Below are 288,358 nucleotides of genomic sequence, written 5' to 3'. Positions count from 1 at the left end.
ATGTTGGTGCTTCTATGATAGCTTGCTTTATACGAGAGAATGCGTCCTTTTCCCTTTTATCCCATTTGTATATCATATCCTTCTTTATCATCTCCTATGTTGGTTTCACGATCTATGTGTAGTCGGAGATGAATTTGAGGACGAAGTTAATTTTCCCCAAGAAGGACTGCATGGATTTCTTGCTCACAGGGAAGGTAATCTGTGTAATAGCTCTGATCCTTTTAGGGTCCACCTTAATCCCACTTTTTGCAATAATATGGCCCAATAGATTCCCCTCAAACACTGTGAAAATGATCTTCTTGGGCTTAAGAGATATCTTATACTTATGGTATTGCTCAAAAATTTATTTCAAATGGTGTAAGTGATATGATCTTCTTTTTGAAAACACTATTACATCATCAAGGTATATCGCTACACTCTGACCAATTAGACCTTGAAATGCAATTTCCATTGCACGTTGGAAAATTGTACCTGCATTAATCAATCCAAACGAAATTATCTTGAAAGCTAACATGCCCCACTTATTCCGAAAAGTTGTTTTGTGTATGTCAAGTTTTGACACTAGAACTTGGTTGTAGCCTGAAAATTAGTCGAGCAAGGAAAACATTTCTGACCCTGATACTATTTGCAAAATTTGCTCTATTCAAGACATTGTATAGTTATCCTTGTCCGAGGCACGATTAAAATTGTGGAAGTCTACGCAAAAGTGCATTTCCCCGAACTTCTTCCTCACAGGGAGTAAATTAGAGACTCATGTTGAATGTCTCACTTTAAAGATGATATGAGCATCCAACAACTTCCGTGAATCAGAGGCTCAAGCGTCGAATGAAATTTACACAACTTCCGTTGAAACAAATTGGCCCCTTCTTAAATTGGAATCACGTGCTGGATTATTCACGTGTCATAAGTTTTGAGATCATCATATGTCCACACGAAAACATCCTGGTACTGCTTAAAAAGGCGGATGAAAGCTTGCCATTGTTGGGGTGTGCAGCAAGTACTGAGCTTGACATACTTCGGATATTGTTTCATACCAAGATTAATATGCTCATGCGACAGAGTTAAACTATGAGTGTTCGCGTTCACCGATCCCTTGAAGTGATTTTGCAAGTCATACAACTTTTCAAGTGACACCACGCCCTTGGGCATGGGGTTTACTTTTCTCACTTGTGATGCATCCTGCAATGCTTTATCATGCTCGCCCTCATCAATGGATGCATCCTTAAATACATCAACATTTGACATGAAGTCTAGTATATGTTGGTCATCATTGAGTTAGTGATGTTATTTGGTACAGATGGCTTATAAATAATTTCTATAGAAAAACCATCCCTTAGTGGTGACAAGCTAGCAACAGAATTTGCTAATGCATCAGCAATGACATTACAAATCCTAGGAACAAAAATAATATTGAAAACTTGGAATTGCGAATTTAATTGCCAGACTTCTTGTTGATAACCTTTAAGATTAAGTGACACATAATGTATTGTATTTCATACATGTCATACGACGATATCAAAGTCACTTATCTCTTCGAGTACCTAAACTTTGAGGCCAATGGCGTTTTTAAACCCAATATGAGTGATTCATTTTGTGATGTCATTGGTGCACTCAAATTCCAAGCGGTAAGAGATCAAATATTTTCGTTTTTGCTAGTTTACTAAAACAAGACTAGTTTCCGAGTCCTCATTCATTTTCGAACCGTCAAAATATAAATTCCAAAAATTAGCTAAGTTAGAGCTATGTCCTACACTAGTACTACCTACACCTACTGTACAAAGGTCATTATCACCAGTTGGATTTCTAGGAAGGAGTTCCAATTGTTCATCTAGTGGGACTGGCGAAGGATGATCTAGGTAACATCTGTGATCAATGCCCAAAAAACAATTTTCGCAAATGACTTCTACAAAGCCCATCGGTTCACTTTTCTCCTCAAGTTGTGTCATGGTACGCTTCATGTAGGGCTCACTATTGACTTGGAAATGATTATTTCTGCCCTTGTACGGAAGCTATAAGTGAGACCAGTCTGTCACAAAGTATCCTTGAAGTTTGTTGGACCAATATTTGCTTAACAATAAACCATATGCTTCTGGAATGTCCACAACCACAATATTGATACACTGATGAACTCTGTGATCAGATGAAAGTCAGATAAGAACATTCTTGAGTTCACCTAGAGCCTGGATAAATGATATGTCCAACTGTATAATTTGTGCATTTGCCTTATCCCATTGTGCATTGATTTTCTTTACAACTAACAATGGAATCACATTCATAGATGCACCAGAATCAACTAAACAATTGTGAACATTATAATTGAAATTTTGAAAGTTAACAGAAAACGTGGGCAGAGAGTGTTGGAATTTAAATTCACAACATTTACAATGGATTTGAGGATATCACAAGAGTTACCGGACATTACCTGCGATGCAGAACCACCTTTACATGCTGGAGTGTGCGATGAGAGCGCTTGGGTAATCATGTCACACTGGACTGTTATCCTTATGAGCTTAAAGAGTGAGATGTTCGCACAAACTCTCTTCATATCTTCCACAATATTGTAATCTATGTTAACCATTGCAACGGGTTGTGCTGATCATGAAGGTGGTGTAGCTTTATCTGCAATAGTAGGAGTGGTGGAATTATTTTTGATGTTGCTGGAAGTGTTATTTGAAGAAGAAGCACCTCCAAGCTTGTTCCGTGAGTTCTAAGTGGGATTCGAAGGTGGAAAAATTCTGCATAAAAATTGTTTCTTGATATCTTGCTCAGAAATGGATCCTTTTATCCTTAGGTTATAGTGATTAGTTGGCTACTTAGGGGAAGCTTCACTCATTTTTCATTGATCAACACTTTGTTTGTCAGCATTGTACACATTACCGAACATGTTAACCGAATGTCTAACACTCACATTGTCTCAAGTTGCGGCAGGTTCACTTGTCTCTTCATTCTGCTCAAACTGTTCCTCTTTCAAAAGAATATCAACAATATTTGCCATCATAGTGTTCATATTGTGATTCCACTATGGGTATGTCTTCTCATAATGTTTCTCCTGATGGAAAGTGTAAAAATTATCCATGCCCAAACTTTTAATGTTGGACACTATATTGGAACTTTGAGAAAATTTGGCCTGTTGTGAATCGTTGTTTCTTTTCAAGAACGGTGGCCTGGAAGATGTATTGTTTGTATTGGATGCCTCACTCAACCATATCTTCAATTCAAAAACTTCATTCGTGAGTAACTTTAGAGACTTGGTTAAGCTCTCCATGTCGAAAGAATCCTTGTCTTTTGTTCTGTTGGAAGAGACATGGTTATTTTTACCAGCTTCCTTGGAGTCTTTAGAATCATCATCATCTGCGATGACTCCAATGGATCGCAAATTTTTCTCTACAATGAGAGCTTTTTCAAAGTTCAAGGCCAATATTTCCTTCGCACCTCCCTTTACGAAAATAAAAATGTTAGTTGGCAAGGTAGATGTGTAATAATATTTAGTAATATCATCGTGAGGTTGCACATTTGTGGGTAACTTATTCAGTAGTTGCATGAATATTTAATTAAAATCTTTAATTCATTCTTTTTCCCTCTCTTTCAAATGTCCAATTTCTTTCAACAACATGGTGTGAGTCTTATCATCAACAATTTTCTCAAAAAGTAGCTTCTTAAACTCCCTCCAATTTCAATTTGATTTGGCTGGAATACTATTATACCATACAAACCCTCTACCTTCTAAGGTATACTGAAAAAATCTACAAGTGACATAGTTGAAATGTACCTTAAGCATCCGTAGATGCATGTAGAACTCATCTATATGATCTTCGACTTTAGTCTTTTTATCCATATCAAACTTTGAAAACAACTTTTTCAGATGTTTAGGCATCATATGAAGATTGGTCATAAGAGAAAGTGGCTCTTCGGCCATCCAATCCAAATCTGCATCAACCGTGTCTTCATCTCTATCTTCCTCTTCTTCTTCTAAATCTGAAGAGTCGTCTCCCTTTCTGTTAGAATCTACGATGTGATCTAGGTGCTCCTCATTAGAAAATTGAAAATCTTCTCCTTCACTATCCAGATTCTCCACAACAAGTGGAATTGCCTCTCATTTCTCTATAGGCTCAACCAACTCATCGAGGGTTGCAATATCCAAATCTTCCATGGACAAAAAAACAACGCCACTGGGAGTTAATTCTTTTCTTATAGGTTTATGAGGTATAATCATAGTGACAAGGAGTAGACTAAGAGATTTTGTAAATTGAGAAGTGATGGGTCCTATAGTTTGGAGTTGATCGTAAGTAACTAGGATAGAATGAATAATTTATTCATTTTCAGTACAAATAGGAGTGGAAATGGGAATGTTACTGCCTTGCACAAGGTTTTGTCTATTAGGATGCAGAGAATTTTCAACCACAAAAAGGTGGCTGCCCTCCTTGTAGCACCAGAATGCTGACGATTGTGGATAACACCAACATGCAAGGGGGTCTCCCCGATGAAAAGTCCCAATTAGACTTTGCACCATTTTGTATGGGAGCCCTTCCGAAATAAAGGCTCGACTACCCTGTATTCTTAAATATAAGAATTGGCTTCAATGTTCAGCACAAGAGAGTATGCAAAAGCAATTTCAAATTCACAAGTGAATATGCCTTGTGGTTGTTTAGCTGTAGAATGTATTAAATTTCTCCTACCAATGGGGAATGAGAAAATTTAGCCTTTTAAAGACAAGTAATAGTACTAACCTAGAAAATACACACGAGCATAACATATAGATGAACCATTGGCCAACTAGCGAAATAATTCACTTAGAAGAAATGATTGTTAACACATATAAAACACACCTTCAACAAGATAAGTACCAAAGCCACCGAAATAATTCAATTTCCTTAGTACAGATGAAAATAACATACATCACAAACATTCAAAAAATATTCTTACAATATTTACGACATGCGCATGAAAGTGTGTTGGCTCAAAGAACTTCTAAATTAAGAAAAAGTTCCAAAATACATTAGACAATGAACACCACTAGCCCCAATAGTGGAGCGTTAGAGCAACCACTTGCTCCTCCAAAAGAACTATCTTACTCTCTAATCCTTGGTGGGAGGAGCTAGGGTGAAAATTCCTTTACATGAGCAATGAGGGTGTATATATAACAAATGGTGATCATTCACCTCCCTTGTGACTCTTCGACTACCCTCATGGTTGTTTGATGTCTCAATGACCTTCGACTTCCTACATGACTTTTCACATTACATAGATGACTCTTGGACTTCCACTTTACATTACATTTTTTTAATATAGAATTTACATATTTCACAAAATGATGTGGCACATGATGACTCTTGACATGACATGACATGACACTGATGACATGGCAGTGTCAAGCTACTCTTTGCTACTGCTTTATTTGTGTCTTCTTGAAAGATGAACATGGTCTTATTCTTCCTCCTTATGGCTTGAAGATAGGAATCTTCAATGTAAACTTGATCTCCAACTATTGTCACAACTAATGTTCCTTTGTCTTCTCTCGATTGATCAATTTGTTCTTGCAACTTTGAAAGTGTCTTCTATCAAGGTCTCTTTCTTCACCCCTTCATCATAATCATGTCATAACATGATAAAATACCTGTAACTTAAATCCACTCATGAAAATATGACATCAGTCCGATAAAACCCCTAGTCTAACATGATACATCACAATCCATTAATTGAGATGGAACCAGGTAACACGCTAGGAATTAGGCTCAGGGATTGCGTAGTTGCGCAACTTAGGATGTCAAGGTCAAGGAATGAGCCTTGAGACTGTGAGTGCATAATTCAAGTAGGTCAGGGCTTGTCATCTATGTAGTTGAGGGGCTCAAGAGGTCAGAATGAGGGCTTGAGGCTTGAGGTTTCCCACTGCACAATTCCGAAGGGACAGAGGCTGAGGGATTGCACAACTAAAAACTTAAGGGCTCAAGGATGAGGCTTGATTCTTGAGACTACACATTGCACAAAAGAGATTGGCTGAGGGTAAGGACTGCATAGTTCTAGAGCTCAAGGGTTGGGATTGAGTACTATGACTGCATAATGCACATTTCTGGAAGGTAGGGGTTGCACATTGTTTAGTGCCAAGAGGAAAGTCTGAGGCTTGAGGATTGATACTGCACAGTGCACTTTTCAGGAGGGATGGGTGATGCCAGGTTGCTCGGTTGGGAAGTTCTTCAAATTTGACTAAGCGTGGGATCAATGAAACCAAAGTGAACAATGATGAAACTTGGGTATGATCACACACTTAGAATACTTGACGACATAACATAGACCACCTAGAACACATGAACAACATACTTTCCTCAATGCGACGACATTGCGATGGCTTACTCCAAGTGTGACACCAAATATACACTTTGCAACGATGGTGACGACACTTGTGCGAAAATGCTTAAAACTTTGGAAATGAGTGTGATACATGTTTTTATTGAGTGACTCATTAACACAAAGACCATCCCTTGAAAAAAGCCAAAACCACAGATACGCGACATGCGACACTTTCCTATGCTAAAAGATGACACTTTGATTTTCTTCAAAAAGGAACAAGAATACTTAGAAAAAACATGCGTGGAGACTCCTAATGTTTGCGATGACAACATGCAAAGACAAAGTAGGCTCGAAAATTGAATGTAGGCCAAAATTTTGGAGGGTTTTGTAGCAGAGACAACATGGCCCCACAATATACGGTGGCATAATGATGACGATAGGTAGTTCGATTATTATGTGGCAGAGCAGTGAACCTAGCAAAAAATTACATGGAAGGTGCCATGGAAATTGGTCCATGAAGAGAGTGCCTTTTACAATATGCATGACCATCTTCTATGATTCTATAATTGTTAAGATGAAAATTTTTAACTGGATTGTGTGATGGCGGTTTTCCTCTCCATAAAAAATGATTTGACTGTGATGGAAATCGATTTGTCTCCCTATGCATCGTGATCATGACTGCTCATCTATAGTTGATTTTCTTTTTCCATACTTTGATGGCTTGGGGCATATGACTGTATTTCTTTGCTTACCAGAACACGAGCAAACCACTTTCAAACTATGGTTGCTAGTTGTTTATTTCTATGGGATGGTTGTGCCGACAAAGTATCCATGTGATGTGATATTGCTATAAAATGTCGTGGACTAAAATCAAGAATTCGCTTCCTCGTGAGCATTACAATCCATGTTTTCAAAATGAAATCTGTTGCAGAGGAAATATTTGTGGAGATGTCCAAGAGCATTGGTGTTGATCATAATTTTGATACACATGATTTCATATTATTTGACCGAGTGCAAATATTATATGGATGCAGTGACCGGTAGCCAAAACAAACACAATTGCGTTGGTGTTACATTGCTGTATTCAATCAAAAGCTAAAAGGTTCCAATGCACGTGGAGTTGGCATATACAAATCTTGGTAGGTATGGTTATGTATAGTGAAAACTTATAATGTAAGGTTTCATGTTGGTTGGCATTCTTCAAGAAACTAAGTAGCATATTAATCCTGAATTGGCTACAATGGCTCATGTAGGCAGAGCACAAAGTGAGATATTTTGTGATGGTATTTGAACCAATTTGAAACTTTTCTTTAATTATTGCTATATTTGTAGATGTATATGATACATGTGAACCAACTTATCCCGAGAGTTATGATAAAGCATGCTACAAACAAAGGGCAGCGTTGCAGGTCATTGTTCGAGCAACTCGTAAGCAGGAAGAACAGATTCTTAGTCTTTGTAGTTGAATTGCACCTGATTATGAAGAAAACCAATGTCCTGATATCAGAATCAATTTCAACTACTTGATCTTTGTTAGGTCCCTATACTACTAGTGTAACCCCTTATTGTTATTAGTACAACCCCCTTATTATATTGTTGTGCCCATGTAGTCCCCATATTGTTATTATTGTGCCCCATAGAAGCCCACTATTGTTATTATTGTGCCCTTACATTAGTATTGTTATGTCGGCTCTGATTATATTATGACCCCTTAGACTCCTATATATAGAAAGGAGGTCTTGTCATTTGTATCATCAAAGAATTGTTCATTTGTGTAATGTAAAGGAGGTTGCCCCCTTGAAGAAGCTTATTTCTAAGACGTTCATCTATATTTTCTATCTTTTTGTGAGTTTGTTTCATAACATTTGGTATCAGAGCTTTGGATTCTAGGGTTTCGCTGCTCCAAACATGTCATCGTGGTATTTTCATTATAATTTATTTTTATTTTTATTTTTATTTATTTATTTAGTTTTAATTTAATTTTAATTTTTTAATTTTAATTTATTTATTTATTTATTTTACTTTATTTTATTTTATTTTATTTTTTAATTTTTTATTTTTTAAATTTAAATTTAAAATTTTTATTTAAATTTTTTAATTTTTAATTTTTATTTTAATTTTTAATTTTTAATTTTTAATTTTTATTTATTTTTAATTTTAATTTTATTTATTTATTTTATTTTATTTTATTTTATTTTTGTGACGTTTCAGAAGCTAAAGAAAAAACCCATTTGAGAAGAAATTGTTTTGAATCTCAGATCTGAATTTTAGATCTTGTCTCGCTATATTTTCGGATATATGATCTGAGGAAGTTAGGGTTTTTGCAGACTCTCGAATTACATCCTAAACATGTGACCTTGGGAAAATCGTCATAACTTTCTCTCTGAGCAACAAATTGAAATTTCGTAAGAAGTTACAAAAAGAGGATGGACTGTAGTTTTCTGTGCATAGTTTTCAGATTCGAAGGTCGAAACAGTGACACGTGGCACGTCGTACAAGTTCGCTCTACTGAAACATTATATAATCAGGTCACCTTAGGAGATTGGACATAAATCTTTCTTGGAGAATCAAATTCTGATCAGACTTGCGGGGTTAGAAAGAGGACTCGCAGGGCTACTGCAGGAAACAATTTCAGAACTTTAAGATATGAAAGTACAGAGTTACAGTCATTTCAAGATCGAGCTCCTGAAATCAAGTAAAGGCGATATGAGGAAGTTTGAGGGAAAGGATCTAGTAAATTGGATACTACAGATGGAGCAATATTTTGATCTACATGGTGTACCACTGTTACAAAAGGTATGTATTGCATCTACATATTTAGAACCTGATTAATTTTTATGGTATAAAGGGCTTTGTTCTTGTAAACAACTTGTTACATGGTCAATTTTCATGGAGGAAATGATAACACATTATGAGGATACAAAGAGCAGCACCTTCTTTAGAGAAACACCACAACATTGGAAGAGAAAAGAGAAAAACGGCTTTGTTACAAAGTGGAAAGCAAACTTATGGCAACAAGGAAGTCTACCCCTCACAACTATAAATATAGAGGTGTTGTTTCTCCTAGCCTTCCACAACCTACAAGGGTTACACCACAACAATTGGAAGAAAAAAGAGAAAAAGGGCTTTGTTACAATTGTGATAAAAAATACATTAAAGGTCATAAGTGTGCTGAGAAGAAATTATTTTACATTGATTGTGGAGAGGAGGAAGAAAAGGATCAAGAAACGTCAAAAGAAGAGTATATACACCAGGAACTAACCCGAAAGAAAGAAGAAATGAATCCGACCATATCTTGTAAAGCATTGGAAAGAATTACCACTCCTAAAAATCTCAAGATAGAAGGACATATCAAGAAGAAAAAGGTTCAAGAAGTGAAAGATCACATCGAGAAATAATAAATGAATCCGAGCATATCTTGTAATGCATTGGACAAAATTACCACTCCTCAAACTATCAATATAGAAGGACATATCAAGAAGAAAAATGTTCAAGAATTGAAAGATCACATCGAGTCTCAAGAAATACATCCGACCATATCTTGTAATGCATTGGAAGAAATTACCACTCAAACTATCAAGATAGAAGGACATATCAAGAAGAAAAAGGTAAGAGTGTTGATTGATTCGGGCAATACCCATAATTTTATTGATTGTAAGATAGCCAAGGAATTGAATTGCTTCCTATATCCAGCAGCGGAATGTCAAGTGATGGTTGCAAGTTGAGGAACCATAAATTGCTCTGGAAAGTGCCATAATATCAAGCTATCCATGGGAGAATATGTATTGAATAGCCCAATGCTTTCCATTCCAATGGGTGGTGCTGATGTTTTACTAGGAGTCCAATGGCTACAATCTTTGGGTACGATAGCTTTTAATTTTCAAGAACTTTTCTTGAAATTTTTTGGGAAGGAAAGGAAGTTGAATTGAGGGGTATCGAAGGAAAACCTAGAAAGATAATCAACTCTAACAACATGACAAAGCTTCTAAATAAAGAACAACGGGGTGTAATTGCACAATTATGTTCACTAGAGGATCCCACATCGAAATCATGTATTTCTCCAGATCTCCAAAACGTTTTGGACAATCATTCCAAGGTATTTGAGACTCCCAAAGGCCTCCCACCTATTCGTGATCATGATCATGCTATTCATTTGCTTCCACGAAGTGTTCCTTAAAACATCAGACCTTACATATATCCATATGCCCAAAGGAGTGGGAACTCATTCAAAAGTTACAGAAGATCCCAGTTCAAATAGTATTGCGAGAACTTGACAAGGAAGGAAAAATCATATTGGAACCTGAAGTAGTCATAGAACCGAGAAATCGAAAGCTACGAAATAGATCAATTTCAGAGTATCTCATCAAGTGGAAGAACTTACCCACTGAAGATTCCACATGGGAGGACAAGAATTTATACAGATGCATTGAGAACTACTCAAGCATTGAGGACAACACTTTTTGAAGGAGAGGGGCATGTTAGGTCCCTATACTATTAGTGTAACCCCTTATTGTTATTAGTACAACCCCCTTATTATATTGTTGTGCCCATGTAGTCCCCATATTGTTATTATTGTGCCCCATAGAAGCCCACTATTTTTATTATTGTGCCCTTACATTAGTATTGTTATGTCGGCTCTGATTATATTATGACCCCTTAGGCTCCTATATATAGAAAGGAGGTCTTGTCATTTGTATCATCAAAGAATTGTTCATTTGTGTAATGTAAAGGTGGTTTCCCCCTCGAAGAGGCTTATTTCTAAGGCATTCATCTATCTTTTCTATCTTTTTGTGAGTTGGTTTCATAACAATCTTTTGGTGGACCAAAATATTTCCTCCATGGGGAGGTATGATCCAGGGGGATCTTGACACAGTTCTCCAAAGTTTACCATGCCTAAGGCAAAACTATTAAAGCCTAGGTTATGAGCATTTTAAATTTGAATGTTAAATGTTTTTTGTGTGCTCATACTTTTGAATTTTAAATTGTAAAATAAAAATTGATTTATGAGAGAATCTTCCTCAAAATGAGTTTCTAAATCCAACTTGGAGTTGAGAGTCTCATTGGATCTCCTTATATCCCTTGAGTTTTGGATGAGGTCCAAGTTTGGTGGAGTTGAGAGATTTTATCCTAAAAAATCTCATATATCCTCTTTTAATGGATCTAAAGAGTGATTCGCTCCTTTGAATATGGATCTAAGCATATATCCTCTCCTTTGTTTAGGGATATTTGAAAGCTATAAATCCCTCTTATGTCCTCTTTGAAAAGAGAGCTTCTTTTGAGAGATTTTTTGGAGAGTTGTTTTTTGAGAGGGAGTCTTATTTAGAGAGCTTAAGAGCTCAAGAGTATTTATGAGGTATTGAAGAAATGTATGCAGCTTGATTTCCTTGAAAGCTCTTGGGTAGTAGAAGGCAATTTTTAGAGTCAGTACTTTTTGCAAAGCATTGTATATATTCAACCTCTTTTGAAGAAGACAATAAAGTGATTTGACCTTTGGAGGCAAATCCATAGACATAACCCAATGCAGGATTTGATTAGGTGAACTTAATTATCATCTCGGTCTTGAAGTTTCACTTTTTTCTTGTTTCAATTAAGCTATTTATGATTCATGTTTTCTCTTATTCATCTCTTGTTCATGTTTTTATTGTGCCTCTTAATTTACATTTTTATGTGATTCTCTACATCTTTATGCTGTAATTTTGGAACTTAATTTCACAAGCCCTTATAGTCAAGTGAAGAGATTTTGTTGTAAGTTTATGCTCTCCAATTTTCAGATTAGTTGATGTGGCCACATGGTCCTTATTGGACCCCTTCTTCCGGATATGATACTTAGTTGCATAGTTTCTGAACTACTGGAAAGAGAAGCATTTGATCTTGCTAATATATTTCTTCTTATTCTCGCCCTTGCCTTGGCCCTTATTGTCCTTGGCCTTGTTTCCTTTTCCTTTATCTTCACTGAAATTCCAACTGTAGGAATTTACAGGGTAAGTTCCTCAGATAGAACACCAAAGGACACCTCTCACAAACAGATCACAGATCAATACACCAGTATTCTTGACGTGGTTAAAACCCTCAAAGAGGGAAACAGTCCACAGCCTGAGCCAACGCAGCCACTTCAGGAAATTTATTAATAAAAGAATTAAAATTTACATAAGTTTCTCTCATGAACGTTCACCCTACAAATGATCCTCCATGCTCTTTAAATACAGATCATGGACCAATCGGGTGTTAAGCCATGGATCAAGTGTCGGTAATATCGAGGAGAGAATGAACCGTCAGATTACTTCATGTCTAGAACATATTGTGACCATTGCATTGTACGTTACAAAAGTACATAGTAAAGAAACACACTTTACCTAACTCTACACTAGACCAAGTTATACTTAACTATTTCCTATGTGTCGGAATATATTAACATCCCCCCTTAAGAACAACTTGGGATAGGATTGAAGGATCTACAAATATGACACAAATAGGCAAAGGAAGGAGGCATTAGCACCTACCCCCCCTTAGTGACAACTTCCTGAACTCCAACCATAAATCAAAGTTTAGTAAACTTCGCCTCTGTGAGAGCCTTTGTAAAGATGTTTGCAACTTGATCATCGGTTGAACAATATTACATTTCAAGAACATGGTTATGAATGAGATTTTTGATGAAGTGCATGTGTTTGTTGCGCTGATGTTGGACTGGATCTTTGCATAGTTGAATGGCACTTTGATTATCACACCAAAGTGTAGTCGGATGCTGCTGCTGAAAGCCAAACTCTGACAGGATCTGACGTAGCCACAAGGCTTCCTTACTAGCTTCTATGGCGCCACGATACTCTGCTTCTGTTGAAGAAAGAGAAATGGCACTTTGTTTCTTGCAAGCCCATGTAATTGGTCCAGAACCAAGAGTGAAGACATAACCTGCAGTAGGCTTCCGATCATCAGGGTCACCAGCCCAGTCGAAATCAGTGAAACCAACCAATAGAGGATATGCTTCTGCCTATAATGAATCCCAAACTGAACTATACCTTGAACATAACAAAGTATTATTTTAGCTGCTTTCCAATGACTTTCATGTGGGATTTTCATAAACTGAGCAATAAGGCCAACAACAAAGGAAATGTTAGGATGAGTATGGGTCAAATACAAAATTTTCCCTACAAGCAATGGTATAAGGTAGAATCAACTTCAGGGGAAGTACAAGTGACTGAAATTTTGGCTCCAGACTGAAAGGGAGAAGGGGCTGGCTTACAGTCTTCCATGTGAAAATGGCATAGAAGATCACATGCATACTTGGACTGGGAAAGGGAAACACCTTGCTTGGTTTGTAGAACTTGAAGACCAAGAAAATAATGCAAGTGTCCTAAGTCTGTCATTTCAAACTTCTTTTTAAGGTTGGAATTCACATGGTTTATAAGGTTGGGATCACTACCAGTAAGGATAAGATCATCAACGTAAAGAACAATAATGATAAGATACCTACCCACTTTCTTGGTGTAGACAGTATTGTCAGAATGACACCTAGAAAATCCAGTATCTAAAAGAAAGCTATCCATTTTGGCATACCAAGCTTGAGGGGCTTGCTTGAGACCATAAAGGGATTTGTTAAGCCGACATACAAGGCTACAGTCTGTTTGTATAAATACAGGAGGTTGTTCCATATAGATTTCTTCATGCAAGTCCCCATGCAAGAAGGCGGATTTAACATCCATCTGATGGACTTCCCATTTGAAAGAGGCAGCAAGGGAAAGAACAAGGCAGATAAAGTTCATTTTGGCAATGGGGGAGAAGGTTTCAGTATAGTCAATGTCTTCAACTTGTGAAAAACCCTTAGAAATAGGACGAGCTTTATGTTTATCAACTTTTCCATCTGGTCCAAACTTGGTTCTGTAAACCCATTTGCATCTAACAATTCTTCGTCCCTTTGGAAGAGGAACAAGATCCCATGTATCATTTGCCAATAATGAACAATATTCTTCATTCATAGCTGCGTCCCAATCTGGATGGCCTGAAGCTTCTGCAGAGGTGTCAGGATCACAGTTCGTTGAAGCTTGAGCCAGTAAAGAAGAGGCTATATTGAATTGAAAGCATGTACGTCATTGATCTGTAGGATCACCTGCAAGAGCACCTGCTACATCGCGAGTAGCACGGATCCATTTTGGAAGCTGAGGAGCTGAAGGAGGATCCTGAGAAGGTGGGGGAGGATTGTCATCCTCGCCATCATCATCTGAAGAAGAAATATTTTTAGAAGTAGAAGGGGTAGAGAGAGGTGGCACATCTGCCGAACTAGGCTCGTAGGCAGATATATTTTCAACAAACTTTACATCTCTTCTAATGATAACATTTTTTGACTTAGGTGAAATAAGTCTATATCCTTTGACATCTTCAGAATATCCAAAAAAATATATTTTTCACTCCTAGGTTCTAAAGCTTTATGTTTCTCATCTGGAATATGGGCCCATGCTTCACTTCCAAAAAACACGAAAGTGACTTACATCTGGTTTAATTTGCATAGAAATTGCTTCTGCCCAAAAATTAAGACTAAGTCCTTTAGATTGAAGCATACAATTAACCATTTATTTTAAGGTGTGATTCTTCCTTTCAGCTACACCATTTTGTTGTGGAGTATATAGAACAATATGTTGCATTTGAATTTCGTTCTCAATGCAAAAGTTGATGAATTTGTTGTTAACATATTCTCCACCATTATCAAATATTTGCTTAAGAATTTGATGTCCAGATTGTTTCTTAACAAAGGCCTTAAAGGCCAAGAACATGTTAAATACTTCACTCTTGAGTTTTAAGAAGTATACCCATGCGTGTCTGGAGAAATCATCAATGAAAGTTAAGAAATACTTGTAGCCAGAAAATGAAACAACTTGAAGTGGACCACATAAATGAGTATGCACAAGTTGTAAAGGGGCTGAGGCACGCCAAGAGGCACGTTTTTCAAAACTATCCTGAAGATGTTTTTTGAGTACACATCCGGAACAAACACCATCTCTGCAAGATACCATAGGAAGACCTGTCACCATATTTTCTTTACATAGATTTTGAAGGGAGCGATAGTTTAAGTGACCAAATCGCTCATGCCAAAGTTTGCTCACTTCATAATTATGAGCAACAAATACCGAGGGAAGAATTGATGAACCAAAGTTGTTAAAGTTATACAACCTTGTAGAATCATCAGCAATGCCAGTAGCTAAAATTTGTCTAGGATCTCTCAGGTCCTTAATTACAACATCGTGAGGTAAAAATTCAATGATTTTACCTTCACCTGAACGAGTTATCTGATATATAGATAGAAGGTTGCAGGATAAGGTTGGAACACATAATACATCATTAAATTGACTGTCTAGATGAACAGTTCCAGTCCCTACAACACTAAGAGATCTATCATCACCAACATATATATTTTTGGTGTTACAGTCATTTAAAGAAGAAAACATGGCTTTGCTTTTGGCCATGTGATAAGAAGCTCCAGAATCAATGAGCCACTCATGAGAATGAGAAGAAGAAGATACATTTAGTGCATAACCAGACCGAGATGCTTGACAACCACATGCATAAAGTGCTATTCCTGAAGATGAATTTGAAGTTGAAGAATGATCCAAATGGATGTTATTCTTCTTCATTGCTGCTTCTAAGGCTTCCATCTTCTTAAAGCATTTGGATTCTAAGTGGCCATCTCGATTACAAAAGTGGCAATGTCTATCAGTCTTCTTCCCTTTGTTTTTATTTGTCTTATCATTTTGTTGAAATGATTTTTCATTTTGAGACTGAAATTGTTTAGGACCCTTGTTTGGTTAGGAACATTCTTTTTAGGATACTGCATCTTAAGATTCTTTAAATTTGGTTGATGCTGGGTGGCTAAGGCTTTATTAGAAGAGTTTCCAAGATTAAGAAGACAAAGATGTAAGAGTTTTTCTTGTTCTCTTATTAAAGAATCACAAAAGACATCAAAAGAGGGGGACTTGTAGTCTTGTCCTTGAGAAGTAAAGGCTTCTCTAGTAGAATGGAAGGTGGAAACCAACACAGAGTATACCGGTCCCAACTTAGTAAGAATGGAATAGATAAAGCTACCATCTTCTTTCTTAACCTTAACATCTTCCAAGAGAAGTCTAAGGGTCTTGAACTTGGAAAAAAAATATTCAATGGAAGAAAATTTTTTGGGGTCCAACGTAAGCAACTAATTTTCAAGTTGATGGACTCTAATTTCTTTTTTAATTCCAAAAACTTTAGTGAGTTGTTTCATTGCTTCATTAGGGGTATCAAGTTCTGCGATATGGAATCTAAGGTTTGGAGAAATAGGCATCCCTATCAACCCACTTGCTTGATTTTGCCTATTTTCCCATTTAGCTGCCTTATCTTCATCTTTAGGTTGAGTTTCTTGGTCTGAGGCTATTCTGTAAAGACCTTTACTTCTAAGTAAATCCACAATGTAGGACCACCATTGGAAGTAGTTGGTGCTGTTAAGAATAACTTGGCATGGAATTTCCATTTTAATAGAAAGTGAAGCTGTAGATGTTGAAACTAAGTTTCCAATGGAAAGATCTTGAAAAATTAGGTTGATTAAAAAAACGGCTCTGAAAATGGCTTTCAGATGAAGAACTTATGGATTTTTGAAGAAAAGTTGTTGAAGATGCCGACGAAGTGCGTGAATGTGCGAAAATGAATGATAATGTCATATTAAAAAAAAAAAGATCCCCCTTTCAAAACTTAATTTAATTAACTCACTTTAAAAAAAAAAAAGATTTTATGTGACTCACTTTTATAAATAAGTAAAAGTCACTTTTACAATGGTACTTTATGAGCGATCCACTAAAATGTAACTTAAATAAAAAATAAAGAGACTTTACAATTATAAGTGACTCACTTTTTATAATGGGTGAGAACACTTTACATAAAGTAACTTTAAAACATAAGTTACATGTGCTTTTTGAAAAAGTAATTCAACAAAAAGAAAGACTTGAACCCAAGACCTCTATTCTCATAAAGCAACTTTGGACCAAGTGAGCTAGGTTAAAAGGTTAGTAATTTTTGGAAAAGAGGAAGGTTTTTTTTTTTTTAGTCACTAAGGCTTTGGGGTGCGTGCTTACTTGAAAAATCTCTTTTTGCCTACAAAACAAAAAACCACACAACCCAACATGGACATACAAAAAAAACCCAAACCTTATGGCTTGAAGTTAACTTTGCCGAAAATTAAATATTTTCCTCAATGTTTCTGATTTTCCGAGATCACACTAAAGTGCGGCAGAAAAGAGCATATGGATGAGAAAAATCCTTTCTTTCTGTTTTTGATTTTCCTAGATCGCACACAGTTGCGGGGCAAAGAGCATACTTAGAAATGAAAGGTATAGATTTGGTAATAAAAAATAGAGAGATAAATAAACCGAAATAAACAGAGAGATAAATAGCTAGAACTGCAAATAAAGACTGTATACCTCCAGATCTTAAAAATGACGTAGCTAGGGCTACTAGAAACCTTTTCGCGTGAAACAAAAGAGGTTCCTCACTGGAACAGATGCTCCTAACACAATAGAGTAGTCATCTCGGCCCGAAAGCGGTAAAAAACAATCAATCTAGGAAACGATAGCCGGATGTAGTTGTACTAGCTCTCGATTTGGATCACCAACGGATACGACCCTCAAATAGCTCTGCTACCATGAAGGAATTTACAGGGTAAGTTCCTCAAATAGAACACCAAAGGACACCACTCACAAACATATGACAGATCAATACACCAGTATTCTTGACATGGTTAAAACCCTCAAAGAGGGAAACAGTCCACGACACGAGCTAATGCGGCCACTTTAGGCAATTTATTAATAAAAGAAATAAAATTTACATAAGTTTATCTCATGAATGGTCACCCTACAAATGACCCTCCATGCTCTTTAAATAGAGATCATGGACCAATTGAGTGTTAAGCCACGGATCAAGTGTCGCTAATACCGATGAGAGAATGAACTGTCAGATCACTTAATGTCTAGAAAATATCGTGACTGTCAAATTGTAAGTTACAAAAGTACATAGTAAAGAACCACACTTTACCTAAATCTACACTAGACCAACTTATATTTAACTATTTCCTATGACACAAATAGGAGAAGGAAGGAGGCATTAACACCTCTCTTGTCCCCCTCTATATTTCTTCTTGAACATAGTTTGACCACAACCTTTCCTAGTCGGGAAGGTTCTCTCTATCCTTGATTGCATCTTGGAAATTCTCCCAAGACTTATGAAGTCCCAGTAGTAAAATACTCACAAGATCATTGTCTTCTACCGTCATGTCCACTCTTACTAGCTCATCCCGAACTTGGGTGAACTTGGAAAAGTACATAATGATGGGCTCTCCTTGCTTATCTGCAGATTTCTTAGGTTGTCCTTCTGGGCAAGCTTCCTGACTTCACTACATCCCTGATACAAATCCAAGATGGTTTTCTACATCTCGTTAGTTTTCATCTTCCCATGGGGATGAGGGATAATGTGGTCTTTTACCCCCTCAAGAATGATCCTCTTGGCCTTAGTTTCATTCTTGTTATACTAGATTAATTGTTGGGAATCTAAGAGTGCATTTTATGGGCTCTTCACAAAATATATCACCCCATTATCTTTCGACACTACTGATATTCGCTCCCTCCATGAGTAGAATTTAGAGGATCCCTCTAAATAGTGATCCGCCCTTAGTCCTTGGAACAACATATTGTTATCCAAAATATTGCTTTTCAAACTCTAGCGCAAGCTTTTTGAGTGAACCACACTCTTTCTTGAATGCCAATCCAAGTTTTTTTTTAATTAATTTTTTTTTATTTTTTTAACAGAGCGTGGCTATGATACCATGTTGAATTTCTTGAAAATATGCAACTAATTAGATGAATCTAGTGAAAAATAAGGCAACTAAAAACTAACACCAAATTTAACTTTCACCAAGATACAAAGCTTCTCAGCATTCAATAAGCAGTAGAAAATATTTGCGATAAAAACACACACAAAATTGAAACACTTGTTTTACCCAAGAAACCCAAATGGGAAAACCTAATTTATTTTTTGTGGTATTTTATTGATATTTCATTAAGCAAATGGATATATTACAATTCAATGCATTGCTACTGCAACTAGCAATTTGCAACTGAGAAAGTGCTATGCTTCTCCTTACTATTCTTAGCTCTACAATTATTCTCATCCCTGATCTTGGCCCTAGAGAAGTTTCTCTTGGCCCTACTCTTGATCTTGGCCCTGCATACATTTGTTCTCTACTAAAGGTAGTCTCAACTTGCTCTATGAACGTCAACTAATTCACATTCCACACAAAGAATGATTAATTATCTTATGCCTGCAAGGAGGCCTAGATTTTGATGCATGCAAGGAGGCCTAGTCGAATGTAAGTTCACACTAGTTTCATGAGTTTCCTTTGCTAGTTAATTGGAGCAAGTCCTAGTTACACTTGGACTAGCTCTTTACTTAACTAGCTTGATTTGTTCCTTAATCTCCTCTAGTTATGATTCGAGTTAACTGAGGACTCAAATTTTCCTCTCTTCATTTATCTGTGAAGTATTAACTCGGTCTAACTAAACTTATTACTACCACCTTATCTTGTAGTCTAACCGAAGAAGACTCTAACAAACTAAATCTCCAACACTATGCATGCAAACTTGATGACCATTCTAGTAAACTGGAAATCAACTCATTATAACTAAAGTATATCTCATGAACTCACATTCATGCTAGAGAAAGACTAATTCGAGGTATTCACTAGCTAAGGCACAAGCCAAACGACCTTCCATCGCTACATTTTCAGCACACAAACCACGAGGGTTATTGTTGAATCTATCTCAGATGATCCGATTCCATGTGTTTTATGTTTGGATTCTTCGGAGAATATGTATGATGCCTTATTTGGATTGTATACCATTAATAACATTGGTAAAAAATTGAGTTTGAAGAATTAACTTCATGATGTTAGAATGAAAAAGGTTTATATTGTGGCTTCATATTTCATGAGGATAACTCAATTTAGAGATCAACTTCAAGCTATTGATGAAGTTATTCTTGATACAAAACTTGTGACTACAACACTTAATGGTTTTCCTAACTCATAGGATTTCGATGCATCTAGTATTTGTGGCAGAAAGGAAACTCCAAGTTTCTAGGAATTTATGGACCTCATGTATTCAAGAAGAATATAGACTTGTCTCAAATGGGAAGATTCAAAGACTGCAAGACAATGACTCTCAAGATTTTGTAGGCCACTCTAAGAATGGCAGAGGTAGGATAAATTTTGGAAGGTTTCAAAGGAATGTTGGAGGAATATCCACTCCAAGAAGAATACCTCCTCCCTCTCAAAGAAATAAGGATATGCCAAAGGTTCAAGGTTTTTGTTGCCACAAGTATGAAACTATCAAGACAAATGTCATGAAGGAAAAAATAATAATAAGAAGAGGAGGGGAAAGAAACATGCCTCAGTTACAAACCTTGATGATGAACATAATAAGAAGAAGTCAAATAATGATAATTCTAATGATGATAATTACTTCTTTTCTATTGTAGATAACAATGAAATTTGGCTTTTAGATAGTGGTGCTTCTAGGCATATGACAAGAACTCGTGAAAACCTCACAAAGTTGGTGGAAAAGAAAACTACACAAAAGGTGGATCTTGGTGACAATGAAAATATGCAGTCAAAGGCATTGGTTCAACATCCTTTCAACTAGAATAAGGAGGTAACATTTTCTTCAATGATATATTATATGTACCTAGTTTGAAAAAGAATTTTGTATCTACTTTATCCTTGGAAGATAAAGGGTATAAAGTTTCTTTTTTCGATGGAAAAGTTCTTGTATGGAGGAAAAACTCTAGCTTTGATTCTACCAAAGTAATTGGTGTTCGAGAAGGAGGCCTATATAGACTTTTGGGACAATCAATTCAAGCATTGGTACATAATAGTATCGATCTATGTGAATTATGGGGCTGAACAGATGCTCATATTCACTATAAGGCTTTACCTAGATTGAGTAAGATGGTCATAAGTTTACAAGAAACGTAGGTGGAGCATGAACGTGTTTGCAAAGGTTGTGCACTTGAAAAGAATACAAAAGGACCATTTCAACCAGTGATGGTAGGTCCAAACGAGTTTTAGATCTAATACATTCTAATGTATGTGGACCCATGTCCATGACACCCTTGGGTGGCTTTTTGTACTATGTAACTTTCAAATATGGCTTCTACCATAAGATATAGATTTATTTCTTGAATTCCAATGATGGGGTCTTCAACAAGGTTCAAGAATTCAAGGCTCAGTTGGAAAATTTTATAGGAGGAAAATTAAAATTCCAAGGTTAGATAATGGAGGAGAGTACACCTCCAAAGAACTTATTGCCTTTTTCAAGGGAGCTAGAATAAAGAGGAAGTTGGTAGTCCCTTACAATCCTCACTAGAATGGAACTGATGAAAGGAAGAACAAAACTGTCATGGAGGTTTCCAAAGCAATGATTCATGATTAAGATATACATATGTTCTTATGGGGAAAGCATCAAAGACAACGATGTATGTTCAAAATAGAAGTCCTTACTAAATATTGGGGAACAAGATTCCTGAAGAAGTCTTCTTAGATGAGAAACCCAAAGGTTGGACATTTGATGATTTTTGGTTGTCCTATTTATATTCATGTACCCAAGGAGAAAAAGACCAAGTTAAAGCCTTCTGGGAAACTTTTGTTAGATGGAGCGAGTCATCAAAAGCCTACAAAATTTATGTCCTAGGACATCAACATGTGAAAATTATCCAAGATGTTAATTTTGATGAGGATGATACTTTCTAGAAGTCCGAAGGATCTCACTTGGATATTGATGAGGAGGAGCATAAGGTTCCCAAGGATATGGGCTCAGGACCTATGGAACAACCCCTAGATCAAGAAGAAGAACTAGAAGGGCCAAATGAACCCGTGGAACCACCTAGGGTCATTGTTCTAGAAACTAAGAAGAGGTCTACATGGCTTTGAATTACATCATAGGTTGTAGAAGGACATGCAACTCCTTGTGGGACTTTTAGGGAGCCAAATTGTGTTAAGAGATACTCAAGATATGCATAATTGATGAGTAAGATGATTGAGTCCGAGCCAACCAATGTTGAAGAAGAAACAGGTCACCAAGTTTAGAAAGATGCTATGTTAGAAGAGTATTATTCTATTATGAAGAATGATGTATGGGAAATCATGTCGAGACCTGAAGGGAAGCCAATGGTGACTTTCAAGTGGATATACAATATTAAGCATGCAATTGATAGCAACATAGACAAGTATAAAGCAAGATTCACAGCTAGATGGTTCTTCCAAAAAGAGGGAGAGGATTATGAGGACACATTTGCTCCAGCTGCCATGTACACTTCCATTAGATCTATTATTTATTTTGCTTCTATTGCAGGTTGGAAGTTACATTAGATGAATGTCAAAACCACTTTCCTCGATGGAGTGATTAAGGAGGAAGTGTACATAGAACAACCTCAAGGCTTTGAGGTACACGAGAGGGAGACTCATGTTTACAGACTGAAGAACTATTTCCACGGACTCAAACAGGCACCTCGAGCATGGTACTCTCGAATTAATGGATATTTGATAAGTCATAGTTTTACCAAGAGTGATATTGATCCAAACTTGTACTATATGGTTGTTGAAGGTGAACTTGTGATTTTGCTACTATTTGTTGATGATTTATTTCTAATAGGAGTGTAGAATATCATTGTTTAATGTAAGACAAAGTTTATTTCTAAATTTGAGATGAAGGATCTTGGTTTGATGCATTACCACTTAGCATTAGAAGTATGACAAAAACCAGGTGAAATATTCCTTGGACAAGGAAAGTACATTATTTAGATCCTTTAGATATTTGGGATTATGGACTGCAAGTCCACGAACACTCCCATGGTGACTAGTTTGAAGAATTTATGAGACATCAATTCATACTTGGTAGATCCATATTTGTATCATCAAATGAATGGATCATTGAACTATCTAGTTAGCACTGTTGTAGCTTGTTTTCACTATGTAAAAAATGTGAAAAAGAAAAATCATATATCTCAAAAACAAAAAATATATAAAGGGAAAAATCAAAATCAAAAGTTGTTTAGGATAAGATTTTGTTCTTGAAAAATAAAGGTTGGTTAATGTTAAGCTGAGGTGATGAAGTATTTATTAAAGGCATATGCTCGGTAGGGCCCCAACGGGATTTAAAGGAGATTCAAATGCGGGGAGAGTTAAATAGTGGGCAAGTTGGTCGTGTCACTCTAACAATGATGTCGGGCCTTCCCCACATAGGAAACCTGACATCACAACTTGCATGGAGATTATTTGTGTGGGTGCCTCTGAAAACGAGTCAATGTCCAATCACTAAATTTTGATTAACGACCAAGATTTGGAGCGATATCACCTAAGGATGGTCCCACTTACCACCATGGGTGCTCCCATGAAATGTAGAGGGTAACCACCTCGAGTCTGCGACAAGCGAGTGTGACTGTTATTTTCCATTTACACCTCATCACCACATCATCCCATTCATCCACGTCACCCCTGTCACATCCTCCATGTCATCCCTGTCACGTCACTACGTACACCCATCACTTCCACATTTAACCCCGTTTTCCCTCACACTTTTCTCATTCTCCCATAAAATTCTGTTTTCCATTCTCTAAACGTACATTGCCTGTTCTATTTCCGCACATCCGCAAGCACGTCCATGTCTTCCATATTTTCACACTTGAATTCCAACATCAGCATTCAACATGTAGGTATTTATACATTGTTTCCACCCACTCTGTCCATTTAAAATGTCAAATAAAGCTTCCCTGACTGGCTCTGCAACTCACATTCCCCTCATAGACACAAAGAGGGATATATTTGACCCTGTTTTCTTCTTAAATTTAATTGAACTCTACCAAAACGTCCTAGCAGGTCAAATTGATTCCCTTGTATACATTGCAGTGGTAAAATCAAGTATTTTCTTTGCCATAATTCCCCATACATATGTTTATTCTAAGTTTATTACTTGGTTAGCTTCTGCACTGTATCCCCAAAAAAGTTTTGTAATGAATGCAATAGGAGAAAATATTTTTGAGGGCTCTGCCCTTCTAATTCAGCGAGCTCTAGACTTTCCCTCTTCAGAAAATTATACTGGATTTACAAAAGAAAACCTGGTAGCAAATTTTCAAAATATGTCTATAAGGGACTATACCCAATTATCATTCTATCTGATGCCTTCAAAACAAGTTTTATCTGTTGAACCAAATCAATTTTCCCTGGAAACTTTTGTTGAACATGTCAAACCAATTTTACAAGTAGTCATTGAGGTTTTGGGAAGGGATGATATTTTTGTGATTGAATGTGCTATGCTAGGGATTTTCAATTTAATCATGAAGCCAAAAACTATCATTGATATTCCAACTTTTTAAGAAGGGTTAATAAACTCTCAATTGTCAAATTTGAATCTTACTAGTTGTCTTAGGTTTCCATCATTAGTGTTTTATTTGTTCCTTTAAGTTCATGTGGACAAATTTATCCATTTGGGCGTGAACATAATTGATGTCCATAAGAAAAAACAATAAGTAGTCAACTGGATAGATACTATAAGAAGTCTCCCTAACAATGAAGGTTTTGTACATTTTACTGCCTCTTTCATGTCAGTCATTTATTCTCTTATAAATATTTATGTTCCACCATGCCTCTTACCAAAAGCCCAAGCCTTATTACAACTTAGCAAAGATGTCAAAGTTGGAGATTGGTTTCAATTTGAAGATCATGTTGAGATTAGATTGTATGGAGCAGAGGTTGCCCCTTACATGCTTCCTTCTTTTGTGCCAATGAGATTCTTTATTCTGGAATTTATTAGACAAAGTTTAAATGTGGATCAAATTCATTTTTTACTAGCTAAGAAGGGCCATTTATTTAAGTTTCCCAAGAATGTGGGGTCATTCATTGTTAATTATAGACAGACTATGGAAGAAGTTGAAAGAATACTTCAAAATATGCAGCTCTAGCAAGGGGAAAAATGGCCTTATGATCCTTACCATATCATTTCAAACAGGAGGGTAGAGAAATCTTATGCTCCCTACACCCATGTGTCCAGACCAAACATTGAAATTTTTTCCAATCATGGTCAATATAAATAGAAAGAGGATTGGGGATTGAAAATCCCCATTCCATTGAAAAAGGATTGAAGAGAGAAGTTGAAGAGATAATTGATTTAGATGAGAAACAAGTCACAACTCTAAGAAGCCAAAATTGCATGAAAAGGAGGAGTTTGAGCCTCTGGTTGGAAGTTCCTCTGTTGCATCTAGTTTTCAATTGCAATTGGGAGAAGTGACATGCACACCTTCTTCCCATGGCCTTGAAGAATCTTCACAAAGTTCCATTTCAGTTTTGAAGTACATGTATAACCAAATCGAAGAGAAGAACAAGAAAATAAAAGAAAATGTTGTGTCTCAACTTGAAGCTCAATCAATTTCAGAGTATCATACCAGATTATTGTCAACCATGGATTTAGAAAGAAATCAACTTAAATTTTCTTTTTCTCACCCATCTGCTTTAACTATTTCTTCATCAACAAGTTTCAAGACCGTAAATCTAACTGTGGATGCAAGGGAGATTCCATTGCCTGATAAAATCAACTTGCACAGGCAAACTGGAGAATTAATTTACAGTGATTTGAGTAAAGCATCCCTAGCAGCAAATAAGATAGAAGATTTATTGGGAAAAGTTGCAAATAAGTTAAAGTTGGAAAAAGAAAACTCCAGAGCTTTGTTTACTCAGAATAAAGAGTTGAAGAAGTTAATTTTCAAAATTGGTGTCAATCCCGAAGATAGGTCTGTTGTACAAAAACTCTTACAAGGAGCAGAATCAGAAATCCAAGTGATTAGGAAGAAGAAGTTGCCTGCTGTAGAACATGTCATGGCCCTAGAGGTAGCCCAAGTGGAGAAGGAAAATGATATCTTGACCAGAGAGCTGCTGGAAAGAAACAATGAAGTGGCTACCTTGAAGTAAATGAATACTAGCTTACAACAGAAGTTGGATACTCATGTCTGCACCATCCTAGTACAACCAGATTCAGAGGATCCAACTAATAAATTGACCAGAGTTATGACAGAATTAAAAATTTTAGAAGATGAAATGAAGAAGATGCAAAAGAACTTGGATGACACACAGGAACTCTTGAAGATTAAGGAAAGACAACTGACTATGGCAAAGGATAATGCATCAAAATATCAAAAGGATTATCAGATAGCCTGCAATGAATTAAGGAATTGAGGGGAAAAGTAAAGGGCAATATGTCACTCATACAAGTCAGAGAGATAATATGGAATGATATCATTCAGTAAGTAAAAGTTATATGGGATAGTATGCTGATAATGGAAGAAGAAAAGATGATTGTCAGGGACCTGGGGAGCATCATTGCTTCTCATAAGGAGAAAATCTAGCAACATGCTCAACTGGCAAAGAAAATCAATTCTATTAATTCCAAATCTTCTTAGGAATTAAGAACTATGCAAGTGGAAGACATAACATAGCTGGTGCTGGAAATTAATAAGATGGTGCTAAAAAATTTGTACAGGAAAACAACAGAGGCTAATATTGGTGAAATTAAAGAATTTGTTTTGAGGTTTAATACAAATTTTGATAAGAGAATGAGGGCAGGATTGCCCTCCTGCTGGGACCAATAGGGAAATTTGCTTCCTTGCGAAACTTATGAAACTTTATTAGTGGAAGCCAAAAGAAAAATTGACTCTTCTCGTGAGAAGACACAAATTCTCAAAGGGGCAACCATTGTCAATTATCTTCACAGGGACATTCAACTATTGTGGTTGGTTAAAACTCTTTTTATAGAAAATCCATCTTACAACAAAATCACCAATTTCAGAATGGCTCATACAAGGTTTATCAAGTGTCCAAGTTCAGATGTCACTGTATGGAAGAAATGCAGAGCATGGATGTCTCCAACAATAGTAGCAACAGAAGATGGACCTTCTACAAGCGAGCCTGCATAAGAATCACAAGTCATCCAGTGAAAGATAGCCACTTGGATTTATTTTATGAAAATTTTAAATATTGTATTTGTAATGATTACACAATTTTGGTTATCTGTTTTGTAAAAGTTTAAGTCCTCTAAAGGACTGAATAAGACTAAAGTAGTTCAAAAATTTTGTGACAGTTGATAGTTTTTCTAACTGTCACCAATGTATGGTAACTATAAAAGAAACTTGAGAGAACCATTGGGGGTTCCAAATTTTGACTTCAGAAGGCAATAATTTTTTGTGTGTACTTTTTTCATCATTTCTTAGAGAATAATAGAGCTTTTCAAGGTGATTCCAAGAAGTCTTTTGAAACTGATATGTATCATTGTTCTTTGTAAATCATTTACTATCATTATTCTATGGAAAAGAGTAATGAACACGTTGGTTGTTTTTATCACACAAATTCATTGAATTTATAGTACTTGTAATCTTAAACTAAATGACCTTAATATGCGCTCCTCTTTTCTGCAAGTTCATTTTTCAGTCTTTCACATTTTCTTCTAAAGTTTGAGGAAAAAGATTTTGCAATAAGTAGCCTTTTGTTTTGAACTTTTTATCATTTCTTTCTACCACTTTGCTACAACTTCGAATCAATTTCATTGTTAGTGAGGCCATATTAAAAAGTGTCTTTACCCAAGACAATTTCTTTAACATTACCTGTGGAACGGTCTTCTGAAATGTCATAATGGGGCAAGAAGTTAAATTTGTTATTGTTCTGTATAGATGTCCTAGGCATTGATCTCTACTTAGCAAAGGGTGGTCTCTAGGGTTACAACATGCACCACACCTGATATTTTTTATGCAGTAAACACTTTGAGTTAGTTATTGGTAGAGCCCAGATACATAAATTGGATTACAACTAAACATATATTGAGATATCTGCATGGTACTATCAATTATGGATTGAGATATGTCTCTGATGGTGAAGTACAAATGCATGGATTTACAGATTCTAATTGGGATGGAAGTACTGAGGACATGAAAAGCACATCAATATGTTGTTTCAGTTTGGACTCCGTTATGATATCTTGGATGAGTAGAAAGCATACCTTTATTGCACTGAGCATGATGGAATTTGAGTATATTTCTACTTGTTTAGTGAGTTGTGAAGCGATATGGCTACAAAAGCTACTTGCATGATTGTTTGATCATGTGCTGGAACTGACCGCGATCTATCGTGACAACCAAAGCTGTGTGAATCTTTCATAGAATCCCATGTTCCATGACAGGTCAAAGTGCATTGAGAACAAGTACCACTACACTTGGAGCATTATTAAGAAGGGAGTGGTGAGGCTCCAATACATCTCTACTAATGAGTAGGTTGTTGATATTACCACAAAGCCCTTGCATCAGATGAAGTTTTTTTACTTCAGAGATAGGCTCGGAGTGGTTGAGAATCCCTCCATTAGTGAGAGGGCGTATTGATGTTGTAGCATCAAGGAGTGGATAATCTCCATCGGGTCATGGTTGTTGACTAGGAAACCATGTAATATGGTTGGGGAGATTTGCCCAATTAGCATCGAGGCCTTTGAGTGATCCCCCGATCAGTAAGCTCTGACCATATTGCCATGGGGTTGACTAGTGGGTTGAACGTGTCCCTTATATCATCAAGAAAGTATTTTTTACTATTCAATTACATGTGACAACATGTGGGAATGGTAAACGGTCCCCAAGTTTCACCATAGGTCAAGTGGGGTTCCTAATAAGATTCCAATTGATGACTTAGTAGATTAGTGACCCAAGGGCTTCATCATGGGTCAGGTGGGGTACCTGACATGACTCCAAGTGATGACTTAGAGATTAGTGACCCTAGGACTAATGGGTGACTAGTTCCTTTATTTGATGCTGATGCGGGGATGCTTTAATCTTTTCTTGGAATAGAGAAATTTTATTCATCATATGTACAACTATGAAAGTTAAGGAGAATACCTCCTTGGCTAAGAGGGGTGTTGAAATTGCGTAGTTGTGGCCGGTATTAAAGTCAATAAATTCAAAGAGAAATAAACCCCATTATGACAAGTCAACCCCACATCTTAAAGGGGTTTGACCCTTGGTCAAAAGCCACATGGTTTGACTCATATATATATTGACATTTGGACCTCCTAATTTCACATCTCTCATCACCAATTCAAATATGCTCAATAAGGTCTCTATTCACATGTGCGAAGAAGGAAGAAGACAATTTGACTAGTGAAGTTGGACCTATTTTACTTTTGTTTGACCAATGTTGACTTAGCATTTTTTGGGTCGCTTTGACCAAATATTTGACTACTTATGAGAGTGAATATTCTAGCATTATGACTGGACTATTGACTGAATCTCTAGCTGAATTCTAAATGTTGCTGAAATTTAGCCTATTTGACCAGATTTGACTAGTTGTACAAAAGACTTTTTTTCTCTCTCATTTGACAAACTTTGAAATTGAAACTTATGTGGATAATTTGACTATATTTTGACTGGAAAATTTAGATGTACATTAGATTGAATTTCTCCTAAGAAAGCATTGTTGGGATTTTCCTCGGTTTGGGTTTTCCTAGGATAATTTTTTGTGTCTCTTGCACGTCATTGTTTTACTATGATCTCTACTTCCCTACTGTATTCATGGTTGAAATTTTCTAAAGTGCAATTCCTTACTAATCTAGAATTTGCTAAAGATACAATTGTATCATTATAAGTAATTATCTTAATTTCCCTTAAAAAATAAACAAAAGATAAAGGCTCTTCAGACAGATAATGGAGGCGAGTAAATCGAGAAAGCCTTCAAGGATTTATGTGCAAATGAAGTAATCAAGATGGAATGGACAACTTTGTACAACCTAATGCAGAATGGGGTTGCAGAAAGATAGAACATGACGATAGTTGGAGTAGTGAGGGATGCCTAGATATCTTTGGGCAGAGGCATGTACCACAACAATTTACATTCATAATAGGGTCCTGCATAAGGAAATATGACAACTGAGGAGGCAATGACGGGAAAAAAGCCAGAAGTCAGTCATTTCAGGATTTTGGCAGTATTGCATATTGTCACATTCCAGATGAGAAGCACACTAAGCTAGATTCGACTACTTGTTGGTTATAGTGAAACCCCCAAGGTATATAAGATCTACATTCTCGGTATTAGGAAGATTATCATGAGAAGATAAGTAAAGTTTCTAGGAGGAGAAAGCCTTCAGGAGATCTTGTGAGTTACCAACAGTTGTTTAGAGTCAGTTCGCTGAAGCTCCAAGGGTTGAACAAGGATCTTAAGCTCAGGGAACTAGTATGAGTATAATGACTAGTACGGGCACATATATGATCCAGGATACTTTCGCTTATAGATGTATGAAAAGAATCACATGTAAAATTGCAGCTTAACACAAAAATTTAATGTGCACACAAGGAAAGAAGAAGAAAGCACATAAAAGGCACAAAAAGAAGACACCAAGACTTGATAACGGAGTTCGTCCAATTCGGACTACGTCTCCGGGCCCAGCTCGAACAATGGGGAGGCCTTTATATTAAATGGCATGAAAAGAAGAGAATTACAATCATCAGCTGCATACAAGAGGCTTATACCTCCATTCTGAAAGATGGCTGTGAAATGGAGACCTCAGATGGAGAAGTGGGCAGCATCAAAGCGTCCATGGCGCTAAAAGGGGCTAAAAACATCTACAACTTGTCCAAAATAGATGAAGTGCATTATCGGCCTCCTACCAAACAAAACAACGTGCTGCCAATCCCTCTCCCCATGCTTTTCCAACCATCGTGCTTTTATAATGGGTCTTTCAGACAAATCCTGCTTAAGTTGGGCCGGTTTGGATCAAAATAGAGGCCGGTGGAGTGGAAGGATCGGTAGGCACAACTGACCCTTAAATATAGCCTCTTTATCGTTGAAGAGATAAATACCAAAAACCCTGAGAAAACACTAAAATCTGGCAAAAATCCATTTACCCGGATTTCAAAATTTGTTAAATCAGGCATATATTCCTTAATGGGTCCGAGCCCGAGATCACAATTGGCATATCGGGGGTGCAACAGTCTTGTTAATCAGGGATTGCCGAATGCCGATCGTATCGACATACCGCTCACATATTGGCTTGATGTCCTGATTGTTGATAACAATCCCGCCGATATATATATATACATATATATATACATATATATATACATATATATCTACATATATATATACATATATATGTACATATATATATACATATATATGTACATATATATGTACATATATATATACATATATATGTACATATATATGTACATATATATGTACATATATATATACATCTATATATATATATATATATATATATATATATATATATATATATATATATATATATATATATAGATATATATATATATATATATATATATATATATATATATATATATATCTATATAGCCTTCCTCCGACCCGGTTGCCCTCCAATCCGTTGATCTAATTTAATCGGGGATTGGGGTTTTCTCTGCGCCCTTCTTAAGTCCACCTCTATGAATCCTCTGATTTTTTCCTTTTAAGGCTTAAACCCATTTTTAAAGGAAAAATCCTCATTTTCTTAAGGAACAAAGCAACCTTCCTTTTGCGATAACTTCATCATCTAGACTCGGATTGAAGTACCGTTCACGCCATTGGAATCAGGATGACGAGATCTACGCTCTGGTCTTGAGTTGACTTCATTCTGAGCACTTTTGATTTCTGAGCTTTTCCATGCCATTGTATCTGAAGATCCACCTGGATCAATCCTCCCCATTGAGGAGCTTTTGGACAGCCAAAAGCTTTTCATTAGTCAATTTGCAAGTGAGGGAATTGTTCCCTCATTTTCTCCTTCTCCAGCCATCTGGCCTTGCTGGGGTGCATTCCCTTGAAACCAAATCAAAGGTATTCTACATCTCCTTGCCGTGAAGTCCTGGTTCTTCTTTTGAGGATGATGTCTTCAAGAAACTCATCGAGATATTCTAGTGCAAAATCATCGACTGTAGGAACTGTGCCCACCTCATCAGTGTCCATGATCAAAGGTGGTTCATACAGCTTTAGTTTCTCCACATTCACTACTGAGTACATCTGCATATATACCAGCAAGTCAAGACGAAAGGCATTGTTCTCAATCTTCTCCAAAATGGTGAATGATCCATACTGGATTGGTCACAACTTCTTTCCTTATCCCTTCATCCTATCTTTGCTGATATGGAACCACAATTTGTTGCCCACTTGGAATTGATGGTCAACTCAATGTTTATCATGTTGAGCCTTGTAACGGGCTTGAATTTTCTCTAACTGCTCTTGCACTGCTTGGTGATTGCTAAGGTTGATCCCTTGCCCTGGTTGCTAGGTTGATGCCGTCTGACCAGTGATTAGATATGTCATTGTGGCTGTTAGGATGATCTGGAACTGCTATCAACCACCACTCTACCGTGCCTGCCATTGTCCTTGCATTGCCGATGAGATGCCTTTTTACATACATCATTGTTCAGCCATCCATCCCACTCCATTGGTTGATGACTTGGACTACACATTAGATTGTGGATGACGGATGAGAAGCACCCTGCCTTGCATTGTTTCTGTGACGACCTGCGATCAATCAATCATTCAAAGTGCACCCCGATCGATGTATGTGGATGTAGGCACCCCTATCTCTCTATCCATCTTATCTGTCTATCCATCTATGGCTGTAGCTCTTGAATGTAGGCCAGTGTCCGTGATTAATCAATTGGATTCGCTAAATGAACTGCTGAGCTTTGTCCCTATCATTATGTCCACTGGAGCCATCTTCCCTTCCAAAGACCATATCAAAAGGGTCCTTTGGTAGGTAACCAAAACATGTCTCGAATGGTGAATGCTGTGTAGATGAATGCACTACTCGGTTGTAAGAATGTTGTACATAGGGGAGATGCTCATCCCACAACTTGGGGTGTTTCACACAATAGCCTCGTAATAAGTGTACCATGGTACGGTTTACAACCTCTGTTTGTCCGTCAGTCTGCGGGTGAAATGCCGTGCTTCTTTTCAATTTGGTGTCCATCATCCTCCACAAGTTGGTCCAAAACTCTCCAAGAAAGTCCCGATCTGACACAATTGATGTGGGTAATCTAAAGTGGACCCAAACATGCTGAAAGAAAAGAGAAGCAGTCTGCTCTCTAGTAATCTGCTTTTTAGAAGGCATAAGAATACACATCTTGCTAAATCGGTCAACGACGACATAAAAATAGTCGTGACTCTTCTTGGACAAAGGAAAACCTCCTACAAATTCCATTGACACACTTTCCCATGGACGACTCAGAATAGGGAGTGGTGTGTAGAGCTTGAGTTTTCTATTAGAGGGCTTTGAAACAGAACACATCACATAACCCTTTACATAGCGAGTCACAACATTTTTCATATGAGGCCAAAAACAAAATCTTTGTACATGACATAAAGTCTTTTCGACACCAAAGTGTCTAGATATAAGGGAGGTGTGGGCCTCTCGAATTACATGTACTCTTTCCCCTGTGGGAATACACAATTTACCAAGGTGATACAACAATTTCCCCTGCAAGTGATAGTTGTCCACCTGTGAACCATGGGTTAGTTTTGGATAAACCTCCTTAAAGTCATCATCGTTAGCATATTGTTCAACATAACTCTCAAAAGATAACGGAGCATTATGCAAAATAATAGAAGCAGAAACAGGAGAGTGAGATAGCATATCGACCACTTTATTGCTAGTGCCCTTACTATACTTTATTACCAGATGAAACTGTTGAAGAAAGCCCATCCACCTGAAATGACGAGATTGCTACAACTTGGTTTGTGACTGAAGGTACTACAAGGGCTAATGATCTGTATGGATGATGGTCTCCTTGCTGATCAGGTAGTGTTTCCACTTTTTCACACTCTGCACCAAGGTATAAAGCTCCTTGTCATAGGTGGGATAGTTTATCACAGCTTGATAAAACTTCTCAGAATGGTAACACATTGGCTTCTTTTTCTGCATCGTTACAACTCCCATGGCATAACCGTTGGCATCGGTTTTGATCTCAAATGGCTGTTGGAGATTAGGTAAGGCTAAGACTAGCACGGTGCTGATCTTTTCCTTCAATGTTTCAAAGGACTTCTGCTGTCTTCCTCCCCATTGGAAGACCTATTTCACACTTGTCAATGCGTGCAAAGGTGCTGCAATAACAAAGAAATTAGCAATAAATCTCCTCCAATACTGGACTGCACCTAGAAAACTACAGACCTCGGTTACACTAGTAGGCTTAGGCCAATTTACAATTGCTTCAACTTTAGAGGGATAAATCTTTAACTAACCATGACCAACAATATGACCTAGGTAACCCAAAGGGGTTTTCCCGAACTCACACTTTGACAATTTTACAAAAAGTTTTTTTTTTTTTTTTTTTTTTTGTAGTACATCAAGCACTTTCTTTACATGACACACATGTTCAAATCAACTCTTACTAAAGACAAGTGTATCATCTAAATATACAAGAACAAAATTATCATGAAAGGCTGAAATATATCATTCATAACCCACATAAAAGTGGCTGGAGCATTGCAAAGTCCGAATGGCATCACCATCCATTCAAACAACCCCTGCTTGGTCTTGAAGGCGGTTTTCCACACATCCTGCTCCGCAATTCTAACTTGGTGATAGCCACTGCGCAAATCCAACTTTGTGAAATAAACAACACTCTTTAATTGGTCTAATAAATCATCTATGCATGGAAGGGGATAACGATTTTTCACCATGATCTTGTTGAGTGCACGGTAATCCATGCACATCCTCCAGGTGCCGTCTTTCTTTGGCACTAAAACAATCGGCGAACCACACGGAGAGGTGCTCGGCCTGATGACGCCTTGGTCCAACAATTCCTGCACTTGTCTCTTGATTTCCTCCATCTCAATAGCCGACATCCTATACATGCCAATATTTGGCAGGGGGCATCATGTTGTAGATGGATTTCATGTTGGATTTCCCTCTTTGGAGGTAATCCCTTCGGTTCCTGAAACAACTCATCATAATTAGAAATCAATTCAGATAATTCCTATTTATGCTCCCGATCGCAGCCCTGGAAAGCATCAACGAATTCTGCCTCTTTTTCCCTTACAACCATAAGCATGCATCCTTTACTGGAATTCACTAGTCTTTTCATTTGTCCAGCGCTTACAAGGCTGGCATTAATTTTATTTTGATGAGCCCTCACTATATATTCTACCCCATCCTTGGTGATTTGATATTTGTTTTCATGACGGAAAAAGATTGCTTTTCTATCATACAGGTATGGGCTCCCTAACACCATGCCACAGATATCCAATGGTATTACATCCAACTCTACTTCATCTACGAGCTTAGAAGCGATCACAAATTTGACTTTACACTGCTGGGTTACATTCAGTTTTGCTTTATCATGTATCCATCCCAGCGGGTAAGGTTTCGGGTGTGGTTTTGTCTCTAAGTCGAGTTTCTTTACCAAGGATTCTACAATTAAGTTTGCTTGGGACCCAGTATCAAACAGAGTTTCAACTTTGGTATGATTTACAACAACTCTGATATGAAATAATTCAATTCTTTTTCGGTCATTCGAAAGGGACTCATTTACAGAACTGGTGCTTTCATGCGATTCATAATTAACATGAGGTGTAAGAGTACCTTTTGTTCCTACTGCTGTGATCAACGCTTCATCTCCTGAATCCGATCCAAGGTCTTGCTACATTGCTGCCACTGTCTTTTGCTTCCCTTTTCCTCCATACTTCTTTGGACGCTTTTCTGGGTGCTGCTTCCAACAATGATCGTCATCGTGGCCTTCCTTCTTGCACTGATTGCAATAAGGCCGCTCTCCTTCTTTAGGTGCTGCTGTTTTCTTATCCTTCCCTTTCCATTTCTCTTTGGATTTTCCATTGGGAGGTTTGAACAGTGGCTTTCTAGACTGATCATCTCTTTCAATTTTTCCCCTGTTCTCAATATGAATTGCATTTACGCTGGCTGAATCAATAGTGGTTGGTTCAAACAATGACAATGAATGTCTAATATAACTATGCAATGAGCAAATATACTTAGTTACAACTTCAAGAGTATCAAGTGCAATACCCAAATTCAGTGCTTGCTTCCTAAATTCTTCTATAAAGCTTTGAACATCCTGCACTTTGCCTTGCCTTAAATATTGCCAATTCATCAAAGGTTTTTGCTTGTATCCCAAGGGATAAAATTTTCCCTTTAACGCAGAAGTGAAATCAGGCCATGAGGAAAATAGCTTACCCACATTCTTACTACTCTGCAATTTTTTCTCCCACCAAATGAGAGTGGTGCTGCTCAGTCGTAGAGAGGCCAGCTAGATATTTGCCTCGTCCTCCATGATTTGCTGAATCCTGCAGTAGACCTCAATCTGCCTAATCCAATTATTAAGCTTCTCTACGTTACTTTCACCACTAAACATAGGAAGATCAAATTTAACATCTAATTTAAGGAAGGGTTTCTTAGATGCATCCTTTGAATTTCTACAATTATGGTGGTGAGAGGAAGGAGAACCTTCACTCCCAGAAGGAGAAGGAGGGGGTTCTTCTCCACCATTCCCATGTGCTGAACCTTGTCCTTCTGGGTTCCTCTCTTCTACTTTCTCCAGCCTTAAAACCAGTTGACTGATATTCTCTGCCATTGAATAGAAGGTCTTTCTGAAATTACGCTCCTCTTCAAGATGAGCTTCATCTTCAACCATGTTTCTTCTTTGAGGTGCACGCCCTGCCTCTGGATCGAAAGGTTCTAGTTCCCCTTCGCCTCTTTGAATCCTGTTTCTTGTTAGCATACAAACATGCAATTCACATCTAAAAAGCCCTGCTCTGATACCACTTGATCCAGGATACTTTCACTTATAGATGTATGAAAAGAATCACATGTAAAATTGCATCTTAACACAGAAATTTAATGTGCACACAAGGAAAGAAGAAGAAAGCACATAAAAGGCACAAAAAGAAGACACCAAGACTTGATAACGGAGTTCGTCCAATTCAGACTACGTCTCCGGGCCTAGCTCAAACAATGGGGAGCCCTTTATATTAAATGGAATGAAAAGAAGAGGATTACAATCATCAGCTGCATACAACAGGCTTATACCTCCATTCTGAAAGAAGGTTGTGAAATAGAGACCTTAGATGGAGAAGTGGGCAACATCAAAGTGTCCGTGGCGCTGAAAGGGCTAAAAACATCTACAACTTGTCCAAAATAGACGAAGTGCACTATTGGCCTCCTGCCAAACGAAATAACGTGCTGCCAATCCCTCTCCCCGTGCTTTTCCAACCATCGTGCTTTTATAATGGGTCTTTCAGACAAATCCCACTTAAATTGGGGCGGTCTGGATCAAAATAGAGGTCGGTGGAGTGGAAGGATCATAGGCACAACTGCCCTTAAATATAACCTCTTTATCGTTGAAGAGATAAATACCAAAAACCCCAAGAAAACACTAAAATACGGCAAAAATCCATTTACCTGGATTTCAAAATCTGTTAAATCGGGCGTATATTCCTTATCGGGTCTGAGCCCGAGATCGCAATTGGCATATCATGGATGTAACAGTCCTGTTAATCGGGGATTGCCGACCGCCGATCGCATCGGCATCCCGCTCACATATCGGCCTGGTGTCCTGATCACCAATAACAATCCCGCCGATATATATATATATATATATATATATATATATATATATATATATATATATATATAGCCTTCCTCCGATCCGATTGCCCTCCGATCTGCCGATCCGATTTAATCGGAGATTGGAAATTGGGGTTTTCTCTACGCCCTTCTTAAGTCCACCTCCATGAATCCTCCGATTGCAATTTTTTCCTTTTAAGGCTTAAACCCATTTTTAAAGGAAAAAGCCTCATTTTCTTAAGGAACAAAGCAACCTTCCTTTCGCGATAACTTCATCATCCGGACTCGGATTGAAGTACCATTCGCGCCGTTGGAATTAGGATGACGAGATCTACGCTCTAGTCCTGATTTGACTTCATTCTGAGCACTTTGATTTCTAAGCTTTTCCATGCCATTGTATTTGAAGATCTACCTGGATCAATGTACAAGTGTAGAGGAGAGTTCATAGCATGTGGAGAAACAATAGCAAGATGAGGAGCTTGAATCTCCACCCACCACAAGTGGGAGAAGGAATCAAGAGCTGTTTCAAACGTCGAGACATGCACAAGAGTTTATGGGAGATCCTAGATTGAGCACCAGGGCTAGGATACCATTAGAGATATATTCAAGGTATAAGGCGTTGATGAGTGAGCTCATTGACAGTGAGCTTTCCAACTATCAGAAGGTTGCACAACATCAGATGTGGCAGGATGGGCATGGTGCTATCGTGGAGTATAACACCATCATGAAGGTGATGTTTTGGAGGTGGTACCTAGACCATTGGATAGGACAATGGTTAGCTCCTGCTGGATCTAGAAGATCAAGCAGACCGCAAATGGTAGTGTAGAAAATTTAAAGGAAAAGTTCATGGAAAATGGGTTCTCTCAGAAAGAGGGAATAAATTATGAGGAGATGTTTGATCCAATGTCTAGGTATCGTGATTCATTTGAAGCACAAATGGAATGGGAGATCCATTAGATGGATATAGATATGACCTTCCCCAATGGAGTTATAGAGGAGGAGGTGTACATTGAAAAACCATATGGTTTTGAGACACATGGGAGGGAGACCCATACATGCAGGTTGAAGAGAGTGCTATACAGAATCAAGCAAACTCCCAGAGCATGGTATGGCTGGATTGACAACTACTTGTAGGAAATGGGCTTCATGAAGAGTGAGGCAAATTCGAACCCTTACTATCTTATGGTTGGAGGTGAGCCACTATTTCTCATGTTATAAGTGTATGATCTATTTTTGATTGGGCCACCAAGGCTCATAAAGACTATAAGAGGGACTTAGTAACATAGTTTGAGATGAAGAATTGGGGGTTGATGCAATATTTTATAGGACTTGAGGTGTGATAGAGCAGATGGAGAGATCTTCCTTGGTCAAGGGAAATATGTTATGGAGATTTTGAAGAAATTCAATATGTTAGACTATAGATCCATGTCTATGCCTATGATAACCAATTAGAAGAATATTGATGCATAAAAACAAGAGGCAGTGGACCCCACCCTGTATAGACAACTTATTGGCTCTCTCATGTATCTGGTCAACACAAGGGTGGACATTTTCTTTGTGGTCAACACTCTTAATCAATTCATGGACCTGTTATCGCTTAGATTGACCTTAGGCTAAAGGGAGGCAATTCTAGGGTAACCACAAACCAAGCTTAACCTGGTAGCTAGCCCTACCAGGTCGGGAGAGAGCTCTCTCCTTATGAATTTTAGTCAAGATGAATGAATCATGAACAAGATTTTATGCTAGGTATAGTAGCTCAAGGGTTTTGATTGATTTTGTTGGTGTTTTTTCCAGATCAAGAGGAGCTGGGCAATTTTGGGTCTGGGAAACTAAGGTAAAATCGCAGGGGATTATATGGGGCAAGGTAGGTATGATCTTCAACACTTTAAAGCTTGATGGGTTGAAAGGATAGACTGGTGAGGAGCTAAGAAGGGCTTGAGCAAGTCAAGAATCCTTCCTAAACATATGAAAACATAAACTACTGGTGTTTTCCCAAGGCAGAGCATTAAAACCTAATGTATTCCACCTATCTGACTTGAAAACAACCAATCAGAAGAGATTACATGAAAGAGGCATACATAAATAACATGAGAAAAAATTAACAGAAGAAGAAACACATGCTAAAGGCCATACCACAGGAATCCCATAAAAATAGCTACAACTTTATTAGCTTCCTGCCAAAACTGCTACAAAATGATAAGTGTTTAGTACATAAGCATCCAACTGAATCCAACCTCACCAAATGACCAATAAAACACATAATATAGACATCTAAACTACTCATCCTAACCTTTAGGGGTCGAATCCATGAGAAGAGGGGCTATTTCAACCATTTCCCAACAAGGACCAGGAATATAGGCAGTCAAACAACTTGCCTCTATAAGTAGGGAAACTGATTCATTTGCCTCAAAACCACCTCTAACTAATGAATCTATCCTCTAACACTATTTTACCATTGCATTTATAGGCCATGTCATCAATTACATCAGTGAAATCATCCATGAGGAGAGAAATCAAATTCACAGTCAAAACAGGCAAATTTTGATTTTCTGAGCAAAATAGTCAAAAGCACAGCGCCACTGGCTAGAAGTGTAGCACCACTTTCAGGTCACTTTTGGAGGCCTTCTAGGCATTCAAATTGATCCCATGATAGCTCATTGGAAAGGTATTCAAGTCTAATTTCTGGAACACCTAGAATTTTCGAATTTGGAGGTCATTTGCCCCCTCAAAAATTGAATCTCCCAAGATTGCTTCTGTGTTTCCAAAAAGAGGTAGAGTGGTCATTTTTTTGGTAGTTTTTGGACCTTTTGGTGACCCAGTTTTGCTCCAAAACTTCTTAAACTTTCCAAGGTGCATGTCCTCATCATCATGAATCCAAAAATTCCAACCTTTTCTCCATCTGATGCTCCAGGAAAAAGCGCAACACGATCGATGTCCTCATCATCATGAATCCAAAAATGCCAACCTTTTCTCCATCTGATGCTCCAGGAAAAAGCGCAACACCGGTGGTGCTGCGCTTCTGGGCAAATTTTCTGTGTTATAAATTTCAAAATTTCAAAAATGCAAAAAATTCTCAAAATTTGCCCAAATTTGGCATGGAACATCACCATCAACTGCTTTGATGGGCTAGGGAGGCTTCAACCAACATCTTCAACCTATCTTGCTCCTTTTTTCTTTCCAAAGCTCTCCTTAGCCTAGCCTTTAACTTCCTAATCCTCATATTACAAATTTTGTTGCGGGTCATGTAATGGTAGGCCATGTGTCGGAGAATTTTCTTATCCCTGTTGGCCTTCTCAATTAGTCCTTCAAGATGTATGTTGACCCTCTCAAGCCAAGTTTCCCTATCATTTTAAATCTCTTGCTCAATAGGAATAAATGTGACATGATCCTCTTTAGCCATTTGCCTGTTTGCTTTAATCATTTGTAGCTCCATGAGGACTTGCTTGTCACTCAATTGTTTGTTTTCCTGTTCTAAATATTTGATGATGAACTTGGCTCTCTCTAAGTTGTCCGCCAAAGCTTGTATTTGAGCTTCCCTTTCTTGAATGATGATGTCTTTGATGGTTTTTTCATCCTGAGCCTCCAAGTCAATGATGCCAATTCCATGATGAGTAAAGTGCTGCTGTGGCTCCTCATGCTCAATCAAGTCAAAATATCTTTCCTCCTCATTATTAAGATCTTCATCCTGCACTTTTTCCTTGCCTTTGCTCAACTGCTCAACCTGTACCTGTTTTGTCGATGTAGAAGGCAAAGCCCCTTCCACACCTTGTGGAGATAACATTTGCCTGTGGACTGATGATGAAGGCAAGGCCCCTTCCACAACTTGTGGAGCAAACACTTACCTAGTAGCTGCAAACAACTTCCTTGACTCTCTCTGATATGTCAAGAACACCGGTATCTTAGCAATTCTAGTCTCTTTGGCCTTCTCATCTGTCTTCACATGAGCACTGCTAGAAGGTCTTCCTTGTCCATGTTTTCTAAGTTTTGAAGTTATGTACCCCTAGAGAAGGTATGGAAGGAGTGAGTATGGGTAATTTAGGAGTGAGGGTATGGGAGATGACCTTATGGGCTAGAAAATGAATGAGGGAGTAAGAATGATAAAAATGAAAGGGAGGGCTTGTTTTGTTTGAGAAATTTCCCTTTGGGAAGAGGGATAAAGGGATAGGAATGATATGGAATAAGGATAAAGGGATAGGGAAATATTTTAGAGTTGTAGTGATAGGTGATAGGAGGAACAATGAGGGTTTAGGGTTTTAGGCATACTAGGGGCAAATTTAGGGTTTCATATTTACCATGGGAAATGATGCTTAAAAGTTTGATTTGCAAACCAAAAATGAAGTGAGGGAGGTCAAATTAATTGCAATGAAGGTAAGAGAGAGAAATTTTTAAGTTTCTTGAAGTTTTGAGGGTTTTTAAGCTCTCTTGCCAAAAGCGCAGTGCCACTGTCAAAAGCGCAGCGCCACCCTACCAAAAGCGCAACGCCACATTCAAGACAACTTTTGATTGCCTTCTCGGTATCCAAATTAGTCATGGGATAGCTCGTTGGAAATCTTGTTGAGTCTACTTTCTAGAACATCTTTAATTTTTCAATTTGGAGTTCATTTCCCTGTCAAAAGCTCAATCTCCTAAGACTGGTCAAGATGTGTAGAATGAGGCTGCCAAAATGCATAGTGCTGTCGCAGTCAACTTTTGAAGGTCTTCATCAACTCCCAATTGAGCTCATGATAGCTGATTGGAAAGATATTTGTGTCTAACTATCAGTTGACTCATCAAGCAAGTCATTTGGTCATCCCATCTAGGAGAAAAATTGATTTTACGAAGGTCACTCCAGAGGTGCATTAACCCTCCTGAGGCAAATGAGGCTTTCGATATTTCTCCAAAAAAATGAAACTTCTGTAAAAAATAAAAGAGGTTTTTCTTCTTGGGTCAATGGTGGACAAAAACCTCTCTCACTTTTGTCAAATTCATCTTTTCTTGCTCAGAAACACAGTTTGAAGAAAAACCGTCCCTTATGTGTGGTGAATGGCTTGTTCCTTGGAATGACTTCTCGACAAATGATGGAGACCTGATGTTTGATGATATGAAATGGCCTCATACCTTCTAATATCCCTTATGCCTCCTCTGCTCATATATCTCTAATCCCATAGCCAACCCTAGCTCAGTGGGAGAGGAATTTAGGGTTTTAGTGCTTGTTTCTCTTTTGCTTTTGCAGGTGAATTGGTGCTCATGATGACTTGATTTTTGCAGTGGCAGGTGCTTGGCAACATCATCAGATGCTTAGGAGCATCTGGGAACCAATATTACATATGGAAACATAAAATTACATAAGAAATGAAGATAAAAACAAAATACTCTGTTTTCACCTCAAAACAAGTTTTGAGGTGAGAACTACATTAGGCTTTCAATATGATAAATTATGGCTTTACCAATCATTATTGGCCTCCTCATGTCCTTGTTGATAATTATTGGCATGTAATTGTTGGATTTGACCATGGTGGGACCCTAAAACCTGATGAGACCAAACCCTAAGACCTAATGAAATGAATTGCAAAGTGAACATGAGCCATGACTAAAATATATGAAAGAGGATCAACAAGTACAGTTTTGAGGGAAAAATTTGAATAAAACCCTACAATCAGTGAATCCATGACCTAATGGAATGCAAACTCATCAATATGGGACTCCTACTATGAAATTAAAAAGAGAAGATTTTGATCACTGATGGTAGTGTGAAACACGGACACTAACAGGACCAAAGAGAGTGCATTGGAAATAAAAAAAGGCATGTGTCATGGTATCAACAAGATATATTTGAGTATGGGTTGAGGTATGCTCAAGGTGATGGTATCAGGTTGATGGGATATGCTAATGCACACTGGGTAGGTAATGTAATGGAGAGGAAAAACACTCGAGGGTGTTGCTTCAACATGAGATCAAGGGATGTCTCTTGGTACAATAGGAAGCATAAGTCAGTTTCATTAAGTTACGCAGAGGAAAAATACATGGCAACAAGCATGGCTACATGTGAGGCCATATGGGTTCAGAAGTTGCTAGTGGCATTGTTTGGTCAGAGGATGGAGTCAACTAGTATCTACTGTGATGATCTGAGTTGCGTCAATTTATCCGAGAATCTAGTGTTTCATGATAGGTTGAAGCATATCAAAATCAAATACCATTTCATTAGGGATTGTGTACAAGGTGGATCAATTTTATTATAGTATGTGCTTACATATCAACACGTGGTAGGCATTCTGACGAAGGCCTTGAATAAAGGAATTTTTTTTTCTTCGGGGATAAGTTGGGTATTGTGGAGAACACCTTCCTCACTAAGAGGGAGTGTAAGAATATTGTAGCTTGGACATGTGTTGTTATGAAACCATATCACAAAAAATAAGAAAAGATAGATCAACGAGTTGAAACAAAGCCTCTTCGAGGGGGTAACCTCCTTTGACATCACATAAATGAACAATTATTAGATGATTCAAATCAAAAGACCTTGTTGGTATATATAGGAGTCTAAGGGGTCAAAAAATAATTAGGGACTACATAACAATAATAACGCAGGGGCACAAAAATACCAATAGTGGGCTTCTATGGGGCATAATAATAACAATATGGGGGCTACACTAGTATTATAGGGACCTAACATGCCCCTCTCCTTCAAAAAAGTTTTTTCCTGAATGCTTGAGTAGTTTTTGACACTTCTGAATAAAATACTCATCCTCCCACGTGGAGTCTTTAGCAGGTAAGTTCTTCCACTTAATGAGATACTTTGAAATTGATCCGTTTCGTAGCTGTCAGATTCTTGTTTTTGTGATCGCTTTAGGCTCGAATATGATTTTTCCTTCCTTGTCAATTTATGGCAATATAGTTTGAACTAGGAGTTTGTCAGCTATAACCTTATTTAAGCATGAAACATGGAAAACCAAGCCCTACTCGTGAAGATGCAAGAGACTCCAATTTGTATGCCATAGTGCCAATCTTTTGCAACACCTTGTAATGGCCATAGTATTTGGGTTATAATTTATTACCTTTCTTAGCTTTCTTGAGGGACATTTGTTTGTATGCTTGTAGTCATAAACATTCCCAATCACCCACATTAAAACTTCTTTCACTATGATAATGATTTGCCTGTTGTTTCATTCGATTATGTGCCCGATTCAGGTTATCCTTTAAGAGTTGGAGAACTTGTTGTTGATGCTCGATGTGATCTTCTACTACTTGAAACTTAGAAATGTTTCTTAAAGAGGATGTGATAGACAATGGATGATATCCGTAAAGCACCATAAAGGGGGTGATTTTTGATGCGGTATGGAAGGAAGTGTTATATCACCATTCTGCCAGGGGTAACCACTTGATCCATTGTTTTTGTTTATCAGATACAAAGAAATGAAGATATCATTCCCAACATTTTTTCACTTTATCAGTTTTCCCATCAGATTGAGGATGATAAGATGAGTTATGAGCTAATTGAGTACCAAGACAAGAAAGTAATTTTGTCCAAAAATTTCCAGTGAAAATGGGATCTCTCACTTACAATAGTGTTTGGGTTTCCAAGTAGCTTTTGAACTATTTCCACAAATGCAGTAGCGACTGTATTGGCATTGAAAGGATGAGAGAGTGAAAAAACGTGTGCACACTGGGTATGTTTATCAACTACCACCATGATGAAACTCTTTCCATTGGACTTGGGTAAACTTGTGATAAAATACATTGAGACCTCTTCCCAATGCTAACTTAGAATGGCTAATGGTTGTAAAAGACCCAAGGTCTTAAAAGTCTCAACTTTAATTTTTTAGCAAACCAAACATTCCACCACAAACTTCTAAATATCATATTTAAGGCCATCACAAAAAATTCCTTCTTGACCATGTGGTAAGTTTTTAAAAATCACGAGTGACCTCCTCTAGGAGAGGCGTGCAATTGCAAAATAACCTTTTGTTTAAGTTGGAAGTTCTTACATAGATATAAGAGATCTTTGTAATATAGTGAATCATTTTTCCAAATAAATGAATTAGGTGCACTGGGATCTTTCTGCAACTTTTGAATGAGTATCGATACCTCTTCATCATTCTTTCATTCCTTCCATGCTATAGTTATCCAATCAGGTTGGATAATAGAAATGGCACAAAGACATGCTTCCACATCCTCATCCCTTCTTGAGAGTGCATCTGCAACAACATTTTGCTTCCTTTTTTGTAGATGATTAAAAGTCATAACCCAACATCTTTGTGAACCATTTTTGATACTATTCTAAAGATATTCTTTGTTCCAATACGTATTTAAGACTATCATGATCTATTTTTACCTTGAAGTGTCTTCCCGTTAGGTAAGTGTACATTGTCTTTAGTGCATATAGTATTGCCAACATTTCCTTCTCATAAATAGGTTTCTATAAATACTTTCCCTTGTTTGGATGACTTTCAAAAGTAATGGGTATTCCTTTTTGCATTAAAACAACAACAATGCCATTTCTTGAGGCATCACATTCCACAATAAAGGTTTTTGTGAAGTTTAGTGTAGCTGATACCGGAGCTCAGAACATTGCCTCTTTAATATTTTTAAAGGTATTAGTTTCTTCCGGAGTCTAAAAAAATGCATCTTTCTTCAGTAATGTTGTTAGAGGTGTTGTTATCTTTCCATATTTCTTAACAAACTTACGATAATACCCTGTTAACTCGAGAAATCCATGAAGATGCCATAAATTTGTGGGGATTTTCCATTCCTTGATGGCTTTAATTTTGTTAGGGTCTACCATAGCACCCTCATGGGATACAATATGACCCAAATATTCCACTTCCTATACCCCAATTTTTTTTTTGGAGGGTTTTGCATACAATTGTTTCTCCTCCAATAGTTTGATCACCCTATAAAAATGTTGAACATGATCTTTCCAGGACTTGTTGTAAATCAATATATCATCAAAAAATACAATCACAAATATTCTGAGGAATGGTTTGAAAGTGGAATTCATCAAACCTTGAAATGTGTAAGGTGTATTAGTAATTCAAAAGGCATGACAAAAAATTCATAGTGACCTTCATGAGCTCTAAATGTTGTTTTCAGAATGTCTTCAGTCTTCATTCTAATTTGATGATATCCTAAACGAAGATCCATCTTGGTGAAGTAAATTTCTTTATGTATTACATCCAACAATCCATCAATGATAAGAATGGGGGACTTACCTTTGATAGTGAGTTTTGGAGCTTTCTATAATATGGACACATACCTCATGATCCATCCTTCTTGTGCACCAATATACTAGAAAAGAGAAAGAACTTTGGTTAGGTTGAATTGTAACTGCCTCTAGAATTTCTGTAAACATAAGTTCAATTTCACTCTTTTGGGCATAAGGATATCTGTAAGGTATAATGTTTGGAGGAAAACTTCTTGGAATAGTGTGAATAACATGATCATGATTGCGAATAGGCGAGAGACCTTTGGGAGTATCAAATACCTTGGAATGATTGTTAAGTACTCTTTGGATATCTCGAGAAATGGATGACTTAGATGTTTGAACATTTAGTGAATATAATTGTGTAATTACCCTTCATTGTTCTTTCTTAAAAAGATTTAGCATGCCATCAAAGACGATTATCCTCCCAGGTTTCCTTGCGATACCACTTAATTCAATTTCCTTCTCTTTCAAGAAAAAAATCAAGAAAAGTTCTTGAAAATTAAAAGATATCATCCTGAAAGATTGTAACCATTGGACTCCTAATACAACATCCACACCACCCATTGGAATGGAAAACATTGAACTATGCAATACATCTTCCCCCATGGTTAGATTGATATTATGGCACTTCCCCGAGCAATTTATAGTTCCTCCATTTTCAACCATCAACTGACACTCTGGTGCTCGATTTAGAAAGCAATTCAAATCCTTGGCTATATTACAATGAATAAAATTCTTAGGTGTGTGTTATATTCTTTCCATGATTAGATGCACGCACTATACGTTGTGCCAGGCGTAGCAGGGGGTCACTGGGGGGAGATAGTCCCCCCTGTCGAGGGGTTTGGATTTTTTTTTATTCAGACCCAATAATAGTTGGGTGGACCCAAGGATGGGGGGCAAACCCAAAGATGGTGGGTGGACCTACCCATGGTTTTTTGGGCATGATTGTTTTTTTCCCATGGTATTTTGTAGATCCGGTCAAGGGAACTATGATTATGTTCTAATCCAGGGTTAATGGATTGAGGTTTATGAATGCTTCAACATGTATATATATGTATTGTAACATTGAAAGGAATATAATGAAAAATCAATATGGTTTTCTCGGTTTTGGGTTCCAAGAGAAAATATTTGTGTATATTTTATGTTCTTTACATTCTATATTTTTCTATTTTAAGAATCTTTTTGCAGGCATTTTCTATATAGGGTTAAATCAATAAAAAAAATACGAGTACTACTTGAATCAATCAACATTATTACATTTTTCTTCTTGATATATCCTTCTATCTTGAAAGTTTGAGGAGTGGTAATTCCCGCCAATGAATTACAAGATATGATCTTATTCATTTATTTTTTTTCAGTCCCTGGGGTTGGTTCTTGGTGTATATATTCTTATTTTTATGTTTCTTTCTCCCTTTCTTCCTCCTTTTCACAATCTATGTAAAATAACTTCTTCTCAGCACACTTATGACCTTTAGTGTATTTTCTATCACAAATGTAGGAAAGCCCTTTTTCTTTTTTCCTCTAGTTGTTGTGGTGTTAACCTTGTAGGTTGTGGGAAGCTAGTAAAGACAACGTTGCCATATTTATAATTATGAGTAGTAGACCTCCTTGTCGCTATAATTTTGCTTTCAACTTTTCTTGCCACCTTGAATGCATTCTCCAATGACTTAGGTTCCCCGAGGTGAATCTCATGTTGGATGTTATCCTTTAAAGTCCCGATGAAGGCATCAATAAGATGCTCCTATGGAATATCAATTACCATGGTATTCAATCTTTGGAAGTCCTCAATGTGTTCCCCAATTTAACCCTTTTGTTTGAGATTTATCATTTGGCTAAAGAAGACATTTTTCTTTGTATCCTCATATTGTGCTATCAATTCCTCCATAAAAATTGTCCAAGTGACAAGTGCTTTATGAGAACAAATCCATCAATACCATACAAATTTAGTGGATTCTAAATATAAATATGCAATTAATACCTTTTGTGTGTGTTGCACATCATGTAGATCAAAGAACTGCTCCATCTGTAGTATCCATGTTTTTGGATCCTTTCCATCAAACTTCCTCATATTGATATTTGGAATATGGTTGGTCTTCAACCCTGAGTTAGAGCCTCTAAAATCATAATTCACATTTCTTTTGTTCTCATCATGGATTACCTTTTCAACATTAGGAAGCCTTTCTTCTAATTACTTTGTCAAACCTTCCATGTCTAATTTTATTTTTTCCTCTAAACCACCCATATTAACATTCATCATCACTTCCAATTCATATTTAAGTTCTCTTTGTGAGAGTGAAAATTGTTACACTTGGTTATGTAATTTTAATATATCATGTTGCATTTCTTCTTCTTTATGCGACATAGTAGAGATTTATGAGGGCTTAATGGGTGTATAATTTGTTTGTTTGGGAGGAATTTTGAAATCAATTAATGATATCTATGCTCCACTATGCCCTTTGAATCACTTCAAATTTATTTTTCAAATTAAGGTAATGTAAACTTAAAAATACACTCATTTTAGAGCTTGATTTTAAGCTTGTTGAAAAGGATAAACTTGAAACTATTGTATCTCTGTGATTTTGGCTCTCCAAAGTCTGAAATGACATCCTATGGTAACCCTCTATATCTTCTTTCCAATTCCATAAGTCATACCGAGATTGGAGTCTTCAAGATAAAGTTATGCCAAATCTCCCACAATGACTTGATTATGGACTAGTTTAGTAGAGTGAACTTATACAAGATTCTACATGTCACTATTTCGACCTTTGGCCCTGAAACTTGCACCTAAAAAACTACAATCCGTGAAATTTCAGTCACTTTTGATGGCATTCAAATCTAATGCCCGAAGGGAAAGTTACGATGATTTCCCTCGGGACACTTATTTGAAACTAAATTATGGAGCATACAAAAACCCTAAATTCCTTGAACCATATCTTCGATAATATAGAAAAACAAGATCTGAGATTTTTACACTATGTTCATCAAGGTTTTGAATCCATGTGTTCGAATTTTAGCTTCTTAAGCCTCACAGTAAAAGGTTATAGTGAAAATTCCAAGATAGTCTGTTTGAAGCAGCGAAACCCTAGGACCTAGAGCTCTGATACCAAATGTTATGAAACCAGATCACAAAACACAAGAAAATATAGATCGATGACTTGAAAATAAGACTCTTCGAGGGGGAAACCTCATTTTACATCACATAAATGAACATTTCTTGGATGATTCAAATGAGAAGACCTCCTTGGTATATATAGGAGTCTAAGGGGTCAAAATATAATTAAGCCCTGCATAACAATAATAATGTAAGGGCACTACAATAACAATAGTGGGCTTCTATGAGACACACCAATAACAATATGGGGGCTACACTAGTATTATAGGGACTTAACATGCGTTCTATTATTGGGAGGTGGCATTTTTTTTTTAACAAGATCGGGTAGTTTATATATTACCAAAAGCTTTGATGGAGCAAGCTCCTATTACAAACACTGTATCATAAAAACCCTCTAAGCCATGAGATAGGAACACAATCTCTTCCCCTAGGCTTGTGTTCAAGACTTCATGAGGTTTTATATGTATTCTAGTGTACTGCCTAATGAATTGACCTACTAGAAATATAAATTTACAAGTCATGAGCTCTCTGATAGATTTTCAGGACTTAAAGACTAAATGCTCCTGATTTCACTGGTTCTTATTGTCAAAATTGTCCGAGTTTTTTTCCTTGTTGTTCGATGAGTTCTCTCCTTTATTGGGATGGCTACCATGTGATTTGTGTGCTTGTTCTTCCCTTGTCTCTGCTTTCTGCTCCGAATTTTGCTGTATATCTTTAATTTTGTGTTGCCTGAGATGCTTCTTTGTTTGCTGCTGATGTCCATTTTCTATTTGGCATAAACGGGAACCGTTGGATCTGTCAACGGACGAGATTATCAGGAGATTAGCATCCAAGGTTAAAACGCAGGGGTTGGGATTAGAGGTTGTGCAGAGGGGACTAACCAGAGGCGCTAATGGAAGAGGAGGCTGGAGGATCCGTTGCAACTGTCGATGGCTGAGATCGATGGTCATCAGGCGCGAATAGGTCCGCAAGTTAACCGAGCAGAAGGGTGGGATTAAACGTGGAGGTGGAATATTAGGAAAGTTAAAAACCATAAGTGGTAAAAGGGAAGGGTCGCCCGATTCCATTGATCGGGCGACATGTAGCATCAGAGGAAGGAGAGAAAACTGCTTTTCGGGCAGGTAATCTCCGTGCTTGTTGACCGCCCGAAATCGGTGAGAGCTGTCCAATCCTATGTGTACAGATCAATAGTGTGGGTGGTTTGCATAGATTTGGATGGTCAGGCTAAACAACGACCGTCGAATTGGGCTTCCGATCAATGGTTCCGACTTGATCGGAAATCGGGGAAATGGGGGAGCAGCTCTACGGAAAAGGTTTTGTAGTGCGGGCCAGACAATATTAATAGATGCCAATGAAAGATTTTTTGAAGTCGGGATGAGGTGCAGGTAAATAGATGGGTGGAGGCTTAAGATGAAGTCTGCACGCTGAGTAGAGGAAACTCTGCTGGCTTTTAGATAGGACAGGGAGGATCTTGGAGACCATAGAATCTCTATAATAACATGAAAAATGGGGATTTCCTCGATGGGATTGTTGCTGCAATTTTTATGAATGTACCCTTTGTTCTTATGGTGCTTTATTTCAGCCTAAAGACTGCCTTCGATGAGATAGATTGCAATGTAGTTCTTGTGACTTGGATCAATGCCTTCATTCCTGCTGTTGCTCGTACAAGAGCCTGAAGTTTCTTACTTTTTCCTTTGTTTTCCCCTGTTTTCTTGGATGTTGCTACAGTGTTGTGTCCTTTGTTGATTTGCAACTGTTGTTTTTTGATTTATTGATTTTCTCATTGTGATTTTCATTTGGATTTGGTTAGATTTAAACATAAGGATTTTGCTGATTGTTAAGGGACTGAGCTATGCTATTCCTCCTAGTTTTCATGAACAAGCCCTTCATTTTTTTCACTACTTGGTTTGCAAAGTAATCTGCCTATTGATTGTGAATTCTCAATACATGTCTGTAAATTACATCGCCAGATCCTTCCAAGTTCTTTTTGATTCTTCTAAAGATTTTGTTCATGTGCTCATTTCTTGGTTTTTTGTTTCTTGCCATTGCCTCTATTATTATGGCTGAGTCTCCTATTATGATGGGATTTTGGATTTTTCTTTTTTTTTTTTAATTATATTTGTTCCCATCAAAAAACTGTATGCTTTTGCCTTGTTATTTGACATTTGTCCCAAGCCCCATTCATAAGTTACAGTTTCTTTCCCATCAAGATCGAAGATTATTCCTCCTGCCCTTGCCTTTCCCAGATTATGCTTTGAAGCCCCATCAAAGTATAGACAGTATCTATTCTGATTTTTCCTCCAGTTTGTCAGTTCCTATTCACTCATTCTTATTTTCCATATACCTCCTATGCTTGTCTTCCTTTGTCCTCCTTGCCCGTTATTATTTATTATGGCTTTGCTTAGCCAATCCCGCTCTTCCTGTTGAAGGATTTGATAGTTTGTTGGAGCTGTTCCTTTGACATTGAGTATTTCAAAAGTTAGACCGCAAGTTTTTGAAAGGGTCTTCCCTATCCTTGGAATTTGGTTTTTGAAAATGCATTTGCTTCTTGTCAACAAAATTTGCCAACATAGAACCATTGGAATACATTTCCATATCCTCTGAATTATGGCTTTTTTCTTTGTTGTGTATGGGTAGTCTTTCCCAAAGGTTTGAATAAAATCCGGCAAGGGCTTTCCAAAATTTATTCTTATTTCCAAAGGACTTATTAGCTACTGCCAACATTATTTGGCGAAGATACATTCTTGGAAAGGATGCTGAATATTTTCTTCAGCCTGCATGCATAATGGGCATTGTGTTGGGCCTTGAAAGCCTTTTTTTCTTAAGTTTTCACTAGTCAATATTCTCCCTTCTAAAAGAGTCCAGATGAACATTTTTACCTTAGGAAAGCTTTCTGATTTCCATGCTATTTTCCAAGAGTCCCACTATTGTTGATTTGGTTGTTCTTGAAGGATTTTGTATCCAGTCCTAACTGTATAATGTCCACCACTTGGGTCCCAGAGATATTCATCTTCCTCATCATGGTGGATTGGCGCTGCCCCTTTTAAGAGCTGCCTGATTTTGCTCCATTGCCCTTCCAAGTCTGCCGAAATTGCTGAGATTTTCCAGTCTTGCCACTCCTTTTGGTTCCATAAAGAGATTGAGTGTAAAGTGTTAAAACCTTTACCTTTCATCCACTCTTGTATGTCTTCAATTTCTGGATGGGTCTGAAGTGGTTCTTTTCCCATGATTCTGTCCTCCCAGATTGAAATTGTTTTTCCATTGCCTAGGATTTTAGAGATGTATCTGCTCATTAATGGGATTGTTTTTTTAACCAGCTTCCAAACTTGGGTACATTGTCTTATTGGGATATTTCCCTTAAGCAATATTTCCCTGGTACCATCCATATATTTTGATAAAAGAGTATTTTTCCACCAGCTTTCTTTTCCTGATATTAGTCTCCATACTATTTTCATTCCTAGTGCTGCATTCATGAGCCCAGGTATTTGTATTGATAGTCCTCCTTGTTCATAAGGAAGGACTACTTGCTCCCACCTAACCAGGCTAAATTTTTTGTTTTCTTGCTTTCCCCCTGCCACAAGAAACTTCTTAAGATTAACTCCATTTGTTTGTGTGCACTTGCTGGGGCCATCATTATTGGATATTGGTAAATAGGTAATGTTGTAAGGAGTGCTTTGGTTAGTATTACCATTCCTGCCATATTCAACCACATCATACCCTAGCTTTGTATTTTGTTTTTCATTTTTTCAATTTGTTTAGTCCATATTTCTATCTTCATGTTCTCTTTTGAGATTGGAAGTCCCAAATAGAAGAAATGTGTCCAATTTTCCTGTATAGGGATGTCTAAGATTGTGAGATCCTTTGCATAATTCTTGGGGGGGGGGGGTATTCCATCCATATATTCTGCATTTTGCATTGTTTAATAGCCCACCTGATACCTGTAAGAAATCATCCAGAAATTTTTTGAACCTCCTTGCTATTATTGTTGAAGCCCCTCCTTGCAGCAATGTATCATCAACAAAAAGTGAGTGATTTATTGTTTTAACTCCTTTTGCTATTCTAAACCTTGTGATGCTTCTTTCCTTTCTTTGGTTTTCAGAAGCCCTACTTAAAGTTTCCACCATCATAATATATAGGAAGGGAGAGAGAGGACAACCTTGCCTAAGGCCTCTTGTGCTTTGGAAGAAGTCACTGGGCCTTCCATTTATAAGGGGGGCAATCCAAGGAGTAGAAATGCATGCCTGTATGACTTCCCTTATTTCTCTTGAGAAACCAAGTTTCTGGAGGACAACCATTAGATATGGATGGCTTACCTTGTCAAAAGCATTAGCCATATCTAGCTTGATTATGAGGCCTTTCTCTTGCCTTAGCATACTAGAGTGTATAGCTTCCTGTACAATAATGACATTATCTATGATTTGCCTGTTGGGCACGAAACCTCCTTGGTTTTCAGATATGATTATAGGGAGTAATTCCTTGTTTCTATTTGGAATTATTTTTGTTATTATCTTGTAAGAAGAATTGCAAAGAGAGATAGGGTGAAACCTATTGAAAGTTGAGGGGTTTGCTTCCTTTGGGATTAGAACAAGATAGGAAGATTTTGTGTTGCCTCCTATTTTTTTTTTGAAGACATTCCTCACCATTCTTAAGAAATCCTTTCTTATGGTATACCAGTGAGATCTGTAGAATGCTATTGTGAAACCATCTGGCCCAGGTGCTTTGTTTGGATGCAGGATCCATATGGCCGTCACTACCTCTTCTTCTGTGGGATCCTTGCACATTGCAACATTTTGTTCTTTTTTAATTTTTTGTATGTTTGTGTGCTTTAGGAAATCTTCACTCTCAGCCATTTCTCCACTGGCTGATAGTAAGTTTTTAAAGTGCTCATAGGCTGCTTTTTTTAGTTCCTCCACACCTCTGACCTCTTGGCTTTCAACTTGAATTTTTTCTATTTGGTTTCTTGCCCTTCTTATTTTCATTGTGTTGTGGAAAACTGATGTATTTTTGTCCCTTGCCTTGAGCCACAGACTTCTGGATTTCAGTCTTGCCTCTTCTTCTTCTTCTTTCCTATTTTCCCTATATATTTCCCAAAAGATTTCCTTATCTCTTAAATAATCTTGCTTGCCTTATTCTCTGTTTTCTTTTTTAGTTTGCATGCTTTCCATTTTATGCTGTTACTCTTTTTTTTTAAAATTTCATTTGCTCTTGCCCATTCCTTTAATTTGGTTCTTGCAGTTTTTAATTTTGTATCCCAGATGTACTGTGGTGATCCTATTACTCTTGGCTCTCATGCTTCCTTGACTAGTTCGCTGATTTCTGTGTTGCTATCCCAAACTGAGCCGTATCTAAACGGTAGCAGTCCCTAGTTTTCCATTTTGCCCGTGAATATTGTCACCAGTTTATGGTCAGATGTTGTGATGTGTATAATTTTTGATTTTATGGAGCTATGCACTGCTACTATGTTTTCTTGTATCAAAATTCTATCTAGCCTCTCTTTTATGTTGTTTTTGCCCATTCTTTTATTGCTCCAAGTGTATTTCCCATTGCCAGGCGGGATGTCTATTAAATTGTGTTGTTCCATTATTTCTTCTAGAATATCCCTGGATGGGTCAGTATGGTATGTTCCTCCAAACTTTTCTTCTATACTTCTTACCAAAGTTAAATCTCCTCCTAAAATTATTTTCCTAGCTTTTATTTCTTTTAGTGCTTCTTTTATGGTGGCCCAACATTGCTCTTTTTCCTTGTAGTGATTTGGGGCATATATATTTATAACATTGTACCTCTCTTTTGTGCTGATTTGCACTAGATTCGTTTGGATCCAATGCTGGTCTTTTTTGAATTTTATTAACTCCCATGTTCCTTTTTTCCATATTGCGCAAATACCTCCGGATGCTCTTGTTGCATGTATTACTCCCCCTTCATAATTTCTGAATTTTTTTTTGATATTTTCAGTTTCTTGATTTTTTGTTTTTGTCTCCTGAATCATAAGGATATCTGGGTTTTCTTTTGCCAGAATGTCTCTTGTGGCGTTTTCTTTGACGGATGATCCCATTTCTCTACAATTCCAGGAGACCACTATCATTATTTACTTGTTAGGTGGTGCATGGATCCTTCCCCTCTTTGCTAACTCTTTTCGTTGTTTCCTGTACTCCTTCCTAAGAATCTTTCCATAGGTTGTTGCATTCCTAATGCCATTTCCTTTGCTGCTGCTTCATCCCTAAGTTCTTTGTTTGTCTTTCTTCCTGCTTTTTTTTGATATTCTACATTTGGAGGTGCTTCTTTTGACTGTTTTTTGGTTAGGATTCTGTCTACTGAGGGAGGGGGAGGGGTGTGAGAGTTTGATGCCAGAGGGGATGAAAGGGGGTTGGGGGTATGTTGTGGGGATCTAGATTTGGATCGTGGTCCAGGGGATGAGGGAGCTGAAGGATCCAGAGGCTCAAAATGGTTAAGGCTGGCAAGAGGATTATTATCTTCTTTGGGTGATGTGGGATGGATATCAGAGGATGTGGGGGGTTGCGAGGAAGATATATGTGTTTGTTTGTTGTTTGTATTCTTTCTTTTGACATGTTCCCATTTGTTTTCCGGATCTTCACTCTTTTCATTTTCATTTTTTTTTGTACATCTATTTGCAAAATGACCATATTCATGACATACCTTGCATTTGAAGGGAATTTGTTCATAATCCAGCTATTATATGTGTTATCACTCCAAGAAACTCTCCTAGGTTGTAGATGGGAGATGCCTGGTAACATATAATCTTCAATATTGTTCTCTGAACTATTGGAATAAATGATGGTTTGGATCAAGCCATATAACCATTTCAACTATGTTTTTACTTAATACATGCATGAACACCCTCAACTTACAAGGCTTTAGACCAATAATGCTCAATAGTTTGAATATTCAATGAATGGATGGAGAATACAGACCAGACTGGCATATGCATACATAAACATAAATGAATGGCTAGCTACAGGCAGCAAAAGAGAATACTGACTATACCGACAGATGCATATATGACCACATATGAATGGCTAGCTACAAGCAGCAAAGAAGCTTGCAAATATAATTCATCACCGCAGAGATAAGATGACAGTTATCTGGCATTAGACACAAAAGAAACATGAACAACATGTTCAAGTGCAAGCTTAGAGCAGATGAGAAAATGGACATTGAACATATAACAACAAAAGAAGCTTGTCTTACTAATGAATGAGGATGAGAAGCTTGAGTAGCAAAGTTTCATTAGTCTCCAGAAGTTGAACCTCTATTACATCTTACTTTCAGCTATTTATAGCCTGTTTACGATGCTCCTGAGCTCTAAGAGGCTCAGAGTCTTAATCTGTATGATCTGCCTTGTTAACTGATTTGATTCCCTCTAGGCAAGCATGGGCTCAGAGTTTTCTGCTTCTGACAGAAGAGTAACCGCTTTCAGATATTTTGGGTAGTTTGTTGCGCTGTCTGGGAGTTCTCCCGTGCTAGAGATGCCCCACAATCATTTTGTTTGTTCTGGCTGTGTTGTGCTGTGGTTCCATGATCGTTTTTGGTTGATGTGGCTGTGTTGCGCTGTCTATTCCCCTTCCGGCCTCTGTCCCTGTCTCCCGGCCTCTATTAGGTAATGGAAAGGGTCTTCAGGCCTGTGTAATCCCTTGAACGTTTATATGACTGTTTTCTGTTTTTATACAGAAAACGTTGCAATCACTAATAAATCCCACCTTCTCGGTGTGTTTTGGACTTTAAAAAGTCCTTAAACATGTATTTCTTTATCTATCAGGTCCGCCCTTAGGTCGCTGTTGCATGTCACACTCGGCCTGTTCTATGATTCCCTTTATATTTTGAAATACATGAAAAACACTAAAAAAATAGGAAAAACGGCTTCGATGGATTTCAGATATTATATATTTCACTTCTTGGACCCTTGCGGTTCCGGGACTCATCGCAATCGGCGCTGGCCAAAGGTTCCTTTATATTTCATTTAAACAACGAAAACACACAAAATACATTAAAAAATGGGCTTTTGTGGACTTGAATATAAATATATTTTGCTTCCCGAAACCCATTGGGTTCGGGTTCCATCGCTATCACACTGCCCTTGTTTCCCTTTGTATTTTGTTATATAATGAAATACACAGAAAATGCATTAAAAATGGCTTTGGCATGAACTTCAAAATTTATGAACTCTCATATATAATTCCATCGGGTCGCACATATGCTTGTGCATAGGCCCCGCCCATTGTATAGTGCTGATGTGATATAGCAATGCGATAAATCACAATCGCGCGTCGCTCACTCCCCGGGTCCTTCATATAACATGGCATATGCTCCTCGCCGATAGCGATATCGCCGATATTGGTGATCGACATATTGCTCGGTCCGATCTCATCACGACTCTACTCCGACTACCTCCGATGACCACTGTCGATGCGATTAGCCGCTTAGATCTGGGTCGTTGATCGGCCAGATCTAATGGCAGCTGTGTGTTGCCATGTTTATGCTTGCAATACTTTGTTTTTTTACTGTTTTGGAGTGTTTTAGCCTCCCGATAGTGTTTTTCCGCCCTTCCAAGGGCTCTCGACATGTGATGGTTTCGCTCTTTGGATGATCTTAGTGAAGATTTTGAAGACTTTAAGAGAAAATTTGGATCCATTGGCATGATTTTTCTGGTTTATGGAGACCTTTAAGAGCATATTTGGATCCATTTTTGGGCCACTCATTGGCTCCTTCTGGGGATGAAATCCTCCCTGTGAGGTTTCAAGGATCACAGATCAATGCCTTTCCTGTAAAACAAAAATCAAATCTTCCTTCTAGTGTTCCATTGGGCATGGAGTCTATTTTGTAATGAAATAAAAACTGGAAAAACATATTTACAATGACAAGGCTTTAAAGCCTTAAACGAAATAAAGTTTCAAGAACCACCCATTTACTGGGCTACCAAAAGTATCTCCTCCTTCCAGACTGTGTAGAATGAATGTATTGTTCTGCTGAATTTGAGCGATGACAAACAGACCTGTCCATAAGGAGTCAAACTTTCCATGATTACCTTTCTTTTCCTTAAATGCATCCCATTTAAGCACCCAGTCACCAACTTGGAAATTGTCCACTTTTGCCTTCCTGTCAAAGGTTTCTTTGATTTTCTTTTGATGGGCCTTTGACTTCTCAACCAGTTGCTCTCTGATCTACTGTAGTTCGACCAATTTATTCATTCTTCTTACCATGCCATTCTCTTCATCTTGTTCTTCTTGCAAGAATTTAGCCAGAGGGAGAATCAACTAGATAGGGGAAACAACATCAGCGCCATAAACCAGTTTAAATGGAGAATTTCCTATAGATTTTTTGATGGTAACTCTGTCAGCCCACAGTGCAAACTTCAACATGGAATCCCAACTCTTTTTGTTGTCCTCTAATTATTTTTTGATTACCCTTACCAGACTCTTATTAGATGATTATGCCAGGCCATTTCCTTGAGGATAATATGAGGTAGAATGCACCACTTGAATGCCCATGGATTCAGTCATGTCCATCAATTCTTTTGCCTTGAAAGTTGTTGCATTATCAGTGACTAGTTTGGTTGGGCAACCAAATCTAGTGAAAATATTTTCATTCAAGAACTTTATGACAACTTGATGATTGGCATTCTTAGTGGGTATAGCCTCAATCGACTAGGTGAAATAATCAGTGGCTACTAAGATCCATTTGTGTTGGCCACTGGAATGTGGGTTGATATCACCTATAAAGTCCAAGCCCCACTGCTGGAAGGAACCATTAACATGTACTGGCTTCAAGGGCAGAGATTTTAGCTGCTGTCTTCTTGCAAACCTCTGACACTTGTCACAAGCTTTCACAAAAGAAAACACATCAGAGAAAAGAGTAGGCCAATAATACCCAGCCCTCAGGATTTTGTGGGCTGTGGTTTTCCAATAATGATGCCCTCCACAGATGCTAGAATGGAACTGGTGTATGACTTCCACAACTTGTTCTTTATCTAGACATCTTAAGAGGATTCCCAATGGGTCTTTCCAATAAAGTAGATTTTTATTAATGTAGAATTTGGCTGATTTGAGTTTAATGGCCTGGGCTTGACTTGAGCTAAGCCCTGGAGGGACTTCTAGCTTCTGCAAGAAATGAACTATGCTGGAATACCATTCACAGGTGGCTAGATTTTCAGCCAGAGATTGATTTTGATTTTGTTCTTCTGCTGCTCTCTCTGTCTACTCATCATCTAAATTTAAACCCATGCAATTTATATCTAACAAGCTGCAATTTTTTTCAGCCATAAGTTTAGCCAAGCCCTGGCCTGTGACAAGATTAATGGGCTTCACCTCTATGTTAAACTCTATGAATTTTGCAATCCATCTAGCTCTCTTTCCATCAATATCTGGCTGAGTTAAGACATCTTTTACTGAGGTTGAAGGTACATATGCAACTACTTTGGAATGCAAAATATAAATTCTGAATGCCTTTAAAGATTTTATAAGATCACAAGCTTGTTTTTCAATAAGGTCATACCTTAGTTCAGCATCCCTTAAAGTTTTGTTGAAAAAGGCCACGGGGTGCTCTATGCCTTCATTATTTTTCTGCAACAGAACTATTGCAAGTGTATCGTAAGAGGCAAAAGAGAAGATACAAAACTCCTTAGTGTAATTTGGGCTGGTTAGAGTGGGAGCTTCCATGATGGCTTGCTTGATGGCTTCAAAAGAGCTTCTTGAAGCATCTATCCATTTTATTTCTGATCCTTTCTTCAGCATGGAAGTGATGTGCTTTACAAGCTCTGCAAAGTTTGGAATGAACCTCCTTACAAAGTTAATCTTACCCAGGAAGGATTGAATGTCCCTTTTTGACCTTGGGATGGACAATGTCTGAATGGCTTGAACCCTTGCTAGATCAATCTTCACACCTTCAGTAGAAATAATATGTCCCAGAAGTTTGCCTTCTTCTAAAGCAAACTGTGACTTCTTTGGGTTCACTGAAATTCCAAACTGTCTGCACTTTAGGAAGACCTTCTTCAAATGTTGTAAATGGTCTTTGTGGCTACTGGAGAAGACTGTTATGTCATCAAGATAAATAAGGACAAACTTGTCCTTCTCTCCCACGAAGGCTATGTCCATGGCCCTCTGAAAAGTAGCCCTAGCATTCATTAATCCGAAAGGCATCTTGGAGTACATGAAAGCGCCCCAAGGAGTAGTGAAGTCGGTCTTTTCTTGATCTTCTAGATGTACAACAAATTGATTATAACCTGAAAATCCATCTAAGAACGGCATGACTCTGGCCCTTGAAACTCTTTGCAGCAAGTGTTCCATCTTAGGTAGGGGGTAGTTATCCTTTTCAGAGCACTTGTTTAGATTTCTGAAGTCAACACAAAGCCTGACTTCTCCATTTTTCTTTCTCACTGCCACAAGGTTAGCTATCCATTTTGAATACCTTAGGGGAACTATGATTTTGGCATCCAACAACTTCTTGATCTCTTTCTCAATCAAAGGCAATAAGAGAGGGATGATAGGTCTTAATTTCTATTTAAATGGGGTAGTGTTCTTTTCCAGTGGAATCTTGTGTTGAATGATGTTTGTATCATAGGTTTTAAGGTCACTGTATTCCTAGGCAAACATATCAGCGAATTGCTTCATGAGGGTGCAGTACTCGTAATTCTAGGCAGAAGACAAATGAGTGGACAAATTGATTATTTTGGATGGGTCGGGCTCCCGATATTATGTTTACAAACAACATACTCATTTTCTGTTTTGGCAGGCTTATAAGGCACATCGTTATGGTTGAAAAATTTCTCTAAAGGCACCAATCCGTTTGGTATATGATTACTAGGTAGCTGGACGATGCTTCCTCAGCCGACCTCATTTTTTAGCTTGTATTGGCCGCATTCTTCCATGGTTTCATTTTCTTGGTCGATGTGTGTTTCAACAAATTCCTCAATGACTTGTAAAAACCTGTTAATTTTCTCATCGTCTTAAAAAACTCTCCAATATTTGACGTTGTCAGGCAAAGATGGTATATATTTCACCTAAACTTCATATGTTAATTTAGGAGGCAAAGGAGGAATAAACGTGCTAGCAGACACAAAAAGGGAGTCGGCAAACTGGTTCTTCATTCTCGGAATATAAGAAATGCTGAAATTATTAAAAGAATTCTCGAGCCTCCATACCTCATCTCTGTATGCTTTCAACCTCAGATACTTTGCTTGGAACGCTTTATTGCCCCGCTGAATGATGGGGTCTGCATCTCCAAACACTTTTAGGCCTTTGATACCCATTTCTTTAGCAACGCTTAAGCCCAAAATCAAAGCTTTGTATTATGTTATGTTATTTGTGACCTAAAAGGTTAATTTGAAAGATAAATGAATGTATTCCTGTGTGGGGGACACAAGGACTACACATGCCCCAACAACTTCCTTAGAGCAAGCTCCATCAAAGAACATGTCCCAAATCTGTGGGCCTTCTTCCTCAGCGATTTGGAAAACTGGTCTTTTAAGCTGTGTGGAGGCCATCTGGGATTCTTCAATATGAACAATGCATGCTCCAAAATCAGTGTCAACAGCATAGATGGGATGATTAGTAGGGTTCTTCTCATCGCTGATGATATAAGCCAACTGCGCCTCTCTGTATAATCTCTTGCTCTCACCTCCGAAAACTGGGATAGTAGCATAAGATAGATCATTCTGTAATGATCCACCTAATCTCTTGATCCAACGTTTGGAAAGTAACATGCCAAAATTGGGGGGTACATCTGATACCACAATATCCATCATCATGCTTTTCATAGGCAGCTGAGACAAAGTGATAGCTAGGTCCTTGATTAACCTCAGGCATTTCACTTTTCTATAGTCAAAAGAAAATAGGTCATGATAAGGCTTGGTGATGTCCAGACCCAAATCATCCATGACAACCTTGGGCATTAGATTATGGCTGGTTCCAGTGTCCAAAAGGCAGTTGTGAAGGATTTTTTCATGAATAGTCAGAGAGACATAGAATGATGGGGAGCTGTCTTCACAATTTTCAATCATTGGGCTGAGAATAACAACTGGCTTGTCATCTTGCAGATCTATATAGTCATTGGACGCTTGGATGGCTTCAGGCTCAAGGGCCTCGAGGATGGATCTTTTGAAGGGCTCATTCTTCACTAGTTCAATCAGAGGCATAGGTATTCTTAGCTTCTGAATTTCTGATTGAAAACTGAAAGGAGAAGGGGACTTGTCATGGCCTCTTACCTCATGAGCTGGAGCTTTGAGGATGATGGGATCAACTGCTGGTTGTTTTTTCTTATTAGCTTACTATACTGCAGGGACAACAACTCTTTGAACAGGAGTTTCCTTGGCATTATTTATCTTTGACCTCAAATTATATCTTTGCTGATCTACAATTTGTAGAATAGCTTTACCATCCCATTCTTGGCTGATCTGGGCATTGCATAATGAATTTTCATAGGTAGCTGAGGTCAAAAATGAAGCATTGCCTTTGTCTTCCAGACAATGGATCTAATCATCTTCTTCAAACTGCTCTTCTTCCATGACTGCATTTTGAAAAGAAGCCTTCACCCTTTGGTCTTCATTTGCATCTTTGTTTCTTTGCAAAATCTGAAACTGCTCATTAGTTCTTCTATATGGATTTGGATTTGGATTTCTAGGAGCGAAGGTAGTAGGCGCTCTTCCTTTCCCTGGGTGCTGCTCAACCTTTAATTTGGAGATTTTAGAGGCTAATGACTTGATCATTTTGGTCATTTTAACTATCTTAGGATCAGAGAATGATGAAGACTCGCCCCTCTGTCTTCTTCTATCAACATTTCCCTTTAGCTTCTCTGCAGCCATGATGTTTGATTCCACTTCTAAGGCTACATCCTGCATGTTATCCAAAGTAGCACGTCGCCTCTCTCTCAATAGTAGGTAGAAGTTAGAGTCAAAAGCACTGGCATAGGTGAGTTTAGCAGAGGTAGTAGTGGGTTTTACTTCAGCTAGTATCTTGCTATACATACGGTTAAACCTCTTATTAAAATCAAACAATAACTCACCATTTTCCCTCTTTAAGTTCCCAAACTCAGTGTGGTAGTAGAGGAGATCCTTCTTATGCCCCCAATGTTTTAGGAATGCATCATTTAAAGCTTCAATATCTGCTATAGATCTTGGGGTTAGTTCTCTGAACCATTTTCTAGCCTCTCCATCTAGGCTTTGGACAAAGACTCTCATCCACACATCATCTTCACTAATGTCCAGATTATCAGCATAGCTATAGAATGACTCAAGATGTTCTTCAGCAGTAACACCTTCAGTCCCAGTGAACTTAGGCCTATATTTATGATATTCTCCAGTAGGCATGGCATTTAGAGGAGTGGGTAGTATTAGAGGTCCATACCTAGCAGCTATGATTCTTTCCATTTTGGTAGGTGCTTGTGGACCTGCCATAGCTGTGGTGGCTAAAAGAGTACTAGCAGTCTGAATGATAGAGGGCTGAGGAGTGACTGACAGGACTAAAGGAGTATGATGGATAGGAGGTGAGGTTTCCTTTGGGCTTACAACAAAAGGAGAACCTAAAGAATAAGGAGCTTTATGAATCTCTAAGAGTTTTTCTTCACTGCTAGTATTAGATGCTATACTCTCAACATGTATTTGTTCTATTACAAGCCTTTCTTGAAGAGATATAGAAGATTGTTTAGGTTTACCTGAACCTGATGCTCCTTTCTGCAATACCTTTCTCTCTTTGATGATTTTTTTAGGGTCAAGTATTGGGTCAACTTGTAGCTTCTAAGGATTTCTCCGAGTATGCCTCACAAACTAAGCTAGAACTATGATGTGGAGTCACCAAGAGGTTCAGCCTCCAGTAGAGTCGCCAGATAGATGATTACAACCAAAAATGTGCCCAGACTTTGTCTATCATCAAAGCTGGATCTGTGTCGTTTCCCAGGGAAGCTGAGCTTCAGTTTCCTCTCCCCGGCAGTGGCGCCAATTATGTTATCACTCCAGGAAACTCTCCTAGGTTGTAGATCGGAGATGCCTGGTAACATATAATCTTCAATATTGTTCTCTGAACTATTGGAATAAATGATGGTTTGGATCAAGCCAGATAACCATTTCAACTATGTTTTTACTCAAGACATGCATGAACACCCTCAGCTTACAAGGCTTTAGACCACTAATGCTCAATAGTTTGTAGATTCAATGAATGGATGGAGAATACTGACCATACCGACAGATGCATACATAAACATAAATGAATGGCTAGCTACAGGCAACAAAAGAGAATACTGACTGTACCGACAGATGCATATATGACCACATATGAATGGCTAGCTACAGGCAGCAAAGAAGCTTGCAAATCTAATTCATCAACGCAGAGATAAGATGACAGTTATCTGGCATTAGACACAAAAGAAACATGAACAACCTGTTCAAGTGCAAGCTTAGAAAAGAAGAGAAAATGGACATTGAACATATAACAGCAAAAGAAGCTTGTATTACTAATGAATGAAGATGAGAAGCTTGAGTAGCAAAGTCTCATTAGTCTCCAGAAGTTGAACCTCTATTACATCTTACTTTCAGCTATTTATAGCCTGTTTACAATGCTCTTGAGCTCTAAGAGGCTCAGAGTCTTAATCTGTCTGATCTGCCTTGTTAACTAATTTGATGCCCTCTAGGAAAGCATGGGATTGGAGTTTTCTTCTTCTGACAGAAGAGTAACCACTTTCAGATATTTTGGGTAGTTTGTTGCGCTGTCTGGGAGTTCTCCCGTGCCAGAGATGCCCCACAATCATTCTGTTTGTTCTGGCTGTGTTGTGCTATGGTTCCATGATCGTTTCTGGTTGATGTGGCTGTGTTGCACTGTCTATTCCCCTTCCAACCTCTGTCCCTATCTCCTGACCTCTGTCAGGTAATGGAAAGGGTCTTCAGGCTTGTGTAATCCCTTGATGTTTATATGATTGTTTTATGTTTTTATATAGAAAACACTATAATCACTGATAAATCCCGCCTTCTCTATGTATTTTGGACTTTCAAAAGTCCTTAAACATGGCTTTCTTTATCTATCGGGTCTGCCCTTAGGTGGTTGTTGCATGTCGCACTCGGCCCGCTCTATGATTTGCTTTATATTTGGAAATACATGAAAAACACTGAAAAAATAGGAAAAATGGCTTCGATGAACTTCATATATTATATATTTCACTTCCCGGACCCTTTCGGGTCCGGGACTCATCGCAATCAGCACTAGCCAAAGGTTCCTTTGTATTTCATTTAAACAATGAAAACCCACAAAATACATTAAAAAATGGGCTTTTGCGGACTTGAAAATATATATATTTTGCTTCCCGAAACCCATCAGGTCTAGGTCCATCGCTATTGCATTGCCCCTGTTTCCCTTTGTATTTCGTTATATAACGAAATACACGAAAAATGTATTAAAAATGGCTTTGGCATGAACTTCAAAATTTATGAACTCTCATATATAATGCCGTTAGGTCCAATCATCGAGTCACATATGCCTGTGCATAAGCCCCGCCCATGGTATAGTGCTGATGCGATAAATCGTAATCGTGCGTCGCTCACTCCCCGGGTCCTTCATATAACATGGCATATGCTCCCCGCCGATAGCGATATTGACGATATTGGTGATCGGCATATCGCTCAGCCCAATCTCATCGCGACTCTACTCCGACTGCCTCCGATGGCCACTGTCGATGTAATTAGCCACTTAGATCTGAGCCGTTGATCGGCCAGATCTAATGGCAGCTGTGCGTTGCCATGTTTATGCTTTCAATACTTTGTGTTTTTTACTGTTTTGGAGTGTTTTAGCCTCTCGATAGTGTTTTTCCGCCCTTCCAAGGGCACTCAGCATGTGATGGTTTCACTCTTTGGGTGATCTTAGTGAAGATTTTGAAGACTTTAAGAGAAAATTTGGATCCATTGGCATGATTTTGCTGGTTTATGGAGACCTTTAAGAGAATATTTGGATCCATTTTTGGGCCATTTGCCCACAAGGCTAATAGGATGTGCGTCCACTGGTCCACTTTGATTTTGATAGCTTCTGGTAGCCCTTTCCCAAGATACACTTCTACACGGATTCTGGCGCATGCATGCATATTTTCCTTTGGCTCGCATTTGTCTATATATTTCCCAACTGCGTTTCCTATGGATTTGATTGAATCATCGCCCCAACAGTGAAGGGGAAGGTGTGGCAATATAACCTAGATGGGGACGACATTGGGGACATCCATTTCTGGGTCAAAATCTAGCATCCATATGTTTAGATACAAACCCCTTGTATCCATAAAATAATGCCCATTCTTGAAAATTAGATCTTGGTCCTCCTTGGTTTTAAAGTGAAAGGTGTAATATCCTCTTCCACAAAACGTGATAGAGATTTTTTCATTTATTGACGTGGTCCAATTCCTTTCTACCCATTTTTGCACAGTTTTGGGCGATGGCCATAACCCCGTAAACTGCCCCACTAATCCTCGCTCTGCCAGAGAAAGTGCTGCTCTACGGGGAAGGGCAGGAGGAAGTGAGATTTCAGGAATGTCTTCCAATCTTTTAACAAACTTTGAGACTGATGGTCTATTCTTTGTCGGGCCCATTGCAGAGATGAGAGAGGCAAAAGATTTTGTTGTTCCTTCATTTTCTTGCTGTTGATCTGATAAAGGCTCTCCATGTGTCCATGGTGCTCAAGCCCCAGCAGCAGGGGGCCGCTGAGGAGTAGCTGCGAGCAGTTGCAAGCTTCTTGCGTCGTTCTTTGGCTAGGGTTTCGTTGCTCCTTCAGCAAGCAGCAATCTAAAAGAAGTTTGGGAGGTGGCATTGAGGCTAGAAACACAAAGGAATTAATTATCTCAAAGCCCATGTAATTTTTCCTAAGGGAAATATATAAATTATGTCAATTAGTGATTTTTTAATTATCTCCAAAGTTAAAAACTTGGGTAAAGTGGGTAATTAATTGGCATTAGTTGGGAGAAGATCAATTTACCTCTGGAAGCTTGTGGAAAGTTTCTAATATGATCTTAGCCATTGATTGGATCAAGTGAATTTTTAATCATGGGAATTCATTCGTGAATGAGAGATTGTAAAGAAGATTGGTGGGCATCAATGGATATCGTTCCAGTGGGTGATTTTTAGAGACACCAATAGGGTTTTAGTAGTAGTGTTTGGGAAGAAATTTCCATAGATTATTTTTCACAGAGATTTCCAGTTTTTGAGTATCAAAAGGAGAGAGAATTATTTTTGCATTAGGAGGACGAATTTGCTAGTTCAAGTTTTCCAGTTTACGAGTGTGATTTGCATGAGTGAATTATCAGAGGTAGTGTGAGTTGTTATGAAAGCTTGATCATGAATTATAGTGAAATTTTAAATTTGCGGAAGGGAATTGCAATTTCAGGAAATAATAGTGTGAATTTTGTGGGAAATATAGATTGAATTTATGGAGGCTACCATATTGCTAGTGTGAATTGCTAGAGGATGCCAATGTGAGTTCTAGAGGAGATGTGAATTGCAAGAAAGGGCCGAGTTAATTTGCAAAGGGAGATAGTGAAGTTTCCCATATCTTTTTCTTTAGAGGTGAAGATAAAAATATTGCTGAAGCTGTGCCAGATTCATGCAAGAAATTGTAAATTTTTAATAGAAAATTTGCTAAAGATATTAGTTAAATCCCTCAGATATGAAAATTGGTTTTCCCATATTAGGGTATTTTCCAGTGTCTTTTTTGTCTAAAAACACTGGTGTGAATTGTGTGATTGGTTTCTCATATATTTCCTGTAATTTTATTTTGTGATTGGTGTTATTCATGTTATTATTTTTTACTTGCCGTAGATGAATTAATTTGTTGTGAATAATTAGCAAGAAATAATTAATGGGGTTAATAACACCTTCTTGGTTGCCCAAAATTTCACAGTCATAGTGTGTAGAATATGAGAAAAAAATATGTTGCACCTAAGCATTAAATATTTACCCTAAAAAATTATCCTTTGATGACTCAAAATGCTCCCGGATGGTTTCAGACCCCAATTTGCCAAACTGGGTCCCATCGGTAAAATTGGCCCTATGAGCTGATTCCTCCACTTTTTCCTCTCTAAAAGCATTGAGATGGATGAAAAACAATAGATGATCCAATCTAGATCACAAATACCCATTTTGGGGGGTTTTTGGTCGCAAAAAGCTTACTAAACGAGGTGAGGAAATTTTTCCTCCACCCTTTATCAAGTGTACCATTTAGCTTTGCCTGAAAATTGTCCTTTCAACCAAATCTACCAAACATCATGCTACTCCTGTCTTGTAGTTATGGACCTCTTATAAAAATTTGTATCTTCTTTCAACTCTATCTAAGGATCTATGGTCAATTCCTCTGTAGAAGGTAGGACCTCTTCCTCTTCTTGATCTAACAAGGAAGGCTCATAGAGGTTCAAATTATCCACATTCACAATTGAGTAAATGCACATGTATGGGGGTAGAATAAGTCTATAGGAGTTATCTCTTACCTTTTATAGTATCTCAAAGGGACCATATTGCAGAGCCTTTATTTTCTTATCAGGACCATGTAACCTCTCCTTGTTCAAATATAGCCATACTTTGTCTCCCACCTTGAATGAATTCTCTGTTCTGTGTTGATCATGCCCGAACTTGTATTTTTCGTATGACTTATGTAATGTCTCCTATACATGTATATGGATTTGTCTGATATTTTATACATTTTTTTTAGCCCTCAAGGCATCCCTTGTAAGAACCTCCCTCACTACTCCTTGCTACCCATATGCAATATCCAAAGGTGAAGGTGGAAAATGTCCAAAACAAGCTTTAAATGGGGACTTACCAGTAGATGTGTAGCCTTATTTGTTGTAAGAGTGTTGCATATATACCATATTTTCATCCAAGGTCTTCGGATGCCTCTGATTGTATCCCCTCAAAAGATGCACCAAAGTTCTATAGACTACTTCTATTTGCCCATATGTTCGAGGATGAAATGTTGTAGACCTCTACAACTTCATGTTCATTTTCTGCCACAATGTAGTGCAAAATGTACTGAGACATTTCATGTCCCTATTTCAAATGATGCTCCTTGGTATCCCAAAGTGCACCCAAACCTACGCAAAGAACAAGTTTGATGCTTCTTGCCTGTTGATGGTCTTTTTATAGGGCATCAGAACACACATCTTACTGAACCTATCAACTACTAGGAACAAGTAGTTACGTCCCTTCCCAGTTGTTGGTAAACCTCTCACAAATTCCATGGAAATGCTCTCCTAGAGACGATTTGGTACATGTAAGGGATGATAGACCTTGCTTCTTGTTGCTAGGCTTAGCTAATACAATAAAGAATGCATCTCTTATGAACCTAGCTACATGTTCCTGCATCTTGGGCCAATACACATACCTCTGCAAGTTGTCCATTGTCTTCCCTACACCAAAGTGCCCTTCAACCTTGGAGGTGTGAGCCTCTCTAATCATCTGCAAACACTAAAATTTAGGAACACATAACTTATCTATTATATAGAGTAACCCATCCTATAGATGGTAGTCAACAATGATGTCATGATTTCACACATGACTCTAACTCTAGAACTACTGAAACACCTCCTTGAAGTTCTCATCCTTTGAATACGCCTCTCTATATGCATCATGGGTGAATGGCTCCATGTGCATTAAATTCCCTAAAGCTTTGATATTTGACGTGGTTGGCCTTGAAAGAATGTTGTCCAACTTGTTTGTGTTTCCATTCTTATACTTGATCACTATATGAAACCACTGTAAAAACTCCATCCACTTGTAATGCTTGGTCTATTGCACTTAATCTAGGCCTGTAGGTACTGTAGTGGTTGGCGATCTATGTGGATTATTGTCTCCTTTCCCATCATATAGTGTTTCCACTTCTTCACAATTTTCACTAGGGCATATAGAACCTTGTCATATTTAGAGTATTTAAGAATTTCCCCATGAAACAATTCATAATGGTCGCATATAAGCCTTCCTCCTTGTATAAAGATCGCTCCCATAAGATACCTACTCGTAATTGTCTCCACTTCAAAAGGTTGTTGCAAGTTTGGTAATGCCAAAATTGGTGCTTGATTTATTTTCTTCTTTAACTTCTCAAAGGCCCTCTGCCGACCCTTTCCCCACTGGAAACTCTTGCCACTTATTTTTATGGCATGGAGTGGGATTGCTACTGCTAAAAATGAGGCTAGTAATTTCCTCAGGTACTATGTTTCCCCCACGAAACTCCAAACCTCAAAAACATTAATAGGCACCAAATAATGCATGATGGATTCCATCTTAGCAGGATTTATCTTCAACTCTCCTCCACTTGTCACATACTCCAGATACACCAAATATTGTTGTGAAAACTCATAATTCTCTAGATTTGCTAGCAGCTGGTGCTTGTTTAATGTCTCTATCACCTACATCAAACGTGAGATGCGCTTCTCCCAGGTAGCAATGTATACCAATATATCATCCAAATATATAATAATGAATGAATCTATAAAAGGGTGTAGTATATCATTCATTAACCTCATAAATGCAACTGGTGGATTACATAGGTTGAATGGCATGACCAACCACTCATACAAACCTTGCCTAGTTTGAAGGCAATTTTCTAGGTATCTTCTTCTTTGACTCGAACCTGGTAATATCCAGGATTTAAAACCAGCTTGGTGAAGTATTTAACTTGCTACAACTGATCTAGTTGATCATTATTCTGGGTAGGGGGTACCTGTTCTTGAGCATGATTTTTTTCAATGCCCTGTAATTAATACACAACCGCCAAGTCCCATCTTTCTTTGGCACAATAATGATAGGTGACCAACATGGTGATGTAATCGGTTGAATGATACCTTATCCCAGTAGATGCTACAACTATTTCTTTGCCTCACTTACTTCTATAATAGACTACATGTATATCCCAATGTTTAGAAATGGGAAGTATGACAATAGTTGGAAGTCATGCTCCACTTCCATCTTAGGTGGCAACCCTTTAGGCTCCTGAAATAGATCCCTATATGAATGCATCAACTTTTCTAGTTGTTTATTCTATTTCTTATTACACCCATACAAGGATTCCTTTTCTCTTAATGAATATTCTACAAATTAATTCTCTATTAAAAACGATAAAAATAACTTTTTGCTAGAACTGATCAGTTTGTTGGCTTGGTTTCCACTTACCAACGAATTTTTTAACTAGCATTTATGCGCATTGATGGTGTATGATTTTCTGTCCTTGACAAGTTGGTATTGGTTGAATCTCTGCATGAACATTAAATCTTGCATGTACATGTAGGGACTTCCAAACATGACTCCGCATGCATCAAAAGGAACTACATCTACTTCTACTTCATTTATAAAATCAGCACTGATGGAAAATCTATTGTGCACTATTTTGTTACCTTTAAATCTACATCCTTACTAACCCATCCTAATGAATATGGGTTTGGAATATTCATATTTGCTACTGTGAGATTCACTTGCGATCTTGAGTTAAATAGAGCATCAATCTTTGTCTTTTGACCTATATCTTTATGTGGGAGAGTTTGGTAAATTCTTCTCTTCCTGTTGCTGAAGTCTACTCAGATTCACCTCCTTCTACACTGATGTACAAATAATCTTCTCATCCACGTATGATTTGTTTTCAATCAGGTTGCTTAAATCAGTGGCTATGTGATTCTTCTTCTTATTATCTTTCTTTTTGTTTTTCAACTTAAGTTCTATATGCAACTTCCAACACTTATCCTCTGTATGACCTTCAATGTGGTAGTGGTTGCTGGGATTTTCACACTATTTAGTCAATTTAATGTTATTAAGTTGTAAGCATAAATGATCGACCGAGGTAGGTAAACTGATGAAGCACAAGTGCACTGTATGTGCTAGAAGTTATTTATATCATTAAGATATTTATGTTATAGTTAAAGTCTAAATCTAGAATTAGTATGGAAATGGTGTTACTATCTATATTAGAGTATTGTCCCTAAGATTTGTTAGTTGGTTATTCTAAAATTAATCTTAATTGAATCAAGTTTTGTGGGATGGTTGAAGAGAGATCCTAAACTCTACTCTGTTAGACTGTTTTTTATTATATTTGGATTTTTATGCTGCAACCACACTAAACTAACTACGAAAGCAGGGAATGATGTAAAGGAAATCTACTTTATTGAGTTGGAAAATGAATGATGCTTGAATTCAGTTGCTAAGGAAAAGACTGTCACTCTTTAACTATTGCAACTTCACTCAATACAAAAGTAAAACAAGAATGAAATTGATAAGCTATAAAACAACCAAACTATGAAATGAGATGACTGAATTATACTAGGTAGAAAGCAAATGAAATGATCAAATTATGCTAGGTAGAAAGCAAATGAAATTGCTGATGCAAATGTCAATTTAATTGCGAACTCCATTGGACTGCATCTTAAAACATAAAATAGAGCATCCATAATTTAACTCTAAGAAACCAAATAAAATCTATTTGCAATGAGTCAAAGACCTGATCTGCACGCAGGGGCCCTCCACGAGACAGTCAACAACTTTAATCAACACAACATGAAAAGTATGAACCAAAGTCTATTAATCGGAAATAGTTTTAATAAGATGTTCTCAAAATTACATACAACGGTGTGCACCCAAAACACAAAGTGACCATTGTTCTTATAACATTTTCTCAAATAACAACATGAGAATTTTAAGCCTAAGTATCTTCATTACAATCCCTATCAAACCAAATTATATCGCTTAATCATTGATTTTCTATTTGGAAAAGCAAATCGATAATATTTCGTGAAATTCAGACTCTATTCCGACACATTATCTTGCAGTTGACTTTGAGGTTGACCGCATTGCAGTGTGATTATCTTGAAGGATTGGTTCGAGAGAATAGGAAAGAATCCATGAGGGGATCATTCCTCATCTATCCATATCTTCTTTTGCTGAGTTGGTGCACTCGAACCCTGTCAACAATGGAGGTAGCTGCGGATCTATGGATTAGCTGCATAATCAAGTCAATTCCGTAGCTGAATGAAAACTTTAATAAAACAATAAGGTATATGGAAAAAATATGAAAAAGAGGACATGTAAGTGCTTACCTTAAAAAACCTCATATTTATTGCATTTATTTAGATGATAAGGATAGGAAAAAGGAGGAAAGATGAGCAAAAATAGTGTCAAGGTAAAGCAGTTCTTGGACTCTACATTCCCCCACACTGGAGGTTTTGTATGTCCTCATACAACTCAACATTGTCATTCTCCTGTACATTTTTTCTATCACATTCAGGATTCACTTTCTTCTTCTTTTTGGCAGCCACTGCCATTCTTGGTTTCTTCATGAGGATCTTATACTTTAGGTTGATGATTTCTCTTTGCATTGCCCTGTTTTCTTTCTTCAACTTCTTGTTCTTTTTGTACCATAGACTCAAGTGAAGAATAAGGTTATCACTCTTGGAAATTTGAATTCCATTTTGTGCCTTCAGTGTTTGATTTTCATTTTTGAGGTATCTGTTTAATGTCTCTAACTCAAATATTTCTTGCTTTAAAACATTATATGTTGAAGGTTCTTGTGGCTCATTAAATTGATTACTTCCTTCCCCTGGACTTTGGATTGACTCTTTAGTTGCTGCCTCCTTCCTATCTAATGACTATATGTAATCATAAATTTCTTGTTGAATAGGATCAACACCTGGACTGTGTACTAGACTTCTTGGAGGTGAACTGAAGGGGGGTGGTGACACCCTTGGTGACAGTTTTAGTGATTCTCCTGGAGAGTCTTCAAGGTTTTCAGTTTGTTCTTTTGCTTCAAGATCGATATATTCTGCAACTCCTGAGACTGCTTGTTGTACCGTGTTTAATCTTGTACTTCTTCTTCAACTTATAGTTGGCAATCCCTGAGATTTATTCTCTTTAGCTTTTGGATTTTCTTTCCGAGGCAGGGTCTTGGTTTGAGATGAAATTTCTATTTTCTTGTCATCTTTCTTGCTTCTAATATTCCCTTTTTTCATTTTATGCAAAATATATACTATGGGTAGTTCATCCTTTGATAATTCTTGTTGGAACTGGGATTCCTATTCTTTTACTGTTTCCATTTTTCTCTTCCTTCCCCTAAGGGTTCTACTACCACTGGGCTATTTAGGTGTTTTCTCTTCAAAATGGTTTCTTACTAGAAAATTTTCCCAATTGTCACCTATACTCTGAAGGTGAAACTCAATCAAGATTTTTATCAATCCATGATGGTACATTGTATTGTGTATGAATTGAATTTTCTTTTGAACATTCATTGACATTTTCTTAAGGCTATGCAAGAGGAAATATGAAATATTTGTTTGACGTTCCTTAAGAAAATTCTTCATTATCCTAATGTGGTAGAAAAACATGCATCCAAACCAACCTTCACAAGTAATAAATTTTTGAAGTACAAGGAGAAAATTCCTCCATTTACTCTTAAGGTCTATACTAGGAATACCTCTTCTAAAGATGGTAGTGTCCATGTTTGGATTTTTCAAGAAGATTTCTAATCTTCCCCTTTGATTCCTCTATTTTTGAACCACTTTTCTCCACTTCTGGGTAATTCAGTAGCTTCTGCAATCAGGGACTCTGTTATGGCGAACTTGACATCTCCTATTTCAACCTCCGTTCCATCAAAAGAACGTCAACAAGTCTTCGTTAACTCCTTGTGGAAACCATCATATATCTCTATGAATTGTAACCACTGTACTTTTTGCAACAGTTCCCTGGTCTAAGGGTATCCTTCTAAGAACTTCTTTCCTATTGGTTCCATTCGGACAATAACACCCATGATGGAAGATGCTTTGTCTCAAGAACTGTTTACTTGACAGGGAAAAATGGTGTTGGTAGGGTTTTGTTCAGTGAGGGAGAGAGATGGAGAGGCTATATGAATTCAGAGAAATGAGAGAACAAGTGAATTATAATGAAGGTTGTGGAAATGAGTTAACCATTAGAGCGCATTCAATTTAATGATTCGACGATTACTTTGATAGATTCAAAATAGGGACAAGACAGGATTTAAAATGGTGGATTATGATGATTTTGGCAAGCGGCTATCACCCATGATTTGCAATGATTTCGTTTTATTTCGGTAGTACTATGTCCACATAATTCATACATGCAATATATTAATCCTTATTGTAAAATTAAAGTGTTACATACCTTCAACTGATTTGCTAACCTTTATTTGTCTTTTGATATCTTTTGCAGGTACTTTGCACTTAAAAGGAGTCATTTATTCTTCAATCTGAACCATCAAGTGTTCTTGTCAAACTGGCTACATAAATCTTATTAGAGTTGCAGAAAGTCATTAATTTTGTAGCTGAAAGAGTTTTTTTTTAAAAGAAAGGAATACTTAGGAAAAAGGAATACATTTGTTTTTTAGGAAGAAATGGTAAAGAGAGAAAATTTAAGGTGCCAACAAGAGTTGGTTTTCACTTTAAATTTTCTGTATAAACATGCCAACAACATGTTGGTTTTCATGTTTATACATTATTTTTTTTTTTTATCTTTTCCCCCTTTATATATATATATATATATATATAGAGAGAGAGAGAGAGAGAGAGAGAGAGAGAGAGAGAGAGAGATGTAGAAATTTTGAATAATAAACACTTATTCACAGAGATTATCCTGATTATACACTATTGTGGAATACATGCATAATACATAACCTCCTCTATGTTGATCATCAATTTAGCAGCATTAAAAACAATGAAACATCAATCGCATGCGCACATTAACACAATATGTAACCCGGGGAAAGCTTACAGCTGAAAACCCCACACTATGTGTATATTATAATGATTGAGAACATGTAACAATACATAGTACAATACTCCTCACAAGTACTCAATACTATCTCCACCGGTTACACACAAAACTAGCTCAGATCCGAACAAGTCACAGGTTCAAATCTTCTCCGCTGCTTTGCCTGCCTCCACTACACAATACAAAGTGAAAATTACATGAGCATAGGCTACAATTGCCTTGGTATTGGCCCACACTGCGCAGTTCTCATTGGCATAACTCAATCCCATTGATTGTGCAAGATCTCATGCACAACTATAGTCACAACTGATAGCAATCTCAACCTCTAACACCTGTCTCCACTGAACTGTACATGCACTGAGTTAACTGATGTATTCTTTAGTTACTTTATGAGTTAATAATTAGTGAATTAATTAATATTTAATTCACACAACTCATCACTAGATTATTATTTAGTTAGACTAAAATACAACTAGTTCAACCAAGTCAAACTGAACACAACTCCATCAACTCCACCAAACTCAACCACATGAGTTCTAACTGAAGTCCTACATGCAATAGCTCAACTGACCCACAAAGAAAGTGTATTTCCTTCTGACAGTTGCATGTGCCACATCTGTAGCTCAAACTGAAGTGCTCCAAGAGGATAAGATAATGTTTATAGTCCAAATATTATTATGAGACAATAATATTTGACTGTTCTATTTTTATCCTGACAGTCTAAAAATAGAAACCTGCCCATATGTCTAAAAATAGAAGTCCATCTATTTTTACCAACATGACCAATCATCCAAAAATAACATACTGGAACTCATAGACCATGATCCATATGTCTAAAAAAGACATAGTCTAAAAATAGACTTTGCGCCAAAAATTCCCTGCGGGCCCACTTAGTGAAGGCGACTTCTTTCCACTAAGCTCCATCATCTTGTTGCATTCTCAACACTCCCTCTCAACAAGATATGGGTTATCAGCAGCCCTATCCTGCCTTGGTGGTATTCGAATTTGCTCCTGGTGAGCGCCTTCGTCAAGATATCAACATCTTGATCCTCCGTTGGAATGTATGAAAGTAACATGATTCTCCGCTGCACACAATCTCTGATATGATGGTACCTGATGTCAATGTGCTTAGATTTATCATGAAATACAGGATTAGCCGAGAGTTTAATGCAACTCTGGTTATCACAGTAAATCACAGTAGGCTCCAAGTGAGAATCGAACAAACTGACCAGAATCTTCCTCATCCATATAGCCTCGCATGCAGCCAAACTTGCTGCCATATACTTGGCCTCTGCTGAACTGAGTGCCACGGATCTCTGCTTCCTGTTGTACTGATCTGAATTTGAAACTAATTGTAAATGGTTTTCAAGGTAGTCAATTCAGAAATATACATGTTTAAAAGATGTCCATGTCTTGCAGAAAAGAAACAAATGAAATTTTCAGCTGTTCATGACCCATTTAAGTATAGCAAATTTATTTCCTTTTACTGTTTAACACACTAAAACAAATTTGTTCTGCAAAATAAATCAACCACAGATGCAAAAGAAGTTGATGAAGCAGTTCACCCCTCCTGGGCTACGTCTGCTGGGTCCAAGGCTCCCAAATGGGCCAGTCCTTGTTTTAATTAAATGCTCAAATTGAATATACAGCTGAATAGAAGCATCTACAGTTGGAATAGATGGTAAAAATGGATTCAGAACACTTGAATCCTTCAGGATTGACTACTGGTTCACCTCCAATGGATACCTGCAACCCTATATAGTTCTCCCAATACTGGGCCTTGGTGGCTCCTAGAACTTCCATGGCTCTAAAACCTCTGCAAATGACCTCAGATGGCTTTAAGACCTATTCCAATGGCTTCAGAAGGTTGAAAATACCCAAAATAAAAAAAAATTCGTCCAAAACCGCCTTTCCTAGCCAAAGTTATGGCCATTTACTCCCAACTGCCAACTTGGTCTAAAAAAACTCCAGTTAAAACTGGCTGACTGCCAGATAACCCCGGTAAATATGGAGCGGCCGCCAAATTTGGGGCCACCGCCAATTCTGCCGCTAACTGACCGTCGGGTAACTGATTGTTTTAATGGCGCATGTGAACGGTTGGTGGTTTTACCTCAGATTTTTTGCCGACGGTTAAGGGTTAGGCCCACGGTTCCGGGCGGAAGGTCACATGTATGGGGGGCTGGCCCCCTTGGGGCCCTGCCAAAAAAAATTCAAACTTTAATTAAAGTTTTCCCCGCCCACATTTCATGATTCATGCCATTGGTGCAACAGTAAAGTGTTTGACTTGTGGGAAGGAGGTCGCAGGTTCAATCCTCCATCCAGCCAACAATTTTGAAATCCGCCCATACATAACTTTGCTGACGTCACCCAGGCCACGTGGCGGCCTCCGAGCTTGCCACGTGGAAACCTATGATTGGTTGCCCAAAAAGGAATATTCCTTGGAATATTCTGTGGAATATTCTTTTTTTTTAATTTTTTTTTGAAAAATTCAAAATTTCAATGTTACTGAGAAATTCTTCTTTTTGCCATAACTTTCTCATACGGTGACCGTTTTTCGAACCGTTTGTGGTGCCGGAATCAGGAAGATGAAAACTTTCCAGTCGTTTAACTTTAAACTAGTTTTGAGCATTTTAAATTTTGATCATTTTACGACACTTAGGACATGAGCACCTGATCACGCCTCCCCATTGGGAAGCTTTTGGACCCAAAAAGCCTTCAACTACCTGTTAAGGAGGTGAGGGTACAACTGCCTCACTCTTTCCACCTCCATCCACTTTCCCTTGTTCGGTTTGCTGCCTTTGAAAGTAACCCGAACATAATCTACCTTGCCCCTCCTTGAAGTGCGTGTCCTTCTGTCAAGGATTGTATCTTCTTTCAGCTCATCTAAGAATTCTGGCGAGAAATCTTCTATAGATGGCAGCTGAACAACACTTTCATGATCAACAATCAAAGGAGGTTCATACAAACGTAAGTTCTCCACATTGACAACAGAATACATTTGCATGTAGGAAGGCAAATCTAATTGAAAAGCATTATTTCCAACCTTCTTGAGGATTTTGAATGGACCATAACGAATAGGCTTCAAATTTTTACCTTCTCCTTGCATCCTTTCCTTACTAATGTACAGCCATACCTCATCCCCTTCTTGAAACTTATGATCGAATCTATGCTTGTCGTGTCTTTCCTTGTACTTGCCTTGACTCTTCTCAAGCTGTTCTTGAATTTGCTGAATTCTTTCAATGAATGAACGAGCTTTGTCAATATCACTATGTCCCTCAATGGCAACATCTTTCTCAAGAATGAAATCAAGAGATGATTTTGGCAAGTAACCAAAACAAGCTTCAAACGATGAGGTGTTTGTGGAAGAGTACTTGGCACGATTGTAAGCATGATGTATGTAGTGCAAATGTTCATCCCAAAGCTTGGGATGCTTGCTGCAATAACCTCTCAAGAGGTGCACAATGGTTCTGTTCACAACTTCTGTTTGTCCATCTGTTTGCAGACGGAAAGCAGTACTTTTCTTCAACTTTGTGTCCATCATCTCCCATAGGTTGGACCAAAAATTCCCCACAAATCTGGAATCCCTGTCACTAATAATGGAAGTAGGAAAACCAAAGTGAATCCATACATGATGAAAAATAATTCAGCAGTTTGTTTAGCAGTTATAGTTTTCTTACAAGGCATAAGTATACACATTTTGCTGAAACGATCAACTACTACATATAAATAATCATGCTGCTTTCTAGATTTTGGCAAACCTCCTACAAAATCCATAGAGATTCTCTCCCATGGTCTAGAAGGTATTGGCAAAGGAGTATACAAGCCAAGCTTCCTATTACTAGGCTTGCTTGTAGCACATAATGAACAACCTCTTATGAACCTTGAAACAAAATCTACCATGCGAGGCTAATAGCAATACCTCTGTAGATGTGCAACTGTTTTGCTTACACCAAAATGGCCAGCAATAAGAGAAGAATAAGCTTCTCTTATGACATTTATTCTCTCCCCCTGTGGTATACACAACTTTCCCAAATGAAATAGAAAATTGTTATGCATGTGATATTCATTTTCCTCTACATGATTCCCTTTACTCAAGTTAGCATATACATCTTTAAAGTCATCATCAGATGCATATTGTTCTATGTAACTATCATGTACCATGGAATCATTCTTAAGTAAAGTAACAGCACCGATAATAGGCCTTGAAAGCATATCAACAACTTTATTCAAAGTACCTTTCTTGTACCTTATTATCAAATGGAACTGTTGCAAGAAGCCCATCCATCTGAAGTGTCGTGACTGTTGTAACTTGCTTTGTGATTGCAAGTACTGTAAGGGCTGATGGTCGATATGTATAACAGTTTCTTTGCCCATCAAATAGTGTTTCCACTTTTTGACGCTTTGTACCAATGCATACAACTCCTTATCATATGTAGGATAATTTACAACAGCACCATTAAAAGTTTCAGAATGAAAAGCAATAGGCTTACCATGTTGTAGAAGAACTGCACCCATGGCATAATCACTAGCATTGGTTTGTATCTCAAATGGCTGTCTCAAATCCGGTAATGCAAGGACTGGAGCTGAACTAATATTCTCTTTAAAGATTCGAAAGCTTTTTGCTGCTTACCTCCCCATTTGAAAGCATGCTTCACACTTGTCACTCCATGCATAGGAGTTGATATAGAAGAGAAGTTAGAGATGAACTTCCTCCAATATTGAGCTGCACCCAAAAAACTTCTTACCTCTGTTATGGATTTGGGAGTAGGCCACTTCACAATAGCCTCAATTTTAGCAGGATCTATTCTCAAAGCACCTCCTCCTACTATGTGTCCCAAACAAACCAAAGAAGTCTTTCCAAATTCACACTTTGACATTTTAAGAAATAACTGATTCTTCTTCAAAACATCAAGTACTTTCTTAACATGCATGACATGATCTTCTCTAGACTTGTTGAAAATTAAGATGTCATCTAAGTAGACAATAACGAAATCATCAAGAAAAGGACGTAAGACATCATCCATTACCCGCATGAAAGTTGCAGGTGCATTGCACAAACCAAACAGCATCACAAGCCACTCAAAGAGTCCTTGTTTGGTTTTAAAGGCTGTCTTCCAAATGTCGCTTTCTTCAATTCTTACTTGATGATATCCACTGCGCAAGTCTAACTTAGTGAAATATCGAGCATCTTTCAACTGGTCTAGCAAATCATCTATCCTTGGGAGTGGGTAACGATTCTTTACCGTTATCTTGTTCAAGGCCCTGAAATCAACACACATACGCCAAGTGCCATCTTTCTTTGGAATCAATACAATCGGTGACCCACATGGCGAAGTACTTAGCCTTATGAAACCCATGTCCAACAAGTCCTTGATTTGCTTCTTTATTTCAGCATTCTCCATAATAGACATGCGGTACATGCCTTTGTTTGGAAGAGGACAATCTGGATGCAAATGGATTTCATGCTGAATCTCCCTCTAAGGAGGCAAACTTGTTGGCTCCTGAAACATCTCATGATATGCATCAACTACATCATACAATTCTGACTTAAGTTTTGGATCACAATTGTCAAATGACTCATGATTCACATCAACCTTGGGCTTAATAATAAGAAGAACAAAATTCTTACTTGAATTGAACAACCTTTTTACCTGTCCTGCATTCACCATCGCTATATTTGTCTTCTTGCGATGAGCTCTAACAATGAAATCCTTGCCATCTTTGAAAAGATGATATTTGTTTTCATGGCGATGAAAGATAGCTTTCCTGTCAAACAAGTAAGGACTTCCCAAAACAATTCCTGCTATATCAAAAGGTACCACATCAAGTTCAACTGTGTCAATAAAATGTGTAGTAATTGCAAAGCACAATGTGCACTTTCTTGAAACTTGTAAATTTGCATCCTTGCAAATCCATCCAAGTGGATATGGCTTCGGATGTGGAACGGTCTCAAGTTTAAGCTGCTTGACCAAGTCCTCTGATATAAGGTTTGCTTGTGACCCACTATCAAAAAGTGTGTCAATTTTAGTATGTTTTGAAATCACTCTCACATGAAACAATTCCATTCTTTCTTCCTCATTAGGAGCTTGTACATGACAGTTTGAGGTACTAGTGCTGGCTTGAGTTTCAATTTCTTTTCCCTTCAAGTTTTTCAAACCCATGGCTGCAATTTTGGTTTCATCACCTGAATCATCCCCTAAATCTTGTGGTGTAGATGTAGTAGCATCAGTTTTCTGTTTCCCTTTGGATTTGTTAAATTGAGGTCTTTTTTAAGGATGTAATTTCCAACAGTTTTTCTCCTCATGGCCTGATTTAGAATAGTGTTTACAAATCACTTTCTCACTCTCCTCTTTGACAGATGCATTCTTTTTGCCCTTTCCCTTGGAGGTTTTCTCTTTGTTTTTCCCCTTGGGGGGCTTGTTTCTACCCTCTTCAAATGTGTTTTTTCCCCTTGCCTCTAAATGTGTAGCTTGGACACAAACCTCGTCTAGGCTAGTAGGGTTAAACATCAAGATGGTGTGTCTAAGGTAGCTATGCAAGCCACCAATGTATTTCAGCAAGGTTTCCTGGGTCTGTAAATCTACCCCTAACAAGAGAGCTCTTCTCCTGAATTCTTGGGTGTAGTCTTGGACACTCTGACCCTTAAGTTGTCTGAAATTTTGCCAGTTCATAATGGCTTTCTGCATGTGAGCAAGAGGATAAAACTGTTTTTTAATGGCTAACAGAAATTCAGGCCATGTTAAGGTAACCTTACCAAATTTCTTGATCTCCTCTTTAGTCTTGGCCTCCCACCAGACCAATGCTGCTCCATCCATTCTCAAAGAAGCCAACTGAATCTTTGTGGCATCATCATGCATATTCTGGATCCTCAAGTAAACTTCCAACTGCCTAATCCAGTTGCCAAGCTTTTCTGCATTCACTTCACCATTAAACATAGGTAATTCGGATTTTACATCAAGCTTCAAAAAAGGACTTTTTCCGGAGGATCTATGCTTATGCACAGAAGAAGAAGACGAGGATGAAGAGGAAGAAGGTGACGATGGGGGTGGTGGATCACCATTACCTCCATGTCCTTTCTTGGAATGATCATCATCCTTCTTACCTCCTGAAGAGCCCTCTCCTTCATGTGGATGTTTGGACCCTTCTCCAGCCAATTTCTCATTTCTTTCTTGGTACAATATCCTCACCATTTCAGTGAGGTCCAAGAAAGCCTTTCTGAAGACTCTTTCTTCTTCTTTTTGATCCATGTCTATAGGAATTTCTCCTTCATGTGCAGACATTCTTGAAGCTTCTGCTGAGATTCTTGAGGGTGAAATTGAAGGTGGAGGTGATGGCTCTCTGGCCTTCCTTGACTGAGGATTCTCTCGTTCTCTAATCAACTGGCCTTCCCCTCTTTTAAGTTTCAACCTGGTAAGCATCAATACTTGCAAGACAGTTAGAAGATCTTTGCACAAAAACAATCAAAAGACAACTACACCAGAGATTGACTGAAAGAGCATTTATCTACTTTGCAATTGTATAACAAGAGCATTTCGAAGGCTTCCTGGCTCGTTTCAGGCTCTGTCTATAGCTTATTTGACTGCTTTTGATACAAAGAAGCAACAACCTAGCTCTGATACCAACTTGATCTGAATTTGAAACTACTTGTAAATGGTTTTCAAGGTATTCAATTCAGAAATACACATGTTTAAAAGATGTCCATGTCTTGCAGAAAAGAAACAAATGAAATTTTCAGCTGTTCATGACCCATTTAAGTATAGCAGATTTATTTCCTTTTACTGTTTAACACACTAAAATGAATTTCTTCTGCAAAATAAATCAACCGCAGATGCAAAAGAAGTTGATGAAGCAGTTCACCCCTCCTTGGCTACGTCTGCTAGGTCCAAGGCTCCCAAATGGGCCTGTCCTTGTTTTAATTAAATGCTAAAATTGAATATACAGCTGAATAGAAGCATCTACAGGTGGAATAGATGGTAAAAACAGATTTAGAACACTTGAATCCTTCAGGATTGACTACTGGTTCACCTCTAATGGATACCTGCAACCCTATACAGTTCTCCCAATACTGGGCCCTGGTGGCTTCTAGAACTTCCACAGGTCCAAAACCTCTACAAATGACCTCATATGGCTGTAAGACCTATGCCAATGGCTTCAGAAGGTCAAAAATACCCAAAATAAAAAAAAAAATTCGTCCAAAACCGCCTTTCCTAGCCAAAGTTATGGCCATTTACTCCCAACTGCCAGCTTGGCCTAAAAAAACTCCAGTTAAAACTGGCTGACTGCCAGATAACCCCGCTAAATATGGAGCGGCTGCCAAATTTGGTGCCACCGCCAATTCTGCCGCTAACTGACCGCCGGTTAACTGACTGTTTTAATGGCGCATGTGAACGGTTGGCGGTTTTACCTCGGATTTTGTGCCGACGGTTAAGGGTTAGGCCCACGGTTCCGGGCGGAAGGTCACATGTATGGGGGGCTGGCCCCCTTGGGGCCCCGCCAAAACAAATTCAAACTTTAATTAAAGTTTTCCCCGCCCACATTTCATGATTCATGCCATTGGTGCAACGGTAAAGCGTTTGACTTGTGGGAAGGAGGTCGCAGGTTCGATCCTCCATCCGACCAACAATTTTGAAATCTGCCCATACATAACTTTGCTGACGTCACCCAGGCCACGTGGCGGCCTCCGAGCCTGCCACGTGGCAACCTGTGATTGGTTGCCCAAAAAGGAATATTCCTTGGAATATTCCAAGGAATATTCTGTGGAATATTCTTTTTTTTTTTGAAAAATTCAAAATTTCAATGTTACTGAGAAATTCTTCTTTTTGCCATAACTTTCTCATACGGCGACCATTTTTCGAACCATTTGCGGCGCCGGAATCAGGAAGATGAGCACTTTCCAGTCATTCAACTTTGAACCAGTTCTGAGCATTTTAAATTTTGAGCATTTTACGACACTTAGGACATGAGCACCTAATCATGTACCAAGAAACTGCTGTCGACCTGATACTAAAGACCCCTCTTGATGTGCTCTTTCTGTCCATTGGACTCCCTGCCCAATCTGCATCCGTGAAGCCACATAGCTTCACCTCATCCTCCTATCTATACCACAATCTATATCCCGATGTGCCTCTCAAATAACGCAATACATGCTTGCCTGCCTTCCAGAAGAGCTTGGTTGGCTTAACCATAGCTTGTGAAAGCTGGTTAACAGCATAGCATATATCGGGTCGTGTATTGACCAGATACATAAGCGACCCCACCAACTGTCGATAAACAGTGGCATCCACTTCTTCTGTTGAAGTGGCATCCTCCTTCCTCCAACCTCCAGGAAGAGGAGTATCAACAGGCTTGCAGCCATGCATGTTGAACTTCTCCAGTATCTCTCGAGCATACTTACCCTGAGAAACAAATAGTCCATCACTGCGCTGCCAGATTTCCAATCCCATGAAATAATGAAGGAGGCCCAAGTCCTTCATCTCAAACTCAGCAAGATCATCCTTGCATGAAAGTATCAACATCTCATCACCTGTTAGAATCAAATCATCTACATAAAGTACAATGATAAGCAACTTACCCTCCACCACAATCTCGTATAGGTTAGGATCCACCTCACTCTTAGAGAATCCAAGTCCGGTGAAATAGTTGTCTATCTATGTGTACCAAGCACGTGGTGCTTGTTTCAACCCATACAACGCTCTCTTGAGCTTTCACACATGCGACTCGCTGCTGAAGATCTCAAAAACTTCGGGCTGTTCTATGTACACCTCCTCCTCAATGACTCCATTTCTTAGGTTTCTCCAGCTGTCTTACTGCACAGGAAAGCCTTTCCCTCATTGAAAACAACATCATACCCCTTGTCTTCTAACATTTCCACAAAGATAAGATTCTTCTTCAATCCTGGAGCATGCATCACTTCCTTCAATACGAAGGGTTTACCAGACTCCCTCTCAAAGGAAATGGTACCGATACCGGTCGCACTGTATCTACCATCATCACCCATCTCGATGTGCACTCCAAGATCTTTCTCCTCCAGATCAGAAAACAAATCTCGATCTCCTGTCATGTGAAAAGACGCACCACTATCCAAGAACCACACTGATCCCATCACACTTGAAACCAAGCATGTGATCAATGAAAAATCAAGCTCAAACTGCGAGGCTAGAGCCTCTCCTGCTGCAGATCCAACAACTTGCTTGTTCTTCTTCTTCTGTGGACAATTTGTGGCATAGTGTCCGTGCTGGTGACAGTGAAAGAACGTCACCTTAGACATGTCCTGCTTCTTGCCTTTCGCACTGGAATGAGAAGCTTTCTTGTTCTTCCCCTTCTTTGCTTTGGCAGCCAAAGCGCAATTTTCTTCATCAGGTCCCTTTGATGAAGATCCGTCCCTGGTATTCCACCTGATCTCCTCCTGCACAAGATCTGACCAAAGTCTCTCCCATCCTGGCAATTTCTCCCGACCATTGATAGAGTTCGGACAGGAATGCCAACTCTTTGGAAGACCAAGGAGAGCCAAGCTCACCAAGTCCTCATCATCGACAGTCACCCCCACACTTCCCAGCTCATCCCTGCACTGAGTGAACTTCGTGAGATACTTGGGCATACTGTCTCCCTTCTCACACTTGATGTTTATGAGTTTATCCTTGAGCGCCAGCTTCCTCTGGTTGCTCTTGATTTGGAATAGATCTATCAACGCTTTCCACATCAAGTATGGAGAAGCCTTTCCATGCAAGCTAGACACAATGTGATCCTTCACGTCCTCCAACAGAATCCTTCGACACTTTGCTGTCTTCTTTTGCCAAGCATCAACTTGTGCAGTATCAGTAGGCTTTGGGACCTCAGCCTCTATGAAATCCTTCAGCCCATTATCATCTAACACCGCCTCCATCATGTCCTTCCATGCAATATAGTTTGAGCTGCCCTCAAGAGCATACTCCAATCGCAATCCGTTGGAAGACATTGCCACGTTGATACTAAGAAAACACTGCTGCAAATTCGAATTCCACCAGCTCCAAACTCAACCGCCTCTGATCTAAGATTCTTGAGAACAAAGTATTTCTCGTACAGAGATTGACTTTATGGGCTTTTACCGGATATCTCACCTTCCAAAGGAAGGATGAATCTAGAGGCTACCTGGCCCGATTACAGACTCTGCCTGAAGAAATAGAATGTAAACACTTTCTGAATAGTAGATCTGATGATCAACAACTCTGATACCATGTAGAAATTTTGAATAATAAACACTTATTCACAGAGATTATCCCAATTATACACTATTACAGAATACATGCATAATACATAACCTCCTCTACATTGATCATCAATTTAGCAGCATTAAAAACAATGAAACATCAATCACATGCGCACATTAACATAGTATGTAACCGGGGAAAGCTTACAGATGAAAACCCAACACTATCTATATATTATAATGATTGAGAACATGTAACAATACATAATACAATACTCTTCACAAGTACTCAGTACTATCTCCACCTGTTACACACAAAACTAGCTCAGATCCGAACAAGTCACAGGTTCAAATCTTCTCCGCTGCTTTGCCTGCCTCCACTGCACTATACAAAGTGAAAATTACGTGAGTACAGGCTACAATTTCCTTGGTATTGGCCCACATTGCGCAATCCTCATTGGCATAACTCAATCCCACTGATTGTGAAAGATCTCATGCACAACCATAGTCACAACTGATAGCAATCTCAACCTCTAACACCTGTCTCCACTGAACTGTACATGCACTGAGTTAACTAATGTATTCTTTAGTTGCTTTATGAGTTAATAATTAGTGAATTAATTAATATTTAATTCACACAACTCATCACTAGAGTATTCTTTAGTTAGACTAGAATACAACTAGTTCAACCAAGTCAAACTGAACACAACTCCATCAACTCCACAATCAACTCCACCAAAATCAACCACATGAGTTCTAACTGACCTGCATGAAATAACTCAACTGACCCACAAAGAAAGTGTATTTCCTTCTGACAGCTGCATGTGCCACATCTGTAGCTCAAACTGAAGTGCTCCAAGAGGATAAGATAATGTTTATAGTCCAAATATTATTATGAGACAATAATATTTGACTATTCTATTTTTAGCTTGACAGTCTAAAAATAGAAACCTGCCCATATGTCTAAAAATAAAAGCCCATCTATTTTTACCAACATGACCAATCATCCACAAATAACATACTGCAACTCATAGACCATGATCCATATGTCTAAAAATAGACTTTGCGCCAAAAATACCCTGCAGGCCCACTTAGTGAAGGCGACTTCTTTCCACTAAGCTCCATCATCTTGTTGCATTCTCAATAAGAGAGAGAGAGAATTTCTAAGGTGGAAAAGAAGAATTCTTCTCAACCATCTTCAATTCTAAATTGTCTTGGAAAGTTTTGACAAATTCTTCTTTTGTCAATGGCTTCTGATAAAGTCTAAGTCGATGTCCATTCACTAAAAGAGGAATTTTCTCTTCATCAATAGTCCTGATTCTAACTGCACCATTATTAAAGACATTTTCAACTTCATAAGGCCTAAGCCAGTGATTTTGGAATTTTCCTTGGAAATTTTTGAATTTTGAGTCAAATAGCAATGCCCAATCTCCTGGATGAAATTTCATTTCTTTAATGTACTTATCATGCCATCTGGATCTCTGTTGCTCAACTATGCTAGTCTTTTGGAGGGCTTCTTGTCTTATTTCATCAAACTCGTTGAGTTGTCTCATCCTTTGCTTTTGTGCTTCTGATAAGTCAAGATCCAATTGGACTGTTGTTTTATAGGTCTGGATCTAGAATTCTATTGGAAGTAAGACCTACTTCCCATAAACAAGTTCATAGGGAGTATGTCCTATAGTACTTCTCCATGTAGTTCTATAAGCCCACAAAGCTTTTGAAAGCTTTTCTGCCTAGTCCTTCCTATGTAAGTGTATAGTCTTGGTAAGAATTGCTTCAATCACCTTGTTTGTAGACTCAACTTGTCCATTAGCTTGTGGATGGTATGGAGTGGATTTCCAATGCTTGATTTTATACTGCTCCACAAGTTTTTGCACTAATCTGGATGTGAACTGTATTCCTTGATCTATTACAATTTCTCTTGGAACACTAAAACAAGTAAAAATATCCTCAAAAGAAATGAAACTACAACATTTTCAGTAGAAAAAGGAAGTGCTTTAGCTTCTACCCATTTAGTGACATAATCAATACATACCAGAATATATCTTTTTTTCTTTGAAGGTGGATTGATTGGACCAACAAAATCTAGTGCCCATTTTTCAAATGGATCAATGAGTACCTGCAGCTGTAATGGCATTTCAATTGAAAGAGAAGGTTTGCCCATTCTTTGACAACTGTCACATCTTTTAACATATTCCTTGGTATCCTTGAAAATGAAATGCCAATAATATCCGAAAAGTAGGACCTTGAAAGCAGATCTTCTGTCAGGAAAATGTCCTCCACATGGTTCATCATGGCATGCTTTAAGTATTTCCAGTATTCATCTTCTTGAACACATCTTATGATGATGAGATCTGGTCCTGTTTTGTATAATTCTTCATTTATCCATGAATAAGATGTGTTATTGTGAACTATCCTCCTCTTTTCTCTAGGAGACAAATGAAATGGCATTTTCCCTGTAGCTAAATAGTTAGCAATATCTGCATACCAAGGTGATTTAGTAGATACTACAAAAATATATTCATCAGGAAATTTATCCTCCACAGGTTGATCATTATTATCATTCTGAATTCTAGATAAAAAGTCAACAATTGTATTCTATTTTCGGGTCTATCTAGAATGGTGATGTTGAATTCTTGTAACAATAAGAGCCATCTGGTTATTCTTCCATTAGTGATTGGTTTATTCATTAGGTATCTAATGGTAGAATGGTTTGTGTGAATGAAAGTTTCATAGCCAGTTATATAATCTCTGAATTTGTTAATGGCATGAACTATGGCTAAAAACTCCTTCTCAGTTACAGTATAATTTAACTCTGTTGGAGTTAAATTTTTATTGGTATCATAGATTGCATAAGGAGTAAGGTCTTTTTTGCCTAACAAAACTCCTAAGGTTGTATCTGAAGCATCAGTTGATATATAGAAAGGCAATTTCCAATTAGGTCCTTTTAAGATAGGTGCTTTAGAAATTCTCTTTTTCAAAGTTTCAAAGGCAGCTTGACAATCAGAATTCCAATTGAATTCACAGTCCTTGGTAAGTAGTTTAAAGAGTGGAGATGCAATTTTTGTGAAGTTTTCTATAAATCTTCTATAATATCCAGTAAAACCAAGAAAACTCCTAACATCTCGTTGACAGTTTGGCACTGATAATTTAGAAATGACCTCAACTTTAGATGAGTCTACCTTAATTCCATCTCCTAAAATATGGTGACCTAAAACAATTCCTTCGTTAAACATCATAAAACATTTCTCATGACTTAATGAAATATTTGTTTCTTTACATCTTATTAATTTTTTTTCTAAATTTTCAAGTGCTTTGTTAAAAGAATCTCCATAAACTGTGAAATCATCCATATACACTTCCACACAATCATGAATAAGATCAGAGAAAATTCCAAGGACTGCTCTTTGGAATGTTTCTGGAGCATTGCATAATCCAAAGGGAAGTACTCGGTAAGCATAAGTTCCCCATGGATAGGTAAATGTGGTTTTATCTTGATCTTCAGGTGCTACTTGAATATGATTATATCCACTAAAACTGTCCAAAAATGAAAAATACTTTTTCCCTGCCAATGTGTCCAAGACTTGATCTATGAAAGGAAGTGGAAAGTGGTCTTTTAATGTTGCTTTATTCAATTCCCTGTAATCAATACATACTCTCCATTTCCCATTTTTCTTTGGAATGATTACTAGGGGTGAAACCCACTGACTGTCTAATATTGGATAGATGAAATTTACATTTAGCAACTTTTGTAATTCCTCAACAATTTCTTTTAGATTTGGGTTCATTCTTCGTTGTGGTTGTCTAACTGGTCTTGCATTGTGCTCAATGTAGATATGATGTATGCAAGTCTTAGTATCTTTTCCTCTCATATCAGTGTATTCCCATGCATAAGCAGAAGAATGTTTTTGTAAAACTTATACCAGTTTATTCTTTTGTTATTCTTCCAAGTTTTTATTAACATTCAAAGTTTTACCTGAAAAAATTCCTATTGAACAATCCCCAAATTTCTCCATAGAGAGCAATGATACTTGTCTAGATGAGAGATATTCATTTTGACTACGGTCATGATGTGAGGAAGATTCATTATTTTCCAATAGATTTAAAATTTGGTCCTCCTCTCTTACTTCTTCAGTAGTGAAAACAGGTTGTATATCATCATCATCATCTATCCACTCCTCATTCTCTATTTATATTGTTGTTTTTACAGGTGGGTATAATGTAAATTTCTTTGTATAATTTCCATCTGAGATAAACATGTCACCTGATCTACAACCAATGAAAGCATCAGTTGTAGCTAACCAAGGTCTTCCTACGATTAATGGATGTCCTCCCATATTATTCTTGGGTGTTAAGACCATGAAATCAACAAGATACTCCCAAGAATATAAGGATACACAAACATCTTCCAACGCACCACCAGGTTTAATTACATACCTATTTGCTAATTGTAATAGTGTTGGTGTGTATTGAAGGTTAGGAAGCCTAAATGAATCCATAACTTGTTTACTCATTATGTTTATGTCTGCTCCTAGATCAATCAGTGTGTTTGGTATTTCATTTCCATTGATGTGAATTTTCACAATGGGCCTCCCCGAATCTAGACATTTTTGGATTGTTGTTTTCCCCATCATGATGTCTGCATTTTTCCCGACTAATTGAATTCTTTTTATGTCTTTTCTTTTTCTTCCTGATCTTTGAGTACTTAATTCCTTAATTTTTTTTGCAAAGATTTGTATTTCTTTTATGGATTGTAATAAAGGAATTTTTATACAGACATTTCTTAGTTCATCCATAATATTATAATCATGCAATGTGATTTGTTTTTCTACTCCTTAATCAATTTTCAACCATTCAGGAAAAGGTGGTCTAATGGATACCGAGGGTTGTTCTATAATAGGAGTATTTATTGGAACATTTTCTATTTGATTATTCTCTTTCTAAGGGAGAGAGGTCTCTCCTTCTTCAGATTGATTTTTATGTTTTTGAATATTTGTTCTTGCTTCCTGAATAACAACAGGGGGTTTTCTTTGCAATACTCTTCTAGACCTTAATTGGAAATTATTTAGATCTAGTGGATTTATTACATAGGTTTGAGGATTTTGCCCTTCCATATTGTAAACAGGTTGTTGTGACATTTTATTATTAGGATTCAGAAGTGGTTGAGCAGGTAATTGATTTGATTTTTGTGCAAATGGTAGGGAAATATGTGGATTTTGATTCTAAACTTGGACTTGAGGTAATTGATTGGTTTGAGGAATTTGATTAGATTGGGGTAGGAATTGTGGTGGAAAATTAGGATAGGATGGTGAATATTGTTGATATTGAGCATAAGCCCCATAAGGACTTTTCCATCCTTGATTCCAAGATTGTGATTGTGGTTGAGCCCAAGGCTACGAAGATGGATTCCAATTATTTTGTGAAGACTGAGCAAATTGTTGTGGTCTAAAGCCTTGTGATTGATTTGGTTGAGAGTTCTGCCATGGTCTCTTGGAAATAAATGAAAGGGGGTCTACTTGTTCTGGTATCCCTTTGTCATTAAATAAAGCTTTAAGACTTGGTAAAGAAGGACACTCCTTAGTATCATGGTTATCTGCACATATGGCACAAGTTTCTATAGTTTTTAAATCTAAAGGACACTCTCTTAGGGCATGCTTCTTTTGACATCTAGGACAGAAAATGGATAATGCAGCATTTTTAGATTTTTGCTTATTCTGTATTTTAAGGGTGTCTATTTGTTCACTTAGACTCCCTAAAATATCTGTCTTGAAAGTATCAAGCAAGCTTCCTAATTCTGCCCTACTAACTATCCCAGCTGCAGATTTATTGATTCTTGATAAGAGAGGGTCTCTAGGACTTTTTCCAACTCGTGCTTTACCCCTTGAGATATGTACACATAAGTCACAAATATCTGCAAATGGTAATTGAGAAATATCTCCTTTTCCTGTTAGGTTAAGGAGATCAATCCATTCATCTTTGATAGATTTGAGTAGGAGGGCTTTCAAATTTTCCTCATCCAAATTATCCATTTTTTCTCTTTTAATATTATAGACAAATCTCTCTACTAAGTCTTCAAGATTTTCATCTTCCTTTTGTGTCATTTTGAAGACTTCATCTTTAATGTTATGAGGCATACAATAATCTCTATATTTTTCTAAGAAAGCTTCTTTTATTTGTGCCCACATTCTTATAGAATTCATCCCTAAAATCATGAACCATTTTAATGCTGAATCCTTTAAGGTAGCATGGAACAATTTCAGTTTTTGAGCATCATGCAGATAATCATATGATCTGCATTGTTGTACCTTAAGAAACCAATTTCTTGGCTGTGTAGAAATTTTGCTTAAGACATTAATGTTTATTATTCATGTCACTTATTTGTATGATGTATCCTCAAGTGAAGGACCTGAAGGGCCTGACTTTTGACCCTTAATCTTTAGCTGATATGAAAGCCTCAGAATGCCATATGGTTGCTGGGTATAAATGGCAAAGTGAAGAATTCTTTGAGAAGTTAGAGACAATATGTTGTTTTTCACAGAAACTATTATCTGTAACTTAGAAGAAATATAGAAGTAGGAACTTTAAGTACATGAGCACTCTTTTAAGCAATTTTAACTTCATTCACATAAGTAAACAAAGACCTGCAGCTTCATTACCATACTTAAATAAAGGAAGACACATGATGACACATAACAGAGAAATTACAAAATCATACCCAAAAATGTGTGGAAAACTCATGATTCTTTCATTAATCATCAATTTATCAAGAATACAATAACATAGCCTCCAGGCTCTTCAAAATTTGGACCCCTTTTCTACAATTTTGCCTCTTTTTATACATCACGAGACAATTGGTAATCACCAAAACTGTCAAACTACTTAACTATCTCCTAACTGCCTAAAGTAAAATCCATTACAAAATATTACATTGGAGGGTAAAAGACACCTGATTCTTCTCAAGAAAACAAAATAACAAGAAGTAACAGAAATTACAATATGACTGGTGATGGTTGCTCGTTGTTCGAATTTGTGGCTTGAGTATGTGGTCTTGTATTCTACAAGCTGTAATCCTGTAGATGTCCTAATGACAACTAAACTGCTTTAACGTAGCAAAGCTACATCTTTACAAAATTCCGTGCGTGGACTTGTGGGTTATGGGCCCATCTATATATCAGAAGTGTTCTGATTGGCGAAAACACAAAGAAACCTGACCAATCACCGTTGACAGAACCCAAGAGGAAATAAACCCCAGTTCATGACATATCGGGTCCACCTTTTCCACAAACCTTTACCTTCCCCACGGAATCGAAAGGAAATAAAACTACATTTCATAGACTTCTCGGGTCTGAAATTTATAATAAAACCAGTGCACTTTTTGACATGATATCCGTCGGATCTTGTCCCTTCGTGATGATCGGCTGTGATCGATCTGGAATTCAGCAGATTAAATCAAATTTCATAAACCATCACATCCGTTTTCTAAATTAAACCTTGTCCTTGTTAACCACGCGATTACCTTCAGATCTGAATCCTTCAAGCGGATGGCCCTGATTAACTGAGGTTTTAACTCGGTTTTATAATTTCTCGCGTCTGATTTTGAATTAAACTTCATCCTTGTTAACCACGCAATTACTATTCTATATCTGTTTCCTGTTGATCAGACGGCTCAGATCTTCTCCTAGGTTTTTCACGTTCGAAATCCATCAATAATATAAAAGAAATCATTTCTTTCGGACTTCCATATTCTCTTTTAATTCCGTTAGAACATAATATTTGATTTTTTTTTTTTCCATTTTTGCAATAAAACTGAAAATAAAATTAAAATGACAATGGATGATACAACATCTGGCTCCACCTGGGGATAGTGCTTTTACCACAGAATCACTAAGAACCACAGAACAATGGCTTCACCTCAGGCATGGAGTCATATATTGCTTAGCCAATTTAAATTCTATGGAATTTGTACAATGAATTCAGTCTGGTATCTACATTGACAGGATGCTTGTGCTTCAGAATTGGAAATATTGTTTGATGTACTGCCCATTGACAGGTAGATGTAAGGTTTCACCATCAACATTCTCTAGGAAGAATGTATTATTTGCCCTTGCTTCTATAATTCTAAATGGGCCATACTAGAGAGGATCAAACTTCCCATGTTTTCCCTTTTCTTCTCTTCCAGTATCCCACCTCAATACCAGGTCTCCAACTTTTTAATCAATTTCCTTGGCCTTTTTGTCAAAAATACCCTTCATCTTTGATTGATACATAATCAAATTATCTCTTACCTTATCCCTGCTTTCACTCAACTCCACTACCTTATGCATCCTTCTTATCAGAGCATTGGGCTCTTCTTTTGCCTCCTGAATCATTACAATCACAGGCTTCACAAGCTGACTAGGGAATAGAGCTTGAGTTCCATACACTAACTCAAAAGGTGATTTTCCTGTAGACCTTCTTGTAGTCACTCGAACAGCCCATAGAGCAAACTTTAATTTCGAATCCTAGTCTTTCTGATTCTCTGCAATAGTTTTCTTAAGAATTTTCATCAATGTTTTGTTAGTGGATTCAGCCAATCCATTTCCTTGTGGATGATAAGCTGTTGAATGAGATAAAATAACATTATACTTCTGACAAAAAGAAACAAACTTACTTGAACTGAACACTTGAGCATTGTCTGTTATGATTTTGATAGGGCATCCAAATCTGCTGAAAATATTTTCCTCTAAGAACTTCATCACCACCTGGTCATTTTCCCTTTGAGTAGGTATAACTTCTACCCACTTGGTGAAATAATCAGTAGCTGTAAGAACCCACTTGTGCTGTCCAATTGAAGGTGGGTTAATTTCTCCAACAAAATATAGTCCCCATTTTCTAAATGGTTCTTCTATGAATATTGGGATCAAAGGCAAGGGAGCTAACCTCTTCTCAACAAAAAGCGGACACTTCTGACAACTTTTGACAAACTGATTGTATCACCAAATAGGGTGGGCCAATAAAACCCTGCCTGGAGGACTTTATGTGTAGTAGCTTTCGAACTATAATGTCCACCACATAACTTCTCATGATAATATTTAATGGTCTCTGTAAATTCATCCTCTGTTAAACATAACAATGAAATTCCCATAGGATCCTTCCAATACAATATGCAGGTGTTAACAAGTTGTTTCCCAATGCCTAAAAATTTGACTCTGTCAACATCTTTGCCAATCCCTGCCCTTTCACCAGCTTTGCGGGCTTTATGTCCAGGTCATACTCTTGAATCTTGGCTATCAATTTTCCTCTTTTGCATTCCACATCACTCTAGACTAAGACATCCTTTACTGCAACATTTGGCACATAAGCAATGATCTGTGACTGCAACACATAATTCCTAAAGGCCTTTAGGTATTTTACCAAAGCATATACCTATTTGTCAAGAACATTATACTTTAGTTCAACATCTCTGAGAATCTTGCTAAAGAAAGCAACTGGATGCTCCTTTTCTTCATCGTTTTTCTGTAACAAAATAACATCTATTGAATTAAGTGATACAAATGAAAAAAATTGAAAAGGCTTTTGATAATCAGGGCTAATTAAAACTGGAGATGCTTGTAATGCTTCTTTAATCTTGGAGAATGACTCTCTGGCTTCCTTGGTCCAATGCACTTCATTTTCTTTCTTCAACATATTGGTAATTTCTTTTACAATTTCAGCATACTTGGACACAAACCTCCTTAAAAAATTTATTTTTCCCAGAAATTTTTGAATTTCTTTCTTACTCCTGGGCAGGGGTATTTTCTACACAACTTGCACCCTTGCTAGATCTATCTTCAATCCATCTCTAGAAACAATGTGCCCGAATAGTTTACCTTCTTCTAGAGCAAAAATAGACTTCTTAGGATTCAAAGAAAGCCAAAATTTTCTACATTTCTCAAAAATCTTTTTAAGACGGTCCAGATGCTCCTCATCAAACTTAGAGAAAATAGTGATGTCATCCAATTATATCACTACAAACTTATCTCCTACAAATGCAATTTCCATACCCCTTCTTAATATTGCACCAACATTCATCAACCCAAAAGGCATTCGAGCATACATGAAGGTTCCCCAAGGAGTTGTGAATGTAGTCTTTTTCTGATCTTCTTTATCAACAGACACCCGGTTATACCCAGAGAACCCACCCAACATTGACATTCTGAATGATCCTGTTACCTTCTGTAGCAAATGATCCATTTTAGGTAATGAATAGTTATCTTTTAAGGAAGCCCTATTCATATTTCCAAAATCCACACATAGCCTTATTTCTCCATTTTCTTCCTTACAGGCACTAAATTGGCCACCCAGTCAGAGTACTGGAGTGGAACTATTATCTTGGTATCAAGCAATTTTTTGACTTCTTTCTCAATCAATGGTAAAATCAGAGGGTTTATCTGCCTGAGTTTTTGCTTAAATGGTTTAATCCCTTCTTTCAAGGGTATTTTATGCTGAATAATACTTACATCATATGTTTTGAGATACTAATAGGACCAAGCAAAAACATCAATATAGTCCCTGAAAAGCTTAATATATCTCTCCTTATAATTAAGTGGAACTCCATTAAATATTTTGACTAACTTGGGCTCCTTCTGGGTTCCAATATTGTGATCTTGAATCTGCCCATCCTATGGAATTTTCTCTGAACTAATAGCTACATCATTGGAGTTAAAAAGTATTTCAAGAGGGACAATCCCCCTTGGCAGAATATTATCTTTCAATTGAATAATTTTTTGATTAACTATGGAATTTTTAAAACCACTTACTTCTGCACCTTCTGTTGCTTCATCTTCATCTTGATCAATCTTGGTGCCCTGAAAATCTTCAATCATAATCAAGAATTCCTTAATCCGCTGATCATCCTAAAAAATATGCTAGTGTTTTATATTATCTCGAACAAAAGGCAGGTGCCTCATTTCAACATCATATCTTAGCTTTGGATTTATAGGAGGCCTAAAAGTACTGGCAACCACAGCCAAAGATTATGCTAATATGTTTCCATCTCTTGGAATGAATTGTATGTTGAAAGCCTCAATAAATTCTCAACCAAATCCCACACTTCATTTCTGTATGCCCTAAGCCTAGGGTGTTTTGTTTGACAGTGGTTCTTAATTTGCTTTATAATCAGCTCTGAATCTCCAAAAACGGAAATTGACTAGATTCCCATTTGTTTTGCTGTTTTTAGAGCAATGATCAAGGATTCATATTCTGCCACATTATTAGTTGCTTCGAACTCCAATTTAAAAGAAAATGGGATCATATTACCTCCAGGTGTAATTAAAAGGAAACTAGCACCTGCTCCTTCTTTAGAATAGGCTCCATCAAATAAGCACTTCCACACCCCTTCTATTAGTAGCTCTATATTTACACTGGTTGAAGTAACTTGCCTCTGGTTATCTTCAGCCAATTCAGCATTGTCATGAAACATGAAGCAAGAAAATTCATCTTTTTCTTGGCTATATATAGGTGAATTACTTGCTCCGTTCTTTGTGATTATTTTTACAAATCTTGTTTCTTTGTACAATCTTCTTTCTTCTCCACCAAAAATTGGTATGATAGCATAAGTAAAATCTAGTTTCAAAACACCACCCAATTTAGCCCCCCATGACCTAGATAGCAACATTCAAAACCTAGCAGGGATATATGCTACCACTACATCCATTACAAAGCTTCTAGTTGGGATTTGGGCTAGTGACACCACCATATCTTTAATGACCCGCAGACACTTGACTTTATTTGAATCAAAAGAATACAGTTCTCTGTAAGGTTTAGTAACTTGTAGGTTTAGTTGTTTCATTACTGATAGTGGCATACGATTATGTGAAGCTCCTGAATCAAACATACAATTATGCAAGAGGAAGTCATGAATCAATAAAGAAATATAAAAAGGAGGTGTTGAAGAATCTACCCCCTCCACATGTGGACCAAAAACCACTACTGGTTTATCTTCTTGTAGATTCACAGTGTCGTTTATATTCACATTCTGATATAGATTGATAAACTCAGCAATCTCTCTTTGATAAGTTGGTGTTTTAACCAACTTTATGAGGGGCACCTGAATTCTGATTTTTCCTAACTCTTTAGTGAGACTAAACACATGAACCTGTATAGTATTACTTTCATTTTCATCTTCACTTTTCTTCATCACTAAAATCTCCTGTGGAATGGAAACAATTCTTTCTAAAGGCCTTTATTCACTTTTATCTTGAGAAGACTCGCCTTGAAGTATTTGAGTCTTGCTATTTGTATTCTACTGTTGCTTTCCTTTATTTAATTGTTTTGTAGGCTGTGGTTCTTGTGGAGTCGCCTTTTGTAGGGGAGCTGGAATTTGCTGCTCACCTTCATTTTCTTGAATTCTATATCTCTTCCTTGATATCAAGTCATATTCTTATGTAATTCTATCTGCATAAAATCAGAAAACTGCTTCCAATATTCATCAATTTGATTCTCATCATAAATGGCATCTGTTTCAGTATATTATTCTCCCTCAACACCTAGTTCATCTTCATCTACTGCATACAATGTGAAAATATGATCATCATGGTCCCTGGAATGCTATGGTACTTCATCACGATCTGCCTCTAAGTAAAGTGGTCCTTGAACTTGACCTTGGTCTTTTCTCTCCTTCTGCAAAATTTGCAGAGGTTGTCTTCTATATTGAGGATTAAAGTTTCTGTTCTGTTGTGCTTGCCTCTGAGAATTCTTACTCTCCAATTCCAATTTAATCAATTTATTAGACAAATTTTTAATTACATTATTCATATCCTCTAATGTTTGATTTTGAGAGGATTCCATTTTAGCCTTTCCCTTATCTTGGATAGGTTGTGTCTCTAGTGCTTTACCTACATCCACAAGATTTGCTTCTATTTCTAAGGCATCAGTTTGGATCTGATCAAGGGTTGTGGATCTTCTCTCCCTCAATGTGAACCCAAAATCTGATTCAAATGCCCCTGCAAAAGTTATTTTTGCACTAGCAGGAGGGGGCTTGGTCTCCACTAGAAGACTGTTGTAAAATTGATTGAACTTTATGATGAACTCAACAACACTTTGATCAAATTTCTTCTTGATAGCATTAAAATCTGTGAGTGAATACCCGTGGTCTCATTTCTCTCCCCATCTCTGGGTCAACAGGTGCTCCATCTATTCCCATGTAGGAATAGTTATTATGAAGCCCTTTAAACCACTTTCTTGCTTTTCCATCCAAGGATTGCACAAAGAGTCTTAAAACAACATCCAGGTGTTCAACATTGAGATTTTCTGCAAAATTACAAAACACTACTATATGCTTCTTTGCTGTTTGTTCATCCTCTCCTAAGAAATGAGGAATAATTTTTAAATATTCTTGAGGCATTGGATTCAACTGTTGTGGCAATTGAATAGGTGCATACCTATTCAACAAGAATGCAGGTGTTGCCATATTTTCTCCTGAACTTACTGAACCTTGAGAATCAGCAGATGTAGAACCTGTATGAGGAGTAAATGGATTATTAAGAGGTGGTAATGTAGTTATAGGTTTAGGTTGAATAGCTATAGAAAATATTTAGAATGAAATAGACTCTAAAGACTGTTCTTGACAGTTGGGTTCTTGAAATGAAGTGGATGTAAAAGGTAGCTCTTGGTCAAACAAAGGTGAATGTTTGGATGAAAGATGTGTTGAACTACTACCAGGTGCAGACAGTGTAGGACTTGGTATAACTGGAGCTTTTGGCCTTCCAACCCTCTTGGAAACTAGTCTCTCAGGGTCTGAAAGGGCTTGAAACTTTTGCTGTGAGGTATCTGACCTCGTATGAGGCCTCTTTGAAGCCAGAGTTATTATTTTCTGTTCAATATAGCCAAATATTTCCTCCTCACTGAACAACCAGAGGAAAATATTAAAAACCCAGGGAAAAATTTTCTTGACTTCGTTCCCCAGCAATGATGCCAATTAATGTTGTACCTTAAGAAACCAATTTCTTGGCTGTGTATAAATTGTGCTTAAGACATTAATGTTTATTATTCATGTCACTTATTTGTATGATGTACCCTCAAGTGAAGGACTTGAAGGGCCTGACTTTTAACCCTTAATCTTTAGCTGATATGAAAGTCTTAGAATCCCATATGGTTGTTGGATATAAATGGCTGAGTGAAGAATTCTTTGAGAAGTTAGAGATAATATACTGTAGTTCACAGAAACTATTATCTGTAAAGCTTTGAGAAGTTAGAGACAATATGTTGTTTTTCACAAAAACTATTATTTGTAACTTAGAAGAAATGTAGAAGTAGGAACTTTAAGTACATGAGCACTCTTTTGAAAAATTTTAACTTCGTTCACATAAGTAAACAAAGACTTGCAACTTCATTACCATACTTAAATAAAGGAAGACAAATGATGACACATAACAGAGAAATTACAAAATCATACCCAAAAATGTGTGGAAAACTCCCGATTCTTTCATTAATAATCAATTTATCAAGAATACAATAGCATAGCCTCCAGGCTCTTCAAAATTCGGACCCTTTTTCTACAATTTTGCCTCTTTTTATACATCACGAGACAGTTGGTAATCACCAAAACTATCAAACTATTTAACTATCTCCTAACTGCCTAAAGTAAAAGTCATTACAAAATATTACATTGGAGGGTAAAAGACACCTCATTCTTCTCAAGAAAACAAAATAACAAGAAGTAACAGAAATTAGAATATGACTGGTGATGGCTGCTCGCTATTCGAATTTGTGGCTTGAGTATGTGGTCCTGTATTCTGCAAGCTTTAATCCTGTAGATGTCATGATGATAGCTAAACTGCTTTAACGCAACAAAGCTGCATCTTTACAAAATTCTGTGCATGGACTTGTGGGTTATGGGCCCACATATATATCAAAAGTGTTTTGATTGGCGGAAACACAAAGAAACCCGACCAATCACCATCGTCGGAACCCAAGAGAAAATAAATCTCAGTTCATGACATATCGAGTTAGCCTTTTCCACAAACCTTTACCTTCCCCACGGAACCGAAAGGAAATAAAACTGCAATTCATAGAGTTCTCGAGTCCAAAATTTATAATAAAACCCGTGCACTTTTTGACGCGATATCCAATGGATCTCATCCCTTCGTGATGAGCGATTGTGATCGGTCTGGACTTCAACGGATTAAATCACATTTCACAAACCATCATGTTCGTTTTATAATTAAACCTCGTCCTTGTTAACCACGTGATTACTGTCAGATCTGAATCCTTCAAGCAGACGACCCCGATTAACTGATGTTTTAACTCAATTTTATAATTTTTCGCATTCGATTTTGAATTAAACTTCGTCCTTGTTAACCATGCGATTACCGTTAGATCTGTTGCCTGTTGATCAGACGGCTCAGATCTTCTCCTGGGTTTCTCACGTTCGAAAGCCATCAATAATATAAAACAAATCATTTCTTTCAAACTTCCACATTCTCTTTTAATTCCGTTAGAACACACACACACACACACACACACACACACACACACACACACACATATATATATTTTCTTCATTTTTGCGATAAAAATTAAAATAAAATTAAAATGACAATGGATGCTACAACATGCATAATACTTCAAATTCGAAGAGAAATGTATCTATGTCTTCACTTCTTTTTCCATGGAAATTAGGAAGAATAGAAGGTGAAATATTTTTCATTATGAGGGTTGTATCTTCATCAAAAATAGGAAATCCAAAAGGGTCTTGATTTCCTCTACCTCTACCCCCTCCTCTATTTCTATCTCCACCTCCTCCTCTATGTCTACCTCTTCCAATCCTATTTTCCTCACCACTGACATTGTGTACCTCACCTCCCCCTTCTTCAGCCATGACATATTCCTCAGAACTAATGTAATGTTCTTCTGATTCATCTGGTTCCTCTATTAGTGGGTAGCCAAAATAAGTTTCTTGTTCCTCTTCTTTATTGGAAATTTCTAATGCTTCTCCTAGAATTTGTTCACCAGTGGAAGATAGAAAAACTACTCCTGTAGTTGGGGATGTAGGATTTTCTTCAATTACAACTTCAGTAGATGAAGTAGGTGAAGTTCTGGATTGGATTTCTGATCTTGAGACTTCAAGAAGTCTTTGTCGACTTGCGAATGGAATTCAAGTTTGAGTAGGTGGTGTGGAATTTCAAAGTTGTGGTGAAGTGAGTGGATTTGTGGGAATTAAGCTTCTTCACCATCCTACAAATATACCTCTAGAGTCTCTATCCCTATGCATATCATGTTTTGAATAAATGATTTTTTTTAACTTCTATTTGTACTTCCCCAGCAATGACACCAAAATGTTTAGTCAATTTAATGTTCTTAAATTGTAAGCATAAATGATCAACCAAGGCAGGTAAACTGATGAAGCACAAGTGCCTGTATGTGCTAGAAGTTATTTATATCGTTAAGGTATTTATGTTATAGTTAAAGTCTAAATCTATAATAAGTATGGAAATGGTGTTACTGCCTATATTAAAGTATTGTCCCTAAGATATGTTAGAGGATTATTCTAAGATTAATCTTAATTGAATCAAGTTTTGTGGGATGGATGAAGAGAGATCCTAAACTCTACTATGTTAGACTATTTTTTATTGTATTTGAATTTTTATGCTGCAGCCACACTAAACTAACTATGAAAGCATGGAATGATGTAAAGGAAATCTACTTTATTGAGTTGGAAAATGAATGATGCTTGAATTTAGTTGCTAAGGAAAAGACTGTCACTCTTTAACTATTGCAGCTTCACTCAATACAAAAGTAAAACAGGAACGAAATTGATAAGATATAAACAACCAAACTATGAAATGAGATGATTGAATTATACTAGGTAGAAAGCAAATGAAATTATCAAATTATGCTAGATAGAAAGCAAATGAATTTGCTAATGTAGTTGTCAATTTAATCGCGAACTCCATTGGACTACATCCTAAAACATAAAACAAAGCTTCCATATTTTAACTATAAGAAACCAAAGAAAATATATTTGCAATGAGTCAAAGACCTGATCTGCAAGCAGGGGCCCTCCACGAGACAGTGAACAACTTTAATCAATGCAACATGAAAAGTATGAACCAAAGTCTATTAATAAGAAATAGTTTTAACAGGATGTTCTCAAAATTACATACAACGGTGCACACCCAAAACATAGAGTGACCATTGTTCTTATAAAATTTTCTCAAATAACAACATGAGACTTTTAAGCCTAAGTATCTTCATTACAATCCTTATCAAACCAAATTATATCTCTTAATCATCGATTTGCTATTTGGAAAAGCAAATTGATAATATTTCATGAAATTCAGACTCTGTTCCGGCACATTATCTTGCAGTTGACTTTGAGGTTGACCACATTGCAGTGCGATTATCTTGAAGGATTGGTTCGAGAGAATAGGAAAGAATCCATGAGGGGATCATTCCTCATCTATCCATATCTTCTTTTGCTGAGTTGGTGCACTCGAACCCTGTCAACAATGGAGGTAGCTGCGGATCTGTGGATTAGTTGCAGAATCAAGTCAATTCCGTAGCTGAATGAAAAATTTAATAAAAAAATAAGGTATATGGACAAAATATGAAAATGAGGACATGTAAGTGCTTACCTTAACAAAACCTCATATTTATTGCATTTATTTAGATGATAGGGATAGGAAAAAGGAGGAAAGATGAGCAAAAAGGGTGTCAAGGTAAAGCAGTTCTTGGACTCTACATTCCCCCACACTGGAGGTTTTGTATGTCCTCATACAACTCAACATTGTCATTCTCCTGTACATTTTTGCTATCACATTCAGGATTCACTTTCTTCTTCTTTTTGGTAGCCACTGCCATTCTTGGTTTCTTTATGAGGATCTTATACTTTAGGTTGATTATTTCTCTTTGCATTGCCCTATTTTATTTCTTCAACTTATTGTTCTTTTTGTACCATAAACTCAAGTGAAGAATAAGGTTGTCATTCTTGGAAATTTGAATTTTATTTTGTGCCTTTAGTGTTTGATTTTCATTTTTGAGGTATCTGTTTAATGTCTCTAGCTCAAATATTTCTTTCTTTAAAACATTAGATGCTGAAGGTTCTTGTGGCTCATTAAAGTGATTACTTCCTTCCCCTGGAATTTGGATCGACTCTTTAGTTGCTGCCTCCTTCCTCTCTAATGAATCTATGTAATCATAAATTTTTTGCTGAACAGGATCAACACCTCAACTGTGTACTGGACTTCTTGGAGGTGAACTGAAAGGGGGTGGTGACACCCTTGGTGATAGTTTTAGTGATTGTCCTGGAGAGTCTTCAAGGTTTTCGGTTTGTTCTTTTGCTTCAATATTGACATATTCTACAACTCCTGAGATTGCTTGTTGTACCGTGTTTAATCTTTTATTTCTTCTTAAACTTATAGTTGGCAATCCCTGAGCTTTCTTCTCTTTAGCTTTTGGATTTTCTTTCTGAGGAAGGGTCTTGGTTTGAGATGAAATTTCTGTTTTCTTGTTGACTTTCTTTCTTCTAATATTCCCTTTTTTCATTTTCTGCAAAATATCTACTATGGGTAGTTCATCCTCTGATAATTCTTGTTGGGACTAGGGTTCCTGTTCTTTTACTATTTCCATTTTTCTCTTCCTTCCCTGAGGGTTCTACTACCACTGGGATGTTCAGGGGTTTTCTCTTCAAAATGATTTCTTACTAGAAATTTTTCCCAATTGTCCCCTATACTCTGAAGGTGAAACTAAATCAAGATTTTTATCAATCCATGATGGTACATTGTATTGTCTATGAACCCAATAGGGTAAAATTGATACTTTACGAGGGTTTGAATGTCTTTCCACAGTCATTAAAGGATGTTCCTCCAACCTTAAGGTCTTCGTGTGTCTTTCCCACCAAGTTAGGGCTCGACCCTCTAATTTCTGGCATACAAATCAAATCTTTTGTTCCTCCTCTATATGATGGACACTGAAATACACTTCTAATTGATGCAACAATTTATTTACCTTCAGAGAATTGATCTCACCTTGGTATGACTTGATGTTAACCTTCAATTCCATTTTAAAGAGGCAACATCAATGGTTCACAACACTTGAGCCGAGTTAATCTTTTTTCGGGTCATTTCTTCAGTTGGTTCTCTGTTTCATCCATATATTCTGATCTATCCTCTGCATTATAACAACCATCTTCTCTGAGTATCCCAATCTTATTGTTTAGGGATGATATGAGGAGATCAAAATAATGAATTATGTCTAAAACTTGTGCTTTTAGACACAAAATTGTCTCCTCTTCAGGACTAGGAGGGCTATACACAAATTTGTCAACCATGATTTGGGTTTTACAACTTTTGTCTCAGCTGATATAGATCCCTTGAAAATATCCACAATATACCTAAAGAATCTTGCTCTGATACCAATATGATCCGTAAAATGCCGTGGATATTCCATTAGACAATTCATCACAATATATCTGATAAAACTATTTTTAAAAATACGAAATCTTACACTATTAAAATTTTATTTCTCTTTATATTTTTAGATCTATAGATTACTGTTAATTGCGTATACATTCAAATTAGAATTATGTAGAAAATATAGAACAACAAAATAAAAACTCACAAACCATGCCTTGACACAAGATATAACCTGGGAAACCCTTTCGGGAGAAAACCCATATTGAAGGTGGGACCACTCTGCCCTCTTTCACTGAATAGAAAATGGTGTTGAATACAAAGAAGTATGAATTGTGTCCCGTGGGATACTACAATAGAAAAATTCTCTTTGTGTGCTCTATCCCCTATCCCTCTCAGTTCTTTGTCTTATCTATGTAACAAATGTTGGAAATAATACTGGGGGGGGGGGAATCAGTATTATCAAACTAATAATTTTTCATTTCCATAATCAAATTTATATATGATACTTCAGTTAAGGGAACTCGCGTGTACACACAACTGTGTTTAGAGCAACTAGCGTATATCCAACAAACTTATGATTGAGTTAATTCATCATATATTGATCTTTAATCAGTGCATCAGAACCATATATATAGTAACCAGGTGCAGTAAAATAGAACATATCATAACACATAAGAAACACACATGAACACCAAAATATAAGGTGGAAACCCAATGTGTGTGAAAACCACTTGCTGCAATCGTCTTTGTCTTCTTTTAATAGTAAGATAATTATGTTTACAATTTTTGTACTGGTGCAATCTTATACTAGTATGCAGGCTTCTACCTGTAGAAGGCTACAACCTTCTTTCGTTCTCTAGCTTCTACTGGAAGGGAGCTAGAACCCCCTACCTCTTGTACTCGCTGATATGTTTAGTGGTACATAGGTGCTGACCTACAGAAGGCTACAACCTTCTCTTTTCTTCCAGGGACCATGTTTCATAAATTTTCAGACTGGATCCATCAACAACATCATTTAATCATCAAATATATCTGCATCAACCAATCTTCCTTTTGAACCAACCACAACCAAATCAATCAATCACTTTGATCATTCAGAATGTTGTCACCAGAATACAGTGACCAGAACCTAAGTAATAACCTAGAACATTGCAACAACAAACATAACCAACTAAAACATATTTTATAAGGTATACGCTACTTCCATGTGTCGAACCTGCGTGCATACGCGCTTTCCTCAAAGCGAACCAATGTACAAATCTGTAAATCACATTTATGATGTATACACTGTTTTGATATGCAGAACCAGCATGTATATAGTTCTTTTTTGAAGTGAACTTGCATACATATCTGTAAAAGATGATTTAAACATAACAACTGTTCCAGACTTCAATCATACCCAGATCATCATATTTACAGACTACAACATGCGCCAGTTATTCAGATACATGATCAAACCACATAAATATAATTCACTTCAAGCCTTAAGATCTTGATGCATCATTAGATCTTATCCTTCATCAAGTGCTAAGGTTCTTCCTCGGTTCAGATCCAGCACAACACCATAAGCCAATAAACTACATATTAGATCTCACACTATATCAGATATTCGATACTTACACATCTTGGTCTAATGATCTTCTCCTCCTTTCATAGTTTTAGGCCATTCTCAATACCATGGTCCAAAACCACTTAGGACCAATACCATGGACCAAATACCTGGGGTCAATACCTTGGTTCCGATACCTTGGAAAATACCATGGATCAAAATACCATGGACCAAATACTTTGGACCAAACATTTAGTTTTCCAAGGTATACGCGCTTTTCCTTTTGTGAAAATGCGTGTGTACGTATACGCGACTTGTATACAGTGAACCCGTGTGTATACGCGGTTTGGTCAATGATTAACCTGCGTATACCTCTCTTTCTTCATTCTGTGTAGTCTGATCTGTAACTCTGAGTTGTTAACCTGCATTACTGTGATTTGTCATCTCAGTGAGTTTCTTTCTGAACTGATTCCTTGAAGCTTCCCTACATTTCATCACATTTGTAAAAACTCATGTCATGCATTTTGTCACATCTGATATCTCTTCTGTAGATTCATCTAGTTACCATATACAAGAGAGTTGTTTTGCTATAAGTGGGTCGCCATCAAGTACAACACATATATCATAATGCCAACAACAAATGCACTCGAAAATAATGAAACCCCTTTTCCTCCTATTGGCCTAGTTATAAAATAGACCGATAACTTATTAGTGGTTAGGTTTGACTCCCTCAACTCTTAACCAGAGTTGCAATATGGACTCTTCTAGAGTCTTCTTCATGATAATCATGTGGCTATCCCATTTTTCATAATGGGGGTTGACGTGAAATCCTCTCGAATCATGGTGGTGAAAACAGGAAGGTGAACTTCCAAGTGGCATAAATTTTGCATACAAATTTTGTTTGAGGTGATTCTTGTGTTTTTGGAAAGGAATATGTGTGTAGAATATGAAAAAAATGCACTACACTACAAATACAATGTTTTACCCCCAAAAAACGTTGTTTGATGCCTCAAAGTGCTCCAGGAAGGTTTCAAACCCTAATTTACCAAACTGGGTCCCGCCAATAAAAATGTTTTTGTGAGTTGATTCCTCCACTTTTTCCACTCTAAAAGCATCGATATGTATGACAAACAATATAATGATCTAATCGATATAACCTTGGGATGGAGATCTAAGAAACGTTTCATCTTCTTTTATCTTCACTCTCCATATTCTTGTCTTCTTTGTGTGGTTTTTGGAAAAAGCGACCAACTTAACGAGAACTCTATAGAGTTCTCATTTTTTTGGAGCTCACATTTAGTGGTTATTTTAAACTTGTTTCAGAATACAGTTTTATTGGTAGCACCTTTTCTTTTTAGAGTTAAAATTACAAAATTTTGCAACCGCTCTCTATAAAGTTGGAAATGATAAACCTTAAAATCTACCTCCAAAAGTAAAAGGTAGTGCTCCTAGTTGCCACCATCCTTTTATTTGGAAGGGCGGGAGGGGGGAGGGGGGTTAAATTTACAACTTGATTGACATTGTGGTCTCGACAATTGGTACTAAAGCTACAAAATCAACATCTAAATCAAAATATAGGGTTATTATCACATTTGTGTTTTCACAAGCTTAAAATTATAATATTTTTTAGACACACAAGGAAAAATCCGTAAAATAAAGAGAAAAATATGTTTTTTTCTTGTAAAATAAAAACAATAAAAATTAAACTTTTAAATAGAAAATCATAATAACATTAAAAAAAAAAACAACTCAAATTTTTATGATAATAATAAATGAATAAAATTTGAAATATGGAGGAAAAAAATTATTCTCTCACACATTCACACATATTCCTTTGTAAAGGAATTTTATTTTATTTTTTTAAATGAAGTTTTTTTTTTTTTTTTTTTTTTTTTTAACTACTAATAAAAACAAAATTGCGTGAACTCTTCTATAGTTCATCGCAAATTTCAGTGATTCAACGAAAAAGATAATTTCTTTTGTACGTATGGTTGCTGGTCAAGCAAGCTCTTCTTTGGTTTCGTACAATTCCATGCTAAAATTTAGTTTTGGTCTTTCGGTGGTTCAAAATTCCTTCCCTCAATGTTCCTATGGATGAGAAAGTTTTCATTTTCATTTTTGTTTTTGTTTTTATGAGAACTCTCTAGAGTTCTTATTTTTTTGGAGCTCACATTTAGTGGTTATTTCAAACCCGTTTCAAAATACAGTGTTATTAGTAGCACCTTTTCATTTTAGAGCTAAAATTACAAAATTTTGCAATTGCTCTCTATTAAGTTGGAAATGAAAACCTTAAAATCTACCTCTAAAAGTAAAAGGTGGTGCTCCTAGTTGCCACCATCCTTTTTTTTGGAAAGGCGGGAGGGGGAGGCGGTTAAATTTACAACTTGATTGATATTGTGGTCTCGACAATTGGTACTAAAGCTACAAAATTAGCATCTAAATCAAAATATAGGGTTATTATCACATTTGTGTTTTCACAAGCTTAAAATTATAATATTTTTTAAACACACAAGGAAAAATCCCTAAAATAAAGAGAAAAAGATGTTTTTTCTTGCAAAAATAAAACAATAAAAATGAAACTTTTAAATAGAAAAGCATAATAACATTTAAAAAAATACAACTCAAATTTAAATGATAATAATAATAAATGAATAAAAGTTTGAATATATGGAGAAAATTATTATTCTCTCACACATTCACACATATTCCTTTGTAAAAGAATTTTTTTTTTTTTAAATTTTTTTAAAAGAAGATTTATTTTAACTATTAATATAAGCAAAATTGCGATATCTCTTCTATAGTTCATTTAATGGAAAATTTCAGTGATTCAACGAAAAATATAATTTATTTTGTAGGTATGGTCGCTCGTCAAGCAAGCTCTTCTTTGGTTTCATACAATTCCATGCTAAAATTTAGTTTTGGTCTTTTGGTGGTTCAAAAAATTCCTTCCTTCAATGTTCCTATGGATGACAAAGTTTTTGTTTGTTTTTGTTTTTGTTTTGTTTATTTGCTTGTTTGTTTGTTTTTGTTTTGTTTTTGTTTGTTTGTTTGTTTGTTTGTTTGTTTTTTTTTTTTTTTTTTTTTTTTTTCGGAGCAAGGTTTGGTTTGCAGGTTTAATAAGTTTTGGTAGTGGATGAGTGATTTGCACAAATGGATCTCTGAGTCATGGAATCCCCTTTTGATGGATGAAATGAAAAGTTACCTTATGGCTCGAGGTTTTTTTCATTATGGTTTTTGTAATATAGAAGACAAGAAGGCCATTTGCGAAGCTGGGCCATGGTTTTGGGGTAGTTCCAGTCTCTTCATGTAGCCCTGGACTGCCACTTTCGATCTAGTAATGACATCAATCTCTACAACTCCAGTTTGGTTAAGTCTTCTAAAAATTCCTTTGCATTTTTGGAATCTTCCATTGCTTTCTTGTATTGGGAATGTATTGGGTAAGTTTTATTTCCATTGTTTAGAAATTGCAAAATTTTAAAGACTACTTATTCTCGAATATGTGTGGAGTTGGACTTCAATAAGGGTTTTCTCGTGAAGATTAATTCGACAAATCCAAAATATGTTTAGGTCCAAAAACTTGACAATGAGACTATTTCATTCTGTTGTAGAGCATGATATGAAATGGGGCACACAATTAAAAATTTCCCCAAGTGTTTAACGAACAACAAATATTGGAAAAAAAAACTTAAAGGCCTAAATGCTGGGAAGGAGCTAAGGGTGATCACTATACGATATTCAAAAAGGAAGAGCTTCATGATAAGAAAGAACCAAAAGACAAGAAGGAAGAAGATATGACCAAAGAATTTGCATCAGTGGCAAAAAAATATAAGCAGGAAAAAACACATGCTAATGAGGATCCCCCAGACTCATCAAAAGTGGAAAAGCAACAAACGCTCATGGAAAATAGGCCCCTCTTAATTCCATAAGGATTCTTGCTGGAAAAACCTTCTTAGGTAGATCATGCAGATGAGGAAGAATCCAAATTTCACTTGCCGAAGAACGATTAGTTGGAAATAGAGGAAAACATGGGCTAGACTGAAGTTGGGAAGAATGGAAAAGATATTTCGCCAAGGAAAACAAGAAGTCAGACTAAGTCAAAGCAAAAGTAGTGAATAGTGGATTGTAAATGTATCTAGATAATGGGAGTTTTTTTTGGAGAATTTTTAGTTGGAAAGGGTTTGAAATTTTTGTTTCACAGGGAACTCGCTTGAGGGTTTGGATTGAGCCTCTGTGCTAAATTTCAAACCTTTAAGGAAGATTGGAATATGTAGAGGTTTTGGCTTGGCAACAAGATTTCTTTTAGTATAAAGTCCTACCCATTTCTTTGAAAAATAAATAAAAATAAAAGCAAAATTTCCCATGGGGGATAGACCGAGTGGTTAGAATTCATAGCTATAACGTTTCCTACCTCGGTTTGAATCTTGGCTAACATTACTTGGTGATGAGGGTTGGATTTGTTGATCTTATTCACCCCTTTTATCATCATTTTTCCATCATATTCCTTATAAAATCACTTGTTTTGTCCATTTTCATCAATTCCTACCTCATTATTCATCATAATTATAGTGATAGGATTTAGTGGTAATGAAAATGTCTTTGTTATATTAAGTTAACAAATTTTTATGCTTTGATGAATGTTGGTTGGTTATGAGTTTGCAGGTATCAAACGAGACCATTTTATAATTTCACTTGAGAGAAGATTATCTGCAAGATTTTTCAGTAGCAATCACGAAAGTGTAATAGATATCTAGGAGGGAACTAATGCTAAAGTATTTTCTCTACAACATTAAAGTCTACCATTTTTACATCCATACTACGAAGATTCTCTATAGCTAGAGATATTTTCAAGAAAGGAAACCATTGTTGTTGAAAATTTTGTTAACAACAATGTGTTTTTCCTATTGAAATTATTTACTTTTTATTATTGTAAATTTCTTTTTATTTTCCATATCAAACTTTGTATTTTTACTCAACCCACTTCAAGTCATTCAACCCATGATGCTTGAAATCAGGATGAAGTAGGCTAGTTAAGGGAAACTAGTTAAATCAATTTCTGGTTTTGGATAAGTTTTGAGACACCTAACTTCTATAATTGAAAGTGGCTACCTCCTTTATTCTAGGAAAGAATAGTTGGAATGTTGCAAGTAGTCGCGTCAATTTTTGTATAAAAAATCAGAGGATAAAACTTAGAGGGTTTGATGTTTTTGGCCCATGCCATTATCTTTTGTTAATAGAAAACATTCGTTTCAATTCTTGAGATTGTGTAATGTAAAAACCACCAGCAAACTGTAGAGCAAGGGCCACTCTACGACCATGGTGGCTATTTTTGTTTCTAGTATATATTTCTACATTTCTTGTCTTCTAATTTTTATAAAACATATTTTCTACTGCACATATTTGCTCAGTTTATATTCCAGATATATTTCATCTATTTTTGTAGTGTATAAATTAATTATGTATATATATTTTTATTCTACAACATTTAGTTTCCTTGTTTGCTAGTTTATGCGAGTCTTGAGATGACTACATGATTAACATGCGTCTTGAGTATCCATGACCTAGGGGTATCTAAGCCATCAAAATCACCTAGGAATCACACCTGGCCTGGCCACTCCAGACCTCAACATGTTTGGATTTTTTCCACAGAGTTTCAAACCGGTGACCTTTACACCACATAGTGCCTTAACAGAACACCCTGCCACCATCTATTCTACCCCTTGTGGGCTCCAAAAAATTTTTATTTTCAGCATATTACCTTGTTTTCTGTTAATGCGTTTTATTTTTAGATAGCTCTAGTTTATTTCTTTAGCAACATTTTAGATTTATTCTCTTTCAATAAAGCAGATTTATTGATTTTGTTGGTATTTAATTTTCTTTTGCGGTTATTTTCTTGATGTTAATTAGTTTCTTAGCTTATTTTGTTGTTTTAATTAACATTGCTTTATATTAACTTTGTTTTTCTTTACTATTCTATTTAAAATAGGAATTAATTTAGACTTTTAACTACAATGATTTGTAAAGTTCTTCTTCTTGTAATTAATTGTGATTACTATAATAACTGTAATTAGTTTTCTCACTTCTTGATCTAAGGGAATGCATGAAAACCTAAATTCATACTTCTTTTTGAACATTTTTTAAGTGATACAACCTCAGAATGATAATAAAGTAAGACATTTAAAAGAACATTGTAGAAGCCCGTCACTTTTTTGGCACCATTTTTGGGGATACACCAATTTTTGTATTTTTTATTATTATATAAAAAACATGTTAGAGGAGTGAGTTGAGAATGAATGAGGAGAAATAGGGATAAGTTGGGACAATTTCTTCCAAGATCCCCTCCAAACCCAATTCCAAAGAAAAAAGTAAAGCAAGAAACTGTTTCTAGCTCAAGAACTTCTGAAGAAGAACCACAAGCAATCATTAAGTACGAACCTCCGAAATACATCCTTTTTGGAATAAATATAAAAGAAGAATATGAAGAATCCATTTATTTCATTATTGGAGATCATGAGGAAGGAAATAGAAGAAAAGAAAGAGGAGAAAATAGGAGAGATGAAAAAGAAGAAGAATAACCTTTTTCGAAAAGGGAAGGCAATGATGATGCCAAAATGAAAAATGTTAACCCCTCTATTCATCCAATATTCTATGGATTACCTATAGAGGATCTCAATACCTTCTTATTTGAATTTGAAGTATGTGTAGAACTTATGATTATAATATGGACTCCTAAAAGTTAACATTGTTTCCTTCAACTTTGAAAGATGTCACTTTAAGATGGTTCATGGGATTAGAAGGAGGAAGTATAGGTACTTGGGAAGAGATGAAAAACATTTTTCTGACCAAATACAAGGATTATTGCAAGGCAAGAGAGACTAGAGATGAAATATTTAGAATGATTCAAAGACCAGATGAAACTTTGGAGGGTTATGTTGAATGTTTTCATTTCAACTATAAAAGGTCAACAAACTACAAATTGGATGATGAATCACTCAATTTAGTTTTTCAGAGAGGAGTTAATGAGGATTTAATAGAGCTCTTAAATATAATAGATGCTAGATATGTTTATCAACTCACATATGAAGAGATTAGGGAACTCTTTAAGAACTAATTAAGAGCAAACATGAGGAAAGGTAGAGGGACAAGAAGTTCAACAACTTCTACATCTAAGAATAGTTCAAGAGCAACAAAAGTCGAGATTGGAAATTTAATGGAGGATATGAAGACTAATATATCAAATTCAATATCTATGTAGTTACTATAGAGAAAGAAAAAATGAGAAGAAAAGGAAAAATCTTTGGCTATATTCTATCCTCGATGCACCAAGAAGCATATTAGAAATGAGTGTCCATTAGTTATAGTAGAAATCTGCAACATTTTTTCTGAAAATAATAATGTCAACAAGTGTCCATAACTTCTAGGGTTAAAAGTTATTTTATAAGATTGTTGATCAACATGTTAAACACATTGATTTTGTTAATCAATAACAATTTTGACAATTTTGACCACCATTTCCTAGAGAAAATCAAGATCCTCAGTCTTTTAATTGATCTTGGTATAATCCTATGATAAACAAAGACATCGATTACCTTCTTCTCAAGTTTTTGGTAGTCCACAACCTTGGAAGCCATCTGTTCCAAATCCTTGGAATTATACACTTCCTTATAACCAACAATTTTATTCCAATCCACAATATTTCCTAATCAATGGCCTACACAATAATTCAACTGACCATATAAGAACTAACCACAACAACAACAATTTCTTCCTTCACCACAAATGCAGAATTAGACCAAGACCAAATCAATTACTTTCTCAACCAAATCCAAGTCCAAATATTAGGATGAGTTAGGCAAATCAACAGCAACCAAATCAAGTTTTTCAATCAAGTCATGTAATTTACACCAATGACTTTGGTCAATCTTCAACTCTTATTACTGTTGCAATTAACTATCAAGCCACATCATTAATATTAGTTAGAATTTTAGAAGATCCAAAGTTGCATAGAATTAAAGATGCGAATGAAGAAAGGAAACAATCCAAGGAAGAAAAAGATGAATCGTTATTGCTGAACTCTCAAGATCCAAATCAAATAGAAAATCAACAATCTAATCATCTTCAATCTCCACCATTTCTTGAGAGGTTTACAAAGACTAGGATAACTATGCAACTAGATTTTGACATCCTAAAAGAATTGAAACATATCTATATAAAAATCCCTATAATCCAAGAAATTAAGAATATACTAATTTATAACAAGACTATAAGGGATTTATGTATTAAGAAAGTAGGAAGAAAGAAACAAGATCCTCCTAATATCCAAATAATTGGCCAGTTATGTGAAATTATGCATGGAAAAACTTTAAATTAAAAATATGGGGATCCTAGTACTCCTATTGTCCAAGTACAAATAGGAAAGAAGGTCATTCCAAATACTCTAATTGATCTTGGAGTAACCATTAATTTAATTAATGATGAAATTACCAGGAGTTTAAATATTCAAATTCTCATGAGGCAAACCCCAAATTTATTACAAATGGTTAATAGGTCCATTGTTAAGCCAGAGGGTATTCTAGAAGATATTATTATCACTATATATTCATGGGAATATCTTGTTGATTTTCTTATCTAGCACACCACGACTAGTACATGAGGATACCTAGTAATATTAGGATGGGATTGGTTAGCAATTGTAGATGGTTATATTGAATGCCACTATGGAAATATGACAATTTCTCAATGAGAATTACATAAGAAAATAGTTATACCCTATTGCAAAATCCATTGAAGAAATAAAAGAGCAATTATGGATTCTTGCAGATGATGAAAATGAATATCTTGATGAATATTCCACACCAATTCTTACTATAGTCATAACATTAACTCCGAAAGAACCAACTGAAGATACATTGATATCTAATTATATGTAGAACATTTTTTCCTCTTTAGCTAAAATTAGAGAATTCAACAAGCAAGAAGACAAAGCTCAATAAAGTTTAATTTATGAATCAAGTTCATCACAAAACTTATCTACTAATCATCTTGAATTTGTTCCAAAATAAGGAAATGAACATCAATATCTGGAAGAATATTTTACTTGAGCATTTGTAAATTATAGAATTAAAGAAATTGAATTATTCCCTTGAAATATGCTTAATATTAGCAATCAACTACATCCATTTCAACAGCAAAAATTGCAGAAATTGCTGCAGAAATAGTCAGTAGGATTTGAATGGGATTATAAATACATGATAAGAATAGATCCTTCAGATTGCATTCATCATATTTATACATTAGATGAATCTCTTCCCATCAGGTAGCCACAACACCGAATGATCCCAACTCTTAAGGATATTGCGAAAGAGGAATTACATAAAATTTTAACTACAAAATTTATTTATCTTGTCTCTAATAGTGAATGGGTTTCACTTCTTATTATAGTTCTGAAAAAAGGGGGAACATGGAGAATCTATGTAGACTATAGAGAGCTCAATAAAGCTACTCAAAAGGATCATTTTCCATTTCCATTTATTTACCAAGTCTTGGAGACTTTGGCAGGGAAAATTTATTTTTCATTTATAGATGCTTTCGATGGTGTTATAGGTTATTTTTTCACATCAATTCAATAAGCCTGCAAACTAAACCAATTAACATCCTGGAATACTTTGTTATAATCCCTTCACAAATCCCTAAGCATCACTTCTCCAAAAAATCTGAGTTTCTAGGACAATTAGCTCAAAAACATTGTTTTATCCCCAACACACTTTGCTTCTTTATCCACCTGCTTTCAACACATGTTGCATACATGTCAGATAGTGATAGTAAAAAATTGTTGCTCCCTTTTGCAGGTGTGATGATTCTAGAAATTTGGGAAAAATAAAAAATCTTTCCAAAGCTTCATCTTCCAAAAGCTTCCAAGGTAGTTTTATCTATTTACCATGGATAAAAGCTCGAATCCCATATGCTCTTATCTTGGAGACCTCATCTCTTATCCCTTGGTCAACTCTTGATTGGTAATTGGATAAGAATTCAAAAACTACCATACTCCTACAAATTTGCTGCCTCCCATAAGGACAAGGTTGGATTTTGGAGATTGATAGTGCCCTCTTGCTTCTACTTTGAACCTAAAGAAGTCACCATATTCATGCATTAGGGTTGGTGTTGAGGTGTTCTTTGTGAAAAGGAAGGACAAGTCAACTTTTGGAGACATCTACAAAGTCAACTACTATTTATGGTTGTAAACTCTCCCCTATATTTGTTAGTAAAAAGAGTATATTGTTTTCCTATATTTGTTGTGTTATGCTTTCACTCATGTATTTCAATGCCATGCTAATTCATTGAATATAGATATTAGATTATGCTACGTGGATTTTATGGATCCTTTGCTTGTTGTAGTAGTGTGTGCAGGTTCTAATTATAACACTTGGAGCTAGAATTGGATCTTACAAGCAAGGAGGAAAGGAATGCTTGCTTAAGATTCTAGGTAGGCTTCTTTTCCATACTCTAATTTATCTAAGGAAAACTTCATGCTTTTTGTCTTCCGTTGTAACAACCCTGGTTAAAAATTCATGTAAAAATATAAGACCAAGGTCATGGGACACATATTCCAAGCTGAATGGTGGGAAAAACATGATAGTGGGTGTTCATTGGTTCATTATGGATAAGGAAATTGGCAAAGGAAAAGAAAAAGGCATTTGAAAAGGCACGAGGCATTAATTGGCATTTTATTTATGAAAACAATGGAAAATAGGAGAAAAGGAAGGTGAAAGGTCAAAGATTGCATATGAAGAGGATTTAGAAATAAAATAATGGAAATTGAAGAAAATAGAGGCCTCATTAATAAAAAGGCTTATGAGGATTAGTTGATAGTTTTTTTGTCAGTGTTAGCTTTTTGTCAGTTCAATTTTGGAGCTCTCATTTCTACTCTCTCTCTCATACTCTTGAACAGTTTTCCCGGAGAACTTTTGGAGGAGTGTGGCATACTTGGGATTTTTTAGCAAGAAGGAAAAGGAAGAGCATGAAAGTGCAAGAGGACAACAGGGTCAACAACTACAATGGGTTTTTCTTGCAGGTACTGAGTTGCATGTATGATTTCCTTTCTTGTTTTGGCATGCATGACACATGCATGTGGTTTCTTGTTTGTGATTTGTCATTGGCATGGAGGATTTCTTGGATTGACGGTGGTTTTGCCTAGCCTTGCCATTTCTTGGATAGCTATAATGTTGTGGGTTTCTTTCCTTCTTTTTTTTAATGGTTGGTTCTCATGTTCCTTATGGTCGTGGGCTGAGTTACTAGTTCTTGGAAGCCTTGGTTGGACAAATTCTTTGGAAGCCCTGTAACAACTTGGGTTGAGTTACTAGTCCTGGAAGCCTTGGTTGTAAAAACACTTTGGAAGCCCTTGGTGGTTTGAGTTACTAGTCCTAGAAGCCCTGGTTGGACAAACGATCTTGAAGCCTGACAACAACTGTGGGTTGAGTTACTAGTCCTGGAAGCCCTGGTTGGAACAAACGTTGCAGATCCCTAAAAAGCTTAGGTAGAGACCAATCTGGTGATGGATGGTGATGTCCAACCGCGAGGTGGAATCATTGGTTTAGGGTTGAGGTGGTGTTGTAGGGAAAAGTATCCGACTCGGATGACCCTAACCCACTCTAAGGGTGACAGTTCCTTAGCAACAACTGTAAAACAAACTAATGAAAGTTTACTTCTTTATGAAAGCAAAAGAGAATGGAAGAAGCACTAACCGTTGCCTTGCGCTTAATGTCGAATCCAAACTCCCCTCTTTGGCCGCTTGCTCCTAGCTCTTTGTCCTTCTGCTCGCCCAGCTGCAATGAGATCCTGCACAATGACAAAGAAGGAAACTACAAGAGGCATGCAATCATAACTGGTTCATGGATTAGTGTAAACCAAACATGCAATCATCACAATATATAATTGAACAAAAGCACATAGAAGAACCTCAATAGCTTTTATTAATGAAGAAATAAAGGTTCTGAGAGGATTACAACCATTGCAGGCTCCAACCCAGCAACACCTCCCAGCAGAAAGAATTGCTCTTCTTCACCTCTCTCAAACAATCACCCAATAACTCAAGAATGAAACCAACAACATATCATTACTTTGCACAAAATTCCAGCCTCTTGAGCTCATAGGAGAGAGCTCAATATATAGATGAACTGAGAAAGGATGAGTCAGCTTGCAACTGATGTGGAGCTGCCTTGTGTCCTCTCTCTCTTCAGTTAATCTTTAGTTGATCTTCAGTTCTTGAATCCACTTGGTGAACCTTGCTTCCACTTGGAGAAACAAAGCCTCTGACTCATCACAAGGCGAAATACCTGATCCAAGTGTCATTTTTGGAAGATTCCAAAGCAATGACACACTGTGCCACATGTCCAAACTCGCCCAACGCAGGTGGGCTTTGTTCTACCTGCTTTGCAACGCAGGTACACCATGGAGCAGTTGTGTTTCAGCGCAGAAACCCAGTGGAGCACCTGCTTTGATTTCAGGATTGCTTGTTTTTGAGTGTTTTCAGGTGGAGAACTGATCTGAGAGCTGTTGGTTTGCTGACCTTGTTCCTCTAGGGGTAGGAACATCATGTTTAGGGAACTTTGGATCCCTTGGATTATTGACAATTCATGCTTGTTGCTGTAAGGCACAAAATTGTCTATAACAGGTGGTTTGGCCTCTTGAAGCCATAGTTTAGTTTTGTTGGATTTTTTCCATGAGATCCCACATTTATGCTTGGAATATGGCATGGGGGTGATTGGCTGAAAAAAAGATTTGGTTTAGACAATCTATGGTCGGGTGGTACTTGGAAGTCCCATACCTGGTTGCATTTTGCATATGTTAATAAGAGCTTTTATCCTCTTGTATTTTATGGGTAAATATACTTGTTCATATGTGGTGTTTATGGTTGTTATATCCTTGTTATTTCTGTTGTTTATATGCTGATTATGAGTATGTTTTATGATACTGATGATGTATGGCTCTCATCATGTTTTGATTTGAAACTGAATGAACAATGACTATATGACCTAATAGATGATAATGTAGTTATTGTGATAAGGCATCAATGCTTCTTAGCGATTCTTAGATAAGTATGAGACCCCTATGCTCAAATCTGTTGATATGACCTGTAGATTGCATATTTGTGACATGTGTTGACGAAATGTCAGTCATGGCTAATAGGGGTCAAATCAAGCCTTCATTCAATTATTTGCATTAGTATCATTGTTTCCATGTTATTTTTTGTTTATGGAGGTTTCATGAAGTTCTGGGTAGTGGCCTGAGACCTAGCCCTTAAAAAGTGGCACATAATTTGGGTTCGCTGGCTCAGAACTAGCTGAAAAAGTCCCCAGTCGTTGGAATTATTTTGTTGTGGGAGCGAATGGAGGGTCCCAGTCACATGCATGCTCATGTAATGGGAGCAATGAGGCTCTAGGTCATTAAAATGTCAAGTTACCTCATGGGTTGGTCACTTATAAGGGTTGGTTGTCTCCTGAAGGTTATGTAACCTGTGTAGATGGTCAAATTGGTTATGTTTTGGCGGTTCAAATTCCTTAAATTTACATGGGGAGTTGAATAAGATCGTAGTATCATATCATCACATGTTTATCCCAACGGACCGGTTAAATTGGGTAAATGTGGGAGGAGGGTGGTTACCGAGTGGTATCAGAACATGGTTCAACACTTGGACTAGACGGGCAGAATGTGTTTGTCATGCATACATGTCAATTGCATATGTTTTATTTATGTTTGTGGACTATGTTCTTATTATGTATGCATGGTGGTGGTCATTGTTGCAGTTGTGTTGACATGTAGAAGCTAATGATGATGTTGTTTGGATGTGTTTGTCATGAATGCATATCAGTTGTATATGCATTTGTTATGCATGTCAGTTTCTATATGTTGTTATGTATGCATTGTCATGCATGAGGTCATTGTAGGCATTAGGTCATCATGATGTTGTTAGTATATTAGGATGCTGATGTGCTGGTTGAGATAGAGCAGGAGATGCAGATCATCAGAGTGAGGTTGCAACACTAGACCTCGGGGTAAGAACAGATCGTTATATAGGTTTGTATGTTTCGCATGCAGGTATGTGGTTAATGGTTGTTGTAAGAATTAGGGTTACTTATATGCTTGTCATTCTATTGTTGTTGTGGTTACATGTATGATAAATGCTAGTTGATCAGTGTGGTTATATGCATATGTGTTGGATAGTCATCAATGATAGTAACTTATTGTTGTATGCATTGTGGTCATATGCATGACGAGTATGTTTATTGCGTTAAGTTCTTGATGTTATATTTACCTTACTAGTATAGATAGGCTTATGCAGATGGTTAGGGTTATGAAATTCAGGAATGAGTTGACCTATTTGTGATAGTGTGTTGTACTAATCTCGAATGACTATGCATATGTGATTTTTATGCTTGTTAAACAATTGTTTGTGAGGCTATGATGTGAACATGTTAGATAGTTATTTTTATGGATATCATGACCTTATTTATGTTTGAGTTGATGTGTTGTGAAGTTATATCGGGCTAATCTAGATTGATTGTGTAGACCAGATAACCTCCCCTAAGGTACATTAAGGTATGAGTTTGATTATGTCGTCTATTTGATGTTCGAATGTTTGACTATGTCATTTATTTGGTGTTTGAGTGTTTGGTGTCTATTATGTTGTCTACCTATTCGTTGAATGTTTGATTTATTGCATGGCATGAGTACATGTCTATGAGATTGCATGAAATAATGATATTGTTTTAAGATGGTTGTATTAACACAATATGTGCTGAGACAACTAATATGTACTTGAGTGTAACTAGGTGCTAGTTGTAGTATTATGATTAACAACTATTAGTTGATTATGACATGGCTGCTAGTCTTGGTAAAAGTTGATTTCAAATTAATAGACATGATGTCTTGATATTTGGAACCTGTGAATGACATATGTGAACAATTATAGGGCAACATGCTTGGTAATATCATGAAAAAGTAACAATGAATTGTTTATATAACTAACGGTTGGGTGATGTGACAATACATAGTAAGACTCGATTGCAACAAGGTAAAAAGGTAAAAGGAAGGAATTGGGTGAGAATTCCTTTGGGCTATGTTTGGAACCACAATTCCAAACTAATGAATGCTTTGAATACATGAAGTTTTCTTAACCTAGATTTTGTTTGACATTATGTGGATATATGTTATATTCCTAAAGATGTATTTGACAGGTATAACAAATGGTTTCTAGTTATGGCTAGATTCATCAAGAAATTGGATTCCCTTGAGAGGTGATATATGTACGTGTTTAATTACAAGGTAGTGTTCTTGACATAGTAATGTAAGGTAACCGGTGTATTTTTATATTTATATATACACTAACAATTATGTGTTTGTAGCAGTACGATGTAGGGATTGCATGGAATAAGAGGCTGCCATGAAATATTAAAGAAGGCTTAGGTTGAATTTCCCTTGGAGGCATTGGGAACCCATGGGGTTGAGTCATGGTGTTTGTTGGGAGTTTTGTGCCTTCGATATTTTGTGATTTGTTTGAGCTTGATTTATGGGTTTTGATTGCATTTGGTGCAAGGCCTTGCCACTTTGTTTGTGATGTCATATTTCTATTGGTTTTCATGGTTTTCTTCTTGTTGGATTTCTTGTTCTTGCCTTTTATGTTTTGTGGGTCTTGGAATTTGGTTGGGAAGGAGGAAGTTAATGACGCTCAGAAAGAGTTGAATGAAACCAAACATGTAATATAAGACCTGGATGAAGCTTGATGCATGAGTAAAGGGCAGCTGAAGGTAAGAGTATGGCAGACGGTTGGATTGGTTGGGTCCATTGTGGTAAATTGACAATGGCAATACAAACATGAGAAACGTAACTGGAAAGGTAAAGTAAATGGATTTGAGGGATCATATGCCTTGGGTATGTTGGGAACCATTGTTCTTAATGTTGTGCATGTGGTGCACACATAAAGGGAATTCTTTTAACCTTGACCTTATGCTATTTGGTAATTATGTTGTGATCATGATTATGCTGATGTATATATATGTATACATGTATGTATGTATGTCATTGTCTGATAGGGTCGTAAAAAATCAGGATTGTTTAATGCTAATATTTATATGTATATATGTATGCGAGTATGTCGTTGTCTGACATGATCATGATTGTTTTATGCTAATATATATATATATATATATATATATATATAGATATATATATATATATATAGATATATATAGATATGTATGTATGTATGTATGTATGTATGTATGTATGTATGTATGTCACTATTTGACAGGGTTGTTAGGGAAAATTCTTGTGGAGGAATGATATGCTTATGAAAATGAATGGAATGAATAGATTCCTCATCTTATGGGGAATCACGTGGGAAGAGTAATCCTGACAAATCTATAAGGTCAGTATCATGTGGTTATGAGATGATATTATGTGGTTATACTATGTCTATGTTATGTACATGCCATGTTGAGGGATACATCGACGGAATGAAAGCTGTGTGATCTGCGACATGCTGGGGCAAGCATGGATGGTGGAAAGACACTAGAAGCAATGTTGTTTGGTAGAGTCAGTGTGGTCTTAAGATGTGCAATACTGGTGTTATGTACATGTAGAATATGTAGTATTGTGTACATATGGTGTTGAGTGCCTGTTCTATATACGGTGTTGTGTGCATATTGCATATGTAGTGCTGGGTATAGATGGTGCTATGTACATGTTGGATATGCGATATTGTGTGCATATGGTGTTGTGCGCATGTTGGATATGCAGTGTTGTGTGCATGTTGGATATGTGGTGTTGTGTGCATATGGTGTTGTACGCATGTTGGATATGAAGTGCTGTGTACATATGGTGCTATGTACATGTTGTATATGCAATGCTATGTACTTATGTTGTTGTGTGCATGTTGTACATGTGGTGCTATGTACATGTTGTATATGCAATGCTATGTACTTATGTTGTTGTGTGCATGTTGTACATGTGGTGCTATGTACATATGGTGTTGTGTGCATGATTGTACATGTGGTGTTGTGTGAACGTGGTGTTGTGTACATGTGGTGCCGTGTGTAGGTGGTGTTGTGTACATGTTGTACACGTGGCACTGTGTATACGTTGTGTAGGTGGTGTCGTGTACATGTGATGTTTTTCACATGTTGTGCAGGTGGTGTTGTGTACAGGTGGTACTGTGTACATGTTGTACATATGGTACTGGTGTACATGTGGTATTGTGTGCATGTTGTACATGGTGTGTTGAGGGCATGCGGTACTATGTATGTGTATTATGTAGTTGTGGTATCGTGACATGTGTATTCATTGTGTTGTACTCTATGTATTGTTTTGTACACCGGGTGTAGGTGTATGTATTGCGTTGTGATGTACATCGGATGTAGGTGTATGTGTTGTGTTGTACATCAAGTGTAGATGTATGTATTGTGTTGCGATAAACACCAGGTGTCGGTGTATGTATTGTGTTGTACACCAAGTGTAGGTGTATGGGTTGCACTATACGTCAGGTGTAGTTGCATGTATTGTATGGTGTTGTATACCATGTGTGGTTGTATTTCTGTGATGGACACTGTGTGTGTACGTTGTTAGCACTATGTAATTTTCCTAGGCTGAAGAGGAAATTGCAGAGGTAACCACAAACCACTTTTAAAGCTAGGATCTAGCCCTTCCAGCTTCAAAGAGGGCTCTCTCTATATGATTTTTATTTTCTTTTTTAGATCTTAGGCTAGGTATAAAGGTCAAAGATAGGTTTTTATAGTTATAGTTGCAGAATGAAAGAAAAGTCCATTAGGCATGGAGTCATAACAATTTTAGTAATAAATCACAAATAAACAGAGTAGTCGAAACAGGGTGAGGTAGGAAAACTCTTGGATCTCATGAATTACATATGATATGGATAACATGAATATAAGGGATAAATTAAATATAAATAATACACAAATGAATTTTATATTTAATTTTCAGAAGGAAAACATTCATATTGTTTAAACAAGCCGGAGCAGAGTACTGTAAGTAAATTCAGCTCGTAATCTTCTTGTAACAATCAAGAAATAAACATTCATGTGATAACTTGAAAGAAGAAACATTTTAAAAAGAGAGAAACATCACCATTTATCTGACACAAGAATCCTGAAACAATACTGCCTTTGTATTTCTGATTTGATTACTTCAAATGAAAATTCCACAGTTTACAATTGAATTAAGATCTTATTTTCTCCACAATAAACCCTTTCTAATTCTTTTTACAAAATACTTATAGAGTTCGTCTTGAACTAATTAGAACTTCAAATAAAATTTATTACAAAATAGTATCTACCAGAAGATGTAGATATTTCAAAAATAGAACTAAATGATATCAATACTGGACTAATTTGAATGTTCTGTTCACATTTTGAGGAGTGTTGTTGATGATTGTAGCTATATTTCTGCTTCTTCTGTTTGATTTCTCCTAATATGTAGGATCCCTGTTTGATTTTACTCAACGAGATCCAACAATTTATCCCATCTCTCTTCACTAGGAATAGAGAAATTTACCATATTTCGAAATCTTTCATCCACTTCTGTGTATGTTTGAAAAGTTGGTTTATTGAGAAACAAATGATGGATTTCATGCTGAATGAAGAGGTCATATTGTAGGCCTTCCATGAAAGCTTCTCTAGTTATTATTCCTCTCACTTTGGCAAATTTGGATGTATCTGCAACTATATTACATAACTAGTCCTGGTAGTTCTCTAATCTAATCAATTTTCCATTAGAAGCTCTTAAAGGTGGAAGCCCCTTCTCCTGCAATAAATTATTTTTTTTGTTAAATCTCTTTACTTGTAGTTCTAACTCTTTGCACTTATTTTCAAGTTGTATCATCAAGTTCTTCTTTGTTAGAACTCTTTTCACTTCCATGATTGTGCTTGTTCTGTCTTGAATTTGAAGTTCTTCGAGCTTGTCCTTAGTATTGGAGTTCAATATCTTGATAATTCTGTGTGCTTTTGCAGGTTTGTGTTCAGTTTCAACTTTTTTTGTTCAAATACTGCTTTGACATTCTGTACTAGTACCTCCTGCTCAAATATAATCTGGAATGATGACCACTTCTCTGTTATATTTGCATCAATAGTATGCCATATGCTTTGTTTAGCCTCTGCCAACATTTGTACAGTTAATGATTGATTTACATACTTTCCAAGTTGTTGAGTAAGCTTGAATTTTTTCTGCACTTCTGCTAAATATGCATTGTTAGATTTGATCTTATTTTCCTCCATTCTTTTCAACAATGCTGACAATCTTTCATTTTCTTGGTTGGTCAATGATAAATATCCTAGAGATTTCACTAAATTTTCAAGGGAGTCTGCAGTGGTTGATCCTGTTACTTTTGTTGAGGTTCTTGCTGCTATTTTCTGTGCTAATGTACCTGTAGTTACCAACAATTCCTTTTCTTTCAAAATTTCTTCCATGTTTGTCTCCATTTTCTGAATTTGAATGTTCTATTCAACTATCAACTTGAACAAATTTTCTTTCTCTACCTCCAGCTGAGTGATTTATTTGGTCTGTGGGTGCTCTATGGTTGGAAGCTTGAGCTTCTTTCTCAGAGCTTGAATATCAACATTCTTGTTTTTAATCATCTCCTTAGTTGCTTTGATGTCACTAGGATCGTATCCTAGTTTAATCACCAAATCTTCAAGAGATTTGGTTCTGGTGTCTTTGGCCAAGGATGGCATTCACTCCATATTTAGCTGTGAATGCATGTTGTTCAGAGAGGCCTGCAACTTAGAGGTTGCCATGGATGAACTTGTTAATGTTGAGTATATCATTTCACCAACCTATTTATGCAAATCAATCTGATCGATTGCATGAATATTCTTGGTATCAAAAGAAAAGACAAAGGCTTTGTAGTCTTTTGCACCTTTAGGGACTAGAACTGTAGGTTCTAAGAAGGCTAATTGGAACTGTCCCTTCTTTGTGTCAAGTGTAGACAACAATCTGTGCTGAGTAGTAGAAGTCTTCTTCCAAAATTTTGAGTATGTTGTAGCCTTCAATGCTTCATTCTTCTTCTTAATCTCTCTATATCTGGAAAAAATGTTATGTTGTGTTGCAATCTGGGATGTAGAAGATACAGGTGACTATGTTGTCTCTTCAATGTGTGAGAAGGAAGTGGTGGGAAGACCTGTTAAAACAATTGTAGCTTTCTCCTGTGAGCCCTTTTCTTTTGATGATTCCTCTTGAGTATTTTTCTGAGTATCATTTTTAGTATCAATCTTAGTATTTTCCTTAGGATTTGTCTTCTTTCTTCTCTTGAAAACACGAAAGTCTGTAGCTTGAGACCCTGAATCTGTAGGAGACATACTTTCCCTTGATCTCTTAGCTTCTTTTTCCTTTGAAATAGGAGTTTGTAGAGATGTCTGACTGGAAATTTTCTCTTCAACCTCTTGTAGTGTATTCTCTGTCCACTCCTCTTGATTGGCATACTGCTCTATTTTTGGTCTGGTAGTATGTGCATAAGGTGTGGCCTTATGCTCAACTCTTAATTTGAAATTATCCCTAATGGATCATAATACCATGTAAAACTCAGCTTGAATTTCATTTTCTTCAATAAATCATTTGCCTCCTTTGTTGCTGCTCTGGTGTTGATAATGTAAGGACCAATGTGTGCCTTCAATTTAAACTGCGCCTTCTGCTTTCTTGGCACAAAATGCAGATCATCCATATTCAACATTTTCTTGATATGTTCCAAGGCAAAGATTCTTACTCGTACAAAAACTGGCAACCTGTACATAGGGAGTTCACATTTATATATTCAAATTTATGTATAATTTTGGTAAAGAGACTAGTCTCCAACCTTGACTTGTTCTGTAAGATGTAAAACTCTTTTGACTTCTGGTGAAATCCTTGGTATAACAATGTTGCTAATAAGACATAAGGATACATGCAAAAACTAATTTACAAAATTACTAAATGAATATTCCTCTGAATGATTTCTTACCAAGGAAGTCCAGTGAATGACTGATAGTGGTCTTCCGTGTACATCCACCTTATGAAACTGAAATTTGAACCTATCTGCTTGATATAACATCATCAAATACACAAGGACTAACTGGTGTTTGAATTCACCTTCAGTAGTAAACTTCAGAAACTGATAATGAATAACATTTGATAGATATTAACTATAGTTGAAAATCACTGATGGATTCTGACTAATTGAGTACACATACAAAAATACTAACACTACTTCATCTACCCATTGATTTGTGGGATAACCTAATAGGCAAGTAACCATATAAATAACTTTCCTTGACATTTTAGGGAAAATAGAAGCAAAATATGGGGGATTATTTCTGGGTAACTCAGAATTTTCAGGTAGAAAAGACTAAAAAATATGGGCTCGTTAGAGAAAGTAAGATTATGGTATATTTCCATGAGTGAATCAGTGGAAAATGGATGTAAGGGAGCTTGAGGATTAATCTGAAGAGCTTGGAAGATAGATTCCAGTGTAATTGCGAATAAGGTTTCATTATTTTGGGCAATTACAACCTTCTGGCTAGGGAGATACCTAAGATGACACCATGTAACAAATCCTTGGAAGACATGAGTTTGGGGAAAAATGAATTAAGGTAAGAATGACTCCCAGATACTCAACTCATCACTATTATCTAAGAATTTTTTATTTTCCCAGTTATGAAGCTCATACAAGTCGAACTCACACTGGGTTTCCGATATTTTATACTATGTGTCGACCAAAGGAAATTCATCTAAGTTATAAACAAGAGGTAATACAAGACTTTCAACAACCATTTTCGCCTTTCCTTTATGAGATGACATCTTTGACTGTAATGGAGGCTATGTGAATGGTGTTACCAGACTATATTTGATTGATGATAGAAGGAGAATGCTACTGCAGAGGGCGTTGGTGCACTTGAAAACCTTCGGGTCAAAACCTGCACAGATAAAATGAAATGGAAAAAGGGACTAATGCAAGGTGATGTGGGTTTTTTTAAAGTGAGAGAGGGGTGATTAACAGAAACATTACCATTTTTGGAGCATTTATTAAAATAGTTAAATGTTGGAGGGAGTTATTAATGACCAATGTTCATATGACTGTTGGTGGGAAGATTCAATGGGAAATGGTAACATGACGTGGGCGAATGAGGGGATAGCAGGTGGTGTGGGTTGAATGGAGCGGGAGCAGAACGAGAGCAGAGCGGGAGTGGTAAGGCCGTTTTTTTTTTTTTGGGGGGGGGGGGTATGAGTGCTAAGATGTATTGGTGGAGGGGGCCCCGAACTCACCGTGGAGCCGTCACATGGGTTTAGACGGTTTCCACAAATCCACATTTCGGACCCCCCCCGTTAACCTTCGAAAGTGCGAGGGGGGGTCTGAACATCATCCTCCGCCATTGATCTGAGTGGGGACGATCTCATCCATTCAATTACATGAGAATTTTATCGAAAGATGACAAAACATCACATCTCCCTTTATTTGCAACTTTAATCGAATCTTTTGATAATTAATCAAAATTAAGCATAATAAAAAACTAAAGAGGCATTTTAACTAGCGCGCCCTTTTGGGGATTTTTATTTTTATTTTATTTATCCCTTTTATTATTATTTTTATGTTTTTATTCTTTTTCTATTTATTCTTTTTTCCTTTTACTTTCTTTCTTTTATTCTTATTTTTTCTTTCAAAATCTAAAAATAACTTAAATTAAAAAAATAAGTTTACAACAACCTATTGGGATAAATAGCTAGATAATCATACCTTGATCACTATGTTTAGAGGACCCTAACATACATGATTGGGGTGAAGGGCCTGGGTGATTTCCAGGTGTGGCAACCGATCCGGTGTGTGTACAAAAAAAAACAAAGGTAGAAGAAAAGGACCGATTAAAGGATAAGTATCAATATTTTATTTTTGTTTTATTACACATATGATTTATGATTCTCATTTATGATTGTTACATGTGATCTATGATTATGGTTTATGATGATTTCATGTGATTCACGATTTTGACCTATGATGGTTATGTTTTGAGCTAACCAGATGTGATGTGTTTATACATGATGATTTGATCAAACAACTAGTTTGACTTGTTGTGAGAGGAAGTAAACAAAATTGCAAGTGTACCTTGTTGACGAACCACCAATGAAAATAATGGAAAATAGGAGAAAAGGAAAGTGAAAGGTCATAGGTTGCATGTGAGGAGGAAATTGAAGGAAAATAATGGAAATTGAAGAAAATAGAGGCCTCATTAATAAAAAGGCTTATGAGGATCAGTCGGTAGATTTTTGGTCAGTGTTAGATTTTTGTCGGTTCAATTTTGGAGCTCTCATTTTCTACTCTCTCTCTCATACTCTTAGATACTTAGATTTTTATTGGAGCACCCTTGGAGTAGTGTGGCATACTTGGGATTTTGGAGCAAGAAGGAAAAGGAAGGGCAGGAAAGCAGAAGAGGACATCGGGGTCAATAACTACAACGAGTTTTGCTTGTAGGTACCTAGTTGCATGCATGATTTCCTTGCTAGTTTTGTCATGCATGGAGCATGCATGTGGTTTGTTGGTTATGATATGTCATTGGCATGGAGGATTGCTTGGATTGATGGTGGTTTTGCATAGCCTTTCCATTTCCTAGATGGCCATGGTGTTGTGGGTTTCTTTCTTTTTGTTTTCTGGTTGGTTCTCATGTTCCTTATCGCTATGGGTTGAGTTACTAGTTCCTGGAAGCCTTGGTTGGACAAATGCTTTGGAAGCCTTGTAACAACTTGGGTTGAGTTACTAGTCTTGGAAGCCTTGGATGGACAAATTCTTTGAAAGCCCTTGGTGGGTTGATTTACTAGTCGTGGACGCCCTGGTTGGAAAAATACTCTGGAAGCCCGATAACAATTTTGGGTTGAGTTACTAGCCTTGGAAGCCCTAGTTGGAATAAATGCTCTGAAGCCCTGGACAACTTGGGTAGATACCATTTGGTGATGGATAGTGATGTCCAACTATGAAGTGGAATCACTAGATGAGGGTTTAGGTGGTTTGGCCTTTGGAAGCCCTATTTTTTTTTGTTGGGTTTGTTCCATGAGATCCCACATTCATGCTTGGAATATGGCACATGGGTGTTTGGCTGAAAGAAAGATTTGGTTTAGCCAATCTATGGTCGGGCAATACGTGGAAGTCTCATATTTGGTTACATTTTTCATCTATTAATAAGAGCTTCTATCCTCTTATATTTGATGGGTAAATATACTTGTTCATATGTGGTGTTTATGGTTGTTATATCCTTGTTATTTCTACTGTTTATATGCTGGTTATGAGTATGTTTTATGATAATGATGATGTATGGCTCTCATCATCTTTTGATTTGAAACTGAATGAACAATGAATATATGACCTAATAGATGACAATGCAACTATTTTGATAAGGCATCAATGCTTCTTAGCGATTCTTAGATAAGTATGAGACCCCTATGCTCATATATGTTCGTATGACCTGTAGATTGCATATTTGTGATATGTTTGACAAAATGCCTGTCATGGCTAGTAAGGATCAGATCAAGTCTCCGTTCAAGTATTCACGTTAATATCATTTTTTCGATGTTATTTTTTTATTTTTGGATGTATTATGAATTTTTGGGCAGTGGCCTGAGACCTAACCGTAAAAAAGTGGCACAAAATCCTGGATTGCTGGCTCAAAACTAGCTGAAAAAGTCCTAGTCATTGGTGTGTCCTTGGTATGGGAGCGACTGGAGGGTCCTAGTTGCATGCATGCCTCTTTACATGACCTTGATTGACTCGCTTAGACATTGATTGATCTGAGGAAAAGACTTCTTTGAGCCTTGATTTGGCTTTTTGTGTTGTGTTTTGATCGAAACCGCCTCAGCGCACCCCTTGATATGGAGACAGAGTGCTTCAATGCACTTTCTCCTTCTTTGCACCTGCACTATAAAGCATTGGTGCCTGTTTTGCACCTACGCTAATTCCTCTAAGATGAAAAAATTGTATTCCTCTACTTTACTCTCTGATTTGCTTTGGTCCGACAAGTTTTCCATGTGTTTCTGAGTGTATACTTGTCTCTAAAAGCCTTCATTTATTTTTCTTTTAGTTTTATTAGCCTTTGATAAGACTTTCTTTGGATTTTTCTTTATTCTTGTCAATTAGGTCTTTTGCAATTTTTTTTCTTGACCATTGCTTGTTTAAAGAAATTGATATTACAGTGATAATTCTGTGTGATTTCTCTTATCAATGATCTAGCTTCATCTTAGTTTTATTGCATTTGAAGATTAAGGGGAAAGAAAAAAAATAAAAATTCATTATTTGCATTAAGGGTTTTTAGTGAAATTCGGAATTTGGAACAATTGCATTTGAATTTTTTTAATTAGGAAGTGTTGTTTATTACATGATTTTCTTGCTGCATTACTGTTTGAATCTCTCCCTTCTCATAGATAGTTTTTCATTGAAAAGAAAAGTTTTCTTATTATCATACTAGATTACATTTTAGGATATTCAGGTAAAACTTGTGGTGAGCCTTGAAAACCAAAACTTAATTCAAGATAAACTCTAAAATTTACTGAATCAATCTTAAGGAGAATTTGGAACATTAACACAAGCATCTAGAGGTATAGGCTAGAGACGTGTTCTGACATATTTAAGCGTAGGAGCTGTCATTTTTTGCTAGTGTTACATTTCGAGGGTGATATTCTGCTTCACATATGTAAGTGTATGAGATCGTTCTTCACTTACCTTCGGGTATACTGGATGGTGCTCCACTCATGAAAAGTATATGGGAATGCTCTCATCGTACAGTTACACATTATAAAACACTATTATGGACTGTGCTTAGGTAACTAAGTCAACCACCTTGTACACTGTGATACACTGAACACATCATTAAGGGGGATTTCCTACCCGTATGTAAATACTTGGTTTTACAAGGTTGTATATTGCAGTTCACAGTTGCTTGGTGAACCTTTATGCCTAGTTACTGTTGGGTGTGGAGCCTGATTATCTTCTATATTCAAAGGTATTGCCACATTGGACCCCAGTTCGAAATGGGGGCGGCAACGCCGCCCGTAAAATATTCGCTGCAGGGGGGGTCCGGGGGGGGGGGGGAGGGGGGGGGGGAGGGGGGGGGGGCGGCTGTGACCTTTGGGAGCCCCCCCCTGGCGGGGGGTTTCGAGGGCAACACCCCCGAAGCTAAAAACAACTGTAAAATTGCCTTGTAAAAGTATAGTAATTTCTAGTCAATTTGGGCAGTTCATTAGGCGGATGATCTAACGGTAGAACTTATGTTTAGTTTAGGGTTTTTTGCCCTAGAAGGCAACCCCTCTCTTTGTATGAGGGCATTGTATTTGAGGTTGTGTGATAGATGTGTATTCTGTGAGCAGGAAATAGAGAGGTGAGACTGTGAGAGAAAACAGAGGATATTACAACGAATCTGCTGTAGGTTGTGTCTCTTCATTTTGCTGGATAATAGAAAGGAAGGACTGGCTGTTCGGGGTGGACGTAGCCCAAACTAGGTGAACCACGTATATCTGTGTCTCTCTTGTTTTATGCGCTTTCTGTGTTTATATTTATTCAATATATTATGTGTTCCATTGCTCCATAATATATAATTTTCTAACAACTGGTATCAGAGCCGAAGGTCTATTTGGCTAATAAACTCGCAGGAAAGAAGGGTTCCTGGTTCGAGTGGGAGCAATGGCAGAAGATGGTAAGTTTAGGGTCGAGAAATTTAACGGCCAAAACTTCTCGCTGTGGAAGATGCAGATGGAAGATTATCTGTATCAAAAAGATCTATACCTACCATTGGGCGGAAAACCAAAGATGCCGACGGGTATGATAGACGAAGAATGGAACCTTCTCGATAGAAAGGCACTCGGAACAATACGGTTGTGCCTTGCTGCGTCAGTCACCTTCAACATTTCGAAGGAAACCACGACAGAGGGTTTGATTTAGATGTTGTCGAAACTATATGAAAAACCCTCGGCCTCAAACAAGGTATTTCTTATGAAACAATTATTTAATATGAAGATGTCGGAAGGTGGATCTATTGCAGACCATTTAAATGATTTTAATATAGTTAAAAGTCAGTTAAGTTCGGTAGGGGTAAACTTTGATGATGAAGTTAGAGCTCTGTTATTCTTGTGCTCATTACCAGAAAGTTGGAATGGTTTGGTAATGGCCATTAGTAACTCTGTTTTTGGATCTAGTACTTTAAAGTTTGATGATGTTGTCGGTAGTATCCTTAGCGAGGAAATGCGACGGAAAAGCTCCGGTGAGACATCGGGAAATGCTTTGAGTGCAGAGTCTAGAGGAAGAAAAATGGAAAGAGGAAAGAGCTCACGATGTCACTGTAAATCAAGGAAAGGCAGATCCAAGTCCAGATCAGGGATAGTGTGCTGGAAATGTGGAAAGAAAGGACACCTAAAGAAAGACTGTAGATCTCGGAAGGGAAAAGAAGGAGATGCATAGCAAGAAAACAATCATGAAGCAAATGTGACAGGTGAGGTGTTACAAGATGCTCTGATTCTTTCTTTCGAAAATATTACTGATTCCTGGGTGGTAGATTCAGGGGGCTTCATTCCATGCCACACCTGATAAGAAATAATTTCATGACTATGTTCAAGGAGATTTTGGACAAGTTCGTCTGGGTGATGATAAACCCTGTAAAATCGTTGGAATGGGTAAAGTTCTTGTAAAACAGCAGAATGGAAACCAATGGCTATTAAAGGAGGTAAGGCATGTTCCAGATCTAAAGAAAAATTTGATTTCAACAGGGCAGTTAGGCGGTGAAGGTTGTGTGACAACTTTCACAGATAAAGCTTGGAAGGTCACCAAAGGAGCCTTGGTAATAGCAAAAGGCGAAAAGGTTGGTACATTGTATTTATGCAATGGTATTTCTAACTCTGTTAATGCTTTAACTTCCAAAGGAGAAAATGCAGCATTATGGCATCATAGGCTCGGACACATGAGTGAAAAGGGGACGAAGATTCTTCACTCAAGGAATTTGTTGCCGGGTTTGAAGAATGTTGATTTGGACTTCTGTGAGAATTGCATTTATGGAAAACAGGAGAGAGTCAGATTTCTCAGAGTTGGGAAAGAAAAGAAGAATGAAAAATTAGAGCTTGTGCATACAGATGTATGGGGACCTGCTCAGGTATCATCTCTCGGTGTCTCTCGTTATTATGTTACTTTTATTGATGATGCAACTATAAAAACTTGGATTTATTGTATTAAGAATAAATCTGATGTATTTGATACTTTCAAGAAATAGAAAGCTTTGGTTGAGATTGAGACATGAAAGAAATTGAAGTGTCTTAGATCAGACAATGGAGGTGAATATTGCAGCAAAGAGTTTGATAGGTACTGTTCAGAGCATGGAATTCACAGAGAGAAGACAGTTCCAAGAACACCACAAGAAAATGGTGTGTCAGAAAGGATGAACAGAACAATCATGGAGCGTGCAAGGTGCATGAGATTGCATGCAGGATTGCCTTTACAGTTTTGGGCAGATGCTGTAGATACTGTTTTTTATCTAATAAATAGAGGGCCTTCAAGTTCCTTGGATGGTGGTGTTCCAGAGGAATCATGGACAGGTAAAAAGGTAAACTACTCCATTTTAAAGCCTTTTGGTTGTGAGGCCTTTGTCTATATTGATAAAGAAAATAGAACAAAGCTTGAGGCAAAGTCAAAGAAATGTACCTTTATTGGATATGGTGTTAATGATTTTGGTTATCGCTTATATGATTAATAAAATCACAAAATCATTAGGAGCAGAGATGTAATATTCAATGAAAAGGTCTTGTATAAGAATCAGTTGCAAGAAAAGAAACAGGAAAAGGAAAACAAGGAATATGCAGTTCTTGATGAAATCACTGAAAACTGAAAAAGTAAAGGTGCCTGAAAATAATAATAATCAACAACCACAACAACAACAGGCACCCCAAACACCTGAAAGTGGTGTTAGAAGATCTACCAGGATAAGTAGACCCCCTGAACGATACTCTCCTTCATTATATTATTTATTGTTGACTGATTCCAGTGAACCCGCATGTTATGAAGAAGCAATGCAGGTTGAAAGCAAGAAGAAGTGGGAGGTAGCCATGGAAGAAGAGATGGACTCCTTAATGCATAACCAGACTTGGGATTTAGTCAGGTTTCCTGTAGGAAAAACTACATTGAAGAATAAATGGGTTTACAGGCTGAAGGAAGAAGATGGAGGAAAACAGAGGTATAAAGCTAGACTTGTGGTGAAGGGGTTTGCACAGAAGAAAGGTAATGATTTTGATGAAATATTTTCTCCTGTTGTTAAAATGACTTCAATCAGAACTATTTTAAGTCTTGTAGCAGCTGAAGATTTGCATCTTGAGCAGTTAGATGTAAAGACAACCTTTCTCCATGGGGATTTGGAGGAAGAGATATATATGCAGCAGCCACAAGGATATGAGGTGAAAGGGAAGGAGAAACTAGTGTGCAGGTTGAAGAAGAGCTTGTATGGCTTAAAACAGGCTCCAAGGCAGTGGTATCTAAAATTTGACAAGTTTATGTCTGAACAAGGTTATACTAGATGTCACTCTGATCATTGTGTTTATTTGAAAAAGCAAAATGATGGCAGCTATATTATATTGTTATTGTATGTAGATGACATGCTTGTTGCAGGATCTAACATGCAGGAAATAAATGTGCTCAAAAGAAAATTGGCAAATTCATTTGCAATGAAGGATTTGGGAGCTGCAAAACAAATCCTTGGTATGAGAATAACTAGAGACATGAAAAATCGTAAATTAACATTGTCTCAGAATGAGTACATACAAAAGGTGTTGAAAAGATTTAACATGCACAATGCAAAACCAGTTAGTACACCTTTTTCTCCCATTTCAAACTTAGCAAGGAAATGTGCCCAAAGACCCAAGAAGACATGGATTATATGTCTAAAGTTCCATATGCATCAGCAGTTGGAAGCTTAATGTATGAAATGGTCTGCACAAGGCCCAATATTGCACATGCAGTGGGAGTTGTAAGCAGGTACATGAACAATCCAGGAAAAGAACATTGGATGGCAGTGAAATGGATTCTCAGATATTTGAAAGGTACCACAAATCAAGCATTATTCTTTGGTGGTTCAAACATCTCCCTACAAGGATATGTTGATGCAGATATGGCAGGTGACAGAGATAACAGGAGGAGCACTACAGGATATGTATTTACTGTTGGAGGAACAACTGTCAGTTGGGTTTCAAAAATCCAAAGTGTTGTTGCACTTTCAACAATAGAAGCAGAGTATGTTGCTGCTACAGAGGCTAGTAAAGAAATGATTTGGTTACAAAGGTTTATGGGTGAATTGGGTAAGGAGCATGATATGGGCACGTTATAGAGTGACAGCCAAAGTGCCATTCATCTTGCAAAGAACTCATCATTTCATTCCAAGACTAAACACATACAGCTCAAGTACCATTTCATACGATCAGTGTTGGAAGATGGAGAGTTGAAGCTGGAAAAGATACACACTAGCCAGAATCCTGTAGATATGCTAACAAAAGTTGTAACCAGGGAGAAACTGAGAATATGCTCAGTTTCAATTAGTCTTCAAGGATGACGATGAAGATGAGAAACATCCAGGTCCAAAGAGGAGTCATTTTCCAGCAAATGGAGCAACGGTGGAGTTGCTACAATCAATCTCCAAGTGGGAGATTGTTGGGTGTGGAGTCTGATTATCTTCTATATTCAAAGGTATCACCACATTGGACCCTAGTTCGAAATGGGGGTGGCAACGCCGCCCGTAAAATATTCACTGCAGGGGGGGTCCAGGGGGGGCGGCTGCAACCTTTGGGAGCCCCCCCTTGGCGGCAGGTTTCGGGGGCAACGCCCCCGAAGCTAAAAACAGCTGTAAAATTGCCTTGTAAAAGTATAGTAATTTCTAGTCAATCTGGGCCGTTCATTAGGCAAATGATCTGACGGTAGAACTTATGTTTAGGTTAGGGTTTTTTGCCCTAGAAGGCAACCCCTCTCTTTGTATGAGGGCATTGTATTTGAGGCTGTCTGATAGATGTGTATTCTGTGAGTGGGAAATAGAGATGTGAGACTGTGAGAGAAAACAGAGGATATTACAACGGATCTGTTGTAGGTTGTGTCTCTTCATTTTGCTGGATAATAGAAAGGAAGGACTGGCTGTTCAGGGTGGACGTAGCCCAAACTGGGTGAACCACGTATATCTGTGTCTCTCTTGTTTTATGCGCTTTCTGTGTTTATATTTATGCAATATTTTATGTGTTCCATTGCTCCATAATATATAATTTTCTAACAGTTACTCCCTTTTGATTTATTTTTGTTGTTAATTTCTAAAATTTATTAAACCATCATGGAAGAACAACCCCCTCAACCCTGTCATCGTTTGCGTAGGATGCAAATATTGCCTCCTTTACCTCCTGAGGAAACACCTGGATGTCGTCAAAAGAACAAAAAGATGCAAACTACTGAAACTAGTGCTTTGGAAGCATCCCCTTCTGGTACTACATCTGAAGTGAATCAACCAGAATATTCTCTTCTTATAAGCATTGAGCCTAAGATTACATCTTTAACTACTGGTGAGTCTAACATAGTCAAAATCAAAAACTTTGAGACTTTACTACCTGAGGTTATTGAGCCTGAATTTTCAAATTCAAAAACATTACATCCTGAGGTTATACAACCTGAGGAGCCTCAGTTAACTCAACCTATTACTTCAAGGCCTTCTCTTTCTCTTCCTCTGCCTTCAACCCAACCATAAAAACCTGTATATCTCGATCCCGACAGTGAAGAACTTCTACCTGGAATTTTGAGTATTGAGGAGATTCCTCAAGAATTGTATGACCATCCTCTCCTGTCCATTTGAGAGGGACCCATCTATATCAAGCCCATCCATTTCCATGTCTTCATACTCCCATAAAATATCCTTCACCGATAACCACTCATTTCAGCACGCCTTTGAGTTTCCCTTGGACAACTTCTCTGGGAAGTTTAACCATGACTGAGTCGGTGACAATTTCTCAACTTGTATATGCTATAATGAGCGAGTCGACCGAAGTTACAACTGCTTCCATGTTTGTGACTTCGCCATAAACACATTTGTATGGTGGTCCATCTATACCACCTAGTTATCAGTCCTTATTTGAAACCTTTTCTAGCGCCATGACCAATCCATGGACTTATACTTCTCCATCCTCATTTGGAATACCATCTGGAACTCCTATTATGAGTGCCTCACAACCTATTGCATCCATTGCACCCCAATCATCTATGGAGTAGAAATATGGTCCACATGTTAGTGGAATGGGACATTATACAACAACCTTGTCCACCTTATACCGGGTACCCTTCTCTAGGGGGAAATTACCTTTACATACTCACTATCCCCCACCAAGGGGGCAATCTGTTGATGAAATGTACCCATTTAGAAGTAAAATGAAACAAGTTAGTGCTCATACCTATTCAAGTCAACATCCTATTAGTCCTCCCTTTCTAGGAATGGTTGTTGATCCTTGGCACCCTACGTTTCATGTACAACCTGGTTTGACCCTAAATCAATTACCGACTTCTCAACCTATTCCAGCTATGTCTCAGGTTCCTACTTTCCAACCTATGCCCCAATATGCCCAAGTTGTATCTTAAGTAAGTAAACCGATTCAAGATACATCTTAAATGCAATCTATTCCATTAGTCTCTGGGATGTCTCAAATCCCAGCTGCCCAACATCTCTAGTATGCCTTAAAAACCCCACCACTTGGTCAACCTACACATTAAATGCAAGCACAAAAACCTGTCTATGGCATGACGTAGGCACAAACTAGTCAACCTAATTTAGGGATTTTGAAAAATCCCTATGGGAAATAATACCAGGTTGTCTCACAAGTACCTATTGGTCAAAATCCTCTGCAATAGATTCCTTATCAAGGTTAGCAACTTCAAACGAAACCATTCCCCCCTTATCAAGGTTATACTTATCTTAGACAACCTGGTTATCCATATCATGGTTATTAGAATCCTCCATACCCAAGAATGAAAATTCCCATAGCTCAGGCTATTCCGTCATACTAAGAATATCCTCCACCATAGGTTAACCTTCCTCCTCAAGGTCAACAATCCTAGCCATATTTCAAGAGGAAGTTGCCATTTGTTGCAACTCTTGAGCTACCATATTTAACCTAGTGTTGGGTCTCATTTTTTATGCCTTAATACCCTATATTGTCCTCTATTTTAGACCAACTTTACCTTAAAATCTACTCAATATTTGCCTACCTTCTTCCATAATATTTCTTATAGCCTCCTTATGTATCTATGAGGTAATTTATATTTCAAAGTGTGATTTTTATGTTTTCATGTAGTAGAAATAGAAATATTGACTCTTTATACTCTATAATCAATTAGATTGGCTCACATAGATGTTTAGATCATGTTCCTACTCATCTGATACTAGTGTATTGATCTGATACTTGTGCTCCCACTCATCTGGTACCAACATAATCGGTCCAGTACTAGCGCTCCTACTTATCCAGTACCAGTGTTATCAATCTGGTACTCGTGTTCTCGTTCGGTACCCGCACGTTTTCCTATCAGCCACCCGAAAACAGGTGCCCATGTTCCTGCTTACCTGCGTTCACCCGTGTATTTGTGCTCATCTGACACCAACAAAAATGGTCCAACACTTGCACTCATCTGGTACCAATCATAGTGATCCGACACCAATAATAGCAATCCGACACCTGCGCTCATCCAATACCTGCGATCCAACACCTATGTTATTATGGTACCTGCGTTCATTCAGTACTAATCTTGCATTCATCAGGTACCAATTGCATTCATCCGATATAATCTGTGCTCGTCCGGTACCAACTATTCTCATTCGGTACCAACTTTGCTTATCCAATACCAATTGTGCTCATTCGGTACCAACTGTGATCATCCGGTACCAAATGCATTGACTATGTTATTTTGGTACAACCTGCATTGACTATGTTATTCCAGTACTACCTACATTGGCTGTATTATTCCGGTACCAGATCTTACTTTCCAAGTTTGGTGGTTGAGCGAACTGTCTTCGATGAGGCTAAGGAAATTGTTGGTCAAAGGCATCATCTTGTTACAACAAATCGAGATATGCTTCCTCCTCATGCACTGCATGTCATGAGGATGAAGCTGAATATGTAAAATGAGTTAAACTGTAATATTTTGTAGTGATTTGTTACTATTCTATTAAGCCTTGATGTAAAGCCATTTATCTATAATAAAAGGAAAGTAGATGAAAATCAATTAGACATAGTTAGACACAGATACAAAGAAAGAGTTAGAGAAGTATCCAGATTTCCAACACTGTTATGCTGAAGATGTGATTGAACCATTAAGTTTTGTAATCTTTCTCTTTGAATTAATGATATGAGTAGCCATTAATAACTTCCTTGTGTAAATCAATTTCTTAATTTTGTAAGTTCTGTCAACTTTCCTTGGTAGCTTGGAATGGGTCCACAGAGGCCATCAAGGTAAGATTTTATTATAATTATTGTGAATGAAGCTTAGTATATATGTGAAGAGTGACTTAGTGTTTGATGTGATTTTAGTCCTATTTTATGCAAGTACTTTCTGAGTGACAATTCATTAGTTTGATGAATGCAAACTGTATTTATTAGGCTGCACATTTAATTGTTGATTCCTCTTTTGAAGAGAAGGAAAGGTTAAGATCAGATATCTCACCATTCACCTACATGTGTTGTTAGTGAAGACTCTTGTCATACATTTCTTGTACTAGAATGCAGAGTTTCCTTTAGAACTAGTTAAATTTGGAATGATTGCTTTGCTTGATAGCAATAAGATGATTTTAGTCAGTTGCTATAGGAAAACAAAGTTGAATCCATCTTTTAATTTCATGAGCTTGTAAATGGACAAACTTATTATCCGAGAAAGAACCATTAGATTACATTACTGATTAAGATTTTATTTCTAAGTTTTTCTTTCAAATCGTGTGAGGAAGTTAGTATTGGTTTTCAATGCTTTCTATCTAAGATATACTCATCACACATAGGAACTTACCCTGTTATCGGCACATATAGTGCATCAACTCTACTGATTATGACTCCCTGGTTGATAATTTAATATTCTGGTGATATATGATTCATATAATTGCCCCAACATTTTTGGCACCGTTGCCAGGGAGCTGTAAACGATAATAGGTAAGATTTGTTTTTGTTTTGTTTTTTTATGGTTTTTGAGTGATATTTGGGACAATCTAAGGGAGAAGAGAAGATGTTAAGATGTGAGTGAAGAACCAAGCATCCACTATGGTGGGGTTACTCCAAAGTCTGGTTGTCTCTAATTGATTCTCTAGTTTCTTTTTCATATGCATGGAAATAAAGGTAGGATCTAAAGCTTCATTTTTCTTTATTTTTCTTTGCAAGTGTGTTTTCATTTAGATTGATTCATGGAAAGAAGAGAAGCCTAACTTATGTGAACATATAACTTGGTGACAATAGGATCCTAGTATCACGATGGCACTTCGAGTACATGATTGGTTTTCTTGAATTTGTTTTAAGTGTGTTTTATTCTTATTTATTTAGGATTTTTAATAAGAACTCCATACACTAATCCATGTGCATGACAAGGATTAACAACCAACAAAGTAGTATGCAAGGATGATTAAGATTTTGGGAGAACTCTCTCAAATGTTAGTGACAACTGGGATATCTGCTTCTCAGGGAGAAAAAATCTTGACAACAGTCGAGAACTTATCTGCCTCTCCAGAAGTGATAGAGGAACAACAAATCCATGAACCACATCCACAGGAAGATCTTCACCCTTGCCATATTATCGAATAAATTAAAGAATCATGGACCTCATCCAATGGAGGGAAACAATTAGAATCTAATATTTAAGAATTTTCGACATGCCTATCTACAGATCCTCAAGGCACACAAGAGGATAATTAGCTAATGCTAGAACATCTGCATGACATGGTAAACAAGGGTATGCCAAATGAGCCAAATAATGAGGTAAACCAAGTGCATTTTCATTTTATTGAAAATTGGTTTCAAGCAACTGTAAGGCCATACCACTCCTTCATTATTCCTTACTTCTTGACATCATCATTAAAATAGATGGTTCTTCATACTCAGGTATGTGTTGAAGATTACATTTTAAACTTGAGTATGAATGCATTTTTACACCTATTACGCACATGGTTACATTGGAAATACTCCTATACTTGAGGAGAGGAATTTCTTTTTCTCAAGTAAAGTAGGATTATAAATAAATAAATAAATGTTGCATATAATAGTTATTTTAGTTATAATATATAGTGTAACATCTTTCTCATTTGTTTTCAATAAGTAGGGATGTTAATATCCAAAAGTAGTTAGTTGAAAATAGGATATCTATGTTCCAATTGCATATTTATGTTGGGGTCTATTTCAACTACATATTATTTTAATAAATATTTCCACACAACTTTATTTCCAACCACAACATGGTTCAACTATTACTTTTCTTTCCCACTTATTATTTCTTTTAAGTTAAATCTGCTTCCAGTTTTTCTTTTTAATAAAACAAGCTATGCCCATTATGTTTGGAATTGTAGGTAATGTTGGAAATGAATGCATAGAAACATCATCTAGTATTGAATACCAATTGTTTAGTACCATGTTTCATCTAACCAGTATCGAGAATTTTGGTACGAATTTTCTATTTTGCAAGAAAAAGAAGGATCCAAGGGTTTTGTTCATTGGGATGCTTAAATATTGGAAGAATGTTGTTAAAAGTAGCAAAGATATATTCATCAATGGAATGGAACACTTAGGGGAGTATTTGATGACATCTTTCCTTTTTCCGTAAGTTATTAAAAAGGATGCATTCATGATTTATTTATTTTAAGATCGTTATTTCACAAAGATGATATACACAATCATTTTCATAAAATTTGAATTGAAGGATAATTCCAAACTATTCATAGTTTCTAGTTCTATTTTTTAATTTCATTTTTCTTATTCATATAGATTTCTGATTATCAATACAGGACAATAGCTCAAAATATAGTTACCAATGTATACAAAGGGGATTAAAACAAAGTTAAGAGGTCCATACAATGATACTAATGAAAAAGAAACTTGAATACTATAACCATAACACCAAAGCATGATCTCTAAGCATCTTTATTAAGCCTTGCAAGAGAGTTAATGAAGTCTTTATTCATAGTGGAATGCTACTTTAAAATCAGAAGCATATATGAAAACTATGATTAGTAGGACTTTAGGTGTCTTTTGGTTATTCTTAGGTTAGCCTCATCCATCTCACATTAAAAATGACTCATTCATGCTCTGTCGTTTGAGTACCTGTAAGTACCTTATGCGTCTAAGACATTATGTAGGTAATATATGTCACTTTGAAAGGTATAATCCTATGCCTTTAAGGGGCTTTCTGAAGTCACTCCCACATCTACCAATTGCATAAGCAATGTTCATAAGCTAAATCTAAAATGGCAGGAAACATGGGACTAGAGCCTTCAATGTAAAATAGGTTTAAGAGGTTAACTCGTCGAGGCTATGGACGCTTGCTGGAAGCGAGTACTGACCTATGATAACACTAGGCAAATCCATCAGGGCTATGGGCGCTTGCGGGCAATGGGGCATTCTGCCTAAAGAAGTGTCAACCAAACCAAGGCTTTTGTCTACACGTATGATGGTTACTTTATCATTTTACAATAAAAAGGAAGCGTGTGTGGATGAATTCAAGGGTAAAAACCAACTCCATAAATTTGCCGTTGAAGAATGGCCTTAAGTTAACCTTGAGTCCTCTATCATTATTTTTTCATACTATATCTAATATTTATTTGTCTTAGAAATGGGACCTATGATCGCAAAGAACTAATAAAAATCCACTGCAAAGCTTATCTATAATACTTAGATGACTATAATACTTTTGGATTTGGTTAGTAATAACTTATTTTTCATGGGTTCATCATTTGTTGTGATCATAAAAAGCCTCCTACATACAAAGGAGAGCCCCTTAAATTTATAAAAGGTTTCTTTTCTTGAGCATAAAATTGTTAAATATATTGATGAAATATTATGTAATGTGTGATTTGAAATTTATTTTATGGTTGGTGTTAATGTAGCATCATTTTAATAAATCTGAAATGAATTATTTTTTTTTAATATTCATCTCATTAGCTCCATTATTTTGTTTTTCAGGGTCCTTGGTACTGAGTCATCTCAGCAACCCTCTTCATTCATCAATATCTCACTTTTCTTGCATGAGAACATGCAAAACCTTAGGCATGGGGGAGTGGTTGTTAGGACGTTTTCAACATCTTCATTTCACTTTCTTCAGCTTCCTTCAACATATTGGATTGGAAATCATCAACTCCAACTCTTCTAGATCATTTAGGACCCTCAACCTCACTTTGTCTCATTTTCTGACACTTACACTGCAATTTCAAAATTCCTGTACCAACGCGTTATTTGTAGTTTTTCCAACAAAATAAATTCACATGTAGCATCAATAATAGCTAACATTTACTTTATCTTCACCCTAAAGACATGCTAATCTACAAAGGGACATCTACAAGATTCCAATTTGATGACTATGCACCCGAGTATCTTATGAAACTTCATCTGACACTAAATCCGTTTTCTATGTTCATCCAGTACTAGGAAGTAGTTTCCTGTGTTCATATGGTACTGGAAGGTACTCTCCTGTATTCATCCGGTACTGGAAACCAATTTTCATCCGGTACAGGAAAACAGTTTTCATCTAGTACTAAAAAATCTTTCTTGTGTTGATCCGGTAATGGAGGTATGAGGTCAGTGTTTTATTTTCTTCTATTAAGATTCATATTAATCATGAGATTAATATATAATTACCCTCATAAACCTTTATTACCATCAGTTGTTAAACCCTATCCTAAATCCTAGAATACTCATCTTTATTCCCCTGTTCCCCTATTTTTCTAAGAAAAATCCTTTTGATGATATGATGGAATGTAGTAATCATGAGTGTGATTGGGTGAATGCCAATCATAATTTGAGCAAATGAATTATATGTTGAATATCTCATGATAGAGCTTCTACCTCTGTTGGTTGTTTAAACAATGATTTTACCACTACTTCATAACCATACACTAAATAATTACGATGAATGATTACTAGAACCATGACATTGACCGTCCCGTATTGATGTATTGGTCCAATCAACCATGCTTTGTTGAATTGAGGCTTTTGTGATCCATAATATTTATAAGTATAACTTTGGCATAAATCACATAAAGAGAGACATTTGTCGACACGTTTCGAACCAACCAGTGTGGCTCATCGTCAAGACAAGTTGAAGAAACAAATCTAGCCTATGCATGTTAAATAGTCTGAGCAGAGCCTCCAACGACTATCTTGATCAACGACTAACTTTGACTTAGGGATAGTAGTTAAAAAGTAAAAATGATAATTTAAATGGAGTTAGTTAGATTATAGATGTTGATTACGTTAATAGTTTAATAAAATCGTGACTTGTATGGGAATTAGTTAGATTAAAGACCTGACTTTTAAACCATTCCTCAAAATACCAATCAACCATGCCTTCTCCATCGCGTCTAACCTGCATTTGAATGAAATTTGACACCATTAACAGATATGATCTTCTAAATGAGCTCTGCATAAGACTTATCGCCATCATCTTATATATGCTCACCTTGTAATTATGGCAACCACTTGACCGTTAATATCTCCTCTCAATTTATAAATGCTATTCTAGATGGATTCACCATCTATATGAGCATTATTTCTCTCTTGCATACCATTCGCCCTTCATTTCACTCATCCATCCAGTGCCAACTCCGTCGCACTATTTCCATAACCCAACTTCCAGTACTCCGCTATTTCCGGTACTCTACAATTTCTGGTATCCTGCTACTTCTGGTATTCAACCCTCTCTGCGCTTTATCCCTAGAAATTGTCTAAGACCCGTTCTTAAAGCCAGAATGGGGGTAGATCGACATGAACTAGTGTTCCAATTTTATTAAGAAACAAAGGAATATCAGTCATGCAAAGAGAAATTCGAGCAAGCTGGTTGGATTCTGTTCCTAGAGAAGTTTAAGGGATATCATGAGGGTATTTCTCACACCTTCACTCAAAGATATGATGGACAATATGTCTAGCTAGGTGGTTTTCAAATTAGAAATTATAGAAGCTACTATAGAGGAAGCTACAAGATTACCAGCTACAGGGGAGAAATACTTCAAGGGTGTAAATATTAACAAGGAGATGTAAGAAGGCTCATTTTTTTTTTGAAATTTTGAGGAATGGTTCAACACTTTTTGCATGATAACATGCAATGAATGAGGCATGGGGGAATGTTGGGTCTTTTTTTTGATGCCTTAATACCCTATATAGTCCTCTATTTTTAACCAACTTTACCTCGAAATCTACTCACTATATGCCTACCTTCTTCCATAATATACCTTTTGGCCTCCTTATGTATCTATGAGTTAATTTGTGTTTCAAAGCATGATTTTTAAGTTTTCTTGTACTAGAAATATAATTATTGATTATTTGTACTCTCCAATCAATTGGATTGACTCACATAGATGTTTAGACCATGTTCCTACTCATTCAGTACCAATGTATTGATCCGGTACTCGTGATCCTACTCATCCGGTACCAGCATTACCAGTCCAGTACTAACACTCCTACTTATTTGGTACCAGTGTTATCAATCCGGTACTCATGTTCTTGTCTGATACCCACAAATTTTCCTATTGGCTACTTGATAATAGTTTCCCATGTTCCTACTTACCCGCGTTCACCCATGTATCTATGCTCATTCGAAACCAACACAATAGTCCAACACCTGTGCTCATCCGGTACCAATCACAATGATCCGACATCAACAACAGCACTCTGACACCTACGCTCATATGGTACCTGTGATCCAACACCTGTATTATTCTGGTACCTATGTTCATCCGGTACCAATAATGCGTTCATCCGGTACCAACTGCGTTCTTTCGGTACCAATTGTGCTCGTCTAATACCAACTGTGCTCATCCGATACCAACTGTGCTCATCTGTTACCAATTGTGCTCATCTGGTGCCAAATTTTCTCGTCCAGTACCAAATGCATTGAATGTATTATTTCGGTACCACATGCAATGGTTGTGTTATTCCGGTACCACCTGCATTGACTATATTATTCCGGTACAAGATCCTACTTTCCAGGTTTGGTGGTTGAGCGAACTATCTTCAATGAGGCCAAGTAAATGATTTGTCAAAGGCATCATCTTGTTACAACAAATCAAGATATGCTTCCTCCTCACACACTGCATGTCATGAGGATGAAGTCGAATATGTAAAATGAGATAAACTATAACATTTTGTAGTGATTTGTTACTATTCTATTAAACCTTGATGTAACGCCATTTCTCTATAAGTGAAGGCTTGTATATGATAACCAGCTAGACATAGTTAGACACAAATACAGAGAAAGAGTTAGATAAGTATCTAGATTTCCAGCACTGTTATGCTAAAGATGTGATTGAACCATTAAGTTTTGTAATCTTTCTCTTTGAATTAATTATATGAGTAGCAATTGATAAGTTCCTTGTGTAAATCAATTTCTTAATTCTTTAAGTTCTCTTAGCGTTCCTTGGTAGCTCGACAAGGGTCCATCGAAGCCCTCAATGTACGCTTTTATTATAATTATTGTGAATGCATCTTAGTATATATGTGAAGAGTGACTTAGTGTTTGATGCATCTTAGTATATATGTGAAGAGTGACTTACTGTTTGATGTGATTTCAGTCATGTTTTATGAAAGTAATTTCTGAGTGACAATTCATTAGTTTTATGAATGCAAACTATATTTCTTAGGGTGAACATTTAATTTTTTATTCCTCTTTTGAAGAAAAGGAAAGGTTAAGATCAAAGATCTCACCATTCACCTACATGTGCTGTTAGTGAAGACTCTTGTCATACTTTTCATGTACTAGAATGCAGAGTTTCCTTCAGAACTAGTTAAATTTGGAATGATTGCTTTACTTGATTGCAGTAAGATGATTTTAGTCATTTGCTATAGGAAAACAAAGTTGAATCCATATTTTCATTTCATTAGCATGTAAATGGATAGACTTGTTATCCGAGCAAGAACCATTAGATTACATTGCTGATTAAGATTTTATTTCTGAGTTTTTCTTTCAGATTGTGTGAGGAAGTTAGTATTGGTTTTGAATGCTTTCTATCTAAGCCATACTCATCAGACATAGGAACTTACCTATTATCGGCACATATAGTGCATCATCTCTACTGATTAGGACTCCCTGGTTGATAATGTAATATTGTTGTGATACATCATTCATATAATTTCCCCAACATTTTTTGTGCCATTGCAAGGGAGCTGTAAATGGTAATAGGTAAAGTTTTGTTTTGTTTTTTAAGGTTTTTGAGTTATATTGGGGACTGCCTAAGGGAGGAGAGAAGATGGTAAGACGTGAGTGAAGAGCCACACATATACTATGGTGGGGTTGCTCCAAAGTTTGGTTGTCTCTAATTGATTCTCTAGTTTCTTTTTCATATGCATAGAATTAAAAGTAGGATCTAAAGCTTCATTTTTCTTCATTTTTATTTTCAAGTGTGTTTTAATTTAGATTGATTCATGGAAAGAAGAGAAGCCTAACTTGTGTGAACATATAACTTGGTAACAACAAGATCCTAGTAGCATGGTGGCACTTTGAGTACATGCTTTTTTTGCTTGCATTTGTTTTAAGCATGTTTTCTTATTATTTATTTAGGATTTTAAATAAGAACTCCATACTCTAGTCCATATGCATGGCAGAGATTAGAAACCAACAAAGCAGTACGCAAGGATGATCACTATTTTGGGAGAACTCTCTCAAATACTAGCGACAGCTAGGATATTTGCTTCTCATGAAGAAAAAATCTTGACAACAGTCAAGAACTTATCTACCTCTCCAAAAGTGATAGAGGAACAACAAATCCATGAACCAAATCCACATGAAGATCTTCACCCTTGCCATATTATCGAATAAATTAAAGAATCATGGACCACATCCAATGGAGAGAAACCATTAGAACCTAATATTGAATATTTTTCGACATGCCTATCTACAGATCCTCAAAGCACACAAGAGGATAATTATCTAATGCTAGAAGATATGCATGGCATGGTAAAGGAGGATATGCCAAATGAGCCAAATAACGAGGTAAACCAAGTGCATTTTCATTTTATTGAAAATTGGTTTCAAGCAACTGTAAGGCCATACCACTCCTTCATTCTTCCTTACTTCTTGACATCATCATTAAAATAGATGGTTCTTCATACTCAGGTATGCATTGAAGAATATATTTTAAACTTGAGTATGAATGCATTTTTACACCTATTATGCACATGGTTACATTGGAAATACTCCTATACTTGAGGAGAGGAATTTATTTTTCTCAAGTAGAGTAGGGTAATAAATAAATGTTGCATATAGTAGTTAGTTTAGTTATAACATATAGTGCAACATCTTTCTCATTTGTTTTCAATAAGTAGGGATGTTAATAGCCAAAAGTAATTAGTTGAAAATAGGAGATCTATGTTCCCATTTCATATTTCTATTGGGGTCTCTTTCAGCTACATATTATTTTAATAAAGATTTCCCCACAACTTTATTTCCAACTGCAACATGGTTCAACTATTACTTTGCTTTCCCACTTATTATTTCTTTTCAATTAAATCTGCTTCTAGTTTTTCTTTTTAATAAAGCAAGCTATGACCATTATGTTTGGAATTGTAGGTAAAGTTGGAAATGACTACATAGCAACATCATCTAGTATTGCATACCAATTGTTTAGTACCATGTTTCATCTAACCAGTATCGAGAATTCTGGTACCAATTTGCTATTTTGCAAGAAAAAGCAGGATCCAAGGGTATTGTTCATTTGGGATGCTTAAATACTGGAAGAATGTTGTTAAAAGCGGAAAAGACATCTTCATCAATGGAATGGAACACTTAGGGGAGTATTTGATGACATCTTTCCTTTTTCCTTAAGTTATTAAAAATGATGCATTCATGATTTATCTGTTTTAAGACCGCTATTTCACAAAGATGATATAAGCAATCATTTTCATAAAATTTGAATTGAAGGATAATTCCAAACTATTCATAGTTTCTATTTCTGTTTTTGAATTTCATTTTCTTATTCATATATATTTCTGATTATCAATACAAAACAATCACTCCAAATATAGTTACCAATGTATACAAAGGGAATAAAACAAAGTTAAGAGGTCCATATAATGATACCGATGAAAAAGAAACTTGAATACTATAACCATAACACACAAGCATGATCTTCGGGTATCTTTATTAAGCCTTGCAAGAGAGTTAATGAAGTCTTTGTTCATAGTGGAACACTACTTTAAAAGCGAAATCACATATGAAAACTATGATTAGTAGGACTTTAGGTGTCTTTTGGTTAGCCTCATCCATCTCAATTTAAAAATGACTCATTCATGCTTTGTCCTTTGAGTACTTGTAAGTACCTTATGTGTCTAAGACATCATGCAGGTAATCTAAGTCACTCTGAAAGCTATAATCCTATGCCTTTAAGGGGATTTCTGGAGCCACTCACCCATCTATCAATTGCAAAAGCAATGTTCATAAGCTAAATTTCAAATGGTAGGAAACATGGGACTAGAGCCTTCAGTGTAAAATAGGTTTAAGAGGTTAACCAGTTGAGGCTATGGATGCCTGCTGGCAGTGGGTATTGACCTGTGATACCACTAGGCAAACCCATCGGGGCTATGAACACTCACAGACAATGGGGCATTCTGCCTAAAGAAGTGTCAACCAAACCAAGGATTTTGTCTAAACATATGATGGTTACTTTATAGTGTTACAATAAAAAGGAAGTGTGTGTGGATGAAGTCAAGGGTAAAAACCAACTCCATAAATTTTCCATTAAAGAATGGCCTTAAGGTAACCTTGAGTCCTCTATCATTAAATTTTCATACTATATCTAATATTTAATTGTCTTACAAGTGGGACCTATGATCACAAAGAACTCATAAAACTCAACTGCAAAGCTTATCTATAATACTTATATGACTATAAGAATTTTGAATTTGGTTAGTAATAACTAATTTTTCACCGGTTCATTATTTGTCGTGATCATAAAAATGCTCCTACCTACAAATAAGGAGATCTCCTTAAATTTATAAAAGGTTTCTTTTTTTGAGCATAAAACTGTTAAATATTGATGAAATCTTATGTAATGAGCCATTTGAAATTTATTTTATGGTTGGTGTTAATGTAGCATCATTTTAATAAATCTGAGATGAATTGCTTTTGTTCAGTATCCATCTCATTAGCTCCATTGTTTTGTTTTTCAGGGTCCTTGTTACTGAGTCATCTCAGCAACCCTCCTCATTCATCCATACCTCACTTTTCTTACATGAAAACATGCAAAACCTCAGGCATGGTGGAGTGGTTGTTGGGACCATTTTCAACATCTTCATTTCACTTTCTTTAGCTTCCTTCAACATATCAGATTGACACTCTTCAACTCTGTCTCTTCCAGGTCATTTAGGACCCTCATCCTTACTTTGTCTCATTTTTTGACACTTCCACTGCAACTTCAAAATTCCTGTACTAGTGCGCTGGTTGTAGCTTTTCCAGCTGAACAAATTCACATGCAACACCAATAATCACTAGCACTTACTTCAGCTTGACCCTCAGGACATGATAAGCTACAAAGAGAAGTCTACAAGATTCCAATTTGAAGACTATGCACCTGTGTATCCTATGAAACTTAATCCAACACTAATGCAATTTTCTATGTTCATCCGGTATTGGGAAGTAATTTCCTGTGTTCATCCAATACTGGAAGGCAGTCTCCTGTATTCATCCGATACTAGAAAAAATATTTCTTGTGTTGATTCGGTAATAGAGGTATGAGATCAGTATTTTATTTTCTGCTATTAAGATTCATATTAATCATGTGATGAATATATAATTTCCCTTATAAACCTTTATTACCATTAGTTCTTAAACCTTATCCTAAATCCTAGAATACCCACCTTTATTCCCCTATTCCCCTGTTTTTCTAAGAAAAACGTCCTTTTGATGATATGATGGAATGGGGTAATCATAAGTGTGATTGGGCAAATTCCAATCATAATTTGAACAAATGAATTATATGTTAAATATATCATGATAGAGCTTCTACCTCCATGGGTTTTTTAAACAATGATTTTACCACTACTTCATAACCATAAACTGAATAATTATGATGAATGATTATCATAACCATGACATTGACCGCCCCGTACTGATGTAATGGTAAAATCAACCAAATTTTCTCCATCGTGTCTAACCTGAATTTGAATGAAATTTGACATCATCAACGAAGATGATCTTCTAAATGAGCTCTGCATACAAATTATCACCATCATACTGTATATGCTCACCTTGTAATTATGGCAAACACTTGACCATTACCATATCCTCTCAAATTATAAATTCTCTTCTAGATGGCTTCTCCATCTAGATGAGAATTATTTCTCTATTGCTACCATTCACCCTTCATTCCACTCACCCATCCAACACCAACTTCGTCGCACTGTTTCCATAACCCAGCTTTCAGTACTCTGCTCTTTCTGGTACCCTGCTACTTCTGGTACTCAACCCTCTCCACGCTTTATCCCTAGAAATTGTCTAAGACCCATTCTTAAAGACAACATGGGGGTAGATCGACACAAACCAGTGTTCCAATTTTATTGAGAAACATAGGAATATCATTCATGAAAAGAGAAATTCTAGCAAGCTGGCTGGATTTCGTTCCTAGAGAAGTTTAAGGGATATCATGAGCGTGTTTCTCACGCCTTCACTCAAAGTTATGATGGCCAATATGTTAATCTAGGTGGTCTACAATTAGAAATTACATAAGCTACTATAGAGGAAACTACAGGATTACCGGCTACAGGGGAGAAATACTTCAAGGGTGTAAATATTAACAAGGAGCTGTAAGAAGGCTCCAATTTTTTTAAAATTTTGAGGAATGGTTCAACAATTTTTGCATGAGGACTTGAAATGACTTAGGCATGGGGGAATTTTGGGTCTCCTTTTTGATTCCTTACGACCCTATATTGTCCTCTATTTTTGACCAATTTTACCTCAAAATCTACTCACTATATGCCTACCTTCTTCCAAAATATACCTTTTAGCCTCCTCATGTAGCTATGAGTTAATTTATGTTTTAAAGCATGATTTTTATGTTTTATTGTAGTAGAAATATAATTATTGATTCTTTATACTCTCTAATCAATTGGATTGACTCACATAGATGTTTAGACCATGTTCCTACTCATCTAGTACCAGTGTATTGATCCGATACTCGTGCCCCTACTCATCTGATACCAGCATTACCGGTCCAGTACTGGCGCTCCTACTTATCTGGTACCAATTTTATCAATCCGGTACTCATGTTCTCGTGCGGTACCCATGCGTTTTCCTATTAGATACCCGAAAACAGTTTCCCGTGTTCTTGCTTCCCCGCGTTCACCTATGTATCTGTGCTCATATGACACCAACAACAACCGTCCAACAACTATGCCCATCTGGTACCAATCACAATGATCCGACACCAAAAACAAAAATATGACACCTGCGCTCATCTGGTACCAAATGTGCTCGTTCGGTACCAACTGTGCTCATCTGATACCAACTGTGCTCATCCGGAACCAACTGTGCTCATCTAGTACCAACTATGCTAATTTTGTACCAACTTTTCTCATCTGGTACCAATTGTGCTCATCTGGAACCAATTGTGCTCGTCTAGTGCTCATTCTGTACCAACTGTGCTCATCCGGTACCAACTGCATTGACTGTGTTATTTTGATACCACATGCATTGGTTGTGTTATTATGGTACCACTTGCATTGACTATATTATTCTGGTACCAAATCCTACTCCCTAGGTTCGATGGTTGAGAAAACTATCTTCAATGAGGTCAAGGAAATTATTGGTCAAAGGCATCATCTTGTTACAACAAATCAAGATATGGTTCCTCCTCATGCACTGTGTGTCATGAGGATGAAACCGAATATGTAAACTGAGCTAAACTGTAATATTTTGTAGTGATTTGTTACTATTTTATTAAGGCTTGATGTAACGTCGTTTCTCTATAAGAGAAGGCTTGTAGATGATAACTAGTTAGACATAGTTAGACACGGATACAAAGAAAGAGTTGGAGAAGTATCCAAATTTCTAGCACTATTATGCTGAAGATGTGATTGAACCATTAAGTTTTGTAATCTTTCTCTTTGAATTAATGATATGAGTAGTGATTAATAAGTTCCTTGTGTAAATCAATTTCTTAATTCTGTAAGTTCTCTCAGCTTTCCTTGGTACCTCGGCAAGGGCCCACCGAAGCCATCAAGGTAAGATTTTATTATAATTATTGTGAATGCAACTTAGTATATATGTGAAGAGTGAATTAGTGTTTGATGTGATTTCAATCCTGTTTTATGCAAGTAATTTTTGAGTGACAATTCATTAGTTTTATGAATGCAAACTATATTTCTTAGGCTACACATTTAATTATTGATTCCTCTTTTGAAGAAAAGGAAATGTTAAGATCAAAGATCTCACCATTCATCTGCATGTGCTGTTGATGAAGACTCTTGTCATACATTTCCTGTATTAGAATGCAGAGTTTCCTTCAGAACTAGTTAAATTAGGAATGATTGCTTTTGTTGATTGCAATAAGAGGATTTAGACAGTTACTACAAGAAAACAAAGTTGAATCCATATTTTCATTTCATGATACCGCAAATGGATATACTTGTTATCCGAGCAACAACCATTAGATTACATTGTCGATTAAGATTTTATTTTTATTTTTTTTCTTTCAAATTGTGTGAGGAAGTTAGTATTGGTTTTGAATGCTTTCTATCTAAGCTATACTCATCAAACATAGGAACAGTTTCTAATGACAACCATTTCAATGAAGAGAAAGAACATCTCCTAAGTGTTTTCTTTAATAATGGGTATAATAGGTCCACCAATGTACTAAGGATTTCCTCACAACTGAAAAAGGTCCTAGTGCTAAGAAAGATACCAAGGATAGATTTTCTAGTGTTCATGTTCCTTTTATCTGAGGGACCACTGAAAAGATTGCGAGGGTCCTAAGGAAGCGTAAGGTGGCTTCAACATTTAGGCCTTTAAATACCATCCAGAGCTCCCTTAGATTTGTAAAAGACCCAGTGGACCCCAAGAATATGGAGGGTGTTTACGTTATCCCATGCTCTTGTGGGATTCCATACATTGGTGAGACTGATCGTTCGATTAATCAAAGGATTCATGAGCATGCCGCTGACATTAGGCATGGCAGGATCTGCTCCTCTTCTTTGGCAAAGCATGTAGATAAATCTAAGCATCACATCTTCATTGAGGAGGCCCAAGTCATTGTTTGGTTTAGTCATTTCCATCATCGTAAATTGAGGGAGGCCCTAGACATCGAAAAAAAACCCAATAATTTGAATAGAGACAATGGTTGGATTATTAGTAGAAGTTGGGTCCCTGTCCTATCCTAGCTTTTTAGGTTTCTTTTTGGGTTTTATTTTGCTTATTTATTTATCTATGTAGGTATTGGTGTCCTTTTTATAATATTTGTTGTTGGCTTATTCTTCATTAGAGTTTATATTATTGATCCTTCATGTTTTCTTAAGTATTTTATCATCCTATTCGTTCTTAACTCCTTTTAGTATTTTTGTTATTTGTTTAATGGGCCTCAACCCCGTATTTTATTGTTGACCATATTTTATTTATTGATTACTTTTATTTGAATATATATATATATATATATATATATATATCTATATTTCTTTTGACTTGTGTATATTTTTGTTTAATTTTATTTATTTTCCATTAATTTATTTTATTTTAGTTTATTTTATTTTCATTAATTAATTTTGTTTATTAAATGATCTTGTCTTGATTAGGGTCTTGACTCCCCTTTATAGTTTTTAACTTCCCTCATTTTTTGGAGCTTGACTTTGATTTTTTTTTTGCCCGATTATTTCAGAGTAATAGAATTTTTTTAATAATAATAGATATTAATAAATTAATTTAAATATTAATTTTCAAAAACTAGCCGTTTAATATAACCATTACTTATATTTGTTTTTAATAAATTAATAAATTAATATCATTATTTAAATATTATTGGTCAAAAACTAGTCATTTAATATAGCCATTACTTAATAATATTTGTTTTTAATATATTAATAAATTAATATCACATTTTAAATATTATTGTTCAAATATAGTCGTTACTTGAAATTATGGTCTCTACATTGCTCTCTATTTAAGCCTTTGCCATGGTCTGCCTCTTCATCTTGTCTTGACGATGAACCACACTTGTTGGTTCGAAACATGTCGACCAAAAATTTCTCTTATGTGATTTCTACCGAAAGACTTTTCTTAACTTATATATTATCGACACATATAGTGCATCAACTCTATTGATTACGACTCCCTGGTTGATAACTTAATATTGTGGCAATATAACATTCATATAATTTCCCCAACTCTTGGTTTACAAATGATCCCATTTGTCACTCTCCTTGGTGGTCGGTCATTCATATGAAGTTGCTGAGCGATATCCCAAAATTCAATGGAAATCTAGGAGAATACCCATCTATCCATGTTATGACATATCATCTATGTTGTTCATTGAACTCTTTAAATGATGTTTCTATCTGTTTATGACTTTTCCAACGAGCACTTACATGTATGGTAGCAAAGTGGTATATTGAGTTGCCACGAGCTTCGTACAAACAATTCAGTGCCTTAGCAACCACGTTCCTAACCCATTTTTAGTTTCCTATTTGTTATGAGACTAGAACTAAAATTTTGACCAATTTCAAACAATTTGATTCCATTCACATTTCTAATCATATTAATGAGTGGTGACACCACTGTCGTTTGGTCAAAACCTTCGTCCTCGATCACTTATTATCTGAATGGTTCACTATTTATTTTTTAGCACATATAACTGAAGATGTTGCGAAAGGCAAAGTTGTTACCAAAGAGAAAGTAATTTCTCATGCCCAATAACTTGATCTCATTTACACACAATCCAACATGCTCTATGATAAAATACCTAATGCTCATAGACCTCAAAATACTGTTTCACAACCCCTAGGAAAAGAATCACATGTCGGTGATGGTGTGATTGGTTATGCTAGCCAACATTCAGTGAGTAAATGATTTAGTTCATCTCTTGTTGTGGCTACCCAAAACCCGTCCTCCACTACTCCTGCGATTACTACTTCTGAGATAAACATCGTCCAATCCAGGAAAGGTAAATCTCAACAACAACAAAGGACAAACAAAATAACTAGTTATCCTTCCTTAATCTATAACGAGGAACATTTTACCTGGGACTGTTCACATTGGACCTAGAGTCACAATGCACATGTTTCTCCATGTGGGTCAATATTCCTTTAAGTCGGTCCAAATTTCTCTTATAGGCACCACTGCCCCCTTTGTAAGCTTGCCAATCTATCTTGCATATGCCACTAGTTTCTCTTTAGGTAGTTCATGAAGATGATTATCATGTTCTTGTCATTATGTTGAGTTCTACTACGCTGATCCAAAATCAAAGTGATGTGTCTAAACTAACTACCAAATTTATCTTTAGTAGGGACAAACTCCTCAGTGCCAAGTGCATGGGCTGGGTTGGGGTCAACGACCTCACCTTGGCTTGGATCCTCCAATCAGTGTCTTCCATATTGTCCTCGCTCACCAACCCCCCTCTTAGCTCTGCCATATTGATGTGGCATTGTAATATGGACCAAATAACAATAGGACTTGGAGATTCTATAGATGCACCGAAAGTGCTAAACTCACCTGAACATCTAACCCACTGAGCCACACCTGAATATAAACCCACTCAAATAGGTACAAATATTGCACAAACATGATTCCTAAGAGATGAGAAGTTGGACACCTGCAACACTCCAACAAAATAGTGTTGGAAATACTGAGAGCAGGGTGAATCAATATTTCTTTTCAATTAGTTAATTTTAACTTCACATAACATTAATTATAATTACCAATAGACAAACATAAACAATCATTAACACATTCAACAACGCACACCAATAAAGACAATACACAAGATATTTTTAGGTGAAGAATGCTTCTTAATATTTGTCTTCAATAATTTACATCAATAGGAAGCTCCAACTTCCAAATTTATCAATTTCAATTAAAGGAGGCTCTAACCCCCTAGTTTATAGGTTCCAACCTAAAGGATTCTCCAACACCCCAACTTCAATTGGAAAGATGCTCCAACATCCTAGTTTACATGATTCAACCTGAAGGAAGCTCCAACTCCTTGATTTACTAGCTTTGACTGGAAAGATGCTACAACACCCTGCATGATCTGACCTACCCTTGCTCCACCCTGCCACCCTGAAGTGTTCTCGGGCTCCAACCTTAAGGAGATTTCCATTCTCCTTCCTTGCACCACCCTACTTAGCAAAGCTGCCACTTTCCCTGAAGGCTCCAACCTTCACTTCACCACAGTGGACCACATTTCATAATTTTCAAACTGGATCCACCTATGCCAAATAAGAAAATAAATAATGTGAAGACACTTTGCTGACTTTGTCAATCTGCAATACTAGCACAAGGTCGTCAACATAAATAAAGATCAAGCCCTAATAACATACAATATTTCAAGTCCACTTTCATGATCAATTATGCGTCTGCTCAACATCAATACCAAATCCTGACTACCGATATACCACTTCACTACCTCTGCTTTTGTCCAATAGTCCATAACCAATTTGATCTCATCAACACACTTTTTTTCACCATGAAACCTTAGCAACAGTCCTTCAACAATGCTTTCTCATCAAGCAACTACACAATGGAAACTCGAATGGCAATATGAACACAATTTAACAACAACATCAACAACACTTTCAATTAAAGCAACATATATCTTGTCCTTCAACACTCAACAACATAAGAACTTTTTCTAATCAAACCCTAGTAGCATAATAATTAACAATATTCAAGTTTCTCTCTCTCAACCATAGAAAAGCCACAAAAACTACAGTCATACAATGAATGAGCTATATATGGCATTAATGGCACTCTGTCATCTCTTCTATCAAAACACTTTGTGACTCATGCTTGAGCCCTGATTGTGACACTTCTTCCAAAATTTAAATTGGTCTAAAATGAGTCCAGAAACCCTCAAAATATTCATAACCATAATTTTTTTTAAATGTTCTACAAGTTGATCATTTTTGGGTTTGCTTCTACAAATTTGTTGCTTTCTCATAACAATGCTACAAATTGGACATTCACAATATTTTTATCATTTGATAGAATATAATTTTAAATTAAAACGAATATCTCCTTCTAACTTCTTTGATGACTGATTTTGAAGTGGGGACCACACTAACCTCGTACCAACCAAACCTTGTAACATTTATTATACTGATTTCAAAATTGAGACATGACACTCACCTCAATGAGCCATATAATCTTTTCAAGCTCAAGGATTGATCTGCAACTTTCATAAGATTTTGGATGCATAGTCAACCACATATTGACACAAATGGCTGCACAAATCAGACATGTGATTCACACGTAATTAGATCTAAAGCATAAATCAACAAGCTTTGAAATTCCTCGATATATAAAGAATGCAAGTCAAATAAGGGTTCAATTTCTAGGCAATTATTTGTCATAAGTCCAAACTTGTGCTAGAGCCATATTCCAAAAGATTATTTAGAGAACCTTTAAGGTGTAAAATGGGCCTCATAAGAAATATTATAAAATAATAGTGGAAATAATAAAATATGATTAGATTAAATCATCAAAATTTAGAGGAAAAGATAAGAAAAAACTAATTTTTCAACTTATCTCCCTACGGTTTTACTCAAATTTTGAGCAGAAGCACTCATTGGATGTGAAATTTAATTCCTCATCCAAGGAGTACCCATGTTGCATACTTTTGATGGACCCGGCGACACAAAAAACGAGAAATACATGAAAAAATGTGATTGCAATCACATTTTTCATGAATTTCACATTTTTCGTGTAGCAGGGTCCATAAAAAGTATGCAACATGGGTACTTGTTGCATGAGAAATTGAATTTTGCATCCAATGAGTGCTCCTACTTGAAATTTGAGTAAAACTGTAGGGATATAAGTTGAAAAATCAATTTTTTTTTTAATCTTTTTATTTTTTTACTCCAAAAATGATGGATCATCCTCCATGATTGACATCATCATCTTGAATATTATTAGTTCTTATAAAGTTGATTTTGGTTGTACATATTTGTTCTGAGGCCCATTTTTTATGTCAAGTTTTCTCCAATGTATATAAGGAATCGTGATACATTGGTTTGGATTTTGATGAGTGTTGGTGTAATTGTGTTATAAGGTTTGAACCAAAATATACCAAACCCTTGTCTAGTGCAAGACATACAAAATGATATTTGCATGATTCATCATTTGGACTTATTGGCATAATATTGACACATCTCATAGAATCGAGATTAAGGATAGTTTAACATGACTAGTGGAAAACAACTCAACACGTCATTTGAAAATATTATCAAAATGACTTGAAGGGCACTGTCACTTCTCCATCACAATGTCAGCCTGCACTGCCCATCATTTTATGTTTCTACAAATCAAGAAATGTTGCACTTGGAAATGATCTTTCTCATTCGCCTTGGCTTTGGATAAACCCTTTGCTGATAAGAGTTATCAATGCTACATGTGTGGCTTAATCATCTTGTCCCATTGCACATGTAGAGTTGGACACTGGCTAAATTGGATGATGCATTTTAGACAAATACTAAGAGTGTTCAAAAACCAATGTTGGCATCAATGACAACAACATTAAAAAATATCCCCCTATGTCATTGATAGCAACACACATACTCCCCCTACAACCGCTACTCCCCCTGACTCCGTGCCTTTGATATTCTTTTCTTGGTTTCTCTCCCGCTTTGACATCAATGACAAAGGATTATCCCCATGACGAAATGCTTCCCTCTGTCTTCCTGCAATATGTTTTTCTTGTTGAAAATCGCAACAAGGAATGCTAAAAATAGAAATTCTAAAAATAACATTGCTATAAATAGTATTTCAGCATATACTCCAACTCTTTTGAAAATAGCAAAAAATAGAAATGCTAAAAATAGCATTGCTATAAATAGCATTTCAGGATATATTGCAATTTTGATTTGTCCTTGAATCAAAATTGAGAATGAAAATTCGAATTTAGTCTCACCAGTTGTTTGAAAAATAATTAATTAATTCATCTTGAGTTAAATTAGTTGGAGAAATTCAAACATGAAGTCTTTGTGAAGACATGCAATTAAGGAGATAAGGATGAGTTGTATTTGAGTTGTAATTAGTTAGCTCAGTTAACTGAGTTAAGTCCAGTTAAGTTAGTTCCAAACAGTTGGAGGAACTAATTGTGAGTTCAGTCAGTTAATGCATGCATGCATGCAACTAGTGTTCTCCAGATAACTGAATATTATTTCATAAATAACCAATGCATGTCAGTTCAGAGAAAGACCCAGTTGAGATTAAAGATAGGGACATTCTACTATTAGTTGGAGGAATTTTACCATAAAGGAAACTCATCCATGCAGAAGGAATTAACTCCTTCAGGATTGTGCAGTTATTTCAGAGGTCAGAGCAATGTGTGAGGTGAGAATCACACAGGCGGAAGCTGGAGGACCCAGGAGAAAATGTGCAAGGAAATAGGAGGCTTAGAGGACTGAAGGAAAGAATATGTATTGTCTATTCTGTCTATGAGCAACAGTGAGGGATTGTACTAAGAGCTGGATAACTTGAGAGCTAAAGCTTTGTGTAATCCTGAGATATTTCCACTTGTATGATAATATAGATAGCAAGGTTTTTAGCTGAGGATTTCCCCAGAGTATTCTTTTGTGTTTCATGTGTGATTGAATCTTCTTCTCTATTATATGTGTTCTATTTGATCTTGCTCAAAATCTATCAAGCTTCCACAAGTTTGATTGTAGAAGTAGGTTAAGTATTTTACTTTAGTACATTGCATAATCAGTTTAATCTACAGAGAGAATTTCTACATTTCTTACTATGACTGCTTCTTTCCCCATGACATGCTATGCTTCTCATGGCTTGCCACAACTAATTCAACGTGTCAATGTGCATCAATGACAACAAGTCCTTTTGCAATTTTGTCCATGGCTTTGCCTACCAAAATTACTACTCCAATGAAACTGCCCATAAATGTAGCAAGAAGGGCTCAATTTGACTTTAGCCTTAGTCAAATTGAGTAAATCAAATTTCCACATGAGCAGGACAACTTGGAGGCAGTTAACTAGTGTGACGTGACTCTTGTCACTTAGTTAGCTCAGTAAATTCGAGTTAGGGGCTTGGAGTTCAATTATGCATGACATGTTGATTGCTAAAATTTAGCAATTTAGTTCAATTATTTTCAGTTGTATTCAATTAACTGACCTCTAACTATTGATAGAGTCAGTTGAAGGTCAATTGTTGCATGCAGTAAGGAGATCACTTAAATATCTGTCAGTTAAATGATCAATCAACCCAAAATAGTTCATGCATGCATGGAATTCGAAGTGCTTAGATAAGGTGGAGGAGAAAAGGCTACTGTAACATGAGTTGTCTACTATTTGAGTGTATAGTTGTTGCATGCAGTAAGGAGATCACTTCCTTGGGAATTGCACAAGGAAATAAGGACTTCCATATTGTTAGGAGCTCGAATCAACTCAGATTTGTGCAAGTAAATAGGAGGTTGATGGAGGCATAAAGTGGCTAAGTGTTGGTTAGAGGTCCTCAATTTGTAGAGAGAATAATTATTCTTTTGCAAGTTCTGCTCAGAAGTGGAGCAAGCAATTGTAATAGTTTCTCTATTCAATTGATTAATGCAAAGAGTCTTGAGGGGTTTTTCCTAGTTGGGTTCCCCTAGAAATCACTGTGTACTTATGGTTTTGCTTGTTGCATGTCTATTCGAGTAAGTGTGCTTTTCAACCTTTTGTTTAACTTGTTGACTTCAAACCTTAATGGTACAACTTATTCTTCTAGCTTCATCCAATCCTCTTCTTTCTTCTAAATTTCATATTTCTTTTCTTCAATTCTTTTGGCTTCTTCAAGCCAGGTCTTCATACAAATGTTCTCTTCTTCTAGTTTTCTCACCTCATGAAAAAATTATTCTTCCACCTTAGATATTTCTTCCTCTTACTATTGCTTGAGCCCATTGATTTTAGTTAGATGCACATCAAGTTCCTTTTTATTTTGACTAAATTTACCCTCATACTTCTAAACATATTATTCTAATTGAATTGCTAAGTTTTTTCTCATTGTTTTTTGCTTCGTGCACTTGGAGTCTTAAGAAAGCAACTTCTTTAAGTATGCAATTTTTCTTTTCTATGTTCTTCAGTTCTTTCAAGGTGCTAATTAATACTTTCTCCATGTCCACTTCTGCTTCTTATTCTTCATCATTTTCATATTCTTCGACCTGAGAATCTTCGTGACTTGAAGCAAGATCATCATGATCATATTTATCTTGACTTGCATAGTTATTTTGAAGTTTCTCCCAAAGATGTTTGGCAGATGAGCATTGACCTACATTGGATTTTACAGAATCTGGCAGAACTCTTAGAATGAAATTCATAGCTTTTGTATTTTACCTTCTTGATTCATCAATAAATGTGTCACTAGAAATGATTGACTGCCATGCATCATATCCAACAGACAGACTTCCATTTTGGGTTCCTATGTTTCACATTTTTATTCATCGAACTCAAGAGTTGGACCAACCTAATTCTCTTCATCAATTATAACAGGTTCTACAATACCAATGACTTCCTTTGATTCCTTTGTATGTTTGGCGACATGCTTCCTTAACCTTCTCAACTTGATTCACTAAGATCTACCTTCCAACGGTCAAACTGCACTTGAAGGAATCTGTTCTGATACAAATTGTTGGAAATACTAAGAGGGGGGTGAATCAATATTTCTCTTCAATTAGTTAATTTGAACTTCATAGAGCATTAATATCATTAAAAATAGATAAACATAAACAATCATCAACGCCATTCAACAATGAATAAAAATAAAGATAGTACATCATATATTTTTAGGTGGAAACCCTTCTGGGAGAAAAACCACCAAACACTTCTCAACATTTGTCTTCAATAATTTACATCAATAAGAAGCTCCAACTCCCAAATTTATCAAATTGACCTAAAGGAGGCTTAGACCCCCTACTTTATAGGCTCTAACTTGAAGGATGCTCCAACACCCCAACTTCAACTAGAATGACACTCCAATGTCCTAGTTTACACACTTCAACTTGAAGGAAGCTCCAACTCCCTGATTTACTAGCTTCAACTAGAAGGATGGTGCAACACCCCACATAGGCTTTGACCTACCCTAGCTCCACCATGTAGCCCTAAAGTGTTCTCAAGCTCCAACCTGAAGGAGACTCCACTATCTTGCCTTGTACCACCCTACTCGACAAGCTGCCACTTTCCTTGAAGCCTCCAACTTTCAATTCACCCCGGTGGACCACATTTCATAATTTTCAAACTAGATCCACCTACGCTCAATAAAAAAGGAAATAATGTGAAGGAACTCTTCTAACATTTCCAATCTGCAATATTTGCACAAGGCCGTCAAAACAATAAATATCAAACCCTAATAACATAAATTCTGTCAAGTCCACTGTCATAATCAATTCCACTTCTGCTCAACATTAATACCAAAACCTAACTATTAATATACCACTTCACTGCCTCTGCTTCTATCCAACAATCCATAACCAAACTAATCTCATCAATACACTTCTTTTCATTATGAACCCTTAGTAGTGGTCCTTCAACAATGCTTGCTCATCAAGCAACTACACAATGCAAACTCTAATTGCAATATGAGCATGATCTAACAATAACGTCAACACTTTCAATCAAAGCAACACATATCTTGTCTTTTCAACACTCAACAACATAAGACTTTTTTTTTTTTTGCTCAAACCCTAGTAATATAATAGAATAATTCAACTTGCTCTCTCTCAACCATAGAATATCCACAAAAACTACAGTCATACAACAACTCAACTATACATGCCATTAATGGCACTCTGCCATTTATTTTATCAAAACACTTTATGACCCGTGTTTGAGCCCTGATTGTGATACCCCTTCCAAAATTCAAATTTGTCTAAAATGATTTCAAAAACCCTGAAAATATTCATAACCATATAGCAAATTTAAGTGTTCTAAAATTTGATAATTTCAAAGTTTTCTTCTATAAATTTGTCACTTTCGGGTAACAATACTACAAATTAGACATTCACAATATTTTAGTCATTTGACATAATTACGCCGTAAGGCGTTTCCCTTTGAAATGAACTCCCCCAAATGCCTTTCTGTCCTAATCTTAGCCATTAGATCTATTGTTAGACAATTAAAGAATGATCAACCGTCTAATTTAATAAAAAATCTTTTAAAACATTAAAAAAACCCTTAAAACCATTAACGTATTAGTTAATAACTATTTTAAAAAAAAATCATTTCTATTAACTGCCCAACGGTTTACCCTAATCAACCCAACCTCCATCCTGCACGCGGATAGTCGTGTTTGATGCAGAGGAGGGCGAGGGTGGGGGTGCAGAGGAGGGAGAGGGTGGGGGTGTTGCAGAGGAGGGTGAGGGCGAGGGCGGGGGTGCAGAGGAGGGAGAGGGTGGGGGTGTTGCAGAGGAGGGTGAGGGCGAGGGCGGGGGTGCAGAGGAGGGCGAGGGCGAGGGCAAGGGACCTGCAGAGGAGGGTTTGGGTAGAGGATTGCAAGAGGATGACGAAGGCCGCAGAGGACGAGGGGCTTTCTTTTTGGCTGCACGAGGGCCGCGTAGGCCGTTTTTTTTGTAGGAGGAGGAGGGCTAGGAGGATGATGATGGCTGCAATGAAAAATCTCATTCCCAGGTTAGTTAATCTGTGAGTACAGTTGCAGTTCCTATTTCTCATAGTTGTGTGATGTTTTCTTTTTGAAGTTTTGTCTCTCTTGCAACCATTTCACTCTAGTTTTCTACGCTAAGAGCATTTCCTCTAATAGACCCTACTGCTCATTTTTGTGCAAGGCTCCTTGATGGAGAAGATATGCAGTCAAACTGTGAGAGAGAATATGTTGATGAACTACTGTTAATTCCCCATCATGACCCAATCATTTGTGAAAAACGTTGCCCAAAGCATGAACACCAACGTGAAAGGAATGTCATGAGAGTTTGTAGCTTTTGATGATGATGTATCATAGAATAACGTTCAGAAAAAACCGTCACAATGAATGAAATTTCTGCTGATAAGTTTGGCTTGTTGAGGAGATGGGTAGGAAAAAAAAAGCAGCCTACTATTTTTGGTGTTGAGATGGACACTGATAAGTTTGGATTGGTGAAGAAATGGGTAAAAAGAAAGAAACAACCTACCCTTTTTTGGTGGTGAGATGAACACCATCTCTTCTATTACTGCAGGTGTAAATCCCAAGCAATGTGCCATGATTTCCCAATATTATGAGTATCAATTATTTCTAGAGATGAGAAGTAGATAATCTTTGTCAATTTGCAAAAGAGTCATTAATGTTGGATTTCAACAGTCAAATTTTGTTACGATTCCATGGAATGGAGAGTCCACCGAAGAAACCTCTGGAAATATTGGCTATGGCATTACAACCTTTCAAGATCATTGAACAGATTCCATGGAATGGAGAGTCCACCGAAGAAACCTCTGGAAATATTGGCTATGGCATTACAACCTTTCAAGATCATTGAACATACGCTACCATCTTCTTCACTACAGGATTGCCCCGTTGTCATTTTCACGAGCTGGGTAGATGCGTATGTGGCGTGGTGTTTCGGATAGACAAAACCACACAGTATAATTTTCATTGGAACGAAGGCACAGGTACCAACATAAGAGCTGAATCAATCATTTTAGGGGATTATTCTGGTTTTCACAAAAAAAGAAACTAAAGTGCTAAAGCAATCGTTTTAAGGGATTATTCTAGTTTGCACAGCGAAAGAAACTAAACTAACTAAATTGTCTATATATCTATAGCGATTCTAAATCTCTCATAGATAATTAAGCTACCTTGGAGCTAGACAAATGGTCAAAAGATAGCATTAGAGAGCCCTACTGAATTATGAAATTCGATTGTAAATCTCTCATAGATAATTAAGCTAACTTGGAGCCAGACAAATTGTCAGAAAATAGCATTAGAAAGCCCTACTGAATTATGAAATTGAGAGACATGGTGGACAACATTACATGGGACAAGGGACTGCCTTGAGTAACACTTTTGGTCATACCAACATTCCCTTTCTGTTTTTTGGTATTTTTCCAGACAACATAATTATATGTTAATGAAAGTATATGGATAGATAATCTTAGACACTGTTTATGCATATCAGAAGATAGATTATAAGTATGACTGATATGTTAAAGAGGATTGTTGTTTCATAGTTTTGACATATATAGCAATTTTTACATGTTGAACCAATTTCTGCAAATTGCATGAAAATACAATGCACATATACTGGTTTTATCGTTTATAATAAAATAACATTTTTTTCTTATGAAAAAAAGATTGCCCTGTTGTGCTACAATTATTTCGCACCGTTCTAAAATCAACATTTTTTTCTTATGAAAAAAAAAGATTGCCTTGTTGTGCTGCAATTATTTCCCAGTGTTCCAAAATCGATTTCCCAACCTCTATTTTTGTTTTATTTCAAGTGCCCATAATCTTGTCTGTTATAAATGACACCAAACTTGTCGTGTTCTCAATCATTAACATTCTTTACATGAGGTTTTTATGAGATACATTTCTTTATCTGAATCTTCAAAGCTCATGGTTATTGATATGCACAATGACAACTCGTTACATGAAATGGCATAATTATATCAACTGGCTTGTGCATTTTTCCTTATGCTAAATACATGTTCCATTATAGACTCATTCATAAATGATGGGGCTTATTATGTCCAAGGACTGTAGACATTTATACTTCCTTATGGTGGCTATAGTCTCTTTCCCATGCTCCATTATTTCCAATCCCTTCTCTGAAATTTGTTCGTTCGGTCTTTGTCCCGCCCCCCTGAAGTAATGGCGCTCCCAGGTCTTGACCTTCAATTCAAACTCGACGGCATTCTAAACTCATTCGTAGATACACCCCTCAAAGAATGACAGCTCAGCTAAGGAGTATCTATAAGACCATTTTATATTTCAACTCTTTAGGGGTGTGGTTGTACAGCTTGAGTGGGCCTAATGATTACAGAGCTACAACTTACAAAGGATTTGGCATAACTAGGATAGATTAACAAACAAAATAACATCTTATATTAATAATTCTGTGACTTAAATATAGGTTTCTGTAAATAAAGGGATTCAATCTTGTGGGATTCCCTCAACTGTGACTTCAAAATAGGGTTGCTGTAAGATTTACACCTTACCTTATCCATTTCCTTCGACACATGTTGCCTAAGCTCAGACATCACAATTTATCATAATAAATTTGTTACATGAACACAAGAAACCTTTTTTGGGGAATTGAGCACAATCTGATTCACATCCCTGCCTCTTTTTCTTGTTGTAAACCTCCGTTTTTGTTTTATTTCAAGTGTATTTTCTGCATTGTAAGAGGGCCCTACTCATAATTTCTGCCATTTCAGGCGACCTTCATTTATGTTTTATGTTAAGCCTATCATGGGCATTTGTAAGAGGACCTTGGAGTTTCACCATTTGAAATTACATGTCAAGCTCTCTTCAATGGAGGTACTTGGCAGAGTTTGAGGTTGTTTTGCTTAGAAGAGCTACAAACCCGTAATCTTGTTTGTTATAAATGACACTAGGATTGTCGTGTTCTCAATCATTAACATTCTTTGCATGAGGCTTTTATGAGATACATTTCTTTATCTGAATCTCCAGTCTTCATGGAGGCTCGGTTAGACAACGAACTTTTTTTTCCATTTATTTCATTGCTCTGTTTTGACAGGACAAGCCATGTTGCTGTCGACAAATTGTCAAAAGATAGCATTAGAGATAAATTGTCAAAATATAGCATTAGAGTGCCCTACTGAATTATGAAATTCGATTCTAAATCTCTCATAGATAATTAAGCTAACTTGGAGCTAGACAAATTGTCAAAAGATAGCATTAGAGAGCCTTACTGAATTATGAAATTGAGATACATGGTGGACAACATTACATGGGATGAGGGACTGCCTTGAGTGACACTTTTGGTCATACCAACATTCCCTTTCTGTTTTTTGGTATTTTTCCAGACAACATAATTATATGTTAATGAAAGTATATGGATAGATAATCTTAGACACTATTTATGCATTTCAAGTGACCTTCATTTATGTTTTATGTTAAGCCTATCATGGGCATTTGTAAGAGGAGCTTGGAGTTTCACCATTTGAAATTACATGTCAAGCTCTCTTCAATGGAGGTACTTGGCAGAGTTTGAGGTTGTTTTGCTTAGAAGAGCTGCAAACCTGTAATCTTGTTTGTTATAAATGACACCAAGCTTGTCGTGTTCTCAATCATTAACATTCTTTGCATGAGGCTTTTATGAGATACATTTCTTTATCTGAATCTCCAATCTTCATGGAGGCTCGGTTAGACAACCAACTTTTTTTTTCCATTTATTTCATTGCTCTGTTTTGACAGGACAAGCCATGGTTGCTGTCATTTTGGAGTTTAGGATTTGCTCATCTATCGCTTTTTTAGACTTTACCCTACTCTGCTAACTAGCACACCAAGTAACCTTGTTATACCAACCTCCATTTTTGTTTTATTTCAAGTGCCCGTAATCTTGTTTGTTATAAATGACACCAAGCTTGCCGTGTTCTCAATCATTAACATTCTTTACATGAGGCTTTTATGAGATACATTTCTTTATCTGAATCTTCAAAGCTCACGGTTATTGATATGCACAATGACAACTCGTTACATGAAATGGAATAATTATATCAATTTGCTTGTGCATTTCTCCATATGTTAAATACATGTTCTATTATAGGCTCATTCATAAATGATGGGGCTTATTATGTCCAAGGACTATAGACATTTATACTTCCTTATGGTGGCTATAGTCTCTTTCCCATGCTCCATTATTTCCAATCCCTTCTCTGAAAGATGTTCGTTCAGTCTTTGTCCCGCCCCCCTGAAGTAATGGCGCTCCCAAGTCTTGACCTTCAACTCAAACTCAGATTATAAAAGCGTTGACTAAAATTTGGATTATAAAAGTGTTGATTTTCTAATATGAAACCATAGATGAAATGTGAGAGGATACATCCTTGATGAAGGGGCTTTTCTCTCTCCTGAAGAGACTGTAAATAGACTAAAAAGTGAGAAATGAGTTCATGAATTAACCTAAAAAATCTCATTCCCAGGTTAATTAATCCGTGAGTACAGTTGCAGTTCTTGTTTCTCATAGTTGTGTGATGTTTTCTTTTTGAATTTTTGTCTCTCTTGCATTTCACTCTAGTTTTCTACGCCAAGAACAATTCCTCTAATAGACCCTGCTGCTCATTTTTGTGCAAGGCTCATTGATGGAGAAGATATGCAGTCAAACTGTGAGAGAGAATATGTTGATGAACTACTGTTAATTCCCCATCATGACCCAATCATTTGTGAAAAATGTTTCCCAAAGCATGAACACCAACGTGAAAGGAATGTCATGAGAGTTTGTAGCTTCTGATGATGAAGTATCATAGAATAATGTTCAGAAAAAACCATCGCAATGAATGAAATTTCTGCTGATAAGTTTGGCTTGGTGAGGAAATGGGCAGGAAAAAAGAAGCAGCCTACTCTTTTTGGTGTTGAGATGGACACTGATAAGTTTGGATTGGTGAACAAATGGGTAAAAAGAAAGAAACAACCTACCCTTTTTTGGTGGTGAGATGAACACCATCTCTTCTATTACTGCAGGTGGAAATCCCAAGCAATGTGCCATGATTTTCCAATATTATGAGTATCAGTTATTTCTAGAGATGAGCAGTAGATAATCTTTGTCAATTTGCAAAAGCGTCGTTAATGTTGGATTTCAACAGTCAAATTTTGTTATGATTCCATGGAATGGAGAGTCCACCGAAGAAACCTCTGGAAATATTGGATATGGAATTACAACCTTTCAAGATCATTGAACAAATTCCATGGAATGGAGAGTCCACTGAAGAAACCTCTAGAAATATTGGCTATGGCATTACAACCTTTCAAGATCATTGAACATACGCTACCATCTTCTTCACTTCAGGGTTGCCCCAATGCCATTTGTCACGAGCTGGGCAGATGCATATGTGGTGCGGTGTTTCGGATAGACAGAACCACACAATATAATTTTCATTGGAACGGAGGCACAGGTACCAACATAAGAGCTGAAGCAATCGTTTTAGGGGATTATTCTGGTTTGCACAGCAAAAGAAACTAAAGAGCTGAAGCAATTGTTTTAGGGGATTATTCTGGTTTGCACAGCCAAAGAAACTAAACTAACTAAATTGTCTCTATATCTATAGCGATTCTAAATCTCTCATATATAATTAAGCTACCTTGAAGCCAGACAAATTGTCAAAAGAAAGATAGCATTAGAGACAAATTGTCAAAATATAACATTAGAGAGCCCTACTGAATTATGAAATTCGATTCTAAATCTCTCATAGATAATTAAGCTAACTTGGAGCCAGACAAATTGTCAAAAGATAGCATTAGAGAGCCCTACTGAATTATGAAATTGAGATACATGGTGGACAACATTACATGGGACGAGGGACTGCCTTGAGTGACACTTTTGGTCATACCAACATTCCCTTTCTGTTTTTTGGTATTTTTCTAGATAGCGTAAATATATGTTAATGAAAGTATATGGATAGATAATCTTAGAGACTGTTTATGCATATCAGAAGATAGATTATAAGTATGACTAATATTTAAAGAGGATTGTTGTTTCATAGTTTTGACATATATAGCAATTTTTACATGCTGAACCAATTTCTGCAAATTGCATGAAAATACAATGCACATATACTGGTTTTATCGTTTATAATAAAATAGCATTTTTTTCTTATGAAAAAAAAAGATTGCCCTGTTGTGCTGCAATTATTTCCCACTGTTCTAAAATCAGCATTTTTTTCTTATGAAAAAAAAAGATTGCCCTGTTGTGCTGCAATTATTTCCCACTGTTCCAAAATTGATTTCCCAACCTCCGTTTTTGTTTTATTTCAAGTGCCCGTAATCTTGTTTGTTATAAATGACACCAAGCTTGCCGTGTTCTCAATCATTAACATTCTTTACATGAGGCTTTTATGAGATACATTTCTTTATCTGAATCTTCAAAGCTTATGGTTATTGATATGCACAATGACAACTCGTTACATGAAATGGCATAATTATATCAACTGACTTGTGCATTTCTCCTTATGCCAAATACATGTTCTGTTATAGGCTCATTCATAAATGATGGGGCTTATTATGTCCAAGGATTATAAAAGTGTTGATTTTCTAATATGAAACCATAGATGAAATGTGAGAGGATACATCCTTGATGAAGGGGCTTTTCTCTCTCCTGAATTTTTACATGTTGAACCAATTTTTGCAAATTGCATGAAAATACAATGCACATATACTGGTTTTATCGTTTATAATAAAATAGCATTTTTTTCTTATGAAAAAAAAGATTGCCCTGTTGTGCTGCAATTATTTCCCACTGTTCCAAAATTGATTTCCCCATACAGTGACCACGACTAAAGATTGTGCTGCAATTATTTCCCGCTCTTCCAAAATTGATTTCCCCATACAGTGACCACGACTAAAGATCGTGCTGCAATTATTTCCCACTCTTCCAAAATTGATTTCCCCATACAGTGACCACGACTATAGATGCTTTCCTGTTCCATTTCTTCATGTGAGGCATGGTTTGTGAAATTTGAGGATAACGTGACCTTAAACTTCTAAATTTAAAGATAAAGTGGCCGTGATATTGATTGAAATCAAAGCATGCATGTAAGAGGTTGTAAGCTATAACATAACAGCGCAGATTGATTTTAAAGTATTCGAGACCTATCCCATCCCAGATATAGAATTTATTGGAAATCTTTGTTAAAAGAATGACTACAATTACAAGCCATGGTTCCTGTCATTTTGGAGTTTAGGATTTGCTCATCTATCGCTTTTTTAGACTTTACCCTACTCTGCTAACTAGCACACCCTTCACATGCTAGGCTACATTACAAATAAGTCAGAGTGCAAAGGATAAATTGAGGAAGTAGTCTGCAAGCCCTTGGTGACTGTGTTTAGCTGTCCGGAGTGGAGTTTCACCATTTGATGATAAGAATTGGGTTGGATTCACAGCCAACTGGAATCAATGCTCTGCATAATTATTCAATTCTATGCTCCGATCTTCCTCATTAGTTCTATTTCCCCTCAGTAGACAGGGATAGCCCCAGTGCAACCTAATTTGAATGACAGTAAGGCAGCAAAATAGGACACTTTGTAGAGGGTTAGTGATGTTTGGTCTCAAGAATTGTTCTTCCTTGTTTGAATGAGTGACTACTCAGGCAGCAAAGCATGACACTTGCCACAAGGTTAGTGATGTTTTGTCTCAAGAATGGTTCTTCCTTATTTGATTGACACTACTTAGGTAGAAAAACATAATATTTTGCAGAGTTAGTGGTGTTTTGTCTCAAGAATGTTTCTTCCTTATTTGAATGACATTACTCAGCCAACAAAATAGGACAAGTTGCACACGATTAGTGATGTTTTGTCACAAGAATGATTACAACAGTATCCAGAGCGAGCATAGCTGGTATTAGGCCTTTATATGGATATCTTGCAGGGATGCTTGTCATATAGCCTTTATATGTTCAATGACTGCTCATGAATGAGGTGGGTGTTTGGATAAATCTGCAGACTTCAAAAGCTGAAGCTGAAACCAAAAAACTTGAGGTAAATATCCAATGGTGTTCAGTTTGCCATCATTCACCATGCATCTACGACTAACAATATTTAAATCCCCATGGCAAAGGTAACTTCATTTCCATTCATTCCAATTTCATTTTAACACGACTCACATGCAAAATATTACAAATAAATTTCCACACTTGATTTACATATTACAAATCCTGACAAAATATAAATTTTGCAGGTTCATTACTACTTCTTCAGGTCTTCGATGCCTCCAACAAATTTCGATGCAAAATCAATTTATTTTAATAAATATTATACATGTTTTAAATATATCTTGATATTAATTAAATTTTTCATTTAAATAATGATTTCTTAAATAACCCTATCCAAATCGATATGGATATTCATTTGTTTACCTTCACCTTCAACTAGGCAATCTTTATCCAGATAAAAAGGTGTCTAAACAACTTCAATGGCTATTTATGACTATTTTTATTCCATTTTATAGCCACTTTAAACTCCCAATAAGGTTTTAGGCATGGCTTCCTCAATTAAAACTCATTATCATCGACCCTTCTTTTCAAAAATGCCCATTCACATTTCAATATTCTTCCACACTCTATAAAATTTCCTTTGCAATATTAAATGCAAATGCCAATATAAATTTAAATTAAAAAATAAATAAATTATATTTTTGTTCACTTCTTTGACAATTGATTTCAAAGTGGGGACCACATTAACCTGTTACCGACGAAACCATGTAACATTTCTTATACTGATTTCGAAAATAAGACACCACACTCACCTCAACGAGCCATATAAGCGCAAGGATCAATTTGCAACTGTCATAAGATTTTGCATGCATAGAAACCTCGTGTTGACACAAATGGCCACACGAATCAGACAAGCGAGTCATGTGTAATTGTATCTGAAGCACAAATCGACGAGCTTTGAAATTCCTCGATATATAAATAATGCAAGTCAAACAAGGGTTCAATTTCCAAGTAATTATTTGTCATAAGTCTGAATTTGTGCCAGAACCATATTTCGGAAGCTTTATAGCAGGAATCCCGATACACTGGTTTGAATTTCGATGAGTGAAAGAAATGAAATGATTTTTTAATGTTTAGGAGGTTAAAATAATTTATGAGATTATTATTTTTTTTGTAATTTAGTTTTTTTTGGATTTAATTGATGATGTTAACATGTTATCATAATTTTCTTTTGATGTTTTTAAATGTATCATATTCCAAAATGAAATGTTTTTGGATTCCACTATTCTAAATGTACAAAATATACACTCGTTCTTCCTAAACTTTTTTAGACTTTTTCAACTGTCCTATTTCACATCAAAATTAATGCGGATTGATCTTTAATTGAACAATAAAACTTTTTGCCTTCCACAAAATGCTAATATAACAGTTTTATAAATGACACAATAACTAACCAAACCCTTAAACCCTTATCTAATGCAAGATAAACAAAATGATATTTACGTGATTCAATGTTTGGACTGATAGGCGAATTATTGACGCGTCTCTCACAATATCAGTCTGCACTGCCCATTGTTTAAGAAAGAAAGAAAGAAAGAAAGAAAGAAAGAAGGAAGGAAGGAAAGAAGGTTGTTTAAGAAAGAAAGAAAGAAGGAAGGATACACGTCAAAATAATCTCTCATTCATCTTGGTTTTGGATACGTCCATTGTTGATAGGTGTTGTCAATGCCTCAGGGGTGGCTTAATCATCTTGTCCTATTGGAGTCGCATTGTTTAAGAAAGAAAGAAGAAAGAAAGAAAGAAAAAATTATCGTTTCAAGAAAGGTTACACGTCAAAATAATCTCTCATTCATCTTGGTTTTGGATACGCCCATTGTTGATAGGTGTTGTCAATCTCAGGGGTGGCTTAATCATCCTGTTCTATTGGAGTGTGGGGTTGGATATTGGTTATTAATATAAATTTAACATGAATTGAAAGGGATCAAATTTTTTCAAGTGTAATTTTTTAGAGTGCAAAATACAATGTGTTATTTTTCATTGTTTAAATTATATTTATGAATGTTAAATAGAGTAACTAAATAAACTTTTTAACCGAAAAAATAAAAATAAATTTCTAAACTTAAATATTTTACTCACTCATTTTTTTACGGAGAGAAAAACTTACACATCCCCTTATACTAACATGTATAATAAACTTCTCAAACTTACACATACCCTTATTCTAAAATGTAAAATAAACCTCTGACTCAACTAGTAACTCGAACCACATTGATTACCAGAAACTTGAACCACATATTTTAACATGCAGGCATCTGGTCAACGAATGCCACCACTCGAATCCAACAGTGCCATAGATCGACTGCTAAATCACTTGGATCAGATCGACTTAATTTCAAAAATGCTGACTGCAACTCGGGGACATATATGTCAATTAAAAGTCAACTTAATCCACAATAATTTGCGTCAAATCCTAGTGACTATATTCAGTACACAACTCGAGGACATATATGTCCATTAAAAGTCAACTTAATCCACAATAATTTGCGTCAAATCCCAGTGACTATATTGCGTATACCAACAAATTGATCATCATTGCTGCCAGAGCTAAAAACACATATTGCAGACTTATTTCACCAAACTCTGTATCAAATTAATGTTAGATGAGACGAAGCCAAACCTTTGGACCACACCAGAATGATTAATAGATCGTATTTGTTCAACAAACTCAACCAGAACTATTCAACCAAAAGAATAGAAGGAATAATCCCTCAAAATCTCACATCGATTGAGCAGTTAGATGCCTATGAATAAACCAATAACGAGAACCCAAAAATAGCCCAAGAAACCTTTGAGAAAGGTGACACTGAGATTAGCTCTCATGAATTGCCAAAAAAATATAAATAATAAGTTGAAGAGCCCAAATGACCCATAGAAAAAATCTTCTTCTGGAACTTGGGCTCCTTCTGATTTTCGTGACTAAGCTGGCCTCAAAGAATTCACCAACATATCGATACACTTTGGAGGAGAAATGTGCCTCATATTTGTAGTGAAAAGAGCGGCTGAATTGAAGGAGAGGAGGGAGACCGACTTAGAAGTTTGGGAAAATTTTTAAATTCAAATTTAATTTTCAATTCGTTGGAGTTAAAAACCCCACATTTAATACACTTGTGCCTTGATTTGAATTTTAAACCTCTCTAAACTATTTAATTTTTTTTTTAATAAGAGTCTCTTTTAGCTTCAATTTTTGAGAAATTTTTCTAACCAATTATCTACCACAATATCTTCCTTTTGGGGATATAGACCACTTAATGGGGTTTTAATCATTAAAATAACACAACTCTCAAATTATGAGGAGCCTTGTGACAAACCACATACCATTGGAATGAACATGATGAGAACTATCCAATGGTGATGGTCTCATTTATTGTCCTCTACATCTAATTTCCTCAACCAATACAGGGAATTAAGGGGTTCCCATCTTTTCTTCTAGGATGCTTGTCATGTGGAGTTTCCAATATATGCATTTCAGACCAATATTAAAAGCGTTCAAGAATCGATGTTGTCATCAATGACAACACCATTCAACAAATAGCACAGAAGCCTCTATACATCAACTTGGTCGTAGAGGGTGACCCAACAAGAAGGTGACCAGTCACATCCAAACCAAGCTACGAACCCAGGACCAAAACCAGAGAAGATAGACTTCGAGATCCAAGAGTAAACCCAAAACAAAGAAATATCTAGAAAATCCACTACAATACCAAAATTCCTAATTAAGTTGACGAGGTTCAAGCTCTGCTAAAATCATAGTTGTAATTACAAATGTATGACTACCCTCAATCCCCACGAAAAATGACACAAAACCTTCCAGAGAACAAATAAATTTGGGAGGGAAATTTAGAGAGGTAGTGGGTTGATGCTACCCTCTCCAACGACACCCCCAAGACTCCAAATAGAGCACAGAGACCCTAACTTTCAAGAGAAGACTCAGAACAATGGAGCTCATAGAATTTCCAAAAGGAGCCCAAGAATCCCAATTATAAAGACTGAAATCAATATTAACTAAGGAATGAAACCAAGTTGGGTGAACACTTAGCCATACCTTATTTTGTTCTTATGAACCCATAATCGAACTTGGTTAACACTCAATTATGCAGGAGAACACCACCAAAACTATAATTCTTGTGCCTAAATGCTATTGTGAAAGTCAAAGAACCCTTCTTCCAGGATCCAAAATGTGGTGTGACTGATAGGTCTTAACATCACCTTGATCTCTTCAAGCTCATGAGCATGGCCTTCAGATAACCAAACCCCAACTTCCAGAACGAGCACCGACCCCAGACTTCACCCCGCACACCGTTGAAATGAACCATACATGCAAACAATAAAAAATGATTCCATTTTCAAGGAAGCAAAGCCAAAGTCCCTTCTGCCATGCAGGATATAGATCTACTTTCCTCTGCACCTCCTCCATTGTTCAACCAAGCGAATTAACCTTACTTTGCATTGGATTTTATTTAATCCGCATGTGAGTTTACATGGTGGAGGTGTTCCACAACACCATTCCTTAATAACCAAGGGAGTCATTGGGGTGACAGGAAGCCTCCCCAATGGCCTCATCCCACCATTCATTCATCCCCATCGGGGAAGCTCTATCACTTTCCAAGATATTATATATTTGATCAGACCAACTGAACAGGGTTTGTGGAGGCCAGGGAGAAGAGAAACCTAGATCTTGTTCTTGACTTCCCTAATTTTCCAACATATTTTCCGCCTTGTTTCCTAATATGCAAGAGTGAGATGTAATAACATATGGGGGGGATGTTAATAGTTGTTGGAATCGAGACACCAAAAGTTCTAAGAACCATCTTTTGACAACTTTAGCTATTGGGGCACCATATATAAGTTTCTGAGATGTATCAAATACAAGTTGGGAATCACCGTCCAACTTAATTTTTGAGAAACCTTCCTCCCTTGCAATCCTCAATCCTTTCTCCACAGATATAAATTTTGCTACATTATCACTAGTGTATCCACAATTACTAGCATAAATCCCTAAGGTGTTACCAACCACTCTAAAAAGATTCCTCTATAGCCAACCAAACCTGAGTTTCCTTTAGAAGCCTCATCAAAGTTTAGCTTGATAAATCGGCAGGGAGGAAGAGTAAAGAAATATGGAGATGATCTATAGTTTGGCTGGTGATATACATTACCCATAGCTACCACGTCCTCAAGATTTTCGAGTTATTTAATATTCTCGCCTCTTGTTGGTTGACCTTCCAGTCCTTAGTGTCCCATGATTATGAGAGGATAGTCTCCTTCATATTCTTTTTTATGGTATTCCTTTGGAAGTCCCTGGAGTTCCTTTGTATCTTGAAGATATTCCTTTTCCACTCCTTCCAAACATTCTAAAGTACAAAATCTACAACTAACTCCCTTGCCCTGTTTATCACCAGGCTCTTAAAGAGAGTTAGGTGCCACATCTCTAGTGCTTCCTTCAAGCTACCTAGGAAGCGATCCATATATCTGAATAAATGAACCATCTAGTTCCATAAATCCTCTTCATAAGGGGAAAATTATGGTCCTATGAAACCTCTCTTGTACATTTGATCCAACATCACGATCTTTCTTCTTCCAATGACCCATAAAAAATGAGCCAGCTTTGGCCATAGTTTTCCAATCTAAATCCTCCTCCAAAGTGGTTTTTGATGAATATCTATGTGCTCGGCCATAACCTGATAGGATTCATTAAGAGTAAACATCCCCTTCTATCTATATCTCCATCACAGTTTATCTAGATCACGAGCAATTTGTATCTTCCTGTCTTAGATGTAATGGTCAAGTATAGTCCATAAATGCAGTGCCTTATATTTATGCCAATTCTCCAGAGTTTTCCATTCTCACCAGGAAGATTGTGAGTGACCTTCCTTCCAGAAGTCTGCCACTTTGATGGCCCCTTGACTAGCGATATAGAGCCTAAGGTCTCTGAGCTCCTCTATATTCCCCAAATGTGGATGTTGTTTCTAGGCTTCCTCCCAAAATTGTGTTGTTTGCGCATTCTGAATCTCCGGAAACATATGATTTTGAATCAAATATTTTTTCTCCTATGTTAAATTACAAATATACGAGCGTAGGATAAAGGCCTAGGCTCTTAGTTTCTCAGCTTGGGATCTGGATGGATTGTATTTCTATCACAAATTTTTTTCCAAATATTTAATCTCCCTTGTAACCACAACCACCACAACTTTTCACCCAAGGATTTATTTATGACTTCAAGGTCCCACAATCCCATTCCTCATCTCAATTTCAGAAGGAACATCTTATCCTACGCCACCAATGCCCACTTCTGAAATTGCTTAGATTTAAAAAAAAGTCCTAAACTTGGAAACAATGTCTTTATACGCCAATTTTAGGGCAGGTAAAATTGAGAGTTGGTATACTAGTAAATCCTAGAAGAGCAATTTCAACAAAGTGACACGACCATATAGGTTTAGTGAACGAAATGTCCAATTGGCCAATATTTTAAAAAATTTATGCAATATGTCTTTCCAACAAAATATTCTTAATGAGTTTGGAACAAGTGACATATCCAGGTATCTTGCTAGAAGGTTGCTAACCTGGAAACCCATACTTTGAGCCAAATGCATTTGCATAATCCATTTGGTATTGAAGTAGAAAATATTGGGATTTTCCTAATGTAGGATCATCTTTCCTCCAAGTAAAATACATTTGACTAGACTTAGGGGTCTTTCATTTACTAAGGAAGTTGGTTCCCTAATTGAGTTTAATTATCTAAATTAAATGAATTTCCTATGTTTTCTTATAATTCTAGAAGAAGTGTACATGAGTGATTGAGAGTGAGGAATAATATAATCAAATCTACTTCGAAGGAGAGATGTTGAGAATGTTGAGTGAGTTAGAGAGATTTTGGGGTCAGTTAGAACTCTTGAGAGGAATGTAGCTCTAGATGATCTAGAGATAGGGGTTTGTTGCATAATTAGTGGATCTGAACTAGATTATGGTTCTAGAATCCCTTGTGTAAATATGTAGGCTTAAAGGCATAGAAAATATGTACGTAAGCGTGAAAAGAGTTGAGGAGGAGAGGAGTGAGGCCAAGTAGGGCCATGAGGTCAATAACAGATTATTATATGAAAATTAGGCTAGGAGAAACCTTCTATACATTATGAGTATATATTAATTACTAGAGGAACCATTATGTTTGAGTGTTTGGATATGTGTGTCGAGCCTCTGTGCATTGATTGCAAAACCCTGTTTATTGTATGAATTGGTCTTTGCAAATTGTAATTAACCAAATGCAATACAAATTGTCCACGATGGAAGCTCAAGAGGGATTACACTTAGAGTAAGTGTGTAAGAAATACATAGAGATCGCAGGATACTTTGGATAAAGTTGAAGAGGGAGATTGATATGAAGATTGTGTCTTATAAGTAACAATATCGTATAGTATCATAGGCACAACAAAAGAATAGAGTTTCAAAAATCATGAAGGGATGAGGTAGTGCGCGAGTATGTTTTAATTCTGTGTTGGATCCTGCGACAATATACAAGTATATAACATAGAAAGGAGTTGAAGACTTAGTTTTATTCCAACCTATGGGAATTCATTAAATAACAGAGATCATAGCAACAGATGCAGAAGTCTGTCACTTAATTACAGAATCCCCAGAAGAAAACACCTCAATTTTTTTCCAATCATATCCAGTTCAAAAGCTCTAGGATCCGGGCTCAACAATTAACGAGAAAACGAGATTCGACAACTAATGGAGAAGAATTCACATCCCAGAAGGTCAATGAAGTAGAGGAGGTCAAAGTTCTAGGGACACCAGTTAACAAAAGTCAGGGAACAAAATTAAAACTCCGCCAAGGGATTTCCTTCTAGAGACAGATTCCCTAGAAGATATCACCCTAGGGGTTTACTAAGTGCATGAATTTTAAAATGCTAGGTTCCAGGGTTTTAGGGTCAACGTTTAATGGGGAGTTGAAACAATAAGTACTGGGAAATATTCCCAACCCAGTTCTATCTCCTTGGATATTTCAAAGGTAGGCTCAGTTAAACGTTTTGGGATTTGCGATTGACTCTCATGGTCACGAGTGTGGTTTTATGGGATTTGGTTATTGAAGTTGGAGTGCAAGGCACAATTTTAATGGCACTATAAATTAACGAAGACTAGGATATTTATGTTAAGAACCATAGAATTTCCCATCCCATCTTTTGTTTCCCCAGTAGTTTCAAAAGTGTGCACCAAATAGAAGTGTCAGGGTCCGGGGAAAGTATGAGGTGGTTATGTGCTTGGTTGTGGGGCCCTTATCCACCAGTATGAGTAGGGGTATTACATATATATATATATATATATATATATATATATATATATATATATATATATATATATAAGGGCTCCGCTCCACATATATTTGAACCTTCGATCCATAGTCATGATTTGGACTAGATTGCGCTGTCAGGGGGAACTATTTCCTGTATTTGGGTGAAGGAAGTGATTTCCTGCCATACCATGGCATAGTGAATTTAGTAGACATCAAACTTTTATTAGAGATAGAAAGCTCTTCAATGGGAAGATAAAAGGATAAAAATCTCTTTGGGAGAAACAAAGTTTGCATGAAATCATGTTTGGATGAGGTAAATTGTTTTAATTTGCATTTTGTATTGAAGTAGAGAATAGAGGATTGCAAGAATAAACTCTGAAAGAAGTCAGAGAAAGAACACTAATGCTATTTAAGGTTCAGAGTAAGTTTAAAATTTTTTCTTTGGATTGGAGGATATTTGTTTTTGGAGAATAGAATTTGAATAGGAATTTGAATTTTGCAGTGAAGTTGATCCTGGAAGGAATTTGTAGACAAAGGATGCAGAGAAGACTCTTAATTTGAGAAGAGGTTGGAGCACGCTGAAATGCTCTTAAAATGGGAGAATATGTATAGAGGAGTGCATGAATAAAACACAAAGATGTTGTACAAAGGGCTTTCAAAAGACAAGGTCGTGGAAAGATCTTGACAAACATTGATGCTTTTATGTTGATTATGGTTATCAGAATTATGTTTTTAGGTTAAATGATATATGAAAATTGACAACAATCATTACAAAAAGGAAGTTGTGACAAAGGAAGAGGGGGAAAGCAAAGCTCTCAAAAGAAGAAATTGCTACAGAACCCAACAACAAAAGAAATTTTTGAAGAGAGGACAATAGAGCTCTAAAAAAAGTGAAGAAGTGAGAAGATGAAGATGTAGAAGCCAAATTTTTTGAATGTTGAGGAGAAGAGGTGCTTGAGAATAGTTTCTACTGCAGAGAACCAGAAGAAGAGAGGATACCAACAGGATGATTTGGTACTGGTGACAAGTTATAGACTTGTTATAGAGGTGAAAAAGGCTTGTTGTAGCTCACAAGTGAACAAGGAGATTTCATAGGAGGAAGAGATAAAGATGGCTATTTATAGTCATATCAAGTGTTCAGAAAGAAGTCATAATCAGAGGAAAAATAATGCCAAAGCAACTACCATGAAGCGAATGAATGATGACTAATTTGAGAAGGAATTGTCTAAGAGCAAGACTCAGTAATATAAGAAGGTTGCTACAAGACTAGGGACATGGATGGATGATGAATAATAATATGAGATTGAAGATGAGGCAAAGGATGTATGCCAGATTGAAGGAATAACTCATAATAACTGAGTATGAGATGGAAGGTTGCATATGTAATCTTGAAAAGGGATCATTTCTTGATGAAGATGAAGATAGGGATATCGAGGAAAGATTTTTGAAGGTCTTATGAACTATTGGGAAAGTTCAAATTATCATGAGGATGCGCTGACAAAAGCATCAATTGAGGCTAAGGAGCCTTATGGTTTTAAAACTAATGATTTATGTATGGTCGAGGGCGATGAACAATATTTGAATGATGTACTTATGCAAGTTGGTGAAGAAATGAAGTTGTTGGAGGGGATGGTTGAGATCGAATAATTTTTTCTTGGGCATGTGTTCAAAGATGGATAAATATTGGAATCTACCATGAAAGATGATGATGGTGCATAATTTCTCTAAGAAGATAATGCTACATAAGATGGAGTAAGGAAGAACAATTCCATGATAAAGGAATCGAAGTTGAATATTGTTGAAAAAGACATGGGAGATGTTAATGATTTTGTAGCAGAGTTGAGAATTTTAGAGGATGGGTTAAACAATTTGAAGCCAGATTGTGAAGAAAATGAGAGTATGGTGAGTTATAGTATGGTGGATTGCAATAATTTGAAATAAGACGAGAACAAATATCCTGAATATATAAAATAAATGGACAACAAACACAACAAGTTTCAGCAGGGATGTGTAGACCAAGAAGATGTCTTTGGAGGCAATTAAAGGATGCAGGAAATCATAAAAAAATCTCCAAACACTAGTGTACTAGTGAGGAGAAACAAAAACAAAGCTCAACAAGGAAGCACCAACAATTTGCAATTACATACAAGCCATAGGACAATTTGGACATAGAAATTGAAGAAATGAGGAAGTTGATGATGATATTATCTAGGAGGAGGCATACTGTAGAGAGAAGGATGATCAACAACAAATTGCAGATGACTGAAAAATTTTATATCACCAAAGAAGGAAGAGAAATGCAACATAAAGTTTGGAAACCTGGAAGATGAAAGAATACAACAACATAAGCAATAGAGAAACAGGAAAAAGTGGATGATCAATTACAAACTAGACACTTTTGGGACATAGAAGGATTTAATCAATCTATGAAAGCACGGGGATATGAGACCATGAATGTTTTCCACCTTAGGAGTATGACGCAGGAGCACCTTGTCTCCAAGTCAAATACATTTGACTAGACTTAGGGGTCTTTCATATACCAAGGAGTTGGTTCCCTATTTGAGTTTACTTATCTAGATTAAATGTATTACCTATGTTTTCTTATAATTCTAGAAGAATTGTACATGAGTGATAGGGAGTAAGGAATATTGTAATCAAATCTACTTCTAAGAAGAGATGTTGAGAATGTTGAGTGAGTTAAAGAGACTTTGGGATCAGTTAGATCTCTTGAGAGGAATGTCGATCTAGAGTATTTAGAGATAGGTGTTTGTTGAGTAATTAGTGGATTTGAAACAGATTATGGTTCCAAAATCCCTTGTGTAAATATGTAGGCTTAAAGGCAAAGCAAATATGTATGTAAGTGTGAAAAGAGTTATGGAGGAGAGGAGCGAGGCCAAGTAGGGCCATGGGATCAAGAAGGAATAATATAATGAAAATCGGGCCAGGAGAAGGCCTTCTGTAAAATTATGTGTGTATAGTCATTAATAAAGGAACCACTTTGTTTGAGTGTTTGGATCTATGTGTCAAGCCTTTGTGCATTGATTGCGAAATCCCTTTTATTGTATGAATTAATTTTTATAAACTGAAATTAACTGAATGCAGTATAGATTGGCCATGATGGAAGCTCAGGAGGGATTTCACTTAGAGTAAGTGCGTAAGAAATACACATATATTGTAGAATACTTTGGATAAAGCTCACGAGGGAGACCGATCTGAAGATTGTGTCTTATAAGTAACAATCTCGTGTAGAATCAAAGACATAGTGCAAGCGTAGAGTTTCAAGAATCGTGAAGGGTTGAGGCAGAGCATGAGTATGTGTTAATTTTGTGTTGGAGCCTACGACAATAGCCACAAACATAACAAAGAAAGGAGTTGAATAATTAGTTTTATTCCAGCCTATAGGAGTTCATTAAATAACAAATATCAGAGTGAAAAATGTAGAAGTATGTCACCTAATTACAAAATCCTCAAAAGAAAACACCCTGAAAGTTTTCCAAGTGGATGCAATTCAAAATCTCTAGGGTTTGGGCTTAACAGTTAATGAGAAAATGAGATGCGACAACTAACAAAGAAAATTCACATCCCGGAAGATCAACAAAGTGGAGGAGGTCAATTTTTTGGGGATGCCATTTTACAAAAGTCGAGGAACAAAATTAAAACTATGTTCAAGGATTTTCTTATAGGGACATGTCCCCTAGGAAGAATCACCCCAAAGGTTTACCAAGTGCATGCGTTTGAAAACACTAGGGTCTAGAGTTCCGGGGTCAACATTTAATGGGGAGTTGAAACAAGTAAAGAGAAATATTCCTGTCCCTACTTATGTCTCCCTAAAGATTTAAAAAGCGGGCTTAGTTAAAAGTTTCAAGGTATGGGATTAAGTCTCATGGTCATGAGTGTGGTTTTATGGGCTTTGGTTGTTAAAGCAAGAACACAAGGAACTATTTTAATGGCACTATAAATGAACAAATATAGAGAAATTTATGTTAAGAACCCTAGAATTTCTCATCCTGGCTTTTGTCTCCCTAGAAGTTTCAAAAGTGTGCGCCAGACAAAAGTGTTGGGGTCAAGGAAAGTATGAGAAGGTTATGCATTTGGTCATGGGGCCCTTATCCACTAGTATGAGTAGGGGTATAATATTGTAATTTTTACTTTCCCCCTTGGGTTGTATTATGATAGTTTTTAACTTGGTGGTTTTATGAAGGTATTTCCCTATTCCACAGTCATGATTTGGTTGGTTTTAAAACCCATAGGCCAATCTTTTGTCATCTTGTGTGCCCCGTCCACAACTTTAGTATATATATATATATATATATATATAACCGCTTTGCTCTACATATATTTGAACCTCTGGTCCATAGTCATGATTTGGACCAAATTGGGCTATAAGGGGGAACTATTTCCCATATTTTGGTGAAATAAGAGCTTTCATGCCATACCATGGAGCAATGAATTTAGCTAGCCTCATTTCTCCATTTATCATAGTATCTAATGCTGCTTAGAATTCCAATACAATGAAGTTAGTAGTTCTCATTTTTTGAAGAGAAAGTTCCCTAAAGAGCATATTGTCATCAACAAATTGTTAATGAATTATTAGCAAATCCTAGTTTCTTGTTTCTTGAAGAGAAGGTTCCCTAAAAAGCATATTGTCATCAACAAATTATTGATGAATTATTAGCAAATCCTGGTCCAAAATATAGATACTTTTGAGAATATCTAGATTAATGGTTGTGTTTATATACTCCCTATTCCATCTACTATAAGAATGGAAAAGAATATAAGAATGGACAAGAATAGTGATAGGGGTCACCTTGCCAAAGATCCTGAGATGTTGGAAAGGTACGAGTTGGGATTCATTCAACAAAATATTCAAAAAAAGGCGTGGAGATAAGAGATTTAATCCAATTGCTCCACTAACACTACTATAAATTCACTCAATTTTCGATGGCCCTTGGACGCTCTTTCAACCCGTGTCAGCGCTCTCATGACAAATAAGGTTCCAGAAAACGTTGCATGGCGTGCAGTCGAAATTGCGACATTCAAAGTTTTTCGTTGGAATTTCTACGTTAACCATCGTCGGAAAACTTGGTCATCCAAGGCAATAACGTTCATCAAAATCCCTCCACGTACCTATAGTAAATTCAACGAAAAATGCATTTGTGGAGTGATGCGTTTCCCAATGAAATCATGGCAAAAACTATGACGTAGTCTTTAACGCGATTTTTTGAAAGTCTTTTCGGCGATTTTTTCCGGTGAAAATCCGGTAGTGATTTATTGGAATCCAAGTTTGATAGCTAATTTCTGCACAATGAAACCGTCCCAGGGGTTTTTCAGGGTGCTGAATCCGAATATGCAGTTAAAAAACCATTTTAACTGCAACAAATCATGATTTCATCTCAATTTCTTCCGCCGGATTCCATCACCGGAATCTCAAAAAATCGCATTATAGACAACTCCAAAAACTATTATGTGTCGTTGGAACTTTTGCCACAAGATCGACACCTTTATCGAGAATTTTCTAACAGATTTGTCGGAGGGATGATGTCCAGTGCCGTCGGAGCCGTTGTCGCAAGACCAATGCCTACGGCTAGATTTTTCTGAGAATTTTTCCATACTGTCGACATCTTGTGCCATCAGAACCTTCGTTGCAACACAAACACCTGCGCCGAGATTTTTCAGATGAAGTTGTCGTAGTGGTGACACCTTGTCCGTCAAAACCGTCATCACAAGGCTGATGCCTATGGCTAGATTTTTCCAATAATTTTCCATACTGGCGACGCCATGTGCCATTGGAACCTCCGTCGCAAGACCGACACCTATGGCTAGACTCTTCCAACGAATGGGTAGCGAATCAAGGAATGTTGAGGCAACTTCATTTAATTCGCTATAGACCATAGATAATTCCATATCCTTTCAATAGAAAGTGGAATTTAATTCCATCTCCTTGCCATAGCAAGTGGCCTTTTCCATCAGGATTTTCAAGATCTCTTTCTATAAATTGCCGGTATGCATTCAATGGAGACGGGAGGATTTGAGAAGTTCCATGACTGACGTCAAGACTTACCAATTCGATGCTTCTATAGATAGTATTAATATATGTCCTAGGCCCTCTCAAATGACAAGGATTTCCTCATTGTTCTCTGATAATTGTTGTGTTTATTCTGAACATCTGGTGGCGCTAGGGGAAATCTATGACATGGCTGCAGTTGGTTCCACCTCTCGTGACTCCAAATAGATGGACCTAAACAAAATTCCAGATCGAGTGTTGGCAACCACAAAGAGTATGCATCTGGGGCATCAAGCGAGCTAGGAAGTAGATGATAAGGCTCATCGCACTACAGTTGGTGGTAAAGGCTAAACTGGACTTGTTCCAGGCTCAATTATACAATATTTAGTGTGAGGTTGGGATGGAAATGACGGTTATGCACTGTAAGTTAGTTGAGATGAAGGAAGTGTTCACAACTGGGCTCTAATTGTCACCAAAGAGAAACAAGACTAAGGATGACCCTGTTGCGAAAAGTGGAAGGATGAACTGGGATCCACGACACGCAGGCTGAATTGGTAGGATGCTTGACATCAATTTTTGGAGGCTCGTTTGTTAATATGTTTTGTAATGCAGTGTCCATATAGATTGATTTTAGGCAGTTTTTGTAAGGATATATAGTATACATTTGTTTATAGAACTAGCGAAAACACATGCCATAGGTGAAATTGCATGTGTGTTGGGCCTCAGAAAGTAGAATTCTTATGGAACTTGATGAACTTTGTAAGGGTATAGGCCCGTATACCATATTTTTCTTTTTATAATAGAAATCCTTAACCACTTTTGGAAAAAAAAAAATTGTGGCTCGACTCTTAAGCCGGAGGATGATTACTATGTGGTGTGGGTAGCACCTCTACTAGAGATGTGCTATTTTATGCTTGGGTAGTGGGATTTCCAGCCAATATAGGTATGTTTTGTTTAATACACTTAAATGTAAAGTTGAAAGGTTTGATCCATTGAATGAGCAGTTCAATTTTCATATGTACATGGTAGTGTTTCAAGTTAAATATGTTGGTAAGTATTGTGGCAACATGGTTGTAGTTTTGAATCATGGTTATATGTTTTATGGAAAATTAATACATCCTGTCGAGGTTGGTGTTGTGGAGGCCATTGAAATTGAAGCTACCGAAAATTCTGAGCCATCTTTCTGATTTGGTGTTAGTCATTATTATCTTCTTAATTCTTCACCGCTCGTTGCATTTCAATGAAGATTAAGTTTATCAACCTTTTAAATTATTTTCAAAGCTCATGGACATGTACTAAAGTTTTGATGGTGCATGTGAGAAAAAATGAAGGTGGTTTTTCCTTGTTTCACTCCTCTTAGTTATCTAATTCTAAGGTTGATGGTTCTATTTTTTTAAAACTAGATCTAGGTATTATGGTCATGAGTTAGAATTATTGCTTGGGTAAATTCTAATTTGGTTGATTCTAATGAGAGCTTTAGGCAACAAGTGATCAAGAGAAGGCAACAAATTACATTATGTTGTGAAGTGATGAACAAAAAACACGGAAAATGATCATGCAACAAGTTAAGAAATAGAAGGGGACCATGAGTGACTGGGAAATGGAGATGTAACATAATTATGTGAAGTCAATAAATAAAATTTAGTAGGAATATTGTTAGCCTTAATCGAGCTATGTATAACTTTAATAAATTGGACTGGAGTAAGTATAAATTTAACATTAGAACAAAATTCCACCAGATAGACTATGCCACTTTGGTCATCACATAGATAACAACCATGATCCTAAGCGGATTCACAAGGCATGACTTTGATACTACCAATGATGTCAGTTCCAAAGTGAGCAAAGATGCTTTCACATTAAACCCAGGAACTTGTGCCTTAAAGATAGCTTTTGGATTGCCAAGTTTTTGGTGTGGTTAATTCCTTGTAAGAAAGAAGCAACATGTTATTAGCTTTAAGTTTTAATGAAATTTTAAACTTCTATTTGGGAATTTTCAGGAAAGAGGTTTGGATCCTCACCAAATGTGCAAGAAATTATATAGTAGATTTGGAATATTGAAGAAATGGATAATAAAAACACTCAAATGCAATGGAAATTGAATCATATGAAATACACATATATAAAATAAAGAGATAAAGCACAAGCACCTTTAAAATTCATGATCTTCAACAAAAAAAAATATAGAAAACGAATAAACTGAAGTGAAGAACAATATAATTGCAAAAAGGTTTGATATTCAAATGCACACTTAATCTAAAAGTTGTGATATAGAGAAAGAAAAGGAGAGATATATATTACACAAAAATATTGTAAATATGATATTTACATTTAAATATTGTTACCCTTCTCTTCATCTTAATCTAGATCCATTTTAAATGATAAAAAATATTACACCTCAAGGTTTGATCTATATTGATGCTTGATAGATCTGAACTTAAGATGGATCTATGTTGGTAATAAGAGTAGAGGTCCTAACATGCCTAGATATTAAATTCACAAATTTAATAAGTAGTTCTAACTGGCTTTCAAAGATTGTGGAAGGAAAGTTGCGAGTAGTTGACCTTACTATGGCTTGTCTACAATTCCCGTGACTTGTTAACATTTTATGTTATGTATTTTTCCATAAAGTTGAAACTTGAGTTTGATAGGGTGGAATTTTAGACTTTTTTGCTTATATTAAAACATTAGAAATTCAAATAGATTTTCATTATGATATGCATATATGAAAATGAAAATTTTGCATAAATTCATTGTTTTAAAGGTAAAAAATTATATGTAAATAGTTGCATCTATCAAAAATTGCAAAATAAGAAAATTATGTTTCTCCTTTATGTTTTGTAGGAGCATAGTTTCTTGATCTTATGCTAACTTCCATCGTATTATGTTGCCTACTCCATCAATGTGATGTTACTATGCTTGAATCATTTTCTTTTGCTCAAGAAGTGCTCCTATTTGATGTTTTTGTTAAACAAATTAACACCATTTTGTTTCCATTATTTCTTGATGTTGTCTATTGTTTTGGTTTTCTAAACTTTGTCCTCAATGAAATGATACCTAATCTCAATGTTCTTAGAGCAGTGATGGAGTATTAGATTCTCAAAAAAATTGATACAAATATGATTGTCAATATAGACCACAATAGGCTCTAACATCTCATCTCTATCTCAGTAATCAACTTGTGAAGCCAAATGGATTCAAAACTAATAGTATTGGCTACCATGTATCTATCTCTATTGAACTCAATGTCGTTGAAACTTTCTTTCCACTTCAGATTATGAACACATGAAACTCTAGCAATAGAAAGTCCTTATAAATTTTCAATGCCTATGGAGGAGCACTCCATAGAAGAATATATTGGTAAAATTATCAGTAAAGAGTATCCCTAGAATGGTGTTATTTTTTAAATGTGAAATAGGATAGTTCTTTGTGACTATGGAAGCAAATGCAAGCAATGAGAAAAAATCAGAACAATGGGTTATTAGTGCAAGTGTATATTGTAAGTGACCATGTCGATATTTGGATTTCTCTCAATTTTTGTTAGCTATAAGTTGTATGCCAATATTATATGCTACATGAGTTTCCCTGACCAAGATAGGGAGCACCAAAATTGAAATTTATTTTGGAGCCTCCTTTGACCATGATTTGCAGTTTGAGTTGGGTTCATATTGGATACTTTTCTAAGACAGGGAGTATATGTTTCCAATTCTCGTGTATGAACAAAATATCAAAAAGATTGGGCCATCTATTTTCTCATTATTTGTTTGTGTTTCTAATTCATTCGTTATCCATGCCTTGGGTACATGAACATATGAATATCACATTGAAGCTTGGATGGAATTTGTTTGTAGTAGTCTAGATTTGCACAAGCATTAGGGAGTCTCTTTTTTACTTGGAAGTGTAAGGTTTTTGGTTCCACCTTCACTTGTCAGCAACAAAATGATTCAAATACCAACATACTTTTGGAGGTAACTCACAATATCCTTGGTTTGGTTTATAATAAAATATAAGGGAATATTTTTGTAACTCTAGTATAATCATCTACAGTTCGATGCCATGCAAAAAATATATGACTTTTGTCAAAATTGTGATTGGAACATTCATTAAAGCTCATCGATGGGATCAAAATATAAGATGCATACTATCAATGGCTACACAGGGTGCCCTTTTTCTATAAATCTTTTGTGAATGTGGGGTTTGGATGATTTTACTAACATGAAATGTTTCTAATTCTTATGAAAAATATTCTAAGAATGTTTTAGGTTTGCTTGCAATTAATGAGTATTTTTAATAGAAATAATCATTGGGCTACTTCAAGAAATGATAGTTCTTTAGATTGTGAGGTGGATGGCCATATAGATAACACAGGAATTGCACAAAAACTTGATATTATGATGGAGACCACTCCATCAACACCTAGTGTGCAAGTTCAATGCTATATGTTGTAGATGAACTAGATGGATCTACATTATCAGTTGAGGTGGTAATATTCATTAGCTTAGTTTATATAATAGTTTATTTTCTAGATCATTATCAACCTATGTTGTGTTAGTAAAATATATGTTTGTGAATAGGTTCAAGAAATTTGCAAACCTTATGTAGATAGCCTCATAATAGATATTTTTCAAAGTTCCTTAGTTTTTTTCCAATAGATTGAACATGATTTAGTGATGAACAACACAGAAGGGAATTTTTTTCTTATAATTAGACCTCACCTTAAATGAGAAGGGAAGATGAGAGGCTAACAATGGCTATGAATTGCATGTAAAAAGGATGAGCATGATGGACCCTTATCAACAACCTTCAAATATAATTACATGTGACAAAATAACATCTATTATATGGTTTGAGCACATTAGAAGGGGAGAGAGAGAAAATTGATGGTAAAAAAAGAAAGAAACAACATCTTCTCATCATGAAAGATAGTGATGTTAGTGACAAGGAGGAGGAATTCACACCTAGGAGAAGAGAAGCAATGATCGCCCATACAATCACTCAACCATCAACTAGTTTTTATGATTTAGTAGACTAAACTTGAGCATTGACGAGATCAAATTAAAACATGTTGAATATAGTAAAGATGTAGTTAATGACACTACTCAATTTAATGACTCGCCCCATAGGAGACCTTTAGATAGTAAAGGGATTCCACGATATAATGAGCATGTTTATATCATGAATTCAAGTTCTTTTGAAGAACAAAACTAGCTTTATTCAAAATTTCCACTACCTCTTGTTGTTTCTATGGTATATGAAGCCCACTTTCAATCTATCCTTTTGAATTAAAAGATCCTTTTATGAAAGGTTTCAACATTTGGCAACAAGTTGTTTGAATCAAACTCCAATGAGGATGAGCATAGTAGCCTAAGGATGACAGGGAAACCAAGTTCAACTTCAAATGATTCTAAAAAGAATTTTAATGAAGTCCATATGAAAATTAGAAAATCTCAAAGGAACATGTATCTGCCTAAGGAAATAAGTAGTAGGCAATAAAGGTCAAGGGTTGATGATATTTAAATCTTTGTTTTGGGGGTTCGGGATTGATTGGAAAGGTAGATTGCATGACAAGGCCTTTTATGCAAGAAATGATTATTGTGAAAAAGATTCAAAGTTTTATAGATGTGACCATTGAGTGTATGATGCTAGTATTTAGGGAAATTTATTTTCTTATGTTGTTTGCACCATCCATAGTAATTGGGAGTTGTAGAAGAAGCAAACATATAGATTCACTCTCTTTGGTTGGGTCTCATTTTTTGAATAGTTGGTCATGCGACCTTTATTAAGAGGGTATAATGAGTAGGAACTCACCCACATATATTTCTACCATACATATGCAGTGAATATGCCAAGCTACATTTCAAGTCCATGGTGCATATGTTTTTAGAAACAAGGAACATTGTGAGTAAGGCTTTTAATTTCCTAATTGAGGAAATATTTGAAGGATTTTTAGATAAACCAGTGAAATTTGGTAGCATTGCATAGGTTAATTAGGTAGTATTAAAGAAGAAACTATCTCCATAATAGAATCCTATCACTGTAGCGGTTAAGGTGTTCCATCCCCATGTAAGTGAAATAATCCAAAGGGATTTCACAATAATAAAATATTTTGCAAAGGCTTCAACATTGATGCTTGGTATGAAACATTTGTAACTTGACAAGAGTGTGCATGGCTTTGCAAGTTTCATAACTAGGCAAGGTAGTTTTTTTAGTATGAAAACATGATAGGATACATCAGTGTGTTAAGGCTTTGTGGAGTAGTTAAAATAGGGTGTCAGGAGCCAAATTAGAACTATTGCTTTTATTGACAGAAATATTGTATAGCCAGTCCTATAATTGATTTAAATCCTCTTGGGATGGTAGCTAGGGCACAACGTAACATAATTAATTGCAAAGAAAGTGTGTAGTCCATCCTCATGGGGAATATTTTCAAAGCTTGTCAAAAGGTTGTCTTGGGAAGTGAAGAATTATTTCTATTTGAAGGAATTATTTCATTTCTTACCATTTACAAGGCAAGAAAAATATGTCAAGGAGTTCAAGCAAGCCCACCAAAGGGATAATTACAATGCACTTGTAAATGTAGTTCATCATAGTAATATGGGTAGCTAAACTATGAAACTACGTGGGCACTGATGACCTAGTTGTTAGGGATGTTTGGGAAGGATTTTGAGCATACCTAGAACTACATGGAATGCTTTGGCATAGGATATGAGGCAAGAAGAAAAGATTTAAGTCATATAAGTCTTATGTCATATTTTTACAATCATAGGGATTAGGTATAGCGAAAAATATTATGTCAACTATCTAAAAATAAGATGGAAGTAAGCCTTAGGAGGAAGGCCTATTGATGCTTCATGGATTGGCTTGTACAAGGTTGTTGAATTATGGATGTTTTATGTGTTTTGAATGTAAGTATTCCTTGAATCTATAGTTCTTAACTTATGAAATTGGTCATGTCTTGTATTACATAATGTTTTGTGGCCACAATTGGATTTCTGTATGATGTTTTTTTATTGGATGAACTAAGTGGGTTAAACATGGCAATGCATCTAACTTCTTCTAATCTATGTTAAATACCCTTAGTTGAACAAGGATAGTCTAATTAATCTATCATTCAATCTTTGTACCCCTATTTAATCACATATCTTATTATTCAAATATGATAACAAATACCTAGCAATTCATCTACTTGCTTTCTAGCCATGTTACATTTGTGGACAACTTTATGGAATAAGAATGCTTGCAATGCACATAAATTGTGTTAAAGGTAGACAAAAAATCAACAAAATAACAAAATAAATTAAGAAACATTTTTGTGACTAAATAAAAATTAGAAAGACTCAAGTGCATGAATATATGAATGAAATGCTCTTGGTTTCAAGAATCATTTACTAGAGTAGTCTAATCTTGGAGCAAGCGTTTCTTGATTTGAAGGAGCAACAACAATGTCAACATTGACTTTGTTGTTCATCTGTTGGAATGAGGGATATTTTCTCCAAGACTATCTAAATCCTAAATTATTATCTACTAAATAGGGCAACGACATGAAGGTGGAAGCTCTTATGGACCCTACATAGGGTGCCCATTTGCTATAGATATTTTGTGAATGTGGGGTTTGGATGATTTTACTAACATGAAATGTTTCTGATTCTTATGGAAAATATTAAAAGAATGTTTTAGGTTTGCTTGCAATTAATGAGTATTGCTAGTAGAAATAATCATTGGGCTAAGAAAGGATAATTATTTAGATTGTGAGGTGGTTGTCCATATACATAACACATGAATTGCACAAAAAATTGATACTATGATGGCGACCACTCCATCAACACCTAGTGTGTAAGTTCAATGTTATATGTCGTAGATGAACTAGTTTAGTTTATGTAATAGTTGATTTTCTAGATCATTATCAACCTATGTTGTGGTGCTCAAATATATGTTTGTGAATGTATGAGAAATCCCCAAATATTTAGCTTCAACTTTAAAAAATTTGCAAAATTTATGTAAATAGCTTCATAAAAGATCTTCTTCAAAGCTCATTAGTTTTTTTTCCAATAGATTGAACATGAGTCAATGATGAACTACATGGAAGGGGATTTTTTTTTCCAATAGACTGAACATGAGTCAGTGATGAACTACATGGAAAGGGATTTTTTTTTTAATTATACCTCACCTTAAATGAGAAGGGAAGAGGAGAGGCTAACAATGGCTATGAATTGCATGTAAAAAGGATGAGCATGATGGACCCTTATCAACAACCTTCAAATAGAATTACTTGTGACAAAACAACATCTATTGTATGGTTTGAACACATTAGAAGGGGGGAAAGAAAAAAGTTTGACAGTAAAAAAAGAAGAAGCAACATCTTCTTAGCATGAAAGATAGTGATGTTAGTGACATTGAGGAATTCACACCTAGGAGAAGAGAAACAATGATCTCACATACAATCACTCAACCATCAACTAGTTTTTATGATTTAGTAGACTAAACTTGAGTGTTGAGGAGATCAAATTAAAACATGTTGAAGATAGTAGAGATGTAGTTAATGACACTACTCATTTTGATGACTCGCCCCATAGGAAACCTTTAGATAGTAAAGGGATTCCATGATACAATGAGCATGCTTATATCATGAAGTCAAGTTATTTTGAAGAACAAAACTAGTTTTATTCAAAAATTCCACTATCTCAACCTCCCAAGTTCCTACCTCTTGTTGTTTCTATGGTATATGAAGCCCACTTTCAATCTATCCTTTTGAATGAAAAGATCCTTCTAGGAAAGGTTTCAACATTAGGCAACACATTGTCTGAATCAATCTCCAATGAGGATGAGCATAATAGTCTAAGGATGACATGGAAACCAAGTTCAACTTCAAATGATTCTAAAAGGAAATTTATTGAAGTCCATATGAAAAATAGAAAATCTCAAAGGAACTTGTATCTTCCTAAGGAAAGAAGTAGTAGGCAATAAAGGTCGAGGGTGATGATATTTCCATATTTGTTTTGGGGGTTTGGAATTGATTGGAAAGGTAGATTGCATGACAAGGCCTTCTATGCAGGAAATGATTATTGTAACAAGGCTTCTGTTAGCCTCACTCTCTTAAAAATCAATAATAAATCTAATTATTAAATTAAATAAATAAAATCATGAGAATTCCTCAAACCAAGGATTCTAGTTTAGATGAGAGATTCTCTCCAACTAGCTCTCCTAAATTAGTGTGTAAGTTGAGAAATTGTCTCAACCAAGTGAGTCTAAGATAGACGCACTATCTTAAGACCACTTGCTCATGTATTTAAATGTATTATTAAATTATTTGAATATTTAAGAGAATTGCGTGAGCATGAGAGACCACATGATGGCTCTCTGCCTTTTCCGCCAGTTTAATTTCTGTGTGTTAATTTGTTGTGCATATTGTTATATGGTTGTGTGATTCTTATTCATGTGGTATCAGAGCTGATCAAATCTTGAGTTACACTCTCTAATTTGTCTGGGAATCCTAGGCTTGCAAAAGATGCAATTCAGACATCGTCGCTGCAACTGGGACCTATAGATCAGACTTTTCAGCTCTCACTTGCATCACGCGTGATCTCCAAGTAATTTCAAATGGACTCGAGCAGCGTTCTCTGCTGATTTTGACCGATCTCACCCTTCTCATTGTCTGGGTTTATGCAACTCTCTCTGTCCAGAATGTCGAACACAGATTTTACTGTATTAGATCCTTTAGCGATGTCACTGCTCATACTCCCTGCGTCTGCTATCACTTTCCCGGTGCTCATCAGCATGAAGAAAGTTTGAAAAATAATGTGCCCTCCCCTATAGCACTCTTCATCAATCGTGATAGAGATGGAAGAACATTGATTGGTGGGTATATCTGTCGATTATGAAGTTGCCTGTCAATATATCTTCCCTTCTATAATGTAACCCGTTAGATCTGGAATTGGGTGTGTAATATCATGATTGGGCATGGTCAAAATGGGAATCTGAGTAATAGCCTTTGCGGCCTTCAATACGTCTTGCTCATTCATAAATTGTTGCCAAGTTAGTATACATGTACCCAGGATAACCACGTCGACCAAGCACTTCTTCACGGGATGCAAACACTTCACGTAAAGCATCTGCATATGAGCTCATGTCTATCAAAATAACCAGAACATGCTTTCCATGTTCATAAGCAAGGTATTCTACCATTGTCAAAGAAATACTCAGTGTAATAATACATTAAATAGTTGGATCATTTGCCAAATTCAGAAATAGTGTAACTCTCTCCATTGACCCATCTCTTTTGAGAATTTTGCAATTAACAATGTTCATCAACAGAACGAGGAAGATGGCGATACAGATGCAGTGCGATAGACTACAAGTATTTGCCATTGTTAAGTACCGTTGTTGGGTTACACTGATTGAGCTCACCCTGCACTTAACGCGTTTTAATGTTCAATTTTTATAACATCGTGAGCTTCGATTTCGAGGGTGGACATGACCGCCGGCTTGATAGAGCATCGACGACGCTCCTACTTTGTTATTCTGCACCTTTTTATATCTTGAATTCAGAATCAACCCCTCGCATCGACTGCGGCCTTGAGTGATGATGTTATAATTATAAATCTCAGCTTGAGGAAGTCTGCACAATTAACTTAATTGCTTCGCTTTCCTTTTTTTGAAGTAAGTCAGTAAAGTAATTTGGCAACTCATAAAGATAACACGTTACACGGACCTGCTTCAATGGGTTGGTCAGATGGGATATGATGAACTACCACTGCTGGCAGAAAATAGCGAGATGTGTTCCAATTTTTTTTTAAAGATTTATAATAGCGAGATAATTTTGTAATGGAGTGATAATTGGAATTTTTTAGAGGAAGCCATGTATGTAATTTGGAGCGATTGAGTTAGTGTGGAAATGTTTTGAAAATAATTTGCTTCTAGAATTTGGAAGTGAGATATTCTCATTATTTGAGAAGACTCCATGATGACATTTTTAAAGCGAAAGATGAAGTACTCCAGTAATTATAAAAACATATTTTTTTTGGTGATTGTGTCCTAGATCCACCCGAAATTGAATAAGGGGATCATAGGTACACTCTGTGTCGTGAATGTGCTTGCATGATTTGAGTCGAATTTGTACAACGTTTTCTTTATTATGCTTAAAAAAACAACTACATGCACATAATAAAGTTTACATATACAGGTCATCGATCAAGCTCCTGAAATCAAAGCTCCCATAATCAATTAAGTTCATAAGCACAAATTGTCACATCATCGACTTGATAAAAGTAATATTCTGCAACAACATTTTACAACTGATAATTCACGCCATCAAGTTAAGGACGCTACAAAATAAAGCATTCAAGTCAAAACATTTCTGCATCAACATCCAATCAAGCTATCATCTACATCAACAAATTTTTTGCAGCACTTCAACAACAATTTTTTGGCAATTTCACTTACACCATTTTTTAATAAGCTCAATACAAAATTGTAACTTGCAAATCATAATTTGCAAGTTGAATTGTAATCAAAGTCAAATTCAGTTGAATTGTAAGGGTGCATTCTCAGTTGTAACTGACACCCTAATTTGAATTGTTAAGGTGAATACATTAAGTCAAGTAAGTCTTCAACTAAGTCATCAAGATTGAACTTGTCATTTGTATCTTGGGTGCATTTTCGACAGTGTTCGACACCCTTTCCTTTTTTACAAACATTGAGTGAGTACATTCAAGAAATAAAAAGTGTCAATAATCAGTCAAGAAAGTTCAAGTGAGCATCAAATCAAGCCAGTGTTTAAAGCGAGTGTGTCATTCAATCAAAGCAAGCGAGCGTTTCATTCAAACAACAAATCAAGCGAGCATGTCATTCAAACAACCAAGCAAGCAAGCGTGTCAAAATCAAGTGTGAAAGTTCAAAGCACGACATCTACAACAAACGATCCAATGTGAAGTTGATTGAAGCATTCACAAAGTGTCAGTGAAGCATTCAAGCAAAGTAATCATCATCAAGCGAGCATGAAATCAAGAGTTCAAACAAACAAGTTATAAAACTCTAGCAAGTAAAGCATCAGCAATAAGCAACAGTACAAGCGAGCCTGAATTCAAAGTGAGCAAGTTCACATGGCGACAAGTATTCAGTTGTTAAAGATTCTTAACAATTTGATCATCTCAACTAATGAAGGTACGGTACAAATCAACAAAGCAACTCTTGTTGATATTCAAGTGCATATTCAACATGCACATGAAAAAATTGAGTTCCTTCAACTCGAGTCGCAACTACAAAGAGATGAGCTGCAACAGAAGAATGCTTCTTCCAAGTCATTCAACCATACAGATGAAGATAAAGATGTTGATTCCAAATCACTCATCCAAAAAACTTCAAGTGTCGAAGTTGTTCATGATCAAATTAAACTTTCTTCCCAACCCATCATCAAGCCATGGGAAGAAATCCAAAGTAATCGAAATCGACGCGGCTTAGGATATGTCAAAGATAATGACAACTTACATATCCTTGATTATTCAAAGCCCATTCAGTTCGTCAGTGCCAGATTACTTAAACAAATCACATCAGCAAGTTCTCAGCAACTTGCAGATCGACATCAATGCACACAAACTGAAAGTGCAGACAAACAAAAATGCATGCAAACTCAAGTTGCAGACAAACCGAAATGTTCTCATTGTCAAAGAACCGGTCATCTGGAAGATCAGTGTTTTGATCTCCATCCTTGTCACCATTGTGGCAAGTCAAATCATACATCAGAGAAATGCTGCAACAAACGACAGTAACCAGATTGAAGATTGATTATTCATGGATTGATCCCTCAGAATGGTCATCCACAGCCAGAAGATTGTACAAGTTTTACAATTAGATTCACTCACACATATTGCAGCCAATATTCAAATGAAGATGGTACTCTCGTGCAGTTGAATGGGAGAGTACACCAGTGAAAAAAGCCTCCACCTACAGGGGGGAGTTCAAATATATTTTGGAGAAGATTGCCTCTCCTTTCAGCTGACAAAGGGGGGGAAATGTCAATGAAATTGTCAAGTGGTTGTCAAACTAAAAGTATCGAAAACATCAGCGAAGTAGCCAGTGGGCATCTTCATCAGCCAGTGGGCGATCATCATCGGCAAATACGCCAGTGGGCGTTCATCAAGTTGTGTCAGTGGACACTAGATGTTGTTTTCAAGAAAAGGACAGTTGGATCCTTTGCAGCTTGGCACATGAATGAGTTGTCAAGCGACATTCAGAAATGAATCAGACATGCATCTGATTCATGTTCTCTTCAGATTTGATTTTTTTCAGCATCTAACTTTGGCGGTTTTTCAGGCAAATGTTTTTTTGAGGATCACTTGAGAACTTGGAAGGTGGTTTCCTTGTTTGTTTTGGATTTATCATTGGGGGGGGGGGGGAATGTTAGCCTCACTCTCTTTAAAATCAATAATAAATCCAATTATTAAATTAAATAAATAAAATCATGAGAATTCCTCAAACTAAGGATTCTAGTTTGGATGAGAGATTCTCTGCAACTAGCTCTCCTAAATTAGTGTGTAACTTGATAAATTGTCTCAACTAAGTGAGTCTAAGATAGATGCACTATATTAAGACCACTTGCTCATGTATTTAAATGTATTATTCAATTATTTGAATAAGAGAGAATTACATCAGCATGAGAGGCCACATGATGGCTCTCTGCCTTTCTGCCAGTTTAATTTCTGTGTGTTAATTTGTTGTGCATATTGTCATATGGCTGTGTGATTCTTCTTCAGCTTCAAATTTTTATAAAAGTGTCCATTCAGTGTCTGCTACTAGTATTTAGGATGCTCTATTTGCTTATGTTGTTTGCACCATCGACAGTAATTGGGATAGTTGCAGAGGAAGAAAACATATAGATTCACTCTCTTTGGTTGGGTCTCCTTTTTTGAATAGTTGAGCATGCAACCTTTATTAAGTGGGGATAATGGGTAGGAAATCACCCACATATATTTCTACTAGACATATGCAGTGAACCTACCAAGCTACATTTCAAGGCCATGGTGCATAATTTTTTGGAGACAAGGAACATTGTGAGTAAGGCTTTCAATTTTCCAATTGAAGAAATATTTGAAGGATTTTTAGATAAACTAGTGACATTTGGTAGCATTGCATAGGTTCATTAGGAATTATTAAAGAAGAAACTATATCCATAAGAGAAGCCTATCACTGTAGCAGTTAAGGTGTGCCATCCTCATGTAAGTGAAATAATCCAAAGGGATTTCACAATAATAAAATATTTTGCAAAGGCTTCAATATTGATGTCTAGTATGAAGCATTTGCAACTTGACAAGAGTGTGCACCACTTTGAAAGTTTCATAACTAAGTAGGGTAATTTTTTTAGATTACAAAAACATGATAGGAGACATCAGCATGTGTTGACGATGTTAGACTTGCCAACATAAGGGGATCTCCCTGGTATGAAGTCCCAACTAGAATTCACACCATTTGGTGTAGGAGTCCCATCCGGTACGATGGCCATGTTGCCATTATCTTAAATATTTGCCTCAAATCTTGCTTGTCAGCACATGAGAGTGGTCTTCTTTGTCTTTGGGAAGTGAGTTTCACATGCCTGGTGAGTGTAAGTGTACTTGTGTCAATGGTTCTTTCACTATCAAGGGAGAAGGTGAGAGTGAGTTGCAGGTCGATTGGGAGCAGTCCCAACACTACTAAGAACACACAACACAATAGGACATGCACAACTTCCTAGGGAGAAGTCCACACAAATGTAGTAATCACAACATACAAGGTAAGATAACACATACATCACTCAACGGATCAGTCCAAACGAGTGCAACAGTTGTTACAACAAGCTTCATGTGAAAGGTCTATCTGATGTCTGGGAGAGCAGTCTACAAGGGTGAGACATAACACATTTCCATTAATAGGTTATGCATTACAACAAATGAAGCAGTTCAGATGTAGAACACAGGTTAAAGCAACATGTATTACAAGTGTTAAAGATCGGTCTTACAACATATACAATACATGTTGAAAACTTGTTGCCCTGTTCGTAGGCTTTTGAATTAAGCGAATGTTCCAAGACACATCATTACACGATACATCACTAACCCTGAGTGCGGGGCATTGGAGCCACTACTAACTCCTCAAATAAAACATTACATACGCTCTTGGCTATGGTGAAGGAGCTGAGGTGAAAAGTCCTTTGTATGTACAAATGAGGGGGTATTTATAGCCAAGGGTGAAACTGACCCTTGGGGCTATTCGACTACCCTCATGACTGTTTGGCTTTCATGAGTTTTTGACTTACATGACTCTTTGTTCAACAAGTAGGTCTCTTGGACTTCCACATTACATCACATTGATTAACAACATAGTCGATAGTGGAGATGTGGGCGACTTGACTCGACATGAAAATGATGTTACATCCGTGCTACCGTTGGAGTGCATGTCGAGCTACAGTGCTACTGGGTGATGGATGTCTTCATGGTGTATCATAGCTTCACCTCCGCATGGCGAAGTGCGCAAAGTCTTCGATGGTCCTTGATTCGCTTGATGAAGCTCTAGCATGTTGTTCCTTGCTTGCATGTTGGAAGGCTTGACAGGCTCATCTATTCGCGAAGGTACATGTTCGTCGCGTTCGTCCACTTCACATGCTTCGTTCTTTTGTGCATTGGTGACTCTTTCCTTCTGCATGTGCTCCCTTTTTTCATCCCATTCGTCGTCTTGTCATGTTTGTTGGTGTACCTGTACCTGCAATCACTCATGAAGAGACAACATCAAATCTAAAACCTCCTAGTCTACCATGGCACATGATCATTTCGGATGCAGGTGACTGAGAGAGGCAACAAGGTCATGAAGCAAGATGATGACTCCGGGCACTACTGATGAAAACTGTGCAAGATTCACTTAGTGATGGAGATGAACAATCTAAGTCGGCAGTGACTGCTTGCAAAGTATGGCTCGGCTGGGAGGAAAAATTGTGCAAATTTTGGGAGGGACAATCTGGGCAGCAGAAAGGCAAGGCAGGCATGCTCTGCACATTTTTCAGAATGAACGGGCATCGGGGGATGGACAACAAAATTTGCACAATTTTCCAGAGGAACGAGTTGGGTTGCATGAAGGGTTAGCAGGCAGAAATTACGCAATTTTTGGGAGGAACTTCCTGAGAGACTGGAAGCCAAAACTGTGCAATTTCCCAAGGGAAATGGAAATTGGCTGCTAGGGTCACTGGAAGCCAAAACTGTGCAATTCCCAGAGGGAACTGGCAGTTGGCTACTAGGGTCATTGGAAGCCAAAAATTGCGCAATTCCCAAAGGGAACTGACAGTTGGCTACTGGGGTCAATGACAGCCAAAACTATGCAATTCCCAGAGGAAACTGGCAATGGACTGCTCAGTCACTGGCAGAAGAAACTGCACAATTCCTGGAGGGAACTAGAAGTCTACTGCTAGGAGCTGCTAGCGGGGAAATTTCACTGAAGCTGGGAATTTGGCCTGTTGATCACCTCTGCACAATTTCTGAGCTGAGCAGATTTTTGGACAATAGAAGGCCTGCTCATGAAAACTACGCAATTATTGGATGAGCAACCGGTCGACTATCCAAATGACTGACTGGGAAAACTGTGCAATTTTCTGAAGGAGACAGGGACAGGCACTTGGTGTTTGTCTGGTATGTCTGCGAAATTTCCTCAGTCAGTTGAGCGAGTTAGGTCAGTGGCCTCTACACAATTTTTTAAGGGAGTCAGTCCTAGGGTGATTTCCAGGTCTGATTGTCCAGGTGATCAGCATGGAAGTTGATTGAACTAGTTGCAGGCAGCGCAACTTGAAAAGATTAGCTTGGTGCTTCTGCGTTGTTCTGGTTGACAGTCGATCGAGTTGATGGTAGGATGATGATTTGACTATCAGAGGGGAGTCTGGTCATCAGAACTTGAACAGAAATGACTAAGTGTGTGAACAATCGAAAGATGCATAGGTGATCATGCAAACACACACACACACATGACTCGATGACGAAACAACTCAAACCATCCAAACACACATGTTCAACATGACTGACCTATGGTGCAAGTGACAAGCGCAACACTCGTGATTTACCATTTATTGATTGAGACAACGCTTTCACGACAGTGAACGAGACTTCGTGTGTGAGTGCGACATATGCTTTCATAACAAACACAATAAGCACATACAAAGCAAAGACTTTGAGCATAACAAGAACATGGTCGCAAGCATGACTCCAGCATGTAGAAAATTGAATGAAATGAACAAGCAAGGCGCGTGCGAGGACTCACACGATCTCACAAAGCAAACCTGCGTGTGTGCAGTCATCAAGTGAAGCTCTCAAGGGAGGCTCCGAAATTAGTGCAGACACAAATTTTGGAGGGTGGTTTTAGCCGCTACAACACTTGGCAACACACTGGTAGAAATCCAGCTTCTCTGTTTCAGTTCATTGCTAGCACAGGGCCTTGATATTTTGGGGAGTATTGAATCGTTGTGCAGGTTACTTTAACTTCCCCACTTACCCCATGGAAATACATGGTTCACCCTTTTCCAACTCAGTCAAACACACCAAAAGTTCAGCTTAGATCTCAGTGTTTCGAATCCGGGAAGGGTAATTAAGGTCGTGAGTTGAAGATTTTCAGAGTATAAGTTTTCAACTATGGTGTTTCTCCACTGCCAGTAGGCCTATACAGTACCCTGACAGAGTCACGCAGGAACACACACATTTCTCCACTTCTAGCGAGCCTGGTCAGTACCCCGGTGGAGTTGAATGCTTCACCTCTCTGTGCAGGAAGCCTTTCTCTTCTTTCGCCTTTGTATTTTTCAAGATGACTGTGCATAGGCACTTGTTTATTTTTGACGCAGAAGAGGGATCCCGACGAGCATAAGAGGTTGTTCCTTCAAAGAAGCATGTAAGACCTCTGACATAGGTTTTCTCATTTAGATTTTCCCCTTCTCTGTTTCTACTAGTTGGATGAGCTTAAACACACAGAGAAGAAGGTTGAGTACAGGCATGGGGCTTCCCAGTGTGGAAACAGGTTCACGGTTGAACCAAAACTTCCCTTGCAGATGGTTCTTATTTTCTGTCAAGGCTTCATTGGCCAAAGGTTACAACCAAGCACAGAGAAGGCGGAGACAAGACTGGCCAAGTGTTGTGGTGTCACAGGTTTTCCTCAAATTTCAACCACATACTCTATTCAAAATCCAAATTGTAGCAGTTGGTAGCACTTATTTCTGGAAACAAAAATAGCGATATACCAATCAAACAAAACAAATGTAAACAAAAATAGTAAGCAAAGAAAACAAAGTGAAAACAACAACAAGCAAGCAAAGGAAACAATCATGCAAACCAGAAAGCAAAGACAAGTGAAAAAGCAAACACTACTCCTACTCCTAAGCTAATAGTGCATGGGCCATCTCACATGAGGTGATACTTCCAATGCAACCACTGACACATTGGTTGATCGATGTTGGTGAAGGCATGGTTTGCAAACAAGACATCTATGCGAACCAACAAAAAAGAAAGATATAACAATGAAGACAAACACACTCTGAGTTTACAAGCGACCACAGAACAAGGATGAGTGAACGCGCATGAATTTCACTTTGTGGAGCTGCCATGGTGTTGTGCTACACTGCATCCATATTTTGAGGGTGTGCATTCGCTTGACTTTGACGTGTAAGAAAATGTGAGAAAGGTAGGCCACTTATGTTGTGCATGTGTGCTTGCTATGTAGGATTCCTCCAATGCACGAGTGATGCGATCATGTAGTTCGAGTAGAGGAAGCGAGATCTAGGTGTTTGGTTGATATTTAGTGCAAAGCAGAGAGTGATGAGTAGCCTTCAGTGTTTCAACAATTTCCTGACCAGAAGTGAAACCAACCTCAAGACAGCGAGGGCCTGACATAACCATCACCTCAGGCTGAAGTGCCTCGACAGTCTGGGGATTTCGAACTCATTGACAGATAGATCATTGTAGACCAGTATCTTGGATAGGTTAACAATGGTTGAATCAACATCGTGGTCAAATGAGGAAGTGAATAGAATACGACAACCAAGATCAGAAAATTCAGGATGTTTGTTGGCATCCTCATGATTTGGTGAATCAGGCAGAGGGGTAGATGAGAAGCAAGATGTTCACCCTCTGTGTTTTCAAGAAAGATAAATTATTAATTGAACAGGTTTTCCAAGGAAGATGTGTCCTCTCTACACCGTAATGACAGATTGACATCCGAGATGTCTTGTGAATGATCGGAAGTAGAAACATCTAGAAATGGGTTTTCGTAGGAGAAATCAGCAGTGGCAGAATCACAAGGGATGTCAGGATGAAGTGGATGAGGTGAGGCTAGAAGGGAGTCATCTTTCATCACGGGCCCTTCTTTAGATTCCTGCACACACTCATCATGAATGATGGCATACGTTGGTTGCATAACACCAACTCCGTCGACAGCTTGATCCTCGTTCACAATAGGTGAGGAGTTCGGCATGGGAGAACACAAGATAGTACAATATGGAGGATCAAAAGAACGCGAGGAAAAAGGTCGAGGTAACAAGTCCATGTGACAACCAACACACTTGGAAGAAAAATCTGTGCAAATCTCAGGAGCAGGTGGGTGGGAGGATGTGACAGTTCAACAAAGGTGTGTGCATGATCTCCCACATCACTCCACGCTGGTGGAGCTGTTTGATGAGGTGAAGGTGGATAGTCACTTGTGACAACAACTGTGCCTGCCTGTGATTGCGCAGCTCCATCACCGAAGTGCACTGAGCGGAGTTCGGATACGTGAAGAAGATACTCAAATCTTCCATCAAGAAATTCCAAATCAATATCATCTTTGGAGAATCGATATGCAAGATTACAAAAGCAGGTGTAAAACCGTTCAACGGATTCATCGAGTGCTTTCCATAATTTCATAATTTCTTTTTTGAGTGCTTGACGGTCAAAGTGATTGAAAGCATGGTCTATCTCTGCGACCAGATGAGCAAGAGAATGAATAGATTTTTCGGGCAATGTGGCACACTAGTGCATTGGGTGCCCTCAAAGCATGTAGATGAACAATGTGCAGCTCATGTATTCTTCAAAGAATCCATGTATTTCGCATTAGACTACAATGTTGATTCCGTGCCTAACCAAGGCCACGTAGCCTCTACCATCAAATGTTTTATGAGACAAGTTATTTGAGAGCTTTTCCGAGATGATGAAATCGTTTCCATAAGACATACATTCCAGGATAGAAACTCGATAGTTAGCCATGATAGATGCGTAGAGATTCAAAACAGATGTGAGGACTCAGCTTATCATCTGGCCCTCCTTCTAGTGCCAAAATTTTGACAGTGCTAGACCCACTGACATCAGGCGATCTCCCCGATATGAAGTCCCAACTAGACCTCACACCATTTGGTGTAGGAGTCCCATCCAGTATGATGGCCCAGTTGCTATTATCTTAAAGATTTGCCTCAAATCTTGCTTGTCAGCACAAGAGAGTGGTTTACTTTGTCTTCGGGAAGTGAGTTTCATGTGCCTGGTGAGTGTAAGTGTACTTGTGTCAATGGTTCTTTCACTATCGAGGGAGAGGGTGAGAGTGAGTTCCGGGTCGATTGGGAGCAATCCCAACACTGCTAGGAACACACAATACAATAGGACGTGAACAAATTCCGGAGGAGCAATCCACATGGATGCGGCAGTCACAACATACAAGGTAAGATAACACGTACAACACTCAATGAATCAGTCCGAACGAGTGCAACGATTGTTACAACAAGCTTCATGTGAAAGGTTTGTCTAATGTCTGCAAGAGAAGTCTACATGGGAGAGACAACGTTAACAACATATACAACACATTTCCATTAATAGATTATGCATTACAACAAATGAAGTAGTTCAGACATAGAACACAGGTTAAAACTACATGCATTACAAGTATTAAAGATCAAACTTACAACATATACAATACATGTGTGAAAATGTGTTGGCATGTTGGAAAGCTTCTAAAATAAGCAAAATTTCCAAGACACATTGTTACACCATACATCACTAACCCCGAGTGCGGGGCGTTGGAGCCACTACTAACACCTCAAAGAAAAGATTACAAACTCCCTTGGCTATTTTAAAGGAGCTAAGGCGAAAATTTCTTTGCATGTACAAATGAGGGGGTATTTGTAGTCAAGGGTGAAACTGACCCTTGTGGTTGTTCGACTACCCACATGACCATTTGGCTTCCATGACTTTTCAACTTACATGACCCTTTGTTCAACAAGTGGGTCTCTTGGACTTCCACGTTACATCACATTGGTTAACAACATAGCCCATAATGGAGATGTGGGCGACATGACTCATGACATGAGTCAACATGACTTGACATGACAATGATGGTACATTCGTGCTGCTATTGGAGTGCATGTCAAGCTACAGCTACAGTGCTGCTAAGTGATGGATGTCTTCATGGTGTATCACAACTTCACCTCCGCATGGAGAAATAGGTGAAGCCTTCGATGGTCCTTGGTTCACTTGATGAAGCTTTAGCATGTTGTTCCTTGCTTGCATGCTGGAAGGCTTGATAGGCTCATCTGTTCGCGAAGGTGCATGTTCGTCGTGTTCGTCTACTTCACGTGCTTCTTTCGTTCATCTATTGGTGAACCTGTCCTTCAGCATTTTCTCCCTTCTTTTATCCCATTCGTCGTCTTACCATGTTTGTTGGTGTACCTGTACCTGCAGTCACTCATGATGAGACAACATCAAATAAAAAATCTCCTAGTCTACCATGGCACATGATCATTTCGGCTGCAGGTGACCGAGAGAGGCGGCAAGGTTGTGAAGCGAGATGATGGCTCCTGACACTTTTGATGAAAACTACGCAAGAGTCACTGAGTGATGGAGAAGGGCAATCTGAGTCGACAGTGACTGCCTGCGAGGTCTAGCTCAGTTGGGAGGCAAAATTACGGAAATTTTGGGAGGGACAGTCTAGGTTTTAGGAAGGCAAGCCAAGCATGCTCTGTGAATTTTTCAGAACGAACGGGCAGTGGGGCTTGGATAGCCAGATTTGTGCAATTTTCCGGAAGAACGGATGGGTTGCATGAAGGGTCAGTAGGCAGAAATTACGCAGTTTTTGGGAGGAGCTACTTGGGAGACTAGCAGCCAAAACTGCGAAATTCCTAGAGGGAACTAGCAGTTGGCTGTTGGGGTCACTGGCAGCCAAAACTGCGCAATTCCCAAATGGAACTGGAAGTTGGTTGCTTGGGTCACTGGTAGCCAAAACTACACAATTCCTAGAGGGAACTAGTAGTTGGCTGCTTGGGTCATTGGAAGCCAAAACTGCGCAATTCCCAAAGGGAACTAGCAATTGGCTACTGGGGTCACTTGCAGCTAAAACTGGCAATTCCTAGAGGGAACTGGCAGTTGGCTGCTCAGTTACTAGCAGCAAAAACTGCACAATTCCTGGAGGGAACTGGCAGTCTGCTGCTAGGAGCTGCTAGCGGGGAAATTGCACTGAAGCTGGGAAGCCAACCTGCTGATCATCTTTGCGCAATTTCTGTTCTGAGGGGACTGCTTGATAGCAGAAGGCCTGCTCATGAAAACTACGCAATTCTTGGATGAGCAGTCGGTCGACTATTCGGATGACTGACTGGGAAAACTATGCAATTTTCTGAAGAAGATAGGGATGGGCACTTGGTGTTTGTCTGACCTATCTGTGTAATTTCATTAGTCAGTTGAGCGAGTGAGGTTAGTGGCCTCTACACAATTTTTTAAGGGAGTCAGTGCCGGGGTGATTATTGGGTCCGACTGTCCAGGTGGTCAGCATGGAAGTTGATTGAACTATTTGCAGGCAGTGCAACTTGAAAAGATTAGCTTGGTGCTTCTGCATTGTTCTAGTTGACAGTCGATCGAGTCGATGGCGAGGTGATGGTCCAGCTGTCAGAGGGAATTCTGGTTGTCAAAACTTCAAAAAAAATGATTAAGTGTATGAGTGATCAAAATATGCACAGGTGATCATGCAAACACACACTCACATGACTCGACGATGAAACGACTCAAACCATCCAGACACACATGTTCAACATGATTGACCGACGATGCTAGTGACAAGCGCAACACTTGTGATTGACCATTCATTGTTCGATATGACACTTGCACGATAGTGAACGAGACTTCGTGTGTGAGTCTGACATATCCTTTCATAGTGAACACAACAAGCACATACGAATCGAAGACTTTGAGCATAACCAAAACATCATCGCAAGCATGACTTAGACACCAGCATGCAGAAACTTGAATGAAATGAACAAGCAAGGCGGATGCAAGGACTCACACGAGCTCACGGAGCGAACCTGCGTGTGTGAAGTCATCAAGTGAAACTCTCAAGAGAGGCTCCGAAATTGGTGCAGACCAAAATTTTGGAGGGTGGTTGTAGCCACTGCAACAGTATGTTAAGGCTTTGTGGAGCAATTAAAATGGGGTGTTGGAAGCTAAATTAGAAATATTGCTTTTGTTTATAGAAATATTGTGTATCCAGTCCTATAATTTATTTAAATCTTTTTGGGATGGTAGCTAGGGCACAATGTAATATAATTAACTGCAAATAGAGTGTGTAGTCCATCCTCATGTGGAATCTTTTGAAAGCTTGTCAAAAGGTTGTCTTGGGAAGTGAAAAATTATTTCTATATGAAGGAATTATTTCATTTCTTACAATTTACAAGCAATACAAATATGTCAAGGAGTTCAAGGAATCCCATCAAAGGGATAATTACAATGCACTTGCATATGTAATTCATCACATTAAGATGGGTAGCTAAACTACAAAATTACGTGGGCACCAACGACCTAGTTATCAGGGATTTTTGGGAAGGATTTTGTGCATACCTAGAACTACATAGAATGCTTTTGCATAGGACATGAGGCAAGAAGACAATAGTTGAGTCATATAATTCTTATGTCATCTTTTTCCAAGCTTAGGGATTAGGTATAACAATAAAATTATGTCAACTAACTAAAAATAAGATGGAAGTAAGCCTTATGGGAGAAAGGCCTTCTAACTATTCATGGATTGGCTTGTACAAGGTTGTTGGATTGTGGATGTTTTATGTGTTTTAAATGTTATTATTCCTTAAATCTATAGTTCTTAACTTGTGAAATTGGTGAAGTCTTGTATTGCAAAATGTTTGGTATCTACAATTGGATTTATGTATGATATTTTTTTATTGGATGAACTAAGTGGGTTAAACATGGAAATGCATCTAACTTCCTTTAGTCTAAGTGATATAACCCTTAGTTAAAGAAGGATAGTCTAACTAATCTACCATTTAATCTCTTACCACCTATTTAATCACATATCTTGTTATTGAAATATGATAAAAAAATACCTAGAAATTCATCCACTTGCTTTCCAACCATGTTACATTTGTGGACGACAACTTTCTGGAATAACAATGCTTGCAATGCACATAAATTGTGTTAAAGGTAGATGAAAAAGCAACAAATAATAAAAAAAATTAAGAAACATTTTTATCACTAAATAAAAATAAGAAAGACTCAAGCACATGAATACATGAATGAACTCCTCTTGGTTTCAAGAATAATTTATTGGAGTTGTCTAATCTTGGAGCAAATGTTCGTCGATTTGAAAGAGCAACAACGAAGTCAACATTGACTCTGTTGTTCGTTTGTTGGAATGAGGGAGGTTTGCTCCAAGACTATCCAAATCCTATTTTTTTCTCTACTAAACAGGGCAACCACGTGAAGGTGGAAGCTCTTATGACCCCTACCTCCCTCACCCCCCCCCCCACACATTACTCTCCATTCCCTAGTACCCAATCTACCTACTATAAAATATTTGATAGCAACACATTAAGATTCATGCATACACACTAGCAAAACAAAAAATTGATAAAGAAACATATTTGTTCACATTCATCCTCTAACAACTTCTAAACACATATATTTCATATTTTTCAAACATAAGTACAAAAAAATATGTAATATCTCATTCTGATTGATCATATGTCCAAAAAAGGTATGCAATAACTCATTTAACTATTATATAAATACATCAATATGTCTTTTTATACATCAAAAATCTTATGCAACTATGTCTTATAAAATACATTATAACATTCTACATCATCAAAAAATATTTGCCTCTTCTTATTACAACCTAAATAATTCTTAAGTTTTTCATCTTTTAGATGGGGCTATTCTGATGATGATTGTAATTGGATCCTTTGATGCATTTCACCCCTGGTTGTGATGTTCTCATGAAGTCGAGAATGTTGTGAGGGAGCATCGCCTACAAAAAAATATTAAGCTTATATGGTCAATAATTGAATATCATTGAAGTAGTTTTTTAATAATAAAAAATATATTTGCAATGTAATTATTTACTTGGTGCACTAGTCGACACCATTGCAATGACTTCCTCGTGGTCCTCTTCTGGTTGAGGATCCTCTTGTACGACATGCTCTACCATTGAAACCACAAAATTTATAAGTAGATAATTGTAAATGAACAAGTAAAAAAATAAAAGTACATACTTTATAAGTACAAAATTATTAAGTATATAATTAATGTACAACCCTACCACTGCCATGGGCCCCATCAGTCAATGCAATATCTTGGGGTTGCACCCCACTGTCATGGGGTTGCTCCCAACTATCATGGGGTTCCTCAGGAGCACCAAATTGTTCTAGTTAGTGTGAACTATTAGAGGATTGTTGCTTAGTAGTCATGGAATCATTTATATTTGTTATATTCCTTTTCTAATCAAACTAAAGCAACACATTAGATTTATGGACAATAGAAGACATGATTGTGTTTTATATGTAATGAAAGGTTAATGTGCATTGATTTGTATTTACAAATTATCTTGTCCTTCAAACTGGATCCTTGGGTTTTCCCTATGCTTTTTTGGTGATCGATGCCTTTAAATACGAACTTGAAACCAATCCAAAGGTCTTCCTTCGTGGCTTCAGTTATGAATTCCTCACCCTTCACTGTATAAGAGTATTGATTTTTGTTATTGGCTAGCGCAATTACCAAGAAGTTGGAAGGCGATATAAAAGATAGCATTGTTAAGATGTTTGGGTATTTACAATTCATGCATATGGCTTCAAATAGCCACCCTAGCCCATTTTGTGTTTCCCATGCTTCTCAAGCCTTACCTTGGTTTCCTTCGAAGTGTCGGGGAGCCTATGTATTAAGGGAATTTTGAGGTCTAAAATGGGCCTCCTAATGAAATTATAAAATAATAGTGGAAATAATAAAATAATATTAGATTACATCATCAAATTTTATAGGGAAAAAAGAAAAAAAACTATTTTTTCAACTTGTATTTTCAACTTATCTCCTTATGGATTTATTCAAATTTCGAGCAGAAACACTCGTTGGATGCATAATTTGATTCCTCATCCAAGGAATACCCATATTGCATACTTTTGATGAACCCTGCTACATGAAAAATGAGAAATACATGAAAAACGTGATTGCAGTCACATTTTTTCATGTATTTGTCATTTTTCATGTAGCAGGGTACATCGAAAGTATGCAACATGGGTACTCCTTGGATGAGAAATAAAATTTTACATCCAACGAGTATTCCCACTCGAAATTTGAGTAAAACCTTAGGAAGATAAGTTGAAAATACGAGTTGAAAAAGTAGTTTCATTATTTTATTATTTTTTAACTTTTTACTTTTTTACTCAAAAAATGGTGAATAACCACCCATGGTTGACATCATCATCTTGAATCCTATTGATTCTAATAAAGTTTATTTTGGTTGTACATTTCTCTTAGGAGACTCATTTTAGACGTCAAAATTCCCCTAATGGAAAAGTTTCAAGTATGTTATATATCACAACTTTATTTAAAACTAAAGAAAATTAAAAGTATTGAATTCAAGATGTAATTTGTACCTTGTTTCACCAATGATGTTTTCTCTTCTTTTTTCAATTTCTTCCACTCTGCGTCCTTGATGATGCCATTCATTCCATCTTAGGAGCCATGGGAGGGCGCTCATATATAGGGTTATCTCCCAAGCTAACCATATATTGGTCTCGTACTTATTTAAATATTTTCTGATTATGGTGGTGACCTTGGTTTTATTGAAAGTATCTACCCCGAATAGATCTTCAAGGTAGTCCTTAAGCTCTCTTTTAAGGTTGGAATTTTGGAAATTCCACCTTCCGCATATGGCGAGACAAAACTATTTAACACTTTGTTGTCAATTTTTTTATAAAACATGTGGTTACCTACATGCAAAAAGATACAATCATTAGTATGAAAATAATAATATAGACGACTTATGTTTGAGATAAGCAACATTAAATAGTTAAAACATAAAAAATACCATGAATTTTTGGTGTTTTTAATGGAATTCCTTTGTCATTCACCAAAAAAGTGTATGCAATTTTCTCCGTGCTCTTAACACGTGATGCTCCAAGAAATGAAGTTATATGTCATCAATACTAGGTCACCTTTATCACTGCCTAATCGAGAGTATGGTTCCATGTTTGGCTTTGGGGGCATGTGCTCATGGGTCATAGCCAATGGTGTGAACCCAATGTCACTAATAAGAGTATGACCACTCGAAGGTGGAGAAGTGAATAGTTTCCTCATGGATATAGGTGGGGTGTTTCATGTCTCGACAATTCCATTAGTACCAACACTAAGCTGAGGATCAACTCACTGATATGGGTCGCGAAGTGTCTCCAAATAATGCTACAAAAGAAAGAAAATGTTTTTTTATTAGATAACATAAAAGTAAAAAAATAAACTTTCATAATTGAACTTATGACATCACTTTAAAATATGGTTATTACCTTGTACATCTTAAGATCTTCGTTCCTAGCCTTAGTCGAAAGACTTTCATCCCTACTACGAATCAAATCCATAATTTGTTTGTTCGTTTTCTTGATATGATTTGATATTATGACCTCAAGGTTGGGGGATGACCACAAGTCTTCCTCATCAAGAACATCATCATCAACATGGGGCCCAGACTACAAATTTCAACAAAAGGAAAGTTATTATTTCGATTATTTAAACAAATAACCAAAATTTCAGATTAAATCTAAATTGAAATTGTTAATCATTTACTTTTGACTGTGTATGTGCTTTTCCACATGGATCAACCTACCACATAATAATATAATTAGAGCCATGAAATATTTTTTAAAAATATTAAAAAATAAGTATCAACATAAACATTTAATTGACGGACATATAAACACATACACACATGAGGAATAAAGGATTAGTCCTATAGTATGCGAGTAATTATGGCATTTTCAAACCCAATTTTTTTATGGAAAAGGACCTACAAGATCACAAAGATAAACTTGTTTCGACTTCAAACAAAAAATGGATATTGCTCAAAGCTAAAAAAGGAAGAAGGGTGACATGGAGTGGGGGTCGAATAAAGGATCCCCTACTTTCCCTTCAACTTCTTAACTTCACCTTTGATCACTCTTAATGACATGGCCATGTATTTTAGCTTGGTTGTGGGACCTGGGTTGATTCTAAGGGTATTACTCATTCCAACATTTGTGCTCATTTTTTAGGACCATACTCGATTGAAGCATCACACTCAACAAGAGTGATGTGGTTAGCAGAAGGGTAATGATCAATGCTAGGATAAGAATCATAGTAAAGTACACATATATATGATCAAATTTTCATTTTTAAATGCAATCATATATACAAAATTACACATTCTTTAATTTTGAATGATATACATAGCATATAAGAATCATTAATGAGAGGTTACTATTATCACGTAGAAAATGATCACCTAGCCATTTCATACTAGGATGATCGAAATATACCATGTATGATGACTTTTTACACATTAAACCCACTTTCACCTTAGGAAATAATTTGGCAAACCATTTTTCTAGATTATTTCTCATTAAAATCCAAAAAGGCGCATGAAAATAATTAAATAAATCATTATTTATTTATTATTCTCTCAAAGTAATTACTAAATCATTATTTAATGATTATTTCTAACCATTTTTTATTTACAACTTAGGAATATTTTTTTTACCAACGAAAAAATCATAATTTCCATTATATAATATATTGAAAATTACATGTAGTTGCTGCATATAAACATATGCCTAAAAATAGGTGGTTCTGTCCACCAACTAGTATAATGTCAGAATATAGCCAGATGTTCATAATCTACAATAAAAAACTAAACAATATATAGATTTGATAAGAAAAAATATATAGCAGTAGTGTCAATCAATAGTTGTTGAGGATCATGCTATCTCATCTGTTGTCTGGTGCTGCTCTATGAAAGTCCTGTGATAAAACTGGTAGACCTCCTGTCCCTTTTGTTCCTTAATCATCCATTGGTTGATTGATTGATGCGCGACTTCCATGGAAATTCTGTCACAATTTTGGTTCCTTTCCCTATAAATATGATGACATACAATAAAATGAAAATGAGATTTTAAGTTTGTAATTTCATCCAGTAATCCTTTGAGTGTGTGCATGTGACAATGAGACTGTGCATTGAACCAATTGATGACAATTTTGGAGTCCCCAAAGATCTGTAGTCGAATGTAGTGCTATTCATGAGAAGAAATAAGGAGAAGTCTAAGACTATTGAGCTTGGCATAATTATTGGTGCCCCTATTGAAAGCCATCTTTAGTTTTAAAAATGGTCCTCTGATAAGTATAGAATAGCGCCACCACTGCAACCGCTTTCTTGCACAGATCCATCGAAAAAATCCCAAGGGAAATATTTATCAATGACTTTAGGGGCTATATGCCGGATGCGATGTGGCAAATCTTCCTCAGGAATCAGATTATACAGTGCCTCAATGTGTGAGCAGGTGAAGTTCCAACCAGAGGAGGCATCGTGAAATATTTGCTTATTTCTTCGAATCAAAATGCCCCAACAAACAAGTAATGAAATATTATGGAGTTTATGAGTGTTGACATTATGCCACCAAGAATTCAAAGCGATTTGAATATTTACCCCCTACCATCTAGGAATAATTAAATAAATCATCATTTATTTATTATTTCATATTTATCCCCTATTTCTATCATGAGATAATTAATAAACCATTATTTAATAATTATTTCTGTTTTAGTTTGACTTTATCCCCTCAAAAGTAGTTAATAAATAATTTTTATTTATTACATACTTTAGCCATTTTCCTTAATTAACTCAATAAATTATTATTTTTTGAGTTATTTTGCTACATAAAGATGTTTGAACATTTCAAATAATCTTTCCCTCTCTAAAATATAATTAAATATTCCTAACAACTATATCTTGATTTCGTCTAATCATTTTTTATTATTTTTCTAGATCTAGATCTATCATAATATTTTATTATAAATAGAGGGTTTTCTCCTCATTCTTTACACATGGCCATTCTCATCATTGTCACTATCGTCTCATGAGATTTAAGTTCCCATTTTCTAGCTAAAGCCACCACCATTTCCTTTTTTCCCATTGCATCTTGGATAAAGAAAGAGAGATGTAGCTAAAGCATAGGGTAGCAAAGAACCCATCCCACGAAGGGGTATGTTGTAGATCTGAGATTACATATTCTCCTCATCATGTGTATATATTACAGTGCATTTTAATAAAATTATCATATTTCTATTGGGTTTTTCACATCATTTTCTCCTATTATATGTCTCCTTATATTTGCATGTTATTATTACAGGGTTTCTAATGTCTATTTTGCAGATCTAAAGGACATTGACAGTTTATCCATCATTGTTAGGGTTATTTGCCACCAATAGCTTAAGTGAATCTTTTTGATCCACTTCTCTAAAAACTTCATACTAACAGTTACATATCACCCCCATAATGGGAATGTCTACATCTATTTGATTCAAGTAGTAATTGATCAACAACTCTTCTCCTGCAACAATTGATCTTACTACGCATATGAATGCATGATTTCCTTCATATCCCTCAAATATGCAATTGGGTTGCTTATTTGTTGTGCCAGGTTGTGTACTGTTTATAAACCCTGCAATATTCCACAATGTTTTTAGCCTTTTGTCAATATAGATAGACGCGCCTTTGATTTTATCATTGTCTCTTAGTTGTATATAATTTGGAGCCAATTTGTATCTCCACATACCTAACATATACCAGACCAACTGTACCCAATCTCTGTAACTGTAGTAGGGTCTGACATACTCCATCAATTCGGTTAATCCATTGTAAGAAACCTTTATGCCATCCATGGAAAATGGCCCTAAACCATGTAGCGATGATGGTGCAATGTAATATATCCAATCGTTGAGACAAAAATATGTGTTTACTTAAGGAAGGTCCTTGGGTACCCATATTTTCACTAGATGTTGGCACCTCAAGGGTGTTTTGATGTTGTCTATGCTCTTAGCATCATAAGAACACGACCCCCCTAAAGCAATAAAAAATTCCATGCATCTAAGGAATTTTCCTCTTATCTTCTCACCCCTGGTTGATCTATGTCTGTTAGATGTACTAGATAATTGACCTTCATCCACTCTACATAAACTTGCCTCACTCGAAAAAGACAGATCTAACAAGTGCCTATTTGGTTGTACCTACAATCCATTCAATGTGTACGACAACCTCAATTAGTTTACTGTTATGAAACTAGCTCAAGAAAAGATAGAAAAGATAGATCAATGCCTTATAATTTAACCTCTTCAAGGGGGCAACCTCCTTTACATTACATAAATGAACAATTCTTGGATGATACAAATGAAAATACCTCCTTTCTATATATACGAGTCTAAGGGGTCATAACATAATCAGAGCCGACATAACAATAATAATGTAAGGGCACAATAATAACAATAGTGGGCTTCTATGTGGCACAATAGTAACAATATGGGCACTACATGGGTACATAAATATAATAAGTGGGTTGTACTAATAACAATAAGGGGTTACACTAGTAGTATAGGGGCCTAGCATGCCCCTCTCCTTCAAAAAGCGTTGTCCTCAACGCTTGAGTAATTCTTGATGCTTCTGTATAAAATTCTTGTCCTCCCATGTGGAATCTTCAGTGGGTAAGTTCTTCCACTTGATGAGATACTCTGAAATTGATCGATTTCGTAGCTGTTGGGTTCTTGTTTCTGTGACTGCTCCAGGTTCCAATATGATTTTTCCTTCCTCTTCAATTTCTGGCAATATTGTTTGAATTGGGATCTTTTGCAACTTTTTAATAAGTGGCCATACTTCTTCATCCTTCTTCCATTCATCCCTTGCTTCGTTTATCCAATCTGGTTGGATAATAGAAATAACAGAAAACAATGCTTCCACATCCTCATCCTTGAAGAGTCTTCCCAGTCAGTACGGTTGCCATTTTTTAAGTGCATGTAGTATTGCCAACATTTCCTTCTCATAAATAGCTTGCTTGATATGTAGCAGTAAATATACCCAATCACCTACATCAAAACATTTTTCACTACGATGTTGATCTACCTGTTGTTTTGTTTGATTTTGCACTGAAGTGGCATTATCCTTTAAAAGTTGGAGAACTTGTTGTTGATGCTCGATGTGATCTTTCTCTGCTTGAACCTTTTTCTTCCTAATATGTCCTTCTATCTCTAGAGTTTGAGGAGTGGTAATTTCTTCCAATCCTTTACAAGATATGGTTAGATTCATTTCTTGATGCTCGATGTGATCTTTTACTTCTTGAACATTTTTCTTCTTGATATGTCCTTCTATCTTGATAGTTTGAGGAGTGGTAATTTCGACCAATGAATTACAAGATATGGTTGGATTCATTTCTTCTTCTTGATGTGTCCTTCTATCTTGAGAGTTTCAGGAGTGGTAATTCTTGCCAATGCTTTACAAGATATGGTCTGATTCATTTCTTCTTTCTCCAGGGTGGGGTCCTGGCATATATCCTCTTCTTTGATGTTTCTTGATCCTTTTCTTCCTCCTCTTCATATTCTATGTAAAATAATTTCTTCTCGGCACACTTATGACCTTTAGTGCATTCGCTATCACAATTGTAACAAAGCCCTTTTTCTATTTTTTCTTCCAATTGTTGTGGTGTAACCCTTGTAGGTTGTGGAAGGCTAGGAGAAGCAACACTTCCATTATTATAGTTGTGATGGGTAGCCATAATTTTATTTTCCAGTATGTAACAAAGCTCTTTTACTCTTTCCAATTGTTGTGGTGTTGCTCTAAAGAAGGTGTTGCTCTTTGTATCCTCATAATGTGTTATCATTTCCTCCGTGAAAATTGACCATGTAAAAAGTTGTTTACGAGAACAAAGCCCTTCATACCATAAAAATTGATCCGGTTCTAAATATGAAGATGCAATACATACCTTTTTTAATAGTGGTACACTATGTAGATCAAAATATTGCTCCATCTGAAGTATCCAATTTACCGGATCCTTGCCATCAAACTTCCTCATCTTGCGTTTTCTTGATTTTAGGAGCTCGATCTTGAAACAACCGTAACTCTGTCCTTTCAGATCTTTAAGCTTTGAAATTGTGACTTGTAGTATCCCTCTATGTCCTCTTTCCAATGCCACTAGTCTAATCCAAATTGGATTCTCCAAGGAAGAGTTATGCCAAATCTCCCATAGCGACCTGATAATAGACTAATTCAGTAGAGCAAACTTGTATGACGTGCCACGTGTCCCTGTTTTGACCTTTGGCTCTAAAAAATATATACAAGAAACTAAAGTCCATCCTCTTTCTGTACCTTCTTACAAAATTTCAATCCGATGCTTAGAGAGAAAGTTATGATTATTTTCCCCAGGTCACCTGTGTGGAATGTAATTCAGGAGTCTGCAAAAAGACCAACTTCCTCAGATCATATCTCCGCAAATATAGCGCGAAAAACTTTGAAATTTGGACCCGAGCTTCAGCGCGATGTCGTCTCAAATGGGTTTTTGTTTTGGCTTCTGAAACGTCACAGAAACAAAGTTATAGGGAAAATTCCATGATGACCTGTTTGGGGCAGCGAAACCCTAGAATCCAAAGCTCTGATACCAAATGTTATGAAACTAGCTCAAGAAAAGATAGATCAACGCCTTATAATTTAGCCTCTTCGAGGGGGAAACCTCATTTACATTACATAAATGAAAAATTCTTGGATGATACAAATGAAAATACCTCCTTTCTATATATACGAGTCTAAGGGGTCATAACATAATCAGAGCCGACATAACAATAATAATGTAAGGGCACAATAATAACAATAGTGGGCTTCTATGTGGCACAATAGTAACAATATGGGCACTACATGGGTACATCAATATAATAAGTGGGTTGTACTAATAACAATAAGGGGTTACACTAGTAGTATAGGGGCCTAACATCTACACTCGTGTACGCAATGTAAATATTTTGAGAGAAAAATGGGCCGAGTAATGGGGCATGGAGTCCATAGGTTAGGGGGTTGCTTGCTGGGGATATTTTTAAGGTTTACTTACAACAAGAATGTGAGCTAGCACATGCAAGGAAAATTTTAATAACCATCCTAAATTTATATGTATAATAAATGGGTGAATCCCCATGATACATATGAAAAATGGGAGGCGATTTTATATATATATATATATATATATATATATATATATATATATAATTTTTTTGGCGAATCCCTCACCGGATTATATTATCTTGTAAAGTCATGGCAAATCTTTCACTGAATTACAAATATTGTAATATCCTGGAAAAGCTTTCACTGAATCATAAAACATTGTGAAGTCTTGGTGAATGTTTTGTGAAAGTATGAAACCATATATGATAATAGGAAAACATATTCATTAAACTGTAATATATTAACATACATGTTTGGAAAAAAGAAACATAATTTTCTCTTCCTACAAACAATGTTGCAAGTTTCAGTGATCATGTTTGTCAAGGTTCTTACTGTACACTCTTTCATATCCTTCTATTATTTTTGATAATATTCCACAACAAAGTTCTTGTAGGTGTTGATCTTGACCACCAGTTCTGTCAAGGTAGGAGAGATTAATCTTTTCTCTACCACTTTTGTTAAGATACTACTTTTGTCAAGCTATCAAATTTCTTTCTTATTCCATAGACTCCAACTGCAAGATTAAAAAAAAAAAGCACACACACACACATCAAATTTGTTTACCCCAACATGCCAACAAATAGAAAGCCCCAACTATATAATATAAGAAAGTAGTAGGTATCCCAAAGGCCTGAAGCGGAACTAATGGAAAGAAGTGATCGTTGTCAGAAGCCTTCCAATCAATATATAAATATATAAATGTAGATTTATTATTATTTTAATTGGAAATCTCCAATTAAATAATAAAATTTAATTACGTCTTTCCCAATTTAAATTGCTTATTAGCATAATTCACTACATACATCTTGCATTTTTTAACAATGTTGTAACATGTGGATTAATTTCCTTTTTGGTGCACAATCTCTGCATTTTAGTATAATATGGTGCAGTGGCCCAACCCCTGCAAATCATTACGACAAACTAAAAATAACAGAGAAGATGAAAGGTTGTACAAACCAACATATTTTTCAAACAACTAATCCAACATCAGTACCTTAACTTTTTCATGAAGATATCATATTGAGAACGTTTGAAAAATGGTGGGAAATTTGGGCAGGGACTATCTCTCTTATCCAAGGGTGATGCGGAAAGAGTGATAAGATTTCACTGTTTTGAATATTTTTTTGTTAAATCAGAAAACCCAATATTAATGGAGATATTGGTATTTTTTACTAAATTTTGTGAAGTGACTAAATGTAGCTTTAACCATTCACCTTAAGATGTTTTTTACAATATAATTTTCTAAGTCTATTTAATATTTTCATTATCATAAAAACCAACCTATAGCCATCTTAACTCCACATCTACCACTCTTAGAGGGATGAAATCTATTTATCCCTCTTAGCACTTGGTAGACCCGTAATTAAGATGGATCTAAGCTGATAGAATTTCCCCTTTAAACAGTCTATGCTCACATGAATACCATGGTATTACCATGGGTCGGGTTATCATAAACCTGGAGCTTAAAAACTACTATTAGTAATTTATAAAATTTAATAAAATTAATAATTGATTTTTTTATTTTTATTTTTAACCAAGTTAAAATGTTTAAGTGACATTAAATTACAAGATCCATTTTTACTCTTGATCTACCAAGTCCCGAGAGGGATCAAATATTTTTTTACTCTTTTCATATCACAATATTTGATCCCTCTCGGCGCTTAGTAGATCCAGAGTAACGATGGATCTATGCTGGTTTAATTCCCCCTTTAAATAGGCTACATTCCACGTGAATACCATGGGTCAATACCATGTGTCATCTTTATTTTTATTAATACTAATATTAGGGTTAATAATGTTTTTTGCATGGTATCAATAATAATTTGGCCCATGGTATTTGGCCCATAGGCTTCACCTAAATATAACGCATTTTTTGAATGGCTGTAAATATAAGGTGACCTATGGAGTAAATATAAAAAAATGTTTTATTTTTTTACCATACCTCTTGTTTATTTATATTTTTATTAATATACCATACCTCTTTTAGAAATATGGTATTTGGCCCATAGGATTCACTTAAATAAAACCTCGTTTTTTAGCCTTTTTAAATAGAAAGAGGGTTATGGACTAAATATAAAAAGAGGTTTTATTTATTTACCATACTTCTAGTTTATTTATATTTTTATTTTTTTACCATACCTTTGGAGTAAGTATAAAAATATGTTTTATTTATTTACCATATCTCCACTTTATTTATATTTTTATTTATTTACACCCTTGCGTGTTCGTAAATATAAGGTTATGGAGTAAATATAAAAAATGTTTTATTTATTTGCTATACCTCTCGTTTATTTATATTTTTATTAATTTACTATACATCTTTTATAAATATGGCATTTGGCCTGGCATAGGATTCACTTAAATAAAACTTCGTTTTCGAGCCTTCTTAAGTAGAAAGAGGGTTATGGACTAAATATAAAAAGAGGTTTTATTTATTTACCATACCTCCACTTTATTTTTATTTTTATTTATTGGGACCAATTACAACCTCCCAAACCAGAAAATGGGTGTTTTCAAGCGAACTTAGCATTGAAAAGCAGAAAATCAGGGGATTGTAATGGAATATAACCTCCCAGACTAGGCGAATCGGGTCAAATGAGTATTTTCATAGTTTATCAGCCCCTTCTTTTTTGAGCTAAAATGAAAAAAATAATTATTTTTTAAATAAAAGTTGGGCTAAATATATGAAATGGATGTTTTATAAAAAGTTCGCCCCTCTAAAATGAAAAACCCCTTAAATTTCACCCTTAGGCTAAAATTCGCCCCTAAAATTTACCATGAGTACATGGAAGCTGATAGCTATGCAAAAGGGAAAAATATTGCATTTTCTTATTAGCTATGTTTTTATATTAGTGGACAAGAAAAGAGGGATAGGAAATTTTAAAAAGGATAATGGGTAGGTTTCCAGTTGGTAAGGTGTGTTGGCCACCCACTACAACAAACTAGCTAGAATTTAACAACCTAGGGAACATGCAGGTAGGTGGCACATTTTTCATTGGTAGACAAGATTTTGCTTGCAAGATTCACTGTCTCAAGGGATACAATTTAGAAAGCAAGGAAAAGATCATGGGGACAACTAGGGACAACACAACAAGCAAGCAAGGGAGAAGTTGAACTGTTGAAGAGAGTTCGTCAGACAAAATAGATCATTCAAATGGTGGAAGAGGGTGGTCAAACATTGAGGCAAAGAAGAGAAAAACACAGAGGAAGTAGAAGGCAAAAATCTACAAAGGAAAAAATGCAGGTGGAGGAATGTGACAAAATTGAAAAAGACAAGAAAACATAGAACAACAAAGAGATAATTCTTGGTTGGCAAGAAGTCAGGAGAAAATCACTTCTAGGTGAGGATTTAATGTCCTCTCAATTCCCCATTTGCTAGAGGGAGGAGATGGGTTTTCTCTGAGTTCCCTAAGGGTTGGGTTTGAAGAATTATTCCTGGAAATTCCTAGAAGATTTTTGGAGGCTTTCTTGCTATATGTTTGGTTTTATTGTGGGTTCTAAAGTCCCCAAGTGAGGTGGAACCATAGTGTTGCAATTGAAGGGTGGATACAACATGTCTCTAAGATCCATGTGCATTTTTTACTGTAATTCAGTTGATGGGTGGAGGTGGGAGAACAAATAGAGTCCCTAGTGTGATTAGCATATGAGTTTGATCCCTATGAAAATGATTCCTTAGTATCTGGAATCTAGATCGGGGGTGATAGTTGCAAGTGAGGATTGGTTGCATCTTATAGATGGTTGAGTGGAGAGTTATAGTCTCAGACTTAGTTTCCCATTAGTTTTTGAGATAAGTATTTTTCATGTTCTCCAGAAACAATGAATATGCATTAACATTTAATTTTTTTATTTGAAATGGTGCTATTGATGTATGAAGCATGGTCCATAATTTTATTGTTTGTATGACTGTCTAATAAACTGTTGGGATTGTTTAAAAGGTGTTGGAACAATATGTGGTTGTATTGGTTATGTTCTTTTAGTTACCAACAGGAAATCCTTGCATAATTATAGTGGCATAATCTTGAGATAGTTGTAAAGCTTGATCCAGGTGGATCTGGAGAGGCTCAAAAATCAAAATTTATGGATTTCATCGAAACTAGGGCCATAACGAAGAGCTCGTCATCCTGATTTCAACAATGCAGACGACACTCAAATACAACTTCGTATGTGCAAGATATTGACAGTCAAATTTTCAACTCAAGGGGGCAGGACTTTTGTTGCCAACGAAATTTGGAAGCTTACTAAATTTCGCAGTTCAACTAAATCTAGCAGAACTGCTCAACTAACTGAGCGAAATTTGATACTTTATGATAGTTGGAACTAGTCAATTTGTCGCTTGTTTAATTTTGTTGATGTCCCATATAAATCCATCAGACAGTTAATTTATTTGAAAAAATAAATAATAATAATTAAAAAAAATGTGGCGGGCCACCAACCCCGCCACCCCACTATTTAAATGTACTAAAAAACAATACAATGGGTTGGGGCCCATGCCTCTGACCTGGGACCCCGCTCACCATCATTATAATGACACACCATATTAGGGGTTGACGGGGATCGAACCCATCTGGCCAGTTGGCCGACCTGCCCAACAAGGGACCCCATTCCAAAATTAAAACAAACAATAACTATATGCTACATATGGCTCAGACAGGTATTGAACTCGGAGCCTCACCAACCCAACGCCCTACAGTCAGCCCACTAACCAAATTTCACGGTCAACGAGCTTTGTTTTATCTACCCATAATTCGATATAAAAGACATGCAAATGAGTGTGGGGGGTAGAAGGTGGATCAGTGAACAAAGTTGAGTGCGTAGAGGAAGGTCGTGGAACCACGAACGCGGAAGTAACAAAACCATGACCCAGGGTAGAACTCTGACGACATGATTTTTGAGACAGTCCAAAAATTCTTTTTGATTCTTGTGAGGAATCTTTTAGATTTCCTAGGGGTCGAATTTTGACAGTGTCAGAAATATGTCAACTTTATACTCAGATTGCTCAAAATTTCGCTAGGAATCTGATGGTGCAATCAGTTTTATGATCTGAGTAGCCTATTTTCTAAAGGTAGAACATTGAGCAGTGGAACCTTGAAGCAAGAATATGCAAGGAATCTTATAGATTCCCTAGAGGCCCATATTTGACCGTTTCAGAACAAGGTCAACTTTATACTCAAATTTCAGGGTTTTTCACAAGGATCGTGATGGCGTAGACCATTTTTCATTTGAGCATCTGATTTACAATTCATCGCTAGATTGAGAGGTATATTGATGCATATTGGCCACTTTTATTGTTTTTATTTTGGCGAAAGGATGGATGTATGTTGTAGGTGTTGGTGATCTCTGTATGTTGCAGTAGAACAGTGAGATCTGAAACTTTGTAGGAAATTCATCATTTTATCCGTTGCATGAAAATTGAGATGGTGTAGTGATGAAAGAAGACCATGTTGACACTTTTCCAGAAAGTAGTCATGTTTACAGCCATTGGTTTCAGAATTTCGAGACAATCATGATAGTGATGAATACGACTTGAATTTGATTAGCGGATTCAAGAGGACCATTTTAAGCTACTTATGTGTGAGAGTCCATTGATGCCATTTTTGTGAGAGATCTGTTGGACAATTTCCATTTTCTGGATGGCCAGTGGCCTAGTGAAGGCATCTGCAAGTGTGTTGGCATTGATGCCAACAATCATGCTGCGGAGATGTGTTGGGTATGGGAATTTCCTAGCTGTTGGCAAGAGTGTTTACATTGATGTCAACCAAACTAGCTTGGATGCTTGTCGCAACAGAGGTTGACAGTGATGGCATAGGAGGAATCTCATGGTAGTTTCATGCTTCATGTAGAAAATCATCGCAGTAGTAAGCTTATTGGAGAAGCCATAAAATGATGATTACAGTGATGGACCAGATGGAAGTCCATGATAGTTGCAGGCTTCGTGAAGAGGATCATCATGGTGGTTGTGAGTTCCTTTGTCCATAGTGTCAAGGAGCAGAATAATGGCAGAGATGTTGGAGCCATATTAGGGGTAGAATTTGGAATCAAAGACTACATCAAACCCTCTCCATTGGAAAGTGCCTTGGAAGAGCTTTCCAACAATATATGGATTCTAGAAATGGATTCTTGGTTCAAAAGTTATGGTATGTTGATGATTAGGGACTTGAATTCCTAAGAAGGTTGGAATATTAGAGGTCTGACATATCAGAGATCAGAAGATCGGAGGTCAACATATTGATGCATCGGTGATCGGAGGTCATCGTATTGGCGCATCAAGAGATCGAAAGATCGGAGGTCCAAAGATATCAGCGATCACAACATCATAGCATCAAGCATATCGACACATCACATATCGAAGGTCCAAAGACATCGAAGATCAGTGGTCACAACATCGGAGCTTGGTGGAGATCAACACATCAAAGCATCAGGCATATCAGTGATCAGAGAATCGAAACTTTTGAACGTGAGAACATTTTAAAAGTTGCGACATGGGTAAAGCGTTGATAGTGTTAAAAACCATTGGGAACGTTGATAAAGGATTAACAAAGGATTTCATTGCAAAACCAAAGGTGGGAGAGCCCTTTTCTCCCTCCTTTAGTAGGACACATGGCCGCATGTGATTGACTCCTATAACAACACATCGCAACATTTGGTTGGCTTTGATAAGAACACATGGATACATTTGATTGGATCTTATAAGGTATAGTGGCGGTTGATGTCAACATGGCGTGGCAGTGCAACAGGACATGTGGTAGGCATATTCAAACTTATCAAGTAGGCTAATGGGAAAGAACTAGGTGACAAGTGTCACCACTCATGAGGTGCCATGTGGAGTGATGACATCATATCGGAGATCACATATCATAGGTTGATGATGTTGGCACTTTGTAACACTTGATACTTAAAAAGTTCCAATAAGGGGGCTTTGATATTGGGCTGGCACCACGGTCGCAAAGACTCAAAGAACCAAAGGCATGGAGCTAGGGCCGAGCACTGAGAGATATGGGCAATATCGAAAGTGGGAATATTGCAACTCCAAATTTAAATCCCTGATTCGAAACTTCTAATGAGATGGGCTCTGATATTTGGCTAGTTCATGGTCAAGAATAACTTAAAGTACCAAGGGCATTAAGAACTTAACAAAGGAAAATTGGCCCCTAGTAGGATAAAAAACGCTCTAGCACCTCAAGGCTAAGCGACAGGTCATAACCCTCAGCTCTATGGTGAGAAATTCAGGAAGGGCTAAACAGAAGGAACTTGTCATATCAGAGGTCGAAAATCGAAAGATTAGAATAATGCACCATTGTGAAGATTGCAATATGGAATCTCTCTAATAAGGAATTACATGGATTTAAAGAGTGTATGGGTCAACAACTGTGAAGTTGAATGCAAGAGCATAGGAGTTGGTCTCAGGATTAATGGTGATTGTCATATATCGTTGGGTCAAGGCAGCAAGGACCACAATCTTCAGAAAAGAGTGTTGGGTCTGCCTTCAGGTGAGACAAGCTATTCCTGTACACTGATGCATGTCTCAATGAGTTAAGTGGATGAATGGGTTGGCTACCATAGAAAAAATGCAAATCGACAGAGTTGGTCATGGAGTCAGATGGATCAACAAAAAACTCTGAGACAAGGCAATAAGGACAATGGTCCACTGAGAAGCCATGCTGAAGGACATCCAAGCCATGCGAAACCATGAATAAGCATGGAGAGCCTTAGTGATAGGAGATATGTTCACAGAGAGGATTGTGCCTGGTGGAGTGTGCAAGTGGACTAAGAATTCATTCTCAGTATGGAGAAACTATCAAGTTCCCACTCTCATGGTTAATGCAGTGGCAGATACCAAGTCAGATGCGACAGAAAAATGGTAGAGCCATGCCAAGGTACACTACCACAGTGTGAATGCAAGACAGAGTGGAAGCATCTATCAGGGGGCAGTAGAGGAACAAAACCTAGGAGCTCAGATGAGTAATGGGGGGGGGGGGAAGAAGCATAGTTGCAAGTGAGCTAAGTGGAAAAGCTCTGTGTGTGTGCACTACTGTGTAAGGATGAGTGTGAACCAGTTTTGCAGAGAGAGGCCAAGAGTGCCTATGCAGAGGTAAGAGACCCCGAGAGTTGCACTCTGTGAGTAAGGCAGAAGTTGCCTATGCATTTTTGTGAGCAAGGTCGAATTTTTCTGTGTTGTGTGAGCAAGGCCGAAGTCACCTATGTTGTGTCAGAAAGGTAGAAGGTGCCTATGCAGAGAAAGAAGGTCAAGAGTTGAGCCTGTGCTAGGGAGAGAAAAAGGTCAAGAGCTGAGAGCATGATGATGGAGAGCAGAGGGTAAATTTGGATGGACTGTGATGAGTGATTGTTGTTGAGTAGATCAGTGGGTTGTTGTAGAGTGTGCAGAGTGAGCAGAGAACAAAGTTGTTATCAGGCGGAGTGGCTAACAAATTACAGATAACATTCAATTCCTATTTTAGTGTGGGTTGGTGCATGCATACATTAAGTTGGTGCTTCCATCTCTAGTGGGTGATTGAGAAGGCTTGGGGGTTGGTGCCTCCTGCAAGTTAGCTTGCAAAAATCCAAGGAGTTGCAAGTTGGTGCTTGCAAAAAATCCATGAGGTTGGTGCTTCACATGGTGCTTCTGGTAAGCTAGACATATGTCTTCAAAAAGAGGGAATTGGTGCTTCCTGCTAGTCGGTGCTACCAAACAATCAAAGGGAGTTTGTGCTTCCTATGAGTGGTTTCTCACAAAACATATTGATGTAATAGAATAGGTACTACTATTTACATCAATAACAACAACAAGCTTTGCTGGTTTTTTCTCGAAAGGGTTTCCACGTAAAAACCTTGTGTCTCATGTGAATGATACGCATGGTGTGTATGCTTGTATATTGATTTCATTTTGCTACCATATTACATATTGTTGTTGATTATATGGATGGGTACCAAGCTTGAATAAGAAAATTAAATAGGCATAAAATTTTAAAATTAGCCTTAAAATTGATTCATCCCCCCCAGTATTATCATTGTTTACAACGATTGGTATCAGAGCCAAGTTCCTTCATGTATAGCTTAATCGCTAGAAGGTAGATCAAAGGGAAAAAATGGCTAATAAAGTTTTGCTAACAGTAGTCAGAGTTACATTCTCAAATGAATCAAATCGTGGGCTCAATTATGAAATTTGGGAGGTTTCAATGTTGGAATATTTACTGGTCTTGAAACTTGACATGTTGTGCTCCATAATACATAGAAAAAAGAATGAGTTGAATGTAAAAGTCAAGGAAGTCAGCATGAGAGGGATATCGAAGTCAAATGCCGATAACGTGAGGCATTGTGAGTCAACAAAGGAAGTGTTGGACAGATTGCAATTTCTTTATAATGGAGATAGCCATGTGGCTAAAGAAAAGGCTAAGGAGCCCTGCTGCTCCAGCAATGAACTAGAACATGGAGAAGTTGTTTCTCATCACACTCATGTTGATGATGAAGATGTCTCAGAGGAGATACCATGTTGCTTAGAAGGTATATTATTACTTTGTGATAAATGTAAAGAAATAGGTCATTCATTATCTAGACGTTCATGTGATTCACTTGAAGATTGAGAGAGCCATGCTTCTAGTAGCTTTAATGAAGATAGGCCCATTTTAGTAGCAATATCAAATAAGGGATCCTTTGAAGGAGAAGAGAGTAAATCATGTGGAGAGAATAAGGGTATCACTGAAAGTGATGAAGAAGGGATAACCCTTAAACCTATGGAAGACTCCATGGACAAATAGATGGGCTTAGATCTCTGTGGTAACTCAACTAGCACTTCTAATAGTGAAGAAAAAGATCTAGATGAAAGGACCTTTTTTAGAAAGAAGTTGATCTCATTCATAGAGGGGATCAAGGATCTATCATAGGAAAATATCAAGCAAGAGGAGCAAGAAAAACATTAGTTGATCTAAATGCTCAACAAGAAGAGGCTAGCAGACTGAATGAAAATTTAACCAATCGGTTGGGTGAGAAGGAAGCTTATTGTGGGAGACTACAAAATGAGGTAGTCTCATTCAGACATGACTTATAAAAGTAAAAAATAGATTTTTATCAATATCAAAAGCTTGAGGGGAGCACAAAGGCCTTGGATGAGATTCTTGTTAAGAAAGGATCCCCGCTCATCAAGGTTGGTTTGGGTTAAAATAAAAACCAAGCCCCAAGATGGTGAAGGTTGAAGGGTCAACTTCCCAAGTAAAGGGATTACAAGGTTCCAACAACAACAAAGGAAAGGAGGTTGTTGGACAACAACCACAACAAGGAAAGAAACAACAACAAAAGAAGAAAAGGAAGTAGCAGAAGGCTAAGAAGCAGTAGCTGATATTGCAGCAGAAGAGGTTGAGGTAGCTGCAAGAAAGAGTGCATGATAACAATGCAAGTTATCATAGAAAGCACATGAAGAGCCAACATAGGTCCTTTCCTACTCAAGGAAAAATCCTACAAAGAAAAGGTAACCTTTATTATCAAAATCCTTTTCATGGATATTATTTTTCTTGCAATAAGTTTGGACATAAATCCATAAACTGTAGATGGCATGAAAGGAAAAAAAATGTGTTGGGTAGCAACAACCCAAGAATGCACAAAAATGCTAGAAGAAGGCATGTTGACCATGATAGGAGTTTTGGAAAAAACATTTTCAAAAAGAGTAAATCCTCTACCCCATTCTTAGGCCAAATCAAATGCTACAATTGTGGAAAATTTGGGGACAAGAGAGATAGTTGTAGAAATGAGAAGAAATGGAATGCTTCTCAACATATGCATGCAAATGCAACAACTTGGGATTTGAAGACAAGGAGAAAGAATGGATTTGAGAAATACAAACTTGTCTTTAGTGTTATGTGTCAAAAGAGAAAGATGAAAAGAGGAGGAAGAAATCAGAAGAATGATCCTCTTACTCGAGTGATGGACCTCTCTGAAATTCATAAAGACATCAAGAGGATTTGGGTGAAGAAAGAGGAGGTGAAAGAGAAATTTCCTCTACCCATGTGCAGCCGAGAGAAGACCCAAATAAGGGTAAAGAAGAAGCAAGATAGTAATGCTTATGTTAGGACTCGACCATTGAAGGTCTAGAGGAAGAAGGAGGATGATTTGCTTAGGGGGAGTAGATCCACTATTTCTCTTTAGTAAAGGAATAAAATGGCCTCAAGGGAGGCTAAATAAGTCAGATGCAGGAAGACAAAAGGAATAAACAGAAAGGTGCATCTGGTTGTGAAGGTGTGGCTGTGTTTTCTTATTGATTACAAGAATAAATTGGTTTATTTTGAATGAATCGGCAATGAAAAGGAGGATTGCAACCATCATTAAGAATACATAATAATATCTTATGTTGTGGGAAGAAGATGGGCTACAATGGAAGTGTGGAATGACAGGAAGCTCACAGTAAAGTCAGATCCACAGGCCCAGCCACCACGCAGAGGCATGAAAGCGGTTGCAAAAGATCAAGGAGCATTGGCTAAGGGGGAGTTTCTTTGATAAGCAGTAGCAGGCAACAACGGACAACCTCAAAAAGGAAGATTGATGAGCAAATGACAGGTTTGCATCTTTGGTGAGATACCCTTATTTCATTTAAGTAGTAAGTTTGATTATGCATAGCAGTCTTATGTTCATGAAACACAATTGGTGCAATATTTTCATGTACCTCAACCCTCAATTGGTATCGCTATGTCAATTTGTTGCGTTGGGCTCACGTTGAGTAACCTCATGCGCAAATGGACATTTCTTTTTGAAAGAAAGTATTAGAGTTTGTCTGGTACATTGTTCGATTTGTATCATTTCTTTTGGTGCAATTGGTATTAGTTGAGAACCAGTCCCTATTGTATGGGTATGAACTCAAGGGGAGAAGTGGAGATTCTCAAATAATGTGAGCAGAGTCTCGGAAGCAGCAACAACAATAGTGAAGTCCTAGAAGAAATTCATCATCATTAATTGGTATTTGCAGCAACAACAATACCATGAGTAGTTTAATTGGTATCAATCTTTAATTGATACAAAATATGAATTAGTGGAGAGAGTGCTCAGTCAACAACCAAAAGGTGTCCAAAATATCAAATATGCTCAGTTTATGGAGCAACAACAATGAAAACCATGGTAGAGATGTATGCAAAGAAAAATGCACATCTCAACAGCTAGACTCTGGTCTGCATAGTCGGTGATTGCATAGGCGGAGAAAGGCAACTTGTAGCCCCTTTCCATTGATGTCAAAGGATGAGAGAATTTTTGGAGAAGCTCTGATGGCCTGTGCAAAAGAAAGCATACCATTGGTGTCTCATGCAATGAGATGTGTAAACACATCATGAGGTTTGGCCATCACATGAAGAGAAGGATGGAGTGTTACCATCAATGCCAAAGGGGGATATTGTTGGACAGTTGACATTTTCTGGATGGCCAGTGGCCTAATGCAGGCATCTGTAAGTGTGTTAGCACTGATTTCAACAATCATGCCGGGGAGATGTGTTGGGCAATAGCATTTCCTAACTGTTGGCAAGAGTGTTGGCATTGATGTCAACTAGACTAGCTTGGATGTTTGTCAAAATAGATGTTGACAGTGATGGCCCAGGAAGAATGTCATGGTAGCTGCAGGCTTCATGTAGAAAATCATCACAGTAGCAGGCTTATTGGAGAAGCCATAAAATTATGATTACAGTGATGGATCAGATGGAATTCCATGATAGCTGCAAGCTTCATGAAGAGGATCATCATGGTGGTTGTGAGTTCCTCTGTCCGGAGAGTCAAGGAGTAGAATAATGGCAGAGAGTTTGGAGCCATATTAGGGGTAGTAGATGGGCTCAAAGACTACATCAGACCCTCTCCATTGGAAATTGCTCTGGAAGAGCTTTCCAATGATATACGGAAGACTATAAATGGATTTCTTGTTCAAAAATTATGGACTGTCGATGATCAGGGACTTGAATTCCTAGGAAACCTGGAATATCGAAGGTCAACATATCAAAGATCAGAAGATCGGAGGTCAACGTATCAGCACATCAGGAGATCGGAAGATTAGAGGTCAAGAGATATCGGTGATCTCAACATCAGAGCATCAGCCATATCGACAATTGTTGAAAAGTGTGCAACAGGAAATGCTTGTTGAGAATGCAACAAGATGATGGATCTTAGTGAAAAGAGTCGCCTTCACTAAGTGGGCCCGCAGGCAAATTATGGCGCAAGTTCTATTTTTGATCCCAGCAGGGATGATGACAGTATGGGTGATCACAGTATGGGTGACCACAGTATGGGTGACCACAGTATGAGTGATCACAGTATGAGTGATCAAAGTCTATTTTTAGACTGGCTGTCAAAAATAGAAAAGTCAAATATTATTGTCTCATGATAATATTTGGACTATAAACTTGATCTTATTCTTTTAGAGCACTTCAGGATGAGCTACGGATGTGGTACATGTAGATCCGAGAAGGAAATACGTGGTTACCGATGGGATGACTAATATTTGCATGCAGGACTTCAGTTAGAACTCAAGTGAGTTGAGTTTAGTTGACTGGAGGTGCAATTGATGGAGTTGTGTTCAGTTTAACTTTGTTAAACTAGTTGTATTTAGTCTAACTGATCGATAGACTAGAGATGAGTTGGGTGAATTAGTTATTAATTAATTCACAAGTTATTAACTCATAATGCAACTATAGAATATATGAGTTAACTTAGTTGCATGTCTGTGCATGTTCAGTTCAGCAGGGACAGGTGTTAGAGGATCAGATTGCTATCAGTTGTGACTATAGCTATGCATGATGATTTGCACAATCAAAGGGATTGAGTATGCCAATGAATTGGCCAATACCAAGAATTGTAGCCTGTGCTCACGTCCAACACAGTGTGATTGATTATTTGTAGGTCAAATACGAGTTTGGTAAACCATTCTCATCAATTCTTGAGCAGGTATTGTGCAGTGGAGGCAGGCAAGTAGTGGAATAGATTTGGAGATCAGATCTAAGCTGTATTGTGTGTAGCATGTGGAGATAGTACTGAGTACTTGTGAGGAGTATTGTACTATGTATTGTTACATGATTCAATCATTATAATATACTGATAGTTGGGGTTTTTAGCGAGATGCTTTCCCTGGGAAAATATTGTGTTGATATGTGTGATTAATGCTTCTATGTACGCCTGTGAATGTTTCTTCTTCTGTAAATTGATGATCAACGTAGAGGAGGTTATGTATTATGCATGTTCCGTTATAAGTGTATAATCAGGATAATCTCTGTGAATATGTGTCATATTATTCAGAATTTCTACAACAATCACAACATCAGAGCATAAAGCATATTAGCGCATCGCATATCGAAGGTCCAGAGACATCATAGATCGGTGCTCGCAACACCGAAGCTTGGAGGAGATCAGCACATCAGAAAATCAGGCATATCAACGATCGGAGAAATGAAAATTTTGAACATGAGAACCTTTTAAAAGTTGTGACATGGGTAAACCGTTGATAGTGTTAAAAATTGCTAGGAATGTCGATAAATGATTAACAAATGATTAATCACAAAACCAAAGGTGGGTGAGCCCTTTTCTCTCTCCTCTAACAGGACAAATGGCCACATGTGATTGGCTCCGATAAGGACACATGGCAACGTCTGATTGGCTCCAATAAGGATAGATGGGAGCATCTGATTGGCTCCGATAAGGTATAGTGGCAACTGACATCAGCATGATGTGGCAATATGACATGACACGTGGCAAGAATATTCAATCTGATCAGGTAGGCTAATGGGTTAGAACAGGGTGACAAGTGTCACCACTCATGAGGTGCCATGTGGAGTGATGACATCATATCATAGATCACATATCGAAGGTTGAGGATGTCCACACATTGTAACACTTGATACTTGAAAAGATTTAGATAAGGGGGCTCCAATTTTGGGATGGTACCATGGTCGCAAAGACGCAAAGAACCAAAGGCGCGGAGCTGGGGTCGAGCACCAAGAGCTATGGGCTATATCGGAAGTGGGAATATTGCAACTCCAAAGTTAAATCCCCGATTCAAAACCTCCGATGAGAGGTGCTTCGATATTTGGCTAGCGCATGGTCAGGAAGAACTTAAAGGACTGAGGGCGTTAAGCACTTAACATAGGAAAAATAGCCCCCGGTAGGATAAAAAAACACTCTAGCACCTCAAGGCGAAGTGGCAAGTCACGACCCTTGGTCATATGGTGAGAAATATGGGAAGGGATAAATAGAAGGATCTCATCATATCGTAGGTTGAAAATTGGAAGATTAGAATATTGAACCATAATGAAGATTGCGATATAGAATTGCTCTGATAAGGTAGTACAGGGATTTAAAGAGCATATGTGTCGGCAACTGCAAAGTTGAGTGCAGGAGCAGAGGGTCTCAGGATTAATGGTGACTATCAAAAATCGCTGGGTCAAGGTGGCAAGGACCACGATCTTTAGGAAAGAGTGTCAGGTTTGCCTTCAGGTGAGACAAACTATTCCTGTACTTTGATGCACCTCTCAGTTAGTTAAGTGGACGAATGGGTCGACTACCATAGAGCAAATGCAGATAAGGGGAGTTGGTTCATGGAGTTAGATGGATCAACAGAAAACTCTGATACAAGGAGACAAGGACAATGGTCCATTGGGAAGCCATGCCGAAGGACATGCAAGCCATGTGAAACCATGAATAAGCACGTAGAGCCTTAGTGATAGGAGATCTGTTCATAGAGAGGATTGTGCCTGGTGGAGTGTGCAGGTGGACTGAGAATTAATTCTCAGTATCGAGAAATTGTCAAGTGCCCACTCTCAGGGTTAATGTAGTGGTAGAGGCCAAGTCAGACACGACAACATAATGGTAGAGCCATGCCGAGGTACACTCGTACATTATGAATGTAGGACAGAGTGGAAACATCTATCGGGGGGCAGCAGAGGAACAAAACCCAGGAGCTCAAATGAGTAATGAGGGGGGAAAGTAACATAGTTGCAAGTGAGCTAAGTGGAAAAGCTCCATGTGTATGCACTATTGTGTAAGGTTGAGCAAGAGCCAGTTCTGTAGAGAGAGGCCAAGAGTGCCTATGTAGAGGTAAGAGACCCTGAAAGTTACACTCTATGAGTAAGGCGGAAGTTGCATGTGCATTACTGTGAGCAAGGTCGAAGTTGTCTGTGTTGTGTGAGAAAGGCCGAAGCTTCCTATGCTGTGTGAGAAAGGCCAAAGGTGCCTGTGTAGAGAAGGAAGGCCGAGATTTAAGCATGTGTTGAGGAGAGAAAAAGGTTGAGAGATGAGAGCATGTTGATGGAGAGAAGAGGACAAAGTTACACAAACTATGATGAGTGACTACGATTGAGTAGATCAGTGGGTTGTTGCAGAGTGTTCAGAGTGAGCAGCATGAGTAGAGAACAATGTTTTTATCAGACAGAGTGGCTGCCAAATTACAAAGAACATTTAGATCCTATTTGAGTGTGGGTTGGTGCCTGCTTACATGAAGTTGGTGCTTCCATCTCTAGTGGGTGCTTGAGAAGGCTTGAGGGTTGGTGCCTCCTGCAAGTTGGCTTGCAAAAATATGAGCTGCAAGTTGGTGGTTGAAAAAAATCCGTGAGGTTGGTGCTTCACATGGTGCTTCTAGTAAGTTGGGCAGGTCTCTACAAAAGGAGGGAGTTGGTGCTTCCTGCTAATAAGTGTTAGCAAACAATCAAAGGGAGTTGGTGCTTCCTGCTAATAAGTGTTAGCAAACAATCAAAGGGAGTTGGTGCTTCCTGTGAGTGGGTGCTCACAAAACAAATTGATGTAATAGAGTAGGTGCTCTTATTTACATCAATAACAACAACAAGCTTTGGTGGTTTTTTCCCAAAAGGGTTTCCACATAAAACCCTTGTGTCTCATACGTATGACACTCATGGTGTGTATTCTTGTATGTTGATTTCATGTTGTTTCCATATTACATATTGATGTTGATTATATGGATGGGTGTCAAGATTGAATAAGAAAAGTAAATAGGCATAAAAGTTTAAAATTATCCTTAATACTGATTCACCCCCCTCTCAGTACTATCATTGCTTCCAACAAGATCATTCCTTTGTCATGCTGAAGGAGAACATCTTGTGAGTGAAAGTTCATTGTAGGAGAACGTCTTTTTGGAGTGATATGCCACTCGAGATAAGAGTTTCATCCTTTTATTTATAGAGATTGCATTATGTACTCATCTTCTTGTAGAGACTAATGAAGCGGTCTCCCGATTCTTGACCTAGGGCTCGGAGACATAGTCCACACTAGACGAACTATGTTATCATGTGTTGTATTAGTATTGCTTCATGGTTACTTTATTCTTATTTATGTTAATGGATTGTTGAAGTGTTGTTTAGAATATGCATTTCTCACGATTCACATACAAATATAAGTGTCAGTAAAATGTCCTATATAATGGAGATTTTTGTTTAAGAGTATTCACAAAAATTATCTCGATCAAGTGGTATCAGAGCAGTCTGACTATTTTCATAGCGATTATGAATGTCATCATAGGAAAAGGATTGAAGTGAGAAAGACTTCAAGAGTTTGAAGAGATTAATCATTGCATTCAAGCAAAGAACACATAGCTTAGAAGGCTTCTAAAAGGATGCAGAGGAGGAGAAATGAAAATTGAGTCTTATGTTAGAGAAGGTTGTGGAGGAACAAATGGGAGAATGTTCCACTACAAAATGAGAGTTGGAAAAAGAAGATGATCAAGCATCACCGATTTGATCGAAGATAAAGGAAACTCCTTCTCATGATGTTATTTCTGTTGGAAGCATTGTGATACCTATTTCAGGAACTGGCATGAGGTTGCTCACCAAGATGGGGTATAAAGGAGGAGAACTTGGTATTAATGGTCAAGGAATTTCTTAGCCATTGGGGGATGTATGAAGGCCTCAATTTGCAGGATTGGGGTACATTGAAGGAGAATATTCGAAGGCAACAAAAACAAGTGATTCCTCAAACAAAGAATCTAAGTTATTGCCAAAGCCATCAAGGAAAGAGGATGTTCAGAGTACATCACAATCTTCCCATGACAATGAGCATCGCAAAAGAAGAGCTAAGTCATGTTATTCTTGCCAAGTCACACTAGAGACAACCAAACAAGGTATAAAAAGTCTCGATATTCTAATGTCCTTTTTTATTACAAACAAATTTATAATGATGAACGAAACTTATGGCATAAAAAACCATGTACCTTTTGTGGTTTGAATAACCATGTTGTTGCCAAGTGTTGGAAAAGAATGGCAGCAAGGAAGAGGCCGAGACCTAAATACCATTGTCTACATCAGGGTAGGAACAAGGTCAAGAAAGTTTGGAGGAAGAAGAATTTTTGCAAGAATTGCAACAAGGGTGGAAATTAGAGAGCCACATGTTGAGAGATCCATCCAAAGCAACGATCAAAGGAGGACCAGAAAGAACCCATGAAGGAACCAGTCAATGAATTTGTTCAACAAGAGAAACAACTACATGAAGAAGACACATTAATCTTGTTGGGTAAGAAGTGGGGATTTATAAGTAGTTGAGTATGGTCACATTTTGTAAATCATATGTTGCAAAATGTTTGTAAAAGTGGTGAAGTGTTTGCCATCACTTATGAATGTAACATACTAATATTTTTGGTCTTTTAGTTGATAGCTTGGGAAATGGTTTATGATGTAATGACCATGAGTGTGCTATAAACTCTTGGAAATTATGGGATTTTCTTGGGTCTTGTAATTGAACATGTATTAGCAGTTATGAGTTTGCATACAATACATGTGTTAGCTTCATCATTCCGAGTTCTGAAGTACGAAGGTGAAGGAGAGGGAAAGTGGCTTATCAGAGGCATCTGTTATGTAGATCAAAGTTGTAATCATGTTTATGCTTTTGAAGGACCAAAAATCCTCAGTGGGGAGGAATGATCCAGGTGGCTCTGTAGAAACTCAAAAATCAAGGTCTGTCGATTTGATCAAAACTAGGACCAGAACAAAAATTTCATCATCTTGATTCCAACAACACAAATGACACTCAAATTTGACTTCATATGTGCAAGATATTGACAATCAAAATTTCAGGTCAAGGGGGCAGGCCTTTCGTTGCCAACTAAATTTGGAAGCTCACTAAATTTGGAAATACAGTTAAATATCGCAGAACTGCTAACTTTGGAGGAAACTAACTGAGCGACGATTTGGTACTTAACGACAACCAGAACTGGTCAATTTGTCGCATGTTTAATTTTGTTCGTGACCACTAAAAATTCAGTGGACAGTTTTTAAAATGGTTTATTTAAAAGTAAAAAAATGGTGGCAGGCCACCAACCCCGCCACCCCACTATTTAAATATATTAAAAAACAATACAATGGGTTAGGGTTCGCGACTCTGACCCAGGACCCTACCCACTGCCGTTATAACGACACCATATTAGAGGCTGGCATGGATCAAACCTGCCCGACCAGCGATCCAACCCATCCAATTAGCAGCCCCATCCCAAAATTGAAATTAACAATTATATGTTGCATATGGTTATAGCGGGTATTGAACCTAGAGCCGCACCAACCCAATGCCCTAAACTCAACTTTCTAACCAAATCGCTTGGTCAATAAGCTTTGTTTTATTTTCCCACAATTTGATATAAAACCCATGCAAATGGGCATGGGAGGTAGAAGGTGGATCAATGATCGGAGCCGAGCGGGTAAAGGAAGGTCGCAACACCATGAGCAGGGAAGTAGAAAAACAATGAATTGGGGCAGAACTCTGTTGGCATGATTTTCAAGACAATACATAAAATCTTTTTTATGCTTGTGAGCAATTTTTTAGATTCCCTAGGGGCTGAATTTTTATGGTGTTAGAGATATGTCAACTTTATACTCAGATTGCTCGGAATTTTGCCAGGAATTTGATGGTGCAGACGATTTTCTAATTTGATCAGCCGATTTTCTAGAGGCAAAACACTGAGCAGTGGGATCTTGTCGTATGAATATTCAAGGTATCTTTTAGATTCCATAGAGGCCCAGATTTGGAAGTTTCAAACTAGGGTCAACTTTATACTGAAATTTCACGATTTTTTGCAATGATTGTGATGGCACAAACCATTTTAGAATTGAGCAACCGATTTTCAGGTCATCGCTAGATTGGGAGGTTTATTCATGCATATTGGCCGCTGTTTTTTTTTTGCTTTTGCATAAGGATCGATGTGTTGCAGGTATTGGTGATCTTTGTATGCTGCAGTAGGACAACAAGATCTAAATCTTTGCAGGAAATTCATCATTTTATTTGTTGCACGAAAATCGAGATGGTGCAATGAGGAAAGAAGGCCATGTTGACACTTTGTTAGAAAGTAGTTGTGTTAATAGCCATTGGTCTCAGAATTTCAAGACGATCATGATGGTGATGAGTATGACTTGAATTTGATTAGTGGATTCAAGAGGACCATTTTATGTTACATATGTGTGAGATTCCATTTATGCCATTTTTATGAGAGATCATTCCTTTGTCGTGTTGAATGAGAACGTCATATGAGTGAGAGTTCTTTGTAGGAGAACGTCTCTTTAGAGAGACATGCCACTTGAGATAAGAGTGTCATCCTTGCATTGACATAAATTGCATTATGTACTCATCTTCTTGCAGAGACTAATGAAGCGACCTCCCCGCTCTTGACCCACGACCCGGAGACGTAGTCCACACTGGACGAACTTCGTTATCATGTGTTGTGTTATTATTGCCTCATGGTTATTTTCTTCTTATTTATGTTGATGGATCGTTGAAGTGTTGCTTATAATATGCATTGATCATGATTTACATGCAAATATAAGTGTCAATAAAAGGTTATGTTTAACGAAGATTTTTGTTTAAGAGTATTCACAAAAATTATCTGGATGAAAGATCTAACTAGTTATTCTCTTCATTTTGAGTAGGAATACTGGAGATTTCTTTCTTTGTGGCCCTATTGGTCTGACTGCTTCGCATGGCTACCTTCATCAGTCTTCTAGTAACATATGCGTAGGTTTTTTGGTATATATTTATGTTTACTTATTGCACCAACAAGGATAAAATTGTGATTGATCTAAATGTTATTAGGAGATTGCCTCATAGGCATGGATAACTTAGTTTATGTTTCCTAGACTAGACATAACATTTTCACCTGTGCTATATACAAGATAATATATATTTTCTTGATGTTATGATACCATTAAAATTTGGGTTATTAATTCTGGCAGATCCTCTATTTAGGAAGGTTGGTCTCTTCAAGATGATAGCCACATTAACGAGTTGGATCTTAAGAGGAAACTCAATCATTATATTACATAAATTACAGTGGAAGATTGTGACTATATGTATTATGTTAATGGTAGAGTTTGTATAAATTATTGTGCAATAACCAACTATGGATACTGAAGAGCTCATAACCAATAAATTGGTTGTCATTTATAGTCCTGGAAAATATTTTCAACATAATCACTTTGATAAATAACCCAACGACCTACATTATTATATTAATGTCCTTTGCTTCTGAAGGGCCGCTATGCTAATGTGACTTACTTTTCATCGTTGAAGCTTTATGAATTCACATTAGAAAATGGAATTGTATTGAAACATGCATCTAATTATTATCAATAGGGAAATGGTTTGGTTGAATCAACGAATAAGAATATTATACACATAATTAAGAAAACCATCTTCTCTGAACAAAGGAACTGGAATAAAACTTTGACCAATGCACTTTGGGCTAACCGTGTAACTCCAAAGCCTTCCTTGAGAACCTCGCCATACTTCCTAGTTTACAGTAAATAAGTTATCTTTCCTCTGAACCTGTATCTTCTAGCCTTGCAACTCTCTCAAGAGTCACAAGGTAGACCTTTCCTTCTGGTTCAAAGCAAGATATATACGTTACTTAAACTCAAGGAAGAAAGACTCAAGGCCAAATATCGATTTGTTGTACAATAAAACCATGTAAAGTGTTGGTTTGATAAGAAGTCTGCAAGGGCAAATAACTTTGATGTGGGTGACCTAGTACTGAAGTGGGATAAACCCCACAAAGAAAAGGGGAAACACACAAAGTTCCAACCTTTGTGGATTGGACCATTTACTGTTGATGAAAAGCTCGACCACAATACTTTCAAGTTGAAATCATTAGATGGGAGGATTAACCCCCTTCCTATAAATGGATGAGACTTAAAGCATTACTTTCATTAACAACTACAAGCTGCACTTCTTGTACAGTTTGTTTTCTTTTTTTTGTTTGTGTCAGTCATATTTTGTTGTGTCTTGTTTGTTGATCATTGTATATAAATGAGACCCTTGTGTCAAGTTTATGGCTCAAAAGTCTTTATTGTGGAATGAAGGAAAAGTGTGACAACCAAAACGCTTGGATTTTTATTGCTCTCTTTCTTTGTCTAGGAAAATTCCATAGGTTGAGCTAGGTACATATGGAAAATATGATTCATCCAATAGGAGAACCTTGAGGGAACCTATTATATCTACGCATATGCTAGTATCTAAACTTCTCAACTTGGTACAAATCTACTTATGTGTTTGCGCTTATCTAATATAGTAGAGAAGGGATGAAGGGAAAATCGAAAGCAAGCAAACAAATATCAGAGGTCTTAAAATACTTCTCTAAAGGGGAAACCTCCTCTACTCCCAATAAGTCGGGATCCCCCTTCCACCCATTGAAAATAATAAGTGTCAATTCACAATCTATAAATAAATAAAGGGTGAAAGAAGAGAAAGGCTTCTTACACAAGGAAGTGAAGAAAGTGACTTTGTCAAGGTACGGTCCAAGCTCGCTAGTAGCAAAGCAACATTTGTGCTCCTAAAGTGACTCTGTCGGGGTACTTTCCACAACTGCTGGCAACAGAGCAACATCGGAAATGAAAACTCATTCTCTAAAAATCATAAACTCGTCGTGCACATTCCCCTTTCTTGTATTGAAACAATTGTGATATGGTGTATCTTCTTTGTGTGTTTCGACCATGTAGAGAAAAGTGAGATGTTATGTACAAAATCAGGTCGAAAAGGGGAAATCAAGGCAATGAAGTCCACCTAGTGTGTCACCAAGTGTTGTCCCTACTACAACACCATCCAAAATTTCGTTATATTTGAATTTTCGAGCCTACTATCATGATAATAATTGGAGTTGCTTCGATCATCAAATGTTGTTTCATGTTATTCAATGTATTTCGAGTGCCTTTGAATGGTATCAAGTGTCGTTGCATTGATCAAAACATATTATGGTGCATTTTATGGTCATAAGATCTTTGTTGTAATAAAACGACACTTTTGGGTTGCAATCGCACACACTTCCTTCCTTATACTTGGTAAATGTGTACAAAGTGGCGTTTCCATGAATATTTACCATTGTTCAAGTTTATCTAAGTTTTCTTGATGAGTAAGTGTGTGTCGTGCTTGGTTTTATGTCTAAACTCATCATGTTCAGCCCTCGCCCTATATTCCAAACTTAAACAAATCTCTGGTTTCAAAGTGAACTCATTAAGGCTAAGAGCGCACGAGTGCACTTTGAAGCCTTAATGGGGGATCCTTCATTGTTTAGAAGTGCACCATGTACCCTCCAAGAGCATTAGGCCCACTCCTTAAGCATATTTCCCCTTCCTTACTCCAAAATGCGCCCTCCTTGAGACCAAGTCTTCCTCGAGCACACTCCTTCGATTTGAAGAAGTGCGTCCTCCCAGAGTGCATAGTCGCACTGTGAAGGCCTTAAGCTTAACCCTTCAACCTTCCCGATGTGCCATGCACCCTCTAGACACTTTGAGTGAGCGAGCACACTTCGAAGGAACGAAGCTCCGCCCTTCCACCTTTAGACTTGTGCCATACGCCATCCTGTGCCTCTTGAGCGCATGAGTGCACCCCGAAGGCCTAAATCCTTCATCTTTCAACATTCACAAGTGCACCCTGCACCCTCCATCTCTCCCTTGAGCACACAACACACTTGGGAAGCCCGAAGCCTTCCCCTTTGTCCTTCAGACTTGTGCCATGCACCTTACCTTGACTGTTCCTCCCTCTTGAGCACATGAGCACATGTCAAAGCCTTGAAGCCTTTCCTCTTCAACCTTTCAAAGTGTGCTCATGCGCCCAGAAGCCCCTTTTGTCCCTCTTGAGTGCACCGAAAATACATGAACAAAAAATATGCATGAAACATGGTAGTATAGGATATTTTCAGGCTGATGGTTTCTCGTCACGAGTGAGTGGAGATACAGGAATTCCAGAAACATCGTGGCAAGCACACATGAGGAAGATCAGGCAAGGAGAACAAACAAAGGAAGCATAGAAAGAATGAAGAACACACTTAAATCGTGATTATCAAAGCACCCCAAAGACTCTGTTTGATCAAAGACCCTTTGGAGGGTATAGGACATAAACGATTGAAGTCGCATGAAGAATAAAGGCAAAATTGGCGGCCATGTCAACACTGGATAAAGTCCATGTCATCAGTCACTATTAGTCCCAATCATCAAAGATAGTGACATGTCAAGTCTCATCACACAATGATGTGGAAGTCATGACGTACTATTATGAACATTCTAAAGACAAATAGGTGGAAGACCAAGAGTCATGTATGAACTAAAGAGTCATGGAACTCCAAAAGACATGTAATATCAAAATTTATATGTAATTCCAAAAGTCATTTGGAATTCCAAAGGTTGTAGAAGTCCAAAGGTCATTAGAAGTTAGAAAGTCAAGAGTCATGAGGATGTGAAAGGTCATTCCTCAAGTTATAAATAAATCCTCATTTCTCATGTAAAGGAATTTTAACCTTGGCTTCTCCCACAAGGCATTAGAGAGACAAAGTTAGTACTTTTGGGGAGCAAGTAGTGGCTCTAATGCTCCACTATTGGAGCTAGTGGTGTTCATTGCATTTATGTATCTTGGGACTTTTGCTTAATATTGAAGCCTTATGGGCCCACACATTTTCACACATGGATTTTGAATGTTTCTAATACTATTATTTGAATGTTTATGATTCATGTTTACTTTTTCAGTATTGGATTAATTGAACTATTTTAGTTACTTCGTTGCTCCTTGTTGGAAATGTGTTGTTATGTTATAATGATCGTCGGATCCTAGTCAACTATTTCACTTGATGTTAGATGAATCTGACTTATTTGCATGTGTCTCCATTAGGGTAGTACTGTTACTTCTCTCTTAGAGGTTCACTTAATTTTCCCTTTGCAGTAAGAGGACCTTGATACATCGACAATTGAACATTCACAAGGCATACTAGCTTTCTCATTCGAAAGGATGATTTCGCTTCTCTCTCGTGCTAACAGCTAAAGCCAAGGTACATCTTTAAGTAAAGCATCAGTCAGGTCGTATTTCAGATGAGACTCCAACACCAAACGGTGTGAGGTCTAGTTGGCACCTTATATCGAGGAGATCCCATGTATGTTGGCAGTATCTAGCACCGCCAACAAAATTAAAATTAATTACAGGCTGTGAGAGAATTAATTTGTTAAAAAGTGATTAAAGAAAAAGAAATATTATAAGTCACTTTAATAAAAGAAGAAAAAGACCCATGGTATTTAAATAGCAATGGTATTTACCCATGGCATTCCGATAGTGCATGACTATTAAACGACATAAGAGCTCACTCCTCAGACATGCATTCGGATTTTTGTTTTGTTGTTGTTGAGTTGAGCTCTTGGAGCTTGTTTGGGTGAGAGCCCACATTATGTAGAGGGTTAGTTTCGGTGGTCAGTGGTTCACACTCGTTGATCTAGTGAGAAGGGGTTTCAGTATTGAGTGATATACTCTAGCCACTCAAAGAAAAGGGAACAAATCAGATTTTCTCATTGGGCTTAATGTAGAGATAGCGAGGAGATGTCAATCGGATCTTTCGTAGGGGCATAATGTTGGAAGAGCTATTGTCATCCATTATGATATCTCGTTGTTGTTTTAACAGATTTTGATCTAAATTTAACATGTAATATCATATTCTAGTTAATTAAATAAAGTTGAGTTTCTAATAAATATTGTCTATGTTTTTTTGCTAAATTTTTACAAAAGTACAATATTACTATTTAAATTTCCAGCAAAATTATCTGTGTAAATTTTCTGAAAAAAAAATTATAAAAAAATATTTATCAAAATTTTTAGAAAATAATTAAAAAAAATATTACACTCTCATAGACTCTCCGTAGCTCTCACCAAAATCTAACACCATATCACAAATACAAGGAAATCAAACACAAAAGAAACCAATATTTCTCAACAGAGTTCTTATAAAGTATTACATACTAGTCAAGTCAATCCTCTTTATGTATGTGAGATAAACCAAGAGAAACACTAAAGCGAAATAAAACATATAAACATGTTGTATGAGCTTTTGAAATTATACTATGTATTAAGAATGGAAATGTCCAATCTAACCTAAAGTCAAAAATGATTGATATCAAAGTCAAAAGGGTTTTATTAATGCCTATTTCATCTAATTGACCAGCAACAAATAAATATATTGTATTCAGTTTTTAATTTGACTACTCATTAATTTCTTTTGACCAAAAAATATATAGCTTTCTCCAAAATTTAACATTAGAAATTAATTTTTATTATTTTTTAATAACCTTAATTTATTTATTTCAAATCTCATTACTTCATTCTCTTATTCTATAATGATTATACTTCACCATTACATTGTACTTCACTTCTGTAATGATTATACTTCACAGTCCAAAAGTTTTAGTGAAAAAAAAAACATTTTAGTGAGATGTACAAAAGATATCCACTGAAACCACACAAGCGTACCATTCTGACAGTATGATCATTGCGTACAGACCTCATTTGAGATTTACTTCGCTTTGCCTACAGAACTCATTTAAATATTATAAATATGCAATCCATTGTATTTTAAATTATATATTTTACTATTTTATTTAAACCTTCACTAATTTGGGTTGACAATTAAATAAATCAAACATATCTGATTAAGTCAACTTACGAGTCTCTTCCCAAAAGCGTGCAAAGTACTTAGATGTTTACATTTCATATCAATGGAGTTTAAATAACTTAAGTTATGATTATCTTTAATTTATAATATTATATGATTTTTCTTAATATTTAATAAAAAATATTTCATGATATTTTTTTAATGATGATAAATAATATATATATATATATGGGTATTTTGCCCGCAGTTTTTTTTAATTAAAAAATCAGAATGTTGTATTTAAATCGTTTTTTTTTTAATGTTTGAAATGGATTCAACACCAACAAAAACTTCTGAGGCATTCAAATCTAAAAGTTTGACATAATTTTGCCAGATTTTATCATAATCTTGCCAAAATTTCCATTATTTTCAAAGCAAATTTGTAAATTTCTATTTAAATAAATAAATATATAATACACCAATATCATTTTATTTTAAATCTAAATTTTTTAAATAATTAAATACACTCCCAAACACAAAATATACATTATCATGCGACCATGTGCTAATATCGATTTAGCAAGTTGAAGTCCAAAAAATAGATAGTCTTGCCAGATTTTATTTTCATCACTTAAAATATTAGTTCTCCAAACAAATCAGATATTCTTAAATTTAAAATATAAAAACACTCATTTTTTTAAATTTTAAAATATCAAATTTTGTTTTATGTTCTCTTTTTCAAGTAAATATATTTATTCTTTTAATATTTTGTTTATAGGTTGTTTCTGCTCTTTTGTTTTCAACCCACTTGCCTACTAATTTTATTTTGACGTTTTATTATTTTATACGTTGTTTTGTAATATAAAGAAATATAATTCATGTTTTAAACCAATGATATTTGACATCGGTATGGTCAACTTTATATTTTGTTGTTTTATAGATTTTTATTTATTAATAAAAAAATAAATTTAATAAATTTTTCAAAATCACATAAATATACAACATTTTATTAAATTTAAATATTTTTATTTTCCCATCTAAATTGAGTTTATCATGATATTAATCAAATTAATTTTACTAACATATATAAATCAAAATTATATAAATAAATGGAAAAAGGGGAACAAGGATGATTAATACCTCAAACACATTTTTAAATGAATATAACTATCCAATTTTTTGTCATCAAAACTGGTAATTATTTAATAATTTGACATGGCCATGAAACTCTAAAATGTACATCATATCTAGGCATGACATCTGAACACACTTATACTATGGCAATTAACAAATTCAAATTTCACTTTATGTCTAGTATACCACTAATTTGCTTATACCCTAAATCACCATCAACCCCATTGAGGTTAGACTTTACAAATGGCATCCACATCTCTTTGGAATATCATGAAAGTTGAGCAATTCCAATGATAAAGGTGATTTTTTAGAGCTCAAATAATTTAACAAATAATACTTTATATAAGAGATTTAGCTTTTTTGAATTCTTAACTAAAACTATAGAAATATAATATTAATGTCTCAACTTTCTTTTCATGTTTTGTTATACTTGAGGCAAGCAGGATATATTGTGTTCAGTTTTGGTTTGACTATTTATTAGTTTATTTTGACTAAAAAATTTTGCAGTTTTCTCCAAAGTTTAACATTAGAAATTAAATTTTGCTATTTTTAATAATGTTTTAATTTATTTATTTTAAATTTCATTGATTCACCTTCTTACCCTCTTATTGTGTAATGATTGTACTTCATCATCCCCATTATACTTCACCAGTGAGATTTTAATGATAATTATCTTGACCTGTACAACAACATCATGGTGTCCATTTACTTTTTTTTGGTCTAGGGAAACCAACAACATCTTGAAATGTGTTAATCAACCTAGTTAGGTCCTTACAATGACGTCATACCCCATTTTTCCATGAATTGCCATATTTACAATTTCTTTGTGATTTGAGGGCTAAAATACTTCACAACCGAGGTTTAAATGATAATTATCTTGACCTATACAACAACATCATGGCGTACATTTCTTTGTTTTTGGTCTAGGGAAACCAACAACATCTTGAAATGTGTTAATCAACCTGGTTAGGTCCTTACAATCACGTCATACCCCATTTTTCCATGAATTTCCATATTTACAATTTCTTTGTGATTTGAGGGCTAAAACTTGGTATCAAGGGCACACATACATATGATTGCATTTAAAACTTTTCATTTTTATGTAATTTTTAATATTTACAACATTTACTACTCTACTATGGACAGGAGTGATATCATTTTTTCAACTATTTGTCCAATTTAAATATATTATGAAAATTTACACTTAAGTTATATTAAATGATTATTGTCCAAATATTTACAAGTGTGAGTGAATGTTTAATTAATAATAATGTTTTTAATTAAATGAAACTCAAAAAGATTTCATGAGTAAAAGGAAACTCAAATATGTCTTTAATAAATAAATAAATTCAAGATTTTGATTTTTTTTTGGAATATTCTATAATTAAAGACTATACAACTCAAATTTAAATTCTTAAAAACACTTCTTACATTTCACACAATTATACAAAAATATACATATATCTAATATTTAACTTAAGCTTATAATATTATCATTAAACTAAAAATACAAATATTTAACTTACACTTATGACATTATCATTAAACTAAAAATACATATTTCATTTTTTTGGTAATTATATAATATTTAAACTTAATTTAGTGCATTTGCTTCATGAAACTTTTGATTACATATAAGGTCAAACAACTGTCCATTATAGTTTTCTTGACATTATTGTAGTTTATTTGATTTTAATAATATTTATAGAGAGAGTTAAGGGTTTTTTCAATTTTAGGATTTTAAGTTTTTAAAAAAAAATTCAAAATATTACGATTATTTTGTTTTAATCTCTTGTTTTCCAATTTTACCTTTTTTTTCTTTCTAGTTTCCAACTTTTACATGCATTTAAATAGAATTCCATTTTGTCAAAATTTCATAATTTTTTTTATTTTAATTTAAAATATTTAAACTAACCCACAAGTATTAACTACTATGTAACTTGTTAATCTAATATTACTCTGCTGGAAACCTAAGAACAAATGTCTATATACCATCGATAACATTTGCCTGCTTATTAGAGTAAAATATAAATGTACATAAGGATTCTATTAGATTTCTGCAAAAATTAAATGAAGCGGCATAAATATGTAACTAATGAAGAAATCTACAAGATTACGCCAACTTCAATCCCCGCAATAATGTAGTTTGGTCCTATGATAAGTCGATAGATTAAAATGGTTGCAATGAGTAGATTCGAGATTCAAATAATGTAGTCAGAAAATCATTTTCATACATTGTAGGATAAACTGGGCAACAGTGCTACAGTTTCACCATCAAGGACAAGGAGCATCTCCTCTTTCTTCAAGCATTTTGTTGCAAATTTCACTCTACAAAATACAGACACACTCTTAGTTGAATCAAGTGGAAAGTCTTTGTAACTGAATTCTCTAAAGGATATTCACATTTCTTTACTTTTAAAGACATTGCTTAAACAATAAGCCAATATCTTCACTCGTCCATCCATCTATGCATGGAAAGAGGGAGAGATTTCAAAAAATGAAACCTGTATTTTTTCCTGTACTCCCTGAGTTCTAGGGCCTGCACTTCAGTGAGTAGTTTATCTCCAATGCAAACAGGAGCTCTAAACTGCAATGTTTGAGATACGTAAATTGCTCCTGGCTATATCATGCATATCAGCAGATAAACAAAGAAAGTTAGTAAACCAATAAGATCACGAATTTAGAACAAACTAGTAGTTCAAGTACCAAGGAAATTGCATTATTGCACAACACCATTCTGTTAACAAAACATTATATAAATGCACTCTCATTAGTCCAGAAATTCATTAACCAAATTGTGTTGTGAATTTCTAAAACAAGTAATTGATGTTATAGAATGAGAGAGATTTTGCATGCTTTGTAGATGAAAGTGAAAAATCAAGTAGAACTTCACCGCATATAAGTGCCCAATAGAATCCCAAAGTTGATCTTGGTGTGGAATGAAATTCAAAAAATAATAAGAGACCTTGGGAAAAAATATGCAAGCTATCAAGATTAACGCATTGGTACCTCTTAGCTTAGTGCGGGAATGCAATCCCTTGCTTCTCATTTCAACTATATAATTTGTCAGCTTTGCATACCGTAACCATGGTAAGCCACCATTGCTATGCCCAATTCTATTGCATCAATTTCTTCAAGGACTAGAAAGTCCACATTTTTTCACTACATAATGGTTTGATCATATTCTTATGACTACGTAATGGACTATAATGCTTAATCTTTAGAAGTATGAAAAACGAAAAACGAAGTAGAACTGCACTACATATAGTTATCCAATAGTAATCCCAAATCTTGATATTGGTGTGGAATGAAGTTCAAGAGACAATAAGAGACCTAGGAAATAACATATGCAAGCCATCAACGTTACTGCCTTGGAAATACTAAGCTTGGTGTGGGAATGCGGTCCCTTGATTTTCATTTTCAACTATATAATTTGTCATCCTTCCAAATTGCAACGAACATAAGGCATTGATACTATGCTCAATTCTATTTCACTAATTGTCCAAGGACTACGAATTTCACATTTTTCACTAGAGAAAATGATTTGGTGATATTCTTATGATCATGATCATGGGCTATAATGCTTAACTTTGAAAGCATGAAAGAGAAAAACAAGTAAAACCATGCCCCAAAGGATAGCTCCATTGGTTTGGCCATATCACCAAAGGCATAGTGTCCATGGGAGATTGTGGGATCCATTCCCATCGATTCCTTTGGGGTTACCAGCCACTCATGGGCATTAGCCGTTAATACCACCCTCCATCTGGGATTCCAAGGAAAAGGGGGATTGCACGAAGTTATTTTTCAGAAAAAACACCAAGGATTAGCTCAATTAGTTGAAATATCCTCCCAAGGCATGCTTCTGATGGGGAGGCCAAATGTCACCAGTTCAAATCTGGTCATGTCCCTCAGGGTTACCAGCCACTAGTGTGTATGGTGGTTGAGCCACCCTCAATCCAAATATTCCGAGGAAGAGGGTGCGGAGGGGGGCGCGGGGTGGATCCTGCAAAGTTTTCCTTTCAGAAAAAACACCAAGGATTAGCTCAATCAATTGAAATATCCTCCCAAGGCATGTTTCTGATGGGGAGGCCAGATGTCACAGGTTCAAATCTGGTCATGTCCCTCAGGGTTACCAGCCACTAGTGTGTATGGTGGTTGAGCCACCCTCCATCCAGATATTCCGAGGAAGAGGGCATGGACGGGGGGCGGGGTGGATCCTGCAAAGTTTTCCTTGGAAAAAAACAAGTAGAACTGCACTACATATAACTACCCAAATAGAATCTCAAATCTTGATATTGGTGTGGAATTGAGTTCAAGAGACAATAAGACTTAAGAAGTAGCATATGCAATCCATCAAGGTTACTGCATTGCCAATGCTAAGCTTGATGTGGGAATGCAGTCCCTTGCTTCTCATTTACAACTATATAGTTTGTCATCCTTCCAAAGTGTAACCAAGAGAAGGCATCATTGCACTACCCAGTTGTCTTGCATCAACTGTTCAAGGAGCATGAACTCGATTTTTACTAGAGAATGTGATTTGATCATTTCCTATGATTTCCATAGCCAAAAATAAAATTCAGCACTGTATTTTTCTTCGTCTAGGCATCATATAAGTGAGTCTCACTAATCAAAAGTCTTGAGTAGAGTACAATTGCCTTGAATGGTGATAGTCAAGAAAATGCCAAAATGTTTTGAAAATATATAATCTACAAATCCACCCAATCAAGCAGAAAGAAAGGCAATAACAGCGAAAATTTGCATCCTGCATACCAACAAGAATCTATTTTAAGGAGTGCTAACCCCACTTTCCAAAAGGGACTTGGCCTATTATAACCTTTCAACACATTGATTGATTTGATTAAAAATAGAAATATAAAAATTGAAATTGAACCAATTTATTTAGATCTAAATGATATTTATGGAAAACCATGGGGGTTAATATAGTTCAATTTGCTGTTTTCTTTCAAAATTCCCAAAACAGAAATCCGTAAGATCATAAGAACAACTCCTGATATTTGCCCAATTTTTATAGATAATGTATGAAATATTGGGGCATTCCTTAAAATCTCCAAAATTAGATAGTAGGTCAGATATTTTTTCAAAGAATTGCCTTTTGATTTATAAATTCCTGATTTTCAGATTAGGAAGACTAGACAACCATTTTCGCTTTGAAGAAAAGAATGCTTTCTAAAGTCATCCCTGATGATAGCAATAATAGTATATGGAATGAAGTATTTTTCATGACATAATAGGTCATTATTGAATGCAATTCATTGAATGCCGACTTTTTTGAGTCAAAAGAATTTATTTGAATCTTGGCCTTGTTACCACTCAAACTAGCAAGGGTCCTAGAGGGGCACTTACTAGGCTAAGAGCAACAATAGAGCATTAGCCCACTGTCACCACAGCTAAAGCTCCCTATTCTTTACAGACTTTCACTTATGGGAGGAGACCCGGTAGATATATCGAATCACCTATGAAGGATAGATCAATGAAATGGATAGGAGGTGATTCCAATAACCCTTTCCCATGAGAAACTAAAAATTAGGGCTTGCTTGCTTTTTAAGCAAGGCGTAGGGTTCTCTAGGAGGCGTTGATGAGGATTCGAGGGCTAGGTTTAATGAATATGACTTGCAACGGAGCTTCCTAATCCCTAAATTCCTTATGGAACTTGGTTTCCCAAGTGGTTTTTGAAGAATTAATTTTGATAGGGAATGGGACCACAGGAGACCAAGTGGACCCCCGGATAGGTCAAGGTAATGGAGTTTGGCAACCAACAATGTATTTGACCTAACTAGGGAAGAGAAAGGGATCAAAGAAAGAATTTCTAATAGAGAAAATATGATGATCCCAATGATGCTATTATTCCAAGGAAAGCAAGGGGAAGATTTAATCATGAGGCTAGGGCTTGGGATATCACACAATCCCACCGTTAGAATTCCCTCAAATTTGGAGGAGACCTAGGAGACACACCAACATAGTAGGAGCCAAGAGATCGAGTTTTTTGAGTGAGTGGTTTGCTAGAAAAGTGATACCCTAGGAGACCTAATGGGACTAAGCCTAGAAAAGGGAAGAAGGTGAAAGGAAAGTTAGGTTTTAAGATGATCACCTTATGGTGGACCAATGCCTAATCCCTTTGGGGAGATTGGAGTCAAGAATGATTATGAATTCGGATTTGATTTTCTAGGTCAAGGAGGCCTTAAAGACAACTTTGCTTAGCGTTAGGGCAGAAGAAAAACAACTTCAAAGACTTTACACTTCGTTTTGCAAAGTAGATGACTTATCAAGATAAATTTCAACAATGAAATATCCCTAGGAACATTCATTCATTATACATGGCCATACGTGAAGCAACACTATTTAGAAACAAAATTTCCACAACTTCGCAATAATAGATGCAGTAATTAAGCCCTAGTATTGCGAAATTCCCAGCAACAATGTATGTGACAAATAAAAAAATAATAGCATTAAATTGCACTTACATGTATAAGAATATATCCAACCATCCAAAATTTTGCAATCAAGAAGCTCCAAGACATGAGAAAATGATCCAAACATCAAAATTCATTCCATGCTCCAAAATTTCGTTCCCCAAGAAGGATAGTGAAATTCTCTAAAGAGATACAAGTCCAAACCAAGTGATGATGCTAAAATGAAATCCCATCACTTGTATTTATACATGTCCAAATGAATTTGATTTGCCTAATGAGGCCTAATTGAGCCCCTAAAATAAAATAATGTACAAGATAACTAACTTTTGGTGAAAAGGCCACCAAACTATCTCAAAATCAAAAGCATAAGCCTCTCAAGAGGTTGAATGATCAATAATGCATGTCATTGGGCCTTGGAGGAGGCCTAATGAAGTCCATAGGTGCCATAATGTGAAACAAGACTTCCAAAAGCAGTGGACAAGGGGGTGGCCCCTTGTTCTCCAAGAAGTAAGCTTGTGGTGCTCCCAAGTGGGTGTGGGGGCACACAAGTGTCCTCATGGGTCTCCAAACAAATCGAAGATGCATGTAGACCACCTGAAAGGTCTTATATGATAGTATAAATGATGCCACATCATCATACAAGTCCTAGGTCATTTTCCAAATGTATAAGGTAACTGTGGGGCCGGTTGGGCATGGTGAACCAGGTGCATCTTCTTCATCCTATAGAGGAACCATAAGTGATCTTTGAATGACTCTGGGGATCCATGGAATGGTACCTGCTACCATGGAGGCCTGTGGCTCTCTACAAACACCCTACATGTGCCAATGTAGCCCTATGGAGGGCTAGGATCCCATATAGGGAGACCAAACCCAAAATGGAGACCATCTACAATCTTGCATAAGATCCAATGTGTCCCCGTACCTTCCAACATATCAAGTCATTAAAGAAATTAAGTAAAAGATTTACAAACCAGGGAAAACAAGTGGGCACTTCATAATGGCATGCCCTTCCATAATGGGATTTGGCATGTGCTAATGTCTCCAAGTTCCAAGGGGGGTTAACCAATCATCTTATTAGGTGGTTTTAGCTTCTAAAGGTGGTGATATGTCCATGGTACATCCTTCAAATGGTGGTGACGTGTAATACAATGATGGAATGAAGTAGGGGATGAAGGGGAACAACCTGGGTCGCATGCCATGGTACAAGGGTAGCCAATAATAAGGGAAGCCCACACTTGGGTAAATGATGTGTAGGAGGGAGCAATCATGGGACATGAGTTACCCCGGACTTGATTTTTCGACCCTTATTTGTATACCTTTGCCTTTTATGATTTTCTTTGGTTAACTGATAGGGGTTCAAAGGAATGATAGCATGACGTATAAAGTATAGCAGTGGATACCCCCTTTTAAGGTGGGGCAGTTCATTGCCCACCAGGGGTTGGGACAGTCATGAGTTCCTGAATGATAAAGGAGACTCATTTAGGGCCTCTAAGAACCAGGGTGATGGCCATGGTAGGGGGTAGATCTCATGTAATGGCTTTTGCCCACATGCTAAATGTGTTTGTCCCGACCATCTTTTAAATTTTGTGGTACAATTTCCTATTGAATGTCACCAATTATGCTTTTTTCTTTTCTTTTTAGCTGCATCAACCTCCGAGGCATCGTTCCAGGCCTGACCCAAGATGTGGGCAAGGGGGAGGGGGTGGTTGGCCCTATGTGGACCCAATGGAGAAATGTGGACCCAAGTGGGATAAGTGATGAGAGGGGTTATAATGAGCAGAAATGGAGTGATATATGTGAGTCGGGGAGCAGGACCACGCATCCAAAATCAAGGTTTCCTATGTAATACCATCGCAAAAGCCCAAAGGCCAGTAAAAGAGATCACACAAGACTAGGGTTCAAGGTTAACATCCTAAAAGAGACCTAGGGGACAAGAGCACAGACCTAGTCCACTCTTTCCACCAAATCCCCCCATTAGTCCATGCCCAAGAGTTTCCATGGTAAGTAAACTAAAATACTCGATTACCAAATGACAAGGCATACCTTTAGGTTTGGGAGGCCCGCCTTCAAACATACTTTCATGAAAGATGGGTGAGGGACCACATGGCTTACTCAGGTGGCAGAGAAATGGCACAACGAGCTAGTTGGTGGTTGTTGGTTGCCGGTTGAGGACCATCTTGGAGAATTTTTTCTTTTAGGGATATTACCCACAAAATGGTGGGTAACAGGCCTCACAAGCATTATTGTTTGACTAGGGATAGTTTTTCCTTGTCAACCAAGATCAAAAGGATTTGTAACCAAACTAAAAAGTGATTTTGTTTATTAGCACAATATAATACTTCTACTGAAGTACCATAGCAATCCCATAAAGTGTCACCCCATTGTATATCAAAAAACTGATATAGATCAATATTTCCTATTATCGCAAAATATATCACCCTAATGATAGGACTCACTAGATCCCTGGTTTTGAAATTTGTACCAATCCTTGAGGATGGTTTCTCGTTGGGAAACTATGCCAAGGAAACAAGCTGAGGGGATTATTGATAATGATGGTTGCTAAGGGTTTCAAAATCCTTGCTTAAACAAATAAAGCCCTACCTTTTAGAAGTACAATCAAAGTGCCCGCATCAGACTATGACAAAATAACAACATCTTGAAAGATGAGGATAGAAGACTGAAGAAGATATCAAATAACATTTATATTCAATCTGAACATAGGAATCACCTGATAGGACAAGAAAGCGTAAGATCCTTCAATAACACAACGACAAACAAATCTCAGCCATATGGAAACATGGCAACAATCTACAAATGTAAAGAAGTAATATAAACAATATGTCTATACTATCAACTCAATGTTAACTATAAAATTGTCGAGGTCAGCAAGGGAAGTCGAATCTTAGCTTAGCCTCTCCTATGTTCCATACGATTACCAAAATGTTCAAAAGATTAGATTATGTAAACACAGGAAAATAATCACATGTGAAACAAAATTGCAATATTCTGAAACCATAACCCTTTGATTAAACTTTGAAAGTATCAAGATTTTATATAATACAAGTTTGTCTCTTTACCCAAAAGCCAACTCCTATAGGCTATCACATCTACAACTGACATATATATGCTTTGAAAAAGCTAGGCCTAGAATAATGTGTTAGGATTCTATACATTATGATAGAAATAAATATAATAATCAACACACATAGCAATAAGACATTCAGACCAAGTACACCACGATTTACCTAGGAAACCCCCAATTGGGGAAAAATCAGCCTATAATAGATCTATTATTGTCCTTGACTAAAACACCGCCAAGCCGCTCAACACCCTAAGCTTTTATTTACCGCTCAACTCTGGCTCACTACAATGGAGAATCCTCAAGCCTTTTTAACAACTTCAACTACATGTAATACCATGAGCTTAATACTATGTGTCACTAATACACAATGCCCAAAGCCACAACCGTTAATCATAACTGTTGATACAACCTCAACTCCACCATCGGGTCAAGTTTATCTAACAACCCCCCCTTCAAAATTGACTTTGGGTTTTCCTTGACCAACTCTAGCCAAGTAAGCCAACAACCACTCACCTTCAGGCCCTACCTGATCAAATGCAATGTATTTGACAATCTCACATGTTGTCCTAGCTCAACATGATTCCACATGCACCCCTATATCACCTAGGTCTACATCAAGACTTTACCAGTGATTTACCAGGGACACACATGCCTTATCAGGTCTTACAATGATATGCCCATTTACATGATTTTTTTCAACTACATTAAATTTTTTTTGGTTGCTATCCTGACCTTAAGTCACCATTCTCTCATTTCATTGCTACACTCTGAACCCTCACAACTTCTTTCCCAACACAAGTTCACGTTTCTCAATGCAGTTGCTCGTACCATGGCCATTCAGCGACAACTTCTGTTGCACACGATACATTTTACCTCAACCTCTTCTGCTTGATCAATTTCGGTTTTTGCTACATTCCAAGCTATTGCTATCTTCCCTCAACCAAAACCAAAAACCTATTCACCTCTTCTATGAACAGATCAATCAATTCTGCAAGCCATCGAAAAAGTCCTCCTGGGGCTTGAACTTGGCATGATAAAAGGGATTCCTGAAATAAATCACATTTGGCCACAACCAAGTCGTGCATTGTCTAATCCATTTCATGGCCCCTAGCTTTTACTAGTCCAAAACCTTTCTACTCTCCATTGCAACTCCAACATTCACAACCCATAAGTCGCGACCACCATGCTTAAAATTACGAAAAGTCAGGGCCACCTAGCCACCACATTGAAAGTAATGGCCGCCACAAGGTTCATGTCCCTTTCTTCCTGGCATAAACCCAGTGCCACCTCACGGCAAGACTCCACAAAATGTCCATCAGCAAGTTTCGTTGATCTTGATTTTTGCCACATCGTCATTGACATCGAAGTCTCCCAACAGGCGGGATTTGCAGCAGACACCATTTCTAGACATAACAAGGGTTTTTCACTTGTGAACAAACTTCTATTTTGTTCCCTGCCATTCCCTACCAGGAATATTCAAATGCCGAAAATTCAAACATCATCTCCTTCACCTGTTTACAGTTGTCTCGCTCTTTATCAGACATCCTTATTGCACTCTCTCTTTCAAGTGGCTCTCCTCCTACACATGGGACACACGCAATACTTTGAGAGCCATTCATCCACACAATTCACATGGAAGGCATGACTACATGCTAGGATCGTATAGCACGAATCCATGCTTTGGAAACCCTCGAGGAACAATGCACACTTGGCATTGTTGCCTCCTCCAGCCCTCGCGTGCCATTTGATGGTGGGAAATTAATGGAAGTTAGCCTTTGAGAGGCCTTGTTGTTTGGGAGGCTTTCCATTATCCTTGATGGTTGTCGTCACGACCGGTTGTGCCAAGAAACATACCAAACCAGCCACAACTTCTAGTCCTCCATGTTCTCACACTCACCGAACAAAAAACAATCAAGCTTCTCTCTCGACTTCAACATCACCCATGGCTCCAAGATAGCACTGTGGCTTTAGGGACTTGGTCACAAATCCCTTATCGTTGCTCACACCAGAAGGAAAAAAAAAAAAAAAAAAAAAACGAATGGGATCACACCAATCCCATGCACTCGTGTCATGCTCCTCGTTGAACCATTGCTCAATCGGCTCTGCTGGTTTGTGCAACGAGCCATTGCTTCAACCAGCCCTTCTAGTTTGTGCAACGAGGTTCATTCTTGGGGACACTTCATCGATGGGAACAATTCCATGAGAATGAGTAGCCGATACTTTCATGCTTTGCTCACCACTAACTACCATTGTGTCCACAAGAACACACAACCTCTGCAATTCCATGATTTGGTGGTGTACAAGCTCTCTTTACGAGAATCAAACCCACACATTTATCTTGAATATAGATCATTCACAGATCCTCTCTATAGGTGATGGGTTTGTCTAGGCCCCTCTCACCAACCATATCTCTGATACCACTTGTTAGGATTCAAAACATTATGAGAGATAAATATAATAATCAAGACACATAGCAATAAGACATTCAAACCATGTACACCATGAAAACAACCAATAATAGATCTATTATTGACCTTGGCTAAAAACAACCAAGCCGGACAACACCCTGAGCTTTCACTGCTCAACTGTGGCTCACTACAATGGAGAATCCACAAGCCTTTTAATGACTTCAACTACATGTAATACCATGAGCTTAATACCATGGGTCACCAATACCAGGTGCCCAAAACCACAATTATTAACCATAACTGTTGACGCGACCTCAACTCCACCATTGGGTCAAGTTTATCTAACATCATGAAACAGATTTCTAAGAAAAGAAATGAATTTGACACCTATAGCTACAGTTGTCTCAACAGCCCAACAAAGCAGGGAAAATCTGCCACCTATTCTAACAGTGGTTCTTTTATTCTATTCTAGAAGAGTAATCTTTGCCACTCGTTGAAGCATGATTTACAAAACTTTATCCATCTCCAATTGTTACTCTATTGAAAAATATTTTGATCAAGTGTTTGCATCTAAAGAATCACTCACAAACACATCCAGCCAGTAATTACAAACAAACTTCAGCAATCAATGATCAGTCATCAACAACAAGAGGATTTAACCCATTAGGATCAGTAAGTTCATGAATGACACACAGAAGTTATCTCCAGCACCTAAGAAGAGCAATAAATGGAGGTAATATTGTTTCTATATAGTAATTGCGAAGAGGCTTCCTGTCTGCATATGTCGCATGTCATACCTTAGCATAAAGAATACATCCCAAAACCAGGACTCTTTGTTTCCTTGACTCTGCAGCCGGCATGGTCAGAACTGGGTTAAGAACAGCTGCTAGCAAACCATGCTTATGAACACCGTCTCTTGTAAACTGTTTGCTTATTCTTTCACTCCTGTAACTCTCACTGTCAACATTTATGCAAGAAAGTTCATCAATTCTGTTGTGAACAATGTTATGTTCACTACCTTCCCCGAGAACATTATCACAATTCTCTCCCTGAAAATTGCCACTACAGCAAGGCCTTACATCTTCAATAATTCTTACACTATCATCCAACTTCCCAAATTTCTTATCTAACACTGAATTCAGATTGAAAAGGTAGCCCTGATATTTCACCAAATTTCACATTTTATTTAGAATAGTATCTTTGTGTGAATACCTGGAACTCTTTGTTTTTGAGCCAATCAAATTCACTTTCAACGGAACTTTCAACCTCAAGATCACTGGTAGATGATTCTTTGAGCAAGGGCTCAGAACTAATGGGAATTCTCTTGATGCCTAACCCCTTCTCATCTTCCCTTTCATTTATCTTAGATTGTGATAATAAAGACCCTTAAGAGTAATCAAATATTTTCCATTTGCTCTTTCTCATAATTCTAATCATACTCAGGGTCATCATGAAACCCTACAAAGAAGGGGCCCCTCATAGTATTCAACAGAATGAACTCTTCAATATTTGGAAATGCTCCCCTGCTTTATTCACATTCATACTTTGCATGTATTTGGAACATTAGATACAACACTACTGCTAGAAACATCTCCTTTGTCAGAAAGTAACTTCTTTCGAATTGCTTCCAACTCTATTTTCATGACTAAAACTGTCATATAAACATGGGAGAAGTCCCCTTTGCCAGTGATCTTTCCACCTACAGGCAGAGAGACTCGGCAACTTCTGAAATCATATGTTGTCCACTCACACAGGAAAAATACAGCACAAACTTCTGAAGCTTCTAGTTCACCCATAAATCTCAAGCTTGATCTTATGCAAGGACTAATTTTAGACAACCAATCATCTCGAATATTTTCCCCAGTGAAGGACTCTTCAAAAACATAATGAAAAGCACTTATTACATATCCTGATATCAGGGCTTTATCGAGGGCCTGCACAATTTTTCCCTGATTGTTGCGAAGAAGCACAGGATTGACAGATTTTAAAATATCAGCATCTCGTTTCTAAATGGAGGATACCAAGTCTGCTATAGACAACTCACGGTCAGTATCCTACCTTTCAATGGAACTATTCATATCCATTTGTTTGAAATATCAACATCTGAAGCCACCTTTTCCACATCTCGAGTTGCCATCAAAGTATAAATGTGTCTTCAAATCAGATGGACAGAGACAAGTTGGTAAAGGGAAGTATCAAGAGAAACAAAATTATCTAGTACAACAACAATCAATTAGCCAAAATAACTCAGACAAAAGAAAACAATGAATGCCTCACGGGGATGGTGCCTTGAGTTTGGGACAGAACCAGCAGGTGACGGTTCCCTTAACCGACGAACACATATGTCAATCTGATTGCGAAAGTGCAACGCTATCAGTGAATTCAAATACAGCCGGAAGAGTCAACTCTAGTGCTTCCAGCAATTCCTTTTTCTGTAACTGAAAAAGAACCCAATGAATAACTTGAGGACGTTGGAGTAACCCTTCTGCATAATGCCAACGTAGGATTTACACCATATAACACCATTTAATATACAAGGAAGGCTCCTCACCATCAGTAGTTGTTTGGGATGAGTCACCTCCTTGATTCTGAAAGACACCCAAGTGCATTTGCGGGTTCTAACTTCTCTGAACTTTATAGTGTTGAAATAGTGCAATCATTTTGACAAGATTCATCTATAATGCGTTGGAGATAGTCTATAACATCCTTTGTCCACAACCTCACTCGTTTTGCCTGGTTTTTGCATCTGGAATCTTAAACATGGCATCTGTCAAAATGTTCTCTTGGCCATGGTGTCAACCACCATTTTTTTGTCCAACAAATGGCAATATGTTCATGATCAAACGACAACGCTACTTTTCCCAGAAATTTTGTTTTGGCCGTAAACTGGATTGATGAATACCATAAGTGGAATAGTTTGGGGGGCTGGGGGGGCATTCTGCTATTTACCTATTTCTGCCATGTCATGAAAAGTTGTTTGGATAAAACAACGTATAGTAGATCCCCCCCTTTCGTTAAACATCGAGCGGGCAGGGGCTCCGCTATTTAACTCCAACCGTTGATCTTTCTCCAGCCAATCGCTTAAACAATGAGATCCCCAATTTGAACTTGGTGGCTAACTCATATTCTGCAACAGAAAGATGCAATTGAATGTGACTGCCAAGGAGAATGTGATCATCTTTAGCTGCCCCAATGATTGTCATTCCGACAACTTTTACTTGTCGTAGAATTTGGAATCATAGCTTATGATCAAGCCGAAGCAACCTATTGCCACCAAATCTAGCAGGCCTTGGAGAGGGAAACCCTACAAGGTATAAACTAAACCAAGAAACAACAATGGGGTAGTGGTCTGTTGCCCACAAAAAGTGGGCACCCCTAGGAGAGCTTTGTTGCTATTCATCTTCTTTAGTTGGCAACCAATAGCCCATGAGAGCCACCTCGTAGCCGATGTGATGTGCTATTTTATCTCCACTCCCTGCACCAATTGTATGTTTTCTCACCCATATGTCGAGAGCATATGTTAGAAGGTGGGCAATCCAATCCAAAAGGTATGTTTTTCATTGTGCAATCAGGTGCTTATACTTGTTTTTCATTGGCCATTTTGGGTATGGATTATTGGGTGACTTGGAAGAAGGAAGGGCTTTGACTGTGGTTTTCTTCCCTCACCTTAAATGGGGGTTAATCTTCAATCCTAGTCCTATCTGATCCCCCCTATTGACCTTTACGCTTTAGGAAGGGCACTACTTGGAAAACCCCGATTTTGGTCGCATGGCCACGTTTTACCGTTCCAGCTTTTTCACTCCCATTTGCACATTACATGCCTTATTTCATCATATCCCTTCTTTGGGTCCACATGACCACTGGGTCCATAGGTCACTAGCACACCCCATACCCTTGTCCACATGTCTGGGTTAGGTCTGGAAACGTTGCCCTGGAGGTTGATGCAGCTAAAAGAAATTTAAATGCATATCATGGCTACAAGCAAGAAACAAAAGAAAAAGAAGATCACAAAATGCAAAAGATGGTCGGGACATTTAATATAGCACGTGGGCAAAAGAAAAACATGAGCTCTACCCCTTATCATTATGGCCATCACCTTGGTTCTTAGGGCCTATGAGTGCCCCTCATATCATAGAGAAACCCATGCATGTCGCAACCCTAGTGGGCGATGAACTACCCACCTTAACAGCGTAATGATTGTCATACATCATTCATAGCATGCTCTAATTTCTTGGAGCCCCAAGTAGTAATACAAAGAAAAATCAATAAAAGGAAAAAGGCAAATTAATAGGGGTGTAGAAACAAACACTAGGGTAACTTGTGTATCCACGATTTCTCCCTCCTACATCTATATACCCAATATGTGGACATCCATCATCATTGCTATCCTTGTAACCATGGGCCATAGCATCTGGCCTTGAGACCCCTGTTTCCCATCCATTTCATCATTATTCACATGCCACCTATTAATTGAATGATGTACCAAGGACTTATCTTTGCCCTTAGGGGTTGGGAAAACCTAATACGATCTTTTATTAACCACTCCTACCTAGGGAGGTAACACTACTTCGAGATAGAAGCCCCAGATTTGGAAGAGAAGCCCCATATGAAATCTCAATGTGCCCTTGATTAACAAGCTTGGTTCACTTAGAAGCACTAATGATTAATTGTACCTGATGGTGAAGATCCAGCACTAGACATTATGTGTGATTGGCAAGTGGTTTCATCATGGGTTGGGCAACTTAAATGGTGCCTAAGTCCATTAGAGGAGCATATGACACCCTATAGGTGAAGCATTGAGAGACATGGGACTCCTATCACGTGCAGACCATCATTTCACTCCACGGGCACCTTCATCACCCCTAGCAATTTACAATTATTCATGAGATGATGCACTTGGACTAGCATTAGAGAAATTTTGAGGTCTAAAATAGGCCTCAAAACAAAAATGTACAACCAAAATCAACTTTATAAGAACCAATAGGATTCAAGATGATCATGTCAACCATGGGGATGATTCAACATTTTTGGAGTAAAAAAGTAAAAAGATTAAAAAATAAAAAATAAAAAACTACTTTTTCAATTTGCAATCGCTTTTTTTCATGTATTTCTCATTTTTCGTGTAGCAGGGTCCATCGAAAGCATGCACCATGGGTATTCTTTGGATGAAGAATTAAATTCTACATCCTATGAGTGATCCCGATTGAAATTTGAGTAAAACAGTAGGGAGATAAGTTGAAAATATGAGTTGAAAAAGTGGATAAATGCTTAAAATTGGTATCTAGGGCATCAATTTTATGCCTCCTTAGAGACGATTTAGATCATATTAAGCTTCTTAAGACTCCATACGCCCAAAGGACAAGGCACTAAGCCAAGTCCTTGGTGGTCAAACTAAATTTTTCTCCATAAATTCTCCTCTCTAAATTTTGGTCCTCTTAAGGTAGGACGACTATCTAGGGCTTAGAGTGAATTGCTTAAGAGGAGGTTTTGTGGGAGTGCAAGAGCCTAAACATCAAGCCTAGGGTTTTGACTACTTGACCTCAAAGTTTGGAGGGCATCCACTTGGATTTCATTTATAAAATCTCTTGCCCTAGGCATTGCCCTAAGAGAGAAACCCTAGCTAGTTTTTCCTCAACCTAGGGACTTATTTGAGGGTTGTATGAGCTCAGTACTTGGTGAAGTATATCATAAGAAGCCCTTTCTCCTTATTGCCTTGATCTTGGGTGTGCCTTCATCCACGATAATTCACGAAACCCTAGGTCTTGCGCAATCTACTTCTAGGTCTCTCATAGGGTTTGAAGTGCCTCTTTAAGCCTTCTATCACAACCTTGAGCACTCCTTGAGAGATCCTAATCCATCACCTTACACCATAAACCCTAGAATATCTATTAAAGGTGATTATCATCTTACCGGGATTCCTCCCATCAATGAAAGTTTGTAAAGAGTAGGATGCCTTCGTTGTGGTAACAGTGGGCCATTGTCACATTGTTAGCACTTAGTTTAGCTCTTTGTCTTATAGGGTTTCCTTCTCCAAGCCCTGTTAGATTTTGTGGTAACATGGCCCATTGTCACCACAGCCAAAACCCCTTGCTCTTTAGGGTTTCTCACTGATGGTAGGAGTCCCCATAGGAGAAAGATCACTTATAGTATATATTCTAGGGTTAAGGTGTGAATGATCTCACTAGGAACTCTTCAAGAAAGACACAATTTAGGTTCAAGGCTCCACAAGGAAGAAAATGGTTTCTATGAAGAAACCTAGAAATAAATGCACAAGACCTCCGGTTTGATAAATTTGAAAAGTGTCAGAGCAACTCGAGGTCAAGTCAAGGAGAAAATATTTCTTGTAATGTATGTTATAAGCCAAGGCTCACGAAACTGTTGGAAATAATACAGAGAGGGGGGGGGTGAATCAGTATTATCAGATCAATAAAACCTTTTCAATTTCATGCTCAGAAACATATACGCGACTTAAGTTAAGTGAACCTGCGTGTACACGCGACTGTGTCTAAAGCAACTAGCGTATATGCAGAGATCTTATGATTCAGTTAATCTTATCTTCAGTAAATGCATCAGAATATTATTAAGCATATTAACAGTAAACAGGTGCAGTATAACAGAACAGATCATCACACAAAAGCCACACACATGAACACCATGATATAAGGTGGAAACCCAATGTGGGTGAAAACCACCTGCTGCAATTTGTCTCTTTCTTCTTTAATGAGAAACTTCTTTTACAATGTACTGGTGCAGTCCTTTACCAGCACGCAGGCTACAACCTGCAGAGGGCTACAACCCTCTTAGCTTTTGTACTAGCCGATCCATTTACTAGTACGTAGGTGCCTACCTACAGAATGCTTCTTTACTCGTTTTCCAGCTGCTAGTGGAAGGGAGCTACAACCCCCTGGCTCTTGTACTGGCTGATATGTTTACCAGTACGTAGGTGCCGGCCTACGATCTACCCGGGACCACGTTTCATACATTTTCATACTGGATCCATAAGACAATCATCATTGTAGTACAACCTGCATCATCAATCACTGAAACACCCAATTCTGAATCACTGTAACCCTGTCAACAACAACCAAACAACATAGCAATAACCAGATCCAGCTCCATATTCAAATATCATACTTCACATTGTATACGCTACTTGGATGAACCCAACCTGCGTGTATACGCTCTTTTACCAAAACCAACCCGCGTATAGATCTGTAAATTCAACCTTAAAACTCTGTAGCTATATCAGACATCAAAACATACCCAGATCATAATAATAAACATGCGTCAGTAGATCTAGTCTATCCAGAGTCAAACCATATGAAGATAATCATTCCAACCCTTGAGATCTCGTTCCATCATTCATCATCCTCCACATGAGTGAAACCTTGGTTCAGATCACCAACCCATAACCAGCACTTGGATCTCACACTTCCTCAGATCTTCATTACTCACACACTCTTGCTCCTTGCTTCCTTCATTTGCCTAATGATCTTCTCCTTATATAGCCTTAGGCCCTTTACAATACCACGGTCCAAAACCATAGTAACACAATACTATCAACTTCAAAACTAGGGATCAACACGTCCGTCGAGACGCCATGGTCCAAAACCATAGGCACAACTTCCAAGGACTAACCGCCATGGACCAAAGGTACGTTTTCACATACACGCGCTTTTACTGAAGCCAACCTGCGTGTACACGCGGCTTGGGCTTAACTAACCTGCGTGTATGAACTGTCTTGGCCTGCTATACTCAAATCTGTCCTCTGATTAAGTTGCCATCACCTGTACCAACCTCTGAGTACTTGTACCATCCTCTGAGTGAGTTGCCATCAAGGACAACACTTGAAACATAATGCCAACAGAAACCTTCAATAAAATCCTTAAGTTGAGGGAAGAAAGACCAAGGTTTCTCTCTTAGGGTAAAAGAATTTATGGATGAAATTGGAGTGGATGCCCACCAAAATGATAGTTTTTGTGGCCAACCCTATCCACTTGATGTTTAAGTTCTCCGACCACCAACATACCTCTTCCCTAGAATTTCACCCTAAGCCCTAGTTCTCTACCTTAGCCTTGAAAGAACCAAAATTTAGAGAAAAGAAAAATGGATTAAAGTAAGAGATGATCACCAAACAACTTGACCAGTGCCTTGTCCCTTAGGAGAATGGAGTCAAGGATTATTTAGGATATCCAAACTTGTTCCTAAGTAGGCCAAAATTTGATGCCCTAGCAAGCAAATTTCAAGCATTTACCCACTCAATGGAAAACTGGATTTTAATGGGAGAGCTTCAATGAGTTCACCACTAGGACTATTCAAAACATGTTATACATGAATAATGCCTGCAATATTCATCTAGATGGCAACATTAATTAATTTTCATCAAATTAGGGCACAATTTTGCATGACGTAGTATCAATAATTCCATACATTAGACAAATAAAAAAGAAAAAAATTAACCTTTAATAAATTAGGGCACTTACAAGACAACATGCAAAAATTCCTTCCATTATGCCAAAGAATATCCAAGATTAACTCCAAATATCAAAATGCATCTAAAGATTCTAGTTCATCCATAAGAGAGAAGTGGGAATTCCTCTATTAGGCAAAAATTCCAAGTGTTATGATGATGAGAGATCAAATGAGGTCTCTCCAATATATATGTGCTCTAACATAACCTATTTTAGCCTACTAGCATAGATCCATCTTAAATACTGATCTAACATGAGACATGAGGGATCTAATTTCTTCACTTGCAATTTTTTTATGAGCAGACATTATTTAAATGTTTTGTATAGTTATTTAATTTTTTTTTTAATTTTTTTAATTTTGGCCGACATAAGCAAAATTTCAACTTTTATGACAAACGAACAGCGTTACACATCATACTGGGCTGTAGAATGAGCCTCTCGGCTCAACAAGCCCCTCTAATCATAAAATAATGTAGAAACAATGGCCTAGGTCACAAGCCAACCTAATAGCTTTTGCAATTTAAATTTTATCTCCACAAATGCTAGCCGATATGCTGACTTGATGCTTGTGCGGGCTTCTAGAAGGCTAACATTGAGGTCTTTTGGTGCCATGACAAGTGTAGAAGGCCTCTAAAATCAAGATGTAGGGGTTGGCCCCTGTATATCAGGTGCAAAACATCCGGTGGGCCACAAATGTGGGTTTAGGGCACAAAATTGGGTCTCATGGGTCTCCAAGTGATCAAATCTTTGTCTCTGCTCCAACAATGAGGGCATTGAAGATGGTGCTAGCCCTCCCATGTCTCAAGGCATGAGACAAACCCCATGTGGGCCCTAGATCAATGCCACACCATGTATATACTACTAAGCCGACTGGGGGCATGTTGGTCCAAGCGCATCATCCCATGAACAAAATAGGGCAAAGTGCAGAAGTTGTGGGTGTTGAAGGTGCCATGGCCATGAATGATGGTCTACAATGCTCTAGACTCCCATGGCTCTCAATGCATCACCTGTGGGTTACAATATGTCCCTTTAGAGGACCTGGACCCCAGTTAAGTTGCCTAGACCTATAGATGGAACCACTTGCCAATTACACACAATATCTAGTGTTGCAACTTTCATCATCAGGTACATTAATTATTAATGCATTTAAGTGAACCAAGCTTGAAAGAAATGGGCAAATTAATACTTCATATGAGGCTTCTCTTCCAAAATTGGGGCCTTGGTCACCTAATGGCGTCATCCCCCTAGCTAGGAATAGTTAATAGACTACCCTATTAGGTGTTTCCAACCCCTAAGGGGAAGTGACATGTCCTTGCTCCACCCTTCAATCGATAAGTGCCATATGAATAATGACGAAACAAAGTGGAAAGGACTGCATGGCCAAGTTCCATGGTCTAAGTGATCGACTATGAAGGAATACCTTATCCTAGGTGTATAGATGTGAGGAGGGGGCAATCATGGATGCATGAGTTATCCCAACCTTTTGTTTTTCCACCCGTCTATATTTCCTTTTACTTTTTCTTGATTTTTCCTTGTATTACTGCTCGTAGCTCGAGGAATGAGAGATTTCTTTGTATAATGTATAGCAGTTATTTCCCCCTTTAGGATGGGGCAGTTCATCACCCATCAAGGGTTGGGATATGCAAGGGTTCCTTGTCTTCTATGAGATATGGCAACATTGGCCCAAGAACTAGGTGATGGCCATATGATATAGGTAGAGCTCATGCTTGGCTTTTGCCCATGTGCTAATTTGTAAGTTCCAACCATCTTTTGCATTTTGATTTTTCTTTTGATTTTGTTATGGCCATCATATGCTCTTTCTTTTTCTTTTAACTGCATCAACCTCCTAGTGTGTATTTTCATGCCCTACCCAAGTACAAGGATGTGTGGATGCCAAATCCCAAAGAACCAATGGTCAGTTGAGCCGAAGAAGGGAGATGGAATAGAGGCTCATAATGCAAGATGGAAAGTGGTAAATATGGAATAGGGATAGATAGGGCTATGTTATCTCAATCATGGTTTCCCAAGTAGTTCCCCTTCCTAAAACCAAGGGCCATTAGGGGAGGTCCCACTGGACTAGGATTGAAAATTAACCCCCCATTTATGGTGAGGGAACATATTGGAATTTCTAAGTCTAACTATTAAAAACCCTTAATGTACTTTTCTGATTTATTTCTGCTTACTTGTTCTGATTAATTAACAAGTTATTTACCATGTAAATACTGAAAATAGATACAAGTACATGCTCAACACATTACAGATCATCAACTGAAGGAAACAAAACAAGCACACAAGTGACACCGTTGTTTTTGGACCAATGTCCCTGAAAAAACCCAATGCGGGAAAACCAGTGCATATTTGAGGGTTTTATTATTATGCAGTTTCTTAATACAATTTGGGTGCCAAAACCGGCTCACCCAACAGAGAATAATCTCGGCAGTAGTACCTCTCTACTTGGAAGCATATATTCCGGTTGAAACCCCAGATAAACACTCCAACAGCTACCAACTCTAATCTACCCCACGAAAACCCTAGCGTCAGCCTCTAGGGACTGCGTCAGCCCTTTCTGGCCCAGCGTCAGACTCTAGGGACTACGTCAGCCCTTTCTGGCCCAGCGTCACCCTAGCTTGCCCTGCGTCAACCTCTGGAAGCCCTGTGTTAGCCCTTAGAGCCTCTGCGTCACCCATGCTGGCTGTCTAAGGCACTGCGCAGCTCCTGGCTGCCTCTGCGTGAACCTTTGGCTGGCTCTGCGTCCCTCTCTCCGGGCTTCTGCATTGATCCTCCTGGTACTATCTCTGCCTCTCTGCTTCTGTATTCACTGCTCCTCAGCTGCAACTCTGATCACTTTTTCGACTTCCTCAGCAAACCCTGCCCTAGAAAATCGAAATCTTGATCAACTTGGTGTGTTCTCCAAGTGACCCTCAAGCCTCCTCTTATACTTTTCTCGTTGACAATTCAACGGCCGAGATTAAGTCCCTAATCAATGGCTAAGATTAACTCTGGCTTGATCCATGACTTTTGGACCCTTCTAACACAGTTTTATATTAATTTACATTAATATTTTATTTTCCCTAAGTCCCTAATCAATGGCTAAGATTAACTCTGGCTTGATCCATGACTTTTGGACCCTTCTAACACAGTTTTATATTAATTTACATTAATATTTTATTTTCCCTAAGTTTAGACTTAGGGACTCCATTAAAAATATTAATTATTTTAATATCTCCCAAACTATTTAGAATTTTCCCAAACCATTTATGGGTATTGGAGATCTCATGTGCTTTAGCCTCTCCACCAATTTTCGTGGCTAGAGCACATCCGATGCTACCCCAAATCAATAGAAGAAGACTATGGCCAAGATCCTTATTTCTTCCAAGTTACCCCATAATCCATGCTAAAATTCCCAAATACAAACAAGCATAAGTACCCGATTGCATAATGAGTAAAGTGCCCTTTGATCAAAAGCCCACCTTCAAACATGTGCTCTTGAAAAATGGGCTAAGAAACATATGACTGATGCAGGGGGCGGACATGTGAATGGCACATCACATCGCTACAAAGTGGCTCTTAAGGGTTGTTTCCTACAAGTTGGAAGATGAATAGGAGAAAATATTATCCTAGGGGTCACCCACTTTTGGTGGGTAACATCTGGCTTCAACTGGGACAAAAGTTCACCGTAGAGCACATGATCCATGTACTAGAATGGGGATTTCATGAGAACTCCAACGATCTCTTCAAACTGTAGACCAATAATCTGCACATTGCAATACAACTGTTTGGGAGAATGTGCACTAGGCATACTATAAATGCCCATGTTTTTCATGAAATAAATAATCCATACATAAAAGTAAATTTATATTCAATGCAAGTCTAATTTAGCATGCGAACATGAGATGATGATATTAGTTATGCAAAAGGAATATGTAATGCACCTACACTACCATGCATGCTAACACATTATGCAAGAGATAGGTATAGTCATACAACCAATGTAACCAACACATTATTAGATCAACATTATACTTCCTACCCCCTATGATTAATTATGGGATAAATCCAAGAACAAACATAGTAATCGTGACACTCATATGCAATGTCACAAGGGTGAAAGGTGGGAAAATAAGATGACGCTACTTTAGGAAAAGGAGTCAAAGATGTGAGGGAGAAAGGGTAATCATGCCCGCACCATCAAGTCATTCCCTCAAGTTTGAATATAGAGAAGTGAATGATCAAGCCCAAGCACTCCTTCTCAAAAGCCTCCCTAGTGATGCAACGCTCTATAGTGTCCTTAAGGACATGATGGGAGGGATAAGGGGATGGTTGGCACGGAGGATCACAACAACTAGGTTGGTTATTACAAGGATTATATTGAAAAGGGGTGATCAACATAGGTTCATCACTCTCGAGACTAGGGTCCAAGGATGGCTAAAAAATATCAACGATCATCTCTTCTTGATGACATGGAATATAAGGCAAGACAAGGTTCCTATCAGCATCGTCATCAATATCATAAATTGGATCCTTGTCGAAGGAATGGCCATTGACATCCCATTTCCCTTCTTTTATATGCAAGAAGTTGAGATTGTCAACTTCCAGGAGATCAATGGGATCAAGCTTTACAAGGCATTCAAGGAGCGCAATATCATAGATAACATCCTTGAAAAGGAGGGTATTTTCAACTTCATTTTTCAGAGAGCCATCTTAATCAAGATCCTTATTACTCTTCTCAAAATCACCCTCAATACCATCACCAATGTTTTCATCTTGATGATCTAGAAAGGACTCTTTCTCATAGTGTTCTTCAACTTCTTCACTATCGCTGAGGCCCTCTTCTTGGAGAGCAATAGTCAAGTTTTGGATAACATCTTCAACATGAACGCTTGGTCCCCAATACTTAAGGAATTTTTCAACGAGAACCCTAATCAATGGGATGCTCTTTGGTCAACATCGTTTAAGCCAATCCCTTCGAATGTCTCCAAAAGAATCAATGAAGAGCCATATGAGAGCATCCTCATGAACCATGTTGATTTCAAAAGTGTAATTGAGGAACTTGATAACATGACCCACGGCTAAAGAAGGATCTCCATTGAATTTTGGGATATTTTTCGTATAGTTTGTATCCCACTGATTCGAATATCTAGGGATTTCCTTGACATCCAAAGCAGGGAATATCTTATGCAAATCCCAAGGATCCATTGCCTCGAGTCTTGCATAACATACAAATCAAGAGTTGCCAATGGGAATTTAAGATGCCTTGAGAGATGCTTCCTCCACCCTAACAGCATTGGATTTGAAGTTTAATGAACAACAAGGGCTTCATTCTTCCAATGGAGTGGCCAAATAATGTTTTATCTTGTCGTTAGAGACGAAGCAAAATATTCCAAATACATGAAGGTAGACTCACTTTGTCCCGGGCAATGGCGCCAAAAATGTTGCCGCAAAATCTAGTAGGCCTTGGAGAGTGAAACCCTACAAGGTATAAAATAGACCAAGAAGCAACAATGGGGTAGTGGCCCACTGTCACCATAGCCAAAACCCCTTGTTGTTTGCATATTTTCATCGATGGGAGGAGTCCCGAGAGGAGGGAGATCACTTATAATATATATTCTAGGGTTAAGGTGTGAAATGATCTCACTAGGAACTCTTCAACAAATACAAAATTTAGGTTCAAGGCTTCAGAAGGAAGCAATTCACTTTCTATGAAAAAACCTAGAAATAGAGGCACAAGACCTAGAGTTTGATAAATTTGACAAGTGCTGGAGAAACTCGAGGTCAAGACAAGGGGGAAAGGTTTCTTGTAATGTATGTTAGCCATGCCAAGGCTCATTACACCTGCAATAAAGTCTCAAAGTTGAGGGAAGAAAGACTAGGGTTTCCCACTTAGGGAAAACACCTAGGGAAAATTAATTTATTCATGAAATTGGAATGGATGCCCACTAAAACGATAAGTTTTGTGGGAAACCCTATCCTCTTGGTTTAGGCTCTTCATCCACCAAAATACATCTTCCCTAGAATTTCACCCTAAGCCCTAATTCTCTACCTTGACCTTGAAAGGACCGAAATTTAGAGGGAAGGAAAATGGATTAAAGTAAGAGATGGTCACCAAACAACTTGACCAGTGCCTTGTCCCTTGGGAGAATGGAGTCAAGGATTATTTAGGATAGTCAAAATTGCTCCTAAGGAGGCCAAAATTTGATGCCTTAACAAGCAAATTTGAAGCATTTACCCATTCAATGGAAAAATGGATTTTTATGGGAGAGTTTTAATGAGTTCACCACTAGGACTATTAAATACATGTTATACATGAGTAATGCATGCAATATTCATCTAGATAGCAACATTAATTAATTTTCAACAAATTAGGGCACAATTTTGCATGACATAGAATCAATAACTCCATACATTAGACATAGAAAAAAAACCTCAAGATATTAGGGCACTTACAAGACAACATGCAAGAATTCCTTCCATTATGCCAAAGAATAGCTCCAAAGAATATCCAAGATTAACTCCAAATATCAAAATGCATCCAAAGATTCCAATTCATCCACAAGAGAGAAGTGAGAGTTCCTCTATTAGGCCAAAATTCCAAGTGTGATGATGATGAGAGATTAAACAAGGTCTCTCCAATATATATGTGCTCTAACATAACCTATTTTAGCCTACAAGCCCCTCTAATCATAAAATAATATGCAAATAATGGTCTAGGTCACAAGTCGACCTAGTAGCCTTTGCAATTTAAATTTTACCTCCACAAATGTTAGCCGAAATGATGACATCACGCTTGCGTGGGATTCTATAAGGCTGACTTTGAGGTGTTTTTGTGCCATGAAAAGTGTTGAAGGCCTCTAAAATCAAGATCTAGGGGTTGGACCCTATATCTCGGTGCAAAACATTTGGTGGCCCCCAAATGTGGGTTTGGGGCACAAAATTAGGTCTCATGGGTCTCCAAGTGATCAAATATTTGTCTTTGCTCCAACGCTGAGGGCAATGAAGATGGTGTTAGCCCTCCCATGTATCAAGGCATGAGACAAACATCATCTGGGCCCTAGATCAATTGCCACACCATGTATATACCAGCTAAGCCGGCAGGGGGCATGTTGTTCCAAGCGCATCATCCCATGAATAAAATAGGGCAAAGTGTAGAAGTTGTGGGTGCTGAAGGTGCACATGGCTATGAATAATGCTCTACAATGCTCTGGGGTCCCATGGCTCTCAACATATCACATATGGGTGTCAATATGCCCCTCTAGAGAACCTAGACCCCAGTTAAGTTGCCCGGACCTATAGATGAAACCACTTGCCAGTTATACACAATACCCCATGCCGCAACTTTCACCATCAGGTACATTAATCATTATTGCATTTAAGTGAATCAAGCTTGAAAGAAATGGGAAAATTAATACTTCATATGAGGCTTCTCTTCCAAAATTGGGGCCTTGGTCACGTAATGGTGCTACCTCCCTAGGTAGGAGTGTTTAATAGACTATCCTATTAGGTGTTTCCAAACCCGAAGGGGAAGTGACATGTCCTTGGTCCACACTTCAATCGATAGATGCCATGTGAATAATGATGGAACGAAGGGGAAAGGATTTCATGGCCAAGTGCCATGGCCAAAGAGACCGAGTATGATGGAATACCTCATCTTGCATGTATATATGTGAGCAGGGAGCAATCATGGATGCATGCCTTACCCCATCCTTTGTTTTTCCACCCGTCTATATTGCCTTTTACTTTTTCTTGATTTTTCCTTGTATTATTGCTCATAGCTCGAGGAATGAGAGCTTGGTTTGAATAATGTATAGTAGTTATTACCCCCTTTAGGATGGGATAGTTCATCGCCCATCAGGGGTTGGGACATGCAAGGATTCCTTGTCTTCTAGGAGATAGGGAAACATTGGCCCAAATACTAGGTGATGGCCATATGATATATGTAGAGCTCATGCTTGGCTTTTGCCCATGTGCTAATTTGTAAGTCCTGACCATGTTTTGCATTTTTTATTTTCATTTATTTCTCTTGTGGCCATGGATGCTCTTTCTTTTAGCTACATCAACCTCCCAGGGTTTATTTCTAGGCCCTACCTAGGTATAAGGATGTGTGGATGCCAAATCCTAATGAACCAATAAGAAGGGAGGTGGAATAAGGGCTCATAATGTAAGATGGAAATTGTTAAGTATGGAATAGGGATAGATGGGGCTACATTGTCTGAATCATGGTATCCCAAGTAGTGCCCCTTCCTAAAACCAAGGGCCATTAAGGGAGGTCCCACTAGATTATGATTGAAAATTAACCCCCCATTTAAGGTGGGGGAACAAGACTACGGCTAAGACCCTTCTTTCTTCCAAGTTACCTACTAATCCGTGCCAAAATGCCCAAATACAAACAAGCATAAGCACCTGATTGCATAATAAATAAAGTACCCTTTGATCAGAAGCCTACTTTCCAACAAATGGGCGAGGAAACATATGAATAATGCAGGTGGCAGTGATATGAATAGCACATCACATCAGCTACAAAGTGGCTCTCAGGGGCTACTAGTTGTCGAAAGGAAGATGGATAGGAGAAAAACTTCTCCTAGGGGTCACCCACTTTTGGTGGGTAACAAAGCCCATCATATACCTCTTTTTAGTTCTTCTACTTTGTTCATGACGCTTTTAAACCACTCAAACGAGCCTCGTTTTTGCCGAAGCGTAGTTATTATCTGTACACATCAATTGTATTTATGTAATATTCAACATGCTCAAACCTTCGGTAGGGACGATGATGAAAAAAATGTGGACGATACTTGGAAGAGATCTAATGGTTGTTGTAACATCTTGTCACTGAACCAACAATATTGCTAGTAATCTGGATCGAGGTAACCATGCATTACTTGGGGAGTTGTGGAAACATGAGTTGCTTCAATAGGCAGAATCCTAGAAAGCCCAAAACTTGTCACTTTAGCTATGGATCTTTGTTACACATTAAACATTCCCTTTCACTTTGGTTCAAAGAACTATTAATGATGGAGTGTATGTCCCTTTTAACTGATGATTGCCAGGTAATAAGTCAAGCGATTAACATAATGAATTTCCTGTTCAATAGTCTATGTTTGGTTGATCGCATCTTTAGCTCTATTGATTTGTTCTTCAATGTTCACATTTGAGCATTCCTTTCAAAGCATATGTTTTCTAGCTCTTACAATCAACATACATAATTCATAAGAAATGAAACTGCCCTCAACTCAACTTATACACTTAACGTACCAACTATTGGAAATGATTTTGCACTGAGATGACTATTAGACAGAGCCCTTCCAAAGCTATAACAAGGAGATGAGAACACCCAATTACAATTCAAATGAGAAAAAGTAGACGTATTTTGAGCACATATTAAGAATTCAATTTTTTTTGGATTGAGTCATTTTGAGCTACAACATAGGCTCCAACTGGGGACTGCATCCATAGGGCGATGCAGACAACTGTAGATCACGTGCTTGTACTGTTGGGCTAATGTAGTCATACCAAACCACATCAATCACTTCTAATTTTACCTATAAAATGCAACCTACAACCTGTAAACTACAACTTGTAACCTGTTCATTATCCACATTGCGAACAAACCGCATAAATCAAGGCAAATTGCCCAGTTTTGCAGCCAAACTTTAGTAAAACATGCATTTCATACTGAAAATCAAATACTAGTGCCTTGTATCTATTGGGTTATGGAGTCTTATTCAACTGATCTACTGCACACTGAATGCTCAGAACGTAAGCTTATTTAATCACACACCCCAACTCTATTCAACTAAAACTCTGCTTTGTCAAGTGTAATCAAACTTCTAGTGTAACCAAGTAACAAGAGGATTGTCTGACAGAGCATCTTGCATGTAACTAAACCATAGACCAAATTATGGGTCATTTCTGTCTTGCGGAGCTGAAATTTTATTACGCAGTGTTTGTTATGATTTGGTGTAGCATCGGATGTGATCTAGCCATGAAAATTGGTGGAAAGGCTAAAGCACATGAGATATCCAAGACCCAGAAATGGTTTGGACAGATTGTACCTGATTTGGTAGATATTAAAATAATTAATATTTTTAATGGAGTTCCTAAGTCTAAACTTAGGAAAAATAAAATATTAATGGGTATTAATATAACACTGGGTTAGAAGGTTCCAAAAGTCATGGATCAAGCCAAATCTAATCTTAGTAGTTGATTAGAGATTTAATCTCAGCCGTTGATGGACCAGCGTGAAAAGTATAAGAGGAGGCTTGAGGGTCAGTTGGAGAACACACCAGAGTGATCAGTCATTCGATTTGCTAGAGCGGGGTTGCTAAACAAAGTCGAATCAGTGATCAGCAACAAGAGGCAAAGACAGTGCCGAGAGACCAGCGAAGAGGTAGAGAGTGAGAAGCAGCAGCCAGAGCAAGCCACGCAGAGCCCGGCAGAGACAACGCAAAGGCCAGAGGGACTGCGTCATCCATGTAGAGAGCAGCTGGAGTGACGTAGAGGGTCGCAGAGGCTGCGTAGTGCCTTAGGGGGCTGACACAGAGGCCAGAAGGGCCAATGCAATGCTTCAGAGTCGCTGGAGAGGGTTTCGTGGGACAGGTTTTCTGAATACCTGTTTCCGAATAGAGAGGTATTGCTGCCAGTTATTTTTCTCTGTCGGGTGAGCCAATTTGGCACCCAGTTGTACTCAAGGAAATATTGTATAATAATAAACCCTCAAAATAGTTGCACCGATTTTCTCGCATTGGGTTTTTTCGGGGACATTTTTCCAAAAATAATGGTGTTACTTGTGTATTTGTTTTCTTTCAGCTGATGATCTGTAGATGTTGATATTCTATTGTGTTTATTTCGTTATTTATATGTTTTAAATAACTTGTTCGAATTTAACAAGTAGAAGAAATAAACCAAAAGAATACAAAATAAATTTCTAACGGATAGACTTAGAAATTTCAACATGGTATCAGAGCATGGTTGCAGATCACAGGAAAGGTGAAGGCATCAACTAAGCAAAGCATTTGCAGCAAAATCAGCTATCCCGAGTGACAAAAGTTGATCCTTGTAGAAGCGACAGAGGAAGGGTTGACGCAGAGGGACTGTGTCATCAGTTTGGGCCAGAGAGAGGCTAGCGTAGAGGCTGAGGAGGGCAGAGAGAGGCTCACACAGAGCCACTCAGAGACCCGGAGGGTTGACATAGTTGGCTGAGGGAATTGTTTTGCCAATGTCGGGATTGCGCAGAGCCTAGAGGCTCAGTCCTTCAGTTGCTGGGGCATAGGAAGCTATGGGCAGTTTGCGGGAGTGAAGCTGGTGGGTACTGTGGTCAGAACAATACCTAACAAGGAAAAATCAAGGTAGAGGGAGTTGCTACCGAGGTGGACATCTAGCGAAGGAATCTGGATCAGTGTTGCGAGTGCATAGAAGATCGAAGAGGTGCAACTTGACGATTGGCAGGAGGATTTCCAAAAGCAAAATTAGGACTCAAAGGGATTCTAGCGAAGAACTTCTAGAGGGAAGTAGAGAGACTAGGACAGGCTAGATGGAGCGTCCAACTTTGTGGTCTGGAAGGCCAGGATCTTGTCCATTCTAGATAGACATCGCATCAAGGGCTTTTCCTTGAGAACAATGGCTATCCCAGTTGACCTGGTAGCTAATGAGAAGTACGAGGAGGCAATGGCCAAGGCAAAATGCATCATCCTTAATGGGGTCAAGGATCATGTGGTCCAACATATTGTCGAGAAGGAGACGGCAAAGGAAGTGTGGGACACATAAAAGACATTATACCAGCATACTTCCATGCAGAGGAAGATGTTACTTGAGAATCAACTACGGTCATACCAGATGCAAAAGGGGTAGCAAATAGATCACTTCCTCGGTCAGTTGAAGGAGATCCGGGACCAACTAACTTCCATAGGGCCCACGCCGGATGAGGAGATGTTGGAGAGGACTGCACTTAACGCAGTTTCTGAGGAGTGGGAGACATTTGTCTAGAGCATACTGGGCAGGGCGGATATTCCAGATTGGGAAGAATTGTGGGCGGCTCTTTGCCAAGAGGAGATCAGGCGGTTGAGCAAGACAGGAAGTAGCAACAAAGGAGTCTGGACTCTGGATCAAGAAGGAAGAGGAAGAGAATGCAGCTCTAGCATCTGCAGAAAAGCAGGAGAAGAGGAAGAAAAAGGACCTCTCCAAGGTCAAGTGCTTCAATTGTGGGAAACTAGGTCATTATGCGAACCAACGTCTGAAGAAGAAGTCTAAGGGAGAGGCGTCTGACTTGAAGGCAGCGCCAGTGAAGGTGGAGAAGGAGGTCGAGGAGGATGACGATTATTCCATGAGTGCTCATGTACCTCTAGAGAAGAGGTGGGGAGACATTGAGCTATAGTCAGGAGGACTACAAGCGATCAGAGGCAAAATCCTCGAGGTGCTCAACCTCTTGGATTATACCTTGCTACGGGAGCCCCAAAGAGGAATAGTTGGACTGGCGAATGTCGGTAGAGATAGATGCGGATGAAGCATCTTGCTAGCCTCCCGTTGCCCGGGGACTCCTGCACTCTTTGTGCCTCTCGCACTGTTACAGCCTGCTAGCCTCACGTTGCCCGGGTACTCCTGCCTCTCGCATGGTTGCAACCTACTAGCCTCGTGCTACCCGGGGACTCCTGCCGCTTCATCCGCATCCATCTCTACCGACATCCACCAGTCCTGCTACTCCTCTTCGGGGCTCCCGTAGCAAGGTATAATCCAAGAGGTTGGGCACCTCAAGGATTCTTCCCCCCATCGTTTGTAGTCCTCCTGACTATAACTCGATGTCTCCCCACCTCTTCTCTAGAGGTACATGAGCACTCATGGCACAATCATCATCCTCCTTGACCTCCTTCTCCGCCTTCGCTAATGCTACCTTAGAGTCAAACACCTCTCCCTTAGACTTCTTCTTCAAATACTGGTTCGCATCATGACCCAGTTCCCCACAGTTGAAGCACTTGACCTTGGAGAGGTCATTTTTCTTCCTCTTCTCCTGCTTTCTCGCAGATGCCAGAGCTGCATCCTCTTCCTCTTCCTTCTTGATCCGGACTCCTTTGCTGCTACTCCCTATCTTGCTCAACTACCTGATCTCCTCTTGGCGAAGAGCCGCCCACAATTCTTCCCAATCTGGAAGATCCACCCTGCCCAGTATGCTCTGGACAAATGTCTCCCACTCCTTGGAGACTGCGTTAAGTGCGGTCCTCACCAACATCTCCTCATCCGGCATGGCCCCTATGGAAGTTAGTTGGTCCTTGATCTCCTTCAACCGACCGAGGAAGTGATCTATCTGCTACCCCTTTTGCATTTGGTATGACCGTAGTTGATTCTCAAGTAACATTTTCCTCTACACGGAAGTATGCTGGTACAACGTCTTCAATATATCCCACATTTCCTTTGTCATCTCCTTCTCGGCAATATGTTGGACCACATGATCCTTGACCCCATCAAGGATGATGCATTTTGCCTTGGCCATTACCTCCTCGTACTTCTCATTAGCTATCAGGTCAACTGGGATAGCCATTGTTCTCAAGACAAAGCCCTTGATGCGATGTCTATCTAGAATGGACAAGATCCTAACCTTCCAGACCACAAAGTTGGACGCCCCGTCCTGCCTATCCTAATCTCTCAGTCCATTCACGACCATCTCTATGCTCTTCTGTCAACTCCTCCAAGTCTCTCTACTTCCCTCTAGAAGTTCTCCGCTAGACTCCCATTGAGTATTGATTTCGCTTCTGTAAATCCTCCTGCCAATCGTCAAGTTGCACTTCTCCGATCTTCTGTGCACCTGCAACACTAATCCGGATTCTTTGGCTAGAAATCTACCTCAGTAGCAACTCCCTCTACCTTGGTTTTGCCCTGTTAGGTATTGCTCTAACCACAGTACCCCACCAGCTTTGCTCCCGCAAACTTCCCACAACTTCCTATGCCCTAGCAACTAAAGGACTGAGCCTCTAGGCTCTGCACAATCCCGGCATTAGAAAAACAACTCCCTCAGCCAACTATGTCAACCCTCATGGTCTCTACGTGGCTCTGCGTGAGCCTCTCTCTACCCTTCTCAGCCTCTGCGCTGGCCTCTCTCTAGCACGGACTGATGACGCA

Source organism: Pinus tabuliformis, chromosome 9 (genome assembly GCF_031772625.1).
Source record: "Pinus tabuliformis cultivar Carrire ecotype Pingquan chromosome 9, CPIR1, whole genome shotgun sequence".
Classification (NCBI taxonomy): domain Eukaryota; kingdom Viridiplantae; phylum Streptophyta; class Pinopsida; order Pinales; family Pinaceae; genus Pinus; species Pinus tabuliformis.
Note: the sequence above shows the minus strand (reverse complement) of the source record.